Below are 276,403 nucleotides of genomic sequence, written 5' to 3'. Positions count from 1 at the left end.
TAAAAATTAATTTAATCTGAGCCACACCCGACCCGTTTTCCAATCGGCCGCGAAACGGCTACTAACCTGACCGAGTTAGCCCGGTCTTTACCACCCGCTCGCCACTCGTTCCCCATTCTTTCCCTCTCTGCTCATTTCGCCCCGCTCGCCTAATCGCTTGTCTAACCCATTCGGACGCCGCCGCCGACGCCCAGCCCTGTAGCCTCGCCTCACCGTCGTCCTCTTCCTCTTCCTCTTCCTCGCCTTCACCACTCGTTTCCAGCGGCGCCTCATCCTTTATCCCTTCTTTTATTCTGTTTTCCCTCCTCCACCGTCTCCGGTGACGCCGTCGCCGGCTGGTTGCCATTCCATCGCAAGGTACGAACGACGCTTAATCAAACTCGCTTAGCCTCATTCCCATTGCTTTGTCTGATTATTCGGCATTCTTTGTTCTGCTTCGCCCATAGGGTTATGTAGGTTATTTGAGTCACTCGGAGCCACTCGAAGAAGCTTACACTTCCAGCGCTGATCCCTGGAGAGGAGGATGTCTGCGTGCCATTTCGGGTAAACATTCTACTCGTTTTCGATCTTTCGTTGTTGTGTATCATCTTGTTGGTGGAAACGAATGTTGTCATTCCCCTCTTTTATCCACTTATATCAAACTCTTTGTTTCCATAAAATTCTTTCCTGGTTGACAATTGTTTTAATAGCTTCTTGGAGCATGTCTCTCTCTTTATTTTCTGGTATAGTGAGTGTTTGTTGTTCCCCCTTTTCTTTCGATTTCCTACATTTTTTGTAAGAGGCATTTTTTTATCCTTCTCAAAGTTTAACTTTTCTTTACTACAGCAGTTTTGAGTTTTTGGCAGAACTGATAAGTTGCTGAGCTTGTTATGTTGCACTCGTGTGACTGGGATTGTGTTTTTAAAGCCTTTTCCCCCTAGCCAAGCATCTTCAAATTAAAGAGGGTGGGGGGGTGGGGGAGTACCCCACATGTCTAGAGTTGTTTCAAGTAGAATGGGGCAGTGATCAGAGGATTTTTCTTGTTGAATTTTCATATAGGTTAAACCAATGCTGGTCTACTAGGAATTTGTCTAGCTAGGCCATTATTGGAGAGGATCTACCATTCGACCATGTGAATTCTGCTCCAGATAAGGAGGGTTCGATCAAGGCATGGCATGCAATAAAATCTGAGAAATTGTGCATTGATTCTTCTCAAAGCCATATCTGATTACGTTGAAATCACCACCGATCCCGCATCTTAGAGTTGCAGTTTTGTATGTAGACTGATACTGTTGTCCAGTGAGCCAGTCCCATCTTTGACTGATTAAAGTGGATTGCTAGTGTATGCTGTCCCTCCTCGGAGTTGATCAATTCCAAATGTCGACGATCCCTGAGAATTGCCAATTCCCCTGCCAAGCTCTCTGCTTTGGCTTCTATCCGGTTTTGGCTCCTTGTGTGCCAAATGTCTTTCGCATGTTGGATGGTTAATTTAGACAAATTTGTTTCTTGAAAGAAGGCCACTGTTATTTTGTTTTTTTAACATCTCCCTGACTATTGCCCGTTGCTGTGTAGACCCAGACCTCGTACATTCCAAGACATAATAATGTTCATTGTTCATTGACTCGGGTGTTGTTCTGTAGCTTTCTGATTCTCTCCCGGCATAATGCGTTGATGTCTACTTTGCGCATTTTTTAGGAGGCGCCAAATTTGTTCATCATCGCTTCTAAGAATAGGTCTAACTTTTTCTCAAATGTTTTTAAACTGGTCATTGTCCTATTTTGTATTTCATGCTCCTTCTTGTTGGTAAGATTTATTTCCTTGGGAGTTCTCTGTATTGGTTTTTTTCATGTCGTTTTCTCAAATGTCTCCACTGTGCTTGTAATAATGCAGATTTTAGTTGACTAAAGTATGGCTTTCTCAACTGTCTTACCAAGCTTCTCAATGATATTTGGCAGCCACTCGATGTTTCTAAGTAATAGCTTCTGTTGGTCAACATTTGAATGCCTTTGTCAGCTAAATAATAGCTTTGTCTTAGTTGTAGTCTCTTCATTATATGTATCTTTGGATTATCCTCTTTGAGCACAACTGTTTTAATAACTTTCTCTTAGAGAACTAAGAAGATGGTTTTGTAATTTTTTTAATAACTAAGAAGATGGTTTTGTAATTGGGTCCTTCAACTTTTGTTTGTTCCTCTATGATTTTGCTTTTGTATCTTAAAAACACAGCTCTCTGTTTTTTGAAAGTTTCCATGTTGAAGCACCTTGTTCTTTGATTGGCCATTTGTATTTGAGACTTAAGTTGCTCATAGAATGTCAGATTTAGAGTATGATACTAGCCCTGGTATTGGCTTGGGACTTTTATGTGTAAACATAAGCTTATGTCTGTGTTAAGCTACCAAGTTACGAAAACCAGTCATTTGAGGTTACATCTAATGTCCTACACTACGGAGAAAGCTGGCAGTACAGAGAATTGAAATGCAAATTATATCCGTGTTTATTATACCCTAATGGTTGAGATGTGGCAACTGGTTGACCTTATTTCTGATAGATTTGTGAATTTTAGTCTATAGAATTAAAGCTACTTTATTGTGTCTATTGCTTTTTCTGTTTTTTTAAAAACATATGACATTTTTTTTTAATTTGTTGATGGTCAGAAATTGAAGATTTAGGTTTCTGCAGTAAATATAGTATCATCACTTAGATTCTAATTGGAGTGTGACCTGCTCTTCTTGGTCCTGGGTCGAAGTCTCGCCAGCGTTAAGTTAGTTGTAGTTAGTTGTATGGGTTATGGGTAACTGACATTTACAAAAACACTAAAAACATTGTATTCGCTTGTGTTTTTCTGCCAATCATGCATTGATCCTTTGATGTGTTTGGGTTGAGAAAATCTCTTTAATTGGTGCTTTTCATTTGGTTCAACTGGTGGTTCGGTAAAAAAGTAATAATGGTTTATTTTGTTAGGTGGGATCTGAGTGTATTGTTAAGATATACCAGGAGCTTCACCGCTGTTTCTGGACGATGATTCCCCCTCCTTGTAATCTTACTCTTTTGAGCCTTTTAATATGACTCAGCATTATTTAAAAATAAAAATAAAAAATGATCTCTCCAGTAACATCTTCTAGATGCTTGTCATTGTTGCTCCATTGATCCTCCCTAAACATGCCTAATCCACCTCCAATAACTTTTTCTATGTTGTCATCCTTCAATGCTACTCGTAGGCAATACAGTGCTAAGCAAAAGATACAATTATTTTCACACAGACTACTTTCTTTTTTATTAGTTGATCACATCATTCATATAAATAGAACTTTCCTAAGGAACAAAAATTTGGTTCAGCAAAGGTTGGCTGGACTTGATTCCAGCATACCTTTCCCTATATCTTGTTCCTATGTCTTCATTCTTTAAATCAAATACTAAAATATCTATTATCATAACTTTGGTACTCATGAGCATTAAAAAAAATGAAAAAACTATAAGTACTCATTCTTTTCTTGAAAAGAAAACTATGAGTACTCTTGATCACAAAAGAATAAAAGAAAACCCATTGGAAAGAACAGGGGCAGAAGCAACAAATGCCAGTAACCAAAAGTTCTAGGGAAGGGAATGACATCTCTAACAGCATTAACACCAGTAATTGTCATGTCCATGTTGTCAAACCTCACACTTAAACCAGAAAGTTTGGCAATTCATGCTTTCGAATATCAACATACCACTCATACTGGTCCTTAGCCAAACCCAGTTCCTGTACCCTGAAAAAATAGTTGATCAGGAAACAGTGAGAGAGAGAGAGAGAAATGATATGAGGAAATCAAATGAAATCAAAGTAGATCAGCAGCAATGATACTATCAGAGTGCACTAACCAAAAATAATTGAATGCCTATTTAGATTCTCTATCTATTCAAAAAGCTAGCACAACAGTTTTCAGGCTTGATAAATAGAAGAAAATAGAGGAGAGATGAGAGGTAAGCGAGCAAGAGGAGATCGAGAGATAGAGGAAGATGATTCTCCCGAGCACCCCATGAATTTCTAGAAGAGATGATGCTTCCAAAGAAAAAATTTCACTTTAGAGAGAGAATCAGGACAATCGGGCCGTTCAACAGTGTTTAACTTATTAGCGATCGAACGAGGTGTCGAGATAGGTGGTGCCGCCTCCATTTCGGAGCATGAGGAAAAGGAAGATGGTGGCTATAAAGATCACAATCGCCAATGAAGTAGCTGGTTTGATAGTCGCCTTGTCACCCGTGGTGATGTCTGAGCAGAAAGGTAGAGAGTTAGAGACGGTGTAGGGTAGGACAGTGATGGTGTAGATTTAGTCACAGACTGGTAAGATCATCAGACAACATCGCGAGTTGTCCTGCCTTAGTCACTCGGTTAATTATTTTCAGAAGTAGGTCTTGGTTGTGGGACGATCCAATTACTATAATCAATCCCGGCCCACTTATTATCCTGTTGCCTCTAATCTGAGCCACTCGGCATTTGACTCGCAACAACTCGGACTTGACTCGGGCAGATTTTCATGCGTTACGTAGCAAAAAACCCGTTACGAGATCGTTACATCGACTATGTAACCTCCGATACGCCATTACATTTAGTTTGTAGTGCCTGATACGATCATTGTAACGGTCAACTTCATCGTCAGTGACGGCCGATACGATCATTGTAACGGTCAACTTCATTGTCAGTGACGGCCGATACGATCATTGTAACGGTCAACTTCATTGTCAGTGACGACCGATACAAATCAGACTCATTTTTTATATTTTGCCGAAATATTGGATATCTTGGTTCTATTTCATCATTCTTTAGATCAAATACTAAAATATCTATTATCATAACTTTGGTACTCATGAGCATTAAAAAGAAAAAGAAAAGTAGCCTAGGAGATGGATTAGGCATGTTTTTGACAGATCAGTGGAGCAACACGACAAGCGTCTAAGAGATGTTACTGGATAGATCAATAAGAAAGGGAGGCAAGCCAAATACAAAATAATTTGTAGTCTCTTGTGAAAATAATTTTATCTTTTGATTGCCACTGTATGATTGTCAGTTAGTAGAACTGTATATGTTGATGTTTTGTTTTTGTGTGTGAGACTGGGATTTACTTGTTTGACTTTGCATGTGAAGGAGTTCCTATTGAAGAGTCTAATATTCAAACTTTGAGAAGTCCAGTTTTTGCTTGTGGTAGTATCCTTGGATAGTTTCATGATCTAATGAAAATTTTCAAGCTGGTGGTCATGTACCAGAGACCAACTACATATTTTTTTTTTCTTTAATTGTATGCTCGTCTTTTTTGTCAACTAGGTCTTATTAGGTCATTGATGCCAACCGACATGTATGACAGCCAGAGCCCTGTGATAGCTTCTTTTGCTACAGTTTGATGTCTCGCGGAAGTGATGAAAATAATCGAAGTGGGTGCAGCCGCTGTGAAAGAGAGCTTGGGATTTACTCCCGGTTTCCTTGGCTCGCTACTCAGCTCCTACTCCAAGTTGCGTCTATACAATAATGGCCGCTCAGTCCACTCAGTGGTTCTAAAACGACAGGTGTGGTCTTCCAATGGGTATCTGCAGAACCATCTGGTTAATTTTTATGCTAAATGTGAGAAACTGTCGTGTGCACATAAACTATTCGATGAAATTTTCGCAAAGAATACGATTACCTGGACTGCATTGATTTCAGGATATGATCAATGTGGAAGATGTGATAAAGCTCTGAAGTTGTTCTCCCTCATGAATTCTCAGGACCCATTGTCTCCTCCAAATGAATATACCTATGCAAGTGCTATTAGTGCCTGCAAAAAACAAAATTGCCTGCTCCATGGTACGCAGGTAACGAAGAATGCTTCTTTTTGGTTGGGTTTTGTTCTAGCTAACTGTAAGTACTAATGACCTGAGAACTTATTTTAGGTGCATTCACATGCGTTGAAGAGAGGCTCATTAACCCATCTCATGGTCTCCAATGCTCTCCTCTCTCTATACATGTCTCAAGACTGGGTCACAGAAGCCGAGTTAGTCTTTCGAGAAATCCGTGAGCCTGATGAGATCTCATGGAACTCACTCATTACTGGCTTTTCCCAGAATGGATTTTTCAGAACCACTATTGAGACATTTCAAAGAATGAGGAGAAGGGGTATCGCTGCATCTTCTTTTGCGTTATCGTCTTTAATTTCTGCTTGCATACAAGGCGAATTTAGAGGTAGAGAACTCCATGGAATAGCTATTAAAACTGGACTAGATGCAGATTGTTTCACAGGGAGTGCTCTAATCTTGATGTATGCTAGAACCAAGCACATGGATGGTGGGATCAAAGTATTTGAAACATTAGATTGCAAAGATGTGGGCTCTTGGAATTCTTTGATTGAAGGGTACGGCGAAAGTGGTGAAGGAGAGCAGGGTCTTCATGTTTTCTGCAATTTTCTTGAGTCAGGCTTAAAAGCAGATGAGATCACCATGACCACAGTATTGGGTATTTGCACAAAACTGGTTTTGCTAGAGATTGGAAAGCAGGTTCACGCTCTCAGTTCAAAAGTTGGCCTTGCTAGGAGAACATGTATGGGGAACTCCATGATTGATATGTATGCCAAGTGTGGAAACATTGAAGATGGAATGAAGATTTTTCAAGACATGGAAAAGAAATCCACTGTTTCATGGACAACGATGATGGGAGGATTGGCCTACCATGGAGGAGTTAACAAGGTATTAAGATTGTTCGAAGAGATGAAGATAAATGAGGTGAAACCTAATCGAATCAGTTATACTTGTGCTCTATCGGCATGCGCTCACGGTGGGCTCGTCGATTATGGGAAGAGTTTGTTTGATTCTATGGAAATTGAACCTGAGGAAGAACACTATATCTGTATGGTGCATCTCTTAGCAGGATCTAGGAAATTTGAGGAGGCTGAGGATTTCATTGAAAGGTCTCCAAAACTTTTCAAGGATCAATTATGGAAGAGCCTTTTGGTTGCTTGTAAGAATTCCTACGAGTCCGAGAAAGGGCTGGAGGTTGCAGAAAATATAATGAAAAATGGTCTACCAAGTGAAGCATCCTCTTTGGTACTCCTGTCACACGTGTTTGCAGCAGGAGGTAGATGGGATGAAGTGGAGAAACTGCGGTATGAAATCAAACAAAGAGGGATGAAGAAAGAGCCAGGGTGTAGCTGGATTGAAATTTGTAATTGTCAATTTCTAATTTAATTATTTAAAGAATCTCTTACCATCTTTTGACCACATATTTTTTCTTTTCATTGAAACAATTGAAGAGTTGGAAGTTATCTAGATAAATAAGAATATGAGCATATGTAGTCCATCACCATGAAGATTACACGATACCTGTGACAATTACGGTTGCCTCACAAAGCTAATAAAGCTTTAAAGCAATAGACGTGGAAGTGCAGGTCAAGGTGGTCAAAGCAATAGATGCTCTCACCAAACCGTTCACTAACACACTTACTCTTCTTGAAGATCAAGATTGGACTCTCCTCTCGGAGATTTTACTACTATACAAAATTAAACTACTGTGTTTTAAAACGTATTCATTCCATTGTCATCCTCGTATTTCTCATCATTATTATTACAGCCTGCCCTACCATTTCAGACTTGGCAACATAAACTCAACTCCTTTGCTCTGCTCTATCATTTACTACTCCATTATTATTTCAACCTTTAACAATTTCCTCATTGCCTAAACCCTATATCCTAATCCCTTAAACCCCTTACACATCAAGAACCCAAACACCCCAAGAACCAAAAAACCCCTAGAACCCTAAATTCATAAACCTTGGGCTTTAGCTCTAGGTACAAACCTCCCCTCGTGAAGCATTTAGAGAAATGGTTCATTAAACTAACTAAAGGAAGCTTGGAAAAAGGAAGATGCAAAAAATTCAAATGATTTTGAGCCCGAGAAATGCTAGGTTTTCTCCCTTGCCTCTCAAGTTCTATGTCATAGTTGATGCAAAATCTCCATCCACATGAATTAGAAGGTTCCTCTTCCACTACTGGATTGATAACAAGAAACATTGAAGTCGAGGCCTAATGACAAAATACTCTTCTATATTATAGGGTGAAAATTCCTACAAAATAAGGTAATGGGTAGTTTTCACAAAACAAAAAAAATGATGTAGTGAGAGTTGTTTGAAGAATTCTTCCACTTGGGTCTAACAACATATATGGGAGGCTCTTTTAGAGCTTCTATCCCTAGTAGAGATGGTGTAGCAGCCCATGAGAACTTAACACCCATTGGTCTAGCACATACAAGCTCTTAGCCAAGGTCTTGACCACAAGATTGAGGACAATTTTGCCCTTTGTTATTAGTTAGCATTGTCACAAGCTTTTATGGAAACTACCAATTGCAAACTTGTACACATGAGCTAGCGGATTCTCAAGGCAGAAGGGAACTATTCAACTTGGTAATCAAATTACACATGGGGAAGGCATTTGACAAAGTAATCTCCAAGTTCTTACTATTTCTGTTCAGGATAATCTTGTAATCTATCCCCATATAAATTGGGTCTCACATCATAAAGTATGGGAGCCTCTTTTAGAGCTTTGATCCCTAAGATAGATGGTGTAACAACCCCATCAGAACTTAAACCCATTGGTCCAACAGATATAAGCTCTTAGCCAAGGTCCTGACCACTAGAACCCCAAAACCCTAAAATCTAAACCCTAAACCCTAAACCCTAAAACCCTAACCCTAACCCTAAACCCTAAACCCTCAACCCTAAACAATAGAAATTGGAAGTCTATTTGACTTGAAAACCAAGACCACACAACATTCGTCTTGTCATTAATCAAAACACTAATCAGTTGGAAAATTCATCAGACAACTTTTGTTATCCATGACATTAGCTTTCTGGTGGAAATTTTCAGGCTTCATACTCCTAGGTTAACAACCTGTGTTTGGGACTCACTCGCAAAAGGGGGCCTGGTCTGGGCAATTTACTTTCTCATTTAGTAGGATCTCTTGGCCTTGTGGCCTACTTGTTTTGTTCTTTTTCTCATATTTCACGGCCTTCCTTGTTGATATGTCATATATAGTTTATATATTTTTTTCATTTTTAATAAAATTGATTGCAGGCTTGGAGTCATTCAAACAAGAAAAGCCAAAAGCTCAATCCGCACTACTACCTTTTTTTGTTTCTTATCCCTCCTTTTTCAGAGACTTTTGTGTATATTTCTTGACTTTTAATAGAAGTGGTGTCTTCTATTCCAAGAAACGACAAAATGTTCAATCCACGAGTTTAAGAGTTTAGAGTTCTGTTGAAACCAGAAATGAATACAACAAACTAATTCATCAAAAATAGTGGAAATTGGGAAACTGAGGAAGTGGCCATAAGAGTGTAACAAAATAAAGCAGAAAAATAAAACTATATTGAAGATAATAACATTCTGAATGAGAATATAGACACCTGAAATACATTTAGAAAAAGTTGACTCCAGAAATTATCTCTTTCAGTCTGTGCCGCATAAGCAGAAAGAGGACATGAAGAGAAAGGACAAGGAGAGGGTGTCCAACTTCTCTCCACATCTTGGTTGGGCCTCTATTTCTTGTAAATGACTTTCCACTAACAACTTAGAAACTTAGAAACTTAGAAATATGATATTTGAGCACTTTTGGCAATTCTATTTGCATTTCAATGTTTGAGCAATGGGGTCCATGAAAAGACGGGTCTAAACTCCCCCCAACCAAAACCTCTTGTTTCTCAGCTTTTTGATTATGCTTGATATAGTTTCCCCCCCACTCTCTCTATCCTTTCCATGTCACTGCACAGCCTTTTCTACCTCTAGCATCTGTCTCTTTCATTATTTTTATTCTCATGTACTAATTATTAATTGGAAAGGGACAAACTTCAAAAATCATTTCTAGTGCTCAAATTCTTATATGAGCAACCTCTTCTCCATATGAATTTTTTGGTTTTTTTTTTTTTTTTGTTGCAACTGATATCTCATGGTAGCTCGCAACATTCTGTAGTTGTTGATTGAGGTACATACATGGTTTGGAATTGGATATTTGGTTGTATGGAGCATGTGGAAAGGGGTCAAGTGGAGTCTCCCGAACGAGGATTTATTTTATTTTATTTTCTTGAAAAAAAATTCCAAATGAAGATGTTCTGATGATGGAATGAGATTCTGGCATCTGATGTTGGAAAGTAAGTCCAATCATTGTAGCCAAGTAGCCTATAGTTATGGAAGTTAAAAATTTTATTTTTGAAGCTCTTATATTAGTTATTCAATCAAATAAATGAGAGTGACATTTTCTCACTTGGAGTAACTTGCACACCTTCCTCCACCTTTTTCGCCTTAAAATGTAGTATTTTTGTTAACTGGATTGTTATTCCAGGATTAGGAGTGTCGCCAATGTTAGGAAATGCAAGGCCTCATATATCAAGCTCAGTGGGAAGCATCATAGATGGAGGTGGAAATATTGGGAGGACCTTATGTAGGAGGTGGGCTCTCAGTGCCTGGGCTTACTTTGCGGGTGAATCTGTCTGCTAAAAATGGTTCAGGTAATCTTACTGTTCAAGGATCTAGCAGTTTAATGAGTGGTGTACTTCAACAAGGTAGTTTTTTTGCTGTTGTGTTGAATGATTGTTGCTTAGTATCATCTTAACAACATTATCCAAGTTCTTTCTATAAGATGTATGTAGTTGTTGTCTGTGATTGGACCTATAACAGATGATTCAAATGCATAGATTGATAGCTTGTAGGCACTTTTATTGAAGTTTAGGGAGTTTCTGAAATCAGAGTTTAAATATCCTTTTAAGGACAACTGAGCCAAGCCATTGTTTTCAAAAGGATACATTCGCTAAAAGTTTTGGTTCAGTTATCTTCTTATAGTCTTTTAAATGCACTTGTGGCAAGGGAACTTTGTCCACTTCCATCTCTTTGTTAGTGTGTGTATACGTACTTGTTCCAGTAATATTTGTTTTTACTTACTGCTATATGGTAAAGGCTACTTCTGTTAGGGTTTTAGAAAAAAAGGAATTAAAAGGCCATGGAAAAAAATGAATATTCATTACCTTTGCATGGGGAGGTATTGTACTTCTCAAGATGAGAGATGTTCTTCTATACTTGTGCATTACATACTCATGCACTAGGTTTTGCAGCTTCTTTCACTGCTTGGGAATTCTTATTCATCAACAGGGGGTGCATTGTCACAAAGCCAAGTCCTTAGTCGGAATTGAGGGGAACGATGAGGTGTCGCTCGACGAAACTTGAGAAGCCAACGACAGAGCTCAAGGCTGGGTCTCCGACGATTCTTTCCTCGGCAACGGAAGGGAGGAAAGATAAACGACCCCCTCTCCTGGCATAATTGAAGAAGTGGAAACGTCAGATGCTGAGGCTCGACAGAGACAAGAGGACCGAGGAAAATCGCCGGTGATGGAGGAGGATGGGCCTTGGAGCATGGTGAAGGGAAGATCTGCAATCCGAAAAAGAAACAGCAGAAGAGAAGACACAACGTGGGTAGATGGCGACACAGAACTCTCGATGGAGTTGAAGTAGGGACAGGTAGTTCGTATAACGATAAGGAATGGGCAAAGACGATCGTATATCTCTATCCCCCTACCTCAATCTCGGACTTTGCCCACGTTTTTGAAGGAGATTCCGGAAATGCTCTGAGATTTCGTGAAATCCGCATCGATGAATATTCTTTTACCATCTTCGTATTCCAGAAAAAAAGTATCACAGAGCTAAAAATTCTCCAGAGGAGAGAACTAAAAGTCATGGCGCTCGTCTACTTACCGGAAACTCTCGGAGATTATCATTCTTGGAAAGAGTTGTGACGTTCGATACTAGCTATCGATAGGGGTGGCATCGAACCGAGCCGAGCCCGAACCTGCCTATGTTCGAGTCGAGCTTCGAGCCGAGCCTCGTCTCGAGCCTAAAATTGTTATCGAGCTCAAGCCCAACAAGTTTGAGCCGAGCTCGAGCCTCAACATACATTTAAAACTTTTCAAAAAATATATATCGAATAAAATGTATATAAAATTATGCATACATTTTACATAAAATTGGGCATAACCTATATATATAATATGTGTATAAGATTGGGAATAACATCTACTTAAAATTGAGCATAATCTATATATATAATACTTATATAAAAATCGGTATGACCTCTACTTAATATTGGGCATAATCAATATACATAATACTTACATAAACACTCCATAAAATTGTCTATACATTCCATAAACACTCCATGAAATTGATTATATACTCCATAAAATAGTCTAAACACTCCATACACTGCATAACGTTATAAATAAACTCTATAAAATAATCAAACACAACAAAATTAAATGAAATATCACTATCAATTTACAATCACCCAAATAAAAACTATAAATCCTTTAAATAAAATCCTATTACTATTAGAGACTTACTAGAAAATTACAAGAAATATTTTAAATTTGTCTTAGGAAAGTTAAATGGACCTCTTATTGCCTTTTCTAAGGAAATAAATAAAAATTAATAATTAATCTAATATATTATTATACTTATCGATAAATTTTTAATCACATAAAATGTCAAACATAAAATTGCTATGAAAATTGCCTCATGCTCAAAGTATTATATCATCAACTGTCAAATACTTATTTAAATTTTTCTATATGGTTTTCTAACCCATCTTGGCAAGAAAATCTTACTGAGAAAATTATATGATTTTTTTTAAAATAATTTATAATTAGAAAAATATTTTGAAAAAACATGAGTCACTAATGGTCCCTATATTTATACTAAAAATATCTTTTCAACATTTATTGAAAAAACCACTAATAGTCTCTAGAAACGTATTTCTACTAAAATATATTTTTAATTTCTTTAAGAGCCATGAGGAATGGACAAAGAGTTTTTTCTTTTCCTTGTTTATGATCTTGCCCGTAGGGGTGACTTTGAATAAATTATATATAAAATTATGCATATATTTTTAAAAAATATAATGATAGGGGAGGTTCAAGATTGAATTTCAACAATGGATTAAAATGCACCAATATTAATCTTTTTTACTCCAATTGTTGTCTAGCTTGTTTTGTAATTTTTGAATCTCCCTAGATGAAAATTTATATTCGAGGAAAAACTAAAAATATTTTTCCTATGATAAATATTCCCAAAACAACCTTTAAATAAAATCTTATTACTATTAGTGACTTATTAGAAAATTATAATAAATATTTTAAAATTTTCTTAGGAAAGTTAAATGGACCTTTTATTGTTTCTTCTAGGGAAATAAATAAATATTAATAATCAATCTAATATATTATTATACTTATCGATAAATTTTTAATTAAATCAAATATCAAACACAATTACAATGAAAATTGCTTCATGCTAAAAGTATTACAACATCAACTGTTAAATACTTATTCAAAAATTTTTTATACAGTTTTCTACCCCATCTTGGTACGAAAATCTTACTTAGAAAATTATATGATTTTTAATAAAAAAATTCAATTAGAAAAATGTTTAAAAAAAATGAGACAGCAATATTTTATAGAAACTTATTTCTATAAAATTTATTTTTAATTTTTTCGAGAGGAAAAAGTTTTTTTTTTACTTTATGATCTTACACGTGCGAGATCATCTTGGCGCGGGGGAGGTGGGAGATTATTACTCCCCTAAAGTTTGGTTCTGGTTTTCCGTTGAGACGACACGGAGGGAAGGGGGTTACAGCGTCGGGGAGGACCTATCGTTGGGGATGACGGCTGTGACAGAGGCGGCGGTGACGGAAGCGGCGGCGACGAGGAGAGGAAGAAATAGAACGGACGGCCACAGAGGCGGCCGGCAAGCAGTTGTTACGGCGGTAGAGGCGGCGACAACAACCGACGAGGGGAGGAAAAAATTTCCCCCCCTCGCTCTCGCTCTCGTTCCCGCTCCCGCTCCCTCACTCCCGATACCGATTCCGACTCACCTTGAGCCGGCTCACGAGCCGACGAACTGAACCTGACTTCAGTCGAGCTCTGCTTGTTAAAGTAAACGAGCCGATTTCGGTGCTCGAGCTCAGTAGATAACGAATCGAACTGAGCCGAACTCGAGCCGGCTTGGTTAGAAGCCACCCCTAAATATCGGCGAGAAATTTGCTCAGAAAAAAATAAACCATTTGCCTCTGCCTCTTAGGAAAGATGTTCGTCCCCCCCCCCCCCCTCGTTCCCGCTCCCGCTCCCTCTCCCTCACTCCCGATACCGACTCACCTTGAGCCGGCTCACGAGCCGACGAACTGAACCTGACTTCAGTCGAGCTCTGCTCGTTAAAGTAAACAAGCCGATTTCGGTGCTCGAGCTCAGTAGATAATGAATCGAACTGAGCCAAACTCGAGCCGGCTTGGTTAGAAGCCACCCCTAAATATCGGCGAGAAATTTGGTAAGAAAAAAAAAAACCATTTGCCTCTGCCTCTTAGGAAAGATGTTAGTCATCCCCCCCCCCCCCCCCCCCCCCCCCGCGCTCTCGTTCCCACTCCGCTCCCTCACTCCCGATACCGATTCCGATTCCGACTCACCTTGAGCCGGCTCACGAGCCGACGAACTAAACCTGACTTCAGTCGAGCTCTGCTCGTTAAAGTAAACGAACCGATTTCGGTGCTCGAGCTCAGTAGATAACGAATCGAACTGAGCCAAACTTGAGCCGGCTTGGTCAGAAGCCACCCCTAAATATCGAAGAGAAATTTGCTAAGAAAACTCTTAGGAAAGATGTTCGTCATCCACCCCCCCCTTTCAATGTCTATCACCGTCAAGCCCCCACCAGAAAATCCCCCAAACTCCCGATCAACTCCTGGTCATAAATCTACCCCCGGAATTTTTCGAAAATGGGAAACAGAAACTCAACACCACCCTCATCATGGAATCCCCCTTGGCGAGATGGAATAGCATCAGATTCACTCTCTGGTTCGGCGAGTTTCTCGGATGGAACCCGGTAAGTGGCTGGTTACTACGAAATTGAGAGAGGAAACGGAAGAAATTTTGGGGAACAAGAAATGGCTACAAGAAGAGGAATTATTTGCGACGGAATGGGAAACAAACTCCTGCAGGACAGCCTCTCTCGGCCAATGGGTTTCGATCTGTGGCCTACCAATCGAACTATGGACGGAGGAGGTACTAAGGAAAATTTTTACCACCTTCGAAAAGATAATACAATGGTCGGAATCCACGGCGGAAGGCTCCAAACTTGATGTTGCGATGGCTTTCGTCGACCCAAACTGCCGATGGAGAGAGGCGTGCTATCAAAAATTGAGCTTCGATGAAGGCTTCGTATGGCTGGAGGTGTCTTTCGGGGAGCTCGGTGTGCTGCGTCCGCCGGAAGGTTACCGGACGCGAAAGAGAAGAACTATTCCGGACACTTCAGCTAGCGTAACTCCGGGACGAGTTAACTCAGCGTGCACCCAACGGAGTTTCTCCACTTTAGGTGAGCCAGCATCACTCTCTAGTCCTGACTCACACAAAAACTCGAATGCGCACTCAGAGGGGCGTTTCTCGAAAAACACCCCGATCCCGGATAATGAGGTACGTTTGTCAGATAAATTTAATTTTATCTCGGATTCGAAGGTTGAAAAAGGGAGTTCTGGTGCAGAGGTTTTTAAAACAACCTCGAAACCCCAAAAAGATAATGAGGGTAGCGTGTCTGTGCATCTAGATTACCACTACGGACCCAACGAGCAGAGCACTCGTTCCCTCTTCACTTTATTTCAAAATTCAAATCAAAACAAGGAAATCGAATCTGATACGGTCTCCGAAATCGAGTCCCTTCAAAATTCAAAAATAAAGTATCGGCGTATCTTGACAAAAGAGCCCGGTTCGGAAATCGAATCTGATACTTTCCACCTCTCGGATAATATTGGTATCTTTCTTTTCATCCAGGTCCAACATTAACCAACAGAAATATCCCCCCACTCATCTCGAGATTACAGAAAGGAAAAAAAGAATATAAATTTGAACCTCGAGACAAAAGCCTCGCGGGAATCAGTAAACACATCAGGCTCTGAATAGCCACGAATCTGTCTTCATCTCTTTCGGAGAATGGAATGAACCTATTCCAGGAGTTACTCGTAAGTCTTCTTCCTATTCTTGCCGAGCAAGGCTCAGACCCTCAGAGAAAAGAAAGGTTGGCGAATGCGATAAAATTATTGAGCACTCAAATGGAGACTGACCAGTCAGACTCTCCAGACCAAGGAAAACACCCTAGCATGCATCCAAGCTCTCCCCCTATGCGGACTACTTACCAGAGAAGTAGAGGACACCTGGAAACTAATTTACCATAGAGAGAAGCTACTAGCCTTGCTGTAAAAAAGAATATAGATACGACTCCTTCTCCCACTGATAGAGCTGAGTGTATTGAGAAGGAACTTCACATGGAGAGTCAAAAATATGATGAAGAGACATGGTAAAATATGATGGAATTAGCACGCCTAATGGGCGTGATGTATGAAGGACAACTGAATGGGGACACTCTGGCGTTGGGAGTTCATGGCCGAGGTAGCAAATGATCTTGTTGTCTTGGAATGTCATAGGGATTGGCACTACTCGAAAGCGTGGCACGATATCAAGTTACCTCTCTCAATTCAAGCCTTTAATAGTCATATTCCAAGAAACAAAGTGTCAAGAGATGACAAATGCTATTGCCAAAGAACTTTGGTCGTGCCCCTCAATTAAGTGGGCAACGGTGAATGCTATTGGCCACTCCGGAGGTATTTTTGTTGCATGGGACACGACAAAGTTTGACTCTCTTAATATCATGGTCGGTCGCTTCTCTTTGGGTATACATTTTAGAGATCTCTCCACTGACAGAATTTGGTGTGTGGGTGGAGTATACGGTCCAACCAGTTATAGGGATCGTAGCCTATTCTGGGAAGAGTTTAGTTCGCTTCTGGAGAATTGGAATCTCCCATTGCTCCTTGCAGGGGATTTCAATGCCATCAGATACTGTCATGAGAAGAGCCCCCCGGCTACCCGCATTACAGCTTCTATGCGAGGCTTCTCAGACTTCATTGGGGGGAATGGTTTGGATGAGATTCCCTTATCTGGGAAGAATTACACATGGACAAACGGTCAGCAGCAACCCATATTATCAAAATTGGATTGGTTCTTGACCTGTAACAACTGGCTACAGATGTTTGGGAATGTTACTGGGAGATTTCTGAATAAGGTTCGAGTCTTGGTAGACGGGAGTGGGCATTCCCCTTAAAGCTGCGCTTCGTCAAAGGCAAAATTAAGGAGTGGGCCACTAGTCGTCATACCTCTTTGGTTGCTGAGAAGGCTTCCCTTATCTCTCAGATTGTAGCTCTGGACTTGGTGGAGGAACAAAGGTACTTAACTTCCGATGAATTTTCGCTTCGAGTCTCTCTCAATTTTAAGCTCAATACTATCCTGCTCCAAGAGAAGGTTTGATGGAAGCAAAGAGCCAGATTTAAATTGCTAAAAGAAGGAGATGCAAATACCAAATTTTTCCATGCCGTTTCCTCAGCAAAAAAGAGATCCAATCGAATTACCTCATTATGCATTAATAATGAGGTAACGTCGTGTCGGATCTCAATTACTAACGAGCTGGTTAAGTTTTTTACAGAGTTATATTCGGAGGAGTGTACCAGCAGGTCGAAGCTTACACTCATTAGCTTTTCTCGCATCTCCACAACAGCTGCAGTACTAATTGAATCTCCCTTCTCTTCGGCCGAAATTGAGCGGGCCGTCTTGGGCATGGAGAGTGATAGGGCTCCGGGCCCAGATGGTTTTAATGGGAACTTTATGAAAAAGTTTTGGGCTCGTCTGAAGGAAGATATAAGTGCTATGATCCACGGCTTCTTTTGAAACGGCATCACATACCACAGCATTGGCGTGTCATTTATCACATTGGTTCCGAAAAAAACTAGTGTTGAGAAACTTGAGGATTTTTGCTTCATAAGTCTTGTTACGAGTGCATATAAAATCATTGCGAGAATCTTAACACATCGTTTAAAGGCAGTGCTTTCCATCGTCATCCACAGAGGTCAAGGCGCCTTCCTTAAGGGAGATTTTAGATTCCACGATGGTTGTGCACGAGCTTATGGACCATTTCAAGCGTAACCAGAACCCGTGAATCGCCCTAAAGCTTGATCTTGAAAAAGCTTTTGATAGAGTTAATTGGATCTTGCTTGATGAAACAAAGGAAAAAATGAGATTTGGAGAAAAATGACGATTTTGGATCAGGAATTGTGTGGGTTCAGCATCATATTCCCTTATACTCAACGGCTCGGTATGTGGATATTTTAAAGGAACTAGGGGTATTCGACAAGGAAACCCTCTTTCCCCGCTCCTATTTAACATAGTAGCAGAATTCCTGTCCGCTATGTTCTATTCAGCGGTCGACCTTGGACAGCTATCCCCAACAAGTCCTCATCAGGCTTTTAATATTCCAATTCAATACGCAGACAATACTATTATTTTTGGAGTCGGTGATATGCACAGTGCAAGGAGGATAAAGGTAGTATTGGGGCTTTTTGAAATAGCATCTGGGCAAAAAATTAATTGGGGGAAAACCTCTCTCATAGGATTTAATGTGGACTAGGAGAATCTTGCAGAGATGGCAAGTTTATTTGGTTGCTCTACTACTTCTCTTCCTGCAAAATATCTTGGTCTCCCTCTCTTTCTTGGGCGTATTTCTCAAAGCTTATGGAACCCGGTGGTGGAAAAAATTGAAGCTCGGTTAGCAACTTGGAAGGGGTGGCTCCTCAGCAAAGTAGGTAGACTGATCCTCCTCAAGTCATGTATTGCTGGCATCCCAAACTATGTGTTGTCCTTTATACCTTGCCTGTCTTCGGTATGCAAAACCTTGGATAAATTGAAAAGAAGATTCCTTTGGAGAGGTTCGAGTGACTCCTTTAAATATCACCTGGTTCGATGGGATGAAGTATGTTGGCCTAAGAAATTAGGTGGACTAGGGATTCAGAAATCAAAAGAAATAAACAAAGCTTTGCTCCTTAAGTGGATATGGAAGTTCAACACAAATTCATCAAACCTTTGGAAGGATGTGGTTCGTACCAAGTTGGGCTGGAATTCTTTTTGGTGGATGTCCGAGGGAAATCGGAGAGGGCTATCCTCAATTTGGAGATCTCTTTATTTGCTTCTTCAGGATTTCTCCTCAGCTTGTAGATTCTTTGTAGGCAGCGGCAGGTCTCTTAAATTTTGGGACGATTGGTGGACAGGGCAGGAACCTTTGAGACACTCTTTTAGAAGTCTCTTTCTTATTTCCACTCAAAGGGAGATAACAGTGGCAGATGCTTTCGAGGGGGGTGGTTTGAGCCTCCACCCCCGAAGGGGTCTTTTTGATACAGAGGCTATGGAAGCAAGTTGTTTATTGGATTCTTTGAATCATGTCAGGATGAGGCCTTCTAATGTAGACAAGCTAATATGGTGGCCTGGCAAAAGCGGTAAACTCTCAGTTGCATCTGCATACCGACACATTAATGGTTGGGACTCAACGCAGAATGAGCATGATATCTACTTTGTGTGGCGTCTTTTTGCCCCTCCAAAGGTAAAATTTTTCATGTGGAGTGCTTGCCAAAATAAGATCCTTACGGCTTATGTACTTCGAAGAAGGGGTCACCCTTATGTCTACTATGTCCTTTTTGCAACATTGAAGCAGAATCAGCCAACCATACCCTGCTATTTTGCTAGTTCTCTTGGAAGGTGTGGACCTCTGTCTTGTGCAAAGTGGGTTTGCAAATATGTATATCTGCAGATTTGTTCTATTTTAGCAAGTCAATCTTTGGCTATCCCCTTCCTGGGCTCGGTAAAATGATGCTATCAACATGTGCCAGTTTTGTGCCATGGGGGCTTTGGAATGAACGTAATAGGAGGTAGTTCGAGGCTAAATTTGAATCTGAGAAAAGAGTAGCAGAAAAATTGACGAGTCAAATTTCCACCTGGCTCTTGACGAAAAAGTTTTTTTGCTCTTTCAATGGCACCTCCATTCGTGAAAACTGAAGCAACCTGGCAAGGATGCATTTGGGGACCAAGATTCAAGTTATGAAGGGGTGGGCGCCCCCGGAGGTTGGATATTTAAAATTGAATTTTGATGGTTCTTCTTTAGGCAATTCGGGGATCGCAGGTTTCGGAGGTGTGATTTCAGACTCATCTAGCAATCAGTGTATTTCTTATGGGGGTCCATTAGGTATCTCCGATTCAACGTCTGCAGAGCTACATGGTCTTCTCAATGGGCTCCGAGTGTTCAAAGATAAATGCAGTAGCCCAATTCACATTGAAGGGGACTCCAAGGTAGTCATTGGTTGGGGTCGCGGCACCTCCTTTCTGCCATGGAGGCATTGGGAAATCTTCCAGGAAATTTTAGAGATTACCTCATTATTTTTTTGTATTTGGTCTCACATTCTGAGATTTGTAAATTCGATAGCAGATGTGCTTGCCAAGTAGGGAGTATCCCTCCAACATCTTGTTGTTAGGTATCTGCTCCCTTTTTCTTTGTAAGTTTTCGCCTTTTAATGCAATACATCTTTATAAAAAAAACAAAAACAAAGCCAAGTCCTACCAGGGAGTAATCCACTGAACTCCATGGGTATGTTGAATTATGTGAATGCTAGTGAGAGTTCTCTTTTTGACATTGATGATTTTTCTCAATTGAGTGTACGCCCAAGCTCAGTTGAAGGACCACAGGGACAACTAGGTCTATTTGGAGCTAATAATTATATTTACTTTCAATTTTCTGATCATGTGCTTCAAAATGGATAGTAACTTATTGTAATACATTAATTGATACATGCTTGACTAATCTGTAGGTTATCTATGAAAGCAAAGTGTTGGCCTTAGTTCTATAAGCCAGCAGAGCCAAGAATTTATGTCATATCTTGCAAGGATATGAATGGAATGAAATGAAACGGGAAGGGCATTAGGGTTTAGGGTTTGATCTGGTTGGGTTATTGAGTTAATCCCTACCAGACATTTGCAGCAATGTATTTGTTACATTTGATCCTTTCATGTACTTGTCGCTGCCTCTGCTCCAAAAACTATGCGGACTATGATGATAACCTTCTTTAGTGTAGATGATACTACTCTCCCCACCCCTTACACTATTATTGTGCCCAAGCAAGGCTTCATTCCAGCCTTAAGCATATCATGCACTTTATGGAATGATGAAAGCCTCATCGTGGCAGAGGTTTGCTCTAAGAACTATGATGTATTATTTCTTTTTGTTTCACTTGCATTAATTCAAAAGAAAAAGTTCAACTGTATAAACTTCATTATTAAAAACCTGTGTACCTTTCAAATTATGCACCATAATCATGTGCAGCTTAGGATCTTGTTCAGGAGGGATGAAGTATTTGGAAAATAATGAGGGGATGCCTAGGGAAATGTCTTGTTGTGGCTCATCACTCTCCTTTAGTGTTTTCATTTTGTTTTCCTCCCTCAAATTTTTTTTTTTTATATTACTTGTTCTGCATATATACATAAATATAATTATTTACTTCCTAGAAGAGCCATGAGATTCCTTGTCCTTGATTAGAGTTGATGACAGACTTGTTGAAGACCATGTACCAAGTTATCATGAAAAATCTCTGTAGGTCAATTTTATCTTCAAAGTCAACTAAGTGGGTTGATTATTTTGCAATGTGCTCACAAGTATTTCAACTTTGTCATTGTGTCGGAAAGTTTAGCTCTTACTTAGATAATCATTTGATGCTAAGGTTGTTATAGCTATAAGTGGCTTATTGGAAATTTTTTATCTCCAATTTTATAGAGAAAGAGTAGTATTCTTTATTTTTAGTTCCTTTATAATGTTTAAGATTTTATTTTGCTTCTGCCAAATTTACTTCAGTTTTTTTAGGCATAGATACTCCTCTGTATCACTTGTTTGTTTGGTGGAACTTTTGTAACATATCTCATACTTTTATGTCATTTTTAAAGGTCTCTATTAAAAAAAATCAAAATTGACTAAGGGGATATGTGTTTAGCAACATTAAACTAATATAATTTGTCATTATAAGCAATATGACCAACTTAAATGTCTTTTAACTTCCCTAAAACAAAATTCTACCTCTTTTAGAGAAAACCTCAATAATAAAAACTTTTGTTCATGTCTAGAAGAATTTAATTGCATGGTTTGTCCCACATTTAAAAGTTTGTTCTCAAAAGCTGAAAACCTGAAACTGAAAAACTATGGGATTGTAGGCTTGATCTTCCTACAGCCTTAATGTTAGCTTCCTTTGACTATGTAAATATTTATTTATTTTTTTCAGTTGAAGCAACAAAAAAGCTGGTACATTAGTCATTTTTGGCTTATGGCTTTGACATCAAATTCACTTAGCCAAAAAAGGGTTTCCATGTGCATTTTTGCATTTTATTTTTCTAATTATACTTTGCTTTATGTTGCAGGAATTATTGAGTGCATTTGGAAAGGCTTGGAGCCAAAAATGCTATCAGGAAAGATAAGTTGAATGGCTTACAGCATATTCTGGGAATTATTGATGGAGATTCTTCAGTAAATGTTGTGATAATATTCGGCTCAATTCCAAGGGTATTCAGTGCAAGACCGATTTGGATTAATATATTAAATCCCTTCTTCATTTGCTTTTGTCTGATAACAATTGCATTTCCTATGATTAGGTGGGGCCGGATTGTGTGGTGAGGCTCTTATGGTGAATAACCTCAAGCGAGAACCTTAAATATTTGTAAAAGATAATGCTTGATACTAGAATTAGGTTTAGGACTAGTTAGAATTCAATCTTACTTGCATTAATGATTTCTTATGGTTTTCATTCCATCCACCTGACAAAGTATGTGTACTACTATTTGACTCTTCAAGAAATAACCATTTTCAATGTTTAATGCTGAACTTCAGTTACTTATTGCTGTAAAGGCCCATATTTTGTGATGAAGAAATGAGTTAAGCTAAAATCTTATGGCTAGGGAAGTAGGTGGTTACTCAACCCCAGTGAAACCGACTGGCAGAAGTGTTTAGAGGGTTCAAAGGTTTAGTGCTTGAATTGAAGAAAAAAGCTTTTATGAATCTAGACGAGTATGAGTGAATAATCGTGTACATATTATCTTTTTATAGAAAATTAATCTATTCATCTTCTCAAACTAGCACACACTGTGCATAAGTTTTGCCACAGGTTAGTTTTTGGAATGGCAAAGATGGATATTTTCATTTATTTATTTTCTTTCAACTTTCTTGTAGAATTCCATATGATTCAGAGGCTTATGGGAGTTCTTCTTCCTCTTGATGAGTGCCTTTTACTTTGTCAATGTAGTGTCTCATAGTTGCTTCTTGGTCATAACATGAAGAGCTTAGGTACAAATGCTCTTTATATATCTAACTCTTGATGTAAACCTGTCCTTTTACTGATTTTACCTTCTTCATGCTTTTTGAGATTTTATGAGTACCTTTTACTTTGTCAATGTAGTGTCTCATAGTTGCTTCTTGGTCATAACATGAAGAGCTTAGGTGCAAATGCTCTTTATATATCTAACTCTTGATGTAAACCTGTCCTTTTACTGATTTTACCTTCTTCATGCTTTTTGAGATTTTGTGGAATCAATCTTCAGTTCCAACTCTGTGCTGTAACATTAGCCCTACTGGACAAGTTGAGCTGTCATTGTTGATCGGCACCATTTTGGATATACACTGCTCGCCTTTTCTTTTGAGAGGAGAAAAGGAGGTGAGCTTGTTGTTTTGAGTTTCCTTTCGTTTTTGAGAGCTTCACCCTCCAAATTATAGATCCATTTCCTTTTCATGACAAGTTGTTCAGGTAGGCCTGAATCGTGTCGAATTTTAGTTGGACTTCCCATTTCTAGGTTTTTGCCTAGATGAATTTTCAATGGATTTGAACCTTTTTCGAACAAGGTGAACTATGTTCATGCCTGCTAACAGTGGATTTAAGTCAGTTTTGGATCGGATTCAAGATTGATAGTATTCTTTTTAAACAATATTTTTTAAAATATTTCTGAACCGTTGTAGTTATACTAAAAAGAAAATAAGAGGGCTTAATCGTGCATGAAAACCATGTATGAATACCCAGTTTGTTTACTCATTTCGTTCCATTATACAGTACAAAAGCAATTGACAAGAGAGTGTTGAATGCCTTACACTTTTGTCCTTTTCCCCCAAAAAAACCCAATCAAACCAGGTTGATGTTGAGAAATTTAAGCCAGCATGACATAGCCTCACAGAATCAAGAAACGGAACGGCAATTTGTACAGACTTCATCAGACAAAGAAATCCCTTAAGAAAGGCATTTCTGACATCAACTTGGTGAACAGAGCCAAATGAGAGAGAAATATACAGGTACAAACAGATAAATTTTAATGGGTCTGCCTCGCTTTTTGAAGTGTGTTTGATGGATCAGTTCGCTAATTAAGTAGTGTTCTTCCTCATGTGGTCGTAGAAGTTTTAATTGTCTTCTTATCCTCATTTGGTCACCGTTGTTTTGCTATAGAAAACCTGGCTGAGGACTGGAGATCAGCACTGATGTAATCGAAAGGGATTATTCCTATTAAATTACATGGACAGTGAAGACTTGATAGAAAAGGACAAAAGATCTCTTGGAATGTCCATGGGATATCGAACGAGGACGTATCACGTAATCTAGAGACTAGAAAGTGAGGTGGAAGACGCAATTACTGGCCCTAACGTCAAAGTCAGAAAATGGCCGGCAGCATCTGGAGCTGAATCAACTAGATGCATTAATCTAGAGAACTTAAAAGTTGTAGAATGGACTTGGAAGAATTACAGTATGAAATAAAGACTTAAACAGATTCTTTATACATAGTTTTTTCTTCACCCCTCTTCCTCGTCTTCGTGGTATAGTTCTCACTACTGCTATTGGGCTGTCCTCTGTTTTCAGATGATGAAGGTTGCTCCGGTATTTCTTCTGTTTCTTCTGCTAGCTTTACGGGAGGTTGGATATGCTCAAACTAACTCTGTATTGAGCAGAAAAGATTTCCCTCCTTACTTCGTCTTCGGTGCAGGAAGCTCAGCTTACCAGGTAAGAGTTCGTCTTCGTCTTCTTCTTTATTGCATCGTTTCATAACAGACTCGATTATGGCGGGCTTCTTCATCGAAGATGGTTGAATCTTGCAGGTCGAAGGCGCCGTATCGGAGGATGGAAGGTCTCCTAGTATATGGGATATCGCCACTCATTCAGGTTGATTTCAATAGTACTGTTGTGATTGCATTTTACTGTTATGTGGGACATCTCCACTCATTCTGGTTCTTGAATATGATCAGGCCGTTTTTTCGTCGACAACGCAGATGTAGCGGCTGACCAGTACCACAAATACATGGTAAATCACCAAAAAAGCTTACAAAACCTCAATTTCTCTACCTGTGAAACTTAAATCTACTACTTGAAACCTACAGGAAGATGTGAAGCTCATGACTGATACAGGCCTGGACGCCTACAGAATGTCAATCTCTTGGTCAAGGCTGCTCCCAAGTAGTATCTGAATAACTCAAACTGCGTTAATGTCTTTTGCCAAACAAAAGCTTGACTATTAAGAGGATGCCCTGTCTCGGCCTTTATTCACAGATGGGAGAGGAGCTATTAACACCAAAGGACTGGAGTATTACAACAACCTCATCAACGAGCTCACTGACTATGGTATAATTTTCCTTTACGAATCTTCCCTTGTTCCCTCTGAATAACAAAAAAAATCGATTTCACAGGAATTGATCCTCGTGTTACACTCTACCATTTGGATCACCCTCAAGTACTAGAAGACGAGTATGGGGGATGGCTGAGTCCAAAAATGGTGTAAGTCTTTGCAGATTACAACTTGAACTCTTCAAATTTAATGAGTCTTTTAACGATCAAATGAAAAGACTTTTGTGACTGTTGTGATTCAGGGAAGACTTTACAGCATTTGCAGATATATGCTTTAGAGAATTTGGTGATAGGGTCTCTTACTGGACTACCATCAATGAGCCCAATGTGTTTGCTCTTGGTGCTTACGATAATGGGTTCCTTGCACCTCAGCGATGCTCAGAACCATTTGGCTTCAACTGTGTAGCAGGCAATTCAACTGTGGAACCATATATTGTGGTTCACCACACCTTGTTGGGTCATGCATCAGTAGCTGCTCTTTATAGGGAAAAGTATCTGGTATGTCTTCTCTAGGTAGTAATGGAGTTGATGCAGTGTGGTTATTCATTATCTCGTTAACTCATCCTGCTGTTCAGGCCAAACAACATGGGTGGATAGGCTTGAATGTCTATGCCATCTGGGTTTCTCCTCTCAGTAACTCCACTAGCGATGCTTTAGCTGCCCAACGAACCATGGATTTCTACAATGGGTGGTATGTAGTTCAAACTACTCCATGGTTGTTACATGAAGTGGAAGAACAGAATTTGTTTTGGACAAGGAGCAAAACCAACAAAAAAATCATGAATTTGCAGGATCCTTAGTCCCCTCGTGTTTGGAGATTACCCCAAATGCATGAAGAAGAATGTAGGATCAAGGTTGCCATCTTTCACCGAGTTCCAAACCAAGCAAATCAAGGGTTCATTCGATTTCATTGGCCTGAATCATTACCTCACATTCTACGCAGAAGACAACTCCAATGGGCAAAAGCCTGAAGTTCGAGATTTCAGCATAGATATTTCTGCAAACTTCACTTGTATGGATGTTTCCTCAGTCTCTTAGACCTGAGTCTTCCTATCATTTTTGGTTTCTGCGTTTAGAAGGTCATCACTGATCAAAAGCTTCCATATTTTGTAGTTAGACGGGAGGACGCACCATCAGGCCAGGTGAGACTGGAGTAGGAAACCATTATGACATTGTTGATGTGCAAATGAGCAAACTTCTGTGTCTTATTGACATTACTACAAACAGGTTGTCCCATTCAATATGCCAAAAGCTCCATGGGGTCTGCAGAGTTTGCTGGAAAACATAAAGCAGTCTTACGGGAACCCTCCAGTTTTCATCGAGGAGAACGGTAAGAATTTCTGACTTGCAAGAAATCTAACCTATGCTGTATATGAACTTCGCACTTTTCATCATCTCTGTTTTCATCATCAGGTTACGGACAACTCAACAATGAGACACTGAATGACACTGCTAGAGTCGATTACATAACAGCATATCTTAATGCAACACTAAATGCTATCAGGTATTGATCATATGGCATCGCATAGCAATTTAGGCAATGTAGCAGAAGAGTGATGTGTTGGGTTATGTGCAGGAACGGTTCAAACACTAGAGGATACATCTTGTGGTCTTTCCTGGATGTTTTTGAGCTTCTTGGAGGGTATCGTCAAAGGTATGGTCTGTATCATGTCGACTTCGAAGACGAGAATCTGAAGAGGACCCCCAAGTACTCTGCTCACTGGTTTTCCAATTTCCTCAAGAGAAACGAGAAGCAGGCTAAGATAGAGAAGGTGGGGTTGGAGAGAGAGTCAGGAGTGGAGTAGAGTTTCTCTTGGTGGGTCTGTGTTTTTGAGACAAAACTTAAAACTTCGAATCCAATCCCTTTAATAACTCATGTACAGTATCTACAGACAAAACATGAGAAGGCAAATGCTTCATTACCTCTACTTGATATACATCTGCTCGAAGTCTCTAGTGTGTTATTCCGCACTAGCAGGTACCTTATTACCTTTCTGAGAAGCTTACCTGATCGAGCAATCAGAGAGTGCCAGACTGAGATGTCGACGATCCTGGATCAGATTCTGAAGGTCCCGTTCTGCAGTCAATCGATCTTGTACAGCATTAATAATTGGACGAGATCACCCTTTTTAAAAACCAATAATCTATTTAAACAGCGAGTCAATGATACAGCCGATACAGACGATGGAATTGGACCGATACAGCTATGTTGCACGGCTAAAATGAAGAACACTAGCGGCTCTAAAATGGTATTTTCAACGAAATATGGTAACAGCAGCTTCAGATGGCTCAAAAAAGCCAAACACTTGAGGCACATCAATTCTGCCTGCCGGAATATTCTGCCGGTTAACTACAAGCTTAATGTGAAATTCCGTAGGCAAGTTGCATTTGAGAAGGGCAATTTTTGAATACTATCTCGTTAGATACAAATACGGTCGGCTAGATTACGTGATTCTATATTTCTATATATGACCTTGTAATATAAATCTACAGGATAACTATTGTAACACCGTTAGCATATTCTAATGAAAAATGGAAATTACTTTATTACTCTTTTAAATCATTTACAAAGATGTATGGCGGAGGATGTGTTCTGCAATTTGCGCTCTTATATTGTGGACGAAATGGGGGCGGCAGTCCCTCTCCCACAAGAAAAACTACATTTATTTTCTATTTTTCTCTCATTCTCCCTGGACATCCAAACAAGAAAAATACTATCTTTCTCTTTAATTTTTTTTCTCTCTTTTATTTGTTCTTTCTCTCCGCTTTCTGTGTTCCAACACAACCAAAGCTTGTTTTTCTTTTTCATTTTCTCTTTTATTTTCCATAAGCATCAAAAAACATTTTTTATTATTTTTTTCACTTTTATATGTATCCACACAAGTTTACTTTTTCCGATATCTTTGTTCCGGGCTAAAGGAATGGTCTACAGCTTCTGGAACAGACGAATCGAGAGCTTCGACCTGTCTCGCTCAAAGTAGCACACGACAAGGCCGATTACTTGAACACCGTTAATTTCATGTTTTCGAAAAAAATTCAAGTGCACTTGAATAAAGTGGGTTTAGCAGGATTTTGGTAAGAAAGAATCTCCTTATCTCGTCTCCTTTGCCTGCCGATCTCCATCTCTCATTTGAAGCAGTCTCAGATAATGCGGTTTGCTTCGACACTTGTAATTCTTCTTCTTGTTTTATGGGACGTGGGGTTTGCTCAATCACATTCGGTATTGAGCAGAGAAGACTTCCCATCCTACTTCGTCTTCGGTGCCGGAACCTCAGCTTACCAGGTAGACTTCGTCTCTCTTCTTCCTCAATCCTCCTTGATCATTTTTCTTTCTGGGTTGGAGGTGAATAGCAGACTCGATAATGGCTGCCGTACTCTTCTTAGTTGTTGTCTACCCGTTAGCTCGATCTCTACTAGTGTGTATGATGAGACATCGTTGAAAAATACAGGTAGAAGGCGCTGCAGCTGAGGATGGAAGGTCTCAGAGTATGTGGGACATTGGGACTCATTCAGGTTGATTTCTTGCATTATTAGGATGCTAGCTTAAATCGGGATTTTAACTGTTATGAACGAGTAATGCAGTGGTTTTGTGTATGATCAGGACTAATGCCTTCAGCGGGAAACGGAGATGTAGCAGCTGATCAGTACCACAAATATAAGGTACACCGTCCATAAGTACTGGTTTCTAGAAATGGATATATCTTATCCATTGCCCACTGTAACAACCTTAAACCCTAACTAGTCAGTTCAACACGACTAAATCAGAAAATTAGATAGATCCAGTTTAGATTAGGATTCGGATGACCCGGCAGTTGCATCGGTCTGATCAGTTCTCTTCCTGTTTGAAACCTTCAGGAAGATGTGAAGCTTCTAACTGATACCGGGCTGGACGCTTACAGAATGTCAATCTCTTGGTCAAGATTGCTCCCTAGTATTATCTTAACAACTCAAAACCCTCTCATTTACTGAAATAAACTTTAAATAAATGGTTGCTTTTATTGCAGATGGGAGAGGGGCTATTAACCCCAAAGGCCTTGAGTATTACAACAACCTCATCAACGAGCTTACTGACCATGGTATAATTTTTCTTTAGGAACCTTCCCTCGTTCCCTTGTAAAGTTTTGTTTCTTATGCCCAGTTAGTGCCTTTTTTCAGCAAATGATGGAAAAATATTTTTAGTAAAAATATTAGTACATGTTTCCTATAAACACTTTTCTAGTTGGAAATTCTTACAACGGAAATCATATAATTTTCCAAGTAAGGCTTTTTAACTAAGATGGGCCAGAAAGCTATATGAGATTTTTTTGAATAAATACTTGATAATTGATGATGTAATACTTTCAGCACAAGGCAATTTTGTATTCGACATTTTATTTTACTAAAAATTTATCATATAAGTATAGTAATGTATGAGATTTGATAATTAAATTTCATTGATTTCCATAGAAAAGGCACTTTAGGTCCATTTGATTTTCATTGAATTTTTTTAAAATTTTCCATGTAATTTTCTAGTAAGTTACTAATAGGATTTTATCTAAATGTTTCTTAGATGTGTATCCTTGGAAAAGTATTTTTAACTTTTCCTAGGATATAAATTTTCAACCAAGGACACTACCAAGGCCTAAAAGTATATGTTTTCCTACCATATGGACTTAACAAAGATTTTGATTTCACAGGAATTGAGCCTCATGTTACACTCTACCATTTGAATCACCCTCAAGTACTAGAAGACGAGTATGGAGGATGGCTGAGTCCGAAAATGGTGTAAGCCTATAAACTGGTGTAACAGGTTAATACATCTTTTCCTTCCAACTAAGAAACCTCCTGACTTCCGCAACTTCAGGGAAGATTTCACAGCATTTGCAGACATCTGCTTCAGAGAATTTGGTGATAGAGTCTTCTATTGGACTACCATAAACGAGCCCAATGTGTTTGCTCTTGGTGCTTATGATAATGGAATACTCCCACCTCTACGATGCTCAGAACCGTTTGGCTTGATCAAATGCAGAGCTGGAAATTCGTCTGTGGAGCCATATATTGCAGTTCACCACACCTTGTTGGCACACTCATCAGTTGCCACTCTTTATAGGGAAAAGTATCAGGTTCGTCTTCTCTGGTTCCTCATACGGCATCATGAAAATGTTAATTTATTGGAGCTAATGGGGTCTTGGTATTCAGGCCAAACAACATGGGTGGATAGGCTTGAATGTATATGGTGTCTGGGCTTCTCCTCTTAGTAACTCCTCTGCCGACGCTTTAGCTGCCCAACGAGCCATGGATTTCTTCAATGGGTGGTATGTAGCTTAAACTCCATGGCTCATGAATATTAAGTGAAAGTACAGAAACTGGTACGTACAAGGAGCAAAATCAACAAAAAACAGTGTCGATTTGCAGGATTCTCAGTCCCATCTTGTTTGGAGACTACCCAGAGTGTATGAAGAAGAACGTCGGACCAAGGCTGCCATCTTTCACTGTATTCCAATCTGAGCAAATCAAGGGTTCGTTTGATTTCATTGGCTTGAATCATTACCTCACATTTTACGCACAAGACACCTCCAACGATCCAAAGCCTGAATTACGAGATTTCAGCATTGATATGTCTGCCACATTGGCCTGTACGGTTGGTTTTCTCTTTCTCTTAAAGGGAGACTTATATCGCTTGTATCTTTCTAACCAAAAGCTTCCATACCTTATAAAATTCTTTGTTGTTTAGCAGTTGGAAAGAATGACACAGCATCAGGCCAGGTAAGATAGTAGGAAACCAATGCGACACTGATTTTATGTTAACAAGCATACTCTCCTACCTGAGTGGCATTTCTACAAGCAGGTTCCGCCTGGTATGGATTTGCCAACCAGTCCATGGGGTCTATACAATCTTTTGGAGAACATAAAGCAAACTTATGGAAACCCTCCAATTTATATCCAGGAAAACGGTAAGAACTGTCTCACTAGAATTCCAAAACGAGCTTACGGACTTTGCAGTTTTTCTCATCTCTGCTGCCATCACCAGGTTATGGACAGCCCTACAATGAGACACTCAACGACACTGCTAGAGTGGATTACGTGATAGCCTACCTCAATGCGACACTGGAAGCTATCAGGTATTGGCATCTCCAATTACTTCATTATCAGTTTAACCGATCTAACGAAACTGTTTGAGTGATGGATATCTGGGTTGGGTTCTCCGTAGGAATGGTTCAAACACGAGAGGATACATCTTGTGGTCGTTCCTCGATGTGTATGAGCTTCTTTCAGGCTATCAGACAAGGTACGGACTCTACCATGTGGACTTCAAAGACGAGAATCGGAAGAGGACCCCCAAGTACTCTGCTCACTGGTTTACCAATTTCCTCAAGAAGAAGAAGATGAAGTTGGAGACGGTATTAAAAGCAATGGATTAGAGTTTCTCTTGGTTACTAAGTTTGATTCATTAGAAAATCAATTGTTGTATCAAGACCCTAAAAAGTCTAATGAGGTATATTGATTATATTCACCTATCTATCTCTTATTAGACTTGTTTAAAATAAATTTCATGACTTTTTGGTTTATGGCATCTACCCCAAAATCTCCAATCATGTCATCTATAGGGGTATAAAAATGGTATATAAATGGAACAAAATAAATTATTTTGTGTATTATTGTATTTTGATACAATTTATTTATAAGTATATTGGTAAACAAAATACACTATTTCATTAATGATTTTTTTACTTATTCATTAAATACGTAATTAGATAAATAAATGGAATAGTTACAAAAAAACACTTAAAAATAAATATAATCAGAAAAACAAAGATAGTCATATACACAAGATCTTAATAACAATATCATTTTAGTGTATAATGAAATTATTAAAAATAAATGTAAATTTATAACTGGAAAATTAGTTAATCGGGTATTTGATAATTCTTATCTATTTTTATTCTATCTAAGAAATAATAAATTAATGATTAAAATTATCAGAAAACTTAATAGGATAATTTTTTTATTCAATATTCTTTCCATTTAATAAACTATAAACAAATCATCAACTCAAGGACTAAATTGACAGCCCTGTTGTTGTCCATGTTCAAGTTGACTACTAAAGATGGGGAAAGGAGGAAATTTTGGTGGAGAACATGGACGTGGAGTAAAATTTTTTGATGAATTAACTATGTCATGAACTTATAAATAACATAGATAAAATTCATGAACTCAAGATCATACCTCCTCGTATGGTGTCAATTTCCGGTGAACAAAGTGTTTCGGCAAACATAGGCATGTTAAAGCTTACCTCTACTAAACCAGATTCATTCTTATAGTTCTCCTACGTAAAACAGGGAAACACTAAACTGCCACGGGTCACAATGTAGTGGTGGTTCGTCAACCGTCTACCAAACTTCACTGGACGAAGGGATATCTCCAAACGAATGGCTTGGAGAGAGATGGAACTGACTAGAAGCATTGTGGTCTAAATGGAGCCGACGCTTATCTATCGTTCAATCAATTGTCTAGGACGCTTCCAGCGCGCTCGAGTGCTTGAATACAGCTTGTAGTAATAAAGAGAAGCTCTTTAAGCATCTTTCACATCATCATAATTGCCAAATCTACAATGTTTGAAGCTTTGCGTCAGATGGTGAGGGTTGTTTGGACACTAGTTATTATTCTTCTTTCATTATGGGAGGTGGGATTTCCCGAAACTAATTCAGTATTATTGAGCAGAAAAGATTTCCCATTCTACTTTACCTTTGGTGCCGGAAGCTCAGCTTACCAGTTAGTCATTCTTCTTCTTTCTGGGTGGGGGTAAATGACAGATTCGATGACCGCCGTCTTCTTCTTCTTCGTTTTTCTCTGTTTGTTCGCTCTCCGTACGAAAAAAGGTACTGAAATATGTAATGGGAGATGGTTGAATATTACAGGTTAAAGGAACTGTAGCTGAGGATGGAAGATCTCCCAGTATATGGGGCATCGCAACCCTTTCATGTTAATTTTAGTTTATTCTTATATACTTGCTTAAATCTGGATTTAACTGTTGTAAAATGTTTGATCAGGCGAAGTGTTGTACGAAGGCAAAGGAGATGAAGCAGCTGACCAGTACCATAAATTCAAGGTAACCCCGTCCATAAGCTCAGTTTTATAGCTGCCTTCTATTTCCCTTCCCAACACGCCTTCCAACAGGAGATATAGTCATATTTGGTTAATAATTTTTTCTTGACACCGAACCTCCGTAACCCAATTACCACCACAAATCAAAACTTTGAAAGAGTAATTAGAAAAAAAACGAGATATAATGCTAGGGTATAACGACGGATGATGAAACTAAAAAATTCTAGACAAAATAAATATGAGTGCTTATGCAACTTGAACTGAGATGATCAAACTTTTAACCGCAAATTTAAAAACGTGTGTCGGTACAAGGTTGATTTTATGATACTTTTATACATCTATCCTATATTTTATATGACAACAGAGCTCCAATTCAATTAAAAAGCCCCTTCATGAGCAGAGAGAACGCAAACAAATGGAAAGCCCTCTTTTTATAAGTGAGACTCAAAAAATACGATAAACAATAAAAATATCAACTCCTTCGCTTCCAGGTCCTTCACCTTGTCCAGTACCGCCGGTCGGACGCCTGACATCACCTTCCGGTAGATTTTAGCCACGATGCCGCACTCGCTGTAGGTTATCTCACCATCTCCAACACGCACATTCCAAAATATCAAAGAATCCATCAAGCCGTAGTTCCGCCATCAAACGAAATTCTAAAAAGACGACAGATAGAAACCAATCTCGAGGCGGATAAAAACCCTTGAATTAGCGCAACACATCGCAAAAAAAAAAAACAATGAAAGAAGGGGAGTAACAATTGTTTAATTACCAAAAGACGAAGCGCTCGAGGGAGCGAGCTTGTTTCCCTTCACCGGATCCCAAGATGCAACAACAAGGTCAGAAAACAGAGAGCAATGGAAATCGATAAAGACGTAGAGAATCCACGAAGAATAAAAGTTGAGAGCGGCAGAGGGGGAGGGGTTTTATAGCACTGCGCCGTCCTCCGTCACAGCCTCGACACCGGCGCGACGACTTCCTCCGACGTACGACGCTGGTGCACGCACCGCCGGCCTTTGAGGGTATTCCGTTGCGCGCAGCGGCAACGTTGGACGAAATGAGTCCAGCTCGCATTCCGGTCCCGACTCCAGAACTCTGGATTCAAGTAAACGAGCCCTCGTTCGGGTCGGTTCGTTTACGTAAACGAATCGGAAACCGATCTCGAATTTATTCGAATCAAGCCGGAACTGAACTGAGCTCGAATTATTCACGAACCGGCTCAGTTCAACTTCTTCTACCAACCAAACTAAGAAATCTTCTTGACTATTGCAATTTCAGGGAAGATTTTACAGCATTTGCAGATATCTGCTTTAGGGAATTTGGTGGTAGAGTCTTCTACTGGACTACCATAAACGAGCCCAATGTGTTTGCACTTGGTGGTTACGATATGGGAGTCTTTGCGCCTGTGCAATGCTCAAAACCATTTGGCTCTCACTGCAAAGCTGGAAATTCAACTGTGGAGCCATACATTGTGCTTCGCCACACCTTGTTGGCTCATGCATCGGTTGCTGCTCTTTATAGGGAAATGTATCTAGTAAGCCTTCTTTAGTACATCAAACTGCATCGCCACAATGTTTAGCTGCTTAACTCAGTTAACGGAGCTAATGTTGTGTTGGTATTCAGGCGAAACAACACGGGCGGATGGGTTTGAATGTATATGGCGTCTGGACTTCTCTTACAAACTCCACTGCCGATGCTTTAGCAGCCCAACGAAGCAACAATTTCTATAATGGATGGTAAGTAGCTTAGATCTGTGGTCGAGGCAGATACATTGTTATATGCAAAAACCAACAGAAACCATCATCAATTGGCAGGATCCTTGATCCCATCGTGTTTGGAGACTACCCAGAGAGTATGAAGAAGAATGTCGGATCAAGGCTGCCATCTTTCACAGAATTCCAGTCCAAGCAAATCAAGGGTTTATTTGATTTCATCGGTCTGAATCATTACCTCACATTCTATGCACAAGACAACTCCGACGATCCAAAGCCTGAAATACGAGATTTTGGTATAGATATTTCTGCCAAATTTACATGTATGGCTACTCTTTCATTCTCTCAAATGGAGACTTGTATCATATTTTTCCTTCTCAACCAAAAGTTTCCATTAATGATCAGATTATTTATCTTTTTGCAGTTGGAAAGGACGATACACCATCAGGCCAGGTGAGATGAGAGTAGGAAATCAATGTCATATTGACTTTATGCAAACGAGCAAACTCGTCTCCCTTACAAGCATTTCTACAAGCAGGCTGTCCCTGGTGTCAATGTGCCAAGCAATACGTGGGGACTAGAGCCTCTTTTGGACAACATAAAAGTAACATATGGAAACCCTCAAGTTTATATCCAGGAGAATGGTACGAACTGATCGTCGCACTAGAATTGCAAAATGACTATTCGGACTTTGTCATGTTGTCATCTCTGTTTCCATCGTCAGGTTACGGACAGCTCTACAATGAGACACTCAACGACACTGCTAGAGTCCATTACATAGCAGGCTATATCAATGCAACAGTGAACGCTATCAGGTATAGGAATAACCAATTACTTGTACATCAGGTTAGCCACTTTAACGGACTATTCAAATGTTCTGAGTAAATGGGTATTCTGCAGGAATGGTTCGAACACTAGAGGATACACCATGTGGCCCTTCCTGGATGTTTTTGAGCTTGTTACAGGCTTTCAATCAAGGTACGGGCTCTACCATGTGGATTTCAACGACAAGAATCTGAAGACCCCCGAAATACTCGGCTCGCTGGTTTACCAAATTGCTCAAGGGAAACAAGAAGAAGACTAGGATAGGGAAGCTCAAGTTGGAGAAGGTGTCAGAAGCAGTGGAATAGAGTTTCTCTTGGTTTGCAAAGTTTGTGTTGGATCAGGCATAATTTTGGTGGTCAGATTCATAAAAAAACACGTCCAAGAAGTGAGAGAATTGGAAAAACTTTCAGCGAAGTCACTTAAACCCCAGCGAGTCACATGTTCCATTTTAGTTCCTAATGGCAGGGGAAGATTTTCCATATTCCGTAGAATGAAGATATCTTCATCAAATTTTTGGTTTGTATTATCCATTCACGTACTAATTATCACAACGCAGTTACCCACTTTATTTGTTTTGTGTGCTTGCTTCTTGCTTCCATCATTTATTAATAAATGCCTTCCCCATGTTGATTAAAAGGATTTTTGCAACTATGAGAAATGGGTCAGTTTCAAATAAGAACTTGTGAATATTTTATTTTTAAATATGGCTACAAACCTTATAATTAAGATTTAGTTGTCAAAATAAGGCTTTACGTTTGCTAAAGTTATTTGGTTTAATGTAAAATAATAGATTTCCCTATGTACAATAATTTATACAACCAAGGTTTTTAACCCAGGTTTTTAGCCATGATCAGCACCTGTGCGCGTTTGTTTTCAAAACGGACGATATTATCAATTAATAGCGTTTTTTTATACTCGTTCACCTCTACTAATTAAGGAGAAAAACATATGATTTCCACGCAAGTTAGTGAGAATCAGCCAGGCCAGTGCCACTTTCATTGATTATTCATTTATCTGCTAAAGAATCGTTTCGGGCAACGTGCATAAAAGCTGCAGAGCACATGAAAACTTTAAAGCTGGTCAACCTCAAAGGGCAAGAACAGATCCATGACCGGCAGCTTCTTTTAATTTTTTACTCTCGGCCATGTCAACAGAAATTTTATTCCGACGTGGCCGAAACACAGAGGGTAAACCTGTCGCAGGAGGCGGGTGACCAATGAATAGTACCTTTTCAGTCTTCGCAGGTCTCCCGACGCTAAAAATTGTCTGGATTTACAGCCTTGGTGCCTACATATATCATTGGCATATGTTCCATCTGTTTCAATCTCCAAAGTTGCCATTTATAAATATGGATGCATTTGACTGAGATGAATAGGCTGATAGGAGGAATTTTGTGTCCGAGCCTGGGAGGATAACCTCTCTGAAGCATGCCCATGCCAAAAGCCGTTCCTGCTACTCGAGTCGGAGCCACTTGCACCTTGGTGAAAGGGCCCCCACCAACTCGACTCTCTGTCTACCGGAACCAATGGGTAAGGAGCAAAACGGTCCCTTTCCCATGCATAAAAGCCGCTTCCTGCAGGATTCTCAGACTCTGGGATACTACGACCTGATAATCCTGATGGTGGAAGGACATAGTAGCCAGAGTGATCTGATGACGAATGCGCGCTAACAGAAGCTACCCCTCTTGGACCATTAGATCTTCTGGCACCAGAGAAGACAAGAGGTCGGATGCCCAAGGAGCCCTGTTGCTGAGGGTAGGCACGGGAATTCTGTACACGAGGGTGACCCCGAGCATTGCCAAGATAAGGTGGTAAGATTGAGATAACCGAACTACCAGCCCTAGAGGTAGACCTGGAAAATATTAAAAAAGCAAGAGTAGTGATCAGAGAAGGCAGACTAAAAACAATCAATATGTATTATTACGGAAGAAGAAAAAACTAACTTACCCATGTCCACGAAGAAAAGGGTGTATAAAGGATCCTGTCCTTGGTAATCCATCAGATTCAGGTCTTGTTGGCCTCAACGTTGTGGAAGAAATTGACGCCTGATCAGCACCATTGATACGGCTGTTAGGCGGAGAAAATGGAGAATGGTGATCCCAGCCGTGATAATGGATGTCAACAGCAGGAAAAGAATGTGATGTTGGAACATCGCCGGGCCCAGTGACAGAACTCCACTGATGATGAAAATTAGGGCCATCGGTAGCACTTTCAGCTGAATTGGAGGATGATGAAGGTTGAAGTGGTTGGAAGTAAGCAACATATGGACATGAATGAGCAGCTGATGAAGGCGCTGCATGATCACCAAAAAGGGGATGGGGTCCAAAAAGATCCTGATCTGCACGTAATATCCATGAATAATTAGCTTCTCTCGACTGAGTTTTTTTCTTAAAAACAAAAGTTAGTTGGGCGCCGCCTAATACTCACATGAAGTTGGCGGTGATTCCCCTTCCCTGCAAAACCTCAAAAAATATGAGTTATTTGCATGAAATTTTTATTTTTTTTTGAGTTATTTGCATGAAATATTACAACCAAGTATTGACAGGATACAAAATAAAACACCTATCTGATTCGTGCAGGCTAAAGGTCTAAATATGGTGTCAGCTGAATGCCTCTATCACAAAATACGAGTGAGTGACCAACAAAAAACTAAAAGAAACAGAGAAACTATTGCAAGTCATGAACTGGAATACTAGGGGGGTTAGTGCACAGACAGTAGATCATAAAGGACAACAAAAAGTGAAGCTTACTCCAAGATGATCTACTTTCTTGGAGAATGTGGTGTTTGTGCTAGTCTAGATAAAAGGGTCTAGGTTAGGGAAAGATAGGACAGTTTTTTTTTTTTGCAGACATACAGTAGAAATGTAGGTATGTTAAATATTCTCAAGAGTGAGATACCACCCTTTTGGTATGGAATTTTGCTTTCTTTTGGGGCGCATTTCTCTAGAAAATTCACTCTTCCAACCATCTTTGAGGACCAATTTTCAGTTGCAAATTTTCACTTATAGAGATGATAGAGGATAAATACTGCATTAGTTACTCTTCTGTATTTTATAATGTATAAAACATAGAGCTAGGTTTTTTATAAGCTAGAAAAAAATTTGATTCACTAAGGAGCACCAGTGAGACTGGGGATGAAGCCATGGTGTGGCCAAACACCAAGGCCGAAGACTGTGCAAGTCCAGTGCACAACAATAGCAGCGACGGCCAAGGCCAAGTGCAATGGCACGGCCCAGAGGGGCGCACATATGGCCAGCCCGGAATCAGCTCCAGCGGAAGAAGACGTACTTACGCTTGCCAAACGGATGGGCAAGCAGCAAGGTATGCAACAATCCCAGCAACCAGCCCAGACACAAGGCAGCACGCCAACAGACATTTCTGGCGGGGCGAAATGGGGTTGGGCGCGACCAGGATTCCTGGCGGGGCGAAATGGGGTTGCTGGCGCGCGGCCAGGACTCCAGGCGGGATGAAATGGGGTTGCTCGCGCGCGACCAGGACTCCAGGAGGGCCGAAATGGGGTTTCCTTAGGACGCCAGGCGCAGGCAGGCGCTCGCGCGCGCCAAGGCCACCAAGTGCCCGCGCGCGAAATGGGGTTTCCTGAGGCGCCCGCGCGACCAGGACTCCAACCGCGCACAAAATGGGGTTTCCTCAGGACCAGGTCGCCAGGTGCCCGCCTGACCAGGGCGCCCCTGACACCAGAAACCGAATTTTCGGGATCTGGCGAATTTTTGGGCGTTTTTAGAAATTTCAAAGGGCCAGGACGGATTCTGAGCCTTCTAAAGCCCAGGGGAGGAGGCTATAAATAGGAGGGGCCTCTCCCATTGTAAAGAAGAGGAATTTCGGATTCTTAGAATTCTTTGCTCTTTGAGTGTATAGAGAGAGTTTTTAGCCTTGGCCTTCAAGAGTGTTTGGCCACCCTTTGTAATCTTGTATTCTCAATACAAAGTAGGCTTTTCTGTTCTATATCTTGGTCTTTTTGTTGTCCCTTTTGGCTTGCAACTTCTTGTGTGAAGTATCGGTGGGAAGATCCGAAGCTCAAGGAGGCTGACTAGTTCTTCGGAAGAGCTAGGCCGCACGGGGTAGATATTCCGCTGGGCTAGACGGACTTAGCCCAAATCTGACCGCGTGACAACTGGTATCAGAGCAAGCAGCATTCCATCCATAACGTCCACAAGTGGAGAAGTAGCAGCAAGAGGTATGGAAACACTCTCTGAAAACGATTTATGTTTTGGTGATTTCAAGTCCAGGCTTGTTAGCTTGAAAAATCAGCTTTCAACACTGGAGGAGTTCATACGTGACATTGCGCATGGCCTACACCCTGTCCCTAACTGCTCCCAAAGGTTTTGGACAACGTACATAGTGCCATGGCAATGATGCGAACTGAAATCCAGAGAGTGGACAGAGATGTTAAGACCATCGAAAAAGGAGTGGGGGCAAGACTCACCCTATGCGAGAGAGCCCTTGTGAATGGAGAAGGTTCGCAAGGAGGTGCTAGTTCCTGTTCTGCTGGGAGAGACAGCAGAGAGGCGCCCGATCCGGTACTGCTTTCCAGGAACTCCTAGGAAAGGCAACAGGGAGGTGCCAGTTCTGGTTCTGCTGGGAGAGACAGCAGAGAGGCGCCCAATCCGGTGCTGCTTTCCAGGAACTCCTGGGAAAGGCAGCAAGGAGGTGCCAATTCCGGTTCTGCTAGGAGAGACAGCAGAAAGGCGCCCGATCCGGTGCTGCTTTCCTGGAACTCCTGGGAAAGACAGCAGGGAGGTGCCAGTTCCGGTTCTGCTGGGAGAAACAGCAGAAAGGCGCCCGATCCGGTGCTGCTTTCCAGGAACTCCTGGGAAAGGCAGCAGGGAGGTGCCAGTTCCGGTTCTGCTGGGAGAGACAGTAGCAAGGCACCCGATCCGGTGCTGCTTTCCAGAAACTGCTGGGAAAGGCAGCAAGGAGGTGCCAGTTCCGGTTCTGCTGGGAGAGACAACAGAAAGGCGCCCGATCCGGTGCTGCTTTCTAGGAACTCCTGGGAAAGGCAGTAAGGAGGTGCCAGTTCCGTTTCTGCTGGGAGAGACAACAGAGAGGCGCCCGATCCGGTGCTGCTTTCCAAGAACTCCTGGGAAAGGCAGCAAGGAGGTGCCAAGACCGGTACTGCTGGCAGAGACAGCAGAAAGGCGCCCGATCCGGTGCTGCTTTCCAGAAACTGCTGGGAAGGGCAGCAAGGAGGTGCCAGTTCTTGTACTGCTAGGAGAGACAGCAGCAAGGCGCCAGATCCGGTGCTGATTTCCAGAAACTGTTGGGAAAGGCAGCAAGGAGGTGCCAGTTCATGTACTGCTGGGAGAGACGGTAGCAAGGCGCCAAATCCGGTGCTGATTTCCAGAAACTACTGGGAAAGGCAGCAAGGAGGTGTCAGTTCCTGTACTGCTGGGAGAGACAGCAACAAGGCGCCAGATCCGGTGCTGCTTTCCTGGAAATGCTAGGAGAAGCAGCATGGAGATGCCAGATCCGGTGCTGCTGGGAGAGACAGCAGAAAGGCGCCATATCCAGTGATGCGTTCCAGAAACTGCTGGCAGAAGCAGCAAGCCAACCATGAGTGGGTGGCGTATGGTGATGGCACGCAGACGAGGATGTCTGCATTATGGCGGTGGGAGTATGAGACGAGAACATTCTGGCTCGACGACGGATACTTCCATGCTAGCAAGCTCAGCCCAAAGCAAGCTCGGTGGCAAGTTTTCTTGGCTGAGTTTGACTTTGAGATGAGGTACAAGTTGGGGAAAGCCTATGTTGTTGGAGATACCTTAAGCAGAAAAACGGATTCTACTATGCCTTTTGATGGAGAAAAGGGCACAAGGGTATTGGCAGATATACAGCGCACAACACCAGATTGCATTGCCGGAACACGCTCAGAAACGGAATTTGTGCGTGCAGTAGAGGCAGAAGTGTGTGTGGCGCTATGCGAACAACAGTCAGTAACCTCAACGGGTGATGCGGCAAGCGGCAGACCCTTCACGTGCATCATGCGCGATGCGGTAGCGGCTGTGCGAGACAGATATACGCGCAGCACATGCGTCGGCACTTGTTTCACGCGCGATGCGGTAGTGACTGTGAGAGACGGATATACATGCAGCACATGCGTCGGCACTTGCTTCACGCGCACCATGCACGGTACGGTAGCAGCAGAACCTGATGTGGCGCACGACGCACACATAGACGCAGGAGACATGCGCTTTGTGCAAGGCGTGCCTGCGCACATGCATGACCATCTTGTCGCAGAAACGGAAAATGTGACTTGGCGATTACGAGTCTTAGCAACAATTACACATGTTAGTACTTCGTTGCTAGACCGGATTCGCACTAGATTTCACCAAGACACCCAGACCTTCAGCATTGTGCAAGCTGCAACCTTGGGTGAGAGGAGAAGACTATGGCTTGACGATGGATTGCTCAAGACCAAAGGTAATCGACTTTACGTGCCTAAGTACGCTTACCTATGGCATGACCGCTTGAGGGAATGCCATGATACCTGGTGGGCAGGACAACCAGGCCAAAGACGGACGTTGGCCTTGCTCTCTGGCCAGTACTATTGGCTAGACATGGAGAGCGATGTGGAGGAGTTTGTGTACACATGTTTTATCTATCAACAAGATATGATGAAACAAAGAAAGCCCAAAGGCTTGTTACAGCCTTTGCCCATTCCAAAACGGCCGTGGGAGTCTATTTCAATGGACTTCCTTTCTGGTTTGCGCAAGAAAGAAGGGCTTGAGTCTATCATGGCAGTGGTGGACCAGGTTACGAAGCACGGAACATTCGTAACAGTGCCAAGTAATTGTACAGCAGAGGAGGCTGCTCGAGCTTTCATGGCACAAGTGGTGAAGCACTGGGGTGTGCCCACAACGATCATCAGTGATCGTAACCCCAAATTCACAAGAAAATTCTGGACCGAGTTAATTAAACTATTGGGAATTACTCAAAAATTTTCCACTAGTTTTCATCCTCAGACTGACGGCCGAATGGAGCACATAAAGACCGAGAGGAGCGCCAAAAGGGAGAGCCCCGGAGGACGCAATACTTGGCAAAGTGGCAGGGTCAACCGGAAAGCAAGACAACATGGCAAGACACTGCCGAGTTGTAGCAATCCGAGAAGGAGGTGGCCCACTATCGCCAAGGGATGCAGACGAGGGCGTCTGCCTTATGGCGGTGGGAGTATGAGACGGGGGATGAAGCCATGGTGTGGCCAAACACCAAGGCCGAAGACTGTGCAAGTCCAGTGCACAGCAATAGTAGCAACGGCCAAGGGCAAGTGCAATGGCACAACCTAGAGGGGCGCACACATATGGCCGGTCCGGAATCAACTGCAGCGGAAGAAGACGTACTTAACGCTTGCCAAACGGATGGGCAAGCAGCAAGGTACGCAACAACCCCAGCAGCCAGCCCAGACAGAAGACAGCACGCCAACAGACACTTCTGGCGGGGCGAAATGGGGTTGGGCACGACCAGGATTCCTGGCGGGACGAAACGGGGTTGCCCGCGCGCGACCAGGACTCCAGGCGGGGCGAAATGGGGTTTCCTCAGCACGCCAGGCGCCAACACGCGTGCGGCAGGACGCCAAGCGCAGGCGCAGGCAGGCACGCGCGCGCGAAATGGGATTTCCTGAGGCGCCCGCGCTACCAGGACTCCAGCCGCGCGCTAAATGGGGTTTCCTCAGGACCAGATCGCCAGACGCCCGCCTGACCAGGGCACCCTTGACGCTAGAAACCGAATTTTCAGGATTTAGCGAATTTCTGGGCATTTTTAGAAATTTCAAAGGGCTAGGACGGATTCTGAGCCTTCTAAAGCCCAGGGGAGGAGGCTATAAATAGGAGGGGCCTCTCCCATTGTAAAAGGAGGAATTTGGATTCTTAGCATTTTTTGCTCTTTGAGTGTATAGAGAGAGTTTTTAGCCTTGGCCTTCAAGAGTGTTTGGCCACCCTTTGTAATCTTGCATTCTCAATATAAAGTAGGTTTTTCTCTTCTATATCTTGGTCTTTTCGTTGTCCCTTTTGGCTTGCAACTTCTTGTGTGAAGTATCGGTGGGAAGATCCAAGGCTGAAGGAGGCTGACTAGTTCTTCGGAAGGGCTAGGCCGAACGGGGTTGATATTCCGCTGGGCTAGACGGACGTTGGCCATGCTCTCTGGCCAGTACTATTGGCTAGACATGGAGAGTGATGTGGAGGAGTTTGTGTACACATGTTTTATCTATCAACAAGATATGATGAAACAAAGAAAGCCTGGAGACTTGTTAAAGCCTTTGCCCATTCCAAAACGGTCGTGGGAGTCTACTTCAATGGACTTCCTTTCTGGTTTGCGCAAGAAAGAAGGGCTTGAGTCTATCACGGTAGTGGTGGACCAGGTTACGAAGCACAGAACATTCGTAATAGTGCCAAGTGATTGTAGAGCAGAGGAGGCTGCTCGAGCTTTCATGGCACAAGTGGTGAAGCACTGGGGTGTGCCCACAACGATATCAGTGTTCGTAACCCCAGATTCACAAGAAAATTCAGGACTGAGTTAATTAAACTATTGGAAATTACTCAAAAAATTTCCACTAGTATTCATCCTCAAACGGACGGCCAAATGGAGCACATAAAGACCGAGAGGAGCACCAAAGGGGAGAGCCCTGGAGGACGTAATACTTGGCAAAGTGGCAGGGTCAAGCAGAAAGCAAGACAACATGGCAAGACAACAATCCGAGAAGGAGGTGGCCCACTATCGCCAGGGGATGCAGACGAGGGCATCTGCCTTATAGCGGTGGGAGTATGAGACGGGGGATGAAGCCATGGGGTGGCCAAACACCAAGGCCGAAGACTGTGCAAGTCCAGTGCACAGCAATAGCAGCGACGACCAAGGCCAAGTGCAATGGCACGGCCCAGAGGGGCGCACATATGGCCGGCCCGGAATCAGCTGCAGCAGAAGAAGACGTACTTACGCTTGCCAAACGGATGGGCAAGCAGCAAGGTACGCAACAACCCCAGCAGCCAACACAGACACAAGGCAGCACACCAACAGACACTTTTGGAGGGCGAAATGGAGTTGGGCACGACCAGGATTCCTGGCAGGGCGAAATGGGGTTGTTGGCGCGCGGCCAGGACTCCAGGCGGGACGAAATGGGGTTGCCCGCGCGCAACCAGGACTCTAGGCGGGGCGAAATGGGGTTTCCTCAGGACGCCAGGCGCCCGCGTGCAAAATGGGGTTTCCTGAGGCGCCCGCGCTACCAGGACTCCAGCCGCGCGCGAAATGGGGTTTCCTCAGTACCAGGTCGCCAGGCGCCCGCCTGACCAGGGAGCCCCTGACGCCAGAAATCGAATTTTCGGGATCTGGCGAATTTCTGGGCATTTTTAGAAATTTCAAAGGGCCAGGACGGATTCTGAGCCTTCAAAAGCCCAGGGGAGGAGGCTATAAATAGGAGGGGCCTCTCCCATTGTAAAGAAGAGGAATTTCGGATTCTTAGCATTCTTTGCTCTTTGAGTGTATAGAGAGAGTTTTTAGCCTTGGCCTTCAAGAGTGTTTGGCCACCCTTTGTAATCTTGTATTCTCAATACAAAGTAGGCTTTTCTGTTCTATATCTTGGTCTTTTCGTTGTCTCTTTTGGCTTGCAACTTCTTGTGTGAAGTATCGGTGGGAAGATCCGAGGCTCAAGGAGGCTGACTAGTTCTTCGGAAGAGCTAGGCCGCACGGGGTAGATATTCCGCTAGGCTAGACGGACTTAGCCCAAATCTGATCGCGTGACAACCAGTGCCAAAACAATTTCGGTATTTCTCATCATCCACGAAGGGGATTCATCAAGAAATCAGACCTTTTATGTTTTTAGATATAGACATCCGTGACACTTGAACCCAATACCCTACATCAAGAACCCCCTGATGTGGTGATTAAGGCAACACTGAAACATAGCATAACATTCATTAACGAATTCCTCAGATCCTAATACATGGATGGACCATAAATATAGAACTACGTACAATCAACTCATTGATAGAAATCGATAGAAAGACTACCAAAGATGTGCATTCATAGGTGAATCAGATTTACCTACAATAACAAGATTTTGTTATTTATAGGGAATTGCTGTGTAAGGGTGGTCCTCATCATCTGCATCATTCATTAGGATATGGATAAACCTAACTACTTTATACCAAAGAAGAGAGGGTGGGGAGAGAACCACAGACAGATCCGGGCACCAGAAATCCTAGCTGGATCTGCTGTTGTCAGTGACAGAAGAAATAAAGAAGAATAAGAGGAAAACAAGAAAAAGAATATACAAGGAGGTTGGGGACAATCCCCGGGGCATCTTAGCTGGATCTGGTTGCTACCAGAAGGATAGAAACAAGAAAAAGATCAGAAGGTGAAGACTGGGAAAGGGAGAGGGGTGGGGTGGGGATGTGGTCCATCGCATGTCCAGGGCACTGGTTGATAGCAACCCGATAACAGCAGTACCAGCTGCCAAATGGTGGAGGAAACAACAGGGTAAATTAGGAATTTAGAATACCAGAAGCATGTGAAAAAAATTTTGCTTCTACTTGCCAATGCTACAGTAAATCCACTCTTAATCACTCTTAACACTGGAAAGACAAACTCTAAAGCTTAGATTTTGAAACACCCTTACTCCATGAAGATTACCCCATGGTAGAGAATAATAATCAAAATGAAGAAGCTTCAGCTCAAGTGAATAAGCTCTGAAAGTGCAAATTGGCTGATGAGAGAATCTTGATAATTCCCTGAAACAAACTTAGCCCGATAAATTCATCGAGTCAACAATAATAAAAGTGGCTCAGCATCAACAATGTTTTCAGTCATAATGGAAAGCCCAGTAAAGCACTACTAACTCCAAAATAATGCCAAAAATGAAACATAGATTTGAATTACCAATTCAGAATCAGGTAACAGCAACCATCATTTTCTCATTACCACTAGCAAAGTTGTATCACAATAACCTCGGTCATGAGAAAGAATAGTTATTTATGTCATATAAACTGGCCCAGCCATTCCTAGAGCCTCTTGATTTCTTTTCCTCTTTAAATAGCCTTTTCCTTCAGCTTGAATAAATACATAAGTAAATAAATAAATAAAAATAACAATGCAAATGCAGGGTGAGGAAACTTACTCAAATGATGAAGGAAGTCGAGTAAGCCCACTAAATGGACACCAATGAACTCCCAATGGCTGCAAAAACAATTAGAAGAAATTAAAATGCAAACCTCAATGGTTGCAAGGCAATCTGAAAACATTATTACTTGCATGAATAAACCTGTGAAAAAAATAGCATTGGTCAATCAGCAATTCCTATATCATTCATTATCAACGATCAACCCAAATTCGTTAAAACAGTCAACTAATAAAGCATTCAATGCACAACTGATAATGGCAACTTTACCAAACATAAGCAGTTAAATGTCATGTAGTTGTCTAGTATGTCAGTTGATGCAAAACAGGTTAAAAACTACTACAGTTATGCTCTTCTATACACCATGAAGAACCCTACACAAATCTTTCTCTTGTGGATAATAGTGAGAAAAATGAAGCCACAAAGAAATGAAGAAGAAACAAGAGGGGCCATGAGGGAACACATAACTGGCGAAGAAAACTAAGAACAAGGCTAAGTAATTTACAAAAGTAAATTAAAAATATATATTTTTAAAAATAAAAAAGCAGGCATGAAACGAAAGAAAAAAGTAATCAAGAATGAGAAATGAACCAAATTCTTGAAATTTGTAAGAAAAAACATGTAGAAATTGCAGTTCCAAATCATTGTATTCTTAACATATAAAAGTACCATAATCCTTAAAAACAGAATCAACACAAAAACTAGAAGCAAAACGAAAATGATAAAGCATAGAAGAGAATTTTTGTAGTCAACAACCCAACATAGTTGACTTTGATGATGATTGTAATGGCATTGACAACAGTTTCAAAAAATGTAACATCCGAGTAACTGACGTCAACTGTTAATCTAGTCAGCCTCTATAAGAAAGCAATATTTTCATTTCCAGATCCTGATGCTGGTACTATTGAAATATACATTTATGTATTAAAACAAAAACACAAAAGCTATTAACTAAAACACAATTTGTTCAGCTAAATGCCAACTATCAACTCGAAGTTGGAGAGATATTTTTCAATTGGAAAAGAAAATCAAATTTTGTTGAGAGAGGGAATATATGAAGGAAAAAAACAAAACGAGAAGTCACATCCCAGACACTGAATGAACCACATGGTACCAAAAATATTTAATAGCAACAAGCAGTGACCCATCAATAACAACAATAATATTGAATGAAAGTGAACATTAGTGATCAAGCCTAACATACCAACTTTTGGTGTTATTACAAGTATGAGCAGTCACAACATAAGTTAAAAAACTACAAACATGAGCAGTAGACTTGAGAATAGGAATAAACCAAGTATGAGAAGTCATATCCAAAGGTTACTTCCATAATTGTTTTTCTTTTTAAACAAATGAAGTAAAAATTTAGATTAAAAACATATTCATGATATATTACAGAGGGAGAGGCATGCCTCATGCCTCATGCCTCATGCCTCGAACCTCTGGTCCTTCACCAAGGAGTTAGAAATGGAATTGGCACCACAGGCAGTGTGTCGCCACCTAATCTGAAGAGAGGAGCTTAACCCTACAATTTCATCATAAAAGTGCCTGAGACTCCAGAGGAGGAGGGCTGCTAAAGTAACCAACTAACAGCAATCGCCAGCTCCCCCTCAACTATCAATGGATTGCTGAATTTTTTCAAAGAAAAACCTTAAATCAGTAACAACGTCTCTATTTTCCACCTCCTATATGACTGCTGGACCTGAAAAGACGAAGGATGATCATCCACTACCCCTCCAATACCAGCAGGCCCATGATTCCTGTAGAGAAACAAGGAATTGAAATAATGAAGTGAGGAAGAGAGAAGAGAAGACAGGAGAAGGAAGAAGAAGATAAAGCAGCGTGAGAAGCTGCATTCATTAGGAGTTGAAATCGACCCCTAAATCCTTTATAGTGCTCAAGTAAAAAGAGGGACAACAGGACAAGAATGCCCCTTAGTACATGAGTTTATAATAGAATAAATATAAGAGCAACAAAGTGAAAAAAAACATAATAAACTAGAACATCAATATCGAACAGCCCCAGCTTGTTACAAAGTATCATATGCTCATGTTTCCCAAGAGTTTTAATAAGAATGTCTCAGAGGACCTCACATATGGCATAACAATCTTTCCTTGGATAATGTCATCTCGAATAAAATGACAATCGACTTCAATATACTTCGCCCTCTGATGAAACACCAGCTTGTTTGCAATGAATATAGTTGCCTGATTATCGCAACTCATGACCATAGGATCATGACTTGAAGTCCCATTTCAACTAAAACTGATTGTATCCACATGAGTGCACTCACTATGTGTGTCATGGCTCTATATTCTACTTTTGCAATTGATCTAACCACCATACCTTATTTCTGACTCCTCCAACTGATCAAATTACCTCCTACATAACAACAATATCTGGTTGTAGATCCTCTATCTGATCTTGACCCAGCATAGTTAGCATCAAAATATGTCAAAACATCAATTTTATCATGTGACAACTACCACAATCCTTTTCCAAGAGCTCCTTTTAGATACTTCAAAATTCGATAGATAGCTTCCAAATGTATTTTACATGGGGATTCCATGAATTGATTAATCACTCCTACAAAGGAATGTTTGGTCCCGTAACTATAGCATAGTAACTTCCCGACCACACATCTATATTGTGTTTTGTCTCTAAGCTCAAGACTAGTGTCATCATGAAGGGCATTATTAAATTCCATAGGTGTCTCCACAAGGATGAGCACCCAACAATCCACATGCCTTAAACATATCCATCACATACTTCCTCTACGAAAAAACAATCCCTTTTTGACTTTGAGCTACTTCAATTCCAAGAATATATTTCAATTGCTCCAAAACCTATGCCTTGTAGATATATTTTAGCCTCCTAAATCCCCTTAAAATTATTTCTTGATAATACAATGTCATCCACATACACAACTAGGATACAACCCTTAATTGCCTCTTAAGTACAAACATATAATGACTACAATTGCTCCTAGAAAATCCGAAGTCCATAACCATTTGGCTAAAACCATACACTATGATTGTTTAAGACTATAAATAGTCTTCTTAAACCTACACAATTTCTTTGTCTCCCCCTAAACAACATACCCAAGAGGTTGTTTCATATAGTTTTTCCTCCAAATCACCATAGAGAAATACATTTTTAATAATTCAAATAGAGGTCTAGCAAGTGGTGAGAATGTCTCAGACAAATTAATGCCAAAAGTCTGAGTGTACCCTTTTGCAACCAACCAAGCTTTGCATCACAATAATCCCATATGCTCTATACTTGGTGTACACCCAACAAAAGCCCACCACAATAGTAAAACTTGTAGGTACATCACAAGACTCCACGTCCCCCTAGAAACCAAAGCATCCATCTCTTCATCCATAATATGTTTCTACTGAGGAAAGCTAAAGCATCCATCTCTTCATCCATAATATGTTTCAACTGAGGAAAGCTAAAGCATCCATCTCTTCATCCATAATATGTTTCTACAGAGGAAAGCTAAAGCATCCTGCATTGAATTAGGTATAGAAGACATAGACAAGGACATGGCGAATGATCTGTTGGATGGCAACAAGGAATTGAAAGACAAATTTTGAAGTAGGCGAAAAGTAATTGACTTTTTAGCTTGTTTAATGACAACCGATAAGTCTAAATCAGATATAGTAGGATCTGCTGGTAAGAAGGATGATGGTTAGTCCAAAGAAGGAAGCTCATGAGTTTGGACATCTAATGCCAATGCACGTTGCCATCTTCTAAACACATGTAGCGGCTTTTGGGATGAGCCTAAGGTACCTATACTTGAGACATCCATAACAGCCATAGGAAAAGGGTTATCCACATGTACATCAAAAAAAGATGGAGACTAATAAGGGAATACAAATTACGGAGTATGTTCAAAGAAAGTCACATTGACAAACACATATATTTTGCAAGTGACAAGATCATAACATTTATAGCCCTTTTCATTATGAGGATAACATAAGAAAACACACTTGAAAAACTGAGGAGATAACTTATCAGTAAAGTGACTAAAGGAATGAACAAAACAAGTAGACCCAAACACAGGTGGTAGAATATAAAATATTTTGCAATGAGGTTTTAACACGTGTATGGGAAACTTGTCCTGTAGAACATATGATGGCATACATTTGATTAATGTTGATTTCGAAGGCTAACACATAAACACAAGAGATCTCAAGGGAATGAGAGAAGAGAGGAATTCTAGCTCTTGGGAGAGAGGAGATAAGAAACCAAGGGAGAGAAAGAAGAGGAAAAGAGAGAGAGAGATGTATAAGGACGAATTTGAGACAAGAGGAATACCAATCACTCAAAGTACGACAATAAAAACCCACTTAGGGCTACCAATGAAAAAATTTCAATAGACTTCAAAACACCCATATGAAAAAAACTAACCTAAGCAACTTAACTAGGGGTTGGCCTAAAAGGGTAAACGAGAGTAAAAAAAAGTAGTAGAAGAAAGCCAACCAAGTAAAAAGGTAATGGAGGATTAAAGGAAGAGAAAATAACTACCACCATAATAAGAAGGAATCTTTAACAACAGTACTGAAATAACTTAACAAATTTGACCAAGTATGACCCAAGAGGGAGATAAAAAATTAATTCCTCTATGAACATGATGATTAAGAAAATTTTGTGATGGAACATAATAATGGAAACTTTATAAACATAAGACTTCTCATATAAGACAATTACTTTTTAACACAACTTGAGCAATTTAGAAACAAAATATTCATGAGATAAATTCTGGAATAAGAGAGATTTAAGACACTAATATTTGGAATCTATGGTTAAGAAACAAGACTTTCTAATTCAAAATTTTCAATTTTGTCGAGAAGGAAACTAAACTCATATACGGAAAGACTTATCTTAAGGAAACTAATGTGAAGTAAGATCAAAGAAAAAAAACTTTTAATGAAGGAAAGATACTTAAGTTGTTAAAATCTTGACTAGAGTTTGAAAACAAATAAGAAACTTAACCAATATTAGCAACTCAAAAAGTGAAGAAAAATTTGGTTTAAATTAGGATTTTCACATGCAACAGGATACCTATATAACCTTTGATTCTTCCAATGAGGATCTCTCTCTAGAAATATCAGATCGGGAAACGGTTTATTGGGATACAAAGTAGACTCACATAGCTTTTTCTGAGATATAATTCTCAATATAAGTTCTCAGTAATTTTGGTATAAATCATTCATAAAGTTGAGGCTTTCTGTAGCGCCACTCTGATACCATGGTGATTTCTAGGGCCAACACATGAACACAAGAAACCTCAAGGGAAGGAGAGAAGAAAAGAAACCAAGGGAGAGAAAAAAGAGAAAAAAAGAGTGGTGTACGGACGAATTTGAATCAAAAGGAAGAGGTTTTTTGTTGTTACTTGAAACTTTTCTACTACTTGACCTTTGCTATTTCAGATGTCGATTTCTCTTTCTAAAAAAAATTGATTGTAACAATTCTTTTTTTGAGTTGGAAACTAGGCAGAAAAATCTTTTCAAAGGTATGTAATTTGCTATGTGAAAATTATGGTAAAAGAGTGCCAATGAAAGACAAGAATTGAGAAAGAAGACTAAAGGGAAAAATAAGAAACTTCTTTTTCTTTTTCTTCTTCTTCGTCCCTTTTCTTCTCCATATTCTTTTCCTTTTCCATGTCAGATTTTTGCCCTCTCTGATCCATGTTGATTTCTAGGGCCAACACATAAACACGAGAGATCTCCAGAGAAGGAGAGAAGAGAGAAACTCTAGCTCTTGCGAAAGAGGAGAAAAGAAATCAAGGGAGAGGAAGAAGAGAAAAAGAGAGAGAGGTGTAAGGACGAATTTGAGCCAAGAGGAAGAGGATTCAATGCTCTACCCCATGCATTGAGGTTGTATTTATAGTTATAGGAAAATGTTTACAATGATTACAATGCCCATAAAGCTACATGTTTGAAAAGAAAAAAGATATAAGAGGACAAATACCAGCTTGCATAATTATTATTATATGTCATCTCTATGGAAGTTCTCCTTATTTACTAGCCATACCACCCTTACACACATGGGTGTCTTTTAACAATTAAAAAACATGAAGTTAAGACTGCATCACTCCAAAAAGATTTAGGGACATGCATTTGAAACAACAACAAACATGCAACGTCAAGTACGTGTCTATCTTTCATTCTCCAACCCCATTTTGTTGGTGTATAAATACAAAAAAAATTGTGATCAATACCATGAAAAATCACAAAATGAAGTAATCCTATGATTAAAATATTCGAGACCATTATTTGTACGAAAGGTATGAATAGAAGTGACGAACTATTTTTTTATTTGATGAAAAAACTTAGAATACATTAAATACTTCTGACTTCTCCCACAAAAGGTACACCCAAGTAACCCTACTAAAATCATCAATGAACGAGATAAAGTATTTAAACCAAAATGACTAGGTACTCGACACAAGCCCCATACATAAGAACAGACTAACTCAAAGAATCGAGAACTATGACTAGGACTTGCTGGAAAGCTAACTTGATGATGCTTCCCCTTTTTGCATGATTGACACTTAAAAGAAAGGTCAGTTGGCAAAGAAGGAAAAGATTGACGAAGCTTAGCTGGTGACGAATGTACCCAACATAGATGCCACAGTTACATGGAGTCATTTGTTGCACATGCCACTACCTTTGGAATAGAAACATCATCTAGAATGTAGAACTAGCCTTTTTAATGTCCCAAACTAATCATCCTTTTTTTTGAGAAGTGTAAATGTATTACGAAAGAAAAAGATTACAAACCTTGAAGCTAAAGAGGCATTTCCTCCACAACAAGGTGTTGGAGGGAAACGCCTTTTTTTGCTAGAGCATCGGCTAAGTGATTAGCTGATCTTGGAACATGTTTCCAAGTACAATGTAAAACAAAAATTAACTTAAAGATTTCTTCAAATAACTCCCAATGACGCCAAGGAGGTTTGGATGGCTTTGTGCACCAGTTGATAATGACTTGAGAATCTCCTTCAACTAAGAGAGCACCTTCCTTTTTTTGCTTGAAAAGTTTCAGACCGTTGTACAGCCCATATAATTCCACGCTAGTAGAGTCAGATACACCAATTGGGCCCGCATATGTGAAGATAAGATTGGCTTGTTCATTGTGAATAACCCAGCCAAATCCAGCCGGTCCCGGACATCCAAGAGCACTTCCATCAAAATTTAGTTTAAAGTGCCCAGGAGGGGGTTTGGACCATTCAACCATTTCAGGGGTTCTTTTCGGATTAGACATACCTGCAATATTTCGCCAATTTCCTCGCATGTTTGTCCCTTTCAAGTTGTAGAATTCTTTGCGTTGGAGAACCCAAGAGATTACTTGACCGATAATTTGATCACAAAGAATTTTCATTGGAAGAGCTTTCTGATTGAATTTTCGATTATTTTTTTCTTTCCATAAATTCCACGCAATGTGTCCAACACAACAAGAGATTAAATTTTTTCCCAACTTTGGGAGATGAGAGCTAACCAAAGTTAGGATGGTGTTATGTAAATCTTGCGATGGGCAGTATAATATTCCGATTTTATCCATCAATTTTGTCCAGATCTTATGAGCATATGCACAGTGTAGAAGCGTTTGATCTGTTGTTTCAGGAGATGAATTACAAAACGGGCATTCTGGGTTAGGAACATTAGTGCCACGTCTTTGTAAAGCGTCAGAGGTTAAGGCTTTCTTGCGGCATATCGTCCAGATAAAGAACTTTACTCAAGGAGGAATAGGTAGCGACCATGCAAAGGCAGCAGGATATGTTGCTTGGGGAGTCGGATACGAAATCATATGGTGGTACGCAGAAGCTGTGGAGAACATACTTTGTTTGTTCGGCGTCCAGATGAGTGTATCAAAAGAGCTTTTTAATGTCACTTCAGAGAGCAATTTGACCAGGCTAGTGGCTTCCAGTGCTTCAGAATCATTCAATGCTCGCCTAAGATGTAGATTCCAGCCACCCGAAGGCTACCAATGGTCAGACACCATCGTGCTACGAGACCTTGACAGTTGATAAAGACATTGATGACTATCCTTTAAACAACTTGAGCCTACCCACCAATCCGTCCAGAATAGAGTTTCTTTTCCGCACCCAATGTAGCATTTGACGGCAGACTTGAAGGTTAGTAAAAATTTGACAATTTTATTCCAAACAAGTGATAACTTATAAAGCCTTCCCCTGTCCATCCACCAGCCATGAACTGTTCGGGACTTCATTTTAACCATTCTGCACCACAGCAGATGGGGTTGCATGTTGAATTTCCAGGTCCACTTCATGAGCAGTGCCTTGTTTGTGGTAGCAATGTCCCAAATCCCGAGACCCCCCATTATAATTGGTTTACAGACATCTCCCCATTTTACAAGATTAAACTTTTTTCGCCTTTTGGCCCATCCCATAAGAATCTTCTTTTTAAAAACTCTATTCTATCCCGAATAGATGCAAGACAATGATACAAGGATAAAAAATAGGATGGAATACCGTGTAAGCAAGATTTGATGAGAACCAACTTACCAGCTTAGGATAAAAATTCTCCTTTCCATGAAGCGAGACGCTTCTAGAGACGCTCAACAACCGGGAACCAGGAGTTCTTTGTAGGCAATAGTGGAGTCAAAGGCAAACCCAGATATATGCTTGGAAAAGACGCAACCTTACAACCCAGATATGTGATTGGAAAAGACGCAACCTTACAACCCAGATAATTTGCCATCGAATTGAGAATAGAGGATTCAATGTTAAATCCAAAAATTGAAGTTTTCTCCCAGCTAATCTTTTGACCAGTGGTCAATTCAAAGATGTTCAATACAGCTTTCATGTGTTTGACTTGTCTCATGGACCCTTCTCTGAAAAGGATAGTATCATCAGCATATTGTAAAATAGGAACATCATGGTTTGGATCAGCAAAAACAGGATTTAGCCAACCAAAATGTTTTGCAAAACGGATCATAGAGGTAAGATATTCTCCTACGAGAGTAAAAATAAATGGAGATAGAGGGTCTCCTTGTCTTATCCCCCTAGAGGCTTTGAAATAACCACGAGGTTTACCATTTACCAAGACGGAATAAGAAGGAGAGGAAATACAACTCCTCATCCAAAAATTCCATCTTGTGCCATAACCCATACGGTCAAAAAGATAATCCACAAGTTTCCAATCAACCTGGTCAAAGGCTTTCTCAAAATCAATTTTCAGGACAAACCTTGGAAGGGATGATTTTTTGAACGAATCAAGGAGTTCATGATTAATTTCCTTGTAAAGGACTGCTTTCAACCGATTAGCCAAGAGACACCCAATAATTTTATATGAACTGGAAGTAAGGCTTATGGGACGGCAATCCTTGGGTAACTTCGAATTTTTTTTTTGGGAATAAGAACAATAAAAGATGCGCCGATCCTAGAATGAGTTATACCCACTTGGTGAAAATTGTGAATGAAGGCACAAACTAATCATCTTTGTTGTCTACAAATCCTGAAAGACACATGAAGTGGGAGAAAATGTTACAAAACAATTTAAAGACTTGGTAATATTACTTACAGAAGCAAGTTCATAGGACAATGGGGAACAAATAAGACAGACATCAAAGACATGTGAGGTGCAGCATGAATAGTACCTTCTCCCTACAGGGAAAGTGGAACCACCAGCCAATGTAACAGTACAATAAAACGAGATGGAAAAATAAAATCGAATAAGGTTGACATACCTAACATGTGTGTGGATGTTCCTGATTCAATAATCAACGAAGGAGAATGAGACACACTCAATTTTTGCATACCTATGCTTGCCATAGTGGCACTTACAGTGGAAGAGGAACTAGCGTCTTTGGAAGTAGAGGGTGCAAGTGTAATGGCCAATTGGCCCAGTCATTTTAGAAGTTGTTGAATCTCATCTTGGGGGCTAGTATAAGCTATTGTCTCTTTTTTTGTAGCAGTAGTATTAGTCCATGTTGGTTTACAAAAAAATTCCAAACACCTATCCGAAAAATGATTAGTTCAACCACATTGGATGCATTTTTCTATCACCATGTCCACATCCTTAAGCGAAAAAAATTTCTGCCACAACCTCTACCACTTTCTCCACGACCACGAAGGTTCATACTTGTTTGGGATAGAATTGAGATTAAGGGCAGTTGCATCATCTGTTCTATTATCCTTCTCACTTTTCGTTGCCACAACACCTTCTACATGAACTACATAGTTGAAAGCTTGTTCAAGTGTTGATACATGATCATTTGCCAACAATAGAGACCGGATAGCATCATATTCCAGTCCAAGGCCATCAAGTAATTGATAAGTTATGGAGTTTAATCAACGCCTGACGCTGAGTCGGTATCGACCTTCACGGTAAGATCGTCGTGGGGGTTGGAAGGGGGGTGGGGAGCCTCCGAAAGGTCCATGAGATATTGACTGTTGTTTCATTAAGGGTAATTTGGGGATTTTCGGTTGCCCTAATTTTCTCTTTATATTTGGGGGCGTTGTTATTAGGGTTTTATCATCATCACGGAGAAGGGCTTTGAGTTGCAACCCAAGAGAGGTTAGAGAAAAACACCTATAAGTGTGTGCGATTTCTCTTTGTAAACTATTTCATGCTGCAGCGGCGGAAGACAAGACGTAGTCTCACCTTGAGGCGAACTTGAATAAATCTAGGTTAGAGAAAAACACCTATAAGTGTGTGCGATTTCTCTTTGTAAACTATTTCATGCTGCAGCGGCGGAAGACAAGACGTAGTCTCACCTTGAGGTGAACTTGAATAAATCTTATTGTATTTTTTTGCTTGCTTTTCCTTCTTCTGCGATTATTATTATTGCTCTCGTTAGTTTGGAATTAGGGCGTCTAATTCATAACAAGTGGTATCAGAGCTTTGGTTTGTGATTGAGAGCAATGGCTTGTGGAGAAGGATCGGCACTAGGAATCAACAAGTTTGATGGTATGGATTTTGCGTTTTGGAGGATTTGAAGATTATCTATACAGTAAAAAACTGCATTCACCACTTTTGGATATGAAACCAGAAGACATGAAAGATGATGAGTGGAATCCTCTTGACAAACATGTGTGGGGAGTAGTCCAGTTAACACTGTCGAAGAATATTGCTCACAACATGGCGTCAAAGAAAACCACAGCGAGGATGTTGAAGATTTTGTTCGACTTGCTTGAGAAATTTTCTACAAATAATATGGTACATTTCATGAAAAAACTCTTCATTTTAAAGATGACGAAAAATACATCAGTGGCAACGTATTTGAATGAGTTTAGCACGATTGTAAATCAATTGACCTCCATTCAGATTTAATTTGATGATGAGGTCCGTGCTTTAATTCTTGAGGTGTCTCTACCAAATTGTTAGGAGCCTATGAGGGTTGCGGTTAGCAACTCTGTAGGCAATAGGAAGTTGATTTTTAATGATGTTCGGGATACCATTCTTGCAGAGGAAGATCGTAGAAAGGACTCCAGAGAATCGTCGACATCTAATTCTGCCCTAAGTGTCAATACCAGGGGTAGGAACTTTGAGAGGAATTCCAACAAGGGCAATAGTAGAGGAAGTCAAGGAATAGAAGAAGCAAGTCCAAATTCAAAAGGAATATTGAGTGCTGGAATTGTGGCAAATCTGGTCACATAAAAAAGAAATGCAGAGCACCAAAGAAGGATGAAAAGAAAAGCGATGCTGCAAATGCGGTGACTAAAGAGGCACAAGATGTTTTACTCTTGTCTATTGACAACCCTATTGACTCTTGGGTGTTAAATTCAGGAGTTTTTTTTACACCACCGCACATCGTGAGATCATAGAAAATTATGTTGCTGGAGATCACAGGTATGTGTATCGTGCTGATGCAGAACCTTTGGATATTGTCGGTATTGGTAATGTCAGTTTGAGGATGTCAACCGGATCAGTGGAAAATTCACAAGGTGAGACATGTACCAAAACTGATGTCCAATCTGATCTTAGTAGGGCAGCTTGATGACGAAAGTCATAATGTGACTTTTAATGGTGTTGCCTGGCAAGTCACAAAGGGGTCATGGTTGTTGCACAAGGAGTTAAAATTAGAACTTTGTACATCACTTCCAGTTGCAGATACACGTTTGCATTTGTTGATGCTGTTACTGATTTTGATTTGTGGCATTCTAGGCTCGGTCACATGAGTGAGAAGGGCATGAAAGTGCTTAAGTCCAAAGGAAAGCTACCAGGGTTGAACACCGTAAATAACAATTTGTGTGAAGGCTATATTTTCGGCAAGTAGAAAGGGTTAACTTTTTTAAGGCTGGAAAAGAGCAAAAGACTGCGAAATTGGAGTTAGTTCACACAGAAGTGTGGGGTCTTTCAACTGTTACTTCCCTTGGTGGTTCTAACTACTATGTGACATTTATTGATGATGCAAGTAGAAAGGTATGGGTTTATTTCCTAAAAAAAAAATTTGATGTCTTTGATACCTTCAAGAGATGGAAGGCAATAGTTGAGAGTGAGACAGATTTGAAGGTGAATTGTCTGCACTCAGATAATGGGGGAGAATACATAGATGATGATTTCAAGCAGTATTGTGCTAATAATAAAATCAAGGTGAAGAAGACCATTCCTAGAAAACCTCAACAGAATAATGTGGCTGAGAGTATGAACAAAACTTTGAACGAGTGTGCTAGGAGCATGAGATTACATGCGGGATTGCCAAAGATGTTCTGGTCTGAGGCTATTAGCACTGATGCCTATTTGATCAACAGAGGTCCCTCAACACCATTGGATTGCAAAATATCAGAAGAGGTGGTCTGGAGCGGCAAGGAGGTAAACCTTTCTTTCTTGAAAGTTTTTTTTGTATTTCTTATATTCATATTGATTATGCTATTAGAAGTAAACTTGATGCTAAATCTAAGATATGTTTCTTTATTGGCTATGGTGATACCGAGTTTGGTTATCGCTTATGGGATGACCCAAGTCGTAAAGTTATCAAGAGCAAGGACGTGATCGTCAATGAAGGTGTCTTGTATAAAGACAGATTGAGAACAGAGTTTGAGAGCACAAATGATGAATCCAAGAAGTCAGAAGTGATTCAATTGAGAGATCATCCAGTTATTGAGATGAAGAATATTGCTTAGGAAGACCAAGAAAACATATCCCAGAAGTAAATCAAAACATTCCTGTGACTAAACTCAGGATATCAACCAGAACTAGCAAACCACCACAGAGGTACTCCCCTGCACAATTATATTTTATTGACTGATAAAGGTGAACCAGAGAGTTATGAAGAAGTTGTACAAGTTGATGAACCAACCAAGTGGGAGTTGCCCATGAGGGATGAGATGGCCTCACTGTTATCCAATCAGACATGGCAATTGACTGAGTTACCAAAAGGGAAGAAGGCCTTACAAAACAAATGGGTGTACCGAATAAATGATGAACATGATGGCATCAAGCGGTACAGTGCAAGACTAGTGGTAAAGGGCTTTCAACAGAAAAAAACATTAACTACACTGAGATTCTCTCCAATAGTGAAATTGACTACTATTAGAACAGTGTTTGGACTAGTTACAAATGAAGACCTGCGAGTAATTGGATGCAAAGACACCCTTTCTTAATGTGATTTGAAGGAAGAAATATACATGATGCAGCCACAGGGTTTCAAAGCACAAGAAAAGGAGAAAATGGTGTGCAAACTTCAAAAGAGCTTGTATGGTCTTAAACAGGCTCCAAGACAATGGTATAAGAAGTTTGACACCTTTATGAGTAGTAATAGTTTCTTGTGGTGCCAGGTAAATCATTGTTGTTATGTGAAGAAGTTTGATGACTCCTACATCATTCTATTGTTATATGTTGATGACATTTTGATAGCAGGTTCTTGCAAACAAGAAATATATAAGTTGAAAAAGGAGTTGTCCAAGAAGTTTGCAATGAATGATTTGGGTGCTGCAAAAAAAATCATTGGGATGAGGATTACTAGAGATATTGATGTCTTGAAACTATCACAAGAAGAATATGTGAAGAAGGTGTTGAGCAGGTTCAACATGAACGATGCAAAATGAGTGAGTACTCCTTTGGTTAGTCACTTTAGGCTATCTAAGGAGCAATCACCTTCTACAGAGCAGAAGCGAGCCTACATGGCCAATGTGTCTTATGCTTCTGCTATTGGTAACCTCATGTATGCCATGGTGTGCACTAGACCAAACATAGCTCATGCAATGGGAGTTGTGAGCAGATATATGAGTAATCCGGGTAAACAACATTGGGAAGCAGTGAAGTGGATTCTCAGGTATTTGAGAGGCACTGCAGACACAGCCTTATGTTTCAGAAAGTCAGACTTAGGATTACAGAGTTATGCAGATGGTGACATGTCTGGAGACATTGATGGCAGGAAGAGTATCATTGATACAACGGTTAGTTGAGTCTCGAAGTTGCAGAAGATAGTTGCTCTTTCCACCACTGAGGCGAAATGTCGTCGTGACTGAAGCCAACAATGATATGGTATAGTTGCAGTCTTTCTGGGAAGAATTAGGTCTCAATCATGGGAAGAATGTGTTGTATTGCGACAATCGGAATGCTATTCATTTAGCAAAGAACCATGTTTATCATGCCAGAACAAAGCACAAACAGGTGTGTTATCACTTCATTAAATCGGCTCTTGAGGATGGAGTATTAGCACTTGAAAAGATTCAAGGGAATCAGAATCCGACAAATATGTTGACAAAGACCATTACGATTGAGAAACTAAAGTTGTGTGTAACTTCAGTTAGACTTCTCTCTGAGGATTGAGAAGTTGTTGCCACTACAAAGGAGATATTGATGATGGATTAGTCTCCAAGTGGGAGATTGTTATGTTGTAGAGCCTAATTAATGCCTTAGGCCGAGTCGGTACACGTGTCGACCTTCGCAGTAAGGTCGCCTTGTGGGTTGGAAGGGGGAGAGGAGCCCTTGAAAGTTCCACGATATATTGACCGTTGTTTTATTAAGGGTAGTTTGGGGGGTTCCGGTTGCCCTAATTTTCTCTTTATATTTGGAGGGCGTCGTTGTTAGGGTTTTATTATCATCACGGAGAAGGAGAGTCGCGGCCCAAGAGAGGTTAGAGAAAAACACATGTAAATGTATGCAATTTCTCATTGTAAACTATTTCATCTTCATAATGGATTACTGAAACGGCGGAAGACAAGACATAGTCTCACCTTCAGGCGAACCTGTATAAATCTTTTTGTATGTTCGTGCATGTTTTTCCTTCTTCCGCGATTATTATTATTGCTCTTGTTAGTTTAGAATTAGGGCATCTAATTCCTAATAGTAATCTAGCCACCTAAATCTAATTCTTCTCCCTACAAAGTTTTATCAACATTAGTAGTAAATTTACTATAGAATCCCTGGCATTTCAGTAAAGTAAACTATAATGGATCAATCTCCTCTCTGCAGACTAAAATATTTTGCATATAATTCATACATTTTATGAGAGACTACTTTTCTGAGACAGAATAAACGCAAGAGTATTTCACCATAGATTTTGATGTCCCACAACTAGTAACCTGATGGTTAAATCTAGATTCCATATTGTTTACCAACCAGGCAATTACTTGATTATCCTTTGCCTCCTAATCCTCAGTTACAAGATCGAAAAGATCTTCTGATTTTGCCTTTCTTTTTGCTTTTAGAAACATAAGTACAGACCTAGACCAATTCACATAATTTTGTCCATTCAACTTCACACAAGTAATCAGAATGGAATGGGAATCTTACTCTCGTGACTTTCAAGAGGCTTAATAGGACCAACAATCTTACCAGATTCAGCCATTATCTATTCTCAACAACTAAATAACCTAATCCTACCTGCACAGATTTCCTTTTAAGTGGGCCTCAAACACACCAGATCCAAGGCAAAAAAAATTCCAACACTATAGAGATACTATCAATCCAACTATAATAGATTAGACTTCTTCTCAACCACTCAAACAATATTAGAATATAAACCAAGAACAGCAGCGAGATGACGCCGAATGGTTATGGCAGAAAGAGAAAAGGAAAAATCAAATCTTTACTCCCTCAGTAGAACAACTTATGTAAATGTTCCTTGTAGATTTTGAGAATGGAGCATGAAAAGATTCACAAGAAAAATCCCAAGCTCAAACTCTATTATTCTGATACCATGTAGAGAAACAAGGAATTGAAGCAATAAAGTGAAGAAGAGAGAAAATAAGAAAGGAGAAAGAAGAGGAAGAGAGCAGCATGAGAGGCTACATTAGTTTGGAGTTGAAATCGACCCCAAATATCCTTTATATTTGCTTAAGTGACAAGATGGACAAAAGCCAAGAATGCTCCTTAGGCCATAAGTTTAGAATGCACTCAATATAAGACCAACAAAGAGAAAGAAAACATAGTAACTTATAGACTAGTTTTCTACCATGCTATCAGTCTCCTGGAAGGAAGTATTACATAGACAAAAATGACTGAAGTAGCTCTAATCACATTTTCTAACAATTACCTTTCAAAGACTCAAAGATCAACTTTGACTAACTGTCTTATGCTCCATATAGACTTTCCAGTTACCATCACCAGAAACATCTCTATCTAGAGGCTGATAATTATTAGTACGGTTTCACCTCCAAACACCAGTTAGTCCACTATTATGATCTACATGGAATAGTACCTTTTTCTGCTTGTGCCCTTGGGAAAATTTTTAAAAATCTAGAAACACTGGAAGCACCCATGACAAGGCACACTACAAAAGCTGAAAATGCCCAAAAATAAGGCCTTTATGATAGAAAAATGGCCCAACTAAGAGAACTAAAAAAAACAAGAAAACCACAAGGCAGCCACATGTAAGAAATTCTTAAATTATCCTCTTCCTTTCCAAAAACCAAAACACGTGCTGCCACATGTGTTTCACGAATTATTAAGAATTTCTGGCCAGGTCTGTAAAGCTGGCCAATTTTTTAAAGTTTATTTTTCATGCCTACATAGTTTTCATAATTCAGCAATTCCTAAATTGGACAAGAAAACAGACTCAAGGTCCCCATAGTTGTATGTATGAAAAAAAGAAAAAAAAGAATAAGTAATAGAGGGATAACAAACGCCCAGAAAACTGAAGCCTCCAACAAAAATTCCTTGTAAGAAGCATGATAAATCCTACTAGAACAGTTTCATCACACCAGATTTAACAAGGAATTCTTGAGTCTCACTATCCTCATGTCTGCTCCAAGACATTTTTGGAACATCTTCATGTGAAGCAAACTGTGTTTCAGTTTTTCTATTCAGAATACAAAATTTGCTTAGGAGAATCGTTTCAGCACCTGTGAATCCTAAGAGAAGAAATCATACACCTCTGGCAGGCACGCCCATCGTGAATATTATGCACTAGACATTATGGATTCCTAGAGTCTGTAACAACACCATGAAAAAGCAAAACCACAGATATGCTCATTGAGCATGACGGTTTTTTAGCATCCAAGAAACGAAATGGTACAAAGCGCACCATTCCAAAGCTGAACCAATGTGTTGCAAAACATCAGCATACTTCAATTATTGGCAACTTGGAGGAGTAGATTTACAGATCCCAAAGACTGGATTTAGCATGACTTGTTATCAGCATCACAAGAATATCACTACGACTACATTAAAAATATGAGCATAAACTGACAGGAATGCACCAAAGTTACGAAAAGTTCATGGACAATACCAAATAGAGAAAAAAATAGACACTCAAGAGTCTCATATTCCTAATAGCATAGCACACATTAATGAACTTCAGAAATCCTGCCTAATATGTTCTAATATTCAGCATTCCAAGTCATAAGCTGAGACATGGATGGAATTTAAAAATAATAGGGCCTTCACAAAGAATGGTTTCACATTTTATTTACAACTTTGATAACTTAAAAAGACATCAATTGCTCAAAATTTATAATTTGAAGGCCAGCTAATACTTGGAACCCGCGTAAATGAATGGCATAACTCTCTGCTAAACAATATTTAGAACAATTTCAGATGATTGAGTTCATTTTGTAGTGTACCATATCTGAGTAACTCAGATCATAGAGATCTTCATCATGAGTCCAGTCATCAATGCTAAACTCCGGGAATGATCGATATCCATTTGCATAAAGCCACTGACCTTTCTCGATTTTGCGGCAATTAGGGCATTGCATCGATCCCTTAGCATTGAAGGCTGAGCCAATGCAATCTGAAGAGAAGGATGATAACAAGTTAGTGAGAATGCAATAGTAAGCAGAAAGCACAATACTTACACGGAATAAAAACTTTCTTCTGTCAAGTTTCATTCATGTACTCATTAAAGTTATCTTTTCGACAATGGTATCTACAAACTAGAAGAGCGCAAATGTAAAATAACATAAATTAATTGATCACTTGAATATTTTTCATGCTGTCATTTCTGATTACACAAATGTAATACATTGTGTCAACTCCGATGACACAGTGTAAAACAACATGTCAATTGTGATGATACAGAGTAAAACATCATGTCAATTCTGATGATACAGAGTAAAACATCAAGTCAATTCTGATGATACAGTGTAAAACATCATGTCAATTGCGATGAGATAGAGTAAAACATCGTATCAATTCTGCTGAGACAGTAGACAACATAGTGTAATTCTAATGACACAGTGAAAAACACATTCTCAGTTTAAAATATATTATCAATCTCATGACAGAGTGTATGCACAACCATTAAAAACAGAGAAGACTAGGAGATAGTCAGGGGGAAGGTTCCCCTGAAACCTACAAGGAAGCAAATGGTCAAAGAAACTTAGACATGGTTCACGTCATTCCTCTTACCACCGGCAAAGATTTCATTGAAGGCTTTACTAATATCAGCCTAGTCAGGTTTAACATAATTTCAATTTCATAGAAAAAGGTTTAAATTTTTTTCAACTCACTTGGTAATCAATTTTAACATTGCTAAATTTTAATATGTTCATCTCTTAATTAACAACTTAAATTGGAAATTACAGCATTCAGTTAGTGCGTCAGGTCAGTTTAATATTAACTTACAATGGACTAGTTTATGTCTCTTTGATGTTATTCATGTTTTCTTCGTTAGCATATCCTTTTCTTCACTGATAATGTATTCTGGGCTTTTTTTAAGTTCAGCTTTCCAGAGCTAATACCTAAAACTTGAAAACTACTAATCCAGAATGCAAATGTTGAAGAAAATGGCAAAAAAGAATAGACAGGCTGGAACAGAGGCAGAGAAGCTAATTCTCATTCATCTCTACTTATTATCTTTTTTTAGAGAAATAAGAAGACCTTATAAAACAGGAAAATCAGCCTTTAAATGTTTCACACGTCTAAAAAAAAAAAGAACAAAGTAAGAACCATAAAACTTGCACCATGTCTCCAGATAATTTGATGAATAAAATTAACATCTATACAAAGTATCAGTCTCAAGGGCAGTCCAACACATGGAACAACTAAATACCAATCTTCACATAATTCTACATTTTCCAAAGGAAACTACCATCTAAACACCTACCCCCCATGCCTTAAAATTGTAAAAAAACTATTACTAAAACAGTTCTAAAGCCCTGACTATCACTTGCTACTTCACAAAAAAAAAAAACAAAATAATATGTACAAATAGCAAAACTATTAATAGAAAGATTGGAACTGGAATAATTCATACCCAATTAAATGCAAAAAATCAATTGACGAGGAAATTTTCCACACTTTACAGCTTGGAAAGTCAATAAACAAATACAGCATACATAACCTTGTACGACTATGTGCAAATCGATCCACTTTTTACATATAGTTGCACCTCGCACATTATAATCTTATCCTAAAATCTATACAGATGGTGTAATCAAAGAAATAAATTTTTTTTATGGTTGACTCTAACCTGCATCATTGGTTAAGGAATAACTCATAAAATCCAACTCCAATATAATTTTAAGTTCTGCACAACCTTTACAGCTTCTAAGCAAAGCCAGTATTCAAACACCTAGTTCTACATGACATATCACACAGAAGGCAACAAATTTTACACATAATTCTAGTAATACTTCGACATAAATTCTACATCTTTAGGATCACCGCTGAAGGTACGTACATCAAGCAGATAAACCAATAAGCCAGGCAACCTAAATTCCACATTCCACAAAGAAGCAAGACAATTAATAACAACACATTAAACAAGAGAGGCCATATGCCGACATACCTAGGTGAAATTCATGCCCACACTGCAGTTTCGCCGTGGATCGATCCCCATTATCCGTCACAGAGTCAAGGCAGATCGAGCAGGAGACCGTGGATGCGACCACCGAAACCACATCCCCGCCTCGATCATCACACAGATTCGTTTTCCCTAAACCCATGCCTTCATAAGAAACCGCCTCACCAACAAACAAAGCTCGCAAGCAGCGTAACACAGAATATTCACCGAAACGGCGAAGAACGAAGGCAGGCAACAGCCGAGAAGTCGGGGATGAAAAGGCCGAAGAAGCTCCGGTGGAAATCGCAGGGAAAAATCGAGGGAAGAAAAGCGGAAAATCCGTCCAGACGGGAAGCGATTGGGAGCTCTCTCTCCTCCTTCGGACCGGTCAATACACGGAATATACTTCCGCGATCATGGGATTTTATAGTCAGAGAGAGGAGCCTCTCCGCCGACCGATGGTAGTGATCGGACGGCGAAAATTAAGTGACTATTTTTGGGAAATATATCCGAGTTTAGTCCACTCAAGGCATGATTGACTCAACGTGTTTCCTGAGAAAGATTATTCAGAAATACAGAAAGAGCGAAGAACACTTGGACACTTGGAGTAGGTGATTTTTGTTCACGTGCTCTGTACTTTAGCGGCTTTTTAATAGGATGAACAGGTATTCTCAGCTGGCCGTCCAACGCCATTATTGGGTAGGTAAGTTGGGGAACCACCACTAACCGGGACGTTAACTGAAAAAATCAGGGTAAGCGGTGATGGGCGGCCAGCGCTTGACTGCATTGGACTGGTCAAATGACAATATCTTAATCATATTATTATATGAAAATGATAGGAATAAATTAAAGATGGTTGGGCTACCGATCATGTGTACCTCATGTTGGATGACTCAGTTTTAAATCCGATATGAGAAGGGATGGGTACGCATAAGCGGTTCGAGAACCATCAAAACGCATAGGATGCTCTAGAACCATCCTACCTGATGATTGTTGTAGAAATTGATGGTACAAACACATACGTTTGCATGTTATGTTCTCTTGAAAAATGAAAACACATCAACTAATGAGCATGAGGAAAAAACATGGACATGGGTCCACATGAATAGACTGCTTTTAGAATTGTTGCACCCTGCAATGTCACAAGCATCAAGCATCTAGAGTACAAGTGGACATAGGTCTATGGACGATCTCTTTAGTGTAGATACCCCTATATGGATTTTAGCCTAAGCTATAACTTCTTCAAATAATTCTAAGTCATAAGGAAATAAATATTTTCCATTTTTCCATTACATTATGGGTGGTAGTATCAAACTATATCACCTTACCCAATAAAGAAAAATAAAGAAATAAATCAATAAATTCGTGTAGATACCCTGTATATATAGGCTTGATAAGGTACGAATTCGTTATGATGCAAAAAATAAATTAATCAATTTTTAGAACGTTTGATTTTCATCCACAGCGGAGGCGAAAGTCACGCTCCCCACTCCCTGCTCTTTCCCTCTCTTCTCATTTCTCGCCTAACCTATCGCTTGCCCTGTTCATCATACCCAAATAAATGCCACAAACAATACATGTTCAAAGTATTTGGAAATACAATTTTGATTGCATGTGCTATACTAGAATCCTGATCTATTACAATTGCACGAGGTTGCTGGTTTGACATAGCAGTGAGAAATTGTTGAAATAGCCAAATAAATGAACCCCCTTCTCATCCTTCAATAACCCACAACCAAATGTTGTAGACTGCCCATGCTGAATTACTCCAGTAAAAGGTAAAAAAACTCAGTTTCTATTGGTTAGCATTATCAATAGTATCAAAACCAATTGCTTCACCAAAATTGTGATGTGCATTACTATCCTCTCTATCTGTCCAAAAACAGTGAAACAGTGAGTTAACCTCATCTCATTATTCATTTCATACAAATAGAAAAATGAATGATTTACTTTTTCTAGATCCTTGAAATGATCTAACAATATTTGAGCATCAGAGTGTATTAATTAATGTCTCTTGTCCCTCTCATAATTTCTAATATCTCTTTTAGTATACCCAACCTTGTCATATCCTCCAGATAATATCTCAAAGAAATAAATAACTTTTGATGTAGTAACATTAGCAATTTTAAATGTATCAAACAAGTTTCTATGCACTTGTGTAATTTGCCTATTCAAGGGCAAAAATTGCCTTTTACGAGGAGTCAACAGGATGTGATTGTGGCCCTCCACAAATTTCACCGCTTTCCACTTTTCATCAAAATCTTTAGTGTATCTAATTAATGCCCCACATCCAACTCTTTGATTCCTCGCTTTTGTTTTTATGGTTTCATCAAATTTATGATTTCTCCTTGCATATTATTGTTTTGAACATGTGAACATTCTACCATTCATTTCTTTGGTATACTGTCAATAATTCACAAAGCTTTTACGTACACTAAATCCTCTATCCCTAGCATAATTATAATAAAATATTTTTGTTTCCTCAATTGAGTAAAAAAACTTACCTACTATTGGCTTTTTATCATCTACTAATTCTTGACATATGTTTGTTTTTTCATCTCACTCCATCTTTACAAAGAAAGCACATGAACGCATTAAAACAATTTATAAAAGAATAATATACACAAAACATTCATCAATAAATGACAAGAGGCAAAAAATCTAACGACTTCTGAAACGTTCTAGTTAAAACATATAAGATATCTGTATATCCAAAATAGTTTGAAAATGTTAGGAATTAGGCGCCCTAATTTCAAACTAACAAGAAAAATAATAATAAACGATTAAGAAAGGAAAAACAAACATGAAAAAATACAACAAGATTTATATAAGTTTGCCTCAGAGTGAGACTACGTCATGTCTTTCACCGCTTCAATAATCCACTATTAATATTAAATAGTTTACAAGAAAAATCACACACTTAAAGGTGTTTCTCTCTAATCTCTCAGGCTGTAACTCGAGATGCTCCTCGGATTAAGATCATAAAACCCTAATAGTGGTGCCCCCCCAATTTAAAGAGAAAGCTCGGGCAACATTACAAGAGTGAAATTCCAAAATTGTCTTTAATAAAACAGTAGTCAATATATCGTGGATCGGACAAGGGCTCCGCCCCCTCACCCCAGGGAGGGAGCTTCCCGCCCTCTTTCAACCCCTACGGCTACCTAACCGCGAAGGTTCGACCAACTCAGCGTAAGGCGTTAATTAGGCTCCACAACTTAATAGAAAACAATTAATTATTAAAAAAAACTTTGTAGGTCCCCAACTAATTTTTTTGGAACTGAGATATTCCCACCATTGTCACTTTCTCTGTCAAAAAAGTCCAATCAAGCAAAAAAACATAAGAAATACGCTAGAAATTTGAGAAGTTAATCTCTTGTTATGCAAATTTCATAGCCTTAAAAGAAAAATATACATAAAGCAAAGGAAGTCAAATGTAACCAATCCCTAAGAAATTTCTAAGCGAAAATGAAATTGAAGATGAAAGGAACAAAAAAATACAAACCAATTTTATGTGGTTCAGCCCTAGGAGCCTAATCCATGAACGGAAAGAGAGTGGGAGAAATTTTATTGAATCAAAATAAATTTTACAATTAATTTAGGCCTATTTAGAGGCTAATGGAGAATTATTTGATTCTTTAATTAAGAATTCAAATTTTCTTAATTTAAGAAATAAAAAATCAATCGAGATTTTTTCTTGGGACAGATTTGTCATTATTTCCCTAATTTATTGCATAATTTAATTTCCAATTTAGTCTCTAAATTAATTTAATTTGTCTCTTAACATACCCCCTCAAATTGTATTGGGGGTAAGAGGAAATAAAACTTGTTGTCTCACAATATATAACCTCAATCTTGTGAAGGGGACTTTCTTGGTGTTTGGTATTATTGATGGTCTAATGAAGCGACATATGGGATGAAGAAAATCTTGATAAAATAGTAATGACTATGGAGGGGGTCATCCAACTTGCACGTCCAATATCCATCATAAAAAAAATTATTTAAACAAATAATGTGATAAAAATGAGATAAAATAGTGGTACACGGTGTATGGAAAAAATGTATTAATATGATATTTGAAAATGGTGTAGGATATGAGATTATATCTGTCACAAAACCCCTATTCCTAATACCAAAAAGAAAAAATATCTCCTTACCGATTCAATAAATAAATCCCTTCTCAATTCTTCCCCCTTTTTTAAAAAATAAATAGTGTATTTTTTTATAAAAATAACGATAAAAATTCAATAAAAATGAAGACAATTTGAGAGTTTTTTATTTGAACCAAAAAGTGGTATGGTTCGGGTTACAAAATGATAAAACCAAACCAAAAAATATTAAACGAATACAGCAACCGATTAGATCTTCTATTCAGATCACGCATCAGATCTGGACGTTGGATTCAGATCCAATAATGTAATGCGATGCGAACACTAAAGCAGATGCGATGTGTTTATGCGGATTCTTTGTCAGTTTTCCAACACGGATCTGGAACTGTGCATCGGATCCTCATGTTGGAATTGAACCTCCGTGTCAAATAGACATGCAGTTAAGTGTTGCAGAGCCTATACCATCGTATCAGGTCTACACATGGTTCCAATGTCGGAGCCAATTTCTAAAACTGGATGCATGAACCAGCGTGCCTATCAGGGGGAGCCACTCTAGCTCATTGTCTTCCTCTCGACGTAAAATCAACCAGGAATTTGAAATCTTATTTGCACCATCATTTCTTCATAGATTTTGACAAAACAAGAGCGTAAATACACAAATTTGAGTCCTCTTTCAAACTAATACTTCAATATAAATAAAAAATCACAATATTGCAATGAAGAAAGTAGTAAAAAAACACAATGCCAGTTAGTGGAAAACACAAAATTATAAAATATTTTTCAATGGATTTTGTTGAAACAAGAGGTAAAATACTCGTAGTGAACCAATCCATCTAATGCATGAATCAATTTGAATGAACATAATAAAATAAATAACACACAAATTTATATAAAAATTAACTACAAAACAAAAATAGCAAAATCAAACCTTCAACTTTGATAGTATGATAAATTTCTATGCGAAAATGAAATAGAAAATGAAAGGAACAAAAAACACAAACTAATTTTACGGGATTCAACCCTATGAGTCTAATCCACAAATGAAAAGAAAGGAAAATATTTTATTGAATCGAAATAAATTTTATAATTAAGACATGCCTATGTATTGGCTAATGAAGGGTTATTTGATTCCTTAATCAAGGATTCATATTTTTTAATTTAAGAAATAAAAAATTAATCAAGATTTTCTCTTAATTTTAGGAAATTATGTTGATTTATTTGTCATTATTTTCCTAATCTTTTACATAATTTCATTTCGAATTTAATTTCTAAATTAATTAAAATTTTAAAATAATTTAATTTATCTCTTAACAATCCCGAATAACATCCAAAAAGCGCTAAAGCATAGAAAGACATGGACATACACACCATATGGTCAACATAGTACATGTTGCCATTCAATCCTTAGTGCAAAGTAACATTAGAACGTAATTTAAAAACAAGACTTTATTTGATTGTTACAAATACAGATTATTGGCACTATTTTAAGACCTAATAAATCTGAAAATCGACATCTTGATTTTACATCAATTAATTAAAACTCTACTAGTTTTGCTCTTCAATTCATCAAAATTTGCACAAGTGTTAGATGGAATTGACATTCAATTTTTACCATTAGCGGTTTCCAGATATTATTTTGGACAAAGAAGGGATTCTTTAGAAACTTCACAACCAACTTAACACAACTTGTAATTCATATTTCAATATGACTAAAAAAACAAAAAACTTAGCAAATGGCCTCAACAAAAATATATAAACAATAAGTTGTTCTCAAAGGTCTACACTCATTTGAAGGCCTTGCATTTCAACATTACTCCAGATTACCGATTACTAGAATTAGTTTTTTCAAGTTATGAGAATTTGTTCCTCTCGCTAGGTGGCCTATATTTCTTTTGGGTAACTTGATAGTTTTCTTACCAATCCCACTTGCAATGCTTCAAAACATTGTGTATTTGTCTACCTGGTCAATATTTAGCCTTCTCAACCATATCATGTTCTGGGATAGCATAACATCATTTCAAATAACAAAACAACTAAGAAAGAAAAAGGGGACCCATCACAGAATTAATGTGAAGAACCAACAATATAAAATTAAAAAAATCAAGGAGGTTGAAGCTTTGATCATTCACGAGTCATTGCATAAACATGAGCAACGGAGATTATTGAAGCTTGACATAAATAAATTATCACAAGAACTTCTAATTGCAAGTTCAAAATTCAATCTTACTCCAAAGACAAGTACATATGGGTGATGATACAATATCATCTATACAAAACATCAATTTCATACCAGCTTTCAACAAAAAATTCAAAATATATAAAAAAAAAATTGCACTCACTAACGAAATTAATCCAAATTTAAGCAGATAATGCAAAAAAAAAGAAGTCGAATCAGCAAACAAAGCAAAATCAAAATTTAAGTAGACTAAGCAATAGCTAAATAATCTTATTGTTCTCTAACAGAGCTTTTGTAAAAAAAATAAAAAAATAAAAATTGATAAGGTGCTAGTTTGATTAAGCTTGGTTCATACATTGCAATGGAATGACAACGAGATGATGATGGAGACGTTGGGCAAGAGGGAATGAGAGGTAACAAAGAAGATTTTTCAAGGAAGAGGAGATTGGATGACGACGAGGGAGATACTGGGCGGGAGGGAATGAGAGGCGACAAAGAATATTTTTTGAGGAAGAGGAAACTAGACAACAAGGAGGCTTGGTGGAAGGGAATGAGGTGAGGTTGTAAGGAAAAGGAGGTAGTGACATCGTATGCGAATGAGAATTGGGTGAGCAATGGGTTAGGCAAGAAATGAGAAGAGAGCGGGAAAGAAAGGGATCAAGAAGCAACTTTTTGCCTCACCCTTTGATGAAGATCATACGGTCCGGGTTGAATTTTTGTATTTTTCATATTATAGCCATTTTGTGTTTGATCTAGCTCATCTCTCTCTCTCTCTCTCTCTCTCTCTCTCTCTCTCTCTCTCTCTCTCTATATATATATATATATATATATATATATAACATACATGGTTGATCCAATACGAAAAGTCATTTGGTGTGAAACATGTGAAATAATTATCTCATCCGTCTGATCATGATCTTTTTGAGTTTTGACCTAAAAGGGGTTAAAGGGAATTAAATGAATTTTTTCCCATCAAAAGCTTAAGTTTGATTAAAAAATTGATGGGAAAGTCTAGTTAATAAAAGAAAGCCAACAAGTGGGGGATTCCAAACCTAACTCAAATACGCCTTTGTATCTTGTGTCCCCTATTATGCTGAAAATACAAAATTACTACTATTCATCCCCTTGAGATTAACTCGGATCATAATAGTGGTACCAAAGCTGAATTTCCTTTTTTTTTTTTTAATGTGTAGATGATATGCTTTATATTATAATATATAAATTTCTCCTCAAAATGATATTTCTACAAGGAGAAACCGTCTTTACTCTAAAAAGGTCAAGTTGCACGAAACATACAATCTTCGACCCTGAGAAGATGAAAGACTAGATCTTTGTATTATAAAAATAAACTTTAAAAGAAAAGTCTTTAAGTTTAATTTATGGAACAACAAATCGGGTTATGAATATGATTATTTTTTAAAAGACATATCATAGTATGTATGAGCAAAGATCAAATCGAGAAGAAGGCCAACACGATCTTTTCCGGTTCAATTCATGGGACAAAAGAAACAATGGTGAAATATATATCACAAAGAGTGTTTTTTTATCCTTATTTGTCATTCTTGAACTACGCCAAGCTTTGGTGGGGCGGAAGTTGGTTTTTTGGGGATAACAGTTTGTCATTGCCCCATTGACCTTCCCTTACCTCAGTAGCCTAACCCTACACCAACACCCAAAACCCTAAATCCATACCAGCCATTGCTTCCTAAAATATCTTCGCTTCTACGCTAACCCTCGTTGACACTACCACCAAACTTCAACCCTTACTTCCCTCAGCACTTGTTTTTATAGGGTTGTAAATGGACCAAATTTAGTTGGATATTGAAATTCTAGATCTGATCGACTTGCAAATCATTTGAGTCAAATGGAATCACGTTTGTCTCTTCATAACAAGGTTTAATCACGTCAATCATGCAATCAATACTATTAAAGTCCAAATTAGAGTTGATCATGTGATAAACAAATTTTATTTTTTAAATTTTTTAAAGAAATTATACTAATACCATTTAAAAATTTTAGGCCTTGTTAGTGTCTTTTCCACAAAATACTAAAAGAATAGTTGTAAGTAGAAAAACATTTTTAGAGACCATTAGGCTTTGCTTGTGCCAAGAGGAAAATGTCCCATGAATATTTTTCCGCTGACAAAAAATTTCTAACGTTTGTGTAATTTTTGGGGATGAGAACTTTTTTCTCTTTATTCTTATTGATTACTCTTGCCTTTTAAGGGCTGTTAAAAACGATAGGAAAATTAGTTTTCTATTACTTGGATATTAAACTATTATAGGAAAAATAAACCATTAAGCACTATACGTACTTTTTATGTTATTTCTTATTGTGGCACAAATGCAAGAAAACCAATCAAAGAGAAAAGCAAAGTTTTTTTTTTCGTTATTTTGTTTTTTTATGATGACAAAAAGGGTCCCTTAGTGTCCCATATTTTAACAAACCTCCTTTTCATATTTTTATCATTTAAAAAATAATAAAAAATTGTGTATTTTGATGTGAAGGTTGATCTAAGACGGCGGACGGCGGGGCATATTCGTTGGCCACTGGGGAGTGGGGAGTATCACTTTCTCTTCCGTCTATCAAAATATCCTATTATTTGTGTTACTTCCCAATCATCCACTTGCGCATCGCATCCTAAAAACCCTAAAAAAACCAGGGCAGCTTTATTCGCTCAGTCAAACTTGGCATCAATTATAATTCTAACTCCTTTAGAATTTAATATCTATCTGAAAGAATTACACTCCCTCTTCCTACCAAAAATTTCCGATTTCGGATCCAATCTCTTCCACCGCAATTACTCCAATTATGAAAGAATTCTAGCCCCACTTCCCGTCGAATTTTTAGAATTTGGGTCCGCGGCCACCTCCGAGATCTTATTCGGATCCTAATATTTCTTTTTGGCCTTTAATCGGATTGATACTCATCCTCAAAAAGGGATAAAACATAATCGGGTAAACATATCTGGATCGTCTTTATTATGGCAGTTTTATTTAACTTTAAATATCCTTCAGTTGGCACGTGAGAAGCTTTCACTCGACCCGAGAACTTATCGTTTTCTAGATGTTGAGTCGGCCTAGGAGAGTCCTCTCCTCGTGGAAGTTGAAAACCAGGGCGAGTGGCCGACTCGCTCTATATAATAATAAACCCTCATCCCTCGATTATAAATAGTCTTCCCATAGAGCTTTAGACTCCTCTTTCTCTCCCACCGCTTCCTCGCCCTTTTGTGTTGCTTCCGGCTTGAGGTGTTTGGGCGTCGGCCAGTCTCGGGGAGCTTTACAAACATGTTGCTCTACCAGGATCTCATTACAGGTATCCACTATTTTCTCTTTGTATTAGTCGGCTTTGGGCATCTGCTCTTCTTTTGATTTCCGTGGCCTGAGTTTAGATCTGTTTGTATGTGTCTTTGGGAGTTTTTTTGGATTGATCTTTGCTGGACTTTCACAAAGCTGTCCTTCTGTTATCTGCGGTGCTAGGGTTTTGACACCGAAACTCTCTGTTGTTTTAAGGCTGTTATGATTATGGTATCAGATCTGTAGGCCTTGTTTGAGTTCGGATCTAAAAGCGAGCTCTGTATTTCCGTGATTTATGCGCTAATTTTACTCTTTTATTGATTTCTGACTTGAGTCTTACTTGTTACGACCTGATAACTTTCTCTATGACTTTTGTGTTGTCATTTTTTTTAAATTCGTTCAGCTTTGAAGATTTAATCTTTGGAATTGTTGTGGCTGTCTTCAGGTTGTTTGCTTTGCTATTTCAGTCACTGCTTTTACTTCTCTGCATGCTTTTTTTTCTTCTAATTTTTCGTATGCAGATGAACTAGAGTTGGACATATCCAATCTAATCTTCTTCTTTAAATTGAACTTCATATAAGCTATTTAAGTTATGTATCGGCAGTCTGTCCCTGATCTCGGACATGTTCCTCCTTATTTTATCAAAATTAGCATTGACGTGCTTGTCCTTCACCGGTGCGGGGTTTTGTGGAATGACTGCAAGCAAACTTGATATTTGAATCTGGGACGTATATTCATTATCTATAAATTACTTCTGATGTCTAACCTTTCCCATCCCTCGTGCGATCAGAATTCATGCATTGCTGTTAATGTATTTTTTTTCCCGCACCAAGCATTCTGTTTTGCAGCAAATCCCCTCTCTAGTCTCTGTTATTTTTTAACGAATATTTCAAATTGAATTTTGTTGATGAATTTCAGGTGATGAGCTTCTCTCGGACTCATTCCCTTACAAGGAAATCGAGAATGGAATGCTATGGGAAGTTGAGGGGAAGGTCAGTACTCCGGGTATTTTTCTAAATTTGAAATATACTATTCCGACATCAGTTTCTAAGTTCTGGTTACTCTTCTCGTAGATGTAATTCAGTCTTTAATTGCGAATTATGATGTTCTTTTCTGCTTTGTGGGTGTCTTCTGATTAAATAAAATTGTTCTATAGTGGGTTGTCCAAGGAGCCGTAGATGTGGATATCGGTGCTAACCCTTCTGCGGAAGGTGCTGACGAAGACGAAGGCGTTGATGATCAGGTTCAAAAAGTTGTCGATATTGTTGATACATTCCGGCTTCAGGTATTTTTTACTTGAACCGTGTTTTCTTCCTATATAGTTTTAAACATTAATCGATTCTTCATCATGTATAATTGATTTATAGCTGAACTGCATCGAATGTCTTTCGTTACAGGAGCAACCTTCTTTTGACAAGAAGCAGTTTTTGACATTCATGAAGAGATATATCAAATTGCTGACGCCCAATTTGGAAGAGGAGAAACAAGAACTATTTAAAAAGAACATTGAGGGCGCAACTAAATATCTTCTTTCAAAGATCAAGGATCTCCAATTGTATGTGGTTTGCTCTTGCCGTTTCGAATGATTATATTATTAAATCTTTACAGGGACACCTCATGATGTCTAAATCTTTAATCGTGGATATTCCGTTCGTGTTAACATCTTGCTCAAAATATTATCTTTTTTCTCCTTGAGTGCAGGTGTCTTACCGTGTTGCTTTCCAAGTCTAACAATGGATTATGTTTGTCTTGCAGTTTCGTGGGAGAGAGCATGCATGATGATGGCAGCCTCGTCTTTGCTTACTACAAGGACGGTGCCGCTGACCCTACCTTTTTGTACTTGGCCCATGGATTGAAGGAGATAAAGTGCTAAGAAGTAAAATTTTGGCCTACCGAATGCCAGGGGTGTTGTAGTTTTAGTTGGCCGTAAAATTCTTGGTTGAAACATTCGAGAAAAACTTGTGAGTTATGATTTTCCGTTTATGTTTTTTAAATAAAGATATTTATTGGGTGTTTGGGTGACTAATACAATTATATAAAATGTACTTGTGGCAATTTCTTCGTGAGAAAGTGTAGTGTGTCGCTCAACCAATTCTGATCAGATGCATGGCCCATATTTTCAAGTGAGATAACTTTGGCTGGGAAATTTGTATGAAATGCTTAACGAACAACCAATAATTTATCGAGAAATTTTTGCGAATAAGAAATATCCATTGAGTGTTGTAGCAGAAGTTAAAAGTTAGGATTTTAGATTAATATAGAAGAGGAACTGATGTAAGAAGAACAGTTGGGATCGCCTACTTAGCATTTGTTTATTCGATTTACAAGTACAAGCAACCGGCGTTGTTATCCAAGTCTTGAAATACAGGAAGAGAAGTATTCTCTACGAGTATCAGTAGATAGATTTGATGCAGAATTGCATCTTATTACAAGGGCTACTCACTAGTTGAAACTCCTTGAATATGCAGCTCATAGGCACAGATGGATCAGTGCCTAATTTTGGGTATCTTCACTATCATCACAGAGCAGTGAGCATGGTGAGCACAGTAGTCGCTCACACTCCCCAAAACAGCCCTGCAAGTGATTGATTAGCTATGTTAATCCGATTGAGAAAATTTCTGGTTCTGACCGTTGTCTCTTCTGTAATCTATACCTTTTTATAGCTCCATAACCGTGACTTCCCACCACCAACATGGTGGCTTTATGCTTCTCCACTGCTTCGCACAGAACATTTCTGGGGTCCCCTTCTACGACTTCCACCACAACATCTGTCACCTGCACTTTCAGTCAGCAATAACAAAAAATGGATTTTGCAAACCAGTTTCAGTGAAAATGGAAGAGAAGGGTGTCTGTAGAATGGACATGCAAACGGAACAAATATTCTGCAGGAAATGTGAACGATATGCAATTACCGATTTACTTAGGCAGAGCTCCTTTGCCCTGTTCACTACCCTGGAAGCAATTTTCTTCAAATCCGCGTCAACAAACGGCAAGACTTCAATTCCTCCTGTATTAATCGAAATGAAAACAGTTAAAATCTTCATTCCTGTAGTCAAAGATCATATTGATAGATTCAGCATCAACATAGATATTCGAAATTCAAAAATACACCAGCATCAAGTATCTAATCGACCGACGAATACCTATCAGAGAAAAAAAAAAGACAAGAGGAGAAAAGCACTGTAAGTACCGACCTGGACCAGCGAGACCAACGACAGAAGATGGGGAGGGCTTTGCGTGAACTATGGTCAGCTTAAAAGGAGGTTTCGACTGATACGGAACGAAGAAACGATCAAGCGTCCATTCCAGGGCATAAAAGCTCTCCGAACTGTCATCGATTCCTACCACCGTGACCGAGTTCTCCATTTCTCTACCAGTACGCTACAAAAACAATCCTCCTACGATCAAGCAGTGTGTATCCGTCAGCACCTTTATACTAGGTTTCATATAGTATTGACGGGAAACAGAGCGTGGATTGTAAGCTTTGTGGATATGGAAAAAGAATCAGAGACGGAGCAATCCAAGTGGACGGCATCAGCTTCAAAGAGAAACCTGTGAGAAACTTCTGGATGGACGGTCGACTGTAGCGAATCAACTCCAGAGTCATGTTTGTGTTTTTTTTTGGTTGACTTGTTGGCTGTGAATTTGTGGTTGCTGGAAATATGACGTAACTCTTCAGGCAGAAAGAACTTTTGCTTCGACGGCAGCCGACGAGTTTTGGCAGCCTTCAACTCCAAATTAGTGGAAGAAGGAACAATCCGATTTTGTTACTCTTTTGTGATTTTTAGAAATCTACACGAAGTTAGCAGAATCATTTTTGAAGACGATCGTTTTGTCGTAATTTTAAATTTGTCTGTAGTTATGCAACCCCTATTGTAAGCCATGTATGGCTAAGTCTTTGCAATGTCTTAACATTGTATTTTGTCAAATATTTTGGTCCATAGGTTGAAGAAAATCTTCCCTGACTTGATTTCATGATGCTAAACATCAAAGTCGTATTTTGATAGCACATGAGATTTTGATCTATTTCCATAAAAAAAAAGGATAGAAAATCGTGTATGATATTAAATATTAAAGTTTACAATTCTGTCTTGGCATCTTTCTATGCTATAGATAATAGGCCTAAACACAGTATGAAACTCTAATTATATTTTTTGTAACCTAGTATAAAGGGTCATTACCTGAGATAATAATGCACAATGGCTAGAAAGATCAACAAAATAATGATCCAAGAAATCTCCAACTGTATGAAATCGCGTGAATGCAAAGAATCAAATCCCTTCTCCTGCCTGCTCAGACTAGTTTATCTAGATATCTCTATGTTGCTTGTATTGGATGGGAGATCCTCAACATCAAGGTAGTTCTTGCCAAGCTTCTCAAAAGGAAGTTGACTTGGCGGAACCGTATAGGCCAAGTGAAAATGCACAAGAAATTCCATAAATCTTTTTTCAAGTTTTCACTGGAAGCATCAACGACCCCGATATTATCTATTGGAGCTAAGGTATATGCATCCAAGCCAATGGAGTAATTACCATCCAGCCATATGAAGTATGCTTTTTTCTATATCTTCGCAATTGCAAAAATTTTGTTCAAAATTCTCCCCTCTTTTTATTAGAGGTTTCTTGTATATTTTACTAAGAACTTGAAAGGAGATATTTGGGAGTCATCAAATTGAAACAAATACGAATCACCTTGACCTACCTGCCAGTATGTATGGGAGAAACATGGCAACAAAATCTAAATATTTATGTTACCCCTAAACTTAAACTGGCTATATTAAAAATCTATCCATTCGAGAATACTATGTTAATTGACTGCATTTAGAAATATAATATTTATTTATTTAATAAATATAGTATTGATTTTAAAGATTACCCGTTTGAAGATTTATTATAACAATAGGAGACTTCCTCGCACCCGCTTCACCTTCTGTTTCACGGGCTTCTGAGGTGATTTCTTTCTTTCTTTCTTAAGGTATTTTTAGAAAAATATATTTTACTTTTATTTTATAATTTATTTAAAAATAAAAACATAGAAAAATATAATAATTAATATTTTATAATTTATTTCAATTTCCACCCATGGGATTTTTTTTAAAAAAAAACAGTAGATTTAAGTAGCGACAGGCATACGTGTTCCACAAACGTTGACCAAAAGAAAAATTAACTGCTATTTTAGCTTTAGATCTAATTAACAGCCGAGAATAAGTCAGGAGGGCTAAAGTGATCCAACGGCAGCGATCTCATGTAGGTGGTCGATGAGCAGGGGTTTAATTCGAGGGTTGAATCTTGCTTGATTCATTAGAAAGGGCACTTCACATCGTCCCACCATTGAGAAGTTATTCTGGGAAGGGAAGACTGGCCAAGGTGTCCCGGCTTTTCCAAGAGCGCAAGAACACGCTCTCAATACCTTGACCCATCACCACCTCCTCCCAGAAGCCCACAACTGCTCTTGTAAATCGGGTTCTGGGTGGTGGTGGTGGTAGTTCGAGGTGTTGAGCTCTCCGAATGCGTCGTACCTCCAAGGAGTTCCCTCTCTTCCCGTCATTTCTTTATCTTTTCTTCCCTTCAATCTCTGTTTTTACTTTTCTTACTTCTCTCCCTTCTTCCTTTTCTCTCCTTCTCGTTCGGGAATTTTTCTCTATAATCATCGTTTTCCTCTTAATGTGCTCGTCCACGGAGGCAACATGTCTTTAAAACCATTCTGTTCATGTGCATGTTGTCCTGCATTTTTAATCTCTTTTAGGGTGGTGGGGGGGGGGTTAGTGCACATGAGTCAAGACATGATCTTCAAGCGCATTATGCAGTTCATGTTCTGATGTCGTTTGGGGGCGCCAAAATTCATGTCATGTACATGAATATACATGAATCAAGAGTTCATGTCTCAAGCGTAACGAGCGAAAAGTGCTTTCCGCCCGATTTTGAGAATCATCCACTTGACTCTCTCGCGCGGGCTCTCTCTAGCTCGACCGTCTCTATTTTTTTTTCATTTCGCTCGTTTCGTTCCCGCACACAGACACTCTCGTTCTCGCAGCCCTCTGTCGTTTCCGTGAAGCTCGAGCTCTCTGCTCGCTCTCTCGTCTCCGCCGTCCCTCTCCGGTCTCCCTCTCTACTACCTCCGTCTCTCGCTGCGAGTGTCCTTCCGACATCCTTCTCCATCTCGAACTCGTTCTCCCTCTAAACCTCTCGCTCGTTTCTCCCTCTCTCTTATCCCTCTCGGCCTCCCTCTCTTCTCTTTGTCTCTTCTCCCTCTTTTCCCCCTTGCGGCATCTCACTCCCTTCTCCCTCTCACTTATATCTTTTCTCCCAAAATTCCCTCCGATTTCCTGCGATTTCCCCTAATTCAGTTTTGGTTTTCTTCGATATTGACATTGGGCTTCGATTTCTAAATTTCTACTTCAATTCAGCATCGATTTTCCCAGTTTGGCTTTGATTTCAGTCGTCGGCTTCGGTTTTCCCCAAATTTCAGAAGGTATGACTAAACCCTAATTTTTTTTCTGATTAAATGAGTTTTGTATTTGATTTAATTTTAGTTCCAGTGTCTAATTTGGGGTTATTTGTGCATAATTGTGGGATTTAGTGTTATGGATTAGGGTCTAAATTTTTTATTAGGGTTAGGGTTTAGTGTTTATATGGTTTGGTGCTTTGTATTTAGGGGTTAAGTTTTTAGGGTTAAGGATTTATGGTATTGTTAGGGTTTAGGTTCTGGAATTAGGGTTTAGGTTTTTTTTTCAATTTTTTTCAGCTAAGGTTTAATGGGTGATAGGGTTTAGGGTTTAGGGTTTGGGGCTTTTAGGGTTGTTAAGATCTAGGGTTTTTTGTTTAACTTCTGGAATTAGGGTTTGGGGTATAGGGTTTAGGAGGTTTTGGAGTTATGGGGTCTAGGGTTAGGGTTTAGGAGGTTTGGGGGGTATGGGGTCTAAGGTTAGGGTTTAGGAGGTTTTGGAGCTATGGGGTCTAGGGTTAGGGTTTAGGGTCTAGGGTTTTTAAGGTTCTCAATTATGGTTTACAGTGTTTAGTCCAATTCAAACAAGGTTGAGTCGCCTACATGGGCGTCCATTAGCCAACGAAACCCGACCCCCATCACTGACGAGGTACAGTTCGTAGTGACTGTGAAGTCATATGGGGCTCTACCAGGGGTGTTCGGTGAATTTGGACTTGATGTGTGTGTTTGTGTGTGTGTGTTTGCATTGTTTTGCATCTCCAATGGAAATAGTTGATTAGTTTTGGAATGTTTTAGAATGTTTTTTAAAAATTTTGAAGTGCTATGGAATGTTTTTGCCATGTGGTGAGGAGATTCGGGTGTTATAAATATCCACCACATGGTATTTTCTTATTTGTGGTTTTTGTTTCGTGACGGGTAATGGTTGTCTGATAAAGTTTTTTCCATGAGGACAATTTCGGATTTAGATTGAAAATGGCTGCAAGAAAACAACCAAGTGGTCGACCATATGACTTTTGGAGCTTTGAAGAAGACAACAAAATGCTCGATCTTTTAGTCGAGCAGGTATATATAGGGAACAAGTTGCCCAATGGTGTTTGGAAGCACGAGGTATATACGGAATGTGTTAGTAAGTTCAATGAAGACGCTGTCAATAAAAAAACTATTGAGCATCTTAAGAATCAAACAAGATCATGGAAGAAAACATACCAAACGGTAACGAGCTGTCTCAACACTAGTGGGTTCGGTTGGGATGCAACCACACAACGAGTTACTGCATGTCATTCTGTATGGCAAGACTACATTAACGTCAGTAAATCATGATATATTATAAAACAGTTTGTATTGTTTCGCATTACTAAAAATGATGTTTTATTCTTGTAGGAGCATAAAGAGGCTGAGAAGTATAGACAACAAGGTTGCCCCCTTTACGACAAATTGGCTATTGTAGTCGGAAACACAATAGTCGTAGGGAATGGTAGTACAACTCCTATAGATCTGTGTGATGAAATTATCCATGATCAGTCGGCTCCTATCCCGATGGATGAGCTCGACAATGTTGACATAGTTATGGGAACTCCACCGCAATTCAATAGTGGAAATGATTCGACAGCGGATCAATCTTGTGGAACTAAAGGGCCATCTTCATGTCATCGTAGAAAGATAAGCAAATTGCCCACTGAAGACAATAGACAATTAATTGATGTAGTTGGCCAGATCGCTGAAGCTATGAAATGTGTTATGGAGTATAAGGAACGCGATGTCGAAGAACCTTGGGTCAATGCCCTCATGAAAATTCCGGACCTGTCAGAGGCACTGAAGTATGACGCTCCTGAATGGATAAATACGCCAAGTAAGAAGACCGTGTTTTTAAAAATGACAGTGGCGGAGCGGGTTAAGTGGCTTAATTATTGTGCAAACAAGTAATTGTAATGCATTTTAAGTACAATATCTTTTTTGAGAAGATTGTTATGTATTAAAGACGATATTTGAATTATAACGTTGCTAGACTTATCAGTATGGTTAAGGTTTCTATTTTATATGTTTGTTGTCTTAATATATTATGTGGATAATATGGTGGATGAGTATTGATGTGAATATGATTATTGAGTTTGGATGAATAAGTTATGATTAAAGATTAGCTATTATTTTTGTTTATGACTATTTAGAAGTTTAAATTTGCAGATTCTCATGGATATTATGACAGAAGAAGATATGGATGTAATTATGATTGGATTGGCATGTATTATTGTCGTCATAGTAAAATACTATCTATGCCCTAGCAACAGAGGTGTACCACGTTCTTATGGGATGAATTGTCCGTTGTATTTGCAAAAGGCCTTAGACAAATCTCCTGTTAAATTTCGAAAAGTTTACAGGTTGAATCAAATTGTATTTCACAAATTGGCAACAATACTTAATACCAAAGGGTTTTTATCAGCGACAAAGACCATCTCAGTGGAAGAACAACTTGCCTATTTCCTCCTAACTGTTGGTCAACAACAAGCCTATAGTGTCACAGCAGAGATGTTTGATAGATCGAATTTGTCCATAAGTAAATATTTCAACAAGGTGTTGGATGTTATCCTCAAACTTCACTCTGATTATATCAAACAGCCTTCAGAACGCACACACTCGAGGATTTTAAACAATTCAAAGTTTTATCCATACTTCAAGGTAACATCACTTGCCCTCTATTTAGATTACTATACAAATTTAGTCAATACTAATGGCCCCGCTTATATAGTTAGGATTGTATTGGGGCTATTGATGGAACGCATATCAAAGCAAACATCCCGCTTGAAGAACAACCAAGGTTCTGGAACAGAAAGGGTTATCTCTCACAAAATGTGATGGCAGCATGTACTAGCTGGATGGGAGGGATCAACAGCTGATTCTTGTGTACTGAAGGACGCATTGACTCGCCGAAATAAACTATTTGTACCTGAAGGTAAATAATATATTTTATGCAGTAATATTTTATCTATTTTATCTTTAATTATTTAATGTAGAAAATATTTGGTATTGTAGGTAAATATTATCTAGTCGATGCTGGTTATGCAAATGTACGAGGATTTTTGGCTCCATATCGAGGAACTCAATATCATTTGCAAGAATTTGGAGATAATATTCCTAAGAATGAAAAAGAATTATTCAATCAAAGACACTCGTCTTTGCGGAATACTATTGAGAGAACTTTTGGTGCTTTAAAAGCTCGATTTCAAATATTGAAAGGCACTCCTCCATTTTCTTTTAAGGTGCAGACAAAAATTGTCATTGCTTGCTGCATATTGCACAATTATATGCGTACAGAGGATTACAATGATATATTTGATTTGGAAGATGATGATTCGGATGACGAGTTTGGTGGAGGAGGTGATGGGGTTCAATTATGTGCAACAGACGATACAGACAGCGATGATAGCGATGGTCTTGTGGAAGAGGATACCCAAGTAACAAGCTTTCGGAGGCAGCGTGCATTAGAATCCACAAGAGCATCACAATTTCGAGATGACATAGCGACTTGCATGTGGAATGATAACTGATGAGTGTATCTTTTATTGTATTTGAACATGTGTTGTTCTTATGTACTAAACTTGTAATTTGATGATTTTAATGCTAATCACGAACTGCTTATTACAATAAAACTCTATTACATTAGTAATAAAGTTGTATATTTATTTATATATTATATTTATTATATTTTATTACTATATTAAACTAGATATTTAAGTCTGATAAATAAAATATAGTTACAATATGTATTTGATCAATTGATTAATTTTAATTTTTTGGAAATATATTATCAATTAATACTACGCATATTTCGTTTTTAATAAAATAATTCTTTATTTACTCATTATATTTATTTTTTATTTATTGTATTATATTAGTGATTTAATAGTGGTAATATTACGTACAAATATATAGTGTATTAAAGTTATGATTAAATCAATTTTTCCTCTTAAAACATTCATTTTTAGGCTATATTATAATTAATCATGTGCGTATTTCATTGCCTCATGTAATTACTATATTAATGCACAATAACATATCTAATTCAATTAATAAATATATTAATATATTTAAATTATACATTAAATAAGTTACTCATGTAGTAATAATGATGGTTTTACCCAATTTGGGGTTCGAGGATTATGATGTAATTATAAGTGTACTGTATTCTCTTGTTTTTTATGTTTTTCTAATTAGTGTGCACTATTCACTGGAAACTGTTTTCCTGTACATGAAGGCGTCAACACTAACACTAAATTCTTACCTGATCTTCATGTTGGACATGACTTGATCTTCAAGAATCCACTTTGGGGCACTAACCCCCCCTTATTCTCTGTTTCTTTTCTTTTCTCTTGTTATTAGGCTAATTATTCTTCAAGCATGTTCCTCCAGGTGAATCCGTTTGCGGTCTCAGGTGAGAACCGGCCCACCAGTCACCATCGGCTACAAAACTCTCCAACACCAGTCACCATCGGCTACAAAACTCTCCAATCTCGACCGGCATACATGGAAACTGAATACAGATAGCAATATACAAACAAATATTCCAACACTCCCCACAGGGAAAACTAATGGACAAATTCACCGAAAAAACCCAAGACAAATTCGGTGGGAGCAGGATTCGAACTCGGGACCAACCTGCTCTGATACTATGTTGAAACCAGTGCACTAAAAGGCTCGAACCTTTTAGGAAAACAATCGCACGGATCATATACAAGGCCTAGTTTGGTTGATACAAACAAATATTCCAATACTCTCCCGCATGGGGAAAACCCGTGGACAAACTCATCGAAAAAACCCGGGACAAATTCACCAAAATACCTGGGAAAAATTCAGTGGGAGCGGGACTCGAACGCGGGACCAACTTGCTCTGATACTATGTTGACCCCAGTGCGCTAAAAGGCTCGAACCTTTAAGGAAAGCATCCGCACAGATCTTATACAAGGACTGGCCCGATCGATACAAACAAATATTCCAACACATTGTGTTCTTGTGCATGCATAACTTTTTGATTCTTCAACTTCGTTCTTCCCTTGTTTCATTTTTTTTTTCGGGCAAACTTTCCTTTGGGACTACAGTACAAGATATGAGAAAATAACTAGAACAAGGATTCATGACACAAATTATGTTCATGACTTTGTAAAAGTCCAAATTCTGTTGCAGTTAGGGGATCAAGAAAGTATCAGAACTGGGTTGGAGCCGAGAACAATCATGCCTTCCCAGTTTGTCAATCCATTGACTATGCATTGCTAATCTTGCCTTTCTAATATAGTTTTATTCATCTCCACCCAATACTATTGTATGGCATGCTATGAACTATGGAACTATGGTCTGTAGCAAACCATGTAAGGAATTTCACTTCTCTTTTCCTTGTCCTTTTTCCATTATTAATGGTAATAATAATGTATTTCCTGTTTTTGGGTAGTTATTCTGCCAGTTAAATTGATCTTACTTGACTATCAAAATCATTCTCGTTAGCAAAAAGTTTCAATGATATATTTTCATCAATTTTTGTAGGAAGAGGGATACAAGAAAGAGATCCATTAGTTGGTCATAGAATCATTACCACTCAGATTGGTGGTGAAGCTTTCTTGAAGGTGGACTAACCTGCCTTCATTATCAGTAGCACTTTCTATTCTGGTAAACATGCTTGATCAAGATGTAGTCATATAGAAGAGTTTCAGAAATGTGGGCACTTCTTTTATTTGTATGCATGCTCTTCTGCATCCATAACCATAATCAACGAAGGCTACAGACTGCAAAGAAAAATGCCCTTTATGCAGAGAAGTATCTACCAGCTACTTTTGTATTTTTTGGTTTTCACCAATGAAGTAATTGTCATTCCATTACAAGGAGATCTTTTTCATTAAAATACATGGCCTTATGGTTCAGAAAGGAGTTTATGAGGGAACTGATAGAGATCAAGATGATCAGGTTAAGAGAAGTTGAGATTGTCTCATCGAAAAATTATTCTTTTATCTCTTCTCTATATGGTATCTCACAATCCTCCTAATTATTCTAAACTATGCAGTTTTGGTTGTCTTTGTTTTCCGTGGCTTCGGCCATACTCTTCTCACAAACTCACTCCTTATTCCTCTCCATTTGTTTTCTTAGGGTATTCAACTACTCAAAGTGCATATCTATGTCTTGATCCTACTACATCTCGTCTTTATGCATCACGTCATGTTAAATTAGTTGAGTCTATTTTCCCCTTCACTTCTTTCTCATCATGACCGCCCCTCATCTGACACACTCTCCCAGTGGTGTTCCTCTGTGTCCCTCCCGGCTACTAGCACCTCATCTGCTGTTTCGATCCTTGCGCCCCTGACCTGCCCAGTTCATGATCCCAAGAAGAAAAAATTAATTTTCTAATAGAAAATTCTCCTACCAAGATGGGGTAAAAAACTGTATAGAAAATTTTTGAATAAGTATTTAACAGTTGATGCTGTAATACTTTTAGCATGAAACAATTTTCATTGCAATTTTGTGATTGACATTTTATTTGATTAAAATTTTATCGATAAGTATAATAATATATTAGATTGATTATAAATTTTTATTTATTTCCCTAGAAGAGGCAATAAAAGGTCCATTTAACTTTCCTAAGAAAATTTTAAAATATTTCTTGTAATTTTCTAATAAATCACTAATAGTAATAGGATTTTATTTAAAGGTTTTTTTTTGGAATATGTATCATAGGAAATATATTTCTAGTTTTTCCTAGAATATAAATTTTCATCTAGGGGCACTAAAGAGGCCATAATAAATTTATGGCCAGATTCAAAAATTACAAAACAAGCTAAACAACAATTGGAGTAAAAAAGATTAATATTAGTGTATTTTAATCCATTATTGAAATTCATTCTTGAACCTCACCTATCATTATGTTTTTTTAAATGTATGCATAATTTTATATATAATTTATTTGAAGCCAACCCTATGTGTGAGATCATAAACAAAGAAAAAAAAAACTCTTTGTCCCTTCCTCATGGCTCTTGAAGAAATTGAAAGATATGTTAGTAGAAATACGTTTGTAGAGACTATTAGTGGTTTTTTCAATAAATGTTGAAAAGACACTTTTAGTAGCAATATAGGGACAATTAGTGCCTCATGTTTTTTTAAAAAAAATTTAATTTTAAATTCTTGTTAAAAAATCATATAATTTTCTCAGTAAGATTTTCTTACCAAGATGGGCTAGAAGACCATATAGAAAAATTTTGAATAAGTATTTGACAGTTGTTGATATAATCCTTTTAGTATTAGGAAACTTTCATAGTAATTTTGTGTTTGACATTTTATTTGATTAAAAATTTATCGATAATTATAATAATATATTAGATTAATTATTAATTTTTATTTATTTCCTTAGAAAAATTTAAAATATTTCTTATAATTTTCTAGTAAGTCTCTAATAGTAATAGGATTTTATTTAAAGGATTTAAAGATTTTATTTGGTGATTGTAAATAGATAGTGATATTTTATTTTATTTTGTTGTGTTTGATTATTGTATGGAGTTTATTCCTAATGTTATGTATTGTATGGAGTGTTTAGACTATTTTATGGAATGTATGGAGTGTATAAACAATTTCATGGAGTGTTCATGGAAAATGTAGACAATTTTATGGAGTGTTTATGGAATGTATAGACAATTTTATGGAGTGTTTATGGAGTGTTTATGCAGGTATTATGTACATAGATTATGCTCAATTTTAAGTAGAGGTCATACCCAATCTTATACATGTAATATATATATATATATAGGTTATGCCCAATTTTATGTAGAGGTCATACCCAATTTTATGTAAAATATATGCATAATTTTATATACAATTTATTTTATATATACTTTTTGAAAAGTTTTAAATGTATGTTGAAGCTCGAATTTGGTTAAAATATTTGGGCTCGAGCTCGATAAAAATTTTAGGCTCGAAACAAGGTTTGACTCGAAGCTCGGCTCGAACTTGGTTAAAATATTTGGGCTCGAGCTCGATAACAATTTTAGGCTCGACACGAGGTTCGGCTCGAAGCTTGGCTCGAACATAGGTAGGTTCGGGCTCGGCTTAGCTCGATGCCACCCTTACCATTAGTCATCTTTTAAGTCAGCATGAGAGAGAATAGTTAAGGCAATAGGAATTTTATCGGATCGATAGTTTTGACTAAAACAATGACAGTGAACAGTTAAGGCAGTAGGAATTTTATCAGATCGATAGTTTTGACTAAAACAATGGCAGTGAACACTGAATAAGTGCATCTCCAACTCCCATGCATCACACATAATTTTTGCTATGCTATTACTCAAATAATATGCATAATGAATAATGTATTTTCCTGTATCAAAATAAAAAACCGACAAAGGAATTAAAAAAAAAAGAAAAGTAATGCAAAAAGGAATTAAATAAAATAATAAATTTCAGCTGCAATAAAAAAAAGTTAAATAAAGCAAAAAAATATTGATTCAATATAACAAATATTTTTAAATAATTAATATAAATAAGGTAAATAAATAAATAATATTAACGAATGGAATAGATAAAATATAATTAAGTAAAATTATATAATTAAAACTAAGCAAAAAAAGAAGTAACGTTTGATACAATAAATAATATAATCATGAATTTAAAAATTAATGTAAATAAAATAATGTATTTGATTAATATTCAAGAAAATGTTATGTAAATAATATGACTCATATATAATAATTAGATAAACTATTAAATTAATAGAATATAAAAAAATAATAATATAAAAATAAATTATCATGGAAAAGCAAAAAATATGGAAATGAAATACTAAAAAAGATAATACACCTGCCTTCCAATAAAAAAGAAACATAAGGCAAAAAATATGATACTATAAGTAATGTAAATAAAGTCAGATAAATAATTATTATTCATGAACTGAATTTATGTAATAACGTTATGTTATTATATAAAACAAAATAATAACTAATGGCATGAAAAATATAAATAATACAAAAATTAATATATGGGAACAAATATTTGTTGATTTTCAATACTCCATCAATTTAGCTCATGGAGAAAAATGGGAAAAAACCCATTGGGAGAAAACTGGAGAAAGAAGGGTTATAGAATTTGATTATTCTTTACCTTCCCCCTGAAGCTCTATTTATAGATTTATAAAATTATAATATTATAATAATACCCCTGAACTTAGGGTTTAGGGTTTTAACCCTAGAACTTTAACATAATTACATCAATGTCATCTCTATAAGATAACCTTTTATTTATCATCATGTCATCAATGTATGTGGGCCTATGTGCCTTATCCTTGATCTATGGGCCTTGAACCCATCTTCTATTCTCTTGGTTGCATGGGTCTTCCTTGGTCATGTGGGTTTGGGCCTTGTCTTCCAACATTAAATAAGAAAATAATTATTATATACTGAAGATGATGAAGGCAATGAAGAAGAGATAAGAGTCGTAATGAAAAGGAGAAGAGAGGAGTAGCATAGAAACAATGAGAAAAAATAAAAGAACAACGAAGAGCAAAAAAGAGAAGAGAAGCAATCATCCGAGTAGAAACAAACAAAAAAAAAAAACAATAAAGAGAAGAGAAGAGAAGCAATTGTTCCATTTTTCTTCTCCGAAAAAATATAAGAAACAAACTAAAAAAGAAATATGACGGTCGACAGAGCAAGAGAGAAAATAAAACACTCTAAATCCTGAGTTATTCGCCTTTTGGAAACTCTTTCAATTCCGAATTCCTCCGTAAAATCTCTTAAATATCAACTATGGTGTCTACTCCGGTTTACCAACAATGAAGATATTTCTTTTCTCAATTTCAATTTTCATAGAGGGATGGGGTTGAGTGAGGAGACACTACCTTCTTAGCAAACTGTTGTCCCATATTCCCTTCGTAAATGGTAAACATGTAAAATTAACACTATTTGGAAATATGAACACTTCATTTATGGCTTATACCGTAGCATCAAGCTTAGGGATGTAAAGGTTATAAAAATAACAATGTAAGTTATTTTTTGAATGTAAATTTTGAATATAAACTACTCGTGTTGTATATCGTTTTATCCAATTATTTATATCTTAATTTGTTTATTACCTATTTACCTAATGTTAAAATCAGTAGTTGTGTCAACAAATGGAATTATAGCAAAAAAATAAAATAAATTAAACTCTATATAAACATAAAAGTTGTAAAAAAATCATATAAATCATGTATATATATACATATATATATATATATATATATATATATATATATATATATATATATATATATATATATAAACCTAGAACAAAAATAATTAAAAAATATTACAAAACCCTTTATAAAAGTCACTAGAATGTAAAATATCTCACATATACATAATAAAAAATAATTGAATTGCCATTATAGATAAATGGGTAATCAGATATAGAATAACCCCTACCTGTAATTATTTTTTTTATAAACTGTCAATACCTAATCGGGTAAGATTATCCAACACCTAATTGAGTAATTTTTAGTTAATTTTTATTCTATTTAATAAATTAAAAATTAAAAATCTGGTAAATAGGTAAAGTTAACATCCCTAACCAAGAGAAATATCTCAAGTTACATCTAGTGAGAAAGATTGTCAACAAGGATGCTCCAACTTTTATGGGTTTCATCAATGGTAGTGATTAATAGAAAAATTCAAGTGATTCAAACAAATAATCACATAAATTTAAGGGTATGTTTGGAACTCACAGAAAAGATAAGAAAAGAAAAATGGCGGGAAAGGTCTTTACTATTGTTTGGCAACAAAGAATTATTGAGAGAACAAAATTTTAGAGTATTACTATTTTTTTATTTTTCACTTGTATCCAAATAAGAGAAACTGCATTTCTCTTCCATTTTTTTCTCATTTTCCACAGGCATCTGAACAAGAAAAAAAAAATTTCTCTTTTCCGGTCCCAAACAAAGCCTTAGGGGATGATTATAAAGAAGCAAATCGATAGATAAAACAAATTCTTGTTGACAAATTTTTCTCTTCAAAAACATGAAGTTTGCAATAGTGACTAGAGTGGAATTTTATTGGAAAGTTAATTTTTTTATGGTGTTAGAGCTGAGACGAGGAGTAAAAATGGAAGACTTCTATAGAATAAATAAACTGAACTCTAATGAATAAATATCCCATCCGTTAGAAGAAAAACAAAAACTTCACTAGCTGTCACTTAACATTTATCCCGCCCACTAACTAAAAAAATCAAGTTTCCTTATGCGAGGGGCATTAAAGTCATTTCACACGTGGATGAGCAAACCCTGGTTTATAGTTTAACTAACAAAACTTATCATGTACTTTGTGAAGAATGTCAATTATTTCACTATATTTATGTCCCTGTTTTAGACAGATGATAGTCAGATATATATGATATAATTTTTGAAGAACCCTTGTCACCCTCTCCAAATCTTATCAAGAACATAATCCGGAGCAGTGGCTTTTTCGTCCGCTAGTACCAACAAAATGGCTTTGAGCCATTCTTTTTTTCTTTTTCTTTTTCTGTGGAGACAACCATTGGCAGTATTGGAAGGAAATCAGTAGCTTCTCCCTTTATATATTGTAATTGGTTGTCCTTCATATAAAGCTCAGATATAAAGATACCAGAACTCAGTCCTTCTCCATCATCAACTTCTTTTTTCTGCTTGTCACTCAATCATGTTAATGTGCTTCAGCAGAACCAAATACTAAAAAATCTGAAGAACTCGGTTAGAACACCTATTAAGCTTGAATGTTCAGCTCTCCCTTGGCTCTTTTTTACCCTGAAATCTGATCTAACCCACTTCTGCTGCCGACGAAGACTCTCAAGAAGGGGACTCAACAAGCAATTTCCCCTGTAATACCGAAAGAGAAATCTATTTACCCTGAAATTTTCAGCTTATTGCTTTAACCAATGGTCAAGACATCAATGTTTGGGATTCTCACGCTTATCAACAGATCAATATTCCATGAACAGGAATCGCCAACAATGTCGCACCAATTGAGGAACCAGTTGTGTCTCTCTGCCTAATGTTTCAAGCACTTGTCGATCAGTCCAGTATCGAAATGACAAGTTGTGTTGGGGAATCGGCTGGAGTCCATAAAGGGGCAGAAACAGCTGTCGCCACTTGCATCTGATTTGGGACTGTAACCCCTACGTGTCTTCTCCGGTTCCAGACAATCAAATCCACCGTCTCAGGCTTGAGATTCTTCCTGAATGCAGCAAAAGACAGGAACAGTTTCCGACGATAAACCACATTACTTTGATCAATTCATTCCGTGTAGAATTTGCATACATTCATCACTCGACTCGTCTTGGAGGATTGCTTCACAGAGAGTCACAACTAAGGAAGAAGAAACTGCAGATCAGGCATGAAGCACTGAAGCAACGGAAAGTGATGAACAGGGGGGAGGTTCTTGCCCAAATTCCAGCTAAGTGGAGTCCATTTTCTGGACATCTACAGAAACAAAACAAATCATGGGCGATTCGCACCTCACATACCCATCAAGGAAACACCTCCGAACTTGTACAAAGAGGCAGAAAAGGTGAAAAGAGGTAGCAGTTGGAGATTAAAGGAGACAAGGAACATCCCTTTAGTCCTTCTCAAGTTCATATTCAGATCCACCATGAAAGACAAGGTTCACAAAAGCATATTGTAAATCATTTAAAAATTGAAACAGAGGAGCAAGCAAGGATTAAAAAAAACTTCTGAAATATGCTTACAAACTTCCAAACACTTAAATATATATAAATCAGAATCTGAGAAGATTCGCAAACCACAATAACCTAGGCGTACATTGGCCTGTCGGTCCATGCTCCAGAGACGTGGCCATTCTCACAAACATAAGCTCGAACGACAGGCTCGCCGTCATCGTGGAACCCAAAAACCCGTCTCAAGCAGAAGGCCGAATGCAGATCGTAAGTCTTCTTGCAGGAACAAAATGCACATTCTAGAGCAATCTGACTCCGGTTCCCATCGTTAATGGTTCTCCAGACCCTGGAGCTCTTAAAATTTTTGAAAACACCTCGGAAAAGCATGTAATCGCGCTTTTGTTCGGTATGAATACAACCAGGCCAATCACAAATGTATAAGCAGTCTCCTCTGAATCGACTGGCTAGAAGCTTATTCCCTTGTTCCCGACTCAAGTTCCAGATGCCCTTTGCCAGATGTGAACCGACATGCTCGCAGTTCTGTCTTCTTCTCTTAAAGCCCGGAAGATCATTGCCCACAGGTACGACCTGTCTCTGGGGAGCATCAGTTGTGGTGGAGGCGGTGGTGTTGATAGGATATCGGTGTTCCGTCTCCGAGGAGTCGTAAACCATGTCGAAATAGAGGTCATCGAAAAGGGACCAGGAAATATCAGACGGAGGTTGAGCCGGCCTTTCCACAACCGATGATGAGGGAACCGGCCGGAGATCCATGGAATAGTTATGATCAGGGCCAATCGCACGTTCGAGTCCGAAGTCAGAGCTTTCCAACAAGACACCGGCGTGGAGAAGGCCAGGGCAGCAGACGGAAAGCTTGTGGAGAGAAGCCCACCATTGCGTTGGAGCAGCGAGAGTATTGGCATAGGACCCACGACCAAAAGAAGAAGAAAGAAGTTCCGAGACAACGGAGGGGATAGACTGGGAACATTTGACCTGATAGCAAACAGTGCGGATCAGAGAGGAAAATTTGGTGCAGACGCAGGCGAGACATGCCCAGTGGCGAGGATCTTCCTGGAGTTTGAAGAGGATGGCGAGGAGAATATCGTCAGATAGATGGAAAAAGTGCGTTTGAGACATTCGCAGAACGGCGCTGATTTCCCGTCTTCCTTTCCAACAGAGTCCAGTGAAGGAGATGACGGGGGGCTTTTCTAAAATCGGATCTGTTGGCCGCAAGGTATAATCCTCTATACCAAAGGATCGTTATATTCTGACGAAGGAAACAGAAGCGTTTGCTCTATTCCCCGATCTTCTGCGGCCTCAGCGTCCGCTTGCATACGCCAGAAAACTCGCTCCCAGTCGTGTAATCGCTCCACAATCAATCCTTCTCCCTCGAAAGATTTGAAAAGAAGCCCCCCACAAGCTTAAGGATAGCAACGAAAATTAGGGGAAGTTTTTTCCTGGGGATGGAGATTCCGCACGCAGCTTCTGTTGCGGTGCTTCCTCAGAGTGGGAACAGAAAAGGAAAAAGATGAGGGAGACAAATCTGCAGAAGCAGACCCTCTCTTTCAGAGAAGGGTTTCTGTGGCTGTCATTGCTCGAGGGGGAATCAGTGACGCGTTGAGCGGAGACGTCTATTTTGACTCTCTTTCCTCATCTTTGACAGCGCCACCGTAATTCCGAAGGAGCGGACAGAAACTCCTAACAGCCCTTGGTTGCAGAACAGACCCCTACTGGTGTGGGTCTTATGGCCGTCATAGCTCCGTCAGATTTTTAGTTTTTCCTTCGAATTACCAACCGGAAGATGATCGACACTAGCTTTACCCACTTCAACGGGATGAACCAAGAACAACAAATCTAAGCCATTTCAAGCTACTTCCAGAGCAACGCAAATTCGAGAGATGTAAATTTTCTCAACAAGCATCAAGCTACTTCCATAATGAAGGCCGATTACTAGAGGCTAAGTTCTTTTATAAGTGGTTTCGATCAATCTTTGGATATTGCAGCTAATATGCAGTTTCATGATTTCTCTGTAATGGTTGTTTACTAGCAGGAAGGTGTTCGTAGATATATGCCATTTCATGAATTCCTATAGTTGTCTTGCATCTTTCCATGTCCTTGGGGTTTCAGCAAATAAATCCCAAATCCCTCGTGATTTTTTATTTTTGTTTAAGATCAATTCAACGCTTCTTTGTGTAGACTTTTACGAGATCAAACTTATCCAACTATCAGAAACATATTTGTAGTTGTGATAGACAGTTACTTTTGTATGGTCTTGATTTTAGAGCTCAATTGGGACAATTACTGAGAGCATTAACTTTTGGTCAATTCTTGCAAAACATTAATATTGTGCAAAAAATTTACACTGTTGCTGCTAGTTCAATCTTCATATAAGAATAAGCTAAGAAAGGAGGTGAATCCTTATTCTTAATAATTATGTATTTTTTGTTCATCATTTGTTATATGAGTATAATTCATTGTATTGTCTACGTATTTGTCACTTTTGTTATAATCCCCCATTTTAACTCTACATGAGTTTTATTATTTTGAATAAATAAAAAAAGGTATTTTACAATTACGATTTTGTTAGTTTCCATACTTCCAATTAGGGGTGGCACTGAGCTAAATCAGCTTGTAAGCCGCTTGAACTCGGCTCCCAAAAAGTTCGACTTAAATCAGTTTTCACTTGAGTTCGACTTAAGTTCAAACTTGGAATAAGACACATTAACTATAACAAATTGTTGTCAACTCATGAGTTTACTCATTAGCCTATATTTTACAAAAATGCCCTTTTTACACTAATTGCTCTTTCAATTTCTTCTGTGGTTGGTTAAAAATTATTTTTATTTACCTCAAACCTCAAAAGATGATCGCCGTTTAACCCTTTCGGCTTCTCCTCAACATCCAATGTTACTGTTTGCCAATAGGATAAATGTTATTGCTAGATAAATTTACTCTTTCTATTAGGTCTATTAAGTTGATCATTATACAATAGTATGCTCTATTCCAAAGTCTTGGACTCCTCTACAATAACGTGTAATTTAATAGTACAAAACTCATCACCAGCTTCTCTTTGTTCATTTTTCTATTTTTATAACGTTAAATGTATTTTAAGTTTGAACCTAACTCAAGCTTGAATTCACTTAAAATTTTCAAACTCAAGTTAGAGCTCAACTTAAGTTGAACTTAATCTTGAAGTCATAAAATTAAGCAAAACTCAAATCCGCATAGGTTTGAGTTTGACTTCACTCGATACTACCCCTATTACTAATATGCTCAATTAAATATTTTTAATAGATTTTAACACAAACAAAAATTATTGAATCATTATATTTAGTTTTTTTCTTTATTTAAAAAAAACAAAAACAAAAACCTTCTTCTCCTTTGCCATGCAACCCTACGAGGAATCCCTTTGACCAACAAGAGGAGGGGAGGTTCCTATCCACCAGAAGGGGCAAACACCACCCCATTCCATCAACCAAGAGAAGGAAGAGGTACTAGGGCTAATTTGGCTAATTTGGACCTGGTTGACCTAAACTTAAACACTTTATCTGGTTCTATGACATGGGGTATTTGTCAAAAGGCTCAGAATAACTTATTGCTCTGTTTTTTCTCAACAATCTTTTCACTGGATCTAAGTCGGCATCTCTAAATTTGAGCCGCAACGACCTGAGCTGTCAAATCCTAGCCTGGGTTCCGATCGCAGCTTCGCGATCGGTAATGTTACTGAATATCCTTGAGAGAGACCGGATGTTCTTTCAAACGCTCAAAACCCTTGAAAACTAATTCTTAGCAATTGTTGAACTGGATGTCATTGTCAACCAATTGTACTCATTTAAAACTGGATTTCATTGTCGACCAATCATCACCTTGGACAGATACCATCATGGACCCCGCCGAGTAGTTCCACAACACTGATATTGGGATACGACTCGTTTTCTGACACGACTCCAGAAAAGCGTGAGTCGGTAATTGGTTGAATCTCAAAAGCAATCCACTTGAATGCAACTATGGCATTGACCCTCAGGACTACAGAAAGCTTCATCTCCTCCCATCTTGGCGAGGTCGCCAGCACCACCTCCAACGAGGGGAGGAGCTACCCTTCTCCCTAGTTCAAAATTTAACTGTATAAAAAATATCATCCAAACCGATTGCATTTAAAAATACACGAGGCAAAATTAAAAAATTTATAAAAAATAACAAAAAACACTTGCAAGAGAGGGCAGCAGCCACAACGACATTTAAGATCCACCCCCAAAGTAGCCAGCCACAAAAATGTCATCATCCGCAATTAAAAATAAAATTCACTTAGTCTAAACACTCACGAATTACAGTACGCTTTATCTGCAGTACAAGGCATTCCATAAAATTACTATTCGAGTACAGTGATGCTTAGATCATGTCCACATGAAAAATCAAGGGCGGGGGTACTGTAACTGCTCCGGAATAGTTGATTGACCATAATCTGGCTTCATCTGTCAAAAATGAAACCAATTTAGTTAGAGCAAAATTTCTTCATTGTGGTGAAGGTATATTAGGTTTGTAAAAACCTACCCAATTGAACAAAAGCACTCAGATTTCCAAATATAACATATATATATATAACATACTTGAGAGCAATGAAGCTTAATGAATCTGAAGACTCTGTCTGACTTTTTAATTTAAAGATATTTCACTGCTATTATTGTTGACTAAGATTTCCTTTTTTACCATTAATGAGACTTGAACTCAATACCTCACAAAAAGAAACACCTCCGGCGACCATTGAGCCAAAGTCCTGAAGTCACAACTAAGATGTTTTATTGTTTTACGGTGACAAAAATAAGAGGACGAAGCAGAAATGATACCAAGATAAGCTTTTGCTCCTACTCCTGCTTCGACTGCTGCTACCACTCCTGGGGCTTCGCTTCTTCGGACTCTTACTCACAAGTTTGCTCCGTGGTGGCTATAAAATTATAATTTCAGTGCCAGAGACAGACAGATAGATAAATATGTAGATATATAAATAGAGAGAGAGATGTTAAAGAGATATATAAATAGAGAGAGATGTTAAAGATCTATAGGACATCCACTTACAGAGCGCGACACAGATTTGGATCTTGAACGAGATCTGCAAAAGTTCCAGAAATAACTCAAATTCAATATCCACATGCTTTGATTTTTAACACCCTGATCCAAAAGCCTCGACGCCTCTTCCACGTCAGAGTAAACCATATTCAGAAAGCAAAGGCCATCCGGCTATCATTATTCAGCAAATACAAAGATAAAATAAACCGTTAAAATGATTAATAACACTTTCGCTTTTATGCATTTGGATTTCACACGTAAGGATCATAGGTACTGCCAAGGCTCTCATTTGTGAGATGAAGAGATCATTAAAAAAAGACAAAGACATAGTTAAACCTAGTCTCTAGTTATAATAGAGATGGAAGAGATTTTTTCCAATTGTACCATCAAAATCCACATCCAGGATCCAGAGCGCGACAAATATTGAGGGTGACGATGACAGTAGAAACTGATGGTTTTGTTCCTACTAGCAATCCAGCTTTACCAACGCATCCCATGCTCCTTCCCATTCAGCAGCATTGGGCTGCCACTATATGCCATAATGTATAAAAATCAATATACACTTGGGTGGTTTTTCCAAAGCTGCTCATTTATGAAACAGCATACCTCTAATACAAACAGAGGATCCATGCATTTGGCACCAAAGCCAACCAACATCCTAACATCCAATCCAAATCGCCGCATAATTCCTTATCTAAAAAACAAACAAGGCAAGATTCATAAACATGAAATGATGATAATAGGGCATTTGTTTTTCATTTACTTTCCCTTTTAATCTTCATCTACCTCTGAAATTTGACATCTCAAATGTTTAATGAAGAAAAGACATGTATAGGACTCATTAGGGTTGCCTATACCTGTATGTTCAGTGACCTACTATAATAACATAAAGCATCCTAACAACATAAGTCATTTAAATTTGGATTATCCAGGATATTTTTCTTTTTGAAGAGCAAGTATCATCCAGGATTGTACTTAAAAAATTAAGGAAAACAATTACGAGCTAAATGAAAACAATATAAAAAGCCACACACCACATTAGCTTATCATACTACACCTCAAAAGGAGGTGAATCCAATGCCTGTCTCATCAACCATGTTGGACTAAAAAACCCCTAGTTTCAAGCAAATCAAACACTTTCAAAACCATCAATCACTCAAATATTTACACCTTTTTGGGACTTATACAGCTAAAATTTACATCTTTCAATTTTTAATGCAAGCAACCACTACAATTATTCAACCCACACATTGCATCCTCTAAAGATTCTACTTCCACTAGCCGCCCGCTACCTTTCATTAGAGCTATGCCCTGCATCAAGTACCCTGCCTAACTGATGGTGAACTATTGCCAATTACCTAAAATAGCCCACACACTAGCATAGTTTCAAGATTATTTACATTATAATGCACAACCAAATTTAAGAAAATATACCACTAATATCACCTACACATCTTTTCTGCAGTTGAAAAAAAAAAAAAGAGCAACCCACAGAATAATAACACACAAGAGTAAAACAAGGTGAAGAATGGCAAACCTTGACACAACATGTGGCTTTGATCCTGAACGCGAGGGTGAAGACACGGACCTAGATCGTGATCTAGACATAGAACGCTTCACAGATTTAACCTTTGGAGATTTGCTGCACCGTGATTCAATTCAGTAGCAAATACATTTAAAACACCATTTAAAACCTAAGAAAAGTCACAAACTCCAAACCTTTTGCTCCTGCTCCGGCTATAGCTGCGACTACGACTAGGACTCCTGCTTTTTGAAAAGGATTTGCTATGGCTACGACTCCTAGATTGGCTACGGCTTCGGCTCCTCTTTGAATCATACTCCTTCACACGGATGTACGCGCGGGTAAACGCGTTCCGGAATTCAGAGTCATCAAGTTTTCTTATCTACCAAAAAGGATGAAAAAAAGGATAGAAAACAAAGAATATGTAAATACACATGGAGAAGATCGCAAGCAAAAAACATGCAAAAAATTAAGAATATAAACCTACCGCATATTTCATGTCGTCATAGTTTGTGTAATCCACAATTCCAGTGGTACCTGCACAAAAAGCCAAGAGAAGCTACCAAATCACAAAAGCACATAATAAAGTACAAACAAAGTCACTGCACCAAAAAAGACTGTATTTCTCAGTTGTAGAGTAAGAAGAAGATGCTGGAAAATAATATGAACTAAAGACTGAAAAAAATAACCAAAATCAGACAAAACAAACAACAATGCAACTATTTTTTTTCCTAATCAAATAAAACAAAAAATAAAAACAGAAAAAAATTCCATGATGAAGGACCAATAAAACAACATCGCAGTGCATACTGATGTCAGATACTGACACATGAACATGAACCACATAAATATAAACCAAAATCAGGACAAAGCTAGAATTAAGCCACATCAACAAAAACCCATGAAAAATAAGTGGAAGGAGTAGGGATGGTAATGTAGATGGAACTAGAATCCTTACTGTGTTGAGCTCTCAAATGGTCTAAAGGCTACATGTTTGTTGGAATCCCTGCTTAATCCTTCAAATATACCCCAAATGAACTCAAAAAAATGCTCAGAAAATGATCCAAATTCAAGGTATAAAGAACTTAAATCCATCCAAAAGAGCTCATGTGGGCCCCACTACAAAATTAGGGCACACCCACCTCATGTCAAGCAATAATGTCACATACTATCTTAGGTATCATAACAAGACACTTAAGTGAGTTTACAATATAAGGACAATAATGTGCCGAAGTACAAAAAAGCTTATAACTCAGTCAATCACATCAAAATTCAATGAGACTTTAACATAAATACATGACAAGTAATTTGACTTACTGGAAACATATGATATTAGTATGAGATAGTGAAATGACCAAAAAAACCCTATACCAATATTCTAAGAGTGAGAATTTCGTTTTTATTATGACAGGTATCATGAATTTTAACATCTCATCTCTTAAACTCTTTTAACTTGGCCTCGTCTCTTTCTAGCAATCAGCCATGTGTCATATCTTGTATAAGACCGTGGTCCTCCAACTCATGTTTACATTTTCCAATTTATCATGTTTTCAAATCAAGTTCACTGAAAGAAAATCTGAAGAAGAAGATGAAGAGGTGCCTGACAAAAAAAAAACACTCATAAATTGACATAAAGGAAACAGCTAAATGGAATAGGTGAACCATAACCAGGACGAGTTACAAAATACTCATTACAAATTGTGATGTTATCCACTCGCTAAGAAGATCTAAAAAATTGTGTGACAGAACACTAAATGAGACAATCAATATGCTTTCTACCAGGTTGCCTAATTAAGTAGACTTAAAGAGAAAACACAAACAAACAAGCAGTTGCATTCAACTCACCACCATTCTCACGGAAAACATTCGCCATATTAAGTACGCTTAAAGAGAAAAAACACTAAAAAACAAACAGTTGCATTCAACTCACCACCATTCTCACGAAAAACTTGAGAGAAGCAAACATCCCCTGCCCGACGCATGTGATCCTAGCAGTAGCATTACAAGACTCATCAGATTTAACTTAAAATTAAAGAAAAAAAAAGATTATTTGGATGACAACAAATAAAACCTTCAATACCAAAGATACCTTCAAGTCTTGCCAAGAAGCAGAAGAAGGCAAGCCAGAGACCAGCACTGCATCACAGAGTGATGTTAGAATCAATTTGGGAGTAAAGTAAGGAAATCACAATGGAGGTGGAATTGAGCAAATCCAAAAGAAGACATTTTACAAAATCACATACCACGATATTCAGAACGCCTAGACACTCCACCACGACCACCTCCACTAGCACTGTGATTGTTGTGGCGATCATATGAAGAAGAGCCCCGACCACCATGCGCTAGTTCCACCTGAGCAGAAGGTTCTTCAACACACCAAACAAAAAAAGGCAACCATCAATGTAAAATAATAGAAACTACAAAAAACCTACCCGCAGCCTATGTCCATCAAAATTATAGCCATCACGACCACGAATCGCATCCTCAGCATCACGAGCCTCTTCAAACTGCAATAAAATACATAAATATTGTAAGAAAATAGATGATCCAGAATGTCCAACACACATTGTTGACAAGTAAATGTGCCCCTACCTCAATAAAAGCATAACCAGGAGGTCTAGGAGGAATCTTCAGATCAATGTCGACAATACGCCCATACTATGCAAGGAGCAACAACATCAGAAAAACATTACACACAACATTTAGTGCCATAAACTTCTTCCAATGGTATGCTATAAGTAAAGGAATAAAAGATAACTCCCTTCAACAGATTAAAAGCCATAACTTTTTTTAATTCAAAGACTAGAAAAATTATGCTGCACATAGCATGAAGAAATTTGTTGAAATACTTGAATCGAAAATTGCAAGAATATTTACAATGTACTGAAAGGCAAAGGTCCATCACTTTTAAACATTGGCTGTACTAAAGCTCAATAATTTAAAACACCTACAAATAGAACAGGTATCCTGAGGCACAATAGTCTAATTTGAATCTCTTCAAACGAAAACCATTTTAAATAAAAATTGGAAACTTCTATATAGGATATATCCATACCTTCCACCATTCAGTCTAAAATAATCATTCTTTCCGCATAAATTTAATTTAATAGTCACAAATTACATCTAAAAAACTATTCAACCAAGTTCGTCTCTCGTAGTGATTCCAGCTATTCCAAAATATTTATGCATTTTTATGTTAAATTTGCATTTCATACTATCCAAAAGCCATAAAGATTCATCAGTGAAACAAAAAATCAAAAACCAACTTTTTCTTTCTTGACAGCGATAAGAAAAAAATATGACTAAGCAACTCCAGATGGAAAAGGTGCATATCAGAAAACACACAAAGAACATACCAAGAAAAAGAAGACACCTCAGATTTCTGAAAATTTAATCAGCAGTGAGGTATCTCTACGACAAGATGTTGATAGGAGGAAGATAGCCACACGCGCAATAGATAACCAACACTGTGTAGATGATAAAAATCTCAACAAGATACATAGAAAAGTGGCTGAGCTGGGGGAACCATCTCCTCTCTCAAACTCAACAGAAGACAATTGCCAAATGCCCCTCCACCAATAAAAGCTCAGCTCTAAGACTCTGAAGAAGGATTCTTATCCCTACTTCCAGTAAGTCAAAATAAACAAAAAAGGAGCAGAGCAAAAAAATGGCACTATTTAAAAGGGGTGTCAATTCTAGAGTAGATGCAGCTAATTGTTAACCCCTGATTATCCTTAATGATAAAGGCCAGTGACTGTGTTTTAGAAACTTGCAGACCAAGAAAAACACATAGTACATGGCTTTGTCAATAACCCCAACAATGAACAATTACATTGCCTAAAGGTTTTCTTTCCAAAAACTCAAAAAGAGCCACAATCTTTGATAGTTCGAACTTTCTACCCAACCTTTCCCGATAAATTTACTGATAATTGATCAAGCAACCAGAGAAAGTGGAATAGTGAAACAAACTGAAGACCAATGAAATAAACCACAGATGAGCCATATATTTCTCCACCTGATTAAAGAGCCTATAAAATCGACTTTGAGTATGAATTTCTGTCTTGAGAGAGCAAGCAACTACTAGCCTCTAAAGCTTCCTCTTCGAAGAGAACATGCCTCAAATTATATTCCAAAATAGAAAACCAATCTCCTATTTTGGTGGTTAACCACATTCTAACCACAATTTGAGGTTCCCACGCAATCATGCAAATTGGGGTCAAATTTGCGAAAACCACTCTCCCACCCATCACTCTGTACAGAAAATTGGTAGTGTATCCACTAAAGATGTGAAAATTGGTAGTGTATCCACTAATCATGAGGAAGCCAAAGATGTTCGTCGTATATATTTATAATCTAGTAACAACTAGCTTCTTCCATTGCACCCATTTCATCAATGAAAAATCTCCACAATTTTTTTTTTGATAAACATGACATGTATTTAATTTTATAATGTTTTTTTTATATATACAACTTTCCAATTAATTATGAGATATTTAATTTTGACTCAGAGCCTAACCACAGAAACCACTTCAGTAGAACCTCACTTCAATTAGCAACAGTAGCCCAGGTATGTCAAAAGTGAATGCAGGATTTGGAACACCTGCCCAAGCGAAGTGAAAGATCAATGTACAGTAGCCCAGGTATGTCAAAAGTGAATGCAGGATTTGGAACACCTGCCCAAGCAAAGTGAAAGATCCATTGATCTTTCACTGATAAGTGAAAATTTTCATTCATAATGGTCAACCTTTGAGCAAGTTTGGTTTTTTTCTTTTAATTGAGGAAGGAGTTTTTTTCCTCCAAAGGTAACAAAAGAAAAGTTAGTTACTTGGAATCCCCTCCACCAGACCAAGGCTATATTCTTTTTCTTTTTAAGAATGTATATATGTGTTTATTCTAATCACACCCACCATGTAATTTTAAGAAATCTGAAACATTGGACTCAACAATTCTAAAACATCAATTGAATGCATTTGATTATTGAAAAAGGGAAAAAAAACTCTGATATAAAAATCATTACATGTGTTATGCCACATGTCCATGAATATAAAAAAACATATAGAGAGAGAGATAAATAAATGAAGTTAGTTACAGGCTAAACAAATGTTTAATCAATAAGGTCATTTATAGTACTGGCATTTTAATCTCATGTCCTTTGCTGTTATAAACAAAACAAAAAACATATGTACCATAAGAGTGATTAAACTGCATCATAAGAGTGATTATTTTCATTTTTTTTTAAAAAGAGTGATTAATTGACTTCTTTCACAAGCAATGACAAACCTTGTAGAATAAGTCCTCCACTTCTCTCTCACGAATATCACCTGGAAGATTACCAACATACAGTGTTCGACTAGCACGGCTCATAGTTCCTACAACAGAACAAACACACAAAGATAAGGAGTAGAACGAATATAACATTGGCATAGTGTCAAAATTAATTTCAAGAACAAAGTTACAGTTAAAGGTCAAACTTTTTGACATAAGAGTGCTAAAATCACTTGCAAGAATACACTACCAGGAATTCACATGAGGAAGCAGAGATGAGGCAGCCCTCCCTCGGCTGAGGAACAGATAAATCGGCATTGAGCCCGTAATGAAGATCAGATAAAAAAATAAATAAAAAAAAATCGAGGAGACCTACACATAAAATATATTTTTTTCACGCCAAAGATGTGAAGATACACAAGAAAACAGGCTCGTCAAAAGGACTGAAAACTTTGGGATAAGTTTAATAAAAATAAATAATAGATTAAAGTTTGCAGATTTGATAATGAGAACTTTAACAGTATTCTATCAGTCGCAGTACGGATAGAAAAGAGTCGATAAGAGTAGCAATAACGATAACGTGAGAATGACACAATAAAAAAAAAAAAAAACAACAACAACAGCAGACGAGATTGAACGGTTAAAGAAGAGCTCATACAAGTGTGTTCGGTTTCGCAGCCGAACAGACAGAGAAAAGATAAATTGGTTACCTTGACTGTAGCTGCAAAAATCGAAAAGGTATGGCCGGCCTGAAAGAAATTCTTGGAGGCCGAGGGTTTGGAAAACTATAGGGGTAGGAGGAGAAGGCATATAAATAGAAAAAGGTCAGTGGCAAGGGAGTAAAAAAAGAGAAAGTGTAAAGGTAGAGGATCCACGGCCCATTAGTGTCGCGGGTCACCTACTCACAGGCTCACAGCCGTGGGGCCATCAGAAACAAAGAAGGCGGTCGAATTTGGTTATGGGGCCCGATGGATGTAATATGGATTTTGAAAGAGTGCATCATTATCGTCCAGATAGAGTGGGGATAAAATGCTAAGGTTATATAAATAATAAGGAGTAAAAAAACAAATCACAGATTCAAATGGATTAGAAATGCTTTTATTGGTATCCCTCTCACATACGTGTGGTGTGGCCTTCTCAAAAAAAAATTAAGTCTAAAAAATGTTCACAAGCTAAAGCAAATCACATTAGAATTCACAATTGTCTCAGGCAAGGCAATTCAGTGAATCCGATTCATCTTTTGAAAGAGTTTGTCACGTTTGACATTTCTGTGCCTGATTGGTGATCAAAAGAACATTGATGAATTTATGCGTCTTAACAGTTTTGTTAGCCTCTTCATGCCAAAAATAGTTAAAAATAAAAAGAGCTACAAAAGCCAAATCCCCCATTCTCATTTTATTTTTTATATGAAAAACATTTATCGACGATTTCAGTATTGAACGCTTAATCTGAACCCACAATGCAGTTAGCATTGTCATTTGATAAATAAAGTAAAAATTGAAAATTTCGAAATCTCAAAAAAAAGTTTCAAGATCTGATGGCCATTGCGACAGAGAAGACGAGCCAAATTCACCAACGGCGGGAACTTTTGGCGCCAGTCTCCCATACGACATCCACGACTGTGCCTCGGTTTTTTGTAAATCAATTCTCTATTGTGCCCTTAACTTTCACTTAAATAACATCTTGGTCTCATGATGTTGGCTAGATTTTAATAAATGTACAAGAGTAAATGTGTTATTTAACGAAGTCAAAAACTGTGTCAAACCGAAGCTGCCGATTCTCACTTTCTTCTCTTTCGTTTCTCCGCGGAAACGTGCTCTATACACCCAAACGTAGTTTCGCCGCCTGGCGCCGGAGCTCCTATTTTCCGACTAGAAGGGCGGCAAGGTACCTCTTTTTGATTTCTTATTGTCTGTTTTTTTTAAAAGTATCTTGAATGAGAAGGGGGTCAAGCTATTTGCTGGATTGTAAATGAATTTAGGATGAATTGTCTATTTTTCTATTTGCATTTATTTCTAAGATGTCGTGTATTCTGGTTTTGGTGCTATGGGCTTGTTTATGTCAATAGAAAACCGTAGGAAATAGCCATTTGAATGCTGACCCATTTTGTTTAAATACTAATGTTGATTATAGGGCCTGGGTGAATTATTATTTTGATTCTTATTGTTGTGCAAAAAGATTGGGAATAGAAAAATGAGCTTTCTATGGCTCCAATATAAAATGATGAGAAAATAAAACTTACAAGGTACACATGGAAGAAAACAAGTCTAAGGGGATTTGCTTTCGGATAGGAAAAACTTTTGGCAAAATCGGCCACAGAAAATTATTTTCGAGTATTTATTTATCCTATGATGGCATAAACAGTCCCTATTTTTTCTGGTTTGAATACTACGGTTTTGAGGTTTTGCATAGGGAATAAGGAGTGATCTGCAGTTGTCATATGATTGCACAAACAATCCCTTTTGAATCCTATTATGGCATAAACAGTCCTAATGTTTCCTGGATTTGGTGCTATGCAGTCGAGGTTTTGCAGAGGGAATAGAGGGGAATTTGCAGCTTTCAATTCATTTTCGTCTGCATTCTTTCTGTTCACATTTATTTCTAAGAGTTTTGAGCTTTCTGACTTTACTGAGGTTATGTTACTCGATTCTCTTCAACTTATTGGTTTCAATGTCATCCCCATCTTTTGAAATTGTTTTGCATTATTAAAATATTGGAAATAACAAATCTCTGAAGTGGCCTTTTTTTCTTTTTTCTTCAAAATGGGAAAATGTGGCTGTTTATGTAGCTTTTTGGTGTTAAATCAGCTCAATTTTGTCATTGTCTTTATGTGTAAGCCAACAATTTTTCCACTGGATGGTGAAAACCTCATTTAGAAACAAGTGTCCTAAACCTAAGGTAATGAGAATAATTTTATGCTGGTGGATTTCTTATTTTCAATGAGATAATGCAAAGAAAGGGAGGTTTTGCATGTGGACTTGTTGAGCTGAGGGGTTCACTTTGAACCCTTGAGTCTTACAGGGTTAGATTTCTTTTGGTAGGACTTAGAGGTAGTTGTTTATTAGCTTTGGCAACAAACATCCACTGGTAGTAACAGTGAGGGTATATATGCTGTCTTTGTTGATGAAAATGCAAGTGATGAGAAGGACATGAATAAGGCCTCTGTGCTTTTAGTGTCGTTTGATTGTAAGGAGAGGCCACTGATTTTCTCGGTGACAAGAATCTTCTCCTCCATCTAAGCTTTTGTGAAAGTGATCCTTCCACAGGTGAGCTGCCTTTAAAGGTTATTTTTATTTGGATTATGCATATAGATGTTTAAATGAAGGGGAAAAACATTAAGGAAGACTTGTCAGATAGAATAAGCTCACTGCCATGACTCCCTGGAGTTTTACATATTCTGCCATATAAGACAGTCTTTGCAATCTCCGAAAGTATTAGTATGCCCGTGTACCTAAGCATTACATCCAGGACTATGGACAATACAAGACTAAATTGTTTGTTTATGTATCTATTATAGCATCAGTTTTGTTTAGCTGTCACGTTAGTGTCTTCAATTTTGGCAACATGAAAAAGAATTAGGTACCATAACATAGATAACTTCTTTTTAAATTTCATTTTCCCTGAATTCTCTTTTGTCCTCCCACTTTTACTCAGCTGAAGTAAAGATGACTGCTGAGAATGGAAAGATGAGCCTCAAAGGGCAAGAGCCCTCACTCAAGGCTCAGAAGCTTGACCAAAATGGAGTCTCCCTGGAGTATCCAGACCCTGTTCTCAAGGTGAAAAGGCTTTCTGAGAACGCCATCTTACCATCTAGAGGTTCCCCCCTTTCTGCTGGATATGACCTCTCCAGGTGAGTGTTTTCTTTGTTTGACAGATTTAACTTGTCCCGTTTCAATTTTCTATGTGATGCACTATGTATCCATTTTTGAGATCTGATTGCCTTGACTGATTCATTTTGGTTTTCGTTTATTATAAAATTTTCTCCCAGTGCAAAAGAGATGAAAGTTCCTGCTCGAGGGAAGGCCCTTGTTCATACAGACTTAAGCATTGCCATACCTGAAGGAACTTATGCCCGTATAGGTAAGTTTCTCTGTATTTCTTTTTAGGGCCTTCTGTTCTGGGTTTTCGGAAAGAATTTTATGACTTGAGATACTCTTTTAACTCTTGTATCAATTGATCAAATGGTGATTTTTAGTTTCTGTTTCTGGCAATCTGGAAATGAGCAATTTTAATATGCAGCTCCACGATCAGGTTTGGCATGGAAACACTCCATCGATGTGGGTGCAGGCGTCATTGATGCTGATTACAGAGGGTCACTGGGTGTCATTTTGTTCAACCATTCTGACGTTGATTTTGAAGTGAAACTTGGTGACCGTATTGCTCAGCTCATCATTGAGAGGATAATGATGCCCCATGTTTCTGAGGTCCAGGATCTGAATTCTACTGTAAGAGGCACTGGAGGGTTTGGATCTACCGGTGTCTGACAAAAATAGATGCAGTTCTCTCTTAATCATATATGCATTGCTCTTCTGTAAATGATGGATGCTGGTTTATTTTGTAAAACATTCAGTATTCGAGTAAATTCTTCCACATGCTGAATGGCTAACACTCTTTACATTTGCTGACTTCTAAGGCAAGGACTAGACTGGAAGATGAAGCTTACACTCGCCTCGCAACAAATTAAACTGGGGCACACGTAGGTGGGACTCCCTTGTACCGATGGCAAAGTCTCTCTCCTGAAAGAGGCAACAATCTCAAACAAATTCCATCTTCACCATTTCAACTTAATACCACTACTTTCTATTTTCTATTAAATACCAAAAAATCTGTAAATAAATACATTGTTAACCATTCTCGATTAGAAATAAGTTTATTGGTATGTGAGAAGTTGTGCATTGATTTTCAGACTTCTTAAATAGGTGTTTTGACTTGTAAACTACAAAAATACCCCTATACATGTAATTAATTTTAATCTCCTTATATTTCCCTAATTACACATCTTATATATATGAAAAATTTAACGATTAATATAGTTTAACATAAAAAAACAAGATTTTATAAAGAAAATTAACTTTTGAAGTAGTAAAATGACTAAAATACCCCTAGATATATTTTCTAACATGGTATTCCATTATAATTTTAATCATTTGATGCAATAAAACAAGATGTGTGCTGAGAACTAAATGGGAGATTTGTTACCTCTGCAAATTCTACATTCTTCAACTTGGTATCAGATGAAGCCGATTAATTTAAACCGTGCAGAGACAGGTACCTGTCATGCTTGAAAACTCCATCTTAGAGTCATTATCAGAGGGACATTCACAGATTATTTATCTAATTTTTGCTAAATTCACCCAACCTATATTAAATTATCAATATCAAGCAATTATGAATCTTCATAATCCAATTGAGGACAATTGGATGACCTGACTCGACTTGGACCAGAAGTCGTCTGACTCGGATTTCCAGATGATTACTGACTCGTCGAATCCCAGAAAATTCCTGCTTTTCCTGGAATGGAACGGGTCATCAAAGCCCTAGCATTGATTTGTGAAGCTAACGGCCGGGATCGTCACCGAAGGTCAGATCGGAGTAGTGGTGCTTGAATCTTCCGCAAACAAATTTTAATGTCAGAGGCTTTATCAGAGTAGCCGATGAAACCCACCATACCCTATTAGTGCCAGCCTGCCTATATTTTGTTTGACATCTTGGTTTTCGTCGCGTCTTATGGACTTCTCTCTTACAACTCTGTTATGAAACCAATAACGTCGGTGTTGTCTTTTATTCTCTGCGCCTTCGATGGGTCCTCAGTCAGGTTTGCTGAATGCAAATTCGGCAAATTTTGATCCTTACTGCCTCGGAGGGTTTCCGCTTCGGTTCGTTAAGTCTGTGTCTTCCGATACCGTAATATTTCTCCTCTGAATTACTTTGGCATCGTTTATCCCACATGCTTTGATCATGAGAGCCTGCAATTTGTTAGGTGATGGAAGCTCTTTAAGTAGGGTTTCTTGTCAAGTCACGTGTCGATGGAATTGTTCGATGTGAATCGGTGAGATCCTAGTTTTTCACTCATTGCGCTGTTTTGGTGTTTTATTTTTGAGGATATTCGGGTTTAGTACTGTTCGATCATTTTCGTCATTCTTATAGGCGATCTGGTCGATATTGGAGAGGTACTTTTGTTTTATGTTGAGATCTGATAGAAATTATCCGGTGAGAATTTTGATTGTTTTTCGGAAGGGAAAAGCTCTGGTGTTGAGATCCGCTACCGTCCTTGCTCGTGAAACCTTCTTTAATCCTGCATGACTGGGGTTTGAATCCTTCAACTGTTCTGGTGCTTGCACCTGTATGAATTCATGCGGATTGGTCGGATTTCGTATACCCTGAATGATTTTTTCGTACTTGGCCTTCTAGTCTTGATCTAATTGTTTGACGCTTCACTAGTCGAGTGTGTTTGTTTCTGGATTAATCATGGACGGTAACAAGGATGAGGCGTTAAGGTGTGTCAAGATTGCTAAAGCAGCTCTTGCTTCTGGTGACAAGCAACGTGCTCTTAAATTCATGAAAATTGCACAACGGTTAGATTCTAGTCTCCTGGTCAATGAAATCCTCACTGCCTGTCAGAATCAGGACACAACTCCCTCTTCCTCATCCTTGGATGAAAGAATTTCAGAGCACAACCTTAAAGAGTCAATCCCCTCTAAAATCCATGAACCCGCTAATGGAGCTCAAAATTACACTGAAGAGCATAGTGAAGTTGTTAGGGATATTAAAAGGCAGAAGGACTACTATGCCATTCTTGGAGTAGAGAAGAACTGTTCGGTTGAGGTGATTAGAAAGGCTTACCGTAAATTATCTCTGAAGGTTCACCCTGATAAGAATAAAGCACCTGGTTCAGAAGAGGCTTTTAAGATGGTTTCAAAAGCTTTTAAATGTTTAAGCGAAGAGGGTTCTAGAAGACAGTACGATCAAACTGGGTTGGTGGAGGAGTTTGAGTGTAACCAGCAACATAACTTCAGGAGGAGAAGAAGACCTCAAAGTGACTTTTTTGATGAAAATTTTGATCCAGATGAGATTTTCCGCTCATTTTTCTTTGGTGGCTCTCAGCCAGATGTTTTCCACAGAGCACATGTGTTCAGGACAAGAGGGATGGAAACTCAACAGAGGGAAGATGTTCAGGGAGGTTTCAATGTGTTGGCTTTGCTTCAACTTTTACCCATCTTGATCTTCTTTCTACTTGCATACATACCTTTCTCTGAGCCTGACTACTCACTGCAGAAAACTTACTCCCATCAGATCGTGAAGGTCACAGAGAAATTTGGTGTGGAATTTTATGTAAAGTCTACAGATTTTAATGAGCAATTTCCGTATGGTAGTCCTTCTAGAACAAATCTTGAGTTCAATGTGATTAGGGATTACAAGAGCATACTCAGCCGTTATTGTCGTGTGGAACTGCAAAGACGTCAATGGGCAAGAAACTATCCAACACCTCACTGTGATAAACTACAGAATCTTGTGGGAGCATAAAAGTGTAATGAGGTTGGCACCTCCTGCTTACAGGATGATTGAGTTAGATTCTTCATCACCTTCTGCTTTTCATTGTTAAATCTTTAGAACCATGTAAATCTTTACACAATTTAGTTATGCAAATTTACAAGTTCTTATTTTTTTGTATGTTCTGTATTAGAAGTCTTTCCTTGATATATATATTTTTTAAGCTTGCAGCGCTTAAAAGATATTGATTTTATTTGTGGGGTTCAAAGAAGAATTGATTTCAATGTTGTGCAGTCGCTGAAAACCAAAGCCTGCTGAGAATTAGTTTGGCTGACCTCCGTGTTGATTTGAGTATACTTATGCTGCATTTGCCTGCTTATTTAATTTTCTTATATTTAATTGTATCATATTTTGATTGGTTGGAGGAAGTATTTTGGATTAAAAAAGAAGCATCTGTGCTTTCATCATTTTGTTTTTAATATTCAAAGTTGCAGCTGATAGAGTTATTACTAGATTGGGCAAGTTAAATAAAGCATTTGTCACACTCCAGTAGTTCTCTGAAAGCAAAAAAATTCAGATTGAGTCTAAGTCTCTCATTGACAATTGGTGGTCATCTAGAAGAATGTTTCTTTTATGTTCATTGTTTTCCTCTGCGAAGAGTTAGATGCATGGTCAATTGTTGTAGTGAACTATGAGATCAATCTCACTCCAGAGCCCAAAGTTAGACTACTCTAATCTACACTCTGGTCTATGTGGCCTCTTTGTTTCCACAAGGAAGTGCTCGGTTAAATTGCATATTCATGGGCCCCTTATCTCTGTTGATGTTTGTTGCAATACTAGCTTTATTTGCAAATTGAACAACCAGTTCAGTTGTGAAAATTATGCACATTACGTCATGGACTTTGCTTTTGTACTTCTTTTTCTATTGTGTCATTAATATGGCTGAAAATGGTTTTGCTTGTTTTAGATAGTTCAAGTTGACCATTTTTAAGCTAGTAGTCAAGGATTTTGATGAAAACAAGTTCCGAAGACTCTGTTTGATTTCTGTGTCATGTTTGTTTGATCTGTTCATAGTCTTTTCTTCACCTCAGAAGAAGATAGATTCTTTGCTTTCAAGGTTGTAGTTTAATTCTCTGTAATGTTGGATGGTCTGATACGTGCTGTACTGCTTTCTACACCTCTAGCAGCTTCTTGCAAGATGTTCAATCATATCACATTTTTTTGACAAACTTTAATTGGTTGGTCTGTTTGGCATTCAATAATGTTGTAGCTGGAGCAAGCTTTTATGTGGGGGAATATCTAGCGTTTTTCATGTAGGGCAATATCCATGGATGGAAATTAGTCAATTTTAATGCTTTTATCACTGAACTCTTCCTTCTTCCTGAACTGGCTGTGGAGATTTGGTAAGTACACGTAAGCTAAATGGACACAATTCGTGTCATTTAAACGAAGTTGATGTACGGTGAGAGTGCTTTGCTTGTAATGATTTCATTCCCTCCTGCTGCTGAGGTTTGAAAGGCCGAATGCAAGCTTATGCCTTAGTTTTACTCTTTAAGGTTGGCTTGGCTCCGTTCAGTTTTCTTGTGCGCATGTGCCAAGAATCTCTTTTGAGGTCAGTGAAAAAATGATCTTAGAGAAGCGTCGAAAATTGTTGGAATCCAGTAACTTTTTACACAAGAATCTCTTTTGAGGTCAGTGAAAAAATGATCTTAGAGAAGCGTCGAAAATTGTTGGAATCCAGTAACTTTGTAAGTGCAGGAACCCATGCTCCAGTGAGCTTGTGGCATTTTTTGCTTGGAGGGTGCACAGGAATATCTTAATTTCTTAAGCCTCGCTCTTTCAAGCAGAACAAGCAGCAGCACGCGTGCTTGCGAGTAGTAGTGCTGATGGGTAAAGCCAACGGGCTATTTTTTTGTTTTATCAAATGACAAAGATGGGAGGAGACGACCATTCCAAACCAGGTACCATGTCAAAGTGGTGGAGGATGGTTAACGAAAAGGAATGCCATCAAGAAGTCCACTAAAGCATCTTGGTTTCACTGATTAGAGTTCGACTATTGGTAGTAAAGGGGGTGAAGGGCTGAGTGAAATGTAGCAGGGAGAGATAAGCATAATTCATGTTCATTCGCCTGTTGCATTTTGGGCCTGATCTTCCAAATCAGGCACAATACCAACTCACAGTGAATAATAACCAGGATTGGCCAAATTGGGTCTTCCCGTCCTACTTGAGGAGAAGAGCAGAAAAATTCAATCAAAATGGTGGAACAAAGAAATGAAAAGCAAAGGTTAAAGATTCCTCATTTCCCCTCTGTGTGTGTGTGTCCGGGGGGGGGGGGGGAGTCTCTGCTCCTTCCCCCATTGAAATTATGACAGGGAGAGATTGTGGTAGGTGGGGAGATGTCATGGTTAAGAAAAAAAGGAGAAGGTGAGGTGAGGTGATGGTGCCCCTGGTTCTCCCCATCACTAAAAACTACAGAGAGAGATGTACAGAGGAGCTGCTCCTCTCCCACCCTAAGAATTTGATCAAACCGGATAACAAGTAATCACTTCCCGCTGAAAATGAATCGACCAAATCGGAGAACAGCCCCGCCGTCAAGTACGTTTCCGTAATTTTCAATCTAGTACAAATTTCTTTCTCTTAGCACGGTAGCTCGTAAGTGTGAAAGGAAGTGGGCGGGAGCGTGAAAGCATGTGCGGGTGGTCTCGCATGACCGAATCATGATTCAACGATACTTGAGGCCGACAAACGCGTTTCCCACTTACTATTTGACAAAAAAAAACAGCCTCCAGTAGGATATTTTTTGTTCATATTGAAAAATGACCCTAATACCCTCTTTGGATTGCCTCTTCCATCTTTCTTTAAACAGATAAAGACTTGATGGTATTGCTGGAATTTCAAAAATATAACAACTACGACGTTCTTCGTAGAACACGAAAGCAGAAAAGCAAAAAAGAGTAGAATTCTTACCAGAGAATTTTCTAATCGCCGGAGTCATCGTCGCCGGATCCGAACAGAGAGACGCGGTTGTAGATGAGGAAGATGATCAAGAGAAGAAGTAGAGCGACGCCGACGGGAGATCCGCCGACCCGGTGGAAGGAGTCTGGTTCACCAGCGAAGATCTCCGACAAGGAGACGCTGCGGTCGGAGGAGAGGAAGCGGATGAGGAGGAGAAGGATCACCGGGAGGAGGAGCAAGCCGACCGGACTCATGATCTCCGCGAAGGAATCCAACATCGCTTCGCTGTCCAGTAGCATCGGTCCCGCCACGACCAGTCCTACGACCACCGCCAGTAGTATGGCGTGCGGTGGCGACCTCCGCGCTTCTTCTACCATTCTTCTGGCCTTCTTTTGCGCGAGAATCTCAACTGAAGTGAACCTGAGCTGAATCTCTGCTCTGTGTCTGGTTTTTCTCTCTGTGCCACTTCGGAGATTTTAGGGGACAGTGAAGTCGTCCCGTACTGGCAATAAATGGTCATGCACGAACAAGGGTAAAGTAGTAATTATGAATCAGGAGGGAGGGAAACGAGGAGAAATTCTCCTTGAATGTGCAGTGGCACTGGCGAGTGAGGAGAGGAGGAAGATCGGTGGGTAGGACCCAACTGACTACAAGGAGACAAAAACAAAAGGACTGCCATGACTCAACTACAGTGGCTTCCTTACTGTCAGGTACATTCAAATAATTAATAAAAAAATTCTGTTTTAAAAACTCTTACTCTTTCTGATTTAAAATGCATATGCAAGCGATTTGTTTTTAGTAAGTATTTTGTGATAATAAGGTTTTTGAAAATTCATCTGCACCCTGCGAACCTAAACTAAAACCCATTTCTTCGAAACTTGGGTTTAACAATCTATCCCCACCCCCATCGGACGACCTTGTAATGGGGTTTATGGTTTTCATGGAGTTTGGATTCAAGTTGAGTTCATGGGTATAATAATTTGTTGAAATGTTTAACTTAGGACAGGGATTGGAAAATCCATTCATTTTGTTCCAACTCATTCCAGCCTTGCGGGAGGAGGGGTCCGTCCCTGAACTCCACCAACTAACAAAGACTCGGTTCTAGTTTGAAACCACTGGAGTTTCCCTTCGACTTCTTTTTAAGGACCTGGACTGGACTTAGTTTCCCTTTCTTTAGCCTCCTTTTTGTTAGTCGTCACGCATGCTTAAACAATACGAGAAGAAGACATCTTGTGGCTTTGTTCCAAGTCGTAAAGGAGGAGAAACTTTGGTTTTCTTCTTTCCCGGATTAGATGGAGAAAGTGGTGCCTCTCATGCTTTCCTTTTTCCTATCCTATGTTTACTTTAGAGGAATGTGTTACAGGAAAAGGATCTTCTTTCAGACAAGGTCGTTGATTTTCCACTCTTTAATGAAGCTTTTCTCTTCTTCTTCTTTTTTTGTCTTCTCTTTCTCTCTTTATCCACCACATCAATTGAAATAGTAAAAAAGAGTATCAGGCTAATTTCTTATGGATTACTTGACCTAAGTATTCTTGAGACTAGAGTCTCTTAGTTGTATGTAAATGTAGTAATAAAAGGATAAAATGAAATATCGTTTTATAAGAGAAAGGGAATTGTAAACTTGAGTAGAATCTGTTCACGAACCATACATATGAACATTAACAATAGTTTTAGCAGATTTGGATAAAGTACTACTTGGTTTTACGATATATAAGAACATTAACAATAGGTTTATGAATCAAAATATTCCATTTGCTTTTTCCATGTTATAAACTAAAGTTGACAACAAGGATTTTGAGGTATTTTTAGTGATATTAGAAGGGCAAGAAAAACTGAAGTATATATTAAGCTTAATATATTAGCCTGTATGAAAAAGAACATAATGAACAAGACAAGTTGCCTAGAGATTGTAGGCAGCATCATTCCACTAGTTTTCCAAGTGAAAACGTACGAAGAATTCAAAAACAAAGAAACAAGATGAGAGAGAGCGAGAGAGAGAGAATTGGGTTTACGTTATGTAAAAAATGAAGAAGAAGAAGAAGAAGATTTTCGCCTAGTTTCTTTTCTAAAGGTGACATGCAATGGCAGAGAGATTTGAAAGTTTTAGGCGAGTTTTGGAGGCAACTCTTCTTGACAATGTGCTGAACAATTAATAAGTTTATGATAAATTTTTGAGCAAGGGAAAATTAAACAGTATTTTATAAGAAGTCTTAGACTCGAGGAAGAATAAGTTGTAGGGTAGAAAGTGTGGTGAAATTCTGAACACAACAGCCACCTCCTTGCAAATAAGCAAAATCAGACACAATTTGAATTGGACAAACACTACACTGTTGTAATCTGTTGACTAGATGTCACCCTTTGATATTCTGACATAAAATAAAGATTAAATTTCAATAAGGCAAGAACCGAAAGAACTTTCGATACCTTAGAGAAAAACTGCGCAGGCACCATTCGAGTCGACGCTTGAAGAAAATCATCAAAATTACTAGCTTGAACTCTCCGCTGTTCTTGAAAAAAAAACATCTGCCACGAGTCCATTTGCATTTTTTCGCCCTAGAAAGAAGCAGAAGATTTTTCCCTCCCTTGGAAATCGCCGAAGCGGCGGGTCTCTAACGAAAGCAACCACTTGGTTTATGTTGGAATTTGTGTTTGTATCGACCGGGCCGGTCCTTGTATAATATCCGTGCGGTTGTTTTCCTAATAGGTTCGAGCCTTTTAGCACAATGGTTTCAACATGGTATCAGAGCAAGGTATGTCCCGAGTTCGAGTCCCGCTCCCACCGAATTTTGTCCCAGGTTTTTTCGGTGAATTTGTCCACGGGTTTTCCCGTGCGGGGGGAGTGTTGAAATATTTGTTTGTATCAACTGGGTCAATCCTTGTATAAGATCCGTGCGGTTGCTATCCTAATAGGTTCGAGTCTCGCTCCCACCTGTTTCCACGAGCCACAAATGGCAACGTGCGGGGGAGTGTTGAGAACTTAATATCGACCGGGCCCATCCCTCTTATATTCATGTTGCGCCTTCACTATTGCCTCGAGGTTTTAGCGCAACTGGTTTCAATATGGTATCAGAGCAAAGTAGGTCCCGAGTTCGAGTCCCGCTCCCACCGAATTTTGTCCCAGGTATTTCTGGTGAATTTGTCCTGGGTTTTTCCAGGAGTTTGTCCCGGATTTTTTCGATGAATTTGTCCACGGGTTTTCCTGTGCGGGGGGAGTGTTGGAATTTGTGTTTGTATCGACCGGGCCGGTCCTTGTATAATATCCGTGGGGTTGCTTTCCTAATAGGTTTGAGCCTTTTAGCGCAATGGTTTCAACAGTTTCCTCTGTTTTTCTGAACAAGGCATTGGCGGGGAAGAGTGCTCTCTGTATTAATAGGTGTAGAAAAACGGACCAGGGGTGGGCACTCTAGAGCTTAAGAATGAGACGAAAAAAAGCCCAATGTGGAATCCGACCCACTGGGTTTTATACCTCTAATATGCTTTAAAAATATATTAATGACATATAGTTTAGTGATACAGTAATATCATTTAATAAAAAATTAAGGGTATTTATGAAAATAAATATTTTTAAAATGTTATGCTCGGACGATAATTGCTCAATGACTTTAGTAAATAGAGTTTGATGTCGCGAGATATTTACTATTATTGTATTTTTGTAATTTTTTTTAAATTATTATTTTCATTGGTTCACAAATTTTTTAATGGGTCATTATTTCAAGGACCCGAGTGACTGGTGGAGATGGGTAGGAGTAGGGGTGGCATTGAATCGAGCCAAGTTTGAACGTGCCTGTGTTCGAGTCGGGTTTGATTTAAATATTTCGTGGAGATGGGTAGGAGTAGGGGTGGCATTGAATCGAGCCAAGTTTGAACGTGCCTGTGTTCGAGTCGGGTTTGATTTAAATATTTCGAACTCGATCTCGAGCCGAGCCTAGCCTCGAGTCTAAAATTGTAATCGAGCTCAAGCCTAATAATTTTAACCGACTTCGATTATTCTATTGGATACAAGTAGAAGGAATAATGATGAAACAGTTACTTATGCTACAATGAAATTACAAAGAAATCATAGCAAGAACTCATATAACTTTTATATACCTAAAATAAGGTGAACCTTCCAAAACTCTTCCAGCATATTTCTTGATAACATTTACTAAATTAAAGTCAAATTTCGTGCCAGAGAAATTACATTATGTAGGAAAGGGAGATAAGTTGTATATAATACTTGCACAAGAAATTTCATTAAAAAAACACAGTAAAAATATAGCCTCTATACAATAACTAATGCTTCAATTTAAAAGTATAATAGCAAGGGCATTTTACCAGTTACGATGACCTAAAACATATGTGACCTAAAACAATAAAAATCAACAGTAGGGTGAGAGGCTGAGAGCCATTACCTCTGAGAAATAAGTAGGAAGGAGCTCCTAAAACAGCATCGGCATGAGGTGTCCGTTTGATAGAAGATAAATAAGGAATACAGAAGATAAAAATGAAAAGAAAAATCAGTGTTAGGTCAACGACAAAAAAAAAAAAACCCAAAAGATTAAGAATAAAACAACTTACCTCAATTCTGTCACTTCCGTCAGCGAGGAAGAAGTTTGGAGGAAATCGAAGAGGAGGAAGAAATTGAAGAGAAAAAAATCAGAGAGAGACTAAGAGTAAGAAATCGGAGAGTGAGAGTGAGAGTGAGGAATGGAAGAGGGAGAATGAGGAATAAGAAGACAAAATCCCCCCATTTTTGCTGAATCGCCGCCTGTTGAACGTCGTTTCTCTGTTCCCCCAAATTCCCGAGAGAACGAAAGACAAAGAGACTCGAACTCGAATAGTCAACCTCTCGCTCCCGCCTCCTGACTGCCTGAGTCCCGAGCCCTTGTTAAGTTAACAAGCCGATTCGTGAGCTTTCGAACTGAACTATGGTTCGATCAAGCTCAACTCGTTAATTTAAATGAGCGTCATCTGAACGTTTGGGTTTTGAGTTTTACATTTTATTATAATAAATACAAAGTAATAAAACATAAACCAACAAATTATACTTTTGAAACCAAAAATAAATTTAAAATATATTTTGAGTTAAATTTTTTGAATCCATAATGAAAAATGAAAGAAATAAAAAGAATAGGGCTGAGTGGTGTGATGGTGCCAAGGTGATATGATAGATGATGTGGCAATTTCTAACTTTGTATGGTGATGCAGTAGATGGCATGGCACCACGTGGCAGTCAATGTTGACATGTCACTTTTGTCAAAGTTGGTATTTTCTTAATTAATTTTTTAAGTTTTTTATTTTACTAAGTAAATATAGGTTATATCCACCCATATGTTCTCTTGTAAATCGTATCAATTGTATCGTTTAGGCAAAAACTTAGGGGTTAAAAAAATGATTTTTTTATAATTATAATATGAAAGGATTAGAAAAATTAAATTATGAATGTAAAATGCATGAACCCAAACAAAAATATTTTTTTATTAAATTTTATAATTAAAAAATAATAATTTTTAAATACTACCCTTTTAGATATCGCATTTTCAAATGTGAGCTACCAGATATTGTAAATCTAAATACGCCTTATAATTCAAACATAAAAGATAATTAAGGTAACACTAGTACCAAAAAAAAAAAAACTTACTTAATTATCCTTTTATAATTTATTTTTATTTTAAATTTTAATAAAATAATTTTAAAAAATAAAAAAACCTTATTATGCTTCACAATGTTGTCAAAATTGAACCAGACTGGCATGTTCAAACCATTGAATCGAAATCGGACCCTTTTTTAGTTCTCACATAAAAAAGGGTTTTTAGCTTAAAACTTAATACCTGCCTAGTTAATTAGTCTGAACTTGAATGGGACCAGTTAGTTCCACGGGTCCAATCATTCTTATAAAAAAAAATTACTAGAGAGAAAATTCAAAGCCTATGAACAAATACCTACATAGAAAAAAATAATATCAACCAACCTAAAAATTGATTTATGTCCAACTTCAATAAAATAAAAAGGTTGCACAATTGGATCATGTCCAACCAATAGTTGAATCTGGTCTAACCCGACTAGATCAAAGTCAGTAATTCTACCAGTTCAATTTCTATACATTACTACTCCAGATGCAAGAGAATGCAAGAGAAGGAGAGAGGCCCCTCCCCTACCCTTTTTATCATCGCAAGAGAACAATGAAAATGTGTATGGAGCCCCTCCCGATCCTACACTATGATGAGCATCAAGAGGGGCTCTCCTGCCGTGAGGAAAAGGGGAGGGGAGGGGCATCCTCCTTCCCCTCTCCTCTCTTTGTTTATCAAGGAGATAAAAAGTTGAAAGCGCCTTCCCCTCCTGTCTCGAAGGAGTGAGGCCCCCCATTCCCCTTGACAGCCAATTAACTCTCGAATGATGCATGAACCCTCCAACGAGTAGAGATCAACAGGAACACAGCAGTCCGTTATATGCATTCAAGAGTTATTGGACATCAAAAACCAACAGTTTTTCAAGTGAAATCAATTGTTATCTTGATCTTTTCAGGAAAAATCTACAACAAAAAAACTGCAAACAGGAGCCGGAAATTGTAAGGTTTCCATCGCAATAGAACTCGACCTAAATTTTATTCTTTGAGAGAAAAGCCGATTTGCTTCTAATGATGACCTCCTTCTCTGCCTTCGGGCTCCTCTTTGGCCTTGCGTTCGGCTGCTCTTACTTGCCGTTGTTCCTCCTTGTAAATTCTGTTTCTTCGCTGAAACTGCAGTGCCATCGAAAACAATATGTAACGGTATTTTAGATTTTTCGCCAACCTTAAATACTGTTCAACAAAAGTCTCCACAAGTCTGTTGTACTTCTAATAACTTGCCTGCACATGAACTCGATTACTGTAGGAATAACATGTAGTAGTTGTTGTAAAATTGATAGCATATGAACCAATTTTATTAAGATCCCTTAAGTAGGATATTGCAAAATCACTATCATACCCCTCACGATTTAAACAAGTACAGCAGCTTTTAAGAGGAGAAAAAATTACTCCTTTGTCCCATCTAAGTACACCAAAAGACAGAACAACCTTAAATAACTCTAATAAATCAACTATCTACTTGTCTAATAACTAAAATACCTTTAAAATTTAACACTCCCCCTCAAACAGGGACATATATATCATATAACCCCACAGCTTGTTACAAAAATCATCAAACTCTCATGAAAAACAGGGTTACTAGCAATAAAAATTGTTGTTTGGTTGTCACAATTAATACCATTAGACCCTCAGAAGCAAGTCGAAACTCTTTCAAAACTGATTTCACCCACCTAAGTTCAGTCACTGTGTGAGTCATAGTGTAGTTCTTGGCCTTTGTAGCCAAGCGAGTCACAACATTATGTTTTTTACTCTTCCACTTAAAAAACTATATAATAGATTTTTTATCCATCTTGGAACCTGTATAGTCTGCATTTGACTATCCCTCAGCATTCAAGTATTCATGGAATTCATGGAACAATCCTTTACCATGAGCTCCTTTCAAATAATGTAGAATTCGCAGAGCCGCTCCAAGATGAACCTTGCGAAGATTCTCCATGCATTGACTCATTATACTGACTAAGAAAGAGATATTTGGCCTAGTCACTATCGTATAAATCAACTGACCTACTAGTCTCCTATATATTATCTTGTCTCTTACTAAGAGACTCTTCATAAAAAAGATTATGACCAACTTCAATAAGGGTCTCTATTGGTTTAACTCCTAGCAAACCATACTAATGCAAAATCAGTAACATATTTTCTTTGAGATAGCAACACACCTTCCTTGGTCTTGGCAACCTCAATTCCCAAATAGTATTTCAATGCCCCTAGGTACTTAGTCTGAAAAATGTGTTTTGAGATATTCCTTTACTACTTCAATTCCCTTAGTGGCACTTCAAAATGACACACATTAGCCATAAGTACCACAACTCCAGAAGATCGATGTAAAACAAATAAGGAATGATAACAATGACTCTTTGTAAAGCCAAAAGATGTAACAACCCTACTAAATTTGTCAAACCACACCCTTAGAGACTTTACTTAAAACCATAAATGGACTTATTCAACATGTCTAGGAGGATGCTCCATAAAACTTCCTCTTGCAAATCAACATTCAGAAAAACATTTTTTATGTCTAACACAAATAAAGGCCAACTCTTGTCCATCGCAATAGAAATTAAAATGTGAATAGTACTCATTCTGCAAATAAGAGAGAGTGTCAAAAACATCTACTCCATATTAACCTTTGGTAACTAATCGTGCCTTATAACGTCTCATAGTGCCATCAACATTATATTTAATTGTATATACCCAATGACACCCCACAACAACTTCATCAACCAAAGTCCAAATTTGCCTGGTCAATAAGGCATCTATCTCATCCTCTATAGTCTTCTTCTACTTCTCAAACACAAGGTATCATGTACTTTAATAAAAATAGAAATATTAAACAAGGACTGATATTTAAGTGACAATCCATGAAATGAAGCATATTTAGAAATAGGATGTCTTGTACCTTTTCTTTGGGCAATTGGGAGATGCAAGCCATCAAAGATAGGAGTCATAGATTTGAAGGAAGAAGGCACAGGCTAATCAGTAGTGAGGGAATCTTGTACCTGATTTGGAGCACTATTGCTTCCCAACATTGATAAACTTGTAATGGTTCAACCGGAGATGGAGTGGAAGAAACAATGGGGCTATCCATCACAAGAAGAGGTAAAGGACACACAATAGAGATATCAGGAACAAAAGTAGACTCCAGAGACTCAGAAAAATATGGTGCTCTTTCAAAGAGTGTTACATGAGAAGAAATATAAGTCTTTTTGTGCTTGGGATCATGACACTTATACCCTTTTTGAGTGTGTGGATAACCAAGGAAGACACATTGAATAGCACGAAGAGATGATTTATCAGAAGTATGGCTAACTAAGTGAAACTGAGCCAAACACACGAGGGGTTACTTCAAACAATGTACTAGTAGGCCGAAGTACTTGCATTGGCACTTAGCCCCCCAAAACCAAAGCAAGCATTCAATTAATCAAGTAAGAGGTTAAAATAGCATCACCCTTGAAAGATTTGGGAATATTCATCTAGAATGATAGAGTACATGCCACCTCTGAGAATTTTTTTTTTCTTACAAACCCATTTTGTTGAGAGGAGTAAACACATGAAGATCGATGAATATTCCCATGATTGGTACTGGTACAAAAAATAAAATTGACGATTCATGAACTCAAGGCCATTATTGAAACGAGAAATACAAATTGAAGCACTAAATTGATTTCTTATTTCATTTAAAATTTTGACAAATACATAAAAAAACATCAACTTTTTCTAAAGGAGTTATACCCAAGTCACTCGATTGTAATTATTTATAAAAGTTAAAAAGTAGGAAACACAACACATGCCCCATACATCAGAATGAACTAGTTCAAACAAACTTTGACTCTGTTTACTACTTGAAGGCAATGAACTTTTGTGGTGCTTCCTAGGTTGACATAATTGACATTCAAGAGATGAATATGAAGGTAGAGAAGGAAGCAACTGGCGGATTTTTAAAATAGAAGGATGTTCCAACCATAAATGCAACAAGAAAGGAGTCCCAGTAGCCTTAAGCGTAGTAGATTGATGTAGAGTAATTGCATCTGGATAGTAAAGTCCCTCACTCTCACACTCAGAACTAACTATCCTTCTCGTTTGTAATTCCTGAAATACACAATGAGAAAGAAAAAATGTAACAGAATAATTTAAAGATTTGGTGAGTTGACTAATTGACAATAAGTTAACTCAAAACTTTGGGGCATAGAAAACAAAAGACAAAGAAAGTTGAGGAGTAGGGTGAACCACACCTTCACCTATAATAGGTGAAAATGAGCCTTCCACCAACTTAATAGATTTACGAAAGGAAGAAGAGGATAATTTAGAAAACAAAAAAACACACAGGACATGCCTAACATATGGATTGATGCTCCAGAAACTATAACCTATAGAGATGCAGGCAAAACATAAAGTGCAAACATACAATACCGCCAAAGTGGTGCTAATAGAGAAAAATGTGCTAACCACTGGGGAATAGATGTAGGAGTGGTTGTAAGGTAACCTAAGCATTGAAGCAACTTTTAAATTTCATCCTGAGAGTTACTAATGGACCTTGCTCACTTCAAGACACATCAACACCTTCAGAGACACTTCAATTAATCCCTGTTGGCCTGCCAAACATGTCCCAACACTAATTTGATCTAAGATCAGAGCTTCATAGTGTACACACTTCCTTTATCCATGACCACATCCCCTACCACCCCTTTGTTCTTGAAAAGACAGATCGAATGGGAGAAGCGAACAAGTTAAGGGCAGCAACATCTAAACTTTTAGTTTCTCAACTTAACTTGAACATAACTGCATTTTTCGGCTCTAATAATTCCGTTATATGCTTTCTCAACTATAGAAAGATCGTTATCTGCAAACATATGTGCATGCAAAGCATCATAATCTGGCCCCAGACCAACCAAGAATAGGGCAACATGAACCTCACCTTCTTTTGCGCTAAGCTTTGTAGAATTTGTTGTCAAGAGATGAAAAACTGAAATTTCTTGTAGCCCTCTTCGCATCTCTGTTAAATACTCTATGACTGCGTTTTCCCCCTCTACTAATTCTAAAAAAAATTACATATAATTCATAGACTCAGGAGATTACTGTCTTGGGCAAAGATCGACTCAAGAGTTTTTCACACGTCTTTGGTCTTATCACAACTCATTACTTGATCGCTTATAAGGGGTTGCATACAATTCTGCCTCCTAATCCTCAATCATAGGATGAAGGGGATTATTACAAATATACTTCAACTTCGTATTTGCAGTCAAGAACTTCTTGACTGCTCTCGACTAATTTAAGTAATTAGATCCATTCGGTTAAAAAAAATGTCATCTGAATGTAATGATTGACCTCTACAGATTCTGATGTCTTAGCAGGTGTAATAATTTCTCCTACGTCAGCCATAATCACGCCTAAAACTGGCAATCACAGCAATAACAATGCCATCAAACAATTTCACAACAACCAACTTTAAACTTGCTTGCACTAGGTAGATGCAATATGTGCAGATACTGATGGGGCCCATAATGCAAATACATAACTAGGGTTTATAAACAGCACAATCTCAGTACCCAATAATACCAAAAAACACTTCAGTTACATCTAAAAACCAGCAATCTGCCACTTCAGCACATAACCTGTCCGTGTAGTCACACCTATGCCCCAGGATGGGTGACGCAAGCACGTCTTTTAGCCCTCATTAGAATAATTCATCCAACCTTGGAAGGATTTTTATGGACTGCTTTATGAAGCAACACAAACCATCAACTTTTAGGTTATGACACAAATAAAGGAAAAACACTAATCATTAAGGTCCCTCAGCGGAGAAGAAGTAAAAGAATAGCATATGAAAGTTTTCTTTTATAGATTGTGAGAGAAGAAAGAGAAGAAGAAAGGGAAAAAGGGAAAGAGGAGTGGAGAAAGGTGAACAGTGGGAGAGAAGGCTGCAATAGGCAACAGCTTCGTTAGGGGGTGAAAACACAACCCTAACCACTTTTATTAAGATCATTTAAGCAGGATATTACATAATGACCAATATACCCCTCATGACTTAACATGTATAGCAGCTCATAAAAAGAAGAAAAAAATTACACCCTTGTCCCATCTTAATACACCAAAAGATAGAACAATCTTACGCAACTCTAATGACTCAACAACCCACTTGTGTAAGGTCTAAAATACCCTGAGAAGTTAAAAAAGGATATATCATGTAATGTTCTTTGGGTTTTACAAGAAAATAAAGAGTATGTGGAAGAACAGAACTTTCATTACTCCGGCGATGAAAATTCAAGAAAATATATATGGCAGTAAAGGAGGATGATGTCTTGAAAAGAAGAGAAGCGCTGTCAGATGATAAATGTTCTAGACACTAGAGAAGAATACCAATATAGCAGCTTAGGAGGGCAACCCTCATATACGAGCAAACAATGAGAATAAAGGAGTAGATGGATGATAAGTTTGAGCAAGATGGAAAACAAAAGTGGGAGTAGATGGAAGATAAGTTTGAGCAAGATGGAAAACAAAAGTGGCAGGAGGAGAGAAAGATCAACCAGAATGGTATGTGGACCTTACTGAATCAGCATGAACCCATCACAGAAAATAGAGACTCGGAACCACATTAAGTAAATTTGTTTAGGCAAATAAGTACTAGAAAATGGAGATGACTCAAGAAAAAGCAGGCCTCAATGTGACTCTCCCACTACCTTTTCAAATGATGGCTCCCATATACACCAAGCAACCTTCACAATCCCTGTCTCCAAATGTATGCAGCACGTCTCCTACCCCCAGAACCAGTTGAGCTGTACATGATCATTTCAGCTTACATAGCCTGCTGAAGCTACCCACACAACCCACTAGTTTCAGGATATGAATCAAACCTTGACAGTTTGCTTAATTTCTCCAGCTTATAATCTGAGATCCATAATCCTATTATTGGTCATGTCCACACTCAGTCTCAGGCTTCATCACCCCTCATGTAGCTTTCAGCCACATCCAACTGTCTTTCTAACCTCCAGAAACACAATTATGACATGGAGTATGCCCTAATTTGCCAAATAATGAAGAGTCGGATATTATCTGCATCAGTAATCAGCACATAGCAATTCCAATCCCTTCCACATCGCAACAACCCAAAACCACCTGCTTTAAATTGATAGATATGGTTGCGATTCTAACATGGAAAAAAGCTCTTGACAGATTCTTAGTACAGAATACTCAAGCTACTGAAAATAATATCAATCTGATAAGGTAAAAAGTAAGGAAATAGAGGAATACTACCTTGGAAGTCATATAGAAGCACAACTCTCCAACTGGTTTCCTACTAGTATTTGGATCATAACAAAAAAAAGGAGCCCATATTAGAAAGTTTGTTCCGTCCAACTAGAATATCCCTCCACAATTATAAGTGTGAAGTTGGGTCCAAGGCCCATCCTAAAATGATTAGCCTTCTTAGGAAGCCTCTTTCCCAACTAATAAACTCAAGATCTTTGTACTCACTAATCCATGTGGGACTATTCCTTAACCCTCCGCTCACGTGTAGGCCCTCTTTTGTGGCTCTACCAGTGGATAATTTAGGTGTAGGCCCTCTTTTGTGGCTCTACAAGTAGATAATTTAGGTGCATGCCCACATAAGAGTACCTGCTCTAATACCATGTGAAGTTGGGTCCAAGGTCCATCCCAAAACGACTAGCTTTCTTAGGAAGCCTCTTTCCCAACTAATAAACTCAAGATCTTTGTACTCACTAATCCATGTGGGACTATTCCTTAACAATGAGTTTATCAAAAAGCGCCTTGCTTTGCTTCAGCTCTTGCAGTGATACGTAGGCTTCCACCTGCATGCAGTTTGTTGAAATATAGGTACTTGTATTATTTTAGCTCTTGCCTGTTTAGCATATTGGCTTATATCTTTATGTTTAGTTATTAATGTTAGAATGCTGAGATATACGTAATCAAATGGAGGATTAACTGTAATTTCTCCATTAATTAGTTACAGAATACAAGAGAAAACCTGACTCTCTCCTCACTTGTGGCAATTCTTCTTTTTCTCTCTTCTTTTCAAATTCTTCTAAATTGCTCTCCTTAAATCTCAACTTCCTTTAACTTTACATGGAATTTGAGCCAGATCCCGATCTTGGGACTTGTGAGTAATAAGCACACCATGCTTTTGCTGCGCATAACACTCTTTAAGGCCTAAAAATCTAGAAAAAAAATAAGGGAGTACCTATCCTGGCCTCTAACAAAATCACCGCCTTAGTCTGGACTAAAGATTGTCTCTAGAGCTGCCATCAAAATTCAAATCGTATCTACCAACCAGTGGAGAACCTAGCCAACAATGATCCAATGTGAAGAACAATCAATAAGAGACTCTCAAGTTTTAATTCGACAAATCCTAAAAAACCTGTGATAGCTAATTAGAAACAGAACAAGGCTCACGTTTAAAACATCTCATGGCTTGAGATTCCTAGTTACACCAATAGCATGGCTGATGCTTTGGTGCAAAGGCGGTTGGCAAGCGACACCTCAAAGTGGGACTTATCCCTCAAAGTTAATCCTTCTCAGGTTTCTATTTCTTTTGTATTGCCTTTATTTCCTCATACTTGTACTTTTTCCCTTGGGAGACTCTCTTCTAAAGAATTCACTTTTCTCACTATTATCAAAGAAAAAACAATTCCAACAGAACCCAGTTCCGATTGAGAGATATCCTTATGCTCCCTCCACGTCATTAATGGATAGCAAATAAAGAAATCTCCATTCTTGCAGTGTCAGCTTAGAAATGGCTGAGCTCCCCATAAAAACCTGAACGTTCTGCGAGAGCATGAGTAGATGGCTCACCTTCTTGGGATGAGCCCTATACCTCACATCGAAAAGGATGGTGATGAAAATATGGTCAATATTGCATGATTTGCAGAAGAGGGAACCAAACCAAAAAGGCATGTATGACATGGTTTGCCCATTGCTCGTATGCTTCCTCGTATACAACATCGTAAGGAGACTATCACTTTTCCACTCACTGCGCTTCTGTTAAAAATAATAAAGAACATTTTCTTCAGTCATATCCTTCCGATGCCTTTCTCCAACTAATGTATTCCTTTTCTTTTCTTTTTTTTAAAAGTATGATGCATTGGGCCCCATTCACTGAATGGAGATTCAAAAGGCAGAAATGGTCACCCAATATTCAGAGATTCAGCCTTTAGGGCTCTTGTCTTGATTTCTTTAACAACACAGTGAATTTTGTGAAGGAAGACAAAGTGTCTTTCCTAGCTAACCTTTACAAACAAGGAGAATCTATAAAAGCATGGGAGTCATCTGAACCACCCTTGTGTTGCAGGTGATAACCAATTAAATAGTTATAAGACAGATTTGTCTACTCAGCTATGCATGTAATATATTAGAAATGCAGGTTTGTAGGCTCGAAGTGGATCAACAAGCCATATTCTTACCCAATCACCAAGTCATCAAGAGTATTGATCATGCATTTACAAATTTTAGAGAGGTTTGTGTAAATCAGTGCATAGAAATACCCTCCAATGAAGTCCACTGGGACCTTCCAGATTTTATCCTAGGCAAGATGGGTTTTGAGATGCATAAATAGATCAGAATTCTGGTGTCAAAAGCCCATATCTCCATTATTTTCAACTAATCCATACATGACTTTTTTAAGAGCTCTAGTGGACTTTGCAAGAAGATCTCCTGTGCCCACTTTCCTTCATTATTACTGAAGGTCTGTCAAAGGTCTTCCGGAAAACAGTCTCCAATGCTCTCTCGTTACTCATCTTGGATAGAACACATAGATCTCCCTCCTAGGAACACATACAGTAATTTACCCAAGTCACATGGACCAAATTGTCAGCCTTGAGGCAATCAAAAAACAGAAAGTCACACAGACCTTATTGTCACCATTACAGCAATCACAACAGTCTTTGAAAAACTAATAGGCCAAAAGATGACCTGGAAAAACAGCTGCCTTATGAGAGTAAAGATTCCACCTGTTGTTAAATGTTCACTCTTATAACGGCTTGATCCCAAGCACATGGCAGAGGAAGTGAGGGGGTTCCTATCCTTTTTCTTGGCGTGCACAACACATTCAGCCCTCCACAACCAACATTCCTATAGTAAAGTGTTATTAACAAGACAGAAAGTGTAAGAACAAATACATTACACTTCTCCCAATTACAAGAGCAGTATCCATGCTCAATAAACGAGATGCTGCTGTGGCATCATGACAACATGTTTCAAAAATGAAATTTCCAACAACACACCAATCCAAACGGATCTATTGTAGAAGTTTCATTTTGAGCTTCTGTCCTTGAAAGAACTTACATTGACATGTGAATACTCCACCTTTATATTAGACTCCAATACTAAATGGAAATGAGTTTTTGGAATACCAATCATGGTCAACAAACCCAGCATCCAATAGCTGATTTTTATTAAATTAAGAGGTTGTTAACTTACTTAAAGGCAAGATCCAAGTCACTGTCCTTAACTGCATGATGTAGTTGGGATTCTCCTTTGCAACAAAGACTGCCAGAGTTTGATCATCTATGTTTGATATATCATTGTCTAGAAGTAATTAGGATCTATTCACAACAGGCGAACACATTCTTTATATAGATTCCGAAATGGAAGCAGGTAGAGAGACCTAAGTTTGGATGCAGTTGCCTTATCCAATCCAATTTTAATGGAGAAAACCCCACCTCACTCTGCAAGCTTTGAGAATTTTTCATCCGTGGTTTATGATTGAGAAAAAATTGACCTTCAAAAAAAAAAAATTGATTATCCCCCTTGTCGTCCTCGTTTTGTTATCAGTACTTATAAATTCGGTATTTACAACATAAACGAACTCAAATTCAAGAGAGAGAATTCATGACATAATAGAACAGTGCAAAGATGCAAACCCGAATGAAACTATAGACCATCTTTATTAAGCACTCTATAGTACAGATAAATTCACCGACAACAACGATACAAAAAAACAGCTCCGTCCTATCTATCATAAAGAGCTTCATCTGCCCAGTACATCGTCCAAGATTGACAGGTAAACTAGTTGATAACGTAGCCATGTTACTGAAAGAGAACTCATGCCGGAATAAAACAATTTGTAAATGAATTTCTTCAACTTCAAAAACAAATATTCTATGCGTTGAGTTTAAGTTTCAGTGGAACAAATTTCAGTCTTCCCATGCAAAAATCCATTTGGGATTTTTAGGAGGTACATTTTACCATCGAATAGTTTTAAGATTTGCCGAATCTAGGAACGAAAGGAGAAAAGCAAAGTATGAATTAAAATATCTAAGCTATGCAGTAAAGATAACATAACAGACAGATGCGATGGAAGTCAAGCAAAGGGCAAATCGTACGACAAACCTCTTTTGCGTGGTGGAGGCATTCAAGGTAATCTTCTCTGAGAAGAGCACAGTCCTTAGGCTCCCTGCATCGAGACATACATTCGCTGAAATCTGTCCAGAAATCGTAACAGCGCCCCTTATTCCCCGTGATCCCCCAACCTGAAGCCATCCCTCCTTTCACCTTTCACCTTTTTCCCTGTCGCTTGTCGCGAGTGTATTGATCGAATCACAACTAATGGAGGCACCAGCAAATGACAGTCGCAGGTCTCGGCTCTCGACTCAAGCCAGTTCTACCGATGCGTGGCATTGAACCGAGCAGGTTCGCGAGTAGTTCAGAAGATGGGTTTGGATCCGGCTTGATTTCAAGGTATTTTAAATCGAGTTTGAGCGGTTTGTGCTGGGGTTAGTCAACTTGATATTGGAGATGAATTTCAGTTGCATTACTCGTGGCACTTGTTCTCCCTCTAGGTTTCCCGCTCGCTTCTCCCCCTCTCTTATCCCTCTCGGCCACCTACTCCCTTCTCTTTATCGCTATTTTCTTTTTTCCCAAAATATTTTTTGATTTCGTTTGATTTCCCCCATTTTGATTTCGATTTTTGACATTTCGGTGTCAATTTCTTCTATTTTACTTCAATTCAGCTTCAATTTTCCCATTCGGCTTTGATTTTACCCTTCGGCTTCGATTTTTATCAAATTTCATAACCCTATTTAGAGATTTATGTATCGACTAAAATCTTGATTTCTCAATAATTAAGGAGATATAGAGAAAAATAAACAATTTGTTTAGTCGATCCTCTTCTTATCTATTGCCGTTTTGATACCATGTCATGATTTGGAGAATAGAGGAGAATATTATAATGAAGAAATTATAAAAGAAGTGAGAAAAGAATCATGGATTTTCCACTCAAATTTAGATTGTGGTCTATCTATAGATGTAAGATAGGTTCACTTTTACGCATTATTTTATTTATATCTACTTACCTCGTTGCTACACCTGATTAATTGCTACACATGCATACTTTAATACTTTAGTTCCCCTCTAATTACATGTACGTAACCCTTCTAACCTGATTACTAGAGGTTTTTATCTTTGTATAAAATTAAGTAGATCTTCAACAAATATATTGTGATGCATGTTTAATGAAAATTTAGAGTTTTAAAATATACTTATTTTTTAAGGGGTGTGTCCCTTCTACTTTATTTGAAGCCACTTTAGAGTAGAAAGGGTATAGGAGGGGGAAGTGCCCCTTATCATTAATTTGCTTGCAAAAGGGCCCACGTTTGAACCCCATTTTATTTATTTTTGGATATTTTAGAAAATAAAAAAACGTCTTCAATACCGAGCTATTTATTTCGGGATATATTTGAAAATATTTTAAAAAATTATTATAGAGTTTAGAAATAAAATTTATTGGTATACTTTTTATTACATAAATATTTATAATAATAAAATATAAAATAAATATATTAATTAATTAAAAATCTTAACTATTTAACACATTTTATTATCTATTTAAAAAAATTTATAATTTAAAAAATAATTAGTAAATCGTTTTATAGTTTTCAGAAATCTTTTTTGTTGGAACACATTCTATTAACTTAATTTATTAAAATAAAATATATAATATAAATATTAATTATTTAAAAAATATTCTAATATGACTAACACATATGATTGTGGATTTAAGATATTTTGAAATTTTTTTTAAAAGTTATTTTAGTTTTTAACAATCTTATTTGTCGATTTCCTTCTATTTATTTTAATAAAATATAATTTTTTAATATTAACTAATAAAAAATCATATCATCTTATATTAAAAAGATATTTTTAAATTTTAAAATATTATAAAAAAATATTTAGGTTTTTAAAAATGTTATTGTTTTGTAAGTATTTTATTACCTTCTATTTTTAATAAATTATAAAATATATATTAACCAGAAAAAATTATATTCTAATCAATTTATACCTTTCATTATCGATTCAATATATTTTCAAACCTTTAAAATATTTAAGAACTCAATTTCGTTTTTAAAAATGTTTAATAAATCAATTTCGTTTTTAAAAATATTTAAGAACTCAATTTAGTTTTTTAAAATATTTAAGAACTCAATTTCGTTTTTATAGGTTGGTAAAAGGTATTTTTATAAATAAGTAATCAGTTGGTTATCTGTCTAATTATGTTTAAAAAAATTATCAGTTTGCCCTTTTTTTTTTCTCCACGAGGCTCGTCAGGCATGATGGGCTTTCCTCACGCTAAAAACTTTCTCTGCAAGCAACCTCACTCTCCCAGCTAGCTCTGCAACGAAGGCTCTGCCTCAGGCATGATGGCGCTTTCCACTTCTTCTAGTTCGTCTTCTTCTCCTCCTCCTTGCAAGCCATCTCTTTCATCTCATTTGCCCATAATGTTGCTCAAAGATAAGATCGTCGAGAAGATTTTAGCGAATCGTGTCACATTGATCGTTGGAGATACGGGTTGCGGTAAGTCAGTTTGATATAACTAATCGATTTCTTGGCGTTCTTTTCAGTTGGAGAAGTTTCAAGAAGACATTGTCTTCATCTTTCTTGAGTAACGCAGTCACTGATTGTCATCTTCCCAGTCACTTCACTTTTTCTTTTTTCACAATAAAAAACTTTCTTATTAAGGCGCTGGTTGGATCATTTCTATCGTATTGGCTGTTATTCCTTGTTTCAATTTCAGTACATTCATTGATTTTTGCCTGTTTTCCCTTATAGGATTTACATACACACGTATAACTGTCTAGAGTTAATTCTTTATTTTTTATGCAGAAAAGTATTTTCAGAGATTCTGTATCAATTTCTGTATGAAACAGATATGTTTTTTCTTTTTGCTTATATTTCTTTTTAATTTTTTTTCCCGCTTCTTCTTATGAAAGTTAAGAATCTGTCATCAATCTGATTGCAAGGCTATTGTAAATGGGATAAGAAACTATGTTGTTAACTATCTGATACTTTACTGGGCATTTTGATTGGGTTAAATAGATGAAACTGAGTTTGCTAAAATGAGATTAAACTCACATTCCAATGGTTCATGATATGTTCTGACAAATTTGTCTGCTTCTTAGAAGGCACTAAACATTAGGATGCTGTAAAATATGTGATGTTTTGTGGCCACTGCACCATTAAAAGCTTCACAATAAACAAGGAAAACGAAATCCTGTCACTATAGACTTAAGGGCACATGAACTATCAGGAATAGGGAAACTGCCATTCTATAGATGGTCTGTCTATGGAAATTAGGAGAAAGCTGTTCTGGAGAAAAACCATGCCATGAGCAATGGACAGTGCTATTCATAATGTTGCTGTCAATGTATACATGAGAAGGTCACATGAAAAAGGTGGAAGGCCATGTAATTATGTAATCAATAGTTTAACTTAGTACGCTTCTTCAGGAGCAAGTACAAAACCCTGTTTTTTGTACCATAAATGTGTTAAAATTTCCAGATATGATCCAGTGTGGAGATTGTCATTTGTAAAAGTAAAAAGGCTCACTACTGCATTTTCCGTATCAAACAGATATATGTTTAAAACAGCAATCTAGCCAATTGAAAGGCCAGCCAACTTGGGTTTCTTTGGTCAAACCGTTGGAAGTGGGTGTATTGTCTGGTTTTGGCATCTCATATGGTTTCAGATTTTTGAGAAGGGTGCAGATGCCTGTTTGAATGAACAAACCTATTGGAACCAACTTTATTTATTCAGTTTTGAAAACAATGGTTTAAGCTGCTTGAGCTATTAAGAGAGTTTTGACTGTAAACTATGGGACACCTAGGTCTTTTGTTAAGCTTCATCTTATTTGAAGACTTTAGATGCAAAAACGAACTGATCAATGGTGATTAAATAGAGTCAGTCTAGCTAGCTTTTGCCCATCCTTCTATTTTCTTGAATTTATATTGATGTGTGTTAGAAAAAAAGATGTATAGTCAATTTTTTCCCCTGTAAATAGGTAATTTTTTTCTATTTTAACCATTTGATTTAGATTGAAATTTAAATTTCATTTTTTTCGTTTTTGACATTTTTTTTTACATTTCTGATGTCTTCATGCTTGACATTCAGTTGTCTATGGATTATACAGTCTCATTTGTCTAGGTTCTCAGATTATCATAATATGTAGTGCTCATGGATGTGTGGTTTCTCTTTCTCTTTTAATTTTTTATTTTTTCTGAATAAGTTACTCTAGTTTTTCTTAACGGATATAAGTGTTGAGCAAACTAATCACACTTTCCTTGTACATAACTGGAGGTTTGCGAGTGCTTGCAAACTTGTTGAATAATTTGGGATAATTTTGCTAAGAAAATATAAAATGGGTAATTGCCTACATATCCTTGAAATATCACATAATTATCTGTATATCCCTGGTGCTTACATATCCTTATGATAGCACCAAAGTTGTCAACATACGCCTACAATTAAATTAGGTTTCTTAACTTTAACTTGATGCTATATGCATACATGAAGGATCCTATACCTTATCTATTATGTGCTTTTATGAATTGTTCAATGTGGGCATACGCCAGGAAAATGGGATCGGTGTAATGTACGCTCTGAAAAAGTGGTGTGGCCCAGCTATAGGTTCATTTATACCAAACTTGAACATAATATAAAGATAAGTAACCTAACATGCTGGAATCATATGACCTCCACACGAGTTTGGTAAAATGAATGAACTACCCTTGCATCAGTATTTTAACACTTTTCTATTTGCATTCTAGGATCTCTTTTTTCAAAAATGATGTTTCTAAATTTCACGAAAGTTGATGAATAAATGAGGCTAGGATAGCATGTGAAAGAGGTGAAAAATGAGCAGAAAGGTCCTTTGAAGCCTTACATGGAATCAACCAGGAGGTTCCTAGATCAAGTTGCCTTGAGATTCTGCTATTTGTCAAAGAGTAAGCCAAATAATTGGCTTCCATCCATATGTGCTTTGAAGAAGTAGTGCCTAGAAACTCTGCTATGTGTGAAAGAGTTGGCCAAATGATTGGCTTCCATCGGGGCTTCCATCGGTGTGTGCTTGAAAGAGACCCCTTTCTCAGAATTGATGTATTTAATCTCATTAAAAATATCTTTTAAGATGCCAAGGAGAGGGGAGTTTCCTTGGTGCCCATTGATTAACAACTGCAGAATCACTTTCTACCAATAGTTTATACATTTTGATATCTGTTAAATCTTATTGCCATGTATATATGGAAAAGAGTAGTAACTATTAATTGTCTTTCTTATTATGTATCTTGAAAGTAGATAAGGAATGACAATACATACTTGTGGTTTATAGAGTTATACCTATTTAGTTTGACTAACAAGTTAAATGCATTTTGCAAGATGACATCTTTGCACGATATGAGTTGTGATTGCTTCTAGATATCTTTTCCTTTTTATGAGAATTTCTTACCTTTTAAGTTCTTTTTGTTGTCAAAAGGGAAGAGTTCACAAGTTCCGCAGTTTCTTCTGGAACAAAATGTTGAGCCCATACTTTGTACGCAACCAAGGAGATTTGCTGTTGTGGCTATTGCAAAAATGGTAGCTAAAGCTCGTAATTGTGAGGTAGGAGGCGAGGTTGGATATCACATTGGTCACACTAAGGTTGTTTCATCGAGGTATATTCATGATTCCATACATGCTACTGGATCAAGGTGTTTGGGTTATTGTTACACAATTTGATTAGTTCCTTATTGGTGGACATTTTTTCATTATTATTATTTTTATTTAGTACTAATTACACTCGATTCACCTAAAAAACTAAAAATTATGAATTATTCTAAAAATTTAAGTTGTGAAATTTATTTGACCTCTTAAGGTGTAACTGTGCTTGCCTTTTCTTTTAGGCAAAAAGGGATATTTCCCCCCCTGAAATTGTTGTCAATTTCTTCTCAGGTCAAGGATCATTTTCAAAACTGCTGGAGTTTTGTTAGATGAAATGGTTGACAAAGGGTTTGCTGCTCTCAAATACGGTGTCATCATTCTCGATGAAGTGCATGAAAGATCTGTTGAATCTGATCTTGTTTTGGCATGTATGAAACAGTTCATGTTGAGAAAGGCTAATCCGAGGTTGGCACATATCATATCTCTGTTGCTTTACCATCAATTCTGATTTTGTGTGGTCCTATTCTGGACCTTTGGAAAAAATTTCTGAATATCTTATTTATTTTAATGCATTAACATGTTTCGCTTTTGATTGATATTGCATGGTTCTGTCTGGTTTCAATAGCTTGAAAGCTTGATATGTGATCTCCAGGTTGGTACTAATGTCTGCTACAGCAGATATTTCAAGATACCGTGATTACTTCAAGGATCTTGGAAGGGATGAGCAGGTGGAAGTTCTAGCTATTCCTAGCTCATCGCAACAGACATTTTTCCAACGAAAAGTTTTATACCTTGAACAGGTTAGTTTATCTCTTTTTTCATAAAAAAAGAGACTTACTTTTAATGTTTAACCATACTGGTCCTTATTGCTTTTGTTTTTCTGTGTTTTACCAAAATACCAGATTGTTGTTTTTAACTGATGCATTTCTGAACCAGGTTATTGATCTTCTTGGGGAGAAGTCTCAGAACCTGATGGATAGTTACAGTCGTGGACCACAACCCTCATGTTCTGATGCTGAAATCAAGCCTGAAATGCAAACTCTTATTCGTGATTTAGTGTTGCATATTCATGCTAATGAACCCAATATAGAAAAGAGTATTCTAGTTTTCCTTCCAACCTACTATGCATTGGTGCAACAGTGGTCGCTTCTGATGTCTTCTAATTTGTCTATTGAGCTTCACATCTTACATAGCAGTATTGACATTGGAAAGGCACTCAAGGCTATGAAAATCTCAAAATCCGGCCGTAAGGTAAATGTATCAGGTTGCAGAGAACTTGCACTTTATGATAAATTTTTTCTTTTTGTGGATTATTCATTTAATTTCTGTAAGCTTTTCTTTTTGCATTTGTTTCTTAAAAGTTTGAGTGGAAATATAGGTGATATTGGCTACCAACATAGCAGAGTCATCAGTCACTATACCTGAAGTTGCCTTTGTCATAGATTCCTGTTGCTCTTTACGAGTCATCTGGGATCCTGACAGAAAAAAGGAGATTGCGGAACTTGTTTGGGTGTCAAAGTCTCAGGTACTGATTGATGTAGCAAGGCTGCTTATATTTGTATTTGTATTTTATTTTTGGTTGCTTTCCATATATAGTATACTCATCAGATATCCTTGTCTAATGGAGCTTTGTAGGCCGAGCAGCGGAAAGGGCGAACAGGAAGAACTTGTGATGGTCAGATCTATCGATTGGTTACTAGATCATTTTACAATTGTTTTACTCAGCATGAAAGACCTTCCATATTACGGTTATCGTTGAGGCAGCAGGTTCTAAGGATTTGTTCTTCTGTCTCTAAAGCCATCAATGATCCAAAAGGTATAATCTGTTTGTTTGTTTGTTTGTTAGGATCGAGCATTTTAATGTGGTCATATCATGTGTATGACCTGTATTTACTCTGTTCTTTCTTGAACATCTACATGTAATGAATTTTTTTTTTTTGAAAATAGGGTGTGAATATATATTGCAAGATGAAGAAAATACATACCCAGCTAAGGTGGCCTTCCTTCACAACAAGTTGTTGGAGGGAAACACCCTGTTTAGCTTGTTTATTTGCCAAATGATTAGCAAATCTAGGAATATAATTCCACTTACAACATTTGGGAAATTAAAGTACATATATCCTCATGTAACTCCCAATGCCGCTAAGGAGGTTTTGAAGGCTTCGTACACCAATTGATAACAACCTTTGAATCGCCTTCAACGCAGAGTGGGCCCTCCATCTTTTGCTTGAAGAGTTTTAACCCAATATACAACTGTGTAACTCAGCACTGGTTGAATTTGATATTTCAATCGGTCCAGCATATGATAAAAGAAGATTCCCACTTTCGTCATGAATCACTCCACCAAATCCAGCAGGCCTGGGGCAGCCAAACACACTTCCATCAAAGTTTAATCGGAAGTGTCCCATTGGTGGTGGAGATCAAATTTTCATAATAGGAGGTCGTGATGGAAAAGATATTTCCGCAATAAGAGGCCAGTTTCCACGCAAATTTGATCCTTGTAAGTTACAAAATTCCTTCCACACGAGTACCCAAGAGGACACTTGCCCTATGATTCTATTGCACAAAATTTTCCAGGGAAGAGATTTTTGATTAAATTTTCTGTTGTTTCTCTCTTTCCATAGATTCCAAACCATGTACCCAACACAACAAGAAATTAATATTTTCCCAAGCTTGGGAGGACAAACACTTATAATAGTTGATTAAATTTTCTGTTGTTTCTCTCTTTCCATAGATTCCAAACCATGTACCCAACACAACAAGAAATTAATATTTTCCCAAGTTTGGGAGGACAAACACTTGTAATAGTGAATATTGTTGAATATAATGATTGAGAAGGGTAATATTGCAACCCAATTTTGTTCATGAGTTCGGACCAGACCAAATGGGCATATTCACAGTGCAAAAGGGTATGATCAGCGGTTTCAGAAGAGGGATGACATAATGGGCAAAAGGGGTCCGAGACACTATTTCCACGTCGTTAAGATTTTTTTCCGGCATGCGGTCCAAATAAAAAACTTCGCACGAGGTGGAATGTGTAGAGACCACGCAAAAGCAGCTGGATAGACTGATTGATTTGCTTGGAGAGAGATCAAGAAGTGGTAGGCAGAAGCAGTACAAAACATACCTTGCCTGCATGGTGTCCAGATGAGTGTGTCTGATGAGTTTTTGATTCTTACTGTTGAGAGACTTGTGACGAGGTCTGCAACTTCAAGAGCTTCATCATCTGTCAAGGCTCTTCTGAGATCTAAGTTCCACTCACCAGAGGTAAGCCTTTGCGTAGAAACAGTCGCATCTTGTTCTCTTGCCAGGCGGTAAATACATCCGTGACTATCTTTGAAACTGCTTAGGCCAACCCTCTAGTCTGTCCAAAATTTGGTTTGGCTACCAGAACCAATGTAGCATTTGACAACAGTTTTAAAGATAGGCAGCACCTGGGCAATCTTCTTCCACACGGGGGATAATTTGTAATATCTTCCGCCATCAATCCACCAACCAGAAACTTTCCCATATTTGGCTTCAACAATTTTCCGCCATAACAGAGTTGGTTGCACATTAAATTTCCAGATCTACTTCAACAATAAAGCAGAGTTGGTTGTTGCAATATCTCGGATCCCGAGACCACCCATTACAAACATCATCCCATTTTACAAGACTATATTTTCTTTCCCCATTTGGCCCATTCCATAAAAATCTCCTTTTAAGGAGTTCTATTCTATTCCGAACAGAAGTAGGATAGTGATACAAGGAAAGAAAATAAGAGGGTACGCCATGTAAACTGGATTTAATGAGAACCAGCTTACCAGCTTGGGACAAAAATCTTCCTTTCTATGATGCTAGTCGGCCTTCGAGGCGTTCAATGACAGGGTGCCATGCGCTTTTTGTTGGTAGGGCAGGGGTCCGTGGAAGACCCAAGTTAGTGCCGGGGAGAGACGCAACTTTACATCCCAAATAACTTGCCATTGAGTTTAATACAGAGGGATCAATATTAAATCTAATGATAGAAGTGTTAGCCCAACTTGCCTTTTGACTAGTAGACAATTCGAAAATGTTGAGCAAAGCTTTCATGTGGGAAATCTGTCTCATAAAACCTTCTCCAAAAAGAATAGTGTCATCAGCATACTGTAAGATCGGGTTATCTTGGTTCAGGTCTTCAGAGATAGGATTAAGCCAACCCGAGCGTTTAGAAAATCGGATCATAGAAGCAAGGTGCTCGCCGATGAGAGTAAATAGAAAAGGAGACAATGGGTCACCTTGCCTAATCCCCCTTGTTGCTTTGAAGAAACCGCATTTCCATTAACAAGGACAGAATACGATGTGGTGGAGATACAACTTCTCATCCAAAATTTCCACCTAGTCCCAAAACGCATTTGGTCAAAAAGGTGATCAATAAGTTTCCAATTTGCTCGGTCAAATGTTTTTTCAAAATCTAATTTTAGGACAAATCTAGGTTGGGAAGATTTTTTGAAAGAGTCTAATAGCTCATGAGTGGTCATGGAGGAGTCCAAAATATTTCTATCACGAATGAAAGCACTTTGACTGGGATTAATAACTTTCGGAAGGTGGGCTTTTAGCCGATTTGTAAGAAGACGACCAATGATTTTATAATAACTAGTACTGAGGCTAATTAGGTCGAAAATCTTGGGGCAGTGCTGTATTGGATTTTTTTGGGATAAGAGCAATGAAGGATGCTCTAATTGCCTTATGGGTTATGCCGACTTGGTGGAAATTGTAGATAAAAGCATACACATCAGTTTTAATTGAATCCCAAAAACAATGGTAAAACTCACCGTTAAAACCATCAGGTCCAGGAGCTTAATCTTTTGGAAGGCTGAGGGCAGCCAAATTAATTTCTTCAGTAGTGAACGGCTTTTCCAGATATATTGTGTTCGCGGAAGAGATGCGATGGAATTTGCGTTGTAGCAGTTTAGGTCTATTGTAACACACTTCAGTGTATAAGTCTGAGAAGAACTTCACCAAAATGTTAGATATCGAGGAACTATCTGTTATCACTTGGTCTCCATGACAGAGAGTAGTGATACGGTTAGTCCTCCTCCTGACCGAGGCGATGGAATGGAAAAACTTTGTGTTTCCATCTCCTTCGGCCATCCAGTGGAATCTAGCACGTTATTTCCAGCGGATAGATTCAAAATGAAGCAGATTTAAATATTCCAAATTTAATTGATTTCTAATGAGCAAATCAGGAGAAAAAATAGACCTTTGTTCTTCGAGTAGATCAAGCTGCGACGACGAACTGATTCTTTCTGGGAAGCAGTAGCAGCACGATGATTACTGGCCCATAACCGGATCTTTGCTTTACGCGCTTTGATTTTTAGAGGAAGCGCCCAACCTGGGTTGGGATGAGTCTCCTGCTCAAGCCACCAGCCAGGAAGAGAAGAAGTGAAAGACTCAACAAGGATCCAAACATTTTCGAAGTGGAAAGGGGATCACCCCCAAGCAGGTGGGCAAGTGTCCAACTTTGAGAGGACGGGGGGTGGGAGGGGGGTCTGACCATTGGTCCAAGTGAATTTTTTTCCAGAGAGGGGAATTTCGGAGAGCCTGAGACTGCTAATGAAGTTGGAGAAGGCTCTCATGTTGGACGAAGTTCTGATTGCGGGAGGGTTTTTTTCTGAACAAAGTAGAATAGCGTTGAAATCTCCTACCAACAGCTAGGGCAGGCCCCTTAATTGAACGAGTTGAAAAACTTCCTCCCAGAAGGAAGCCCGATTGCGATGCCGAGTAGGACCATAGATGCCAGCCAACGCCCATGAAGTTCCAAGGGAGTGATCATGAAAACGCTAGCCGATAGAGTAGTGGCCCGGTATAGAGAGGGTGGCGTCAACTGCTTTTGGGTCCCAGATGACAACGATGCCACCAGAGTGCCCAATCACATCGACATTAGCCCACGCAGGATCCGAGTCATACCATAATTCTTAGACAATAGAATAGTCAAAAAATTGGAGCTTAGTTTCTACAATAATTACGATTTTTGGCTTACATTCAAAATGTGCTACTTTGATAAGGGCTCGTTTAGATTGTGAACAGAGTCCTCTGACATTCTAGGACAAAACGATCATTCAGGACGTGGGGGAGGGGGGTGATATTCTTCGCTGTCCCGCGAGCTTCAAGATAGTAGGAGCAGAAAATAGTCGCAAGCTCCGTCATTTCTGAGAAGACTTTCGGAGGGAAGTCTTGCTCTTGTTCTAACAAAAATTGGAGAAGTTCATCCCTCTGCTCGGCTTGGGGGAACATGGTTGAGGTTGGGGGAGGTTTAGACAGTGGGCGTGGGATTTTCGGAGGTAGGACAGTGGGAGGGCAATTTTGGTGGGGGGAGGTAGCTTTAGCTTTTCCTTTCTTCCTTTTTTCTAGAGTAAGTGTAGGTGAAGGGGGTTATAGAAGGCCTTTTCTCTGTTTCAATTTGGGGGGTAGTGGCGGGAGATTTTGTTTTAGAGCTTGAGGCTTCCATGGTGGGGTTCGTGTTAAGTATCTGAAGGGAGGTGGGGCATAGAATAGAGGGGGAGTGGATATTTAAAAGAGTTGTGGAGTCATTGGGGGAACTGAAGTCCCAGGTGGGATTTTGGACGTGAACTTTTTGAGAGTCGAAAAGACGACTTTTGATGGAGGGGAGGGATTGGACGGGGCTCGAGGAAGGATTGCCATCTGACAGGATTTTTCCAGAGGTGATGGGCTGCAGGGAGTGTTTATGAGAGGTACGGAGTTTGAGGTGAATGGAATGATTTGATGTGGACAAGGTGGAGTTGACGAGGTTGATGGACCTCGGGAAATGAAGCTAGGGAAGGGAGTAGGGGAGGCGGGTTTGGTAAGAGGTGCGGATTTTGACGTGACAGGGATGATTGATGAGGTTGATGGGTTTGGGGGAGTGACGTGGGAGGCGAGGCTTGAGCAGTGTGTATTGTCAGTCACCTTGTCAGTTGGAGAAGGCGAAGGCGGTGGAGTGAATTGTAAGTTACGAACTGTGTCAGAGCGATTGACTGACGGGATGATTGTGGATGATGGTGACGGGGTGGCGGCTGGATTTCGAGAATCTCGTCTGAGAGACGGGGGACGAGGTTTGCGGTTTAGTTTTTGGGGTTTGGGCTTTGTCAGCCCGAATGATTGATGGGCTGATTGAGGGCGGCGAGGAAATGACTGTTTTGGCATTTGACGGGTGGGGTTTCAAGATTTTTTTTTTTTTTTTTTGAATTTGAATTTCGAATATGAGAAGGGACTGTTGTTCCTGATAGGTCCGATATCGGTACCCCAATGCTTCTTTCATGGATCCATTGTTGGATTTGTTGGCTTGAATGAATTATCAACGGAACCTCGATGACTGCTGCTAGGGACATTTTGCGAGTTCCCTCGATTGCGGCTTGGGCCGGCAGGGTAATAGAATAATGGGTTTCATGGTGTAGAATCTGAGGGGGGGGGGGGGGGGGGTGGTGGTAGCCAGATGTTTGAATTGAGGAGCGGTTGATTAGGTGGAGGAGCAGGCGGGGTTGGAAGGCTAGGTTTTTTATGGTGCGTGATACCTGGTTTGGGGGGGATTTTTTAATGCTTGGTTAATTGTCGGAGGATTTGGTGGAAGAGTTTCCATCCGAGGCCAGAATTACATTTTTGCGGTAGGAAGATCATACCCATAATCATTGAGTCGCGTCTTTGAGTGATGACGCATTCTAGGAAGCCACCGTGGTATTTGGTGTGGAACTAGAATTCCAATTTGCCGGTGAAGAGTAATCGGCCGAAGCTTTGTCCCGTTTTGCCTTTTTGAATCTTTTAAAAAATGACTAGGAAAGAGTCCACTGCGGAAATCAGGAGGGAGATGTAGGATTTTTTCACGCCAGGTTGTGAAAGTATACGGATTGCTTCACCACTTTTCTCTTTCATTATCTGGAAGGTCAGTTTGGCTTTTCTATTTCAGAATTCATTTCTTGAAGGATCCTCCACCAAAATCTGTCGCCATGAAGTTTGAGAAATGACAGTTTGCCACTTCGCTTTTGTGCCGTCTCCAAGGCCATTGTCTTCTTCCTCATTGTCTTCAACCACTGGTCGCTCTTGCCTTTGTTGCTTCTCCAGACTTGCTCGACCTTCGCCCCATATTGTGTGGTGTCCCACTCGAAGAGGTGGGTCAGACAGATTGGTAGTCGGGGGGTAGTTACTCCGTGCCCTGTTTGATAGGTGGGGGGGGGGAGTGATTCCGTGGCCTGATCGTCGTTCCGCCATTGATATTCTTACAGACATGTAATGAATTTTGATCTCTGAGATTGTTCAGTTATTGAGAAACTTGTGAAGTTGTGTCCAAGGCCTATCCCAAAATGACTAACCATATTAGGAAACCTCTTTCCCAACTAATAAACTCAACATATTTGTTCTTTCTAATGCATTTGGGACTATTCTTTAACACTCCCCCTCACGTGTAGGCCTTCTGGGCTCTTACATGTGGATATTTTGGGTGGAGGCCCACATACGAGTACCTGCTCTGATACCATGTGAAGTTGGGTCCAAGGCCTATCCCAAAATTACTAGCCATCTTAGGAAACCTCTTTCCCAACTAATAAACTCTACATATTTGTTTTTACTAATCCATGTGGGACTATTCCTTAACAAAACTAATAGATGACTCTTTCTCAAGATGGTTCTAATGATTTGTTTTTTGGCTCTAAAGACATCGATGATCCAAAAGGTACAATCTGTTTGTTTGTTAGGATGGAGCATTTTAACTTGGTCATACTGAAAAATATGTGATTTTGAGAGAAAGTAGAAGAGGAAAAAAAGTTCTAGAAGCCTAGCAACTTTGCTGCCTTGGAATTCGAGCCAGAAAGGCCCTTCTTGCTTCTTTATAATCAGGGTTTAAGTAAAAATTTACTAAAGGACAAAAATGCCCCTCAATACTCAAAATTACATATCTCCTAAAATACATATCTAAATTGAATGACAATTTAACTAGAGATAAAATAAGACATTCTCTATCTATTTTTTTTTTTTTTTTTGGAGAAATTTTTTGAGAAACATTCTCTCTATAATAGCCATACTATAAGAGAAAAATGTAATGTGGAAAATATGAGAAATGACCAAACTACCCTTGGACTTGTATTTGAACACTCCCCCTCAAGCTGGAGAGTATATATCAAACAATCCCAACTTGTCACTAATGGATACATATTCATGTCTTCCCAAAGGCTTGGTAAATATATCTCCTAATTGGTTTGAAGACTTTACATAACGAGTTACCACCTTCCCCTGCTTAATTGCATCTCTAATAAAGTGGCAGTCAACCTCTATATGTTTCGTTCTTTCATGGAATACAAGGTTCCTAGCAATAAAAATGGCTGCCTGGTTATCACAATTCATAACCATAGGGTCAGGTAACATAAAACCAAACTAAAAAAGCACAAACTTAATCTACATAAGCTCACTAACTGTCTGAGCCATTGCTCAATCCTCGGCCTCTGCATTGGACTAGTCACAACTGTCTGTTTCTTACTTTTCCAGGTTACCAGGTTGCCTCTAACAAAAAAACAGTAGCCTAACGTAGAACGCCTATCTATCTTATACTCAACATAATCTGCATCAGAATACCCAAGTACATCAACGTTCCCATTCTGAGTATACAAAAGACCTTTTCTAGGTGCACCCTTCAAGTACTACAATATCTTTTGAGTAGATCTAAATGGACTTTCCGAGAATTTTTCATGAACTGGCTCACAACTCCCACAACAAATGAGATTTCCGGCCTGGTAACTGTAGCATAGATCAATTTACCTACTAACTATCGATATTGAGTTTTATCCTTGAGTGTAAGTGTTATGTATATTATGATTAACTTCTATGAGGGTGTCTATGGGTTTAACACCTAATAAACCATACTCCTGTAACATACCTAATTTATATTTTCTCTGAGAAAGAACAATAACTTACTTGCTACGAGCGACTTTAATGCCAAGGAAGTACTTGAGAGAGCCCAAATCCTTTGTCTGAAAATGTGTAGTTAGATATTGTTTAATTTCTGTAATACCATCAAGATCATCACCAGATAACACAATGTCATCTACATAGACAACCAAAACCACCATACTAGTCTTCCTTTTAAGAAGGAACATAAAATGATCTCAATGGCTCCCATAAAATCCAAATTGTAGGACCACCTAACTAAACTTTTCAAACCAGGCCCGTGGACTTTGTTTAAGCCCATAAATAGCCTTTTGCAGCTTACACACATTCCTGTCTCCCCCTGAGCAATATACCCTGAAGGTTGCTCAATATACACTTCCTCATGTAGATCACCATGTAGAAAGGTATTCTTCACATCGAATTGAAAGAGAGGCCAACCCTTATTAACAACCACAAATATTAAGATATGTACAAAAGTAAGTCTGGCCATAGGAGAGAATGTCTTAAAGACATCAATTCCAAAAGTCTGTGTATACCCCTTCGCTAATAGCCAAACTTTGTATCGTTCAATAGAGCCATCAACATTATATTTGATAGTATAAACCCCAACGACACCCCCACAATAACTGTTCTTGCATGTGGGTCACATAGACGCCATGTTCCTAAAGACACCAAAGCACTTGTCTTATCATCCATTGCTTGTTTCCATTTTGGAGAGTACAAGGCTTCCTGCATTGAATGAGTTGTACGAGAAGTAGACAATGACATAACAAAGGACTTGAAGGATGGGGACCAAAAATCAAGAGACACATATTTGGATATCGGATAAGAAGTACAAGATCGTTTACCTTTTCGTAGACTAATAGGCAGGTTCAAATCAGAGACAATAGGATCTGCAGGCAATGAGGAAGATGGAGGATCATGAGAAGAGAGCTCTATAGAGGTAACTATTGGAGGTATTGCAGGAGCACGAGAGCGATGGCTATAAACACAAAGAGGCAATGAAGAACTTGATGAAGTTGGTACATCCAAAACTACAATAGGAACATGATTGTCTGAAGGAGATTCAAGTGATACATGAAGCTCAGTAGATGATGAAAAATATGGAGTATTTTTAAAGAAGGTCACATTGGCTGACACGTCTTCTATCGAATAGGATCATAACATTTGTACCTTTTTTGTCGACGAGAATATCCTAGAAAAACACATTTGACAGATCGCGGTGATAACTTATCAACCGAAGTTTCAAACATATGAATAAAACAAGTACATTCAAAAATACGATGAGTCACATCAAACAATTTACAATTGGGTTTTATAACCTGAAGAGGAACTTGACCACTCAAAACAGATGAGGGCATACAATAAACCAAGTAGCACGAAGCTAAAACTGCATCTCCCCAAAAAGATTTAGGAACATTCATATGCAGTAATAGTATCCTTGTAACCTCATGGAGATGTCTATTTTTACATTCAACCACCCCATTTTGTTGTGGTATATAAGGGCAGGACGTTTGATGGGTAATACCATGAGAAACACAAAATACTGACAAAATTTATGGTTAAGATATTCCATACCATTGTCAGTACGATGCACATGAACGCACAAATTGATTTTTTATTTCATTGAAAAAATTAAGGAATACATCAAATACTTCGGACTTCTCTTGTGGGAGATAAACCCAAGTGACTTTACTGAAATCACCAATGAACGACACAAAATATTTAAAACCAAATGGGCTAGGAACCTGACATGGACCCCATACGTCGTGGACTAATTCAAACAACTTGGGGCTTTGAATAGAACTAAGTAGGAAATTGGAGCGACGATGCTTTCCCAGCCGTTCACAATCAAATGAAATATCGGTTGGCAAAGAAGGAAAAAATTGATGCAACTTAGATGGTGAGGGGTGTCCCAAGCGTAGATCCCACAAGTAGGAAGAATCTGCAATAGTGAGAGCTACAACTCGAGAAATGGATACATCGTCCAGCATGTAGAGCCCTCCCTTCTCATATTCTGAACCAATCGTCTTCTTCGTTTGTAAGTCCTGGAAAACACAAGAAGTAGGATAAAAGGTTACTGAATAGTTTAAGGATTCAGTTATATGACTCACAGATAAGAGATTAAAGTGGAATCTTTGGTACAAATAAAACAGATTTTAAGGATATTTGTGGAGTAATGTGAACTGTACCCTCCCCCTGAATGGGAGAGGTGGATCCATCAGCTAAAGTAACTCGACGATATGAATGAGATGGACTAATGGACTGAAATAGGAAGGGCATACCTGACATGTGTGTAGAGGCTCCTGAATTAATGATCCAAGAGGGGAAATGAGACACATTAAGTGCATTCATATCTGTACTAGCCATTGTGGCACTCACTGAGGAAGAAGGAGGTGTCTCAATAATAAGTAGTAAATGAAGCAGTCAGTTGACCCAGTCGCTGTAATAATTGCTGAGTTTCCTTATACGATCCAGTGTGTGAGAAGGCGTCCTTATCTGTGACTATAGAGATGGCCTAGGTAGACTTACCAAAAATTTTCCAACTATTCTCAGAAATATGATTAGTCAAACGAGTGATGCCCCCCTCCCCGATCATTTTGGCCATGACCACGAGTAGAGTAAGAGCAACCTCTACCTCTATTATTACCACTATGAAACTGACCATCAGGTTTACCAATTGAAGATTGAAGGTTAAGAACATCTGTTTCTGAGAGAGTTCTACTTGACTCATTCTTATTTACAGCTGCACCTTCACCTCGAAGAACTCTGTTAAAGGCTTGCTCAAGGGTGGTCACATCCTCATTGACCGACAATTGGACTCTAATAACATCACACTTAGGCCCCAAACTTTCCAAAAATTGGGCTACTTTAATATGATTTTCTTCTTACGAATGTCTTCAACATTTGGTAGTAAAAGGATGAAATGTACTAATCTCCTGTAATACTCCCCTCATCTCAGTGAAATAATCTGTCATTGATTTACCTCCACGCTTAATATAAAAAAACTTCACATATAATTCATAGATCCTTGACAAATTACTTTATTTAGACAAATGGAAGCCAAGGTAGTCCACATTGCCTTAGCAATACTGCAACTCAAAATTTGGTCACTAAAATCTTGATTCCATATCGTTGACTAACGAGGTCATTACTATATTATCTTCTACCACTCAATCTTTAGTAACAGGCCCCAGGGGATCATCGATTATATATTTTGCCATTCTTCTAGCCCTCAAATGTATCAAAATTGATCTGGACCAGTTTACATAATTCAATCCATTCAACTGGATTGTAGTTATTTGAATAGACTCAGAGAATTTCACATCGGTGCTCTCAGTAGTCCTTTGAACAACAACATGCGTACTAGAATCAACCATTAAATATCACCATACACCACAATTCAATACACTAGAGTGTCAATTAACCAAAGGGAAACACTTTCCTCAAATTTCTATGCTTGTGCTGTCAGTGGGCCCCAAGCTGAATTCAATTAGGGCAATTAATCGCCCAAGTCGCTCAATTTTGAACCAATAGTGATCAATTTCAGCAATTGAGACCATAAATTGATGAAAGAATAACCTAATTGCAAGAAACCGGGGTGACACAAGCTATATGGATGATGACACAAACATTTTCTCAAATTGGGATCATCAAACACTTCTAAATCACAACAATCAATCAAATTAACGCAGTAATCATTAGCCTATAGGCTAAGATAGGCAGAAAAAAATAAAATTGGAATTTTTACCCTACTAGTCCAGAAATATGGGAAAAACCTTCACGGAGATTGCTGAAAGTGGAGAGAATATCCACAAAATCGAAAGAAACCTACCCAAGACTTGCGTTATTGCTCTAATACCATGAAAAACATGTAATTTGGGGAGAAAATAGAAGAGAAAAAAGAGTTCTGAAAGAGGAGCAGCTTTGCTGCCTTGGAATCTAAGCCAAAAAGGCTTTCCAGCTTCTTTATAATCATGGTTTAAGTGAAAATTAACTAAAGGACAAAAATGCCCCTCAATACTCAAAATTACATATCTCCTAAAATACATGTCTAAATTGATTGAAAATTTAACTAGAGATAAAATAAGACATAACTCTAACTAATAGCCATACTATAAGAGAAAAATGTAATGTGCAAAATATGGGAAATGATCAAAATACCCCTGGACTTGTATTTTAACACATACCATGTGTATGACCTGTGTTTCCTCTGTTCTTTCTTAAATATCTACATGTAATGAATTTAGAACTCCGAGATGCTTCAGTTATTCAGAAGCTAATAGATGATACTTTCTCAAGATGGTTTTTTAAATTTTAGATTATGTTGTATCCCTTAAGCTATGATTAAGTTATTGAGAAGCCAATGTCATTGGTTGGAAAGCTTTATGTATCTCTGAGATAGTAATTGATGACTAACTTCTGGACTTTTCATTGTTCACAAGTCTTACTGCAGAAGGCCCTTGATCCACCAGATCCAGAAATTGTCCAAGATGCATTGAATCTGCTTGTACATATCCATGCATTACGTAAATCTTCTTCTGCAAGGAATCGATATGAGCCAACGTTTTATGGTCATCTGCTTGCTAGTTTGAGATTATCATTTGATGCCTCGTTATTCACACTCAAATTCGGAGAGATTGGACTGCTCCGGGAAGGAATTCTTATTGGTGTTTTGGTTGATGCACAGCCTTTACCCATTCTTCAACCTTTTGGTGATGATATCTTGGTGTGTTCCTAAAAGTTGGATAGGATTCAAAAGCAAATCATATATCTATTATGAAATTTATTTTGTTTGATTAATATACAAAAAGAAACAGTCGTTGATATGCATAACTTACTGTCCAATATCATTGTGTGTCTGATAATTTGTTTTTGCTTTGCAGTTTGCACACTACTTGGGCAATTACTTTGAAGGAGTTGGAGAAGACATGTTGCGTCTTGAGAAAAAGGAAACAACATTAATGGGAAACTTTTGTGCTTTTCAGTTCTGGCAACGGGTTTTTAAGGTAACATTTTTGGGCCCTCTTCAGTCTTAACTGTTTTGGATTGTCGAATTATATCTAAGGGGATCATAAAAAAATGTATGCAGTGAAAATTACAATCATGTATTTAGAATATGGAGTGAAAATTTTCATGGACCTTTGAAACAAATGAAGATTCAATTATGAGGAAATGGCTATAGATAATTTGAAAATGTGAAATGATTTGTTATTTAACTATGATGGGAAACAATGATTCGGCTCCTATTGACTCTTCTTCTTATTAAAATCTTACTTACTGTTTCAAAATGAAAATGCAAAATTAAGAAGAGAGAGAGAGTTGAAGAGAGAGAATGAGAGGGAGAGAAAGTGAAGAAGAGGAAATCTTAAGAGTGATCTGCATTGGGGGATGTGCACGTCCCCCAACCACTATTTATAATGATGTTGAGTACAATTTTCATATATGCCCTTACTTTATGTGAAACCCTAATCTCCTTATATCTCCCATTCTACATGTTCTCTTTACATGAAACTTGGACATACAAAACAAGATTAAATCAAGTCATATAAATAAAGATAAAGTGAAAAGACTAAAATACCACTGATACTGGTTTTTCAACACACCCCCTCAAGCTGGAGCGTTTATGTCAAAAAGTCCCAACTTGCCATAGGAGTTTAGCATGCTTTCCTAGCTCCTTAGTGAACCCATCGCCGAGTTGATCACCAAACCGAACATATGGGGTTGTCACCTCCATCATCTCTGCATTCTAGAAGAAATGACAATTTACCTCTATGTGCATTGTTTTTTTTGAAAAAGATGTATTAATAAAACGAGAGAAATTACAAAATTTGGGGGAGCATGTCCCTTACAACCAGCGATTGTAGGGTAGCTCCTTGCCTGGCAATTACATTTGCCACCGAATTTGCGGATCTCGGAATGTGAGTCCAATTACAAGAAACAATTGAGGTAATTTCTAAAATTTCCCTAAAGATATCCCAATGCCTCCACGGGGGAGAGGATGCATTCTCACACCAGCCTATAACCACTTTTGAGTCGCCTTCAATATGAAGAGGCCCACTGCATTTATCTCTGAAGACGTGGAGACCGGAGAGGAGACCATGTAACTCTGTAGACGTAGAGTCAGATATACCAAGAGGGCCAGCATAAGTAAAAAGTTGATTATAGGAATGATCTAAAATAACTCCTCCGAAACCAGAAATCCTAGGGTTACCAAGAGATGAGTCATCAAAGTTTAACTTGAGATAACCAGGATCAGGAGGAGTCCAATCTTGCATGACCGGAAGCTTTTTCCTATTGTACATCATAGCCAAATTTATCCAATTTTCACGAATAGAGGAGCCTAGATAGGGAGAGAAGGCTTTCTTGGTCAAAAGCCAAGTTGATATATGACCAACCACTCGGTCCGCAACCCGATCTAAAGATTCACAATTTGCATCAAAACGTCTTCTATTGCGCTCATTCCAAAGCCCCCACGGTATGAAATTGGCACAGGCAGAGAGTATCAATTTTCCAAGTCTAGGCGGAGGGGTACTAGTGAGGGATTTACTGAACAGAGTAGATCAGCTGCCATGCATAATTGTAAACCAAACTTTTCAAGAATGTTGGTCCACACTTTCCAAGAGAACATGCATTGAAGTAGAATGTGGCTTATAGTTTTAGTGTCCGAGTTGCAGAATGGGCACAAGGGATCAATGGAGGGGTGTCCTCTTCTCAACATGGCTGCCGAGAGAATCTTGCCTTGACAGACACTCCACATGAAGAATTTTATCTTTGGAGGGGCACATAAACGCCATACAAAGTTGATCTCATTCTCCCTCCAGGATGAATTACCTCCATTTAAGAAGCCATATGCGGATTAGATCGTGAAAAACCCTTTTTATCCAGCCACCAAATGAGCTTGTCGGCCTCCAAAGGACGGATTTTAAACGAAGCAACAAGGTCCATCAAACGACTAGCCTCCAAAGCCCCCCCTCCCTCTCAAAAACTTCTACTACTGATATATCTCTGCGAGACATGAGGAGAAAGAGACTTCTAAATGTGGCCTGCAGAGGCTCCTGCCCTATCCACAAGTCTTCCCAAAACTTGAGCGATCTACCATTGCCCACATAGAATCTACTTGCAGAATGAAATTTTGGAAGCAGAAGGTATAGGGCTCTCCATATTGAGAAAATTCCTCTTCGATTCCCACCAGACCTCCACCAATGAGGGTCTCCACCCAGCTTAGCGAGAACCATTTCCTTCCAAAGATTTGAGGAGTGGGTATTAAACTTCCATAGCCATTTTAGCAGCAACGCTTGATTCATGTCCCTAGATTTCCGGATTCCCAGGCCGCCCATATTCTTCGGCATGCATACATCATCCCAACTAACCAAATGGTACTTAAAAGCATCGCTCGATCTCCTCCATAGGAATCTTCTTTTTAGCCTATCTATAGCCTTACAAATTGCAACATGGCATAATTGGGGATTCCTGCTATGCAAGACTTGAGAAGGATGAGCCTCCCCGCTTTACTAAGTAGATGCCCCTTCTATGATGCAAGGCGGGATTCAATTTTTTCAACCACCGGATTCCACAGACTCTTGCATATATGCCCATTGAAAAGAGGTAAACCAAGATATGTTGCAGGTAGGTGACTTATTGTGCATCCAAATATACTTGCCATCTCAGTAAGAAGCTCAGGGCTAACATTGAAGCCCATGAGAGAAGTCTTTCCCCAATTTACTTTCTGACCAGAGGCTAATTCAAAGAGCCCCAACACAGCTTTAATCTTTCTTGCACTATCAGTGTTGCCGACTCCAAAAATGATGGTATCATCTGCATAGTGAAGAATGGGAATATTAAAAGCTTGACAGGTACTAGTAGCAGGGAGCCACCCAAGATTACCTGCTGAGTAGAACATCGCAAATAGAAATTCACCAACCATATTGAATAGAAGCGGGGAGAGTGGATCTCCCTGTCTAATTCCTCTTGTCCCTTTGAAATAACCACATATTGAGCCATTAATGAGGAGAGAGTACGATGCCGAACCCACACAAGTTCTGATCCAAAATCTCCATCTGTTGCTAAAACCCATCTTTTCCATAATCTCATCCAATAGGATCCAATTAACTCTATCAAAACCTTTTCAAGATCTAGCTTCATGGGCAATTCTTGGGTCCTTGTTGCGCCGAAAATGGTCAATAAGTTCATGAGCAGCCATAGTAACTTTAGAATCTCCCTTCCTTTCAGGAAAGCGCCTTGCCCTTTGTGGATAACTATGGGAAGGAAGACTTTTAGACGGTGAGCCAAGATTCTGGCTATAATCTTGTAAGCACTAGAGACGAGGCTGATGGGCCTGAAGTCCTTAGGTTTCTCCGGGACCAAAGCAATAAAAGATGTGCCGATACTATGAAATGTGATCCCATTGTTGAAAAACCCATTAACCATGGCTATGATATCCCCCTTGAGACGAGGCCAAAATCTTTTTAAAAAATCTCCATTGAAGCCATCAGGGCCCAACACCCTATCACTTTCCATGCCTAAAACAGCACGTTCAACTTCTCCAACTGAAAACGGCAACTCTAGGAAAGAAGTAGTGGCTGGAGAGAGAGGAGAAAACTTGATATTCTGAAGTTTCGGTCTATTAGGGCATTCCTCCGAATATAGTTCTGTGAAAAACTTGAGCAACACCTTAGTAATCGAAGTCTGACATGATGTTACCTCATTATTAATGCATAATGAGGTAGCATGGTTGGACCTGCGCTTAGCCGAAGCCACTGCATGAAAAAACTGTGTTGGCATCTCCCTCCTGACCCATTTAAATCTGGCATGTTGTTTCCAACGGACCTTCTCTTGATGGAGAATTAAATTAAGTATGTGCTTTGTTCTCTCATGAAACACCAAATTGCTAACAATGAAGTTTGCTGCCTGGTTATCACAATACATAGTCATAGGATCTTTATGATAGAAGCCTAACTCTTCGATAATAGACCTTACCTATATTAGTTCACTGACGATGTGTGCCATCACTCTGTATTCAGATTTTCCATTAGATCGAGCAACCTTATTCTACTTCTTACTCTTTTAATTGATTAAGGTTCCTCCTAGAATTACACAGTATTCAGTAGTTGATTTTCCGTCAATCTTGGAACCTGCATAATTAGCTACAGTGATTACTTGGTCTATAGAGAAGACCTTTCCCTGGTGCTCCTTTCAGATACCATAAGATTCTCTGTGCAGCCTCTAGATGAATCTTACGTGGATACTCCATAAACTGACTCACTACACTAATTGCAAATGAGATATCGGTTCTAGTAATTGTAGCATAAATGAGTTTGCCTATTAGTCTTCGATACATTGTTTTATCTTTCAATTATGGACTTTGATCATCTTGAAGATCATGTCCTACCTCCATAGGTGTATCAAATGGTTTAGCTCCCTGAAGTCCATACTTTTGAATCATATCAGTGACATACTTCCTTTGAGTCAAAGTTGTTCCCTCCTTGCTTCTTGTAACTTCAATACCTAGAAAATATTTTCATTGACCCAAATCTTTAGTCTAAAAGTGACTCACCAAGTAGGATTTAACTTCTTCTATACCTAATTTGTCACTCCCTGATAGAATGATATTATCTACATATATCAATAAGATAATAATTTCAGATGATCTCTTCATAATAAACAGTGAATGATCACAGTGACTTCTTCGAAATCCCATGAAAATAACTCCTTGATTAAAATTTTCAAACCATGCTCATGGACTTTGTTTTAAACCATAAAGAGTTTTTTGAGTCGACATACTTTATGTGTTTCCCACTGAACTACCTACCCTGGAGGTTGCTCCATGTAGGTTTCTTCCTCAAGATCACCGTACAAAAAAAAATATAATATCTAGCTGAAACAGAGACCAGTCTTAATGGACTGCAATAGGGACCAATATTCTCATAGATGACAAGCGGGCTGTAGAGAAAATGTCTCAAATACATCCACGCCCAAAGTCTGAATATATCATTTAACAACGAGATGAGCCTTATATTGTTCAACATACCTATCTGAATTATATCATGGTCCAGTGGGAGTGGGAGGCTTGGAATGGGTTGAAATGGTTGTTGTCGGCTTTTATATACCTGTAGTGGTTTCTCAGTAGAAGCACCTTGTGAAGTCTGAATACATTAATCAACTGGAATAAAAACGACTGTACTAGGTATTGAGGGAACAACAGAAATTGACTCAAACCTGGATGATTAAAAAAAGGGGGCATCCTCAAAGAAAGTAACATCCATTGATACAAATGTTTTCCTCATAGATAGATAGTAACATTTGTACTCTTTCTTTGTCCGAATATCCCAAAATTATACATTTAATAGAACATGGAAAATTTATCCTTGAATGGATCAAAAGTATGTGAAAAGACACCCAAAAAGAAGAGGTGGTACAGGAAAAAGCGATGTAGTGGGTAATACAACCTGGATAAGAATCTTACCATCGATAGCAAAAGACGGCATGCTATTTATCAGAAAACGTGCAGTGAGAATAACATCACCCCAATATGATTTAGGGACATTCATATAAATTAACATAGTGCGAGCTACCTCAAGTAAGTGACGATTCTTGTGTTCAACAACTTCGCTTTGTTGTGGAGTGAACACACAAGAAGTTTGATGAATAATTTTTTGTCTCTCAGAAGGACTTAAATTCCAATTTATAAATTCAAAGCCATTGTTTGTACGCAAGTTATTGATAGAGGTTGTAAACTGATTCTTTATTTTATAATAAAATAGTTGAAATTCATAAAAAAATCCAAAATTTTCTCGTATGCAATAAATCCTAGTACATCTACTAAAATCATCAATAAACGAAATAAAATACCTATGACCAAACTGACTAGTGACAGGACAAGAATCTCAACCATTTGAGTGGATAAGCTCAAATAATTTACTTGTCTGATGAGATGAAACAGGAAAAGAAACTCTGGTGATGCTTACCCACTTAACATGACTAGTACTGAAATGTAATGCTAGAAGGAAAGTCTGGAACTAGAATCAGTTTTGCAGGAGATGGATAATCGAGTCTGAGATTGATCTCCTGTCAAATACTTTGGAAATAACTATAATATTCTATTACAGTCCTATTACCTTTTTTTAAGCCGAAAAAATCTGTATACAACTCATAAATCTTGGAAAGATTGTTCTCTTGGCCATAAAATGTTTCCAAAGATAGCTACATAGCTTTGGCATTGTCAAAATTCATCGCCTGACTTCTAATAGTAGTTTCTGTGCTGTTGACAATCCAAGTCATTATTTGACTATCTTCAGCCTCCCAATCATCATCTTCAGTTTTTTCGTGCACTTTAAGTACATTTTTAACAGATCTGGACCATGTAAGATAGTTATCACCATTCATCGGTGATAGTGATAATATCTTTCGCATCTAGAGTATATGATTCTTTAGACCGAGTATACACCTCACCAGAATCACCCATAACAGATATATAGAAATACCAAACAAATCAAATAAACCTTCAAGAGATTTCAAATCAACCAGCCTAGGTGGGCTGCACCACATAATATTAGGGTTAGGGCAAATAGATGATGTGTGCAAGTCAGAAAATTTAGAGATCCAGTACAAGAATCAGATTCCAGAACAAGCAGTGCAAAAAATTGCAACACAAGGGTTGACATCAGCACAAAAATGTCTGGGGTTTGGTGCACATCTTGAGATCAACAAAAAAGACCCTCTTTTGACAGTTTAAACCATCAAAATCTGTTCGTAAAACAGTAGAACCAGTAACCTAGGGTTATGGTAAAGAAAAAAAGAACAAAAGATTGGATTTTTACCAACCAGTAGCTGAAAAACTTGATAAAGATCCTTCCTTTATGTAGACGTATGCTTCAAAAGATGAAAAAACAAATAAAGAACCTCCTATATGCGATCTATTGCTCTAATACCATGAAAAATTAAGAAGAGAGAGAGTTGAAGAGAAAGAATGAGAGGGAGAAAAAGTGGAGAAGAGGAAATCTCAAGAGCTGTTGAGTATAATTTACAATATGCCCTTTAAGTGAAACCCTAATCTCCTTATATCTCCCATTCTATGTGTCCTCTTTACATGAAACTTAGACCATAGATATAATTGGACATACAGAACAAGATTATATCAAGTCATATAAATAAAGATAAAGTGGATACTGTTTTTTCAAAAGAAAAGAACCAAAAAAAGGAGAAATTATAATTTTTTGCCAGAGATTCTTTCTGTGTAGCTTATACCTGTGATAAAAGGATTAATGAATCCATTCTACAATCAATACTACAGTGGGCTCATTTAAAAACAAAAAAAATCCTACAATGGGCATTGATTGGGTAATTCCTGCAGTGGGCAATTCCGATATCTGCAAGCTCGGCAGCAGATGTGCTCGCCAAGCTGAAAAACTTGATAAAGATCCTTCCTTTATGTAGACGTATGCTTCAAAAGATGAAAAAACAAATAAAGAACCTCCTATATGCGATCTATTGCTCTAATACCATGAAAAATTAAGAAGAGAGAGAGTTGAAGAGAAAGAATGAGAGGGAGAAAAAGTGGAGAAGAGGAAATCTCAAGAGCTGTTGAGTATAATTTACAATATGCCCTTTAAGTGAAACCCTAATCTCCTTATATCTCCCATTCTATGTGTCCTCTTTACATGAAACTTAGACCATAGACATAATTGGACATACAGAACAAGATTATATCAAGTCATATAAATAAAGATAAAGTGGATACTGTTTTTTCAAAAGAAAAGAACCAAAAAAAGGAGAAATTATAATTTTTTGCCAGAGATTCTTTCTGTGTAGCTTATACCTGTGATAAAAGGATTAATGAATCCATTCTACAATCAATACTACAGTGGGCTCATTTAAAAACAAAAAAAATCCTACAATGGGCATTGATTGGGTAATTCCTGCAGTGGGCAATTCCGATATCTGCAAGCTCGGCAGCAGATGTGCTCTCCAAGATGGGAGCAACCCTTCAATCTCTTGTTGTTAAGGATTTGTTCCTCTGTCCTTTGTAATTTTCTTTGTTAATATATACATCATTTTCAAAAAAAATAAAAAAATCCTTCAGTGGGCAAAAGCAAACAATCATCTTCACTTTTCCCCCTCTTCCCTTTTCTGAACTGTTCTGTGTGCAGAGATTCTAAGAGCAAAACTGCACCACTACAGCATCCCCTCTCAACTCTCCATCCCACAACTAGATCTCTTCAATTAAATTTTTATTGAAGTTTCAATATGGAACCCTGACCCAGCAGGACTTGAATTGCATAGTTCTATTAGCCTACCATGGGCCAGCAGGTTTTTGTGACTCGGTGGAAGCAGAAATTAGAGCTCTTATTAGAGGCATGAGGCCTTTACTCACAGCATTTCTCAGCTCCAGCAGTGATTGAAGATGACTCGATTTTAGTCATTGGCTGCCAGCAGGCTTCAACAAAAATCTTCTCTTCCCTGCAGACTAAGTCATATCTTTGATGAGATCTTAGAATCTGTTACAGTTTAGATGTATCTACTAATTATACTCTTGTGGTGTGCTAGCTTTCTCTGACTTCTCATCCCTCCTGTCCTTCTCTCCCTCTTCTCATTTAATATCTTATTATTCTTTACCAAAAATAAATTTACCTGATAATGAAGAAAATCATCATAATGTGAATTTGATTAGTTTCTGCTGCTCTTTAACTTTCTTGCTTTGATTTCATTTTCTCTTATGGGCTCTTTGAAGGATAAGCAGCGATTGGAACGACTGATACACATTGCAGAGGTTGGCAATGAATCAAATCTAGCACAAAATTTTATTCCTTTGCTTGAAGAGCAGTGGTGCCATTTCCACAATCTAGAGCAGGCATCACTACAACATGTCTCAGATATGTGTATGGATCCTTTCTGTTTCTGATTGAAAATGAGATTGTAGTAGTAGATGTACATCTTGTTTGGGCTTTTAAAGGAGCCTATTTCAAATGCATGATGTTTTGAACGATCCATGCAAAAGTAAAGATGCAAATGAATTACCCACATTAAGTTGGCTTGTTTGGACTTTGTCAGTAAGCAATAACCACACCATGCTGGTGTATGTGAGTGATCCATTGATCGAACAGTCTTGCCACTTTTTAGATCCACTCTGATTGATGACTCACTGAACCCCAAACTTGAGCAGCAGCATTCATTGCGTCACAGATTGATGGTACTGATCTTGTACAATTTGGTGCAAGAGCCTCTCAAAATGCATAACATGAAGATAAGCTACCTGTAGTTAGAATGTTGATTCAAAGTTCTCTTCTCTAATTGCAACTTTGAGAGTCATAAGCATTGTGACTTGAATGTGACACACATGTTAGCAATATGGAAGAGAGGTTGCTTGGGGTTGTCTTATTGCTGTCTCCATGAAACTTCGTTCTAATTGCAAACTTTGAGAGTCATAAGCTTTGTGACATGAATGGACACGGCAATCTGGACAGACCGAATCAAGGGTGCTTGCTTGGGTCAGTCTTATTGCTATATCCATGAAACTAGTCCTATAAAAAATATCTCACTTGTGCCACTCATTGAATGCATGTTGGGTCTTCACGACTGTTTAGAGTTTATGGTTTAGGGTGCTCTGGATATTGGTGCATGCGTCACATTTATATCTTTAAGTCTTTGACAATTTAAATGGACCTTCAAATTATGGGATACTTACACTATAATGGGTGCATGTGGTGCATCTTGGTCTCTGCAGATGAAGACATAATGAATAAAATACACAGGTTTCGACCTCAGTCTTTGGTTAAATCAAATTGGCTACCCTCTTGCTATGATCCTTATGAATTTAAGCATGCTTGCCTCCTCCAATGTCAGCCCACTGTTGACATGGACGTTGAAATAAAGAGCTGCTACCTTACTGCACCATATGTTTCTTTTAGTGACTTCAAATCCAGTATAATAGCTGAAAAGTTGGTGGCAATTATCAAGGAGGTGAAGTTTTGTTTCTTGATTAAATATTTGTTCTTTTTCTATATCATTGGTGTTACTGGTTTCCTTAATTCTATGAACAGATGAGAGTGCAAGACAGAGGAGATGCTGCTAAAGACCATTATAATAAGATCTCAGATGCCTCTGTTTCTGAAGTCATGGATGAACCCGTTCTTTGCAGATTCTTTGTTAATGGATCATGCAAGTGGGGTAGCCAATGTTTCTTTTCTCATTCTCTTCAAGGCAAAAGACCCATATGCAAGTTCTTCTTCTCATTTCAGGTTAGTGGGACATCTTATTATCATTGTTGTTATTATTATTGTGATTATTAATATTATTGTGTTTGTGGTCCCAAAATTTTAGCTGCTGGTGTTGTATGCGCGTGCGTGTGAAGAGAGAGCGAGAGAGAGAGGACATGAGAAACATAATGGTTTATTTGTCTAGTTCTACTTATATATAGCCTTGTATTAAGGGTAATTTTTAAGAATAGTTCTAATGTTTTCATTAGAAACAAGAATAGCTTTAATATGGGACTATTTTCGGCAATTATAGAGTACATCACTCCCCTTATTTATTTACACAAATCTTCCAAATTTCGGTGGTTAGGCCTTATGCTCAACATATGTATTTGTTGAAAAGTGAATGAGATTCAATGCATGTGATACATGAAAGCTTGTAAGATTTCTCATGTTGCTTTTTGTGAAGAAAGAACATAGAAGAGGGATTGGGGAGATTAGAGAAAAGTAGAAGAGAAGAGAAGAAATTAGGGCTAAGTACAACTTGCACAATGGGGGAAGATTGACACCCCCCATCCTCTTTTGTTACTCACTACGTTGGTTTTACAAAAAGACTAGATTGCCCCCATAAAAAGGTCTTCTATGTAAATAAGTAAAATATGACAAAGATTTCTAGACGAGTAAGGCCAGATGAGAACAGCCAACGTCCACCACTGAAGGCTGATGGAACAGCCAAGAACAAGAGCTTCCAGCTCTGGGTTCTTGTGGACAGAACCACCACGAACTGAGGCTGACGGCACTGCCTACACCAAGAGCTCTAAGCTCTGAGTTTGGTGGACAAAACCACCACTCCAAGGGGCAAACGGAACAGCCAGAGAGAAGAGCTTCAAGCTCTGGTTTCACCGTGAGGAAGAAGACACCAAGGAGGCTGGAAAAACGGGAGTGCTGCTCCCCTCCTCTTCTTTTCTATTTAAACTTAGGGTTAGGTTAATTACATTACAGCCCATGGGCTCAATACAATGCAGCCCAGCCCAACTAATCCCTTTCTAATTACCCTATGTACATGACATAAATTATACAACAAATATTAACATAAAGCCTATCTAATATACATTTCAACATATGGTAAGATCCCCCCTCAAATTGATGCTGGGAAGTCAACCAGCAACAATATGCCAACCAGAATATTATGCTGGGGTTGAGACAATGCTTTTGTGAAGACATCAACTACTTGAATATCCGAAGAAATGTACGGAAGAGATATTACTTGCGCTCCAAAGTGTCGCGGATAGAGTGACAATCAACTTCAATGTGCTTAGTGCGCTCATGGAAAACAGGGTTGGCAACAATCTGAATAACACTCATATTATCCGCATGGAGAGGTGTAGGGGTAGTCTGAAGAAATTGGAGCTCAGCAAGAAGACCGTGTAGCCATATAACTACACACAATAGACATGGCATGATACTCGGACTCGGTAGTGGACTTGGACATCTGGTCTTGTTTCTTACATTTCCAAGAAATCAATGCATCCCCCAAAAACATACACCAACCTGTAGTAGAGCAACGGGTATCGGGGCACCTAGCCCAATCAACATCACTGTAGGCAACAAGTCGAAGCACGTAGCTTGTAGGAAAGAATAATCCACGAGTAGGAGAATCTCGCAGATAGCGGATGATGCGCCGAACTGCCGCAAGATGAAGGTGCCGAGGAGAAGACATAAACTGACTGACCTGATGAATGGCATTGGAGATGTCTGGACGAGTAGTGGTCAAGTATATGATGGTCAAGTATATGAAACTCTCAACCAGGCGTCGATAGATAGTAGGATCATCAAGAAGAGCCCCTTCATCTTTCCTGTATTTGTCATTGGCCTCCATAGGAGTAGCGACTGAAGAAGTGTCCACCAACCCAGCTAGAGTAATAATATCTTGAATATACTTATGCTGGTTTAAGAAAATACCGTTGGGTCGATGATGTACTTCCAACCCTAAGAAGTATGTGAGCTGGCCAAGATCCTTCATATGAAAAGTTGCATGCAACACCTGCTAAAGCTTAGTAATCAGGCCAGAGTCAGTGCCAGTAATGATGATGTCATCCACATAAACCAAGAAAATGACCATGCCCACGACAGACTTGTATAGAAGAGAGAAATCATATTGACTTTGTGTAAACTTGTCGAGAATAAGTGTACTACGAAACTTCTCAAACCAAGCTCGGGGAGCTTGCTTAAGCCCATACAAAGGACGACGTAGCTTGCAGACATCATTAGGAGAAGAAGTAGTCATACCAGAGGGGAGTTTCATGTAGATATCCTCCTATAGATCACCATGTAGAAAGACATTCTCACATCTATCTGATGCAGTGGCCAAGACTGTGAGGCTACAATGGCTAATATAGTGCGAACTGTGGCCATCTTGGCAACTGGAGCAAATGTATCCTCATAATCAATCCCATATTCCTGCTTGTTCACCAGGGCTACGAGGCGGGTTTTGTACCGATCCAAAGATCCATCTGAACGCAGTTTGACAGAGAAAACCCATTTACTCCCAAGAGGCCGAATAGCAGGGGGGCAAGTAACAATGTCCCAAGTGTGATTCTCCTCTAGAGCTTGAAGTTCTATTTGCATTGCCTTTTACCAACACACATGTGCCATTGCCTGTTTGTAGCAAAAGGGAATGGAAATAGATGATAAAGTAGCCGCAAGAGACACAGGGGAGGAGAAACCGTACATATCAGGGGGGCGAGAAGGGCGAGTAGACCGGCGAAGAGTAGTGGAGGCAAGAGAAGAGGGATGATCAGGAGCAGGCGCCAGGTCGGGATCAGGAGGGGGCACAAAGGAAGTGGGACGAGACTCATCAAAGCTAGGCAGAATAGACATAGATGCAGATGGCAGTGCAACATGAGATGGAAAGAATTATTGATTTTCTAAGAAAACCACATTTCGAGAAACACGGATTCGACGAGCGTGCGGATCTTAGCAAACATAACCTTTTTGAGAAATGGCATAACCAAGAAAAGCACACATAACTGATTGGACTGTAAGTTTGTGTCGTTCATGATTGGGTAGTGTTACGGTCCCGGGTCATGGATCGAGTAACACGGCGTGGGATTTGTGAATCCAGCACTCAGAATTTACTCACCTCACGTCAAGGGTCTGTGTATGAGTATTTCTCTTTAACTAATGCTTGGCCAGGAGGAAAGATCCTCTTTTGAGGGTCCTACCGAGTTGTTGTGCTAGGTAGAAGACCCCACAGCAATGCTGACCTTGCTAGAGTAAGGTGCTCTCTTTTCTTGGTCACGGCAAAGAGGGTTTGGCCCTCTTTGTTGCTGCTCTAGTTAAGAATGCAATCCTTCTTTCTTAAATAACTTGAAACACGAGTTTGGGATAGATTAATACCTCTTCTTTGATGCTATGATCAGCTCCCACGTTGCACCAGGAATTGCTCAAGATTTGAGGATAAAATTCCTCACTTTGCTGCTTGGTAAGGGAGGAATTGGGCCTCTCTTGCTGCTGCTGCCGAGAAGGAGGATAGACCTCCTCTTTGGGCTCGGAAAAGGGGTAGGAAGCTCCTTTTCTTAGTAGGGATGATGGTGGATGAATTTGGGTGAAGATGGATGGCAATGGAGGATGAATGATAGGTTGGATTTTTGGAGTAAACCCTAAACTCGGGATCAAGAGGTGATCCCAACCTATTTAGACTAGGTTATTCTAAAATCTCAAAGCTTACCTATTTCATTCATACCTATCCCTTAAATAGGGAGTTTTAGGGTTAGGGTTACAATAATTCCCCATAATGCCCTTACATAAAAAGTAATTAGAAATAAATCCTACTTAAAACAATATAAGAAATAAATCCTACTTAAAACAATATTAGAAATAAATCCTACTCAAAGAAATATAAGAATTAAATCCTATTGAGTGAGTTGTTGTTGTCTTCTTCGTTGTGTGACTCGGTGTGCTATTGAGTCCACAACAGGTAGATGCACAAACAAACACAACCGAATGTCCGAAGATCAGTATATGACGGAGAATAACCAAATAACTTAAAGAATGAAGAAACATGATGCAAGGTAGGGGAGGGCAGGCGGTTGATTAAATGAACTGAGGTAGAAAGTGCTTCACACAAAAAACGGGGAGGAACAGATGATTCAAGTAGAAGGGTTCGGACCATATCAAGAAGGTGACAATTTTTCCGCTCAACAACTCCATTTTGTTGCGGTGTTGAGGGACAAGAACGCTAAGAGATAATGCCTTTGCTTTGAAGAAAATCCTGGAGCTTAGTAAACATGTACTCGCCTCCAGAGTCAGAGCACAGTACCTTAATGTGAGCAAAGAATTGAGTTTCATGAAGCGCAAGAAACCGCTTAAATACTACGAAAACTTCAGACTTAGCCCGTAAGAAGTAGACCCAAGTAAAACGACTAAAGTCATCAATAAAGGTAACAAAGTACTAATAATGCGCATGCAAGACAACATGAGCGATTCCCCAAACATTACTATGAATTAGATCAAAATAGTGGGAGGCATGCGAGGCATGGTGAGCAAAAGGTAGAACCTTACTTTTGCCAAGTTTGCATGATGAACAATCAAAAGAAAGATCAAGAGAAGAGCATGTAGGACTGCCTAATAAACCAGATTTAATCATTGTACGAAGAACATCAGAGTTGGGGTGGCCTAGACGTCTATGCCACATCTTAGTGCCAGGGCCAACAACATTACATGCAAAAGAAAGTATAGGAGCATGCGGAATAATGGTGGAGAGATTTTAAGTGAAAATAGTCGTCCCACTTTAGGCCCCTTCGCGATCACTTTCCCTGACGCTTGATCCTGCACAACACAACCAGAGCGAGAAAACTGAACATTACAATTTTTATCAACCAGGTGACCAACAAAAAGAAGATTTGTAGAGAGGTCAAGGGACACAGACATTTGCTAATGTGGGAGAGAGATCACCAACAACACTGATAGGCAGAGAGCTGCCATCAACAGTGTTGATTTTCAGGTTTCCATCATGCTTTTGGACATTAGAAAGAGACACGACATTGTTGGTCATATGGTTAGAAGCACTGGAATCAAAAGACCATGGCTGAGCAGAGACTTTATGCTTACCTGAGAGACCAAAAGTAGAAATAGCAGAGATGATCATCTGTTGTACCATTTCAGGGGTGAGTGTGTTCGGATTTGCAGGTGCTGGAGGAACAGGAATTGTAGTAACCGGGACGTCAGTTGGCAATGCAGCAGAACTAGAAGTACCAATGGAGGCATGATGAGTAGTATTCTTCTTCTTTTCAGGGTTAGTAGGACAAGCTACGATGAGATGACCCGACTTCTTGTAGTAGTTACAAGACTTCTTGGGGCATTCCTGAGCAAAGTGACCATAATCCTTGCAGTGAAAGCACTAGACAGAACTCATGTCCTGACCCTTATTTTTCCCGTGTGCTGCATAGGCCACAGTAGCAGAGGTATTAACCTGGACCCGATGTTCCATGCCAGCCTGATTAGCAATGCGCTGCTCCTCCCTAAGAAGTTCACTCAAACAGGCATCCAGAGACGACGCTGGATTACAATTCATCAGATGTGAACGGGCAATCTCAAACTCGGGACAGAGCTTCATCAAGAATTGATCTCTCTTACTGGTTTCATGTATGGCTTGCACAACAGAGAGAGCTGCAACTGGGATGTTCTCATAAACTGTATCAGTATAGTCAACCCAAAGATTTTGAAAACCCGAAAAATATTCTTCAATGGAACGACTTCTTTGCGTGAAATTAGCCATCTCATATTCTACTTGAAACCGCCGAGCCGTGCTGTTTTGATGATAAACTTTGTGGAGGTAATTCTACATATCCGTTGTAGTTTTATAGGGCCTCAAATTAAGAACTAGGTGAGGCTCAACAGATCCCAAGTATCCAGGTCATGACCCTAGCATCCATGGTGGTCCATTTTGACAACGCTTCAACCTCGTGAGGTGCCGGATCACACCCATCAATATGACCCCATTATTCTTTTCCCATGACAAATAACTGGAACTGAAATGCCTAGGCACTGTAGTTCTTACCCGTGAACCAAATAGGGGAAAAATCTAACTTGTCCGTTGACATGATGGGAGCTAGAGTGGCTGAAATAAAATCTTCACAAAAATGTTTTCCGAAGGCCACAAATAGACTGAAACCCTTGCTGAAATTTTCAGAAATACCACCCCGCTGAAAATTCCAGATCTACCACTACTGCTGTGACCAGACCAAAGGTCACCTTACTGCTGAACAGGAGTGTAGCCGAGCAATAGCAGCTAGGAAGAAGCACTAATTAGACCGAGACTGGAATGAGAACAAGGGATTGAGACCAATGGACAGCTAGCCTTGGGAAGAAAAAGGCCCAGAACACACTGTAGCTGAGCCCCTTCAGCCCAGAAACTCTGAGCTCGGACAGAGACACCAGCAGCCACAAAGAACCTTCAGCCCAGAAACTCTGAGCTCGGACAAAACTTCCGACCAGAGACCTTTCAGCTTCCTTGGACAGAAAATTCGAACAAGGACCCTTCAACCCACCCCTCTGAGCTCGGACAGAACTTCCGACCAGAGACCTTTCAGCTTCCTTGGACAAAAACTTCGAACAAGGACCCTTCAGCCCACCGAGCTCGGACAGAACTTCCGACCAGAGACCTTTCAGCTTCCTTGGACAGAAACTTCGAACAAGGACCCTTCAGCCCACCCCTCTGAGCTCGGACAGAAACTTTCAACCAGAGACCTTTCAGCTTCCTTGGATAGAGACCGTGAGCTCGAACAGAGCTCTGACTCGTCGGACAGAGAGCTTGAGCTCCAAGCTCACGTTCAGCACAGAGAAGCTGAACCACCACTCCCAGAAAATCTTTCAAGAACTGCTCCAAGCTCTGATACCATGACAAATGGAGGCTGACGGAACAGCCAAGACCAGAGCTTCCAGCTCTGGGTTCTCGTGGACAGAACCACCATGAACTGAGGCTGACGGCACAACCTACACCAAGAGCTCCAAGCTCTGTTTTCAGTGGACTGAACCACCACCACCAAAGGCCGACGGAACAGCCAGAGAGAAGAGCTTCAAGCTCTGGTTTCACCATGAGGAAGAAGACACCAAGGAGGCTGGAAAAACGGGAGTGCTGCTCCCCTCTTCTTTTCTATTTAAACTTAGGGTTAAGTTAATTACATTACAGCCCATGGGCTCAATACAATGCAACCCAGCCCAACTAATCCCTTTCTAATTACCCTATGTACATGACATAAATTATACAAGAAATATTAACATAAAGCCTATTTAATATACATTTCAACATATGGTAACACTCCCGGACGACCAACCCTCTCTCCTAGTGAGCACTCCTAGCGGTTCATTGAGGCTATCCAACCTGAAAACATTGATACCCACCTCACAAATGGGCCAAGATGATGGAGCTTGCCTTGCGGATTGGTGAAATCTACAATGGCCAGCTAAATAACGGAGAGGAGCCTGCACCAATCCCCCAACATCCCCTCCTATGATTGTTCTTTTTCGGAACATTAGGGGAATCTGTTCGCGCACCAAGTGGGCTATAGTTAAAGCTATCCTCTCCGAATGTAAACTGTTAAAGCCATACTTGGGCCCTTGCGGGTATTTACGGCCCCACTTGCCATCATGACTATGCCAATTTCTTGGATGAACTCCTACACCTCGTCCAACTTTGGATCCTTCCCTGGCTCTTCCTTGGGGACTTTAATGCCATTCGCCTCTGCTATGAAAAGTCCTCTCCATCCACAAAAATCACCTCCACTATGCGGGCCTTCGTTGACCTTATTGGCTGCCTTGAACTTTCGGCAATCCCACTCACTGGGAAAGAGTTCACCTGGTCGAATGGGCAGTCCCCCTCCCCCCCCCCCCCCCCCCCCTCAATTCTCTCCAAACTTGACAGATTCCTCGCCAACTTAGATTGGCTCCATATGTATGGAAATACTTCTAGCCACGTCCTCAACCGCGCTTGCTCGGACCACTGGCCGATCCAAATAGACACCCATCCCCCTTCTTGGGGTTGCTCTCCTTTCCGGTTTGAGAATCTTGGCTTCAAGATCGTAGCTTTGCTACTAACCTCGTTAGCTGATGGCAAACGATACCAACTAACCTCAACCGTGGCTGGGCTCTACTTCTCAAGTTGAAGACTCTCAAAGCTAAGATTCGCCACTGGTCAAGCTACCGCTGTGGTGTTGCTGCTTGCCAGAAGGGTTCTATTCGCAGCTAGATCTCAAAGCTCGACCTCCTGGAAGAGCAAATGAAACGATATCATGTACAATGAAACGATTCATTGGAAGCAGCAGGCCAGATTCCGCTGGCTGATCAATGGAGATGGAAACACCAATTTTTTCCACTCCATTGCCTCGGGTAGAAGAAAAGCTAGCTATATCACCTCCCTAAACAGTGGGAATCAGGTGATTAAGGATAGTCTTTGTATCACAAATGTACTTTTTAAGTTTTTTCTCAAATCTTTAAACTGAGGAAAGATACAATTGGCCTGTTCTGCATCAACTCCAGCACGACCACATTGCCAGCCAGGATGCTGACCGGCTTGAACTCCCCTTTACCCCCATTGAAATTTACTTGGCCACTCTCGGGATGCTGACGGACTGTACCCCTAGGCCGGATGGCTTCAACGGGGAGTTCTACCGTCGTCACTGGGAGATTATCCACAACGATGTTTATGCCTTCATCAACAACTTCCACCGATGTGGAATCACTCATCATGCCATTGGTGCCTCCTTCATTACCTTGATCCCTAAGAAGGTCAACATAAAGCACCCCCAGGACTTCAGGCCAATAAGTCTCACGACCAATACCTACAAGGTCATTGCGCAGGTCCTGGGAAATTGTCTTTGAAGTCATCCACCCCTGACAAAGCGTCTTCATCGAAGGCCGTAACATCCTAGACTCAACAATGGCAACACATGAGCTCCTCGATTCTTTCAAGCAGATCACCCTCCCCAGAGTTGTCATAAAACTAGACTTTGAAAAAGCGTTTGATTGTGTTAACTGGACGCTGCTTGATCATCTTTTTGGTCAACTGGGATTCGGTTCTTGCTGGCGTTTCTGGATGCATAGTTGCATCTCCTCTGTTTCTTACTCTTTATTGGTCAACGGTAAAGCTTGTGGGCACTTTTGCGGATCCCGAGGGATCAGACAGGGTGACCCGTTGTCCCCTTTTCTTTTCACCATCATTGCAGAGTACCTCTTTGTTATGGTCCTACATGCAAAACGTATTGGATGGCTCTACCCCATATCTGTTGACCTCAACCATTATATTGCCATTCTTTAATATGCGGATGACACTATCCTCTTTTGGTGAATGCACGATGGATCAAGTCATTCACCTAAAGACCAATCTCTTCGAACTCTCCTCTGGGCAAAAAGTAAGTTGGGCCAAGTCTTCCATCTCTGGATTCAATGTGGATCAGAATGCCCTTGTTGCAACGGTTGACTATCTTGGCTGCAAAATCGCCAACCTCCCCAACACCTATCTTGGCTTACCCCTGACATTCAACAACCCCTCCAAGCACAGTTGGCACCCTGTGACATTACCCACTTCTTGGACAGGTGAAACATATCCATCAACTAGTGTAACATGCTTAACCAATGAAGACTCTTTTAGACAAGTGAACAAGGACGACATACTTGACATATGAGTGGACGCTTCCGAGTCAATTACCTAGGAGGATCTCGGATGCACATGTTAAGCTGACATACCTAAGCTAGCAAAAGTAGTTGTAAGAAGTTGAGGTTGTGCAATCGATGTTGAGGAAGGGGCTAAGATAGATCATCACCCTTACAAGATCATCGCCCGCATCCTGGCCCATCATCTCAAGGTTATTCTTCCTACCATCATCCATCTGTGGCGTGGCACTGAAAATGAATTTCATTATCACCTTGTCATTTGGGATGAAGTGTGTAAGCCAAAGTATTTGGGTGAGCTCAGGATTAGGTGCACCAAGGAATGGGCATGCTCTATTGCTCAAGTGTTTTTGGAAGCTCAACTCTTCCTCGAGGGCTTCTTGGAAGCCAATGGTTGTCTTTAAGCTTCGGCGTCTTTAGAGATAGATGGATCACTGATGGAAACTGTCGTCATCTCTCCCCCTTCTGGAAGGCCATGTTTCATCTGTTTTCCACTTTCCGCACTGCCATTCGGTTCTTTGTTGGGGCTGGCTTCAGTTTGCATTTCTGGATGGATTGGTGGTCAAGTGATGGCTCTCTTGCCTCGTCTTATCCACCTTTGCTTTCGCTCACAACCAGTCACAACTTATCTTTCTATAACATTTGGGGGAATAACTCATGGAAATTTTGCCTTAGACGTGTCCTTACGGATGAGGAAGCCATTTATGCTTATGGCTTGCTTGAAAGTCTTGGTAGTATTATTGTCCGCCCTCAGAGGCAGACCAGATGATCTGGCTCCCTGATGATAGCGGACGATTCTTAGTCTCCTCGGCATACCACCATCTTATGCGATGGTCTCGGCCGGCCGCCCCCCACCCAGTTGTTTTTGTTTGGTGCCTCTAAGCCCCGTCCAAGGTGAAGTTTTTTCTCTGGAGTGCCTATCGCAATAAGATCTTCACTGCAGACAACCTTATCTGGTGAATCTTCTTCTTCTCCACTGTGGCTTCGCCTGGAAGGTGTGGACTGACATGATTGATAGTATGGGTCTCAACTTATGCATCCCACTTGACCTGATCACCATTTGTCGTCTCTCTTTTGGGACCCGCCTTCCTAGCCTGGGCAAGCTTCTGATGGGTGCCTGCATTTTTTTGTCCCTTGGTGTCTTTGGATGGAGACAAACTCTAGACGGTTTGACTGTACTTTCCACTCTATTGCAGAGGTCTCCTTCACCGCCAATGGGCTCATCTCTACATGAATCCACTCCCAGAAAGAATTCGCTTGCCTCTTTTGTTTCCCAGTCCACACCAATTGGAAGATCATTGCTCAGATATCTGTCCCCTCTGCCCCCTACCGAGTTGTTGTTTGGGAGCCTTCCCCCACCAGTCATTATAAGCTAAATTTGGATGGTAGTGCCTTTGGGAACCCCGGTTTGGCTGGCTTTGGTAGGGTGATTTTTTATCCAAGCGGCACTGCCATACTTTCTTACTCTGACCCTCTTGGAATTGCTGACTCGACCACTGTTGAGCTCTTTGGTTTCCTTCACGGCTTGCATATCTTTCAGGACCGCTTTAGTGGTCCCCTTATTGTAGAGGAAGATTCCAAGGTCGTCATCGGATGGTGCTCCACTTCATCTTTCCTCCCATGGCGTCACTGGCAGATTTTTCTTGATATTTGGGACATTGCTTCCACCATTTCTTGTACTTGGTCTCATGTTCTTAAATCAGCCAATTCAGTTGCTGATTTGTGAGCTACCCCCCTCCTTCAATCTGTTGTTGTTAGGGGAGACCTTCCTTGATGTACGTTCCCTTTCTTTGAAATAAAATTATCATCATTTTAAAAAAAAGGGGTTGGGATAGATGCAAACTGAGCCATGCGCTAAGCTAATTGCTGCATTTCATCAGGTGCTCCTGGTAAGATACCAAACATATGTCCAGTTGGGGTCTCAATATGCTCATGAGTTAGTGAGTTTGCCCAACTAGGCTTGCCAAACTTAATCCAACATTTTTTAGAAAAATGGTTGGTGCGTCTACAAATGCACTTCCTATCACTTTTACCATCAATCCAGCCTCTGTCTCAATCAAAGCCCTTTCTACCTCTGCCTCGAGTACTACCTCTGTGGCCTCGAGTAGACTCTAACTAACCAAAGGAATTCAACATTAACATTCTTATTATCCTTGTTTTCTTTGGACATAATTGTAGTTTTTGCCCTCATAACTCGGTTAAATGTTGTGGACAGTGATGACACATCATCTGAAGCTAGTAATTCAGCCCTAATTGTATTAATGTTTGATCCCAACTTATCTAGGAATTTTGTGGTAAGAACTTATATTTGTTGTTTTTGAAGTTCTTTTTCATCAATAGTAAATGGGTGGAACATGTGAATCTCCTGCATAATACCTTTCAGTTCTCCGTAATAGTCTATAACTATTCTCTCCCCCCTTTTATGCTCGAAGAGTCTAGCATATAGTTTATAAATTCTAGACAAATTACTTTCCTGGGCATATAGTGATTCCAAGGACGCCCACATCTCCTTGGCTGTTTTGCAATTGGTAATCTGATTTGTCAGCCTCAAATCCATACTGTTCAGTAGCCAAGTCATTATTGTCTTCTGCTTCGCAATCATTTGTAAGGGGGATAGGAGGATCATCTCGGATTAATTTGGACTTCCTTTTGGCCTTAAGATAGATTCGAACAGATTTGGACCAATTCAGATAGTTGCGCCCATTCAATTACTTTGATGTAATCACTATGAAATGTTTTCCATCTGAGTTCTCAACATCCCTTGAGGGAGTAATGGTTTCACCAAACTCGGCCATTTGAATCAAATAATCTTCAATTCAGTGATAATTTCGCTTTATTGTGCAAATAAACCAATAGCTTTGTGGACCCTACTTTTAAAAATTAAGGTTAGTTAAAAAAACTCAATGTGTGCCAATCACTAATACGAAAAACTTGATAAATTCTTCAATCAAGCCAACATATGCAACAAAACTCCCAAGAAAGGGCTGTTGTCGGCGAATTGGATGATGAGTAATCAATGGAGAAGGAAATAGGTTGCGCACAATACAGAATGGGTGAATCCAACAGTGCCCCTTCTCCTCTTACACCCTTGGAAATAAGATTCTTTCCTAAAAAACCTAAGTAAATATAAATTACTTCTTCTAACAAAAACTATTAAAATTTTTATTGAACGAATAGTTGTTATTAATTTTAGAAAAAAATTATCATTGTTTTTAATTGATTTGACTTAGCTGAAATTATCTAAATCTAAAGCTTTTAAAGTTTTTTATTTGAAAATTTATAAAATAGACACAAGCTGCTCATTCAGATTAAAAAAATGTCAGAAGTTCTTGAAATGGCTTAGGAGTTTCTGATAGGTTGCTATAGAAATGAGGAAAAGATTCTTTTCTACATCTAAGGTGGGATTCCAGGAAACATGTTTTCGTCTGCGAGAAAGAGAGTTACTGGTTAATATGGTTTAAGTTACTTTTTATTTTTATTTTTTATGACTTCATGCAGCTTTTTATTGGTAGAGACAAAGCTCCATCTAGAAACTGTTTGCTTTCAACTAATATGTTTTAAATACAGGTTTATCACTTAAATGAAATGAGGAGATAATTTAAAATATGTCTTTCAGTTAAGAAGAAGAAGAAAGTTGCTAACTATGAGGGGCTATAATCTTAACAAAAACAGTTAATACCTTTGTACCTATTTACAAAATCATCAATTCCCTGAAAAAAGATGAGTGAGAGTATAATTCTAGAAATTTTGCTGATATCTATTTTACAACACCCCATTTTGGCATTTGTTAGCAGTAAATTATTTTGTTAAAGCTGGAGTCATCCATGCATTGGATGATTTATAGGCAAGTAAAGTTGTGTAGGCTAGTGTGGCCTCATCTGGGCTGTGCCTGTTCTATTACGAGTTAGCTTGACTGTGATAAATGTGCCTAGTGCTGTTTTTTTGCAGAGCTATCATGTTGTATTTACAGTTCTCTTTTAAACTTTTCAGTGGTTTTCATTATTAGATTTGCCACTTCTCTGTGAACTTCATTCAGATTTCTGCTCTACTAAAACATGTTGAACAATGATCAATGATTTAAGTCCAAAGCAAAGAGAATAATTTTAATTCTTTTGAGAATTTGGCTTATATGCTTAATAGCTAAATATTCTTACAAGAGTTGATTGTTGTTTTGCAGGGTTGTCATAATGGGAGCTCATGTTTCTTCTCCCATGATGAGGGCCCAGTTTTTCCTACCAACAGCAGTCTGAGCATCTGTTCTCCGGAAGGCGAAGTGGATAGTGCAAATTTTCTTCTCTCCTTGCTACCCACAAACACTAATGACTGTGTTCTTCTATTGGATGACAATATGCATCTCAGTTTTTCATCCAGTCTTTCTCGTTGTTCGGACAAGATGAAGATAATTGCGACCACCTCTCATCTGTTCTGTCCAAATTCTTCAGTCCCACCTAGTGTTACAGTATTATGGGAGGTTTCTCGGCCATTTCAGTCCATAATTGCTACAGAAACTAAAATCAACATCTCATGGGAGTGCGTGAAGTGTGTGTTCTGGTTTGCCAAGTTTCCTGTAGACGATGAAGAGTCAGATAAGCAACACCTTTCTTTGCAGAAATTATTTCAATTTCTTGCAATCAGGTTTTTAGCAGACACTTTGCATGATGTGCATGTGATTGTGGCCATGAACAATATCAAGTTTTCACAATTTCAGGTGAGAAGCTCCAAAGGATTGATTTATTTTATGTTATTTTTGGAATAGTCTAAAGGTTTTGTTTCACAATTAAGTATATTGTTATGAAAACCAGTCTCTGCCCAAGCATGGGTGAAATCATGTAAGTAAAAACTAAACCTGCTAAAAAGGCTCTGTTAGTCTGGAACCCATCTTAAAACACCTGGACTGTTCTGTTGCGTCTTTTTAATTTATAAAATCTTTTGCATTTTAAAAAACAGAACTACAAGAGAAGAGAGGGTGAACAACAACCCTCATGTAATAGAGTGTGGAGCTTCCAACAATTACATGTCAACGGGATAAACCTTTGCAAGGGATTTGGAACGAAAATTAGCATATCTCACACTGTGGTTGCTAAATACATCAAATCTGGAGCAGGCTTCATGAATTTCATCAAAGAGGTGCATTAACCTCTAGGGATGGGAGTCTTCTGTTAAAGCCAGCCAATGACTAAGGCCTTCTGTCACCATTGGAGCTGAGAAATTGAGTATAGCCTTAAGACTTGAAGAGCTTTAGCATCCACTAAATCACATGTCTGTGAGTTTTAGTGTGCCATGAGTACTGCACCATTTGAGTCTTGGACAACACCACCAAAACTCACTAGGCACCAATCAATCCGAAATTAGGTTTTTCTGACTTGGACTAGGGAGCCGACTTGGGCACATGAAAATTCAAGTTGGGTTCGTGCAGTTGGATTGAGATTCTTGACTTTGGAAGCTGGACTCGGGGTGAGTCAAGGGTGGGTTGCCCAGAATAGAAGGTGTAAATTCAACAGAAGGGTTGAGTCCATCTCCAATCTGATCTGTGCCCTCCCAAATCTGAGTCAACCTGATTGAGTCATGGGTCGACTCGTTAAGTTGGAGAACCATGGGTGAAAATTGAGGCGTGCCTAAGCTGACTTTGCTCACTGTCACTTCTATTGTATGCTAGTTTTAGGCTCTCCAGATTGGGGGTATGGTAATTTTTTATCTTTCATCTTATACGATTGATTAAAATTAATGTCCCAGGTTCTTGTCCTAGATTGGCACAACTAATGCTTGTTAATTGATGAATAGAGTTTATTACTAAAGTATATGTTCTGAAATGGTTAACATTCTGAACATACTAAAAGACCTAAAAGATTGCTCAAGCATAGAAATGAAGTACCGAGATTACTTTAAAGATACCTCTTCTCTTTGTCTGGAAAAGAAAAAAAGATGGCGACTCAATGGGCGACCAACGTAAGCATTGTCCTTTGGGAAAACCATGGATGTCAGCACGACAATCGTGAGAAGAACAACTAGAATGATGACCACGGGCTGTCTATGGATCCTCAACACCTCTGCTCGGACAGCAGCAGACAAGGCGACTCGACAATGCGACGTTTTGAGGACTGAAGACGACGATGACATTACCGGTGATTGGACAACTGTGAAAGGAAAAGGGAAGCAAGCTGATGACAAGTGTTAAGGATAGTCCCACAGACATTAGTGAGTGCAAAGATCTTGCGTTTATTAGTTGGCAGAAGAGGTTTCCTAAATGGCTAGTCATTTTTGGATAGAGCCTTCGACCCACTTTAACATGGTATCAAAGCAATGCTCTCATACGTGGGCATCCACCCAAATTATCCACATGCTTGCACGTGAGGGGGAGTGTTAAGGATAGTCCCACATACATTAGTGAGTACAAAGATCTTGCGTTTATTAGTTATATGACTCACAAACAAGAGAGTAACTGGAAACTTTGGTACAAATAAAACAGAACCGAAGGATATTTGTGGAGTAGTGCGAACTATACCCTCCCCCTGAATGGGAGAGGTGGGCCCATCAGCTAAAGTAACTCGACAATATGAATGAGATGGACTAATGGACTGAAATAGAGAGGACATACTTGACATGTGTGTAGAGGCTCCTGAATCAACGATCCAAGAGGGGGAATGAGACACATTTAGTGCATTCATACCTGTACTAGCCATCGTGGCACTCGCTGAGGAAGGAGGAGTCGTCTCGGTAGTCTGAGAAGCAGTAGATGAAGCAGTCAATTGACCCAGTCACTGTAATAACTACTGAATTTCCTCATACGATCCAGTGTGTGAGGAGGCGTCTTTATCTGTGACTATAGAATTGACCCAAGTAGTTTTACCAAATTTGTCCCAGCACAATAAACACATTTTCGATCCCCCCAATCATTTCGGCCACGACCACGGGTTGTGTAAGAGCGACCTCTACCTCTATTATTACCACCAAGAAACTGACCGTCGGGCTTACAGTAGAAGATTGAAGGTTAAGAGCAGTTACTTCTGAGAGGGCTCCACCTAACTCATTCTTATTTACAACTGCACCTTCAGCTCGAAGAACTCTGTTAAAAACTTGCTCAAGAGTGGTCACATCCTTATTAACCAACAATTGGGCTCTAATAGCATCATACTCATTCCCCAAACCATCCAAAAACCGGGTTACTTGGGCTACTTGAATCTGATTTTCTTTCTTACAGATGTCTTCAACATTTGTAGTAAAAGGATGGAATGTACTAATCTCCTGTAGTACTCTCCTCATCTCAGTGAAATAATCTATCACTAATCTACCTCCACGCTTCATATTAAAGAACTTCATATATAATTCATAGATCCTTGATAAATTACTTTCTTGAGACAAAATGGAAGCCAATGTAGTCCACATTGCCTTAGCAGTTTTGCAACTCAAAATCTGATCACTAAATCTGGATTCCATACTATTGACCAACCAGGTCATTACTAAATTATCTTTTGCCACCCAATCTTCAATAACAGGTACCAGGGGGATCATCATTTATATATTTTGTCATTCTTCTGGCCCTTAAATACATCAAAACTGATCTAGACCAGTTTACATTATTCGATCTATTAATTCGGATCGTAGTTATCTGAATAGACTGAGAGAATTTCATATCTGAGCTCTCAGCAGTCCTTTGGACAGCAACCCGTGTTTAATTAAATATCACCAAATACTACAATTCAGTACACTGGAGAGTCAATTCAGTACACTGGAGAGTCAATTAACCAAAGGGAAGCACTTTCCCCAAATTTCGATATTTGCGTAGTCAAGTGGGCCCCACACCGAATTCAATTAGGGCAATGCAGCACCCAATTCATTCAATTTAGAACCAATAGTGATCAATTCCAGCAATTGAGACCATAAATCAATGAAAAAATGACCTAATTGCAAGAAATCAAGATGGCGTAGGCTATATAGATGATGTTGCAAGCATTAGGTTGACGACGTAGGCAGATTTGAGAAATTTTCTCAAATTGGGATCATTAAACACTTCTAAATCCCAACATTTAGTCAAATAGAAGCAGTAATCATTAGCCAATAGGCTAAGATAGGCAGAAAAAAAGGGAAAAATAAAAATTTTACCTTACCAGTCCCGAAATGTGGGGAAAACCTTCAAGGAGATTGCTAAAAATGGAGAGAAGATCCACAAAATCTAAAGAAATTTGCCCAAGACTTGCATTAATGCTCTAATACCAAATAATATGTTGACCAGGAATAATCTGTCAATTCTTCAAAAATAATAATCCAGCCAAAGAAAAAATTTACCGAGTTGCGCCGTGTCAAATAGTAGATCAATATATCCGAGTCATGGCAGACATATGTATAAGCTTTGGTCCATACATGTATATCGAGGCAAAAAAATATAAGTGGTCCAAGTCAGATTGACCCAGACCCGAGTTGAGCCTGGGTATACTCTTTTTCTTCTTCTTTTTTTTTTCACTTTGACCCGAGTTGACTCACTGAGTTGACCCGATCCGAGTTGTCATGAGTTGACTTGGTAAGGAACAGAAGCAAGCTCGAGCTTGGTTCAATCGGCCCGGTCCGACACGAGACTCAGCTCGCTGGGTTGAAGAAGCAAACCCAACGCTGATTAAATTTTTCCTAACTTAGGAAAAAATTTATTCGGGTTCGTCTTCAACCTTCTGCCAATCCTGAACAGTGCGGAAAAAAAATCCACTGCAGTAAAATCCGATGTAGTTTCATAATTCAGATCCTTACCTGGTGAGAGCACGATCCTTCAACAATCGTCGTCTTCTTCACGACACCGAACAAGGCGGGCGACGGTCATCTTTTTTCTCACGACACCGAACAGAGCGGGAAATGGTCTTTGTCTTCCTCACAGCACCAAGACTAGAGACAGCAACCTAGGGGTTTTCTGAGGATAAAGGAACGTCACAATGGCTCGGAAGAATCAACTGAGAGCTCGGTGATAATCCAGCGGGCTCAGTGGTCGTTGTCTTCGTCGGGGCAAATATTTTTTGTTTCTTCTTTTGCAACGATGCCGAACAATCCTCCTCCTTCGGCAACGGCACGAACAGAGAATCAACTAAACTCTTTCTTCTCCTTCTCTTTCGCAAGCCTCAACAGCAGCGTCTTCACTTTCTCTCTCTCTTTTTTTTTTCTTCGGCTACGTCACTGAACAGAGATTCTCCCCCTCAGCGGAAAGACTCTAAAACTCGGTATGCTGGTTCGCTGGTTCAAATCAGCACCTATCTTCTCAGCGGAAATAGAGTTCTCGGCGGAGTACTCATATGTAACATAAACTAGACTCACAGAGTCATCGTATCCTAGTGGTTCGGAACAGAGAGGCAGTCGGCGGAACAACGAGCTCTCTGTCTTTCTCGCCGACAACGCCGAACAGTGTGGCTCCTATCGGTCTCCACCACCACAGACCAGTCTCGCTAGATACACCCCCTCTGTAATCTCAAGGCAGAACCAGCAACCACGGCAACGGTCAGTAAAAACAGAGTTGGCAACGGAAAAAAAAAACTTTTCTAAGCAGCAGAAATCTTCCCACTAGAATAGTATAGAGGAGAAAAAAAATAAAACGACCCACTTTAACATGGTATCAGGGCAAGGTTCTCATATGTGGGCATCCACCCAAATTGTCTACGTGCCTACACGTGAGGGGGAGTGTTAAGGATAGTCCCACATACATTAGTGAGTACAAAGATCTTGCGTTTATTAGTTGGCAAAAGAGGTTTTCTAAATGGCTAGTCATTTTGGGATAGAGCCTTTGACCCACTTTAACAACAAGAATTCCTACTGCTTCCTATACAAAACTACCACCCTCACCATGGCCACTATGAGGCGATGGTTTGCTTTACCGTCACAAATGGGGAAAAAGCCTCCTTTGTCTCCATCCCAATCACAACGGTTCCGGCCTTCGCCACCCTATTTGAATGGATGACCTCTGACCCAACAAATCAACACCGATCAAAGGAGCTCTAGATGGGTTGTTTTGCTTTCTACCTCTCTGCGACGAACTTTTGTGAAAAGCAACAATGCAAAATTGTCCAATACTGTGATGACCTTATCACCGAGCGTCTCTTTGAACCGAGTGGACTACCTCTCACTTGCTGGAGAATTGGGTGCAAAACCCATGGGAATTGGAAATGACCTTCATGATGAGAGCAATGATGAACTCGAGGATAAAACTATATTTCGTAGATTAGTTGGAAAAAACATCTAAGCCAACTATCACAAGACCAGATAAATTATTCTCGGTTTGTGTGGTCAGCCAATTCATGGAACACCCACACAAAGTTCATTTAGAAGTTACTCAAAGAATATTGAGATACTTAAAGGGACCACTTGGAAATGGACTTTTTTAAACCTCACAATCATAAAAAATAGAAGCTTTCTCAAATGTTGACTATGTCGGTTGTAAGCTTGACAGAAAGTCCACTACTGGGTACTATATTTTTGTAGGGGAAAACCTAAGCTGGCAAAACAAGAAGTAGAATGTAGTGGCCATCTCTAGTGTTGAAGTTGAGTATAAAGCTATGACTCATACAGTTAGTGAAGTTGAAGTAGATGAGATCAGTTCTTCGAAAGTTTAGTCTACATGTTGATGCGCCTATAACGATTGTAAAGGTACTTGCCATCGTTTATCTCATTTTGTCTCTTTCGATTCCTTGTCTGATAACTATCGTAAGTTTGCTTTGTCCATCTCCACTTGCACTATTCCTTCTTCAGTGCAGGAGGCCTTGTTGCAACCTCATTGGAAAAAATTTCATGGATGTTGAAATGGAAGCATTAACAGATAGAAGGACTTGGGAGTTATGTGACTTACCTCCAGGTGCTATTGTAGTTGGATGGCAATGGGTCTATACTATTATATATAACTCAGATGGGTCAGTTGAACGGTATAAGGCTCGTCTTGTTGCAAAAGGGTATACACAAACATTTGAGGTGAATGTTTTTTTTACTTTTTCTCCAGTTGTTTACATGTCCTCTGTTCGTATACTTTTTTTTGTTGCAATCCTTCATAGTTGGTCTTTATTCCAGTTAGATATTAAAAACGCCTTCTTATATGGTAACCTTAATAAAAAATTCTATATGGAGCAACCTCCAGGTATGTTGACTAAAGAAGGCTCTTTATGGCTTAAAACAGAGTCCATGAGCTTGGTTTGAAAATTTTAGCCAAGTGGTTATATCCATGGGATTTCATAGAAGCCAGTGTTATGGTCCTGGGTTATGTACATATGTCTTCCGCTCCTAACAGGCCGGTCTTTTGGGTAGTATTGGCTAGGTGCATAACATTTGGTATCAAAGCTAGCGTTATGTCGTGAGTTCGAATCCTGGAGGGGGCGACCAGAGTGTGCTTCCCGCACCAATGGGCCACCGCTATATGCGAAAGGGGCGACCTGAGTGTGTTCCCGCACCATGGGCCGTCACTAGAGTAGGCCGTCGTAAGTGGGCTGCCGTGGACGTCGGCTCTCGCGAGCGTGGGTGTGATGTTATGGTCCTGGGTTATGTACCTATGTCTTTCGCTCCTAACAGGCCGGTCTTTTGGGTAGTATTGGGTAGGTGCATAACACATTGTGATGACTCATTATTTATTTTGAAACGATCATACGAAATTATTATCTTACTGGTATATGTTGATGATATCATTCTATCTGGGAGTCACAAGTCAGGTATTGAAACAGTTAAATCTCAATTGGTGAATCACTTTCAAACTAAGCATCTGGGTCAGTTAAAATATTTTCTAGGTATTGAGGAAGTGAGAAGCAAAGAAGGAACAACACTGACTCAGAGCAAATATGTTAATGATATACTTCAAGAATATGGTCTTCTGGGGGCTAAACCTGTGGATACACCTATGGAAGTAGAATTTGATCTTCATGATGATCAAAGTCCAGAACTAAAAGATAAAACAATGTATCAAAGGCTAGTAGACAAACTCATCTATGCTACAGTTACTAGACCAGATATTTGATTTGCAGTGAGTGTAGTGAGCCAGTTCATGGAGCATCCACATAAAATTCACCTAGAGGTTGCACAAAGAATCTTTAGATATCTAAAGGGAGTACTAGGAAAAGGTCTCTTTTCAAACTTAATAATCACTTGAAGATTGAAGATTTCTCTGATGCTGATTATGCAAGCTCCAAACTTGACAGGAAATTGACCATTGGATACTGTGTATTTTTGAGAGAAAATTTAGTTAGCTAGAAAAGTAAAAAACAGAATGTTGTTGCTCGGTCCAGTGCAAAAGCATAATATAGAGCAATAGCCCACATTGTCAGTGAGTTAATGTGGATAAAATATGTTGTCCAGGAGTTTGGCCTTGATCAGTTGGATCCTATGATTATGTATTGTGATAACCAAACAACAATCTTTATTGCAAATATTCCAATCTTTCATGAAAGAACAAAACATATAGAGGTAGATTGTCACTTCATCCGAGATGCAGTAATGAGGAAAGAAGTAACTACTCCGTATGTTCGGTCTAGTGATCAACTCGGCGATATCCTAACTAAAGCATTGGGAAAGCGTGAATTCCTGAATTTCTGTGGCAAGTTAGGATTGTTCGACATATACTCTCCAGCTTTAGGGGGAGTGTTGAAAAAGAGAACATGGGCATTTGGTCATTTTACCTTATCGTTATTATATTTCTTGATGTAATCTTATTCTACATGTCAAACTATGTCTACGGACCAAATTTCATGTAAATGGGGCATGTAGAATAGAAGATATAGAAAATTAGGTTTTTTACTTAAAGTAGGGACAATGTTGTAAATTGACCTCACCTACTCAACCCTTAATCTATAAATAGAAGCTGGAAGACTCCAACCACGAATTTTCAGTTTTCTTTGCTCAATTTCTCTTCTCCAAGCTCTCTCCTTCTCTTCTCTCTCTTCAACCTTTCTTCTTCTTACTTTTTACGAAGTGGAGGCTCAAAGAGCAGAATCCTACTTATACTCTGACACTTACTGGCTGGACTTGAGGGTAGAATTGAACAGGGACAAAAAAGACTGGTTCTAAGCCAGAATTCAAATACTAATAAACATTAAAAAAGGGAGATGATTAGTCCTAATAAGATTCCTTGTTGCTGCCCAATACAGCTGTTCGAATTTCTCTGCTGCCATTGAGAGGTTCAGATTGTAAGTGACTGTTGGAAATATGACTCTTTAGTGCTGATTCTCACTCAGCTACCAACTGAGATGAGAAATTAGTTTGAAAAACTACCATTATGATTGCAGACCTGATATGCACCAGTCCATGATTACCACACCTCTCTTTATTGGAACTAATGAGTATCAGCAACCATGACTAGACAAACAAATCATATGTTAACAGCAAACAAACAGGCCCAATAAATGTGAAAACTCAATTTTACAAGCAGACGGAGCCAACAAGGATTACTGACATAAGCAGACGACATGCACCAGCTACTATTCACTTTTGCTGGCAGAGCAGACAGCGACAATGGAAGTTGCCACTTTTCTGCGGAAGGTAGGACTCTTATGAGGGACTGGTAGAGATGTGTTTGAAGGACTCCTGGTGCTAAAATGAGACTACAATTGGCTTATCTGCATCTCCTATAACAGCAACAGAATTTGATTATCAGAGCAACTCTCCAACTTGAATCATCTACAACTATAATCAATAAAGCAGAGATTTTGATAGCCAACATAGCCAAAACAAGAAGAAAATTGAAGACGGAGAAAACGTAAAAACATGATGACTAGAGTTAATTCTTGGCAGATGAAACCATAAATTCTAAACGGGAGATGATAAGAACGGAGTGGCTGTAAACTGAGGATGCTATACTAGAGACAGACAAATTTATTACTTCAGCAGAGACTTCTCCCCTGAAGTCATCAACAGGCAGACAAGAGTACTAATAGATGTGATGAAGACTTGAACTGAAAAGCAGAAGAAACTAATTGAAGACTGATTGCTGGGACAAGGAAACAGCAGCCGGACTTTTACTCTTTTTCTTCTTCCTTCTTCATCTTCTTTTCCTAGTCCATTAGGATTGATGCTATGATGCCTTGTGAGAATCAGAAAACGAGAGTATAAGGGAGAGGGAAAATCGTGAAAGAGAGAAAAGAGGAAAGGGGGAGAATGTGTGTTTATGTTTCTCTCACAGTTTCTATTTATAAAATTTTTATTACATTTAAAATCATGCTTAAATTAAACTACCCATACCTAATTACACACATCTTAAACTTCCTAAATTAAACATTAAAAGATAAAACAAAACTAGAAAACCTCTTGTAAACATTCTCTTTATTTCAGCTTCTTGAGCTAGCTCCTCTTGTGAGACTTGCTCTTCTTGAGATCTGCCTTAGACTCTACGAAACCAACTTTCGTACTATTAGGATCTCTTATGTCAGAGTGTAACTTTTGTTACTTTGAAGAGCATATTAAATCAACTAGGACTAAGAATTACCTCACGTGGGTAAGTGCAAGCTCTTCACTAATTCCAGAGGATCACATTTTGATGTCACATTTTGACGCATAGGTTGACAGCAGGGGTCTAATGTAACTAAGTTTGACTTATGTCAAAGTTAATGAAGGCCTTGGCAACGAAAAGAAAGTGGAGATCTGGTCTGGAGACACACACTCTCTCTCTCTCTCTAATTTACATTAGAGCAATGAGTACTACATTTTTTTTTATTTTTTTTTAATTTTATGAAGAGTATTACATTCTTTTTGCCACCAAACAGCATGTCTCTACAGTTCTACCTCAAACTTATGAAGAACAATTCAGACCATTTTTAACTGCTTTACACACACTACATGCTGACTTTGACTTTTATGTAATTTAGATATTTGAATTTGACTATTACTTTTGTGTTTTGAATCATTGACAACTTGAGTGTTTGAGTAATGTCCTCTTCCTGTTGCCAATTTTCAGGTGGAAAAATTGGGAAGAGAATGCTTCTTTTTCCTTTCAAAGTCGTTTGCCGTGGATGAATCAACTTTTGGAGATTTCTCTGGAGGAAATACCATTAATAAGCCAATGCAAATTTCAAAGCACTTTTTCTATGTTTTTTATCTGCATCCTCCCTCTGACTTACAGTTCGGTGACTACTCATCTGCTCTTCGCCAAAGTTTATACAAGGTTCAGCGATAGAAGACGGTGGCTCTATATGTGAGATTCTGGGATGTAGACATATGACTCTCCATTCACAATGATACGATAGTGTACAGTGGGTTAGTGGCGGCTATGCTTAATAGTTGATACTGGCCCATACTTGTTTTGGCCGGATAGCTAGAGGTCTATCTGTAGATATGACACATTTATTTTGAGAAGAGCTTGGCCTTTTCGTTTTGAAATATCAAGGCAATTGCTCGTCTATCAGTCATTCAGTTGCGGATTTCTGTTACCGGAGAGAGTGCCTTATCAACGCGGGAACAGGATAGCTTGATTTCTAAGTCAGGGAACTGATCATCTTGTTTGGCTTGAATACAGAAAGTTTGTAGAAACATTTAGAACTATGGCATTACGTTATAAATGGTGTCATTTGATATGACTGCCATGACCGCGTAGGCCATGGCAGTGTCATTTGCATTTTTAACAGCCCACAGATCTTATCTGTACGCATCCATCAGCCAGCAGCCTACTCGGTCACGTTGCTCATATTGGGATTATACTTTGGCTCTAAATTATTCTTTGTTTTTATCATTAATTAGGATTTATAGTAACAATTATCTGCTCGGTCAACTACTAATCAATAAACGAGTAGTGTAATATTTCATAATTATATTAATTAATAAATATTAATTATATATCCATCGTAAATATATCATATTCATGATAATTCATGAATCTATCATATATTATTCAATGCCTTGTTGGCATGTGGTCCCCTCTCTAAAAGAATTTTTTTTTTTGTCCACTTAATAATCTCCTAATCATTGTATCAAATAACTAAAATACCTCGATAAATATATTAATTATATTAATCAATGCAATTATCAATAAAACTTAGAAAATCAAATGAAAAATATTTACTTGCGAAGAGGAGGGAGAGAAAGGAACTGAGGAAGGTAGACCTCAGGAGAGGGAAGGGAGATTCGCCAAGGGAATACCTGAATCTAGGTCTCAAGCGACATTGGACGAAACTTTGAAGGTCAAAGATAAACAGCTTTCCGAATGAAGAGACGGGGGAAAGACACCAGAGGAGGAGAGAAGTTACTGGAAATAACTGTAGCCCGGTGCAGAAATGATCATCGGAAGGAGGAAGCACCGGCGAAGAAACCCGAAATCAGGATTTTTTATTTTTATTTTTTGCCGTAAGGAGGTTTATTAGGGGATTTGCATTGGATTTGATTGGGGAATCTGGTCTGAGACCCATAACCCACCGCTTGACTCTTATAATCCTGGACAGGTCAGCTATCGGGGCGATTCTCCCCCTGCCGACCCAGTTGTTTTACATCAGGGTCGAGTCGCCCGAGTCGCGAGTCCGCGCAGCGTTTGCAAAACCCGTTGTATCTCCACTTCGACAGATCAGTGGTTGCAGAGGCGTACCTGAGGTGAAAGTTCAGGCGTTTGAAACCTGACCCACCTGAAGAAATATCGGGGTAAGAAGACGATTGGCAGAAAGCAAACGCAAGTTCTCGGTCTTCGTCTTCGTCTTCTTCCTCAATTTCTGTTGCAGAGAACATGTCGAAATCTTAGAAAAAATGACACATAAAACCCTAGCTTCCCGCCACCCCATCGAGGCTTGCACCTTTCAGCTCCACTCCTGGAGCCCTTTCCATCTCCAAACCCTGACAAAAACCCTAGATTCCTCCGATTTGTATCCCTCTAAGCCTTTCTTCTCCAATCGCTCCGTGGACAATCTTGATCTCTCCAAGCTTTCTATTATCGACGACGATAGGCCGCCCAAGCCTAAGCGGGAGCAATTCCGGTGGATCGCTCGGAAACGCCGTCGACGTGGATCTCGATCGGTCTCTGGTCGTAGTAGCGATAAGAGTGGTACCCGCCGCTGCTGCTCTGTCGGTCCCTCTGCTGCCTATGCTACGTGCTCCGATTTTCCTGTTGCCGCGGGCACTGATTCAAGTGGGGAATTGTTCGTGAATGGAAGTGGAGATGGGAACTGGGCGTCTGATGTTAGTGAGGCAAAGAAGGAAGGTGTTGGGCTTTCGGTTGAGAGGGAGAATTCGGCGAATGGGTTGTTGCCTTTTGGTGTCTTTGAAGGAACTGGGAATGAGTCGGGGTATGGAAGCGAACCTGGGTATCGGGGAGATGGTGAGTTCGGCTACGGAGATGAGTTTGATGAGGAAGAAGAAGAAGGTCGGGCTTTGTTTTGGGGCAAAGGACTTGAAGGTACAGTAGTGGACAGATCTTTTTTTTGTTGTGTTGCAGCTTAGCAGGATAAATTCACTTACTGTTGCCGATGTTATTGCATCTCTTCCATTTTGTCTACAGTTGAAACTTTTGCTGTCGCCGAATTTTCTTTTCCTTTCCTCTTTCAAAAGACACCAAAAATCTAAATCGTTGTCTCGTTATTGTAGGAGATTTTTTTTTGCGCCCGTTCTTTTCCACGGGGCTGAATACTCCCGTTCTTTTCCACGGGGCTGAATACTCGTTCTAGCCAGACCTTAAGCCTAAGCCCCCTTTTCCCGATTATTATTTGTTTTTTTCTTGTTTGCTTTAATTTTAGACGATGTCTCATTTATATCTTGTGTGGCTTAGTCATAGTGAGCTATTTTATTTTTTGTTTTTTGGGATCCAGTTTTTCTTTAGTTGTCTATCTATCAACTGCATCAAGAATTCACCGGCTTCTTAGGTTTTCAGTGGAAAGAAGGATGTTCTATACCATTTATGCTATTTGATGTTTGTTAATGTTTAGAATGATAATTGAGAATCTTGTAGATTTTTTAATAAGGGAACCTTGTTTATCCATTCCTGGCAACTACTCATATCGAGATGTTTTTGGACGAGTAAACATTTATGACTGTTTTTCATCATATATTTACTCTGAAGGTACTGTACAGGATGACATTCCTCTCAAATCAGCAGATGCATGGTAGATCTTTGAGGAGTATGAAAGTAACAGTTGTTGGGCATTGGCATTCTTCATCTTATGTCTAGGTTACTGAATTTGATAGTTTCATCTAGGAAATTCTGAAATTATTTGGCCACTCATCTTCTTCTTTTAGGAGAGATGATTCAGATATTGTGAGCATAGCATGGCTGGTTGGTTCCTGTTGGAGAAATAGATTGATACTTGCTGGGTTTTATTATATTTAGGTTTGCTTTTAAAGCCCCCTTGTTTGTGTTTTATCATGATTTAGAATTAGCTTCTTTTGAACAAATGCTTGTTGTGTAGGATCAAATCATGATGTTTGGTATTTTTAGGACTATAAGTTCTGTTTGTAACTTGTGGTGGGTTATGGTTAGGTTCAATTGCTCGTGGTGTTTAAGTCTTTTAAATGTCATTTGCTCGTAGTAATCTTGATCCAGCAGCCAACATTAGTCTGTAAGAGGGGAAAAAAAGTCTTGACCATCATGAGCCTATAAATTATAAAAGAACTTGTTACTCGGAGAAGTGTTGTATGATCTCAAGTTTATGATAAACTTCTTTTTTTGCCTATGACTATTTCCGAGGCCTTGCTGTGTGTGTCTTGAGCCAGTAGAAGATAATGTCGATAATGTGAATTTTTTCATCTTCCCTCTCTTTATTTCCTCTTGTTTAGAAAGCCAGCTTATATAATGCGCTGCTCTTCACTACTGTAAGAAGGTCCAAGAACTACTGCAAAGTTGGTTGATTATACCATCCAAACAAAGTTAGTGGTAAGTTTGGTTTAAGTAAGATCGTGCTGAAAAAAAAGAAGCCACAAACAACTTGATTTGCAGTGTTTATCCTCTTATTAGTATTAAGCAGCATCACTTTATTGCCCATCTCTTTTAACTGCCATTCTGAGTTCAATTGGAACAAGTAAGATAACAAGAACGATCCTGTTTCGAGGCCAGCATTTTGTGCTCTTGGGATCTTCTCTAAATGGTATTACAAATTGGGTAACGATGGTTATTTATATTGCAGGTGCAGAGCCTATGGAGATAGTTGGTGAACACTCGTTTACGGAGCAGAAAGCTCATCATAGGTGTAGAAGAAAGAAGCATGATTGGAGAGTAGTTGCTTAAAAATGGCTATACATACGTCTGTTGATTTATATTTTCTATGGGCTTTTGTTGAATTATTTTTACCTTGTTCATGCCTTTGGCAACTTGTTTCTAAACTCATGTCCTTGCCCTACCTTACTTTTTAGAATTCTATAAATGAAGTATTATAAGATATATTTATAGAGTATAAATAAAATAAAATAAATATATATATGCGTAAATTAAATTTAAAATGATATAATAAAACATCACAATAAAATAAAATAGTATAAAAATAATATTTTATAATGCTTTAAATTTTTTATAATAAATATATAATAAGTTATTAAGCCTATAAAAAACTTTAGCATATAAAAATGATTATTTTACAACTAACGTATAATAAATAAAATATAAATAAATTTCATAAAATGTAACAATACATAGATTTAAAATTATAATAAATAAATTTTATAGGGGAAGTGGGCACATTTCCAAGAAACTTTCAGATTCATTTCCCTGAAAAAGGAAAAAGTTTCATTTTCTGTTACCTCTACATCGTTAAAAGATACTTTTTTTCTAGAGAATTTATTTTCCCTTCCAAATTTCTTGTTACAGCACGATGGGCCAAGATGGTTCTTCTTGGCCCAAATTAAAATTAATGAAAGAACCTGGGCTTAGACCAAGAAACTAAAGGATCCTTGGCGTTGGCACCATTAACCCTGGTATCCGTTGTTTCGCAGTCCTCCATCTGCGGCAGGGACAACAAGGAGCAGCAACCGACGAAGACGACGGGAAAACACAGGGGAGGGGGAGAGTCTCCAACTATCAATGATGCGGAGCGAAGCGTTGGGCGCATACAGGACCCTACTGAGAGCGACTCGCAAATCCTTCGCTGGCGACACTCTTATGCTAAGCGAGTCAGCGGTGGAAATTCGGAAGAAATTTGAAGAAAATCGCAATGTCTCGTCTGACTCTGAGATTAAGAAGCTTCTTGAAGAAGCCAAAGAGGCTTCCCATTTCATCGCCAACATGATCGTACAGGCCAAACTCAATTCCAGTGGCGGCTACGGTAACAAACACTTCCTGGTTACTTGGGAACTTCTTAACATTTTTTAAGCGTTTACTGCTTTGGCCTATGAGGGTTTTTTTCTTTTTCTTCGATATATGCCGATTTTAATTTTACCACCGACACAAGTGGTTCACCGTTTTGCTGCTTGATTGACACTGTTACATTTTGAAGGATGTTCTCTGTAGCACGCGCTGCTCTCTTAAATTGAGGCTTATGAAAGTCGCACTGATTTTTATAAATGGATGAATCTGGGAATGGTCAAAAGCCAGAAATGTTATATGCGAACCAAGTCAACCTGATCAAAACCGTTAAGACCCATCTTTGTGAAAGATTAGTTTGTATGCCTGTGAATGTCAACAATAAGTGCGCTTCAGTACCAGGAATTCCGCTAATTTAGGTGGAAGCTTAGTCATGGAAGACTTGAACAATATATGTAAATTATATGGCTGCCAGGTAACAGTGGCACATATCTAAGTTAAAATTAATATAGTGATTAAGGTTAGTGTGATGTTCAAACGTGCCATTTATTTACCTGCATTCATCATCATCGTTGTCATCTGAGTCTTGTACCAACAATGTGGATTCAGCTACATGACTCCTCTATTGCTGGGTTGGTTTTTCTGAGTCTTTAATTGCCACTTCCATCAAAGTTCTTTTGACCTTCTTCTGTTTCTTGATGTTGCCTCAAGGTACCGCTGGAATTATTCACCCAGTGTAGTACTCTAACACTGTGTTGGGTGTGTGTAAACCATCACAAATTAACAATTATTTTTTTTCTTTTTGAGTTCCTTTTACAAGTTTCTTAATTTATTCATTTCTAGCCTGTTCTACCTAGATTTTCCAAACATCCACCTACATTCTAATCTATGGGACCTTCATTTTTTGCAATAGATGCTTCTTTACATTCCTGCTCTTTGCTCCATAAACCATGGCTAGTCTTCTTAGAATTTTGTATTCACCTTTTCCATATTATGCCCCTATTAGCATTCCAGATGCTGACCTCACTTCTGTTGTCAGCCTCCTAACAATTTATCTGCAGTACTGGCTTCCTTTTGGACAATGGATCGTAGGTAAAATTGCATCTCACATTTTGATTCGTAGTTCAAGGAAATTTTGGTTTAACTGGAGTTTCTTATTGATGCGCCTGAACCATTTTTCCAGTTCTTTCTACCTAATTTCATGGAAACTTCACCCAAAATAATCATTGCAAATTTGTAGTTTCAAGTGTGGATACCGTTGCAATCTTTGTTCATCCTTCTGACATTTGCCTCGCCTTTTGCATCTAAGTAGTCATTTGAGACCAACTTCTAAGTAGTCCCAAAGCCTCCCCTTCCTTTCCTTTCACTGATGACCATTTGTGTTCTTGTATACCTTTGCCATACTAAAAGCACTACTTTTTTTTTCATCTTTTGCTTTTCTGCTACATGATCTTCTGTTACTAACAAAATAATTTTGCTGCAGAAGTGAAGCCCAGTAAGGATCATGCTGGAGCCACACTTGAGATTCCTAGTGAGGATCTTTTGCGGAAATCCCTTTAGGAACTTAAGTGTGGTCATTAATCTTCAAGGTTTGCCCTACAATTTATGGTTGTTTAAGTATTTTATATTCTGGATTTTCTTGCAAGGAAGTGGGTGTGCTTATCTTTCTGTTTTTCAACTTCCATTCTTCAGAGTGATACTTCAAATAAGAGTGCAGTCTAAAGAATCCCTCATTATTTTATAAACATATGATTGGTGATAAAGGGGCTCATTCTTAATAATTATTTGTTTAATCTGTTGTTGTTTTCCAATCCGATCATGGATGGCTGGGTAAGCAATTTTCAGTGAGTAGTTGGGTTAGTATGAGAAGTTAGGTTAGTATACGAACATTAGGCCTGCCTGATTCAACAGCTGAATAGTGGTGTTTTGCAACTCATTGAATTGGTAAAAGAGACATCCTCCGTTCTTAACAGTGGTCATGTAATTATAATCACATGGGGATTCATAATCCTGCTGGATTGATCAAATGAGAAAAAAATATGACTACATGGTATAGCTGATATATTTGTTGATCGCAGGATGACTGGAGTCGTCTTCATCATAGTCCTTTGGATGAACCTGTTTGCAGTTCATGAGCTTGTTGAGGTCTTTGCAGTAGATTAAAATATTTCATAACTTTGTTGTTATTTTCTTCTGTAGTGTTGATAAAAAAATTCGAGAATATTACTATGAGAAAAGTCGATATCCAATATTCAGTATGCGAATAATCTACTGTACATGACTTTTTTCAAAGAAAAAAAAAAACTGAAAGTTTCAAAGAAATTGTTTGTGAAAAACGTGATCTTTTTGGAAGACAATCATGTGTGGAGTAACTAAGAACTGTTATGCTCATCAGAAAAAGCTCATGACACCCGGACTCCGGCTTGTTCTCTGACTGCAGTTACATCTCTATACTGAAGCTTGGCTCACCATTTTGCGCTGTTCCATCTCTCCCAATAATCATTTTTTTGTCCTGGTGTATCATCATTGCAAGTAGTCTGTTTTAAAAAATAACTATTCTGCTTAATTTGGATAGATTTTGATGTATATAGTTGAATTATGTTGAAAACTATTTCTAGTTTTAGGGAGAGGAAATTCTAGTTTTGGCTTGAATTTCTACAATATTTGTTTCAATTTCCAAAGAAAGGGGGAGAAAAATCATGTTTGATTTCTACTTTAATTGTTTGTCATCGATTCATTTTTTACACTAAGCTAATGGCTGCCACTGAAAATTTCACCTTGTTATGGCTCTCTCAGTTTTTTGTTTGGTGATGCTATGGTTACTCAGAAATGTTAATATTTATTTGGATGTTGCACTCGTAAGCAGGGTTTTCTAATCTAGAATCAGAACCTCACCTGGCGGGTCAGTTGAATCAGGTGTATGTAGGGGTGGCACCAAGCCAAACCATTCAAGTTCACCTCGAAAAAAGTCGATTTAATTCAGTTTTACTTGAGCTTGGCAATAGTTCAAATTTAAATTAAGGAGATTTTCCAAGTTCGGTTTGTTTGCTCGTGAGTCAATTTGTTAACATAATTTTTTTTACGAAATACCCTTTACTATGTTCTCTCTTGTCAATTTCCTCTTTAGTTAGTTGATAGTTACTCTTATGTACCTTAAACTTCAAAGACGATCGATCATTCAACCTTTTTGGGTCTCTCAAAATCTAATTTTGTTGTTTGCCAATAGAATAAATACTATTGATGGAAGTTTTTGTTATTTCTTTTAGGTCTATTAAGTTGGTACATTAGTATGCTCCGTTACAAAATCTTGGGTTCTTCAATAATAGCTTGTAGTTCAATGGTTTTAAGTTAATCACAATTTTTTTTTATAGTTTTAAATGTAGGATCAAACTCGATTAATTTTTTATTTTTTTTACTAGAGCTCGATTCTAATTTTAGGTTCGAAGTTGAGCTTGTGTTCAAGCTTAACTTCAAAGTATTCAGATCAAGTCAAATTCGAACATATGCAAATTAAAGTTTGACTCGGCTTGATGCCACCCCTAATTGGGTCTGTTTTACCTACGTCCTAAGATGGACTCTGGGGTGGGTCAAACTCGCCCACGATAGATAGGGCAAGGCCATCCGACCCATTGTGTTAACATGAAACTATGCTTGTCAAAGACTGTCTACCTTTTGTAAATGGCCAAGAAAGAAATGGAATGGATGTATACTATCCGTTACTATTTTGCTTTATCCATTTTAATTACCAGCAAATTATTCAATTAATATCGTAAAATGCCATGAAATAATTTTTAAAAATTAACATATAATACAAATAATTATAATAAGATTATAAAAAATAAAAAATGTCTTATATTATAAAAAGTAAAAGTAGTAAAATAACAAAGAAACACTATCATGATTTAAGTTATCTTCAAATAAACATTCTTTAAATTAAAATACGAGATTTTTTTATAAATTTACTTAATGGAAGAGTTAACATATCCGAAGCTTCTTCTCAACGAGGTCCAGTGCGCATATCTGTGCAAGCAATGTAAAATCAGGCTAGTTACTAGCAGTCACATGAGCACCATACAAGGATAAAGAGGCCTCAAAGCAGTCAAATGGACTATTTACAGAGGGATTGCAGCATAGGGTTCCTCGTCCTGTTTGGAATTCTCAAAGCAGCAGGGATCTCATGCACGATGCTTACCTCTGGCTCTGGAAATTGGAAAATGTCTAGTCCCCATCATGCGCATAGATTCTTGTTTGGATCTGTCATAAAGTCTGAACTCCTGTCAGATCTCATCATCTTATCTTAAAATAAGACAAAGGTACTTTTTATCTCCTGTTATAGGTCAAGATGCCTGAAATGTTAACAATAAAGACACAGGAAAAATCATGCGTCTGGACTCTGGTCTGGCTTGCTTCTTCCCCTTTTATGGATTTCTGGACCTTGTTTCCACTCCACACCCTGCATTATTAATTGGAGAAGCTCTGTTACTCTGTTACTCTTGTACCTTACATTTACTATTGCTTCAAAAGGAGTTGTGGAAGTCCCATCGGCTTCCTCATTCTCATTTGTTTTTGTGGTTTTATATCTCTCTTGTTCTCTTCTGGTCGTGTCGACACTGCTTTCCACTCTACTTGCCGAAAGCTTGAAGCTATCAAAGTCTATCCAAATTCCTTATAGATGGCTTCCGTAAGACTAACTATTCCTGCTCTTAATGTCCCTTAAATTTCGTAATTCTGTGGTGTTACTGAAAAGAGATAAAAATATTGTAATTTGTTTTGAATTTTGATAATAAAAAAAAACTATTCTTTCTTCTCTTTTACAGCGTGCGATTCAAAAGGGCCATTACCTTTCTCCAGATTCGGCTGTGAACCCTACTTTTGGAGTTTGGACTCGGCCAGCCTTGTCGAGCAAACAGATCCTCAATGAACTCCCCATACAAAATGACCGAATTCGAAAGGATTCCTGGTGCCCTGTGTTACCATTAATGACCAAGGTGATTTCAGACAGTCAAAAACTTCCAGTGAAAATCGAGAAGGTTGCTGTCATGGAAATTGGCTAAGAGTGCCATTTGTAAGCTTTGCTTTGGAGTCTGAGAATTCTCTGCTCGACACGAGACGGAAACAAATTTAAACTATAAGCAGCCGAAAACAGGTGCTGCCAAAAGAGATCAGAGTTCATAATAAGCCTCAGTCATCGGTGGTTTGTAGGCGTACAGGCATCGGTTTTCTATAGTTGGGTTAACTATAAACTAATTTCTTATCTGATTAGCGCCATTTCGTTTTCCGGAAGACAACGGTCGCTTTTCTGTTCAGTGACCGCTACAGCTATGAGGATGATTGAGGGCCCAAGAAGTTTTTGGATTTTGGCTGGTGCAGTCACGGACTCACGGGCAAATGTTCCTTGCCTCTACTATCGGCAGCTACATTATTCCTTGCTGCAATTATCATATCTCATTCCCATGAAATCTGCAACTGTCACCCTTTTCCATGGCTTCCATTCTCTCCTCTTCCTCATCTTCCTCCTCTTCGCGAGAAAGGGTAGATCTCAGCTCCATTCGAGCTCTTGTACTTCAAATTGATCAGCATTTCAATGTGTTCCTCTCTGACTACGAAGCCAGAAAATTAGTTCAGCTGAATTGCAGTTCCAAACTGAAGAGGGACAAACAAGAGTTCTTTGAGTTTTCTGAACAGTCTGTCCTATCCAATCTCTACTGGGGAATCGAGAATTTCGAAAGTGCTGTTCAGGCTAAATGTGAAGCAGTAAAAGCTGCCCAACTTATGAAGACTGAGCAAATGCTGCAGATTCCGGCTTTACTGGACGAGCATGGGAACACGAGTGGGATTGCAAACAAGTACTTGATGTGTTACTCCTACTTTTATCTCTCCCTGATTCGGAAGCTTCGGGGTGATGGATGGCAGATGACTTTGCATTTTCTCCAGGCCCTCTTCGTATCACCAAAGCTCGTTAGAAAAAAAATTGCTCCGGAACTTTGGGAGCTTCTTTTTCTTACAGGAGTAACTGGAGAAATTGGGGACTTGTGTCTTACTAAATTCCAAGAGGAAGCGATTGATGATGCCACACGGCTGTTTGCAAGAAGATACAAGGATTGGATGATGTATTATCGTGTCATTTTATATGGGGAGACACCCAAGTGGCTACTGGGGGATACAATGGCTAATTCCAATGAAGAAAAACATGGGAATCACCCGTAAGTCTTTTTCTGCAGTGACTTTTGGACGTTTGATTTGTCTATTTTAGGTTTTAATGTTTCCGTATTTTAGCATGGTGTATTATTTTGAGATTCCTGCAGATTCTCATCTTGAGTCATTCATTTCCATAAACAGGTGCCACAATTATGCTAGCACTGAGATTTTGGAATCCCCCGAACAAATGAATATTTGGCCAGACTTTCCTGATGTAAGCATTGGCATTTCTCCCTTTCCTGATATGATCCAAAGTAAAACATCTGATACAATTTTTTTCTTGATTAGACTTTTGAAGAAATTTATTGTAAATTTCTAAGATAAGATAACTAATTTAAACTTTAACTGTCCTTAGTCTAAATACTATCTATATTTGGAATCCTATTTACGATCGGGAACCTCATCAGATTCCAATTTTAAATATTGTTTCTCGCATTTCTCTATCATCAAAGGATTGTGGAGATAAAACTGGCTTTAGCTATCAGGATATCCATCAGATCAGCGTGCCGAAATCAAAACTATTGATAAATACAAAGCAAGATACTTGGTGTATCAGGAAAAAATTTCCTTGTAGCCTAAAAGAAATGACACACATTTCAGAAGATGAAAGGGTTATTCTATGAACGATTTACACTAACATATGAGAGGTCAAATAAACTAGCTCAGCGAAGGAAAAGAGCCAAAAATTGGACGCTTTAATAATTCTCTGCAGTAAGAACGGGAAAAAAAAATCTGCTCTTATGTAAATATGTTACCTTCTTACTCTCTGGAGGGCATCACCAATCCATTCTCTTTCATTCCTGTCTCAGTTTTTGTGATGCTAACATAATTTTTGCAGGTGAAGATGGAATATCCTTGTGATGTTCTAAAAAGTACCTATGAGGATGATAGTGATAAAGGTCAGGCTTCGACTTTCAGTTATGAAGAGAACATTCATGCTTTGGAGGGAAATGGTGGATATCCTCAGACAAAATTAGATCAAATTTGCCATCAAGAAATGAAAGAAAATTTATGTTCCACATGCTTTAACAGCATCCTGAATATACCTCGTTCAGACACATCAGTATCTTTTCATTCCTTCATTGCTTCAGCTGAAGGAAGTGATTTCGAGGTAAGGATGATCCAGACATCTGAACACTGTAGTCATCATTAAACTGTTTGTGAATCTTCTACTGTCTGAAGCATGAACTTTATAAATATATTGATAACTGATTTTATCAGGTGTGAAAAGCTATGAAACTTTTGGATTGATATAAATAAAGCGACATATGCCATCATGAATGCATGGTACTTGTTGATGCTGATAGTAAATGTTTGCCAAGATGGCCATCACATGAATCGGTTACAACATATGGTCACAGCCGTCAAAATCTTTCTTTCTACTGATAATATACAAGTGATTGCTTGGCAAAGGTTAGACAAGAAAAGCATTCATAAGACAATTAACCTCTCCAAGAGGCTAGGATTGTCTGATTTCTTTGTTGTGCTGTGGCCGTTGTATGTCTATGTGCTGGCTTATGATACTTTTAAAGTTTAATCTAGATCACATTAACATTATTTTCTGTTGCTAGAGTTACTCTTAGTATTTTCATTAATTGCTCTCTGTGTACCAGGAAAATGTTCAGAAGAAAGACAGTAAAGTGAAAGTGCTTCCAACACAAGCAAATGTTCTAGCATCCAAAGTCTGTGACAGGTATATTTACACATTACACAATATATATCAATATGAGCTATTAATATTGTCGAGTGGGGAAAAGTCCCATATTGAGAAGTGCTAAAAAAATGATTAAGTAATAAGGTTGGACAATATGCCTCCTAAGTGGCTAGTCATTTTGGGATGGAACCGAGTGCTCCCCAGATTATATGTGTTGTGTGGGCTCCATAAGGTGAGAACCAACTTGTTTATGTGTTGTGGACACATTGCAGGCTCATTATGAGTAAGTCTGGACGTGAAGGTGAGTGTTGATTGGGAAAAAAATCCCACATTGAGAAGTGCTGAGAGAAATGATTGAGTTATAAGGTTGGCAATAGGCCTCCTAAGTGGCTAGTTATTTTGGGATAGAATCAAGCTCAACCTAACAAATCTCAACTTATAAAAAAAAAAAAATTATCGACTATTGAAATTCATCAAGATTACTCTAGAAATCCTTCCAGTTTTCTAAAATTTGAGATTAACTTTTAATTTGTTTCAATTTGCATAGGGAAGTTTCTCCTAGAAATGTATCACCACCAGAATCTCTTGGATATTTGATTCACAGAGACACCCATGAAGAGAATTCCAGTTCAATCTTTTCTAGCAGATCCCATAGTTCTGGCCATGATCTACATTTATCCATCCTGGAAGTGGGATGTAACAACTATTCATCAAGTGCTTGCAACCGCTTTATAGATGATGAAAAAAAACTTCAGATATCAGTTCATCGTGAGTTGTCCAAAAAGGGTCACCATAGAAGGATTTCAAGTGAAAATTTTGAGACAAAGTTGAGCTTAAAAGAAGGAGATTACATGGGAATATTGGGAGTCCTTGAAAAAACTGTACCAACACTGTGCTCTTCAGAAGCCAAGTTGGAAGTTTCAGCAATGTGGGAAATGTTGCAGAAGAAGAGTTACACAAAGAATAGTTTGCTGAAAGTAGACCTTGAACGGTTGCTGAATGTCATTTCTATCTCCAAAGAAGATCAACTTGTGAGGGCTTCAGTGTCTATCATTCTAGTTCTTATATCTGAAAACAGAAACCTTATCGAAGATATCAAGAGGAGGACACGTTTGTGTGATCTGGCATGTGCCCTTAAAAGAAATGTCCATGAGGCAGCTGTTCTTATCTATTTGCTAAATCCATCCCCCAAACAAATAAAAGAATTAGAGCTTTTGCCAGCCCTTGTCGAGACCACATGCAACTCAAACAGTAGTAACTTGGATTCTGTACTGCTTCCGTTAACACCAAGCGCAGCATCAGTAGCACTGATTGAAAACATAGTTACTAAATTTGATTCTGAAGCTAATAATTTGGCAACTCTTTGTTCTCCTCCAATTCTTTCAAGACTTGTAAATGTTACATGTGGAAGGAATGTAGCTGAAGGTACATCTGTGGCTAGTATTCTTGTGAGCTGCATGAGGTTTGATGATAATTGTAGGAATTACCTCTCACAAATTACTCCACTGGGTACGTTTCTGCATTTTCTTCAAAGTAGCGACAAAAAGGCCAAGCTTACTGCACTCGAATACTTTCATGAAATCCTTCGGATGCCAAGGTACGTTTACTTCATTTGGTTACACTGCATTTAACTTTTCAGCTTGAAAGTTAATAGACATAAGCTAAAAAGGGGTGGAGAGAAAATTAACTTTCTCTTGTTTCCTTTAATCAGGGAAAAAAACTTACTTTCTAAGTCTGTACAATCTAAAAAAAGCAGAAAAAAATCTTCCACTTGCTTGACGATTGTCCTTTTATGTATTAAAGTTCAGTTACTGCAGAGATAACTCTCTTTGTTGCATTATCACTAAAAACTCTGATTTAACAGAAAACTATAAAATTTTGGTGACCCTAATGCTACTTCTTTCTGAAATCTTAACTGAGATTTTAGGTATTGAAGGGATTTGATATGCACACATTACATATGCAATTCTAATTTCTCATAGTGGGTAACAGTGTTAAGATTCCAAAATTCAGGAAGCTGTAGTTAAAATTTACATCACCCTTAACCTTCTGAATTTTCTTGGTAAAAATTAGGTTTCACATTGAATCTGGAAATGTCAGCCAATGACATAACCTTGACTTGTGAGCCACACATCAATATCCATTATGTTTCATTTCTTCCCAGGTTGTCAGCCACTAGCTTATTACATCAAATTCGTCAAGTAGGGAATGTCAACATTATGCATACCTTAATGGCTTGCATCCAACAAGTACAACCCGAACATCAAATTCTGGCGGCAAATTTATTGCTTCAACTAGATGCAATGGTATAGTCTACTTAGTTATTTGGAATTACTTTGGTTAATATATCTCTTCATGTTGTTGGAAATTGAACGGTTGGTGGTATGGTTCGTTTGCAGGAAGAGTTGGGTGGTAAAAGTATATTCAGAGAAGAGGCTGTGGAGGTCCTTTTAGAAGCAGTTGCATCTGAAGGAAGCCCTGATTTGCAAATTTTATCTGCTTTTGTTCTTTCAAATTTGGGGGGAACTTTTGCTGATACAGGAGAGCCATATACAGCAGCATGGCTGCTTCAGAAAATGGGCCTGTCGTCCTTATGCCACAGGAACATGATCAAAAACTTTGATTGGTCAGATAAAGTTCTGAAGGTATGAAAGTTTGAGTTAGTTTGAACAATTTAGTACAAGTAATCAACCCCAAACCTGTAAACGCCAGTGGCCATCAAACTGGTTAGCACATCCAGTTTCAGGCTCAACCAGTTGTTATAGTCTGTTGAGCTGATATGACGTTGAAATGATGCTGTTATTAGTTAAAAAGGTACTTGAATTTCATATGAAAAGTACTAGAGAAAGTAAATGGAAAACAAAAAATTTGTCAAGTATATGAAAAAAGTATCAAACTGATTGTGACTCTGTTGATGAAATTTGAGTTCTTGTTTATTGTTGAAAGCTGGTTTTATGAAAACTCGCTTGGTCTGTTTAGCCTTGTATACCTGCCAGCTTTTTTCCAGTTTCCTTTAAAAATATGTCTAAGTATATGAAAAAAGTATCAAACAGATTGTGATCTGTTGATGAAATATGAGTTTTTGTTTACTGTTGAAAGCTGGTTTTATGAAAATTCACTTGGTCTGTTTAGCCTCATATACCTGCCAGTTTTTTTTTCCAGTTTCTTTAAATCTGGATTTGAGATTGGAGGCCACAATGTCCAGTTCAGCCCACTTCTACCCAGTTCAACCAGTCTGATCCTCTGTTTACATCTGTGGTCCACTCTATTCACAGAAACAAATTGAACCTCATATATACTAGATGTTTCCTCAACCAGAGTAGCAATTTTTTTGCAGGATACTGGTATTGATGAATGGTGCAGCAAGATTGGGAAAAGTTTTCTAAAAGTCGGAGATTCTGTGTTCCATGCCTTGAAAAAGGGATTAAAGAGCAAACTAAGGAGTGTTTCACGTGATTGTCTCATCACTATTGCATGGCTTGGATGTGAAATAAAGGCAACAGGCTCTACTAAACTTAGACGTTCTGCATGTGAGACCTTATTGAGTAGCATTGAGCAACTCCTGCACCCAGGATTGGAGTTGGAGGAGAGACTATTAGCTTGTATGTGCATATACAATTACACTTCAGCCAGAGGTAAGTGTCTCTGAATATAGATTTGCTTCTTTGGGGATAACCACTGCTTGTGTCTCTTGCAAAACCATTATGAATTCTCAAAATAGTTATGCCTTTCAAAGAAAGAGTTGAACTGTCTGTCCTATGTATTCCAGAAGCTTTATTTACGGACGAAAGTCATGTAGGCATACAAAATGTTATGAGTGTATCAGAAGGACTCAGGGAATCACTCAGACGTCTTTCTAGCATCACCTGGATGGCAGAGGACCTGCTGAAACTTACTGATTGTGTTCTACCCAAAAAGTCGGTGAGTCCGAAGGTAACTTCTCTTTTTATGCATCTTTCTGGTGAGCTCAGCAGAAAATTATTTTCATTCACACATAATAGCTACTCCTGTAACAAGTGACTTGCGCTGTTCCAAAAATGTGCTCTTAGATGGATAATTTTTATTTGCTAGTTGGCTTTGTCACTTATTTTAATGGTAAAAGCAGCATGTTTCATGTGTTCATACACAAATACTGGAGACCGGGAAACCAAGCAATGGGGCTGTTAACACTCTGCTCTACTACAAGGGACTGCTTTGCACCGGACATCCAGATGGGTCAATCAAGGTACTTTCATCTAACTTTTGTCCGAAGCTAGACCTGTAGTTTCTTCCAAAATTTCACTGTAAAACTAGATCAATGGCTTCTACTCAGTCCATGCAAGGTGATCTAACCATTACCATGAACATGAGTAGGTGTGGGACATCAAAGGCCAAACAGCCAAGTACGCATGGGAGGTGAATGCACACAAGAAGCAAATCACTTGTGTTGCACTTTTCGAACCTGGAGACTGCCTTTTGACTGGATCCTCTGATAAAACTGTCAAGGTTCTTAAATTTCAGGAATACAACTAGTCTCTTTTTTTTTTTTCTAATAGATAGTAAACCTGCACTTGTTGGTCCTCTCACAGGTATGGGTAATGAAGAAAAGGAAATTAGAATGTGTGCAAGTCATAGAGATGAAGGATCCAATACAGAAAATAGATTCGTGTGGCCAAATGATTTTTATCATCACTCAGAGCCGTGGTGTCAAGGTAAGGTCACTGAAACAATTGCAGAGGCAGGACGCATCCAGGTTGTTTCTGGTATAGTTACACAATTGATATTGACAAAATGTACCGAAATTTATTATTAGGTCTATGATGGATCAAGAAACATCAAAACCATTTGCAAGAGTAAACATTTCACATCCATAGCTGTGACTCAGGGTAAGATTCACCTTGGGTGCACGGATGCAAGCATACAGGTGCCTCCCTTACTCGTGTATCACACATATGATAGTTAGCCGAACCTCTAAAACCCACTCTTCTATTCTAATTCTTTCAGGTGGTAAATATGATGAATGATCAAGTTCAAGAGATCAAAGCACGTGAAAAACGCTGGTGGATGAGCAAGAGTCCTATTAATGCCATTAGTATCTACAAAGATTGGATCTATAGTGCTACTGACACCATTTACATCTCAAATCTCAAGGTATTTAATATATCAAATACAAAAAAACTGGAGCTTACATTTTGTGGTTGGTTCCTTGACTTAAAAAAAAATTGTTCAGGAGCGGAGGCACCATAGTGGTTCGCAATGTTCAATCTCAACGATCAAAGGAACAAATCTGCTTGCACTTGCTGTAGTGGAGGAGTTCATCTACATTCAGAGCAGCACATCTCCTACCATAATTCAGGTGATGAGAAACTCCTCCACAAGTTTAACTAACTGTATTCTATGTGTTTCCACTAATTTCTTTTTCTGTTATCAGATTTGGTTGAGAGAGAACAGCCGACTAGTAGGTAGATTATCTGCAGGCTGCAGGATAACGAGTCTCTTTACTGCAAATGACATAGTCTTTTGTGGGACAGAGACAGGATTGATCAAGGTAAGCTCATCTCATAATGATGGCAACAACACCTGTGTCTCCCTTTCTCAATTGATGATTTTAGTTAACCAGTTTTTGTTAATGACAGGCATGGGTCCCTCTATAGCTGCAAACCGAGACGGGGAATATGGTTGATTTGTTGAATAACATAAACTTGTTAATTTTCTCAAAATTTATTTTGTAAATAGGAAAGCAAAACCTGCACCATGACTATGGTAAGGAAGAAGAAATAAAAACAGAAGGAAGAAATGTAGGTTGTCAGATTCCATGTACTAAAGCATGTACATATCTCAGTGTAATGCTAAATCTCTTTTATTATTGCAATCAGCACTCAGAACCCGGACACAAATTTTGAACAATTCAGTGGTCTCCTCTGCTGGTGCCATTTCTCTCTCTCTCTCTCTCTCTCATTGAACTTGCTATTCAGAAGCCCTGCAATTCTATAACTCACTCAACCTGCATGCCTTTAGCCTATTTTTACTCTGAAAGTTGCTTTGGTGGAACCTGAAATGCCTGTTGCACATCATGAAAAGAGGCAGTGAGTTGCTATGGTTACAAGTTCTTCTTAGTGACTCAAGAGTCCAGATTCGACTCAGCTCCCCAAATTCCAAATCATATTAACCTGAGGGCAAAGGCTGGACAGTTCAATTGTCTCTACACCCTATAATATAACATATTGAAAGTTATACTAGGAAAATAATTAGATTAAATAAATTTGTAATAAAAATAAAGTAATGATATATAGAGGATTGATCCAAAACGAAAAACCATTTCGTGCGAAATATACGACATGGTTATCTCAGCAGTCCGATCATGATCAACGGCTATCTCAATCGTCCGATCTAATCGTTTCGCATGTTTCGTACTAAACAGTTTTCCGTATTAGATCAACCGTGATGATATATATATATATATATATATATATTGTTATAATCTACCTTGGACTTGGAATCCGGTTGAATCCCCTATGTTTAAGCAACGGTGGCAAATTTTGACCCAAACACATTTATATGATATGAACCCGACCCAAGGTATAAATAGGTTAGGTGTGGGTTTACTCACATGACCCGATAAATAAATGGGTAGGGTTTGAATTTAACATAAGGACCCTCTAAGTTCTTGTTTAATTGATCAAAAGAGTAAATTTTATTTTATATGTATTAATAATTATTTGGGTCAACTGGTTTTATTACAAGTTTAAGTTGACCCAACCTCAACTTGACCCATTGCCATCTTGACTTGGGATCCTGACCGTCAATCAGTACTTGTGGACTCTTTTTATAGCTAATATCTTGGTCACCACGCCAAGATTTGACCGATCGAATTGTCTCTTTTATGGCGGTCCCATATTTTCAGCTTGATCATGACCGTTGATCAAGGTTAACGGTCTAGATCATTATTTAATTCTATTCATATATATCTAAAAAAATCTATCCATTTAAGGAATATTTAGTTAAACAAAACTTACTTATATCACTAATAATTACCGTTTTAATAATTCTTATTATTTTATTACTATTTTATTTTTATTTACCTATTTATTTTTACCATTTATCCTCTTCTTGTATATGGATCCAAACGTTTACAATTATTATACTTATTGATTTAATAACAATAAATAAATTTTCTTAAAATTTAATAAAAATTCATTTACATTTTTTGGAAATATTGTAATTATAAAATTACATTATTTAGAAAATAAAAAACACTTTCTCTGTCAGAAGTGGGATTTGAACCCACGCCCTCTCACGAAGACCAGAACTTGAGTCTGGCGCCTTAGACCACTCGGCCATCCTGACAACGACATTGAACTTTAAAAGACTAATAAGTACTGTGTTTTTGCTAAAATCGATTTACATTGGCAATCGTGTAATGAACCGTTTTGAATTTTTCCATACTTGACGAAAAATGACTCTTTCATCCCCAACCATTACATAAATGTATCAAAAAGTTCCTTCCTCTAATCACTCTCCGTCGACTAAAAGAGTTAAAAGGACACCGTTCATTAATCGCTTAACATAAATGGCGGGGTAGTTTAGTAAATTCAATTATCTTATAAAGAGTTGACCTAGATCATTTCTTTTTGGCAAGTTTTACGAGAGAGATATCGGACAGCCACAGGTTGTTTTTGCCATCGTTTTGGTAAGCAATCCGCTCGCTCGACAGATAAGGATACATGCAGACCATTAGTTAATTCCTTCCACATTCGTCTGGGTATAGTCAAATTTTGTAAGGGATAGCAGAAGCATTGCCAAGTGCGCTTCGAGTAGCTTTCACTGGCTATAGTTTGACTCGGAAGCAGCATTTGTGGAGCAACTTCCCTGACGATGCTTGTTCTTTTCGAGAAGCTTGACAAAAGATTTTACCATTTCTCAACCAAGAGGACGCTCTTCTGCCCAGCAAGGTTTGGCGTTGTTCACATAGAAGACCGCTGCATGTTTCTCCTAATGAAGAAATCTTGAAAAACTTTGAGGCAACAGCATTGATGCAACAAGTGGTACCGTTTTGTGGCTCAGAATCAAGTCAAGCGACGACCTTTCATTTAAAGTCAGATGCTCCAATTGTTCGCTCCTGTATCTCCATCTTCCTATCTTTGAAAATCAAGCAATCCTCGTATTCCGAAATTAGCATAAACTCGTGAGTGAGTCGACTTTCCATAGTCGCTCTATGCAATCGAGCTCTTGGGTCAGCTCCGTTCGATTTCAGAAAAAGATTGAAGCCACATGATTGGTTTGACTGGAATTGGCAGACTCATATCTTGAATACCAACTGTTTGATGATATTTTCAACTGACAACGTTTTGCTGCATTGAGACTCCGGGATGTCTCCTCTCCAAAGGATAAAGGATAATGGATAATGGATAATGGGTTGTTGCCTCTGAATTCAAACTTCAAACACGGATCAGCAAACTCAGTGCGAGCGGATTACAAAAATGGGTTTGGTGGCTGGAAAGGCTTATCAGAAAGACGCGCATTTGAGGTTGGTGGGAAACCAACTTGTGTTTTTTTATGTTTGCACTCAGAATGATATACTTGAGTCTTGAGCATAAATGTCTGAAACTTTGAACAGGAAAGGACCTACTTGACCGAGTTCAGTTGGATGAGAGCGAAAAACACCATTTTTGCCTCGAGTCTTCTTTATTTTACACAGAAAACCTGGTAAAATATCCTATAAAACTAAGAAAAATTGTAAAGCCCATTTGTTTGCCACCGGAAAAATAATTTTTTTCAAGTACTGATCGTACTTGTTACATAACTCAACCAATAAAACTCAACCAATAAATAGATCAAAATTGAGGAACTGAGTGGTGTTTTCTGAAGCTTGGACCGGTTGAAATGAAAGAGGCAGTCACGCCTGATGGGTACTGCTATGATTACTGTTGCTGTGGCAATTTTGTGGGCCTCGTCTGCTACCAGTCCGGCATCACGGCATCAAATCAATCGAAAACGTTGGAGAAATCGAATCTGGATACAGACAAGGATTCTCAGACTAGGAGACGCGGTAGGATTTGACAGACAAGACGAAGCTACAGAAAGAGGGAATTTCATTGGATACGGATTGTTCATAGGGACTCTGCATCTCTTCGCATTTTCGCCTTTTTTTTAGTAAACTGATTAAGCCATGAAAAAGCCTAACAAAATGTTGGATATGAAGAAATCCAAAATCATAAGTTGATTAGTGTTTAAGAAAAAACCAAGAAGACTTTATGATACTCCAGTAGTACTTTATTGTAATTTTCTTAACGCCGCCAGGCCAAAGTTCATATACTTCGGTAGAGTGTCAAGATAATTTATAAAATGTGGTAACTGTGGAAATTCTAATTGTATTTTTGAAAAATTAAAAAGTAATACTAGAAAAAAGGGAAAGAAATTTTGAATATAAAAAAATAAAAAATAAAAAAGAGTGATAGACAATCACCGAAGATGCGGCCAAGCACGCCTGAATCCGATAGGTTTGCTGTAACTTCTGCTGTCAATCAATCAGGTGAGTCTCGTCTTCTATCGATCCCGTATCAAATCTACCAGAAAAGATTAAAGAAATTTTATCACAAATGGATAGTCACGAACCTGGATGCTGATGAACACGAAGCTGCAAATCTTACACCAGATTAAAAGTGTACTGAATCCTTATCATTAATCAGGAGTTTGTAAATCGTAAGCTTCCGCTGTACAATTCAGAACCTCTGTAAATACGTCCCAGATCTAGAACGATTTTCATTTTTTTACTATTCAACGGATCGATCAACCGGATGAGCAAGGGATCAACAGTTGCCGCTCTTTGTTTTCTTGTAGATTTTCTCAGAACGGCCGTATTTCCGGTTTTTTCTTCGCGGTGAGAATCGAAAAAAGCACTTGCTCTTTGTCTACAACGTTCTCTCTTTCAGTGTTCTGCTTTAATTCTATCCATCCGAGATCCGAACCATGATGACTAGGACCTTTGGCTGTTTCTCCTAATCTACAAAAAAATCTTGTGTCAGTCTACGCTTGGATTCTTCTTCCAAAAGCTTCATCACTTCATATTCACGGCCAAAAGCAAAAGCAGAAATAAAAAAAAAAAAAAAAAAACAAAGCCAAAAAAAAAAAGACGAGTTCTTTAAAATAATAACAAAATCTAACTTGTCAACTTCTACTGCTTATCCTTTGAAACAAAACACTGTAATGATTTGGGGATTGTCATAAGTTTTTGCTTTCTCTTTCGGTTTATAGCCAGGAGACAAAAGTGATCCGCATAGTAACCGCCTTAAATGTCTAGTGAGAGCAGAAGAAGATAAGATCGTAGATGTAGCCTTCAAAAACAAAATTTCGTACTTGATATTGTTGATAAGGTCAATTAATCCAAAAATAAATAAATAAATTTTTTATCAATTTTCAGTAAAATTTTATATTAATTACAAGAGTAGCATTAATTTTTTTTATTTACAATAAAAATATTATCTCAATTTTATCGTTGAATTAATAAAAATAAAAATAAATCTCATATGAATATCAAACATGGATGTGTGGGATATGAAACATCCATATTAAATTTTTTTTAAAAAAAAAGAGAGAAAATTAAGAAGAAGAAAAATTAGACAATTAAAAAAAAAAATAATAATAATAATAATAAAAATAATAAAAGCACATAATGAAAGAATAAACTTTCTCCCCTTTGTTCTCTTTTAAATTAGAAACTGTCAAAGTCAAATATCCAAAACGTTCAGGAGAAGGATTCACCGGTGGATCCGACTCAGCAAACCATTCACGTCTTTTTAATTTAAAATTGTTCTAAGTTCCATTACTTATAATTAATTAAATCAGTTAAAAAACAAGAAGGAGTTTAGAAACCAACGTACGGATGATTCCAGAACATGCACGTGTGAAAAGAAACATGGGACCTAGCCTGCGGCGAAGGTGCACGCTTGCTTACGTGTACGTCCGGCGCCTCCGTATAATCCGGAGGCATTCCAGGCTGATTTATAAAAGAGGCTCTATCGATCTGAACCATGTCCACATGGACGTGGGGTCTATGGGCGGTCGCTTAATTGCATCAACAATGGCTTGAAGGGGGTAGACGACACGTCGAGTAATTCAAAGACATCTCTTTAAACATCTGAATGAGGAGGCAAGCAAGAGTGTTTCTGTCCCGCAAGCAAATCTTGCAAAGGAGGACGCATTAAGATATCATTAAATAAGTCTACACGTGTCATATGTATTATTTCCTAAGGATACGGAGACTATATTTAAAAGTTTTTCTGACGGTCCCTCTTTATTACGTGACATACTTTTATTATAGAAAAGGATGGTAGGCCTGAGCGTTCCCGTCCCTTCTCTTAGGTTTTTTGTTTTTTAGTCGGTTGAGCTGCCGGGTCGTTCCACCCCAACAGAAGGAACCGCCGCGCGGAATCGATTAACATTGGCAATCGTGTAGTGAAGGCCGACGTTGAACCGTTTTGAATTTTTCCATGTTTGAAAAACAATTAAGTCTTCCAGCCCCAGCCTTCCTCTGGTCCCTCTATGTCGACTAAAGTGCACGTTCATTAAACGAGACGGCTGGCGAAGGGCTTGACCTTGGCTCGATCGGTATATTTCAAGGTTTTTTAGTTGAGTTTGAGATCCAGATTGGCTCGTTAATTTAAAGGAGTTGATTTCGACTGACTCCAAGGTCGGCCGGTGAAGATGATTTTACACGCGTGAAATCATAAAATAAAATAAAAAATTCTTAAACTCTCCTTTCTTGTAGGTATCGAAGAAATTAAAAATATATTTTAATAAAAATAAGTTTTTAGAAATTTTTTAATAAGTATTTGACAGTTGATATTATTATACTTTTAGCATGTGGTAATTTTTATTGTAATTTTGTGTTTGATATTTTATTTGATTAAAAATTTATCAATAAATATAGTAATATATTAGATTAATTATTATTTTTTATCTGTTTCCCTAAAAGAGGCAATAAAAAGTCCATTTAATTTTCCTAAGAAAATTTTAAAATATTTTTTTAATTTTCTAATAAGTCACTAATAGTAATAACATTTTATTTAAAAAAAATTTAGAAATATGTATCAAAGGAAAAATATTTATAATTTTTCCTAGACCATAAATTTTCAACCAAGTTTTTCAAGGAGGCCATAGTAAATTTATCGCCAAATTTAAAAATTACAAAACAAGTTAGACAATATTTGGAGTAAAAAATATTAATATTAATATATTTTAATCCATTATTGAAATTCAATCCTAAATCTCTCTTATTATTTTTTTAATATATGTATAATTTTATATATAATTTATTTAATATATATTTTAAATAAAATATTAAATTTAGGTTAAGTTGGAGTGGGCTCGGGTCGATGCCAACCCAGTAATTCGCTTTAACTTACAATGACGGGTTAGTTTAATAAATTCGGTTATCTTATTAAGAGTTGACCTGGGCGAGCGTTGACCAAGAACGTTTGAGAAACCTCCACCTAAACGAATGCGAGACGACCACGTCTCCAGAAACAAAAAAAAGAAAAAAATATCTTCATGAACTCGAATGCTGAAAAAGCAAAATGGGACTTGAACTAACGGCCAGAAAACGTGATGAAATTTGGAGGTTTTCCGGGCCTTCTCGTCCATTCCTTCAATCGACGAAAACCCAGTGCAGCGTACAAGTAAAATTCGTTTTTATTAACCCCGATTCATTTAATACACCATAAGTACGGTCTCTTACTGGGACCCACAGAAATATCTGCCGTACATCGTATCAACGATTGTCGCCAAGCTTTCAGGCGAGATGTATCCGTCATAAAGGGGGTCCCACGGGCCCACTCGGCACCCACAAAGTGGGCCACCTGCATTGGCAAGACGGTGCCGTGCCGATGTCGGCACGAGAGTTTAACCTCGATTCGATTCCCAAACGAACACCGACCAGGCTTGTTACTTGTTAGGCCTCACACGAGCACATCCGTCCGTGGTCAAATCCCCCGTGTGAAACCAAAGGAGAGGTCGGCGTATAAAGCTCCTCCTCGAGCCAGCCCAAATAAAAAGGCCCAGCTTGTATTGTTCAAGAGAGAGGGACCATTACCCTTTAGTAAGAGCGGCAAGCGACTGTTTCTTCGGCGGCGGAGCAAGTTTTCGTAGATTTGGAATTCCACGAGGGGAACTCGATCATATTTATGCGTTCGCGACTGGCTGTCCTTTGGTTGAGGGCTTCTGAGAGCTGTAACGCTTCCCAGTAGGGGTCACGAAATCTTACTCCGGCGAAGAGTGGTTTTCATGTGCTTTAACGTGGCGAATTCACGACGAGCTTCCGGGGACTTTTCCCGGTTTCCAGCCGGGGAAGGGGAAGGGGACGAAGATGACGGGCAGAGGGCGCTGGAGGCGATGTCCTTCTCTATCTATTCGGGAGACAGTCGAGAGAGAGAGATGTCGGCCATGGTGTCGGCGCTGACCCATGTGGTTTCGGGCGAACGGGGCGTAGTTGGACCACGGATGGATGGCGCCACGAGCTGTTCCTCCTCGTCGGAGGCGTCGGGGTCCTTTTCTGAGGCTTCTCCGTCTTGGGACAGTGGCGGACTGAAGAGAACACGGGAAGAGGATACCGGACCGATGCCTGAATCAGCTTTGAGGTACTACAGAGGATTCGGTGATTTTAGAAGCTATCAGGGGGATTCATCAGTCGAAGCAGGTGAGTTGCATCTTCATTCTGGTACCCTCTTTCAAGTTTGGATCTTCATAGTACACCACGGTAACCGTCTCTTCTTATTGGGTATTAACAGTTAAAACTGGAAATGATGAGAAAATAACCAATATTCAGAGCATTCAGACTTTCTTTCTAACACGTTTCTTAGTCACCATTCTATTCCATGATATTTCAAGTCGCCGACCTATGCTTATAAAACTTGTTTTGTTCTTCTGGGAGTCTTTGGATACGGTTTTTCATGTTATTGGCGTCTTTCCTATCGTGCTATCGTTCGGTCCAAAACTGTTATAAATGACATCCAACAAGTCATTTACTATATACGCTATTTCAAGCTTCTGAAAATGTGAAGACGAAATTTCCAATGTTTCTAAATGAATCTGGATAAGTTCAAAAAACTCCTTCACATGGGTTTCGTAGGAAACGTCGACCAGCAGTCTTGCTGTATCTCTATATCTCGTTTTTTTTTTTTTTTAAATTCATTCCTCTTCAATGGTATCCTCTTCGGTTGTTCATGTCGGTCTGGTATATCATATCCTTCATTCATTTTAAATATGAGTGCAGAATAAAGTTGTCTTCCTGAACCTTCTTCATTTCCAGTTCCTTTCGTGGGTCTCTATTTTATTTGATTGCACTGAAGGCGATCATTCAACTTCGTTCTTATAAAAAAAAAATATGGGGAACATGGGAGTTGGAATTCTCGACGTGCTAGCATCATGCAGGATTATAAGAAATTAAGCAGCACTAGATAATAACGATTATTAATTTTCAGTTAAAATCTTTATCCATTTCACGTAACGAGCTAAATATAAAACTTTTTTTTGTTTTTGTTTTTCCACTAGCGATCAGATTCCTGTTAATAATTTTTTCAATTTTGCGATTATCATTTTATTTGATTGCAGTGTCGGAAGAAGGTACAAGGGTAGTAGCAACTACAGCACCGCCGACAACAACAATTCAATCAGGTGGCACGGTAGATCAGAAACCTAGCACTTATGGAGGAGGGGGAGGCGAGAGGAAAAGAAGATACAGAGGAGTGAGACAGAGGCCGTGGGGTAAATGGGCTGCCGAGATAAGGGACCCACACAAAGCTGCTAGAGTCTGGTTAGGCACTTTTGACACAGCAGAAGCAGCCGCTAGAGCTTACGACGAGGCTGCGCTCAGATTCAGAGGCAACAGAGCAAAACTTAACTTCCCGGAGAACGTCACCAGTCGTCCACCGGTGCAAGTTTCTCCGACGACCCATTTGCCCAGTTCGTCTTCCCTAACGACACTCTCGGCGGCTTCTCAAGTGCCGCAGTCATTTGCTCGACCTCAGCCGTTTCTCCAGCAGCATCAAAGCACCGACATAGCCAGAGACTACGTCCATTACTCTCAGCTTCTGCAGAGCGACTATGATTTCCAGAGAGAGCCCACGAACCTTTTAGACCAGATGCTGTACTCAACGTCGTCGCTCGCTTTCTCGTCATCTTCCACTCCGAGTTCTGTCTCGTCTTCGTCCTACTCTCCAGCCGCTCCTCCTTTCCCTCTCTTTTTGACAGAGACACAGATGGGTTACTTCCGTCCGCCGTCACCTAGTCCTCCTGGAGCAGCCTCTGGCTATCCGGCACCACCTTTCACCGATTCGAATCGTTTTCCATCTTCGTCAACAAATTGATACGCAGCTGTTCACTCATTTTTCTTTTTCAATGATTTTGCAATTGTCACAGTTTTTATTCTTTTCATTTTCGTGATTGAAATATTTGTAGTAGTTCCAAGCTTACCGCCTTTGTATTTCATGATTTCATCGTTAATCACATCCAAACGTCGAAGTTTCTTGTTGTTGGGTAATTCAGAACCACATCCTCTCTGGCACACGGTTGAAGAGATGGGGATTGGTGAGTAAGAGACAAGACCTTTGACCGGTTTGACTACGTAAGCCGTCGGAGTACCCAAGGGAGAGAGAAAAGGATAAGGTCGACGTCGGTCAAAGAGTTTATCAGAAAAGGAAACAAAAACATTTAATTTTTTAATAAATGATCAAAAAGCAGCTTACGTCTCACAGAAGGCTACTTACGCTCTCTTTCGCAAATCCATCCTACCTCCTAATTTTTTAACTCATTAAAACGATGACGTCAGGGCACTCGACTACTCGACACGTTACTTGCTTTTAAAATAGCGGTCAAAATTAGGTAAAGCGACACCTGATCGGGAAGAAGCATTGAGGTGGCACACGTGTAAAATGCACGTGAAGTGAATGTGGCGGATGGCTTGCTTCGGTGACCTGCCCCTCGCCTACCCCATACCCCTCGTGAGTGAGAATGACGAAAGGTGATGTGACAAGGAAGTCGGTAGGGTGCGTACGGTTTGGGAGTCCGACCTGCGAAGCATGTTTTTGGTTTTTTCGTTCGTTACAAGTGTGGGGTTTTGTCCTCGGAGGAGGCTGAGGCTTCGAGATTCGTCTTTGGGGTAGACATAAAGCCAAAGCAGAGATTATATTCGAGGTAAAATATTATTTTTATTGTTTATATGGGTTTGTATTCGAATTTGACCGAGTTCAATAATTTGTCCCGTCCCCTCCACCGCCTTTTTTTTTTTTTTTTAATTTAAACAATAATGTCCATCAAGCAAGCCACAAAGACGATATAATCAATTCAAACGGGGAAGAATCTATGATAAACTATAATTACTCTTAAAAAACATTGTTGTACTCCTCCGGTGTACACATTTCCGGTCCATATGCACCGGAGGCCTAAAGTTTTAAAATCCATTTTGGCTAGGGGTAGCATAGGCCGAGTTTGAACCTATATATGTTCAAACTTGACTTGATCTAAATATTTCAAACTCGAACACAATATTGTTATTGAGCTCGAGGTCAAAATTTTTAATCGAGTTTGAACTTGAGCTCGAACTCCAACCTACATTTAAAACTTTAAAAATAAAAAACATACAAAAATAAATAAATAAAATAATGTGATGACATTGGTACCACTAAATTGTAAGGTATCAAAGAGGTGTCCAAGATTTTGCAATAGAGCATACTAATGTATAATAATCAGCTTAATAAACCTAAAAGAAAGAACAAATACATCCATCAATATTGTTTATTCCATTAACAAACAACAATATTAGATGTTGAGGGACCTACAAATGATTGATCGCCTTTGAGGTTTGAGGTAAATAAGAGCAATTATCAACCAACTAAAGAAGGAATTGATTAGAGCAATTAGAGTAATGGGTATTTTCATAAAACAAATCTATGTTAACGAGTCGGCTCACGAGCTAACAAGTCGAGTTTGGAAAATCTTGAGGTTGGCTTGTTATACTTAACGAGCCTTATTTCAAATTTAAGCTTGAGCTGAACTCAAGTAAAAACTGAACTAAGCTGAGCTCGAATAATTTGCAAGCCGGTTTGCCTTGGTGTCATCCCTTCTTCTGGGCCTAGGGGTGGCATAGAGTCGAGCCAAGCTTGAACTTGCATTTGTTAGAACTAGACTTGATTTAAATACTTCGAACATGAACTCGAGCTCAAGTCGAGCCCAACCTCGAGCCTAATAATTTTAACCAAGTTTGAGCTCCAACCTATATTTAAAAATTCGCAAAAAATACATGTTAAATAAATTGTATATGAAATTATGCATAAATTTTACTTATAATTGGGCATGACCTTTGTACATAAAAACCTTGCATAAAATTATTCATAAACACTACATAATGTTATGCATAAACTTTATTCAATAATCAAACAAAAATTTTTAAATAAAATATCAATATCAAATTTACAATCACCCAAATAAAAACTATAAATCCAATATAAATTTATAAACTTTAGCTCTTTCTCTTTGTGCAAGAAAACAATATGCTAAGCCCCCGTCCTCATGAGCAAAATCTCCATCTACGACAAAAAAATAATAATAATAATAAAACTTATTATTGTTTGATGAAAAAAGTAATTTTCCACTACTAATTACTTAATGTAGTGAAAAGTATTAAAATTACCAAGATGAGAAAAAGATGAAAAATCAAGTAATTGGTAATATTATCTCCACAATCTTTTTCTCATGTTGTAATCATCAAACAAAATTTTATAAATAAAACTAAAAATATCATAATAAATACTTATTCAAAAGTAGTTTACCTTTTGATTGTTCTTGACACCAAGAACCCAAACCCAATCACCACCACAGTCAAAGTTTGAATTATATTTGGTACAAGGAAGTTATATGGGTTTATTACTCTACCACCAACGCTAAAAATAAACTTTGAGGCTATTGTAGATATGGAAATTATAAGTATGTCTACTGTCATCTTAGATAATACTCGAAATTTTAAATTATTCACTTTCCACAACTCTAAAACATCAAAATCATATTGTGAAGTTTCCTAAAAAATATACATACCATCTTCAAGATAATTTTTCAATTTTAACTTTGGTGAATTCACTACTTCCACTTGAACTCAAAGAAGAATGTAACCTACGACTTGTGGATACACCTGTATAGCTAATACTTCCCTTCATTACTAATCTCCACATTCATCATAAATATCACATGAGGTCCATTGAACTAAGTTTATATTCGTTGTAGCTTCATCCTCAGAATATATATTCGGAAAACACATTTCAATCAATCTTAATTTGACACTTGGATCCAAAACTGATGCAACAACCATCAACATATTGCATTTACCCCAGCACTTCTTAAATTTCTCTTTCATTCTATTAACTATTGCCAAATGAAGACAAAAATCATTTGTAGAATGAAAATTCAAAACTTCTTTTTCCTTATATACCTCATTAAGGTACAAATTAGAAGGAGGGTAGTATCTCCTAGAAATTATATTAGTAATTATATTAAAAACTTCTAGAATCCCATACACCATGTCAACCTTTTCCCATTCATCAAGACTTGGCAAACAATCATAAGTTGGTTCTCTATCTTGAAATCCAGGAAATGCATCTTTGAATATTATTTAAGAAAACTATATGTCATAAGTGGAGTTCCGAAGAATTGGATAATCAATAAACCTTTTTGCACCTAGTTGTAGTTGTTTCACAATTTCAGAAAAAGTGCGCAGTCTAGCCTCAAACAGATTTTTGAATGCGATACTCTCACGCACATTCTCAATAATATCCTTAATTTGAAAAAAGACTATCTTGGAATAATAAGTCCAAAATATGAAAACAACAACGCACATAAAATAACTTCCCACCACAAACCAATTTCCTATTTCTTGAAAAATCATCTTTCAAAACTCTCAGTCAAACATCATTATATGCAGTATTATCAACTTAGATACTAAATACTTTATTTTTTATTTGTCAGTCTTTCTAACACTTGTAAATAGTATCTGCTATGTCAACACCACGAGGAGGAGGAAGAACATGCACAAAACTCAAGATTCGTTTTGTACCTTCCAATTACTATCAATAAAATACCTAATAATAACCATATATTCAATATTTTGATTTTGGGGCTGCTAAAGATCCATGGTAAGACTAACATGTTAATCTCTTTTAATAAAGTTTTCAATTTCTTTTTTTTCCTCATACACCTCTATACACTCCTTCTTAATGGTCTTACGAGATATTTTTTCATAATTCATATTTGTTATCTTCATTACAAAATTAAATCTCTCCTCTTCTACTATCATTAATAGATGTTAATGCTTAAGAATCTAATGAGCAATGAATATTTTCATTCTAGCTTGATGAAATTTGCCTCCAAAATCTATAAAATGAAGGTAAGATGGATTCTAATCAACATTAGACCCCAAGTTGAAAGTTTTATGGTTATTTGTTTCTCATTGCTACTTTTCTACTAGGACAACGTTTCAAATATCGACTCATATGTGTAGTCACTCCACTACTAATAATACTCAAATTAGTTTTATAATGAACACTTCGAACATTTTTTGTACCATTAATAAGTGAAACTTATTTGAATTCCAACTATACATGAGATTTTTTTTGTCTTTTTGAACTCTGGATACAATCATCTTCTTCCTCATTTAGGGTACCTAAAAGGCTCACTTATTCTACATTAGTAGTTGTAGGGGTATATGACTCTAGTGGAGTTGAGACATTATCTATGGCCACACTAGAACTAGTGTTAACTATTGATGTCAATTGAGCAGGATGCGTTGACATTCTTACTTCTACAAAAATAAAAAAAATAAAAAAAATAAAAAAATTATAATTAAAAACATAGAGAAAAAAAGTAATCCAAACAAGAAAGAGGGTTGATTATTCTTAAATCAAATAATAAATAGAATACCATTGAAGAAAGAAAAAATGTAAAAATGAAGAGGTAAAAGACTTCTTGGTAAGGCATTTCCTAACAATAACAACCATACAACACCAAGAGGCTTAGACCTCTTCTTAACAGTAACACCTAACAACTATACAACACCAAGAGGCTTAAACCTTTTCAATAACAACTAACAACCATACAACACCAAGAGGCTTAGACCTCTTCCTAACATTAATAGCCATACAACACTGAAAGCCCTCCCAACATGGAAGGAGATTGTGACACGGGTCATGGAAAATATGTAAAAATAAATAAAATTTAATATAAAAATAAAAATAAAAATAATAAAGATGATATTTACCACTCAATGCCACTAGAGAGTCGGAGATGTCGCACACCAATTTCTTCACAGGGAGAAATAGTGAATGGAGAAATTTTTTAATAGAGCTCTATTTCTCCCCTTCGCTACTCATAGAGAAATTTAAGTTTTTGAACAACTAACAAATCGGAGATGATTTACCTGTCTATTTCATGGCTTTCGTCGGCAATGTCCAAGTTGGCAACAACCAAATCCGACAAAGCAAGAAAGGAACTGAAGAAGTTGAAGATCATGGCAGTTGAAACACAAAACACTTTCGAATATCTGGATTCTAGTGAGAGAAAATTGCATTCTAAATATTCCAAATCACCTATTTCTCCATGATATTCTCGAACTCTAAAACCTGCACATCCTAGAGATGGAGAGATTTCGCCTTTTGTCCCGACCGGAGATGGAAAGGTTTCATTTCGGCACCCTTTGGTCCTGAGTCTTGACACTGGGTTTAAGTAAACGAGTTGGTTCACGAGCTAATGAACTGAACCGAGCCTAGTTCAGGTTTGACTCGTTTAATTAAACGAGTCGGAAACCTGATCTCGAATTTGATTCAAAATCGGGTTTATTCGAATTGAACCCAGCTGAGTTTGAGCTTCGCGACCGGCTGGTTCAATGCTGGCTACTTGGCTATTTTTAAGTAAATTGAAAAAATTACTGGACCAACTGGTGTATCGAACCCAAGTTCCAGATTACTAACCCTACCCGTCCGGAAGTTCCAGGGCAGTTTCCGTCAAGTCTCCTTTCGGGACAAAGCTGTATCTTCGTCGATACTCCGGAGTCCTCGCTCGCTTATAGACCCTCGTTCCCCGCCACCGCGATCCTTCCCTCTTTGCGGCGTAAGAATGGCGGATGAAATGGAATCCACTTCGATTCCGTTAAGGCAGGTTCCACCCGGGGAGGATCCCGAAGACCCCGAGAAGTCTCCGCCAAATTCTCCTACTTCTTCCACTCGAAAGGTCAGATTTCTTTGAATCTCCACCTATTTCACTCATCTTCTTTTTCGTGGTTTGCTTTGACTTTCCGTTTGATGGTTCCTCCAAATTTGAAGTAATTCAGTTGTAATTTACTTGGTTTTGGGTTGTCCTCGCGGTTCTCTTGTTCCTTGGTAGCGGATTGAGGGGTCTTGGATTTGATGACCGAGTTCGTATGGAATTTGGTTATAGTTTACATGCGGACTCGAAACTTAATTAGATTTAATCGTCGTTATAGTGGGTGTCAATGGAAAGGGAAATGCATATTTTCTATCCAGTTGGAATTTCAATTTTACGGAATCTTATCTTTGAAGGGGTTTCTTAACGCTTTGCTAGTTTTGCTCACATCGTTGGATGTTTTTAACTTCATTATAAGAAAACAATCTGATAATCGATAATTGGTTGAACGGAAAATAATTTATTTTGACACAGTAGTTGGTACCGCATCTGTCAAGCTTTCGGGCTATATTCTCTGGTTAGGAAAATACTCGTAAGACATCCATTTTTGTGGCCTTTACATTACCAGCTTCAATGATGACAGATTTGCATAGTTTATCCCTGGTAAGTAGTTAAGATTTAGGCATGTGGACCTATTCATTAAGTTGGTATTCAATTTGCATTAGCTGATACAATAGACATATAGCCACCAAAGCATGCCAAATGTGCAGCGAAATACTTAATTCTGCTAAGTAACTACTTAGATGCAATTTTGAGAACTAACTCACACTTTGGGGATCACTATGAGGGGAGAGAAACAAAATATCAAATATCAACAAGAATGATTGACACTTTAATCAATTGTTTCATAGATTTGTCTGCCTAAGCTTAGGAGAATTTCTATATCCTTGGAGAACAACGAATTTACCCTAAGATTATAATCCCAACTCATGGGCACTAGAATAAAAAAAGAAGAAAGAGCAGAGAGAAAAGGACAACTAATAAAATCAAAGACACCTGCGTAGTCATCTGAACTAAAGTTTTCTAGACTAACATCTTAAACTGTCATGTTGTTATTTGGGTCATGGGTGGTAACACTTGTTTTGAAATAAGCGTGAAATTGTGAAGAGTCATACCTTTATCTAGATAGTCACCTTTGACACTGGATGTCAACATCTTTTTGCAGTTCTTTATCTTGGTCAAAGATTCCTCCCAGAAGATGCCTTACAACATAACGTCATGGCATTATTGTAAGTTCATATTTTGGGTGTTCAGTACCTTTTTATTTCTGAAGAAGTATTCAAGGGAAGTCCCCTGTCTTTGAAAAAAAGTTTTTTTCCTTTACAGTCCTTTACAATGCCTTTTCCTACAGGGAAAAAAATAAACTCTACCCAGCCTTAAACAGTTATGGAAAACCATAAACACCGATGTTTTTCATGTTTTATTATTTGATTACTATAAATTCATATTTTGGGCTTTCATTGTGTTTTTATTTCTGAAGTAGTTTTCCGCGGAAGTTCTCTCTCTCAGAAAAAGAGCTTTTTTCCTTTGTGATTCTCTACAATGCCTATTCCAACCAAAAAAGAAGAAACTCTGCACTGCCGCTGACAATTATATTTTCATATTTTATAATTTGATTGGACACCAACACAATGTTTTCTAGGTTTAAGTGTGTCAGTGCTTCATGTACAGTTGGTTGGTTGACCTAGAATTCCATGTGGAGAAATGCATCGTCAAGAAAAAACCAATTACATGGCGCCTTGACTTTGCTCGCACTCTACTACTAGTCATGCAAAAATTCAATTTAACAGATACAGTATATCAGACATCTGTATATGTGAATTCTTTCAGTATCTGCATGCGTTTTTTGATATCTGGTCTTGCAAGGGATGCCACCTAATTGACAATAACCACTTTGTTGCTGATTTCAATAAATAAATATCCATGTCATTGTTTATCTGACAGCCTTTTCTGTTTGAATTATCAGGCCTGTTATGTTGTCCTCCAGAGTTGGGTCTCAAAGAAGTTCATGACTGGATGGTAAAAGAACTAATTACAACTCTAGAATTGGATTTGGAGAAGAGCTTACATTTCTAACTATGCCTCTAAATTGCATTGCAGTGTGGTTCTTCTTCCAGTGGCTATTACTTTTTTTATCACATGGTGGTTTGTTCAGTTTGTTGACAGTTTCTTCAGTCCTCTCTATGCAAGGCTTGGAATTAACATATTTGGTAACATTCTAAACTCTTGTGAAAACATTCTTGTCTTTTTATTTCAACAAAAAAAGAAAAAACAAAGAAAGCAGAAGAAGATTTGAAAGCTCCTTCTTCATATATTACAAGTTTAGAATGAAAAAGGATACAGAATCACAATATATGGTTTTCAACTAATTGACAGTTTCTTCAGTCCTCTCTATGCAAGGCTTGGAATTAACATATTTGGTAACATTCTAAACTCTTTTGAAAACATTCTTGTCTTTTTATTTCAACAAAAAAAAGAAAAAACAAAGAAAGAAGAAGAAGATTTGAAAGCTCCTTCTTCATATATTACAAGTTTAGAATGAAAAAGGATACAGAATCACAATATATGGTTTTCAACTAATTAAGTTTATCTATTGAAATCAGAAATTTAGTGATTGATTGATTATGTTACCTGTTTTGTTGGATGGATTTGGAATGCCACTGTCTTATGCGCTCAAGGGACCTTTTTCGTTTGCAGGTCTTGGATTTGTCACGTCTTTAATATTTGTCTTTCTAGTTGGTGTGTTTGTTTCATCATGGATGGGTGCAACAATATTCTGGCTTGGCGAATGGTTTATAAAGCAAATGCCCTTTGTAAGGCACATTTATTCAGCTTCAAAGCAAATCAGTTCTGCTATTAATCCTGGTAACTTCTTTGTATCCTTTGTCTTGGTGCTGTTTTACTTGAACTGTTTAAAATATTGGCAAGGTGTCAAAAACTGTAATATCGGCAACATGATACATCGTCATGTGTTATTGAAGTGACGCAATTCCCACAGGGAAACAAACATTTTGAGTTTTGTTCAGACTAGGTTATCATCTCTGAACCTCTTTTGCTCTAGTTTTTTACTATTCTTAGTTTTAACTACTAGGCCCATGTCACTTACTGTATTAGAGGTTGTGTAACTTCCTGGAATCTTCCGTTATATAACCTCAAGGAATCAAGATGTTGATCATATATTTGATATCATGTATATGAGAGAGCATTTTGTTCCTTCAATGAGATGTTCTATTTAAAGTATTCGTTCAAATTACCTTGTGGGCTTATCTGATTGATTAATTCTTTGGAGGAGGTTATGAATGTGTTGTTACTAAATAAATCTATAATTTCTGTTTGTTACTAAAATTTCAGTGATTGGAATGAAAACTTTGAATATTGAGCTCAGTCTGACAGTTGTGGGGTTTGGTCTCTCAAACCTTAAGGAAATTGATTTGCTAATTTTTCCTGCATTGTTTTTGGCATACAGCTCCAACAGAGCACCTAAGCAGCTTCCTCTTCCTCATTCTTTACTTCCTTTTGAATGTGAAGCCTAGATATATGAAAAGAATTCTGTTGGTGTGCTGCACCTGTGGCCCTCTCAATTACACAACATAATCTTTTTCCTGAATTTATTCTCTTTTGAATTTGCCACTTAAATTACACCTCATGCATTGTCTTGGTTTGGTTAAGTTTGAAGCCTTTAAAATCCTTAAGCCTGCTTGTATTTCCAATTAGTTATTTAAGCCATATTTGTATTCCTCTACTAATTGTATCTATCTGCGAGAAACATACTTGTAGGGGTTCTCTCTTGAATATAAGCTGTAAAGTTGTCCATGATAGGTGCAAAAAAGACAAGGGTTATACTGCTTCATGGTGTAAGCCACAGTAACAGGAATACACTTGAGCCCGAACCTATTGTCCACACAATTAACATGTCCCTAGTTATACTAGATATCCTTTCCAAACATGCTTTCTGCTTACTATCCACTAAAACCAATTGTCTATCTACTATATCTTTTTCTTTCTTGGGACCAATGAAGATCATGTGTAGGTCTCGCTTCTTCTTCTAATATTTACCTAAAACAGATCACACTAAGTGCACTTTCAGGTCTACAACTCAGTTTCTCTTGCAACTTTGGTTTATAGAATGCAGCAGCCATAGAAATCTGTCTTGTACCAGATATTATTTGTGTTCTCAATGGTAGTAAGAAGAGGTCTTCATTTTCTTGGTCGAAGCATTCAGTTAGTGTATGGGTCTTGCTGAATGGAGATAAATCTAATCACCTGCTTTTTCCCTCACAGACCAAAATACCACAGCTTTTAAGGAAGTTGCTATAATTCGTCATCCACGTGTTGGTGAATATGCTTTTGGTTTCATTACATCATCTGTGGTCCTTCAGGTGTGCATACTTCTCCAAAACTGATGCTCAGTGAAGTGCACAGCTTTCTTTTAACTTTCTTTTGTATTTCCTGTCTTGACTTTATGTATGCTTTCAATAAAGATATGTTATACTTTCTGCCATCTCCAAGTTCTTTGTCTAGTTTGTGTGTCTGTGTATGTATGCGTGATGCTCTGACTTACCTTTTGACATGCTCAAGCTTCTAAAATGCATAGAACCATTAGATATGGGTAAATTATTGTTTTTAGCTTATCTAATCTTAATTCTGTTGCGGTATGTGGGTATTTTGTCTGAATATGAATTCCATGTGGCTCTGGCTGAAAACTTGTGTTGCTTATTACAGACTGATAGCGGAGATGAGGAACTATGTAGTGTTTATGTTCCCACAAACCATCTATATATCGGTGACATTTTTCTTGTCAACTCTCAAGAAATCATAAGGCCCAATTTATCTATCGGGGAGGGTATCGGTATGTTCTCCTTTTCTCTTTGATCCACTGTTTACTGTCTATTCTTCGGTCACCTCTTTTTCTCGTAGGCTACTGAGATCTCAATTATCTGATCGACTCAATAATGTTTAGAGATTCATATGTTTATCTATTAGGAATCTAGGTTTTTGGTAGATTCTCTTATTAGAGGGGGTGGAGAATTTGTCAGAAAACCAACAATTAACTACGAGAGGGCACCTACTGCTCTCAAAACACTAGGAGATGGAGAATGTAAGAAAAGCAAGAGAAGAGCAAAACAGAGAAGGAAAAAACACTGCACTATAAGGCAACAGTCCACGAAAATAGCATGAAGCTCTCCTTTGTCTTTATCTAAAGAGAGGCCTCTCCGTCTGCCTATGAAGGATAGGAAGCTATGAATTGGACAAAGAGAGATTGATGTTATCGTGAAAGTTGGGCCCTGGTCCACCTCAAAATGTTGAGCCAAAGTTAGGAGGCCTCTTCCTCAGCAATAAACAGGGTTTTTTTTTCTAATCCTGGATCCATGTCAGATTACTCTGACACTCTTATTCATGTTTGAACCTTCTTATGACTCCTACACATGGATAACTTTGGGTGGAGGCCCACATACGAACATTTGTTCTTATACTTGGGTTCAGTTCCATCCTAAAATTTATTTTTGAACGACAGATCCATTACAAAAAGATTAGCCAAAATTGTGAATCCTCTTCCCTAAGTAATAAAGACAGCATTTTTGTAATCCTGGATCCGTATGGGACTATTCTAAAGGTCATGAATCTTTTCGAAGATGCGGAGGGGACTTCATGGGCGATGGGCTAGAGAACTAACCAACTATTTGGCTGATCTTGGTACTTTGCTTCAATAGTAAACTGGAAAAAATTGCTTACGACTCCAAGGAGGTTCAACAGTCTTGGCACCAATTGATCTGCACTGGAATCGTCTTCACCCAAAAGTTGTCCTCCAATTGAATTTTTTTTGAAGATGAGCAAGCCTTGTTAAAGTTAACACCTTGAGCTATGAAGACTCCCCAAAGCCTACTGGACCCAGGTTGCCAAAGGCACAGCCATCAAAGTTAAGCTCGATGACACCCGAGGTCAGGGTGGGGAGTATGAGGCTTCAGCTCAGTAACATCCTTGCTTCTGAGAACAGTAAGCTGAGCGGTAAGCATCCAGTTGTTTCTAGTGATTCCACCATTAAGGCTTTGAATTCTTTCTGAGTGCTAGTCCAAGTCATAGTGGATCCTGTAGTACTGTCGATCGCCTTTTCTTTAGTGCTGTATTTAACAATGATTTAATCCAAATCCTCCATGAGAGTGCACTAGTCAAGCTAAGGCTAAAAGCTAAAAACTCTTGGGAGTTTGAATGCCCACACCAAGTTTAAGGAGCTCAGCTATTCTATTTGGAAGGCAAAGGCACAATCCCTACAGTGGCATCAAGTAGGCACTTGCACTGAAGAGAATTAGCCTGCAGGCAAGAGTTTTCTCATTGTATAAAGCTGCTAAAAGCTAATAGATCATTTGCATGGACTGTCATCCAGGACAATTCCCATAAAAAAGAAGGGAGCTAGCTTTTTTAGATCACCAGAGGGGGAGAGATGATGGTGTGGATGAAGAAGTTAATATTGCTGTCACCCTCTTCAACCACTTAAAATGAATTTTTTGGAGATCCTAGTCATGTGAAATAATAATTCTAACCTAATTTTAAGAGATGCGGAGGAAATCTTTACCAAGGGAATTTTTTTGGCATCTTTTCAAGTCTTTTGATTGGCCAGAAAAAAAGACCCGAGCTGAAAAAAGATATTCCCAGCTGTTCCTCCATGTTGGCCGTAAGAGGCTCGAGTCTAGGAGTAAAATGACCACCATTGCTTCAGTTATGTAAATTGCAGTTGGAGAGAATTTAAGGATGGACTTCTGTAGTATCTTTGACATTTGACTATTTCGGAACATCCCTGACCATGATTGGAAAACCGGATGCCATTGGACTAGCGAGGATTAAAATTTCAATGTATCTTGTGAATACGTATTTCTTCAGTTAAGATCCTAGCCATATTCATGGTGTCTAGTAGATCATCTATGATTTGTTCCATCACAGCTGTTACAAGAGAGAAGAAGAAAGGAGAAAATTTTATAACGAACGATATGAGAGCAGCGTTTCACAATTTTCTTCTGTGGTTCTTTTGTTTGTGTATTTCAGAAATAATCGTCTCTGGGGGTATGACAATGCCACAGTCAATTTCTCCGTTGGATCGTACAAATCCGAGGTAACGAGACACGTTTGAATAGAACAATAGAGAGCAGTGAAGCCAACAGGTATCTCTCGGTAAATTACTGACAGTTGCGTTTAATCTTATATGTTTCGTCCTGCCATAAGTAATTAAGTGACACAGTGCATTCTAATTGGGGATGTTGTGGGTCAGGTATACGAGATTGTAGAATTACTTCCACACAGACAAGGGCTCAGATTTTTCTAATTGTAATGTCAGGTGTGATGGTGTTCATATTATACTATCTCACAGATGTTCCATGCACACTCTATGTTACGTCATGTACATTTTCACAGAGAAATATGATTCCACATGTTCCCCAAGCGTCAAACTTCATCTATTCCTTTTAATCCCTTTTAATCCGAGGCCTGAACCCCTCTCTCTCTCTCTCTCTCTCTCTTTCGGGAATAGCAGAAGCCAAAGAAACTTTTAAAACACTGACTTGAGGTTGTAAAATATCTAACTAAAGAGTAATTAATTATATGGATAGAGTCTAGATTTCACACTTCTTTTGCAAGTAGCCGAGCAAATCATGGGGTATTCAAACACTACCTATGAGATATCGGAGTGAAGAGTCTTTTAAATTTTAACAGTTTTGAGTAGAGTGAGAGATGGGAGTACAGAGTTCACTCCTGCTTAACAATCTATTCAACCTAAAAGCCAAGCAAATAAATAGCTTTCTGTGACCAGCTTTAGCCAAGAAATAACCAATGATATAGGGAAACGAAAGGTGATTTTTTTTTCTCTTCACATGATTGGCATCATTTCCTTCGCAGTGCAGTGGGAGGTAACTTCTCTGAAGGTCCACAGGGAAGCGACTGTCCAGTCTCCTGTTCAATTCGTCTCTTCAACTCCCTTAGAATCCGAATTTGACCAAGCTTCTCCGGAGACAGTTTATCCCAATAAATTCCTGCAGTAGCAAAGGAATCGAGGATGAAGCAACTTAAAACTAATCAAAAGGAACAAGTGTTTGATCTCAGGATGATGCCCAGTCACCTTGAGGTTTTGGGATGGATGTTTTGGAGAAGATTACTCGAGTTGGGGTGCAGATAACGTCAACAGGCACATCGTGAATTAGCAGCTTCTCAACAGGAAAATCATCCACCAGTTGCCTATCATGCACTTGAGACATGTATGTTCTGTCACTAATTTACCAGAAGCATCCGTAGCAAGAAAAAATGTAATTTTGTCAACTTCGCCATGATCCCCGCTATCTTGACACATTTTTTGAAACTAAAATTGAAGCATGCAAAACAAGACAGAACATTATCTTTTCATTTCTTTTCAATCTATTTAGCAACTATAACCCTGAAAACCTTGTAGAGACATATGGCAATTACACAAAACCACAATTACCAGATGTGACTATAAGAGTTGAGTCATCTATTGCACCCATGTAACGCAGCATACCGTATTCAAGTTCAGCAAATCCCTACAAAACAAACTATACATTACAAAAGGCGGCAATGAAACTGTGATGAAAAAGATAAACTTCTGGGGAAACTGAAGATATTTCAAGTTACTTGTTTTTTTTCCTTTTGACAATTGATTTGCCATTTGAATCACCAAACATATAATTCTCCATTCGTACAACCAAATTGAAAGAAAATTTCCAGTCAAGCCGATGAAAACAATTTTGCTTGCTTATCAATCCAATGTCTGCATATCTGCTTATTAAATCCTTCATAAAAATGCAAAATCAACTTTTTTCCATGGTCAAGTCAGTAACCTAGAAAACAGATGAGTTAGAGCATATTGGACAAGTGACCTACTTTAAATAAGAGCTACTCACCGAAAATCCTCTCTTTATGCCAATAAATGAAATTATCAGCATCACCTAAAAAGCCTCGTCTAGCACAAAACTGACTTCCTTTGCTTTTTGGTCATAGTTAGCTCCAGTAAAAAAACCTAACTGCTTGTCAAGTGCCTGTTGTTGCGTAGTGCACAGAAACCCTTATGGTGGATGTGGATGACCTCTCTCATTTTATGAAATCTAACCACAGCATTCACCCTAAAAGGCAAAAAATCTGTTTTGTGTCTGTCCCTGCTATGGAATAGTCAAGCACCAAGCTACTCAAATTTATGAAGGACATCTCATAGCTACTAAAGTTAACAGAACAATATGCAGATACAGGTAATCACTATGCCATGGTGTGCAGCACAAAAATGCTAGTACCTCACCCTTCCCAAGTCGGGCACCTGTTTTTGGATCAACTGCAACCGATCCGATTACAATCAAATCTACCTTAATTTTTTCATCTAATCCAATAGGTTTACCAAAGTTGGCGGCCCCTGCAGATGTGCAAGCTTGATTTATCCCGCCTGAAGGCAAATTCTGGGGATCCAACACTGAGAAAAACCCAGTTCTCAATCGTGGTTGAGGAGTCAGCAACTTCTTCCCACCTGAACTAATAACAAAGCACGAAAAGCATTCAGATTTTAGGAAAACGTTTTGTTAGCTCAACTACTCGAGCAAAGGAATCCTCTCCAGCTAACCTGATAGTGTTAGAAACCGAACTTGCTTCTGCGGGGAGTCGGGGTTAACCTTTACACATGCAGCAGCACGGAATGCTTCTAATTCACCCAGCTTCAGAAAACAGAAAAATAAGCATCATCGAACAACTAGAGGACGAAATGGCAATAACCGCGTCCAACTCAACCGATTCGTCCGAGTGTTAACCAAAATCCAGAATTTTCGCTTTAAGGGCTACAAAATGAGGAAGGTACCAACCCTTTTGGCAGCTAAAGCAGCCCCAACGAAATTGGGTATTCGGTGGTGAACGGGACGAGGGTTTTGTGCGATGTTCTCTGCTTCCATCAGATTCCAGATCCTTTTCCGAATTCTCCACTTCCACGCCTTGGAATCATTAGCCTCGCTCTCCTTCTCAGCGATTTCCGCCATGGATTCTCGGGCCTTTGCGTCGAGATGAAGCCTCTCGGCATCGAAAGCGGCCGAGTCGAAGCTCTCCCTGCCACTCCCCTGAGTGAAAGAAACTCGAGAGACTAAATTGGAGCTTTGCTTTGAATGACTTGGAGAAGTAAAGGAGATTGAAGAAGGATTTGAATTTCTCGAGAGGGATCTCCCAAATGCAAATGCGCTGGAAATCCTAAGGAAGTTCAAGTCCATTTAAAGTAAATTTTATCAGTTGTCTCTCTATCTCTCTTCCTCTGTCTCCCCGCACGATGAGAGCTTGTGGAAGACGGGGTTGTTGGTGACGGTTACTTAAGCTTGGTTGGAGGGGTGTATGCGGATGCCTTGCGCGGCCGCAGCAGCTAATTGCCCAACTCCCCACAGGGATGAAACTGGACCCCGCTACAAACACAGCAGATACATATTAGATTTCTTCTCCATTCTTAACCCAACCCCACAAATTCCAACCCTATCCTTGCCCTAGTTTCTTACTCATTTCGAGGCCTTATTCAAACGCAATAAGATTCAGTAAATAACAAAATAGTTCTGATTTTTTTTAATATTATCCTTTATATACAAGTTATCAGATAATCAAAATACTTTTTACTTGAAATCTAGATAGGAGAGTAGCTGTGTATATTTTCCCTTCTGTTTTACCTAGCCGTGTATATTTTCTACTCTATAAAAGTATTTGCCTGGAGATCATACTTAGGGTTTGTTCTAAAACTGCTGAAAAATTATACTAACGAAATGGAACTTCTTCACCCACAATAGCCCAGACTAATTTTTCTATTATCTCCTCCAAAACCAACCCTGCGCACTAACGGGTTGGGTTTTAAGTCACTTTCACTAGTGAAAACACTTTCTAACCTCAAATTTCCCTGCACACTAACAAGGCCTTTGCGATACAAAGACAGCACTTCTGAAATAAGACGCATTAAAGACAAGAATAGAAGTGTAAAAAACATTGAAGCTATACGGACACCAGCAGAATGATAAGAACTAAACAAAGTTTTGGTTTGGATGCCCCAACTTTGTTCACCAGACCTAGAGCAAGAAAAATTAAACGCAACTGCAAAACGGGGCATTCACGGCATTCCAGCATGTAGTTGCAGCAAGTCACAACTTCTCCAAGATGGAGTGAAGTACGAGATACTTAAAAAGGGATTTGGACTTCTCCAAGCTGTCTAGATATTCTGCAACTGAGAGAATGAGATGCGAATGATCGACCTATCAATGGTGCTGGCATGCTTGCAAACAAGGGCCTCAGTAGCCTGCTCCTCACTCTCAAAGAGAACCAAAGCTTGCTTCTTCCCATTCACCTCAAATAGTTTGGTATTCATAATGATACCATGTTCCTCAAGATGGGAGACAATCTCTTCTTCAGTGATCTCAGGTGGGAGAGTTGAGAGGTGGATCATCTTGGTCGGTGCACAGCAGTATCTGTAATTCTTTACTGCATTGCGGTTGAAGCGGTTGAGATTGGAACCTCCATACTCGTGGGTGTCTGGAGCTGCATTTATGTTTGCATGCTTTGAGAAGTTTACCTCCAACCGCTTTCCAAATAACAGAGCCCCCTGCAAATGCATCAAAACAAAAAGATAATTTTCCAATAAAAACGATGATCAAATAATGCCCAAACTGACATGACGACTTATGCAATGGAAAACAGTCTTCACAAGAGTCCCATGAAATTAGCAAAAAGCAAAAGACAGAATGCAAAGTTCCACAAACAGCAACATCTTGGTATGTCCACTAGATGTACTACTTCATTCAATCAAAGATAGAGGGGAAATTAAAGTCAGACCTTCAAAAAGTGTACAGCCAATTCAGCCTGGAAACCATCTCCCATCTGAATTAGAGCATGATCTGGTTTGCTGTGTAGGAATTTTATCCTTATAATATTTCCGTAAATAGAGAAAAGATTGAAAAGCTTGTCCTCATCGATTTTCTGTAATGCAGTCAGTAAAAAGTTCACAAACTGAGGCAAGGATAATCAATACAAAGACCAAGGAAAAAGAGATATAAAAGGAGAAACGGTACCTCAGGGTTCAGATTCGAGACAAGAATGGTGCATCTGTCGTTAGTACCAGTTATACCAGGAGGCAAACCTCCACTGAATGCAGCGGCTATGGCTGAAGCATTGCCCATCTAGCGATCAACAAAGAAAAAGGGCCGCAAACTCCTTGTTATGGTAATTCTTCCACAAAGAACGATAGAACAATAACCAAATATTACCAGATCAACAATGAAAATCCTTTGAGAACTAAAGGACTCACCTGCGGAAATGCAACTGAAACAGGAAAGAATATAACTCACATGTCAGCAAAGAAAAATTGAAAAGAAACAAAGAAAATAAAATAGTAGTACAAATAATAGGCACCTGCCCTAGCTCCAGGAGGTTGGAGGGCATACACACCCCCAGCATCACCATATCCAGGCTGATACAAGAACAAAGAAAAAATCATCAGGTATGAACTGCTATAAAGAGCACGATTCTGCCTCATTTTTCTCATACTTATGAACAAGGTAAAGACTCGGAACAAGTGCCACACAGCTAGGTGATAGAGAAACAAATTGGGACTATCATGGATGAAGAGAACTGGGAAGCTGCTCATTCAAGGGCTTTTAAGGACAGAAACTGGACAGTTTGAACAAAGTGTTTAAAATGTGAAGACGCCTTTGCAACCCACAGGTCACACAACCAGGTTGGTGAGCCTAATAACTGAAACTAAAGGGAGGAAAATACACTATAAAATTCATGACAGCTACATCTAGACATTGGAGGAGCAAAGATAAATAAACAAATAACATAAGACATACTTGTGAAGATCGTCCTTTCTGTTCAGAAGGCAAAGAAGGATTTGTGAAGTCCCTGGATATGTTTAAAAAATAATAATAATCAATATGATGCAACAAGACAGAAAGGCTTGTCTAGGTAATTACGAAGTATAAAATACCTAGATCGTTCATTGTTATAGTTGACTTGCAATTCACTGAGGCTGGATAAGAATGCAAGATGGAGCAGAATCACATTCAGCACATAAAAATAATTGTTTTTTTCTGGAAAAAACAATTTGAAAACTGCACATGAAATTGAAGCATCCAAAACATAAACTTTTACTGCATAAGAAATTTTTTAGAGCATACTTGGAGAATTGGATATCTAGCTGACAGCATCCATCATAAATGTTGCGCCCCTATGAAAAAGTAATCAGAAATATGCACCATTAAAAGAAGATTGTAGGATGAATTTCGGAATGTAAATGTATTCCCTTCAGATGAAAATTCAAAAGACAAACATACTTGGAGAGCATCTCTTGCTTGGACAGCACTCTGGCGTGATTGGTACTGGATAAGGGCTTGAGAACCTACGTATAACAACAATGCTAGAGGTAATAATAAAAAGGATGTAGATCTCGAATCCGATTAGATTAGAATGAAGAAAAAGGATTCACGTAGCCCCTATAACATAGATGGATACAGGTTGAGTTGTAGTAGTAATAACAACAAAAACATCTACAACATCAACAACAACAATAATAATATTTAAAGTAGGTAAAAAGGTGACAAGAAAAGAATGTTAGGAAATGTTAGGGTAACAAGAATTTGACAGTTGCATGAATACAGTTGTTCAAAATAATAACAGAAAACTCTAAATCAAACTAAATGTTTAACACAGCTCAAAGCCACATTATTTCATAAAAAGAAAAAAGCAGCTGAAAGAAACCATAACTGCAAAATTCAGGTTGTCTATAGAACCTTTTTCTGACAAGATGAAACATACACATCCAACGTTCAATTTTCAACATATTAAAAAGAGTTAAAATGTAAGAGAGAATAAAGAGAGTAAACTTGAAGAAGCTGACCAGCTGACTTCTGAAAGGTGACGATCTTCTCCACAAACCCATGTGGAGAAAACACTTGATGCAGCACTTCCACTGTTATGGGATAGAGCAGGTGATGAATTGTAACTAAGAGAATTCGATTGGGTTGAGAATCCTGAGAGTGCCCCAACAGCAGAAAAGCATAGAGACAGAAGAGATAGAGAAGAATGAATAAAGAAGGAAAAGAAGAAGAAGAAGAAGAAGAGAGAACTATGGAGAAAGAAGACAGCGCACAAGCATCTTCGTTCATCGTTACAAATTAACATATACTTAGCATCTTATTCATCATTACAAATTAAAATATATTTAGAACATAATTCATGTGACAATTAATTTATAAGCTATCAGATGATCTTTTCAGTACACCTGGTTGTCTTTGGATAACATCTGTAATCAATTAAGTCAATCATAAAGTTCTCCTAATCTAAAATGACTTTAAAACAATAATTTTAAGGGTAATGATAACACATCCCATGTATATGAAGAAAAGAAGAAACCAACTCAACCATAGGAGAAACCCTCTACCTTGCCTGAAGTCGGTTACCAATATAGATAAAAAACAATGGATAGAAAAAGCAACAAAATGGGGGGAAAAATACTGCTCTCTATGACCAATAGAATATCTAAAAAATTATTAAGATTATGACTCTTTTTTCTAAAACAGAGCTGAGGCTAACTTTCATATGGAGCAAGGTATTAAGGGGTTCTTATCAAATTTTGGTAAAGTGGATGTGAAGTAAAATATAGTGAACATTTAAAAGCAACACAAACCAAAACCAGGCCAAAACAAAAATAATATACTATAATGAAAAAAATCATTACTTATGGAACTAATAGTGAATAAAGCTGCCACATGTTAAGATAAATGACGAATAATGAAAAGATTTCCCACTAAATATTATTATATGAATCACCAAAATGATTCTAGCTGGCCCTAACCCCTTAGCATTGGCTATATGGGTGGACTTTTCAAATGTGAAAGTCAGGAAGATCGCCTGAAAATTAGGCAATAGCTTAATGGCTAGATGACTGCTGCAGACCTAATTCATATACTATTCTTATTTTTTATTAACCAAACGTTGTCTTTCAACATTTCAAAAAAAGAAGTCAATCATTGCCTTTCCCGCAAAACAGCCTCCAAGGCAACTTGCTTAATAGGTGATATGCAGCCATCATGAGGACAATTTCATGGTTTCTCAACCTTGGTTCACTAGTTCAGTAAGTATTACAACTTACCAAAAAATAACACACCTTCTTTTCTCATAAAAGGTCAACAATGTAATTTGTATTACTAGTCTAAGCTATTGACTAAATAACTAAAGAAACGGAGAGAAAAAATTGACCAAATAGAAACTGCTCAACTATCAGTACACCAAGTAGATTTCAACCATCAGAAACCTCTTCAATGTACAATACTTGGTACTTAGTGTTTAAAATGGTTAAAACAATAAAACCAATCCCAGAGTTAGATTAGAAAACCAACTAATGATTTGAGAATAGATGGCCACATTTTCACGGGTTCCAAACCCCTGCCCTTTCTCAAACCAAAAGAAGAAGTATCAAAATCACTTTCTACACACTGCTTACTAAAGCAATACTAATTGAAAATCTGCATATCATCCAAGCAAGATAAAACAAATATGAATGTCCACACAACTGGTCTGCAAAGACATGCAAGCAACACATTCTTTATGCCACAATCATTTAGTCACACATATTATATGGGTACCAACCTGTTCACTGCCTTTGTGTCCTTGAGGATTCTGATCCATTGTTGTCAACTCCTGATGGGAAGAGAACTGAATATAAACATTCCTACCTCTGAAATAATTCAATCAACACCAGGGTGTTAGAAGAGCTCTAAGAAACTGAGAACATCTACTTGAACATCTACCTCTGCTATAACTTCAAGCAACAAACACTATGTGCCCAAAAATACGCAATGGCAAAGAAACAACAAAAGAAATGGTATTTGGGCATGCATACCATACAATTTAACAACCATAAAGTGACCATATGACTAGAACCCACACTTAGCTCTTTTGCAATACATTTCTCTAAGGGAATTCAACTTGACCAAAACTCAGATGCACAACTAATGGAGAAGATGAAGTTACCCACCAACCTCACGAATACCTTCCTGCTAGAACGGAGGTAGTCTGGTTAAACATGATCAGGAGCAACTACAACCTCTTGGTTTTGAAGGCATCAACCACAGTGCCTTAATTCTTCAGCAAAGGATAAAACTATCAAACAGATCCTTTGTCTGGCTTTAGAGTGATCCTCACAGAAAATACACGCTTCATAATACATTTCGTGCAATAAAAACAATGATTTATTATTTTCATAATCAACTGCCCACTTAGACATCATGGACATTTGCAGCTCCTGATAGGTGACAGGACCTCAAGTTCTCGTGAAGCCAATGCTGATGTGAAATTTTTTGGCAAATGGAGCCAAAAAAAAAAAAAAAAAGACAGATCTTGATTCATGGTCTTCACAGTGATAACTGTTAAATGCAGGTAATGCTTTAATTATTTGTTTTAGAATGCCCTCCTTGAATCCACAGTACTAGATTAAAAAACCACAGATGGTAAGCCTCAAAGGTAGTGCCCACAGATAGCCTGACAAGTGTTGCCAGTCTCCACTAAAAGCCTGGTTAGGGTTCCCAACAAGTCCATTTGTCTCAGGTTAGTTATTGGTTTGTACTAGAGAAGGTCCCCTGTTTTAAGAAGAATAAACAGATAAGGACAGAATTCAAGCATGTATATAAACCATGTCACTACAATATTTTTTTTTTAAAAAAAGACAGGAGCATACAAGAAAATGTCTTAAACTCAGTTGCTTCCAGCTAACAACCACAAGATATAGAAAACCTGCTAATATATGCAACCTCTGGGAGACTGCCAATTATTAAATTCAGAAGCTAACTATTTCAAACAAAAAATGAACTTCTTCATTAGCAGCAGTGATTCAAAAAGTGAAAGGGAAGAGAAGAGTCATCCAGAAAAGGCCAAAAACCTGACACAACCAACAGCTTTCACATGCACTTCATGACTGTAACGAAGGTAAGGTTGACTTCCTGCCATCCGTTCATTTTAATGTTGCAATTGCATTAAAAAATACTCAATGCTGATAGTACAAATGGTAACTCGTATTGGACAATGGACATGAAATTCAAGCGTGGCAGGGACCTTTTCCAGAATGAACATAACCGCACCTTACACTTGGCTGAACATTTATGTAATACTGAAGCGCATTAACAGCAGAAGAAACATCATGCATTTGAATAAGCGCCTGAAATTAGAGATGAATGTCAACAAACCATAAGTATACTCATAAAATACGTAACCAATTACTATAGAAATTAGGTACAGATATATATAGGACAAATCTCTTTTAAACATTCAAAAGAGTAAAAAAAATAAAAAAGGAAACCTGATTTTTCGCACGCAACATCACAAGCTTATCGACTACTCCAAAAGGCTGTAGCAGCTGGAGCAAATCATTCTGAAAAAAAAAACAATAAGGCATAATAGTCATCATAATAGTGTTATCTTCCCATGTTTAACAGCTAAATGAACCATAAAAGTTTATGAAATACCTCTGATATTTCATGCCCAACATTACGGATATGAATAACCTTTGAAGGCTCTGTCATCCTGGCAAAAACTGCGGCCGTTTAAAAGCACAATGTTTCAGTTAAATGCCACGTATATTGCGTAGGCAAAGCTTCTTGCACAAGGCATAAATTTCTTTTGCTCTTCACTACAAAAGGAAGATGACATTGATTTAATTATTCACCCCAAATCTCTTTTCATTATCTGCCCCAAAGTGTTTGTCTTATATTTTCAAAACTGGAAAATAGCCTCGAAAGTTTCCTTTTCTCTTAAAACTCCAAGCTGCACTCACTTGCCTAGGTTTCGACAGTATATAACTGTCAGAGCAACATTTAAAAGGAAAAAACCGAGTAGTTATGCTAGGCTTCAAGAGTAAACATCAAAGTGATTGTTTATAGCTAAGAAATGAATCAGCAATAGAACACGTCAAGTTCCAAAGTACCATTTTCAAATGAATAAGAAATAACTGATTAATTTGAAGACAACCACAATCTCAAATGTCAGCAGTATCGATATTTCGCCAGCTTTAAAAACATGAAAATCCAAGACATTTTAAGAACATAGACCAACAAAAAAGAATCTAGCTGTAGAAAAAAAAATCAAGAATGAACAATGTAATCAACTGCCCAAAGTTCCTTTGACAGAGGCCTAAAAACATGATTTAGAAAAGAAATGACAGCAGAGATCAATTGGACACCGTAAATTACTGATGAAGAAATTATCTTTTGGAGACTGAAAATAGGAATCACAAATCTACAAGACTGGAAACCCGATATCTTTATTGGTGGAGATTATCCGACCAAAAGTCAAACAAAATATTATTTTGCATGTACCTCTGAAAGCGACAGAAATAATAATTGCACTTCCTACAATCCATTTCCGAATTTCATTCGGAAGCCCAACCACCACTAGTCAAATAGCAAGCAACCTAAGCCCCAGCTGTACCTTTTTTTTTTTTAACATTACCAGCTGTATAGATGCCATTTGGAAAATCAAAATGATCCTGTCGAAATAACAGGGTAAGGTTAAACGGGTTAGCATGACAACCAAGATGGCGTGTGGTACTGATTCAGACGAAAAGAGTATAAAAGAATTTTCTGTACAGCAAATGACCTCGGTTCAGCTAATCCTAGTACTTAGAGCAAGCTTTTTTTTTTTTTTTCTCGTTTTTAATGTGCTCCATCACTTTACCAAATAACGTCAAATTTTCAGTTCAGCACTGCATGCTGTACTGCTACTATGAAACTTCAAATCGAAAATAACCATGCGCCTGGAAAAGGAAATTTACATCCAACTTCCTTAGAAGCAAGCAACTATATCGTAAAAAAAAAAAAAAAAAATTGCCAGAACTTAAAACTAAACAGCTGAAACAAACGCGTACATCGGAGAAAATCTCCTTCTTCCTTTAAGCAGCACTTTCCGAACTCTCAGACAACGAGTTAAAAAGAAGTGAACTTTCGTTGCAGGCCCATTTGCGGCAGCATGAAGAGTTTCCCTCCAGGGCAACAGAAAGACGATATACTAAGCCCTAAAAAGAGTTCACATGTCTGATGACCAAAAAAATGCGATTGTTCACCGAAAACGCAAAAACATGTACATGCATTCCGCACCGAAATTGAGCTGCTACAGATGCCCGAAGTAAGAAGAAAAAATACAGAATCCAAATGAAGAAACTGGAATGACAGCAAAATAGTAGAGAGAGGGAGAGAACCTTTGGGAAACCGGAGTGACAATTCACGGAGGCTTCGGTAGAAAGAGAGAGAACTCAAGTGAGGCGATTGTAGATGGTTTCGTTGCTAGAGAGACCTGAGCGTCGAGAAATCCTCTTTTGCGGAGCAGTGGACGAGACTTTTGCCCTAAATAAGGTTTTTTCTTAATTGAAGGTCATATTTCGGCCTTTATGTTTTCGGTTGTTCGTAAGGGCAGTATTCGTTGCTGTGAAGTACGACTTTTACATTATTAGATAGGTACGACCTTTTTTCACGTGAGACGTCGTGGGGGTCGCAACTCGCATGCTAAATCCTGAATAAACGCGTGGGTCCCGCTGCAACGGAATCCAATTCGGCGTACATGAGAAGATCTCTACGATGAATGAGCATTGAGGTTTTTTTGTGTACGTCTAGGTAAATTAACGTGAAAACTTGTACCTGTGACATGGATGACTTATGTGGCATGTAAAGTAATAATTTTATCTCCTTTTTTTTTTTTTGAGGTTTTAGGGTTTACTGTTTAAGGTCTAAGGAGAAGTCAAGATATAGTTTTCTCCCTTTAAATGAATTTATTTAGGTTTTTAAGAAATTAAATTGAATTTTAGAATTAGTTGAAAAAATAATTTAACACTCATTGAATTGCGCCATTTTTGGAATTAATATTTGCCGAATATTAAAATTGTGATTCCAAAATAATTTCAAAGACAAAAATGAGATCCTTTTTCACTCCAAAGCAAGTACACATTTACATCATACGTGTCGAGAAACGATTGATAGCTTATCTTCCTGGCGCCACGAAGGTTCGCGGTTGTGTTAAGGTGGGCTCAGAGGATGGACCCACTATATCCTGCGGTCACAGAAGCGCAATGCGACCATGGCCGCTAAGGCCTAACCCGTTAACCTCATGGAGAGGCTTCCCCCTATAAAAGGGTTACAAGGTCGAGATTACGAGCCTCTTAGCGCGGAATTGAAGAAAAAGCCAGAGGGGGCTCTCTAAAGAGACGGACTGAGTGATATATAAAAGAGTGAGAGAGGAGAAGGTGTCCTGCGCTTCAACTCATCGACAGAGGTGACGAAACCCTAACCCTAATATTACATTTTCTTCTTCAGTATTTTCTTCTCTGCGTTTTTTGTTTTTTGGTTTTGCATATCGTCTACTTTTTTCCTATTTTGAACTCTGTCGTTTGTTTTTGTCCTGTGTTTGGTTTTCCTCATTGCTCCAGATCTGGTTATTTTTGGTTCGGGAATTTTGTGCTCTCAGGCGTTTTGGTGTTTTTTTTTCTTCTTCTGACTTTCCTTTACTTTTTCTCTATTGGGATTTTGTGTTTTTTTTCGTGTTATTAATGTTTTAGTGAAAACCAGAGTCTTATGAATTCTCCTTTGGTGTTTAGATGGATCGATACCAAAGGGTGGAGAAGCCGAGGGCTGAAACGCCGATAAATGAAAACGAGATTCGAATAACCACTCAAGGGCGGATGAGGAACTATATTACTTACGCAACAAGCTTGCTTCAGGTAGATACCTTCCCTAGATATGTTTTAGTTTTATGTTAGTAACTAATTGAGTATTGTACCTTGCGAGACTAAATGAAGTGGCAAAAGTTTTTTTTAATGATTAATGAGAGTTTTTTTTTTGCTTCTTTTTTTTTTCGAAATTGGTGCTTCTTTTTTTTTCGAAATTGGTGGGAGATCTTAACTATGATGATTTGCAATTTTGTTTGGTGTTTCGTGAGCACGGCTCCCGTTAACTTCCATTGTGTTTTCTTGGTTCGGGATTGCTCTTTGGTAATTGATTTAATTATTTTTTTAATGTAGTTGATTTTGATATTAATTAATATAATTCACTTCAATTTACGCGTAGTTCTGAGAAGATTCATGGCCCGTAGCATTTATTGCATTTTGCACTATTAGTTAAGTTGTTTGAGACTAGTTTTGTTCTTATCTCTGGTTTTCTTAGCGGTTTGGCAATTAAGTCGGAGTTACTCTTCATGGTTGGTGTTTCGTGAGCACGCTCCCGTTAACTTCCATTGTGTTTTCTTGGTTCGGGATTGCTCTTTGGTAATTGATTTAATTATTTTTTTAATGTAGTTGATTTTGATATTAATTAATATAATTCACTTCAAGTTACGCGTAGTTCTGAGAAGATTCATGGCCCGTAGCATTTATTGCATTTTGCACTATTAGTAAAGTTGTTTGAGACTAGTTTTGTTCTTATCTCTGGTTTTCTTAGCGGTTTGGCAATTAAGTCGGATTTACTCTGCATGGTTGTTCGTTCTTGGTATGTTACTTCATGGACGGCGATTCTTAAGCTCGATTATTGTGTCTTTACTCGTCTAGTTTTCAGCTGTGCCAGGAAGCTTTTCTTTCTCTGCAGTGTAGCATATTTGCATTTTAAGAGCATTGATTCTCATAAGTTTTATTCCAAGCCATACTTTTTGAGTATTTGATTGCTTTCATGCCATCTGCTCACCATTCTTATCACCAAATTTTTGCATGTAAAAAAAAAAAAAAAAAGAGTTTTTATATGAATTTGGTTCAGTAAGATGGAGGCATGCCTACAATTTGGAACTTGGATTAATTGCATATTACATACTGTTGTTAACATGCTGTTGTGTTTCTGATCATATTTTCCGTTGTGTGCATCTAGCTCAACGACATTTAATAATAAAAGTACATTATCAATGTTTTTGAGAAAACAGTTTACTTGATATTGACCTTTTTCAGGAAAAAGGTTCTAATGAGATTGTCTTGAAAGCTATGGGAAGAGCTATCAATAAGACTGTAATGATTGCAGAGTTAATCAAGGTGACATATTTCAATTTTTTCTGTCTGAAGTAATTTTGGATGAGGGGTGATTAAGTAAATGGCTGTCTCATAGAATGGTTAATTTGCCTTTTTATGTATTGGAATATGTGTCACCTTTAGAGAAGAATTGCTGGTCTCCATCAAAATACATCAATTGGATCCACTAGCATAACGGACATGTGGGAGCCACTGGAAGAGGGCCTTCTACCGTAAGCTGCTCACTATCATTTATTTCGTTCCGAAATGTGTGTCTGTGAAAGATGGATCTTTGCTTAAGCTGTGGGTGATTTCTTGATGTTACAGCCTAGAAACGACCCGTGACGTGTCAATGATTACTATCACTTTGTCCAAGAAGGAGCTTGATGTGTCATCCCCTGGGTAATATGAAGTATATATTTTAAACATGTGAAATGTGTTTCTTTTGGTAACTAGGGTTATTTCTGTGTACTGAAGTTACGGTTATGATGTATGAAATTTTCTGTGCATCTTCTCACCTTCTATAATATGAGTAATCAACTATAGTGTGTCAGTGGTTACCAGTTTTCCTCTTCATATGCAAAAGCTGTAGGATTATTCAATTACCTTTTTTATGTCTTTACTTCATTATTTGAATGTTAGAAATTTTTAGTTTTTGACTTTTTTACCTTTTTTATTTTATTTCCTCTTTTGTCTTCATATTTCAAAAGATATCAATTGTCTAATGGGTGCTGAAAGTGGCATTTCTTTTCTGGCTGGCTTTTGATTAAAATGCTTTATAAAGTTGTGAATGTCTGTTTTGATAACCTGTTCACTGTCTCTATTTATCCTTTGTTCTCATGTAAGGGTTTGTATTGCATCCAAGCATATTAAATGCTTCAGGTTGCTTTTGAAAGTTGATGAGAAGTATGACATAAAAACTGTTCACTCAAAAATGACATGCTGAAAGCTGTTGTCATGGTCAATGTTTATTTAGCTATACCAAACAATGGGTCAGAAATTTAAGAAAAGTTTTACTTCAGTTATGAGGAGAACTATGAGTAGGGAATGGATATTGGAACCAACTGTTCCTTTAATGTCTTCCATGTGAGATGTCATTGATCTCAGATGTGCATGAAGTTTTGCCACTGATATCATCTCTATGGTGTCACTATGAAGACGTCTGATTGCTTAACCTAGATCTTATTTCTTTATAAACGTTCAAATGACAAGCGGTGAACTGCTTGATTACGTCTCGGGATTTTCTGTTTAGAAACAAAGATGGTATGTGTTAAATAGTTGTTTTCTTGTCTGAAGGCTGTTTATGTGACTTCCAGCAGGCCTTGCTGGTCTGTTGCTACTGACACGTAGCATTTTGTTCCCAATAGCGTGAGATTACAAACCCCATTTTACTCATTCTCCTTTTTTATGATGTTATGTTTGGTCAGGGTATTTCTTCTTTTACCAATTTATGAGTGAATGCCTTCTTGTTCTCCTACTGTCTTCTGACTAGTTTATATATATATTGCTACTCAGTTGTGCTACTTTAATGACTAGGTTCATTGATAGGTTGCCCTTCTGCAAGTTGTTTCTGACCACAAAATTGTCCTAGTGACTGAATCCCCTCTGCATGTAAAAGTTTAAATTAAACTTGGAGCTTTAAAGCTCCAACCTGTGATGTGTGGGGGAAGGGGCTGGGAAAGTTGGTTCCAGTTACTGTCTGTTTACAGAATGTCCTTTTATATTCAAACATGTTCTGGTTTTGTTTCATTTATTGTTGCATGATCTATGTTTTTGGTGGACTTTTTACCCGGTTATGAATCCTTAAATGCATGCTTGTCATGTTTTCTTTCTTCTTGTCTTATGAAGCAATTTCCTGATATTTAATCACTTTCTTCTTTTTCAGATATCAATCCCCTATTCCTGCTGACCAGGTGAAGCCATGGGCAGAGGTTGAATATGAAGGAGGTAAAACAATTGTTTTTTTGTATTCATTTGTCTTTGTGCTTGGTTTTATTTAAATAGTTTGACTTGTTATTTGATATGCCCTTTTCTTTTATTGTATTTAGAGGGTTCACCGGCTGTGAGAGGTCGAGGACGAGGACGTGGTTTTCGTGGAAGAGGCAGGGGTAGAGGAGGTACACATTTTTATCTGTTGCATTTTATCATTTTTCATGGTTTGAGCAAAGGGTTTATTCATGCTTTGCTTGACTTCAGCTTTTCCTGTGACCTTGAGTATGAGAATGAATCATTTCTATCGGACTACTGGTACAATGTTGGCAACACAAATTGTGTGGGATTCACATAAAATCATATAAAATATTGCCAACCATTTTACTTCAGGCTTTTGAAATAATGATTTGTGCATTTGTTGATCGAGAGTTATAAATGCTTATATTAGTATTTCAGGTGATTTTGGTGATTCTACTGGATCCTTGGTAGCTTCTGTTTTGAACTTAGTGATAGTTATGTATTTATGGCATGTTACTGGGGTATGTAAGTTATTAACTCTTTGTTTTTATTGTTATAAATGGGGACTTTCAGCTCCATTACAGAAGGTATTGGAGCTGGCTTGTGAACCAATTAGGAAAAAAAAGCAAAAACTAATCAGAAACATATTTCAAGCATGTAAGCTCCTTTAAATGATGCTGTTCATGTTCCAACTATCAAATAGTTGATAGACTGCGATCTATTTTTCTTTCAGGGAATAACAATGGGGCTAGTGGAGAGTACTACGGAGATGGAGGTTGGGATGGTGGATATGGGTATGGTGGCAGAGGTCGTGGGCGTGGAAGAGGCCGTGGTTTCCGTGGGGGCCGTGGAAGAGGAGTCTATGGAACTGCTGGGGAGAACATACAACAAGAAGCTGGTGGTGGTTACAATGACTATGGTGGATCAGAAGCTTACCCACCTCCACAAGGCCGTGGTAAGTAATGTACTTGAAAATTTATAAGTGATGCACGTGATCTATAGTAATTTCCAACCTCATTTAAGATGTATTGTTTTTGTACCTAATGAGGTCGAGTGTGGCAGGGCGTGGTCGCGGCAGGGGAAGAGGAGGTAGTGGGCGTGGGCGTGGGCGTGGGCGTGATTTCAGGTCAGATGGACCAGTCCAGGCAGCTGCATGAATAGAGATATGTTGAAGGTAGAATTCGTTGTCTAGAAGTCATAAAATTGGATGCCTGCTCTGCTCAATTTAGGTAAACAGAAGATGACTTATTCGCTGAGATGTCTAGGCATCGATGGTTGTAACTCCGTTTTAACTTCCAAGCTGCCGTAGTCTGGCACGGCGCATGGTAGCCATGTTTTTGTAGGTAGGTTAGGATCTCTTTCCTTCATTTATTTAGCCGAGAATTGCGGTGCTTATATATAACCCGAAAAGGTGTATAATTTTTACTTTTATTTTCTAGGAATAATAGAGCAGTACATTCTTTCATTCTTAAAAATGCTGTCTCCTCATTCTTGGATTTGATGCAGAGTTTTCTACCTGATCCTTGGGTCGTGTACCCTAGTGCATCTCCATATTGCAGTTCTCGTTAAGATCTTGAGCATGTTTTCAGACATGCTAGAAACTGACCAAAATAGTTGGACGCTGAGTAAAAAAAGTATATTGTCGGCTAGTTAAAAGCAGTAGACGGCTAGAAAAAGAAACCCTAATTCTGTCTCGTGTTGAGATACATCTCAGGGAAGGCCGAATTCAACCTGAAATGCCAGGGTCATTATGATGAATTTGCTTAGGTTACAAAAGAGACCATCCGATGGAGATGTGGAATTTATATAACCATAATTTTTTCTACAACTTGTGAGTTTCAGGATCCAAGGAAGACACAGCTTGCTGCTCTCCGTTCACCAAATAGTGCCTCCCATTTCATTTGATGCTGCTTGGTCAAAAGAATTGAAACTATCTTAAGTGAAGCATCAGGTACTTATAATCCTAAAAACAAAGAAATGCTATAATAGTAGTAGGAAGATAGTTGGTTCCAATCTTGAAACGGTTCTTCTTTATGAACTGGAACACTTTGACAGTGACGTGTTGCAAAGTAAGATGTTTTACGGCCTACACATCACGTACGGGAGGGGAACAAAACTAAAATCCTCATTTAATATTAAATTGGCATTCCCACTTTGATAAATGATAATTTACTTCAAAGTCCCAAAAGCTGCAAAGTAGAAAGCCGTCTTGGCTGCTTCAAGGGGGGGGGGGGGCGCTCTCCGGTTGCCCCTATTTTAAAGCCTGCCACAGTGCCAGCTATCTTTTTGGGGCCCATACCCTAAATCATTAAGTTACTAAAATACCCTTTTTACTACTGCCTTGTGTTTCGTCTCTCGTGTGAGTTATTTATTTACTCGCCCACTCCGCTTTAATATTAAAATTGAATTCCTGATCATTTACTTTAATTGTTAATTTTTCACTTCATTAATTTTATTATTATTATTATTATTTTATTGAAACGTTTCATGTTTTGGTCAAACGTGGCAGTAGAGGAATAAGCAGTCTCCATGTCATTGCTTTGACTCAGGACTAAAAAGAATGGGACTCAGAGGACGTTTTTTATGAGATTAAGGGTAGCGTGGTAAATTGAAGTCGTTAATCAATTCGGCGAAGAGACGTGAGAGGGATGGGTTTTTTTTTTTTTTGCCTCTTTTGTTTCATTTTGGTTCCCGAAAACTCTTTTTACTCTGTCGAAATCGAATTCTCTGATCGGGAAAGAGAATTCCGCCGTGGAGGTGTACGAGAGAGGGAAAGGGAAAGCGGCGGAGGAATTGCACCAAATCTGAACTTGAGATATCATTTGATTTGTGCCGAGGTTTGGAATAAAGGACCGTGGGGAGAAGATGAATAGCCTTAAGTTCCAAATCTTTGATTCTCTTCCGGCGTAGCGAGAGTGGTTCCTCATGGCGAAGCGCGTGTATCAAGTCTGGAAGGGAAGTAATGTAAGTTCCGTTTGCTGAGATGCTTCTTCTTTTTCGTGTTCTGTTTGGATTTGTGAAGGCATGGTCCGCGTGGTGGGTTTTCTATTAACAGGTGTCTAAATGTGTGTATTTTTTTATTTTTATTTTGTGAATTTGGATTGTTTGGTTGCTTTTGTTAGTTATTGGGCTTGTGCTTTTGGTGGATTTCAGCTTTTTACTCTTTGTTTTGGGCTGAGAGAGTTGCATTAGTGCGTCAGGAAATTGGTTCCCTTAAATGGTGTGTTTCTCTGTTTTCTGCAGCTCGGCGTTTTGACAGTGTGCGAGTGTTGTTCAAGAAACTATCTAGCTTGTTAGTTTAGTCGGTCGTAGTTTGATTCGTTGTTTTTTGGAGCACGCCCAAGTTCTTGTGTTTTTTGTCCAAGCTAATAAGTTGGGTTTTTAAGTAGAATACGATGCGAGTATGTTTTCTCAGGTGCTAGTAGTCAATCGGCAGGGGACCAGGGGGAGAACGCTTGGGTTTCTGGCCGGGAGACATTTCTTAGGTAAAAAAAAAAAAAAAAAATCTGCTAGAGATTAGATGCTATGCAGAATCTATCCTCTCCTATGCTTCCAGTGTTCCTTCTTATGCCTTAGGAGCGTAAGGAATCTCTTGCTCGTATCCACCGATTAATCAGCTGGGACATTATACCAAAGCAGTGTAGTCGGGAACTGGTGATTGATTTCATCTCTTTATTAGAAAGAGCGGTTGTAGACAGAGAAGGTTAGCAGAAAGACTTTAGACCGAGCATCACTTAACAAACATATTGAAAGTTTGCACCCAGCATTGAATGGTAAGTTTTAATGTCATTTCTTTCATTTATGTTATTAATGGTGGCGCTTCCTTAATGTTGATTGAAGCGTTTGTTCCTTCCCCCTCTTAATAAAGTCTCTCTCCCCTTCTTAAAAAAAAGGAATTAAATGGCACAGACTGTTATATTTAACCATGCCTTTTGAGCCCTGTCTGCAGTCAGTTGGTGCCAGACGCTGCGCTGAGCCTTCATGAGACATTGCCTCAGTCTCAACTCATAAATTTTGCTTGGTTATCACTAATCAGCACACTAGTGAAATTTGTGAAATTCCAAAACCACTCGAATATTTTTTAGAGTTGACACTACTATTTTAACAGACCAACTGGAGAGTGGCAAAGGCCCCGTCCTTGAGAATCTATCAAGATTTCTACCATGTTATGCTAATTCTGGATGTACAAAGCTGGCGGTTGTCTTAGTAGGTCTTAATTGCAATCCTTTGTATGATTTTCTTTTTATGAGTTAATGATCATTTATGCTTGGTATTGATTTGTATTATTCATTTAATGGAAGATTGTTCTTGTATTGTGTATTTGAAGGTCATTCAAACTGGGTTGCATTTTTCTTATCGTTGTGAGTGCTTTGAATTGGTGATGTTGTTCTTTATCTTTGGATTGCAAAGTGATGTAGCTGATGTTTTTGAACAAAGTTTTATGAAAATCACATTTTCTGGTTACTTTTATCATTGTATGATAAGTTCCGAGTGTTCACATTTGTTTTGCCAAAGGAATCTCTCTCTCTCTCTCTCTCTCACTTTGTTGCTGTATGTTGTATTTAATGACATTGTTACCACGGGAAGTTTAACTTGTAGTCTCAGTTACTGATATGCCTTCCTCAGCCCTCAGTTTCTAGTTTATTCATTCTGTCAACTGAGCAACTTATGGTATTGCTCTTCCATGTATATCAGATCTCAAGTTCTTATCTCAATATATGACCAATACACTCAGAGGAAACTTTTGTCTTTTAGGCCAATTATAAGCATCACATGACAACATCAATCTCCTGGGATAAAAAAATGCTGTTTGGGGATAAGGCTTCTGTCACATTTTTATTTTGCATCTAGGATTGTTGTGACCATTGGAAGTGTTTTGTTTATGATTTTCAATGATTTGCTCGAAAAGTCCACTGAGACTTCATCTAATAAGAATTCAGGGAAATCCCTGGCAGAGTATTGGATTTTTAGCTGCTAAAATACATCTTGCTTGGTTTGTGAACTTGTGCCTCAGTTTAATGCAAGCCTGCCATGTAGAAATACTTATGTTTTTGGTGTATTTTTCCTTTTAATATTGTTATTCTACTGTGCAACCTTAGTCCTGTTGTTGAAAAATCAGTCTTTGATGAGATTCAAGGTGATTAAATGGCATAAAATCTTAGAGGTTTTGTTGGGGAGGGATCAGTTAGTTTCTGTCAAGTTGAAGCTCATCATGTTAGCCAAAATAGGTCCACCTTGTCCATTTTTTTTTCCCGCACTGGGGGGGGGCGATTTTCTTTTCAATTTTGATTTTCAGGTAAATCAATCGTTTTAAACATTGTGAAAAAGAAATATTTGGTTGTGAGGCCTGCTATCTCTATTTTTTTTCTGTAATTGTATAGATGTTTTTTTTATGTAATGGGAAATGTGGCAGATCTACTTACCATTTTTTAATGCTGTTTAATGGCTTGCAATGAATTAGATGTTAAATTATAAAAAGAAAAGAAAAGATTTTCTCGATACTCAGATTTATGGTTACCAGCATCAGCGAATTGGTGAGAGCATTAGTGATAACTATGGCACTGTCCTTTTCTTTGGGTTCCCTGGTCATAGCGCTCAACTGAACCTGTGGTGCAGGCTTTTATCAGTGGTATATGTATTTTCACAAAAGTTTCTCAAGACCCTTGGTTGTAGAAGGTGAGTCAGCAAATGTTAGCACCCACCCCCCCCCCCCCCCCCCCCCACCCGGAGATTAGGTTACATGTTTGATGAATTTGCAGATATCTCTGTCTCAAGGATGGTATAATGGAACCATGTTCCTCATGCAGCCAATAGCTTTCCTAGGGCGTTTTGTTGTTGAAAATTCCCTTCCTTCGTAAATTCTTTTTGCTGACCCCTTTTATCACGTGCTTTCTGCTATTGTTCTCTTGAATAAAAGCCCATAAACATTCATAGAAATATCAGCATATTGTTTTTGTTGGGTGACTTTTGGTTATGGTAAGTACTTGTGTGTGACCCTGAATTTGTTTTTTACCTTTTTGCTCTTTTGTGCTTCTTTTGCAGAAATTTATTTTGGGAGGAAGGCTGATATTTGGACCTGATGCTAGGTCTCTGCTTGTTACAGTATTACTCATTGTTGTCCCAGTAGTTATCTTTTGTGTATTTGTTGCAAGACATCTTCGGCATGAATTTCCTGCCTACAATGCAGGATACGCAATCCTTGCAGTTGCAATTGGTTTTGCAATCTATGTGAGTTTGTCTTACCACTTCTACATTTATATTTCCAAGGTTGTTGTCATTATGCCTCTTAGACCCATGCATGTCAAATGTGGTGGGAGGGGGGGCTTTGACCACTTGACCTTTGGTCACATTGCCCTTGGCTCAATGGCCACAGGAGGAGGATTTTGGTGTGGGTCTTGGGTTCAAGTCTTACCCGGTCGAGAGGGTTCAATGATAATAAAGAAACAAAGGACTTATGCATGTCTCAAAGAACTATCTTTTAGAGTTCTACGTATGCTGTTGCCAAGTACTCTCTTTCTCTCTGTCTGATTCCTTAGTTGGATGATCACTTTGACTAGGTGCTCGCATTGCTTTTTGCTACTTCAGCCCAGGATCCAGGCATTATTCCACGTGCTTCACACCCCCCAGAGGAAGAGTTAAACTTTGATTCTTCAACTTCAGCCGATGTTGGTGGAAGACAAACACCAAGTCTGCAATTTCCCCGGACCAAAGAAATTATGGTTAATGGCATACCTGTGAAGATTAAATATTGTGACACATGCATGCTATATCGGCCCCCACGCTGCTCTCATTGCTCAATTTGCAATAATTGTGTTGAACGCTTTGATCATCATTGCCCTTGGGTGGGTCAATGCATTGGACTGGTATGCTGTTTTGACTATTTATGTTCCATGACCCACTATTGAAGGACTGCATGATATATAGACAATGTAATGTTATGCATGTATCTCCTAGGTGACCTGTTGCTATGGTCCTTGCACTTAAGCCTTGAAGTGTAATATTAAAGAGAAAAACTATGTTTTCCTTTTTTGCTTTTCCACCAATTTTTTTTAAAGCATGGCTATCCATTCTTTAACAATAAAAAAAATAAAAATGAAGAAGAAAAGTCCATCCTGCAGATGGTGAGAATAACTTGTTGGTCTAGTTTTGATGCTGTGACCCATCCATGGTACTTCTCCATTGTTTATTACTTGGTGAAACTTGCATTTGTTAACTGTAAATGTGTCCTTTTTATGCAGCGGAACTATCGTTATTTCTTCTTATTCGTTTCTTCCTCGACACTGTTGTGCATCTATGTTTTTGCCCTATCAGCTTTCTACATTAAAGTTCTCATGGATGGGGATTACCCCACGGTCTGGAAGGCGATGGAACACTCTCCAGCATCAGTTGTGCTGATGGCTTATTGTTTCATCTCTCTGTGGTTTGTTGGTGGTCTCACAGGCTTCCATTTATACCTTATTGGAACTAACCAGGTCAGTTTCTTTTTCACAAAAGTATTTATATTTCTTTTTTTTTATTTGTGCAGCTATTTCTTAACTTTTCTTTCTACAATTTTTTATTGAGATGTATGTGAATACTGATTAATCATGATTTGCTTAGGTTTTAGACCATCTCATCAACCATATGTTTCAAACAAAAATCTCTTCAACAATAATTTTTTTTCAAATTCCAACTTGTCTGCAAGTGTTTCCTTTTATAAATAGCTAGCCTCTTCCTTATAAAGTGTATGTAGTGAGTGGGAGGAATCAAAATATGCTTTTTTTAAAGAAAAAATTGTTGGACAGTAATTCCTTCTTATTGGCTGCAGGCATTATGTAACTGATTGGAAATCGAATGGTCTGATCTGCTCTTGTTGTTTATTCTTTGACATTGGTATTGAGAGATGATGAGGTTCCTATCCCACGTATCATTTTTGGCTCTGGAATGCCATCTCACCCTGTTGCTTAAAAAATAAAGGAAATCTTTTAGATATCTGTACTCGAAATATATATCATCTGAAGCTAACAATATAGCTCACAAAATCTAACCCTTTATGAATTCCTATAATTGTAGTATTATATCCAATGGATCAGAATATATGGAGGTGGTATAGGATTTCAGCCATCATATTGAGCAGCTTAGTAACCCCCCCCCCCCCCCACCCAACTTCCTCGACTCCCAAGTGGTATTTCTTGGCTTATCAACTTAACAGAGTTGCATTTTTAATGTTTTGAGTGAATTTTTTACTTCTTATTTTTTATTAAAAAGTGTGATATATTGCTTCTTCTTGATGTTGTTATTGTTTGGAAGAAAATTATGGTATTGTTTATGAGCAATTTCCTGTTTTGTTCTTTGAATCTTAACACTAATATTAAACATGCATATTAGGTCTTCAACCATAAAGAAGGTCAATGTATTTAGGAATTTGAAGATCACCAGTGGCTTCTCCCGCATGTATACCATGAATGAGCTCTGTTTTTTTAAGCTATAAATTAGTAAAAGAAAACCTAACGGCTAGATGCATGTACTTGAATAATAATTTTTTTTAATAGGAAAAGTGTATGTATTAAATGAGAAGACAACCCGGGACAAGGATGGAGCTAACCACTGAGGACATACGTACTAAGAGCTTGAAAATACAACTTGAGTTGTATCTGGTGATTAACTGTTATGCTACATATGTAGCTTTGCAGAGTTGTGTATTTGCATGTTTCAGTCTCAATCTTTACATTGTAATGTTCTTTGAACCTGAAACTAGTATACTTAGTGGAATTTCAACTTCTATTTTTTATGTGCTGCAGACTACATATGAGAATTTCCGGCACAGAGCTGACAACAGGCCTAATGTCTATGATCGTGGCTGCTTCAACAACTTCCTAGAAGTGTTTTGCAGTAAGATAAAGCCTTCAAAGAACAAATTCCGTGCTTTTGTCCAAGAAGAGGTTACAAGACCGCCAGTTCCTCGTACCCGTGAACCAGAAGTAGATGATACTACTGTGGACCCACGTGCAAAGGTTGAAGATGACCTGGAGCTTGGTGGAGACTTGTTAAAGATTTCCCAGCGCCGGGACTTGGAGGAAGTTGATGTTGATATCCATGGTAGAAGTAGTAATGGTAATGTAACCTCAGAATCTGAATTCAGCCTGGCATCAGAACCACCTGTTGTTCGGCCAGAAGTGCGTCACTCAAGTTGGGGTCGGAGAAGTGGGAGTTGGGAAATCTCACCAGACATTCTTGCTATGAACTCAGGAGTCACCGAAGGCAGGCCTCATGTGTAGAAAGAAATTCTACCACGAAATCATTATATGTTGGTTAGTAATACGAGAATCCTTGCCCAGAAAATGCCAGTGTGTCAAGACCCATTTCACTGCTCTTATCGGGTCGAGTCTGGATCAATATGGGTGAAGTTGTGGTTAGATTTTCGTCCAAAGAAAATCTGGACTCTTTTTAAGGTGTAATCCTCTACCCCATTTTGGTGTGCAAAGCTGACTGGGAGAAGGGTAGGGATCATCTGACCCTTTTTCTTCCATCTGGTGTTTGTGTAAAATTTGACATTTGTGAAAGTTGAGTGTTGTGTTGATTCTTTTCTGTACAAGTGCTACTCTGGGATTCCTTGTTTTACAGTTAAATGAACTCCTATCCCAGATGAGTTTGTAATGGTGCATCAAATTCGCTTCAACTGTACACGTAGTGAATGTATTTTCTGTAGACGCTTTTCGTCATTCGATCTGCCGTCATGTCATGAATAATGCCCACAGACCAATGAGCAAAACCAGCACCAACCAGCCTTTGATAAACGGCTATCTCAGTTCTCAGATAGGGTTTTTTGTATTGGAGACTCTTGCTTTTGGCTCAGAACAGGATGGAGAAAGGGATTGGGTGGTTTTAGAGTAGTGTGTTGGCGAATGGGTGACGGATGAGGAGAGGCAGGGGAGGATAATCGAGAAATATTCAGAAGGAAACAGGTGAGGATGGAATTAATTGGCCCATGCTGCTCGGGACTCGCAAATACCGAGAGTCTGTACGCGCCCTATTCCTCCTAAAAACGAATCAACCAGGCCGAGTTATAAGTTGACTTGGCTGAGTTACGGTTCAAATTTCTTTTAACATCTTTGATCAGTTGTCATTTGTGTTAGAACGTCAGAACGGAATGTTTGAAGCAGAGATTAACGAGAGAAAAAACTATTATTTTATTTCAAAATTCACAAGCGAGTGATGTTCACAACCACCTACTCAGGAGTCGAGACTCAAACCAAGGGTTCTCCTCCATGCAACTACAACGTAAAAACCAGTCAACCCATAACTAGTATGCCGCAGCGGCGCCCTCACCATGGCCGTCGACCACCGATTCCAAGTCGGTGACCGCAGCGGCGTTCCGCCTGGAGCAGTTGGCTCGAATCTCCCCTTGCCGCCCGGTAAGAACGCTCAGCTGCCCCATCTTGATCATCGACCTGGCGAACTGGTCGAAGAAGAGGCTCTGATTCACGGCGTAGCTGGTGACGATGGACCTGGTCCGGCTGTCGGTGTACAAGTCCTGGTCGGAGGTGAAGAGGCCCTGGCGGTTCATGAGGTCCACATAGTACTTGTTGTCGAACACGTTGGGGGTGCGGATGTCAAGGACGGTGGTGTTGTCGGTGGTGCTGGTGGGGCAGGTGCGCTTCAGGTTGTTGGCGAAGGTTTGGTCCAAGGTGTTGTCCTGGTTGGGGTAGAGACGGTTCGTGAAGGAGGGGCAGTGACCGATGCCGACGGTGTGTCCTCCTGAGAGGGCGACTAGGTCCGTTCGGTCGAGATTGAGGCGGGCGAGGGCATTGATGAGGGTCGTGGTGTTGGAGGTCGGCGGCGGAAGGGCGTCTAGAGTGGCGTTCCGGGTGGCGAAGGTGAGCCCGTCGCGGCGTCCCAGCGGGACCCTGTAGTTCGGCCCACCTGACTGCAGACGGATAAACAGAGAAAAAGGCAGGAACTTGTTAGCTTGGTGTATTATTTGTCGGATCATAGCGGCCGGTGGACGGAGGTGAGCTTACCTGGGCCACGGAATCGCGGGCGGCGATGGCGAGGATGTCGGAGCAGGAGACCACTTGGCCGCAGGCTCTTTGGACGGCTGCACGAAGGTTGTTGAGTGTAGTGAATGCTTCCGGTCTGAGGGTAAGATTTGGCGGCGCATCCTTTTCGCCCGGACCACTAGCTGACCCGTCTAGCAAGACCGACCCATCGCATCCCTGCCAAGCAGAATGTGCAAGCAAAAACAAATAAGCAAAAGAAAGAGAAGAACACAAGTCTTAAGAAAAATTTCTCAGATTCTATGTAATTCAGGACATATTTTATTGAATTATTTTCGAAAAGAAATAATATTTATCTTACTTGGTTACTGATGCTTCCATGAATTTTCGTTCATATTTTATTAAGACACACCGTAATCGATTGAACCTGGTTTCTTACAAGAGCCCGGTTGGATTTTTTAGGTGACAGAAAGTTCTGTCATCATTCATCTTTTTTCAGACACGAAGCAGTGTGCTGTACAGTCTCTTAGACTGTCATGTCGGATCACACCGTCATCAGAAATCCGGGGAACGAAATCGGAAAGTGAAAAAGAACTCAAGTGGTGAAACTGCCGAACATCACCTGAACGAAGCAGTCGTGGAAATGGATGCGAAGCAGTGCAGCAGCGAGGCCGATGTCTCTCTGGAACACCTTCCTGAGCTCGTCGCTGATGATCTGCTCCAGGTTCGGACAACTCTGTGCGTAGAAGGTCCACGACAGACCGCTTACTATCGGCTGAGCATCAGTACTCCGCAACAAAAACGCAGAGAAACACGAGAGAAATAAGCAGAGAAGCAGCGAAGAAGAAGCCATGGCTGACCCGACGGACAGTGCTGCTGTCTTGCCTGTGCTGAGCACACTCCCCCTTTATAGCAGTAGCCAGGGTGGTTAACCCAGTGTTTTTAGTTCATTATTATATGAGCTCAGCTTCATCTCCACCGTACACCCGCTGTGGGTCGGTTGCGTCATGGTGATCACAAGCTTTGGATTTGAAAATAATGCAACAAAATGAAACTTACATCTTCAGATGACTGACCTCTCGAGGATTTTTAAATCTTGACTTGGTCAAAAGATTTGCTAGATGATGAAACGCTCCTAACAGATGGCTTGAATTTAAGATAATGGAGGTAGGTGAGCTGCCGGCCCTTTAAAGAGCGCATTCAAATGACTTCAATGTAAACAGTTCACTAGACCAACGCTGAAAAATCATTTTTGAAAGACTTTCAAAGGTTTTTTAATCTGGTCCGAGTGTCAAATCTAATGGTTGCCCTACTACCAGGTTGTCATCCGCCACTGTAGATTACATAACTACACCAAGACCATACTGCGTAGCAATCCTTGAATTGTTTAAGAAGTGCAAGTTTATAGGGAGAACGTGCAATCTTTATAGAATTTCAGACTGGAAACTACATTTAAATGATACCCATTTATTTAATGGCCGCTGGGATAAGTTAAAGATCGCTGCGTTAACTTTCTGCAACTTGTTGTCGGCTGGAGTTACTTCCGCGACAAGATTGGCTCAACTTTTGCTACCCAGAACTGATTTTTTTTTTCTCTGGGTGGGTAAGGATGCTTGTCGTTAAAAGATTTCATCTGAAAAGTAAGTTTAGATTAAATTTAGCAAGGACGTTGACGGATGGATTCGCTGAAAGTTAGCAAAGGTAAGCTGTTATTTTTGTATGATAATCACAGGATTAGCTACTACATTTTGAGCGTTCATAAGGTCAGAATTGAAAGACTTGTGGATGGATTTGCTGGCTCAGATGTCTTCATTCGGTGATGACGCTTTCTGGTTTTTTTTATTTTTTATTTTTGGACGTTCTCGAGCTCTTGATTTTCTATATCTGGAACGTACCCAACTTGACAGAGACACAAAATAATTCAAAAGAAAGGTCGTGGCCGCCCACGTGACGTTGAAGCTGCTTTACTTTGTAAATCCATCCTGCAATCCTGCTCGCCTGTACTCACTGGACCAGAGCGTAGTAGAGGCGGAAAGCAAGGATTCCGACCGAACCCGTAAAAGCTGAAAAGCAGTGAAAGAAACTTTGATGTGATCATTGAGGACATTTGGCGAACATTAAGAATGCAGAGAAAAGTGGTTCCTTCTCCTTTACGACACCTTCTGTTCAATTATACCCCGAAAGCGAGGGCTTAGATGACCTCGAAGAGTGTTCATGTAAATAAGGTTACGTAGACAGGGCAGTTTTTTCTTTTTCTTGTCGAAGGGAATACTTTGTTATTTTTTCTTTTTCTTCTTCGTTCTGAATAGGTTTTCTGGTGAACCAAAGCCAAATGTATTTTTGTTTTCTACCTTGACAAGATAATAGAAAAATCAGAGTAATTTACATGGTATCAAAGCGGAAAATCGAGTGATTTTGTTTCAATTTTGCATTCTAAGGCGAGTCGTTTATTCTTGTATTCAATTTTTTTTAGTTTTGCTCGTTTGCGCTCGTTCTGCTCGTCTGCAGTTTCCGCATCACCGATTCCCTCATCGTCTGGCAACCTCTGGTTCTTGAAGAAGCTGCACAGCCCCGCAAAAGCTCAGTATCTGGCTGAATCGTCGGTTCGGCGCTCCCTTCGAACCTGGGAGTCGAAGGGAGCAACGAACCGACGATTCAGCTCTGCTACTCAAGACTTCGGCTCTGTTTCCGTTGCTCAGAAATCGTACCTACCGAATCTCGAACTAACATCTACATCCGTCCGATACAGTGTTGGTATTTATAGGTTAAATCTTCGCATTAGATATACTTTGTGTTCATTCATTGAATAATTCTGAGATTGTGAAAAGTTGTGACAGCCTGTTGCAACTATTGGGCTCGATTCTTCACCTAAGGATTATTTGAATTTGGTCAATTTTCAGTACAGTTACATGCACCGGTGTTAGAGTTCTGTTGGCAGTATTTGGATTAATATTTGCACGGTTGGATATTTGATATTTGGTTATTATTGGGAGAATTAACATTGTTGAATTACATTTGCAAAGTCAATTAACAATTATTTCTATGGACTCTATTAGTCACTCAAATGATTTGAAGGTTATTTTTGTCCGATTACATGGGAGTAATTACTCTCTTTGGAAGTTTGTGATGCGTAATTTTTTATTTGGGAAAGAATTGTGGGATTACATTGATGGAAATATTACTGCTCCAGAATTTACATCTACTGACTTCATAAAAGAAAATAAGAATTGGTTGACTGATAATGCAAAAATTATCACCTGGATCAGCAACTCCGTTGATCAGTCTGAAAACTCTATATGAACAAACAAATTTTGCAAAAAGGTATCAGATTGAGACAGAATTTCGATCCGCTAAGCAAGGTGACCGTACCATTCAAGAATTCTACTCTTTTATGACACCTTTTTGGGATTATTTATATATAATGGATCCCCCTTCATTACGTAAGCTACCTGAATATACCAAAGCATGTGATGATCGCAAGCTTATTGATTTTCTTATGGCTCTTCGCAGTGATTTTGAAATAATAAGAGGATCCATGATCCATAGAGATCCTCTACCCACATTGTCTGCAGTTGTATTTGAGTTGTTGGTTGAGGAAACGTGGTTGAGGTCTTTAATGATAAGTTTACCGCCTTGCACCAAACTGGTACTTGGGAGTTAGTTCCACTTCCTCCAGGTAAGCATGTTATTGGTTGTAAATGGATTTTCAAAGTAAAAACTAAGTCTGATGGTACATTTGAGAGATACAAAGCTCTGTTAATTGCTAAAGGATACTCACAAACCGAAGAACTTGATTATGATGAGACATTTGCTCCTGTTGCTCAAATGAAGACAATTTGCACCTTAATTTCTGTTGCTGCTGTTCAAAAATGGTATCTTCATCAAATGGATGTTCAGAATGCATTTTTAAATGGTGATTTGGCCGAGGAGGTATATATGCGGCCACCACTAGGTCTTCCTCATACTTCTGGTCATGTTGTCGTCTTCGACGGGCTCTATATGGTCTCAAGCAAGCTCCTCGAGCTTGGTTTGAGAAGTTCAGATCCTCTTTGATTCGTCTTGGATTTGTTGCTTCAAATTAAGATTCTGCCATGTTCATTCGCAAAACTGTTTTGGAGCATATTGTGGTTCTTCTTTATGTTGATGATATGATTGTGACTGGTGATGATGATAATGGGATTGCAGACCTTCAACAACAACTTCATTCTATGTTTGAAATGAAGGATCTTAGGTACTTACGTTATTTTTTGGGTATTGAAGTTGCCTATTCTCCTGAAGGTTATATTTTGTCTCAATCGAATACACCTCTGATGTGATTAGTCAAGCAGGATTGACAGATAATCGGATTATAGACTCTCCTATTGAACTCCATCATTGCCTTAGCCCTACAGATGGTGAATTGTTATCTGATGTTACACGATACAGAGAGGTAGTTGGTTCACTTGTTTACTTGATTGTAACACGTCCTGACATTACCTATGTTATTCATATGGTTAGTTAGTTTTCTTTCGCACCACGTACCGCACATTGGACGGTCGTTCTTCGTATCTTACGTTACTTACGTGACACTTTGCATCATGGTTTACTTTTTTCTTCCGACTCTGATTTGATTCTCACTGGTTACTCTAATGCTGACTGGGCTGGTGATCCGACAGATCGCAAATCTACTACTGGGTATTTTATCTTCCTTGGTGGCTTGGAAGAGTAAGAAACAATCAATTGTCTTTCGCTCTTCTGCCGAGGCTGAATATCGGGCTATGGCAACCGCTGTTGCTGAGCTAATTTGGTTTCGTTGATTACTTGAAGAACTTGGTTTCCCTCAACTGTTTGCCACTCCTATGTTTTGTAATAATCAAAGTGTCATTTAGATTGTCAAGAATCATGTTTTTCATGAGCGTAAGAAGCATATTGAGATCGATTGTCACTTTGTACGACATCACTACTTACAAGGCTCTCTCACCTTGCCCCATGTTTACTCCACATCTCAACTTGCTGATGTCTTCACGAAATCGCATACAGCTTGTTTTCATCATCTCATAGGCAGGCAAACTTATGTTACTTGCCCCGTCATAAGTTTGAGGGGGGGGTGTTAATGTAAATAAGGTTATGTAGATAGGGCAGTTTTGTCTTTTTCTTGTCTAAGGGTATACTTGTTATTTATTTTTCTTCTTCGTTCGGACTAGGGTTTCTGGTGAAACTGAATGTATTTTTGTTTTCCACTTTGACAGGATAATAGAATTTACAAAGAGGGCAGTCCGGTGAAGCCTGTTCCTGGCGGCTAAGAAAGGTAATGGAGATATCGAGATCCCCGATCTCAAATGCAAACAGGTTTATTAATATTGGTCCGTGTTTGATAGCCATACGTGATGCTTGTTACGTCATTGATTGCTTCCGGATCAAATCGTCAAGCTTTTTTTCGGTCGATAAGGTTTGGACAGTGAAATATGTCGTCCTGCCAGAGGCCTTTGAATCTTGGGTGAAGAATAAATCTTTCTTTGGATCTTTCTTCATAAGGAAAATGATTGAACAGGACCCAAGTAAGTTCAGACCAGATAAAAAACCGTTTTCCTTATATGAGAACCAGAAAAGAGTCCGATTCTGGTTCAATTGGGTTGAACCTGCAAAGCATTATGTTTCAAAATGAATGAACAATTAAACATAATAAGCATAAAAAAAACCTATCCACATCTGTTGTCTATATCATTTTTTTTCAAATCCCGACTTATTCAACCGAGAAAAACAAACACGGTAACGTCTTCTTTACAATTTACAAGAACCAAAAGTCAAGATCAAGTTGGGTCCGGTTCAGACAAAAGGGTTCTCCTAATCTGTCAACTTCTGAGTTAACATGTTAGCGGGTTTTCAGCTGGTCAATAAAATCTGAGCGAGACACCTTTGGGTTCAAATGGATCACATAGTTCAAACTAGTGCGCCTGGAAAATAACATCTAACCAATATATCTTGCTATGTAACCTCACTTTGATTGCTTTCACCTTCAAGTGCTTCAACTTGCACCCTTTTTGGGGCAGCATAACTGTGCTTTATGATGTTACAATAGAGACTAAACTCTGTCTTTAGCTTACTACAACTTGCTCCAATCCATTTCTCTGCAACAGTAGTTGAGACACACCCATTCACTTTGGTTCAGTCTTCATGTCACTCATTTCTTGCATCCTCCATCAATACAGATTGGAGGGGTTCTGCAAGAATTGGCTCAATTCTAGGAAATAGCTTCAAAATTACCATTTATAGTTATTAAGTGATCTTGCTTTCCCACAGGGTCCGAGCCATTTGTTGACGAATCTGTAATCCTTACCAGCTTTATAGCAGGCTCATCCTCCTCAGAATCCTAAGCATCTCCTATCTGAAAGATATATATGATTTTTCATTACTTAATTGCAAATAACTTACCAAGAGTGGCATCAATTGTCTCGAGATATGATAAATGCATTTTTTAAGCTTGAAATCACAAGGGTTTAGTGCATAAATAGTTTTAGCACAAAGTAATAATATATGTAATGTCATCTTCGAAGAAAATGTTTGTAATGCAAATAAGTAACAGCCATTTGAGTAGGATATGCTTTGGTGAACAAATCATAGTAAATGCATTTCTATCTAATAATGTAGCATGAAAATGTTAAATATCTCAGAGCATATTCACTGAACAATCCTTTCCCAAAAAATACTACCTTACCTGCAGCTTCATAAGCCTTTGCTCTCCATCGAGCTTCTTTTCAAGATATCACTTCTCCATAATATTCAACAATAAATTGCCCAGCATGCAGCTCTCATGAAAATTTTGTCAATCCTACAAACTATTTAAACCAACACACACAAAAACTCCATTAACTTGTTCTAGATGGAGTCCAATCTAAATAAATATTATAACTAGGGATTGACGGGAGGTTGCCATTTTGGCTTGGCCATCAGTAAAGGAATTTGCTGAATGGGGGATATGATTACAAGTACAACATAAGCTGGAAGAAATAGTACAGATGTCATAATAGGTTGCTCAATCCTCCAAGACAGCTCCTTTGGCATTTGCACACCAATCAATTACTATTTTGGAGTCACCTTCCACAATCAATGGTTTGGGAAGGAGCCGCGGTAAATGGTGAGACCATGGTGAAGACCGGTGAGTTCAGCAGTGGTGGAGTCTGAGATACCCAATGGTCCAGCATATGCAGTAAGAAGAGTTCCCTTGAAATTGTGGATGGCGCCACCAAAGCCAGCAGGGCCTGGGCACCAAAGAGCACTGCCATCAAACTTTAATTTGAAGGAACCAGCAGGGGGAGGAACCCATTTCATCATATTTGGCGGTCTGGATGGGAGGGACATCTGAGCCACAAGATGCCAGTTATGGCGCAAAGTCGAGTCCTAAAGATGTTGGAACTCCTTCCTAGTGAGCAGCACAAGAGGAAACATGGCTAACAACTATTTCAGAGACCTCCTTGGCACTTCTGAATTTGCATCGGAAGCTCCGATATTTTTTTCTTTCCAAATGCACCAAGGGGTGCACCCAAGGCAGCTAGAGAGAAGGACCATGCCCATCTTAGGAAACCTAGCTCCCCAAAATGACTGGACGGTGGATGGGATGTCATGAGTGGCACACAATTGCAGGACGATTCGATTAAGTAAGAGAGACCAGACCTTCCAAGCATATCGGCAGTGAATGAGGATGCGGCTGATGGTCTCACAATTAGTATTGTAGAGAGGGCAAGCAGCTCCAGGACCCAAGTTTCAACGGCGCTGCAAGTTATCCGTGATGAAGATTTTATTAAGGCTGGCAGTCCAAAGGAAAAATCTAACACAAGGCAGGGCAGCAAGGAGCCAAGCTAGTGCTGCAGTATTCTGATTTGTAGTGATGGTCTAGCTACGAAGATGAGTGAAAGTGGGGGGGCGGAGAACTTGCCACAAGAGTCTGCCATCCAAATCAATTTGTCGGGGATGTGAACACTGATCTTGATCTAGGCCAAGTCAGAGATGAGGTTAGAGATAGTAGAGGTCTCGTCATCAGTTAACCCGCGCCTGAGTTGCAGGTCCCAACCACCATTGCCATGCCAAGCTTCAACCAATGTGGAAGAGACGCAAGTGGTGACATTCATAAGACCTTGATATGAGACGCTGAGGCACCTGTCTCCTAGCCAGCAATCAAACCAGAATTTAGTTTTCATCCCATTTCCAACAAAGCATCTGGTTGCAAAAGCGAACTTCGGGAGGAAGAGGAAGAGTGACCTCCAAATAGGGGAAAAGCAATAACAACGGCCACCCCCAGTCCACCAACCTTCATTGCGTCCGAGCTTGGCCACAATCATTGATCTCCAGATTGAGTTGGGCTTCATGTTATACTTCCAAATCCACTTTAATAGGAGAGCCGAATTCATGTCAATTGTAAGCCAGATGTTGAGACCACCAAGGTTGATTGGTTATAGACTTCTGTCCAACAAACAAGGTGATACTTATATTCACCTTTTAATCCCCTCCATAGGAATCTTTTCATGGTTTCTAAGAGGTGGCAAATAGATGCAGGACAAGGGAAGAGGGATAGGAAGTAGTTTGAGATGCCAGCCAAACAAACTTTGATGAGGACTATCCTACCAGCCTCTGACAGGAATTTGCCCCTCCAAGTAGCAAGACATGACTCCAGTTTTTCAATAACAGAGCTCTAGGAATTCTTCAATGGTATGCTGTCCATTTGGGGAAAGCCCAAATATGAGCAAGGGGGGTAGACAATACAGCAACCCAGGTAATTGGCCATTTGATAGAGGTCATTCCCACTGATGTTATACCCCATAATTATAGTTTTGTGCCAGCTTATTTTCTGTCCTGAAGTCAACTCAAAGAGGCCCAATAGTGCTTTTATCTTCTTGACTTAGTCAAAGGTGCTCAGCAAATTGAATTCGCTCTGAACAAGCTAGTCAATTGAATTAAAACTCCAGTTTTCAGCATTTACGTTTACTCGTGTCGTCATTCTTAGCTGCAAGTTAACAAAATCTTAAATTCCATCAGGTTTTGTCCCTTTTGGGTACATGTTATATTATTTTCCTCTGTTGGAATCAACCAAAGCTTGAAGTCCTTGTTCCACCCACCCACACAAAAATAAAAATAAAGTTAAAATACTAAGAAAATAAAAATCTCAAATGATGGACGTCGATAGATCAGAGCAGACTGCTGTTAAATAATGTAAAAGTCAGGCGGCATTTTGGTCCTTATTTCTTGTATCAAGCGATGGCACACACAACTTGTGAGTTTCTGTGGTGAAATCCCTCATGGTTGAGTTTAGATTTAAAGTCAAAGAACCAATTGTTATAAGGTGTAATAATCAGACAGTTATTTTCATTGCAAATAATGCCGTTTTTCATAAGTGTAGAAAGCACATAGAGGTGGATTGCCATTTCATCAAAGACCCAATTATGAGTGGGAAGATTTGCACTCCATATGTTCAATCTACAAACCAGCTTAGAGATGTATTTACTACTGATCTAGAAATCTATTCAAGGGTATTTTAGTCAGTGTGCTTAAAGGTAAATGAGTAATTTAGTTACCATCTCTCTTAGGTAACTTAGAAGTTAATTATATTTCTGTTTTTTTTTTTTTCTGTAAAAAGGAGTCATAAGGGTTTGTATTATAGTGAGAGGAGTATTTCTGTCTTTTTTTCATTGTAACTAAAGTGAGTTAATAAAGAGGATTAAGGTCGACGTTTGACCCATAACTGCGTACTGGTCTCTCTACTGAGAACCACAGTTTACTTGTGCCTTCTTCTTTTCTTTTTCTCTCTTTCTCTATTTCAGTCTTCTAAATCTTCTCTCTACTATTCTATTTACCTAACCTTACAGATATATTTGTCACTTAAATCTCTTTTGATTGTTGTTTGGAAAGAACCTACCCATTGGGTAGGTTGAACAAAAGTTCAATGCTTTACAACAGCCTCCTCCAACTACAGTAGTAGACATCTTTTTAAACTTAAACAGTTCTAGACATTACCTGTTGGGAGCCATACAGAGATGAGGCTACAAAATGGATCCGCTAAAATACACTGACTATCTTTGATCCAAACAGATTTAAATGACTTCTTTTATTTTCATATAAGCAAATTTAGCATGCCAGAGAGAGAGAGAGAGAGAGAAAGCATAAGTGAAATCAATGAAGATCTAATGAATATGATTGTAAATCCCAACATCGTTAATAATTTTATTCCAGCAATATATAATAACAACAGTGTCACTTGCTTTTCAATTCTATATTCATGTTATCTACCTCCAAAAATATATGCAATGTCCAGAACAGAGCAAATTCACCTACTTGTTCCTGCAATAAATTCCACAAGAACAATAGCCAGGTGTGCATTCTGTACTGGTCAGCACATTCAAGCACCGCTCTCCACATCCACTGGCAGGATTATCAGCTTCATATTTGCAGTCACATACAGCAATATCTTTCTCTTTCTGCTTATTATTTCAGGAAAACAACAACGAACAGTAACACAAGATCAGAAATATAGCTTGCTGCAGTAAAGAAATTTCTAAGTGGGAATGCATTCAAAGAATGATATGAGTACACAGAAAAGCAACAAAAGAAAGGCCATAGAAAACACAAAAATACGAGGTAAACAAAATAGAGGAATAGAAAAACAAGACAAAGAAGCAAAAAAACCTTACTTACAGAAAGAGAATTCATTTTGATCAATATGTATTTAAGGTGGTGGTCCATTAAATTCACCCTACAAAACATATCCCTGGTTAAGATGATGAAACCAAATTCTGTCACCTGCTGAAAATACCCTTAAATCATGATAGATTTGAGTATGGTGTTTTACAGAAAAAGAGAATTCCTTTGAACAGCATCTTTATTTTTATTGTTTTGAAATCGTGAAATAGCTTTTATGACTGAGAAAGCAATACCTTTATCAATAAATAGAATTCTCTTTCCGTTGCCTCAAAAACATCAATGGCACATGCATAACTGAAGTAGGAAATTGGACCACATAATCTACACAATATAGAATCTGACAAAACTTGTAAAAAAATGGTTAAGTCTCTGAGCTTATTGACCATTTGTTCCAGTAACAGTAACTGGATACTTTCACTTTCTGTTTAAATATCTAGAGGAAAAAAGAAATGAATCAACTGAGTAAAAGAATACCATGTAGTGCATTATTCTTGCTGCCAATCAAAAACTAAAAACCGTTCCAATTTGATTGCAGCTTGCAGGATCTACAAAATGATTGAAGAAACAATGAGAAGTGGCAAAGAATTCCAAGTGATTACTGACTAACCAAGCCTGTCAAAATAGACAAGAAAACTTGTCATATCTTGACAATTTAAAAAGAAGATAAAAAAAATACAATAAAAAATTGTAATTGAAATATCCCACATTGTGATGATTCACATATATACATATATATATATATATATATATATATATATATATATATATAATTACAAATTTTCCCTTGAACTTCAACACAATAACAAGATGATTCCATTCCAGGGAAGAAAAAAGAAGAACAAGCTAAATCCCATTATGTTCTCAAGTTATCAGAAAAAGAAAAAACAAAAAAGAAAAACAAAAAAAGAACCATGGAACAATAACTTTCACTATAAGAGATCTGTCAGTGTCAGTTCCTTGAGAGATGAGTTTTCTCTGTAGATTATAAACACAAGTTAGTGAACATAAAGCTATGGGTTACAATTTTTTAACAAAATACCTCTCAATCATATATTAAAGCTGTTGGAATGATCAGTCAGGACACTCTTAGTCTACCGTAATCCCCATTCTATTTTTATGTTAACCTGCAAAGTAGACATACCTAATGACATTTAAGGGTGTTCACTCAATAAACCATCAAGGACTTTCTGGAAGTTAAGGGTAACTGCATGCATATGCTCCTTTGCATGTCCTCCATCAAGGAAGCCTTCACGATTATAATGTCATGCTCGCACTTATTAATTCACATACTGCATCTTTCATGGCTAAAAAGGTGAGGAGAAACAATAAATCGAGCTATGGATGTCGAAATCAACTATTCAGGAGGTTAAAATCCATGGACAATATTACAAGGGGAAAAAAGGAGACATATCAAGCGGATAGCGAATAAGAACTCATCAAGAAATGAAGAATCTAAGCAATGCGAAGGGCAGAGAAGAAATTACACAAATGAGCCTCATTGGACATGGGACTCGAAGACTGCAAGGTTTAGATATTTTTGTCTCACCTCGCGAGCCAAATCCAGATAAGGTCAAATTTTAACCAATCTCCGTTCAATCTAAGCTATGTCTACCCTAATCAAGATCTCCGTCAGGAAAATTAAAAAAACAAAAAACGAGACCCGCGTTGTTGCTCAATGTCATCGTCGAAGTCGCTTAACGTGAATCCCGCCCGTAATAGAAAATGAGAATCTTGATCCTTGAGGCAATAGTTGACCAGTTTAAACTTCGAGTTCATTCATATATGACTAAATTTGAATTTCTCTTTAAATTAAAAAATAAAATATTTTTTACATACCATAGTCACACCCAATCCACCCAAAAGATAAGATTCCATCTAAATCTCTGTGACCAATATATTCGACAACAAAATCTTGACCAGGATTAATTAAAGCATTTCACATGTAGAATATAAAAATCCGTTGCAGGGGGCTCTTTTCTTCCCCACTTTTTTATTTTCAAACCTTGTTCCCCACCCTCTTGCATTCTCCACCATGGCTCATGACCCATAGAGTGTTTTGCTTAAACGAAAGAAAAAAAAAACGAGTATAAAATATCTAAATTATACAATAAATAATTAAATTAACATTAAATAATAATAATGTCGGTTGCCCCGACGTACTTTAGCAAAATTGATGCTCATAAAGGGGTGTTAGTGCACTTTTAAAGTGAAAGTGAAAATGAATTACTTTTTTTTGTTAGTATGCTCAATGAAAAATGTCGTGTAAAGTATTTTCTTGTGTTAGAGTGCACAATAGAATATTTAGTGGAAAGTGGAGAATGAGTTAATTCATAAAATATTTTGGTAGATTTAAATTTATTAAGATAGTTGTATTTAAAAAAATAAGCTAAATATTTTAATTTTTAAAATAAATATTTAATTAAATATAAAAAATAATATACCTAAACAAACAAGGTTACTTTCATAGTGTCTAAAAATTCTAACTTTTACAATATCTTAATTCTTACTCTTAAATTAATAATATAATATAATATTAAGTTATTAATATAATAAATAATTAAATAGGGCATTTTATTAATAAAATAAGATACGTTTTAGTTTAATCTAAATTGATATAATAATTAAAAATTAAAATAAAAGTATTTGTTTAATTAATTATAAATATAGCATACTTAAACAAAAATGTTTACCTTTAATTATGTCTAGATACTTATTAAATTCTTACTTTTACAGTATCTTAATTATCACTCTTAAATTAGTAATTAACTAGTGTTAAAGGTAATAAAAATAATAAATAAATAGGATATTTATTAATAAAACAATACAGATTTTACTGTAGTATAAATTAATGAAATTATTTATGGTTCGGTTTTGAGAGAATGGGCAACAAGAGGTAAGGGAAATAGCACAGCAGCAAGGAAGGTCGAGGCCAAGTAGTGACCAGAGAGAGGGCAAGGGCAAGGGAAAGGCCGAACAACAACGAGAGTTTGAGTGAAAGGGAGGGGAGTAACAACAAGGTTGAAGGCGAGGCCGAGCAATGAAAGTTAGTAATCTAATATAGTATTAAAAGTAATAAAAATAATAAATAAATAAATAGGGTGTTTTATTAATAAAATAAGATATATTTTATTGTAGTATAAATTTAATAAAATTATTTATGGTTTAGTTTCGAGGGAGTGGGCGGCAAGAGGCGATGGAAGTAGCACAGTGGCAGGGGAGGTGAACCCAAATATTTTACTCTCTTTGGACGCATATTAACGATTTTGGGAGTGAATTCGAATTCATTTTCATTTTGTCAATCCACTTAAGCCAAATATCAAATTACGTTTTTGGCTCTCTCTAACTTCATGGCCTTTTTGAACCTAAAATCAAAATTCCAAGAGTCGTTAGTGCCACGAGAAGTAGTTATAATCTGACGTCATGTGGCCCACCCACCTAAGCCTAGAAGGCTAGAAACGAAAGGTGACAACCTTCCACGACACATTTGCTGTCTTTTTTCTTTTAATTTTTACGATGGTTTACGATAATTCTACATAAAGAAGATGACAGAGGCTTGGCTTCGTTTGTTCTTAAAGGGCCCACAGTTGCGGCGTATACTAGCTTTTCAATAGGAGGAGGCCAAGTAGTACGCACAGGTAGGGGTGGCTTCGAGCCGAGCCGGTTCGTGAGCCGGTTCGGTTCGGCTCGGTATCGGCTCGGTTCGATTCGTCATTTTTCGAGCTCGAGCCGAGCTCGAACACCGAAATCGGCTCGTTTACCTTAACGAGCCGAGCTCGACCGAAGCTAGGTTCGGTTCGTTGGCTCGCGAGCCAGCTCGAAATGAGTCGGATCGGCATGAATCGGTGCGGATCGCGAGCGAGCGAGGGAGCGGGAGCGGGAGCGAGAGCGAGGGGGGGAACCGCCGACCCCTCCCATCGGTTGTTGTCGCAGCCTCTACCGCCGTCGTAGCTGTTCTCCGACGTCTATACCGCCGTCGCAGCTGCTCGCCGGCCGCCTCTGTGTCCGTCCGTTCGATTTCTTCCTCTCCTCGCCGTCGCCTCTGTTTCCGTCGCCGCCGCTTCCGTCACCGCCGATTCCGTCGCCGCCGACTCCGTCGTGGCCGTCATCTCCGACGATAAATCCTCCCCGGCGCCGTAAGCCCCTTCCCTCGGGGTCGTCTCGGCGGAAAACCAGAACAGGGGAGAAATAATCGCCCCCTTCCTCGCGAGAAGATGATCTCGCACGTGCTATTTCGCACGTGCGAGATCATAAAATAAAAAAAAAACTTTTTCCTCTGGAAAAATTAAAAATAAAATTTATAGAAATAATTTTCTATAAACTATTAGTGTCTCATGTTTTTTTAAACACTTTTCTAATTGAAATTTTTTATTAAAAATCATATAATTTTCAAAGTAAGATTTTTTGTACCAAAATGGGGTAGAAAACTGTATAGAAAATTTTTGGATAAGTATTTAACAGTTGATGCTGTAATACTTTTAGCATGAAATAATTTTCATTGCAATTTTGTGTTTGATATTTTATTTAATTAAAAATTTATCGATAAGTATAATAATATATTAGATTGATTATTAATTTTTATTTATTTCCCTAGAAGAGACAATAAAAGGTCCATTTAACTTTCCTAAGAAAATTTTAAAATATTTCCTATAATTTTCTAATAAGTCACTAATAGTAATAAGATTTTATTTAAAGGTTTTTTTGGGAATATGTATCATAGGAAAAATATGTTTAGTTTTTCCTAGAATATAAATTTTTATCTAGGGGCACTAAGGAGGCCATAATAAATTATGGCCAAATTCAAAAATTACAAAACAAGCTAGACAACAATTGGAGTAAAAAATATTAATATTGGTGCATTTTAATCCATTATTGAAATTCAATCCTGAACCTCCCCTATCATTATATTTCTTAAAAATGTATGCATAATTTTATATATAATTTATTCAAAGCCACCCCTACGTGCAAGATCATAAACAAGGAAAAAAAAAAACTCTTTGTCCCTTCCTCATGGCTCTTAAATAAATTGAAAAGATATTTTAGTAGAAATACGTTTCCAGAGACTAGTTTTTTCAATAAATGTTGAAAAAACATTTTTAATAGAAATATAGGGACCATTAGTGCCTCGTATTTTTTCAAAATATTTTTCTAATTATAAATTCTTTTTAAAAAATCCTATAATTTTTTAAGTAAGATTTTCTTGCCAAGATGGTTAAGAAAACCATATAGAAAAATTTTGAATAAGTATTTGACAGTTGATGATATAATACTTTGAGCATGAGGCAATTTTCATAGTAATTTTGTGTTTGACATTTTATGTGATTAAAATTTTAACGATAAGTATAATAATTTATTAGATTAATTATTAATTTTTATTTATTTCCTTAGAAAAGGCAATAAGAGGTCCATTTAATTTTCCTAAGAAAAATTTAAAATATTTCTTGTAATTTTCTAGTAAGTATGTAATAGTAATATGATTTTATTTAAAGAATTTATAGTTTTTATTTGGGTGATTGTAAATTGATAGTGATATTTTATTTTATTTTGTTGTGTTTGATTATTGTATGGAGTTTATTTATAATGTTATGCAATGTATGGAGTGTTTAGATTATTTTATGGAGTGTATAAACAATTTCATGAAGTGTTTATGGAATGTATAAACAATTTTATGGAGTGTTTATGGAGTGTTTATACAGGTATTATGTATATTGATTATGCCCAATTTTAAGTAAAGGTCATGCCGAATTTTATACAAGTATTATATATATAGATTATGCTCAATTTTAAGTAGAGGTTATGCCCAATCTTATACACATATTATATATATAAGTTATGCCCAATTTTATGTAGAGGTCATGCCTAATTTTATATAAAATGTATGCATAATTTTATATATATTTTATTCGATATATATTTTTTGAAAAGTTT

General features: G+C 38.4%; 23 protein-coding genes, 2 long non-coding RNA genes and 1 other non-coding gene across 52 annotated transcripts; 15 read left to right on the top strand and 11 right to left on the bottom strand.

Annotated features, from left to right (window-relative positions):
- Positions 1 to 107: 107 nt before the first annotated feature.
- Positions 108 to 22,793, top strand: LOC137955987 (putative pentatricopeptide repeat-containing protein At5g13230, mitochondrial). Of its 5 annotated transcripts, none has more exons than XR_011113196.1 (5): positions 108 to 357; positions 447 to 543; positions 10,315 to 10,480; positions 22,325 to 22,466; positions 22,556 to 22,793. XR_011113196.1 is itself a non-coding variant. In XM_068803256.1 (5 exons), exons 3-5 carry the CDS (start codon positions 5,373 to 5,375, stop codon positions 7,167 to 7,169), a joined length of 1,521 nt encoding a protein of 506 aa, XP_068659357.1. In that variant the 5' UTR covers positions 108 to 357; positions 447 to 543; positions 5,281 to 5,372; the 3' UTR covers positions 7,170 to 7,272. The 5 variants fall into 5 exon arrangements, 3 of the variants coding, with proteins under 3 accessions (XP_068659357.1, XP_068659355.1, XP_068659356.1); XM_068803256.1 differs by lacking the exons at positions 10,315 to 10,480; positions 22,325 to 22,466; positions 22,556 to 22,793 and adding exons at positions 5,281 to 5,519; positions 5,718 to 5,804; positions 5,883 to 7,272; XR_011113197.1 differs by lacking the exons at positions 22,325 to 22,466; positions 22,556 to 22,793 and adding an exon at positions 11,118 to 11,681.
- A 1,631-nt stretch (positions 22,794 to 24,424) lies between these two features.
- On the top strand, positions 24,425 to 27,562 carry LOC137956326 (beta-glucosidase 22-like). The gene is made up of 14 exons (XM_068803774.1): positions 24,425 to 24,682; positions 24,796 to 24,936; positions 25,032 to 25,095; positions 25,179 to 25,234; positions 25,311 to 25,386; positions 25,480 to 25,551; positions 25,617 to 25,704; positions 25,797 to 26,052; positions 26,130 to 26,245; positions 26,346 to 26,566; positions 26,668 to 26,696; positions 26,782 to 26,884; positions 26,968 to 27,058; positions 27,131 to 27,562. The coding sequence occupies exons 2-14, from the start codon at positions 24,796 to 24,798 to the stop codon at positions 27,357 to 27,359; spliced, it is 1,542 nt and encodes a 513-aa protein (XP_068659875.1). The 5' UTR covers positions 24,425 to 24,682; the 3' UTR covers positions 27,360 to 27,562.
- Positions 27,563 to 28,480: 918 nt separating this feature from the next.
- Positions 28,481 to 32,098, top strand: LOC137956327 (cyanidin 3-O-glucoside 7-O-glucosyltransferase (acyl-glucose)-like). Of its 5 annotated transcripts, none has more exons than XM_068803776.1 (13): positions 28,481 to 28,837; positions 29,004 to 29,067; positions 29,156 to 29,214; positions 29,410 to 29,485; positions 29,559 to 29,630; positions 30,231 to 30,318; positions 30,398 to 30,656; positions 30,733 to 30,848; positions 30,949 to 31,169; positions 31,271 to 31,299; positions 31,382 to 31,487; positions 31,565 to 31,655; positions 31,745 to 32,098. In XM_068803776.1, exons 1-13 carry the CDS (start codon positions 28,703 to 28,705, stop codon positions 31,953 to 31,955), a joined length of 1,527 nt encoding a protein of 508 aa, XP_068659877.1. In that variant the 5' UTR covers positions 28,481 to 28,702; the 3' UTR covers positions 31,956 to 32,098. The 5 variants fall into 5 exon arrangements, with proteins under 5 accessions (XP_068659877.1, XP_068659876.1, XP_068659880.1 ...); XM_068803775.1 differs by having other exon boundaries at positions 31,268 to 31,299; XM_068803779.1 differs by lacking the exon at positions 31,745 to 32,098 and having other exon boundaries at positions 30,949 to 31,174; positions 31,565 to 31,653.
- A 2,598-nt stretch (positions 32,099 to 34,696) lies between these two features.
- LOC137955268 (beta-glucosidase 22-like) lies at positions 34,697 to 36,435 on the top strand. The gene is made up of 7 exons (XM_068802130.1): positions 34,697 to 35,173; positions 35,263 to 35,375; positions 35,454 to 35,674; positions 35,776 to 35,804; positions 35,890 to 35,995; positions 36,076 to 36,166; positions 36,252 to 36,435. Exons 1-7 carry the CDS (start codon positions 34,697 to 34,699, stop codon positions 36,433 to 36,435), a joined length of 1,221 nt encoding a protein of 406 aa, XP_068658231.1.
- A 705-nt stretch (positions 36,436 to 37,140) lies between these two features.
- LOC137957290 (E3 ubiquitin-protein ligase IPI1-like) lies at positions 37,141 to 67,906 on the bottom strand. The gene is made up of 6 exons (XM_068805048.1): positions 67,446 to 67,906; positions 65,278 to 65,447; positions 47,295 to 47,353; positions 38,603 to 38,628; positions 38,123 to 38,513; positions 37,141 to 38,027 (listed from the first exon to the last, which is right to left on the bottom strand). Exons 1-6 carry the CDS (start codon positions 67,600 to 67,602, stop codon positions 37,517 to 37,519), a joined length of 1,314 nt encoding a protein of 437 aa, XP_068661149.1. The 5' UTR covers positions 67,603 to 67,906; the 3' UTR covers positions 37,141 to 37,516.
- Positions 67,907 to 76,912: 9,006 nt separating this feature from the next.
- On the top strand, positions 76,913 to 79,072 carry LOC137955653 (translationally-controlled tumor protein homolog). The gene is made up of 5 exons (XM_068802689.1): positions 76,913 to 77,036; positions 77,936 to 78,009; positions 78,174 to 78,302; positions 78,415 to 78,572; positions 78,773 to 79,072. Exons 1-5 carry the CDS (start codon positions 77,009 to 77,011, stop codon positions 78,888 to 78,890), a joined length of 507 nt encoding a protein of 168 aa, XP_068658790.1. The 5' UTR covers positions 76,913 to 77,008; the 3' UTR covers positions 78,891 to 79,072.
- Positions 79,073 to 79,292: 220 nt separating this feature from the next.
- LOC137957320 (universal stress protein A-like protein) lies at positions 79,293 to 80,402 on the bottom strand. Its single transcript, XM_068805075.1, has 4 exons — positions 80,212 to 80,402; positions 79,930 to 80,024; positions 79,671 to 79,792; positions 79,293 to 79,591 (listed from the first exon to the last, which is right to left on the bottom strand). The coding sequence occupies exons 1-4, from the start codon at positions 80,381 to 80,383 to the stop codon at positions 79,504 to 79,506; spliced, it is 477 nt and encodes a 158-aa protein (XP_068661176.1). The 5' UTR covers positions 80,384 to 80,402; the 3' UTR covers positions 79,293 to 79,503.
- Positions 80,403 to 96,091: 15,689 nt separating this feature from the next.
- LOC137955951 (phytochrome A-associated F-box protein-like) lies at positions 96,092 to 97,673 on the bottom strand. The gene has a single exon (XM_068803188.1). It carries the CDS (start codon positions 97,235 to 97,237, stop codon positions 96,239 to 96,241), a length of 999 nt encoding a protein of 332 aa, XP_068659289.1. The 5' UTR covers positions 97,238 to 97,673; the 3' UTR covers positions 96,092 to 96,238.
- Positions 97,674 to 100,263: 2,590 nt separating this feature from the next.
- Positions 100,264 to 108,720, bottom strand: LOC137956657 (serine/arginine-rich splicing factor SR34B-like). 4 transcript variants are annotated; one of them, XM_068804230.1, is made up of 14 exons: positions 108,662 to 108,720; positions 107,967 to 108,055; positions 105,279 to 105,344; positions 105,119 to 105,193; positions 104,930 to 105,038; positions 104,776 to 104,822; positions 104,617 to 104,674; positions 103,174 to 103,223; positions 102,884 to 103,068; positions 102,702 to 102,806; positions 101,174 to 101,207; positions 100,945 to 101,042; positions 100,833 to 100,874; positions 100,264 to 100,572 (listed from the first exon to the last, which is right to left on the bottom strand). In XM_068804230.1, exons 2-14 carry the CDS (start codon positions 108,048 to 108,050, stop codon positions 100,569 to 100,571), a joined length of 957 nt encoding a protein of 318 aa, XP_068660331.1. In that variant the 5' UTR covers positions 108,051 to 108,055; positions 108,662 to 108,720; the 3' UTR covers positions 100,264 to 100,568. The 4 variants fall into 4 exon arrangements, 2 of the variants coding, with proteins under 2 accessions (XP_068660331.1, XP_068660332.1); XR_011113257.1 differs by lacking the exons at positions 100,264 to 100,572; positions 100,833 to 100,874 and adding exons at positions 101,549 to 101,693; positions 101,771 to 101,858 and having other exon boundaries at positions 100,989 to 101,042; XM_068804231.1 differs by lacking the exon at positions 100,833 to 100,874.
- A 995-nt stretch (positions 108,721 to 109,715) lies between these two features.
- Positions 109,716 to 112,568, top strand: LOC137956658 (deoxyuridine 5'-triphosphate nucleotidohydrolase-like). The gene is made up of 4 exons (XM_068804232.1): positions 109,716 to 109,838; positions 111,606 to 111,801; positions 111,940 to 112,031; positions 112,191 to 112,568. Exons 2-4 carry the CDS (start codon positions 111,617 to 111,619, stop codon positions 112,433 to 112,435), a joined length of 522 nt encoding a protein of 173 aa, XP_068660333.1. The 5' UTR covers positions 109,716 to 109,838; positions 111,606 to 111,616; the 3' UTR covers positions 112,436 to 112,568.
- Positions 112,569 to 113,665: 1,097 nt separating this feature from the next.
- On the top strand, positions 113,666 to 115,726 carry LOC137956655 (chaperone protein dnaJ 49-like). Its single transcript, XM_068804229.1, has one exon. The coding sequence runs from the start codon at positions 114,420 to 114,422 to the stop codon at positions 115,473 to 115,475; it is 1,056 nt and encodes a 351-aa protein (XP_068660330.1). The 5' UTR covers positions 113,666 to 114,419; the 3' UTR covers positions 115,476 to 115,726.
- A 2,694-nt stretch (positions 115,727 to 118,420) lies between these two features.
- On the bottom strand, positions 118,421 to 118,774 carry LOC137955267 (uncharacterized). Its single transcript, XM_068802129.1, has one exon. It carries the CDS (start codon positions 118,772 to 118,774, stop codon positions 118,421 to 118,423), a length of 354 nt encoding a protein of 117 aa, XP_068658230.1.
- Positions 118,775 to 125,027: 6,253 nt separating this feature from the next.
- Positions 125,028 to 135,426, bottom strand: LOC137956659 (uncharacterized). Its single transcript, XR_011113259.1, has 3 exons — positions 135,340 to 135,426; positions 134,670 to 134,728; positions 125,028 to 125,115 (listed from the first exon to the last, which is right to left on the bottom strand). It is a non-coding gene; the product is annotated as an uncharacterized lncRNA (long non-coding RNA).
- Positions 135,427 to 137,534: 2,108 nt separating this feature from the next.
- Positions 137,535 to 191,245, top strand: LOC137956743 (DExH-box ATP-dependent RNA helicase DExH8). The gene is made up of 14 exons (XM_068804347.1): positions 137,535 to 137,799; positions 140,753 to 140,930; positions 141,208 to 141,381; positions 141,569 to 141,716; positions 141,853 to 142,167; positions 142,295 to 142,441; positions 142,552 to 142,732; positions 155,250 to 155,533; positions 155,691 to 155,813; positions 164,534 to 164,681; positions 165,527 to 165,762; positions 165,843 to 166,040; positions 179,842 to 180,372; positions 190,555 to 191,245. Exons 1-14 carry the CDS (start codon positions 137,643 to 137,645, stop codon positions 190,771 to 190,773), a joined length of 3,039 nt encoding a protein of 1,012 aa, XP_068660448.1. The 5' UTR covers positions 137,535 to 137,642; the 3' UTR covers positions 190,774 to 191,245.
- A 793-nt stretch (positions 191,246 to 192,038) lies between these two features.
- LOC137956281 (uncharacterized) lies at positions 192,039 to 194,927 on the top strand. 3 transcript variants are annotated; one of them, XR_011113231.1, is made up of 3 exons: positions 192,039 to 192,972; positions 194,346 to 194,442; positions 194,693 to 194,780. XR_011113231.1 is itself a non-coding variant. In XM_068803705.1 (2 exons), the coding sequence occupies exons 1-2, from the start codon at positions 192,327 to 192,329 to the stop codon at positions 193,646 to 193,648; spliced, it is 651 nt and encodes a 216-aa protein (XP_068659806.1). In that variant the 5' UTR covers positions 192,039 to 192,326; the 3' UTR covers positions 193,649 to 194,325. The 3 variants fall into 3 exon arrangements, 2 of the variants coding, with proteins under 2 accessions (XP_068659806.1, XP_068659804.1); XM_068803705.1 differs by lacking the exons at positions 194,346 to 194,442; positions 194,693 to 194,780 and adding an exon at positions 193,644 to 194,325; XM_068803703.1 differs by lacking the exon at positions 194,346 to 194,442 and having other exon boundaries at positions 192,043 to 192,972; positions 194,693 to 194,927.
- A 558-nt stretch (positions 194,928 to 195,485) lies between these two features.
- Positions 195,486 to 198,997, top strand: LOC137956809 (mitochondrial zinc maintenance protein 1, mitochondrial). 4 transcript variants are annotated; one of them, XM_068804440.1, is made up of 3 exons: positions 195,486 to 195,823; positions 197,285 to 197,390; positions 198,668 to 198,997. In XM_068804440.1, the coding sequence occupies exons 1-2, from the start codon at positions 195,583 to 195,585 to the stop codon at positions 197,359 to 197,361; spliced, it is 318 nt and encodes a 105-aa protein (XP_068660541.1). In that variant the 5' UTR covers positions 195,486 to 195,582; the 3' UTR covers positions 197,362 to 197,390; positions 198,668 to 198,997. The 4 variants fall into 4 exon arrangements, with proteins under 4 accessions (XP_068660541.1, XP_068660543.1, XP_068660542.1 ...); XM_068804442.1 differs by lacking the exon at positions 198,668 to 198,997 and adding an exon at positions 198,197 to 198,524; XM_068804441.1 differs by lacking the exon at positions 198,668 to 198,997 and adding an exon at positions 198,242 to 198,521.
- A 2,251-nt stretch (positions 198,998 to 201,248) lies between these two features.
- On the top strand, positions 201,249 to 209,504 carry LOC137956745 (putative E3 ubiquitin-protein ligase LIN-1). 2 transcript variants are annotated; one of them, XM_068804351.1, is made up of 17 exons: positions 201,249 to 202,004; positions 202,141 to 202,213; positions 202,838 to 203,110; positions 203,613 to 203,692; positions 204,201 to 205,250; positions 205,818 to 205,959; positions 206,053 to 206,298; positions 206,991 to 207,288; positions 207,453 to 207,574; positions 207,759 to 207,878; positions 208,007 to 208,138; positions 208,222 to 208,344; positions 208,446 to 208,556; positions 208,637 to 208,783; positions 208,863 to 208,988; positions 209,064 to 209,180; positions 209,269 to 209,504. In XM_068804351.1, the coding sequence occupies exons 1-17, from the start codon at positions 201,283 to 201,285 to the stop codon at positions 209,284 to 209,286; spliced, it is 3,900 nt and encodes a 1,299-aa protein (XP_068660452.1). In that variant the 5' UTR covers positions 201,249 to 201,282; the 3' UTR covers positions 209,287 to 209,504. The 2 variants fall into 2 exon arrangements, with proteins under 2 accessions (XP_068660452.1, XP_068660451.1); XM_068804350.1 differs by having other exon boundaries at positions 207,453 to 207,586.
- Positions 209,505 to 210,895: 1,391 nt separating this feature from the next.
- TRNAL-CAA (transfer RNA leucine (anticodon CAA)) lies at positions 210,896 to 210,979 on the bottom strand. The gene has a single exon. It is a non-coding gene; the product is annotated as a tRNA-Leu (tRNA).
- Positions 210,980 to 216,913: 5,934 nt separating this feature from the next.
- On the top strand, positions 216,914 to 218,994 carry LOC137954823 (ethylene-responsive transcription factor ABR1-like). The gene is made up of 2 exons (XM_068801727.1): positions 216,914 to 217,325; positions 218,240 to 218,994. The coding sequence occupies exons 1-2, from the start codon at positions 216,914 to 216,916 to the stop codon at positions 218,992 to 218,994; spliced, it is 1,167 nt and encodes a 388-aa protein (XP_068657828.1).
- Positions 218,995 to 224,638: 5,644 nt separating this feature from the next.
- On the top strand, positions 224,639 to 232,840 carry LOC137955467 (protein LIKE COV 2-like). 3 transcript variants are annotated; one of them, XR_011113153.1, is made up of 8 exons: positions 224,639 to 224,896; positions 226,836 to 226,888; positions 226,970 to 227,079; positions 227,567 to 227,734; positions 229,151 to 229,248; positions 229,592 to 229,718; positions 231,908 to 232,033; positions 232,131 to 232,418. XR_011113153.1 is itself a non-coding variant. In XM_068802416.1 (8 exons), the coding sequence occupies exons 1-7, from the start codon at positions 224,783 to 224,785 to the stop codon at positions 231,976 to 231,978; spliced, it is 741 nt and encodes a 246-aa protein (XP_068658517.1). In that variant the 5' UTR covers positions 224,639 to 224,782; the 3' UTR covers positions 231,979 to 232,023; positions 232,754 to 232,840. The 3 variants fall into 3 exon arrangements, 2 of the variants coding, with proteins under 2 accessions (XP_068658517.1, XP_068658516.1); XM_068802416.1 differs by lacking the exon at positions 232,131 to 232,418 and adding an exon at positions 232,754 to 232,840 and having other exon boundaries at positions 231,908 to 232,023; XM_068802415.1 differs by having other exon boundaries at positions 231,908 to 232,023.
- Positions 232,466 to 235,219, bottom strand: LOC137955465 (5-formyltetrahydrofolate cyclo-ligase-like protein COG0212). Its single transcript, XM_068802414.1, has 6 exons — positions 234,709 to 235,219; positions 234,474 to 234,564; positions 234,154 to 234,380; positions 233,334 to 233,409; positions 232,974 to 233,099; positions 232,466 to 232,887 (listed from the first exon to the last, which is right to left on the bottom strand). The coding sequence occupies exons 1-6, from the start codon at positions 235,102 to 235,104 to the stop codon at positions 232,739 to 232,741; spliced, it is 1,065 nt and encodes a 354-aa protein (XP_068658515.1). The 5' UTR covers positions 235,105 to 235,219; the 3' UTR covers positions 232,466 to 232,738.
- Positions 235,220 to 235,840: 621 nt separating this feature from the next.
- On the bottom strand, positions 235,841 to 244,261 carry LOC137956036 (polypyrimidine tract-binding protein homolog 3-like). 4 transcript variants are annotated; one of them, XM_068803333.1, is made up of 16 exons: positions 244,107 to 244,261; positions 243,229 to 243,398; positions 242,380 to 242,543; positions 242,214 to 242,285; positions 241,996 to 242,072; positions 240,509 to 240,596; positions 238,758 to 238,890; positions 238,195 to 238,259; positions 238,039 to 238,088; positions 237,849 to 237,890; positions 237,712 to 237,763; positions 237,272 to 237,329; positions 237,168 to 237,181; positions 236,932 to 237,039; positions 236,696 to 236,839; positions 235,841 to 236,465 (listed from the first exon to the last, which is right to left on the bottom strand). In XM_068803333.1, exons 3-16 carry the CDS (start codon positions 242,434 to 242,436, stop codon positions 236,076 to 236,078), a joined length of 1,350 nt encoding a protein of 449 aa, XP_068659434.1. In that variant the 5' UTR covers positions 242,437 to 242,543; positions 243,229 to 243,398; positions 244,107 to 244,261; the 3' UTR covers positions 235,841 to 236,075. The 4 variants fall into 4 exon arrangements, with proteins under 4 accessions (XP_068659434.1, XP_068659433.1, XP_068659436.1 ...); XM_068803332.1 differs by lacking the exon at positions 243,229 to 243,398; XM_068803335.1 differs by lacking the exon at positions 243,229 to 243,398 and having other exon boundaries at positions 242,380 to 242,447.
- Positions 244,262 to 245,072: 811 nt separating this feature from the next.
- Positions 245,073 to 250,354, top strand: LOC137956337 (uncharacterized). Its single transcript, XM_068803793.1, has 9 exons — positions 245,073 to 245,173; positions 245,496 to 245,618; positions 246,828 to 246,908; positions 247,029 to 247,117; positions 247,212 to 247,286; positions 248,770 to 248,831; positions 248,933 to 249,001; positions 249,568 to 249,789; positions 249,897 to 250,354. Exons 2-9 carry the CDS (start codon positions 245,496 to 245,498, stop codon positions 249,989 to 249,991), a joined length of 816 nt encoding a protein of 271 aa, XP_068659894.1. The 5' UTR covers positions 245,073 to 245,173; the 3' UTR covers positions 249,992 to 250,354.
- Positions 250,355 to 251,532: 1,178 nt separating this feature from the next.
- Positions 251,533 to 258,482, top strand: LOC137957049 (protein S-acyltransferase 8-like). Its single transcript, XM_068804752.1, has 5 exons — positions 251,533 to 251,798; positions 254,877 to 255,062; positions 255,392 to 255,697; positions 256,073 to 256,306; positions 257,615 to 258,482. The coding sequence occupies exons 1-5, from the start codon at positions 251,760 to 251,762 to the stop codon at positions 258,089 to 258,091; spliced, it is 1,242 nt and encodes a 413-aa protein (XP_068660853.1). The 5' UTR covers positions 251,533 to 251,759; the 3' UTR covers positions 258,092 to 258,482.
- A 497-nt stretch (positions 258,483 to 258,979) lies between these two features.
- LOC137957050 (peroxidase 12-like) lies at positions 258,980 to 260,698 on the bottom strand. The gene is made up of 3 exons (XM_068804754.1): positions 260,433 to 260,698; positions 259,835 to 260,029; positions 258,980 to 259,740 (listed from the first exon to the last, which is right to left on the bottom strand). Exons 1-3 carry the CDS (start codon positions 260,661 to 260,663, stop codon positions 259,117 to 259,119), a joined length of 1,050 nt encoding a protein of 349 aa, XP_068660855.1. The 5' UTR covers positions 260,664 to 260,698; the 3' UTR covers positions 258,980 to 259,116.
- A 4,806-nt stretch (positions 260,699 to 265,504) lies between these two features.
- Positions 265,505 to 272,209, bottom strand: LOC137957051 (uncharacterized). 5 transcript variants are annotated; one of them, XR_011113305.1, is made up of 6 exons: positions 271,620 to 272,209; positions 270,953 to 271,023; positions 270,712 to 270,815; positions 270,473 to 270,530; positions 270,113 to 270,255; positions 265,505 to 266,174 (listed from the first exon to the last, which is right to left on the bottom strand). It is a non-coding gene; the product is annotated as an uncharacterized lncRNA (long non-coding RNA). The 5 variants fall into 5 exon arrangements; XR_011113306.1 differs by having other exon boundaries at positions 271,963 to 272,209; XR_011113307.1 differs by having other exon boundaries at positions 272,025 to 272,209.
- Positions 272,210 to 276,403: the final 4,194 nt, after the last annotated feature.

Source organism: Aristolochia californica, unplaced genomic scaffold, assembly GCF_029961685.1.
Source record: "Aristolochia californica isolate CCGP_79_NKW_82.1479 unplaced genomic scaffold, dmAriCali1.0.hap1 SCAF_2, whole genome shotgun sequence".
In the NCBI taxonomy this organism is placed as follows: domain Eukaryota; kingdom Viridiplantae; phylum Streptophyta; class Magnoliopsida; order Piperales; family Aristolochiaceae; genus Aristolochia; species Aristolochia californica.
This window is presented reverse-complemented; position numbering and strand designations above follow the sequence as displayed.

Bases quoted from the DNA above. Each gene is read 5' to 3' on its own strand.
- LOC137955987 (XM_068803254.1), top strand. From the start codon at position 5,373: ATGAAAATAATCGAAGTGGGTGCAGCCGCTGTGAAAGAGAGCTTGGGA. The intron at 5,805-5,882 runs GTAACGAAGAAT...AACTTATTTTAG, and splicing joins GCCTGCTCCATGGTACGCAG to GTGCATTCACATGCGTTGAA.
- LOC137956326 (XM_068803774.1), top strand. From the start codon at position 24,796: ATGATGAAGGTTGCTCCGGTATTTCTTCTGTTTCTTCTGCTAGCTTTA. The intron at 25,552-25,616 runs GTATAATTTTCC...TCGATTTCACAG, and splicing joins CAACGAGCTCACTGACTATG to GAATTGATCCTCGTGTTACA. The intron at 27,059-27,130 runs GTATTGATCATA...GGTTATGTGCAG, and splicing joins GCAACACTAAATGCTATCAG to GAACGGTTCAAACACTAGAG.
- LOC137956327 (XM_068803775.1), top strand. From the start codon at position 28,703: ATGCGGTTTGCTTCGACACTTGTAATTCTTCTTCTTGTTTTATGGGAC. The intron at 30,657-30,732 runs GTTCGTCTTCTC...CTTGGTATTCAG, and splicing joins TTTATAGGGAAAAGTATCAG to GCCAAACAACATGGGTGGAT. The intron at 30,849-30,948 runs GTATGTAGCTTA...GTCGATTTGCAG, and splicing joins ATGGATTTCTTCAATGGGTG to GATTCTCAGTCCCATCTTGT.
- LOC137955268 (XM_068802130.1), top strand. From the start codon at position 34,697: ATGAGTCCAGCTCGCATTCCGGTCCCGACTCCAGAACTCTGGATTCAA. The intron at 35,376-35,453 runs GTAAGTAGCTTA...ATCAATTGGCAG, and splicing joins AACAATTTCTATAATGGATG to GATCCTTGATCCCATCGTGT. The intron at 36,167-36,251 runs GTATAGGAATAA...GGTATTCTGCAG, and splicing joins GCAACAGTGAACGCTATCAG to GAATGGTTCGAACACTAGAG.
- LOC137957290 (XM_068805048.1), bottom strand. From the start codon at position 67,602: ATGGGTTTAGGGAAAACGAATCTGTGTGATGATCGAGGCGGGGATGTG. The intron at 65,448-67,445 runs GTATGTCGGCAT...CCTTCTCTTCAG, and splicing joins TGGGCATGAATTTCACCTAG to ATTGCATTGGCTCAGCCTTC. The intron at 38,514-38,602 runs GTGAGTATTAGG...TATTACGTGCAG, and splicing joins GGAATCACCGCCAACTTCAT to ATCAGGATCTTTTTGGACCC.
- LOC137955653 (XM_068802689.1), top strand. From the start codon at position 77,009: ATGTTGCTCTACCAGGATCTCATTACAG. The intron at 78,010-78,173 runs GTCAGTACTCCG...ATTGTTCTATAG, and splicing joins TATGGGAAGTTGAGGGGAAG to TGGGTTGTCCAAGGAGCCGT. The intron at 78,303-78,414 runs GTATTTTTTACT...CTTTCGTTACAG, and splicing joins TTGATACATTCCGGCTTCAG to GAGCAACCTTCTTTTGACAA.
- LOC137957320 (XM_068805075.1), bottom strand. From the start codon at position 80,383: ATGGAGAACTCGGTCACGGTGGTAGGAATCGATGACAGTTCGGAGAGC. The intron at 80,025-80,211 runs GTCGGTACTTAC...CGATTAATACAG, and splicing joins CGTTGGTCTCGCTGGTCCAG to GAGGAATTGAAGTCTTGCCG. The intron at 79,592-79,670 runs GTATAGATTACA...AATCACTTGCAG, and splicing joins GGTTATGGAGCTATAAAAAG to GGCTGTTTTGGGGAGTGTGA.
- LOC137955951 (XM_068803188.1), bottom strand. From the start codon at position 97,237: ATGTCTCAAACGCACTTTTTCCATCTATCTGACGATATTCTCCTCGCC.
- LOC137956657 (XM_068804230.1), bottom strand. From the start codon at position 108,050: ATGAGCCGTGCTAGTCGAACACTGTATGTTGGTAATCTTCCAGGTGAT. The intron at 105,345-107,966 runs GTTTGTCATTGC...CTCCTTGCATAG, and splicing joins TGGAGGACTTATTCTACAAG to TATGGGCGTATTGTCGACAT. The intron at 100,875-100,944 runs GTATCATTTCTG...TTGTGACTTCAG, and splicing joins AGGAGCAAAAGCTTATCTTG to GACTTTGGCTCAATGGTCGC.
- LOC137956658 (XM_068804232.1), top strand. From the start codon at position 111,617: ATGACTGCTGAGAATGGAAAGATGAGCCTCAAAGGGCAAGAGCCCTCA. The intron at 111,802-111,939 runs GTGAGTGTTTTC...ATTTTCTCCCAG, and splicing joins GCTGGATATGACCTCTCCAG to TGCAAAAGAGATGAAAGTTC. The intron at 112,032-112,190 runs GTAAGTTTCTCT...TTTAATATGCAG, and splicing joins AGGAACTTATGCCCGTATAG to CTCCACGATCAGGTTTGGCA.
- LOC137956655 (XM_068804229.1), top strand. From the start codon at position 114,420: ATGGACGGTAACAAGGATGAGGCGTTAAGGTGTGTCAAGATTGCTAAA.
- LOC137955267 (XM_068802129.1), bottom strand. From the start codon at position 118,774: ATGGTAGAAGAAGCGCGGAGGTCGCCACCGCACGCCATACTACTGGCG.
- LOC137956743 (XM_068804347.1), top strand. From the start codon at position 137,643: ATGATGGCGCTTTCCACTTCTTCTAGTTCGTCTTCTTCTCCTCCTCCT. The intron at 140,931-141,207 runs GTATATTCATGA...ATTTCTTCTCAG, and splicing joins ACTAAGGTTGTTTCATCGAG to GTCAAGGATCATTTTCAAAA. The intron at 141,717-141,852 runs GTTAGTTTATCT...TTTCTGAACCAG, and splicing joins AAGTTTTATACCTTGAACAG to GTTATTGATCTTCTTGGGGA.
- LOC137956281 (XM_068803703.1), top strand. From the start codon at position 192,327: ATGACACATAAAACCCTAGCTTCCCGCCACCCCATCGAGGCTTGCACC. The intron at 192,973-194,692 runs GTACAGTAGTGG...TTTATATTGCAG, and splicing joins TTGGGGCAAAGGACTTGAAG to GTGCAGAGCCTATGGAGATA.
- LOC137956809 (XM_068804440.1), top strand. From the start codon at position 195,583: ATGATGCGGAGCGAAGCGTTGGGCGCATACAGGACCCTACTGAGAGCG. The intron at 195,824-197,284 runs GTAACAAACACT...ATTTTGCTGCAG, and splicing joins CAATTCCAGTGGCGGCTACG to AAGTGAAGCCCAGTAAGGAT.
- LOC137956745 (XM_068804350.1), top strand. From the start codon at position 201,283: ATGGCTTCCATTCTCTCCTCTTCCTCATCTTCCTCCTCTTCGCGAGAA. The intron at 203,693-204,200 runs GTATATTTACAC...CAATTTGCATAG, and splicing joins GCATCCAAAGTCTGTGACAG to GGAAGTTTCTCCTAGAAATG. The intron at 208,784-208,862 runs GTATTTAATATA...AAAATTGTTCAG, and splicing joins TTTACATCTCAAATCTCAAG to GAGCGGAGGCACCATAGTGG.
- LOC137954823 (XM_068801727.1), top strand. From the start codon at position 216,914: ATGTGCTTTAACGTGGCGAATTCACGACGAGCTTCCGGGGACTTTTCC. The intron at 217,326-218,239 runs GTGAGTTGCATC...ATTTGATTGCAG, and splicing joins GGATTCATCAGTCGAAGCAG to TGTCGGAAGAAGGTACAAGG.
- LOC137955467 (XM_068802416.1), top strand. From the start codon at position 224,783: ATGGCGGATGAAATGGAATCCACTTCGATTCCGTTAAGGCAGGTTCCA. The intron at 229,249-229,591 runs GTGTGCATACTT...TGCTTATTACAG, and splicing joins CATCATCTGTGGTCCTTCAG to ACTGATAGCGGAGATGAGGA. The intron at 229,719-231,907 runs GTATGTTCTCCT...TGTGTATTTCAG, and splicing joins ATCTATCGGGGAGGGTATCG to AAATAATCGTCTCTGGGGGT.
- LOC137955465 (XM_068802414.1), bottom strand. From the start codon at position 235,104: ATGGACTTGAACTTCCTTAGGATTTCCAGCGCATTTGCATTTGGGAGA. The intron at 234,381-234,473 runs GTTAGCTGGAGA...TTATTAGTTCAG, and splicing joins TCGGTTTCTAACACTATCAG to GTGGGAAGAAGTTGCTGACT. The intron at 233,410-234,153 runs GTACTAGCATTT...TTTGTTTTGTAG, and splicing joins CCCGACTTGGGAAGGGTGAG to GGATTTGCTGAACTTGAATA.
- LOC137956036 (XM_068803333.1), bottom strand. From the start codon at position 242,436: ATGACAGAGCCTTCAAAGGTTATTCATATCCGTAATGTTGGGCATGAA. The intron at 238,089-238,194 runs GTATGTTTGTCT...ACTTTTTCATAG, and splicing joins AAGCAAGAGATGCTCTCCAA to GGGCGCAACATTTATGATGG. The intron at 237,891-238,038 runs GTATGCTCTAAA...ATTCTTATCCAG, and splicing joins CTAGATATCCAATTCTCCAA to CCTCAGTGAATTGCAAGTCA.
- LOC137956337 (XM_068803793.1), top strand. From the start codon at position 245,496: ATGGATCGATACCAAAGGGTGGAGAAGCCGAGGGCTGAAACGCCGATA. The intron at 247,118-247,211 runs GTAAGCTGCTCA...TTGATGTTACAG, and splicing joins CTGGAAGAGGGCCTTCTACC to CCTAGAAACGACCCGTGACG. The intron at 247,287-248,769 runs GTAATATGAAGT...CTTCTTTTTCAG, and splicing joins CTTGATGTGTCATCCCCTGG to ATATCAATCCCCTATTCCTG.
- LOC137957049 (XM_068804752.1), top strand. From the start codon at position 251,760: ATGGCGAAGCGCGTGTATCAAGTCTGGAAGGGAAGTAAT. The intron at 255,063-255,391 runs GTGAGTTTGTCT...CACTTTGACTAG, and splicing joins CAATTGGTTTTGCAATCTAT to GTGCTCGCATTGCTTTTTGC. The intron at 255,698-256,072 runs GTATGCTGTTTT...CTTTTTATGCAG, and splicing joins TGGGTCAATGCATTGGACTG to CGGAACTATCGTTATTTCTT.
- LOC137957050 (XM_068804754.1), bottom strand. From the start codon at position 260,663: ATGGCTTCTTCTTCGCTGCTTCTCTGCTTATTTCTCTCGTGTTTCTCT. The intron at 260,030-260,432 runs GTGATGTTCGGC...TCTGCTTGGCAG, and splicing joins TCCACGACTGCTTCGTTCAG to GGATGCGATGGGTCGGTCTT. The intron at 259,741-259,834 runs GTAAGCTCACCT...ATCCGTCTGCAG, and splicing joins CCCGCGATTCCGTGGCCCAG to TCAGGTGGGCCGAACTACAG.